The sequence below is a fragment of the Mixophyes fleayi genome, chromosome 1, assembly GCF_038048845.1.
Source record: "Mixophyes fleayi isolate aMixFle1 chromosome 1, aMixFle1.hap1, whole genome shotgun sequence".
NCBI classification, from domain to species: domain Eukaryota; kingdom Metazoa; phylum Chordata; class Amphibia; order Anura; family Limnodynastidae; genus Mixophyes; species Mixophyes fleayi.
In genome coordinates this window covers 174566518-174854875 of record NC_134402.1, presented here as the reverse complement: position 1 = coordinate 174854875, position 288358 = coordinate 174566518, and the positions used below count along the sequence as shown (strand labels likewise).

Below are 288358 nucleotides of genomic sequence, written 5' to 3'. Positions count from 1 at the left end.
GGTTAAGTCTAAGCCACAATGAACTAAAACTAAAGGTATTTAATACAGTGGCCACGCTAGTGTATATGAATGTAGCCGTAACTCAGAAAACCTCTGATTCAGTCTTAGGCCAGAAGGAGAAATTGTTTACCTTGGTGCCTACCCTGATCCAAATTTCCTAAATTGATACTACATTTCTGTTAACACTTCTCAAACAGTGGCAACTCACATGCAGACCCAACATTGGCACCACTGCTGAAAGATCAGATCTGTACAAATACCCAGAGAGCAAAACAGCACATCTTTGATTGTTCAGATGTAAAACACTGGACTACTCAAGAAAAGGCAGCACCCATATTAATTATTGATCCCCCTATGATCATACGTCGAGGGCATCAGTCATGCTCATTATCTGATTGGTATGGGGAACACACACCCACATTACTTTTGACCAAACTGGCCAACAACAGCTCAACATGTGTGGCCAGGCTGGTCTTCAGAAATCCATAAAATTGCCTGATTAGAAAAAAAATAAAAAATGTTTTTGTTTGTGTCAACAGAATAAGAGAATTAGCACTGTACCTTGTCAACACCTTCAGCTTCTTTAAATAATACAAAGCCAAAGCCTCTTGACCGACCAGTGATTGGATCCAATTTCAAGGTGCAGTCTACAACTTCTCCAAATTTTGAGAAGTAATCCTTCAGGTCTTTCTTAGTCGTGTCCCAGCTAAGTCCACCGATAAACATTTTCCTATATAGAAAATACAAATACATAAATTTAAAGTGGCTAACTTTTTTGTTGTAAATAACAAGAAAAACAAAAAACTTAACCTACATTCTTAGACAACGCAATAACCAAAATTTATATAAATCAATTGCATACATTCTACCAAAGTATTTTCCCGTTGCTAATAGTATACTTAGCAAGTCACAAAGCAGTTCATGTCATCTCAAAGTAAAAATAAATACAGTGCTTGTGCTGTGCACATATCAATTTAGATCAATAAAAATTCACATTAAAAAAATTTATATTCAATTCCTAGCGTTGTTCTTTAGTATATGGGCTGCACAGTATTACCGTTACTATGGTAATAGATGCGCATTACTACTGTAATTTCAACGCTGATGTTCGCTCGCATCTCTGTGAGCCTCGAGGAAAAATCAGCATTGAAATTACAGTAGTAATAACTCGCGCCCTGCGTTGTTCTAAAAAACAACTTAGAGAATTGAATCTGCTCCTATATATTTATATCAATTATGTATTGAAGTAAAGGAAAAATATATATAATTCAACAACTTATTATAAACCCAAAATTATAAAACAATATTCTTTTATTGCAAAAACTATTTGAATCAAAAGCATATTATGCTACCAACGCCACCAGAAAACAAAAAAAATTTTCCTATAAAGAATAACTTTGACAAGCCTATAAACAATAATTATATAGATAGATATATTTTCATTGTTTTTTTACCTGATAACGTCGGACTCATCCTCTTCCAATGTTCTTTTACATCTAAACATTTCATATCAGGATGGTGGTTGATTAAAAAAAAAAACTATTTTACTGGGAATAAATCACTTTAATCCACAAACTAAATGGAAAATATAAAATATGTTTACTTATATAAAATACATAAAGGGGAAAAAGAATCTGTTTGTGCTGGTTTGAAACTGAAGTCATGCTGCTAGCAGAAATTACACTTTTCTTCTGTTATTAAAACATTTCCTGCTTTGTTTGTGGCAATAACATTGGCAGTGTGGAGTTATAAACAAAAATAAGAGGTTTGCTACAGTTTTCTACACACTAAATAGAAGAGTCAAATGTTGAGGCTTTAGGTTCTTGTTGTGAATGTAGATAGTGGACAAATATAAGACTAACATGCATATATATTTAAAGCAAGGAAGGGCTTCCACACAAGTCTATGCATTAGGTATATAACAAAACAGGATAGTCCTGATCATGGCTACAAGGATACCTCATTGACTTTGAAAGAGGAATAATTGTTGGGGCGCATTTGGCAGCAGTTTCAATAACCAAGACAGCACAACATTCTAGTTTATTAGCAACTGCATCTAACATGATGGCTACATGAAATTTCAAGGGAACATCATCACCTGCAAAGGACAATAGTGAGTTGACTGTGACATCCATGCATTAATTATTAGTGAAAGGCAAAGGAAGCAACTACAGTGGGCCAACAGTGAATGCTTCTGTTTCCATGTGGGATGTGTTTCTGGCATAGATATTTTGTTTATTCTGTTTGAATATTGTCCCTTTCTTTTTGTATTTTTAGAAGGCAAAGTAAATACCAATCGCTAGTGAGTGATAAACTCCGCCCCATGCCTTCCATTATAACAATGTGCTCACCCAATGGTTTGACGAGTATCACACAGACTTCATGTCATGGCCTTCTCAGTCACCAATTAAACATTTATCATCTACTAGCAGATACCATATAAAAAGGTTTTAACAATTACCTGACTCTTAGATTTCAAAATATTTATCTTTTTAAATAAAGTAAGACATTTCACAGCTTAAGGCCACATACCCACTGACATTGCATTTTTTTGAATGCCAATAAAAATGAACATATAATGCTCATTGTAAGATTTCCCAATTGGCAAGCGTCCCTCCCCACCAAAAGATATTATCCATTTAAATCAAATACTACCGCAATGCTAATAAGCAGTAGTATTGTGTCAAAAAATGCTAGAAAAACACAGCACACTACATGGCAGCCAATGTAAACTCTAAAGGAGTCAGGCTTGCATTTAGTTTACAGTCAACGCAAAAATGGTCATCAGGATTCCCCAGAAGCACCAGTTTGTACTAAAAATTAAAGGTACTTTCTAGTGAGCATAACAAAAGTAGCAAAAAAAAAAAACAAACATAAAAAGAAAGAAACTACTTGTAGTTTGCTAGTCTTTTTGTAGTCATATCCACCAAATTCCAATCTAAATATGAGAAAAGAAATTGGATATGAAATGGAAACTGGTGTGTACAGGTAGGAAAATAAACTTCAACCACCATCTTGCATAACAAATACCAGCACAGTACATGTTATAACAAAACCACCCCCAATGATCAATGAAACCGCTCTACGGTAACTATGTGTATTATAAAGCACGGGGATAGTGCAGCTAATCTAATGGCCGGAGGGTCCTTACTGTTGGTCTAATGATTATAGGGGCAAAGCAATGGGAGATAGGCTAACGGCTGCCAAGAGAAACAACCATGACTTGCAGTACAAACAAGAACTGCAGGCTGTTCCCTTGATTAGAGGTCTGGGCCGTAGAGATAACGGGCGATGGGACTGAGCCTGCGGGATAACCAGTGTATCCCAGTGGCAGTGGCCATGGGCATTGCCAACAAGGTATGCGCTGTAACGTGCACCTCCGCCCACGTCGGACTACTGCTGATATGTATAGATTACCGTTGGCGCATGATTACAGGCACTTATTTGTACAGATATGTAAGTGTGTCGCTGTAGTGCCCGTCGAGTAATGGCAATAGCCACTCACCCCTCGTCCTCCTCGGCTTTACTTGCGTTAATCTTCAGGCCCTCGTCGGGCCCGGCACTCTCGGGCTCGTTGGCGGAGGCCTCCACCATAGCTTCGTCTTGCATCTCCTCCTCGGCTGACATGGCTAACTACAAACAATAGCGGAAAAAAGTGCAGCTGCAGAAGGGAAAGCGGATAATGGCGGCTTCCTCGCCTTGCCACTCCTCCAAAAGTAATGGCAACGCCTCTCCAGCTTTCAGTAATGGCGGCGGCACGAATATCGCTTGAAATGGCCGCCGGGGATCTTAAGTATATCAACCGATACATCGCCGTGAGGGGATCTATCTGTCCTTAGGTATCACATCACGGGCAATATTGCCACTATGATACTCCCACCATCATCCACCAGAACACAATATCTTGTATTGGGTCTGGGGCCACCTTGTGATCACTTCTATGACTTAAGCAATTCACATAGAATGACAATGGTCCGGAATTCGTTGTACTGAGTCGTTTGGGAGTAACTATAGGATGCTTAGACAATACGTGGTACCGCAAATATAGTTAAAAATCCATTAATACACAAGCAAAGGCATTTGTTTATATATATATATATATATATATATATATATATATATATATATATATATATATATATATATATATATATACATATATATACATACACACACACACACACATCAGCCACAACATTAAAACCACCCCCTCGTGCCATTGAAACCATCTCTACAAGACCTCTGAAGGTGTCATGTGGTATCTGGCACCAAGACATTAGCAACAGATCCTTTGGGGGTATTCAATTGTTCGGAAATCCCGCAGCGTAAAAACTACTACCGTTATAGCTGGATTTCAGCTCAGAGAGCTGTGAGCTGAAATCCAGCGAGAAAAATAGCGTAGTAACGTTTTTTCCTCGCATTATTACCGTAATAACGGTAAACGTGCGAGTACCGCAAGATTTTCAGCGTTTCCGCCGAACAATTGAATACCCCCCTTTAAGTCCTGTAAGTTGCCAGGTGGGCCCTCCATGGCTTGCACTTGTTTTTCCAGCACGTCCCACAAATGACCGATTTGATTGAGATCTAGGGAATTTGGAAATCTTTGAATTTTTTGTCATTTTCCTCAAACTGTTCCTGAACAATTTTTTGCAGGGCACTTTGAAGTGGTGTACATGGTCTGCAACAATGTTTAGCCCTTCTGTTCCACAGGGCTGCCAAGAAGAATTCAGGGCCCTGGTACAACAACTTCATGGGGACCCTCCTTATAGTTGAGAATGTAAAAAAAATATTGCGCCAGCACAAAAGTGCTAGTGGGTGTGTTCATACTGGGGACTCTCCATCACTGTGCCATCCTGCCCCCCCCCCCCCCTTCATCACACTGCCATCTTGCCCCCCTCTCGTTCATCACTGTGCCATGCTGCCCCCCCTCTCTCCATCACTTGGTGCCTTTCTGCTGACCCCCCACTTTTTCCTCCTACTGTGCCTTTCTCCCCCCTTTTACTTATACTGTGCCTTTCTTCCCCCCCCCCCCTTTTTCCTCACACTGCTTTTCTGCTTTCCTCCCTTTGCCTCTGTTCTTTTACTTACCTTTGTATTAGCTTCTTTCATCTCTTCTCTTTGTTTTTCTTCTGTCTTCTTGCTTCTTTCTTGGTCCCCTTTGTGCCACTCCTCACTGAATGTCGGGCGTGAGTTTATGACGTCACGCCCCACATTCATTGTGAACAGAGCAGAGGAAGGAGGAGAGATGCCGGCGATCACGTGAGTATATGTATTTTTTGTTCTTTTTTTTAACTACCCTGCTCACCTCACCAATGAAAGGGCGGAGCCCCACCCCCTCCCTCCCAACCAGGTACCGGATTATTGTATGCATCCTGGAATGTTGGAACCTGTTTGAAAAATGTATAGATACATGAAATACTGCTGTAAACTGAGCAATAAGCGAACACAGTACATAACACAGATAACTTAGTATATCATACATACATACATTATAATCAAACATTACATTTATCACGCCACCCCCAGCCACATCACAACCCCCACTGACACATCACAATCCTCCCCCACCACATCACAGACCCACCCACCTCAGGCACATCATGGTGGCGGCACACACTCCTTCCTCTATGAAGGGGGGGGGGGGGGGCACAAAGTTGCTATACCGGGGTCCCAAATTCCTCTTGGCGGCCCTGGGTGCAGGGACCAGCCCAACTCTCTATTACTTGGTGGCTGGCCCCTCCCCCGGAACCATGCACTTTCCATCATTGGACGTGGATCCTTCCAATCTGTCCCCCCTCTCTCTCTTCCCCTATGTGTGTCCTCTCAGAAACCCAGTGTCACATGGGACGCGTACCATGTGACAGATGCCGTCCCATGTGTGAAGAGCAGCAAGACCACACAGCATGGGTGCAACAAGGTAAGTGTGGGGGGAGGATATGCTAATGTGTGTGTGGGCAGGGTATGTTAATATAATGTGTGTGGTGGGGGGGAGTATTTTTAATTGTGGAGTGCAAGTAGGGGTGGATTATTTAATGGGTGCTATTTTGTTTGTGAGGTGATGGCGGGGCAATTTCATTTATTGCTGGGGCTATTTAATAGTGGGGCTTATCAATTTAAGATGGGGTGATTGGACCTTTAATAGAGTTCACACTGTACTGATCATGAAGGCAAAACTGCGTGCACCTAACAGTAGTGCACACATTATTGCCTATTTGCCTAAAATTTGTCTAAAATTATAACAATGTTACATCATAAGGGCCGCCCAGAGTCTTAATCCAGCTCTGGCCTTTGGACACCCTGCATTACGGTTTTACAGGTATACCGCACCAGTCAAACTCCCCACCTCCCATTGTCCTTGGAGTGGGTCAACGTAGCATCCACATGAATGCCAGGACCCAAGGTTTGCCAGTAGAACAATGCCTAGAGCATCACACTGCCTTCGCCAGCTTGCCTTCTTCCCATAGTGCATCCTGGTGCCATCTCATCCCCTGGTAAACAATGCACAGACACCCAGCCATCCACAATATGAAAAAGAGAATGTGATTCATCAGAGCAAGCCACTTGTTTCCATTGCTCCATGGTCCAGTTCTGGTGCTCATGTGCCCATTGTAGGTGCTTTTGGAATGGACAAGGGATCAGCACTCTGACCGGTCTGCAGCTATGCAGCCCCATACGCAGCGATCTGCGATGCACTGCGTGTTCTGACACATTTCTATCATAGCCAACATAATTTTTTTCAGCAATTTGTGTTACAGTAGCTCTTCTGTGGGTTTGAACCAGATGCGCTAGCCTTTGCTCCCCAGCGCATCAATGAGCCCTGGGCGCCCATTCACTGGGTATAGTCCTTCTATGGACCACTTTTGGTAGGTGCTAAACACTGCATAGCGGGAACAGCCCACAAGACCTGTCATTTTGGAGATGCTCTAACTCGGTCGTCTAGCTATCACAATTTGACTATTTCCACAGACACTTATGCTTGCCCATTTTTTCTTGCTTCCAACACACTTACTTCAAGAACTGACTGTTCACTTACTGCCTAATATATCCCTTCACAGGTTCCATTGTAACGAGATAATGTTATTCACTTCACTCATCAAAGATTTTAATGTTGTGGCTAATCAGTGTATATTATTGATTATTATCTAGGTTGTAAGCTTTCTCATGAGCAGGGCTCTCCCTAAGTTCTGTTTTCATGTCTTCCTTGTATGTGCCTGTTCTATGTTTGCTATGTTTTCCGCACCGTCCGGTGCTTCAGAATACTGGCGCTTTGCAAATCAATAACAAGACTAATAGCGCCACCATATTATGCAGCGCTGTACATAAAAAATGTAATCATTAACATCAGTCCCTGCCCCATTGGAGCTTAGGGGCCTATTTATGAATCCTTATACCAGGCCTGGACAACCTGTAACTCTCCAGGTGTCGTGAAACTACAAGTCCCAGCATGCCCTGTCAGCTATTTGCTGGCTATCTTACTGGCATAGCATGCTGGGGCTTGAAGTTACACAACCCCTGCCTGCCTTAAACCTTGCGGAAACAACTGTTTCTGCATGGCTTAGGCCTATTTTACTATCCTATCAATTTAACAAAAGCCTGATGCAGGAGATATTTCCTGTATTCTGCAAATTACTCTGCTATTCTCAATGGTAACAACTGTGTGGACCTGTTTATCAAGCTCTGAAACGTGAAGGTTTTAGGAGCCTCTGCCAATTGCTAATGCCGTCTGGAGATGGCGTAATCTGTTCCATTCTATGGGGAGAGCAGACGCAGGAGAGGGATCTTTGGATCCCTCCCTGGCAGCTTGGACGATTCTCCCCTCCCTAACTAAGCTCTGAGCATGGTCTGGCCTAAGGTCATGCATGTGCAAAAAAGACTCTAGGTCAGAACCTGGAGTTTTCATTACTAAATGGTCATAGATGGGACAGCGTCTTGTCAGATACTTTGTCCTACCATGATTTTTTAATAAATAGGCAAGAAAATTCATCCATATTGCTGCGATAAGAGATGAAAAATTACATGGGCATTTTGCGGTGGGTCATAAACAGGTCTCTTATTTTTGGATTGTAGAGTAAACCAGTGCACCCAGAAGAAATCCATGCAAACACTGGGAGAACATACTACACAAAGATAGGGCCCTGGTCATAATCTCTCTCTAAATAGTGAGCTCTTATGTCACCATTTATAATCTGTAAATTATTACATATTAGTCACCTCAGATTTCTGTGGTGATTTTATATGGTCCCAGAATTCTTTGTTGACTTCTGATATTCATAGAATTTACAAGGGGTGCATTATCCCATATATTATCCTTTATATAGCATCCTACAATTAGAAAACTTTATTCAGGAAATCAGTCCCGGCTCCAGTGGATCTTACAATCTAATATACCTATCACTATCTATTTATAGCAAGGGAGGAGAAACAGGGCCATGACAGGGGTGACCGCCCAGGGCGCAACGCTGAAGGGGGGCGCAATTTAGGAATATTTTAGGTTCATTTGGTTAAAATTGAAGGCTATGGGGGCGGCATTTGTCTTTCTCGCCCCACGCACTAGAATTCTAAGTTACGGCTCTGAGGAGAAATGACAAACTCATGTCAAATAGCACATTGGTAAGAATCAAACCAAAGCTCCAACACCTAGGCAGCAAAACTAACTACTGTTCCACACCTATGTGGTTTTAGTGTTGTGACACACCTGCAGAATATTTATGAAAAATCATACTAAACCTTACTATAGATAATTCACTCCAGAGATACTGCCCTCACCAAAGTCATCGATGATCAGTTCTTTCAATACCCTCTACTCTTGCACACCCTTCATTTATTTATATAGCGCCACTAATTCCGCAGCGCTGTACACAGAACTCATCCACATAAGTCCCTGCCCCATTGGGGCTTACAGTCTAAATTCCCTAACACACACACACACACACACACACACTAGGGTCAATTTCTTAGCAGCCAATTAACCTACCAGTATGTTTTTGGAGTGTGGGAGGAAACCGGAGCACCCGGAGGAAACCCACGCAAACACGGGGAGAACATACAAACTCCTCTCGGATAAGGCCATGGTGGGGAATTAAACTCATTACCCCAGGCCTGTAAGGCAGAAGTGCTAAACACTGAGCCACCGTGCTTCACTCCACCCACCATCCTCTCCTATTTCACCTCCTACCTACCCAACATCTCCTCTGTTTCTACCTTCAGCTCCCCACCTCACCCACATATACACGCTACCTGTTCGGGTCACACAAGGCTTTATCCTCTTCTCACTATACACTTCCTCGATGAACTAACTGCCTCCTTCGGGCTCCCGTACCACCTCTGAGCTGAAGACATTGAAATCTACCTCTGCTCCCGTGACCTCCCTTTCTGTACAACACAGCAATCTCCTCTGTCCACGGCCTGGGTGCCATCCTTGACTCCATTCTCTCTTTCACTCCCCACATACAGTCCCTCTCCCAAGCCTGTCGTTTCCAACTTTTAAACATTGGCAGGATTATACCTTTCCTCACCCATGAGGCTACCAAAACTCTGATCCACTTTCTCATTATCTCCTGTCTTAACTACTGGAACTTCTTCCTGTCTGGCCTCCATCTCACCCTTCTCTCCCTACTTCAATCGATTCTCAACGCAGAGGCAAGATTTTCCTCTCCTGCAGCTTTGCTTCTGCCACCCAGTCCTGCCAATTACTTACAGAACTCAATTTAAACTGCTCACTCTGAACTACGAAGACTTCAGCTTCCCTCCACCCCCCCCCCACCTCCCTACATCTCTGACCTCATTTCTTCCCATTTGCTCTCTGCTGTTGCAATGACTGGTGCCTCAACTCCCCACTAATAACCACAGCAAACTCCTACCTCCAAGACTTCTCCCATGCCGCTCCACTCTTGATTGTAATCTTTCATGAGCAGGGCCTTCCCTCCTTCTGTCTTCTTGTTTACTCCAATCTCTACCACCTGTGTCTATGTTTTACCTCTTTCTTTTTTAAGACACATTTTATATACCTTGCCAATTATGTCTTATGTAGCGTATTATGCTTTTTGAATGTTCATTACTTTGCCTGTATGTCTCTAATATTGTTTTTTCAAGATGGTGACCTGACTGGATGTGCTCCACTAACTCATCTTGGGCGAACCCCCATGCCATAGATGCCACTGATTGCTCATTTACCCGGGTACCAACCAAGTGCTCTGCAATCCAGCTTCTCAATTTGGCTACACCCCATGTGGCCTGGCTGCGGCTGCTCAATTGGCCACGCTTCTGACTGCTGGGGAGAGACCCAGGTGGCCCTAGGACCTGGTCAACCCACCCCAAAGCTAAATGCAGGACCTATTCCCACGCAATCTTGACCCAGCCTCCTTCTCTTCCTCACTTGACCAGGCTGTCTCCCTCTACAACCGCACCTTTAACCTGCTGCTTTAGCAGACAGTCCACACCAAAACCATGCCATTCCATAATGAACTGTTGCCTGTACAAATGCTCTTGCACTGCAGAACATCACTGGAGGAAATCACGCTTACATGCCGACATCCTCTAATTCAAGCTCATCCACATAAAAGTTCTGCCTCATCTCTATCCAGTCTTACTTCAAGTCTCTCATTTTCTCCTGTGGCTCTCCCCTCCTCTCAACTTCGTTATCCACTTCACCACCAAAATCTATTCCACCTGGCAAGAAATCTCAAAATAAAATCCATGCCCTTTTATCCTCTCCCCTTACACATGCTTTGACCCTATTCCCTCTCCCATCCTCTGCTCCCTCTCTTTAAACCTGATCCTAACTTGCCTCTCTTCAGACCCTTCCTTACCTTAGATGCAACCCAATGTCTCATCTAGTCTCTCACCATGCCAATTGACACTTCCTCCTCTCTCCACTCCAATCCGCCCTCTATCTTGCTTCTCTATGCCAGTCACTACACTGGCTCCTTGTCCTCTACAGAATCCAGTTCTAACATCTCACCTCACATCCAAAGCCCTCAGCCACTCCTCTCCAACGTCATCTCAATCCATCCACCCATTCCGATCTTTCAACAACCACCATCTTATCTCATTCCCATGCCAAATCATACTATTCCCTAAAAATGAATATTTTCATTAAAGCCTACCAGTCATCCCAATTGTCCCACTGCACCCCTAATTTCTATTCATCCGCTATGTGACGCTCACCACTATAGATCGTAGACTGACAGCCCTTTTTTGTTGTTTTACTGCTGTCCCCTATACCTCCTTCACACTCGCTCATGCATCCTCTGCCTGGCCAGACTTCAGCTCCTCAAGCAGTGTTATTGCACCCATATTCCCAGCCACATTCTTGCTTCACAGTAGGATTGTACCTGCTTATCTCCACCTCTGCATTTTGTTACCATTTGTTCATTAGTTTTTACATTGTTTTGTACTACTCCCCTTTCCTACTGTACAGTGGCTTTTTATGCCATTTAAAATGTAAATTTACATTGTTCATTACATGTCTTTACTTTGTTTTTCTGCTACAAAAGCTTTTTGGCACATTCAACGTAGCACAATATATGTAGATTGGCTGATTGGGAAGTGTTAGATTTCGTCCCTTACAGAGTAATCCTGAAACCACCATAGGTTTATAAAATGAGGGTTTGGGTTAATAAGTGTCAGAGGCTGCCACATTTTTCAGATATCTCTTAAGGTACCCCACTTGACAATATTCCCAGCCTGCACCTGTAGGCAATGAGCTTTATATATTTTTTTTATTTACAATGCCTCATTTGGACTAGGTTGTAAAGCTAATGCCAGACTTGTTCTGTGACATGGCCAGGAAGTAACTTCTGGCTCCAAAGTCAATATGCTCTTGATCACTAAGAAAAATAAATCCTGTGCACATAATATTGCCATCATTTGGAATTTTATTGATTGTATGTGACCCATATTATTAACACCAAGATTGTTTAATACCTGCAAGTTTTGAAAAGTGATTTTAGCATTCATGCAAAAATGTACAATTTCTACATCCAAAACTGAATGCATTTTTTTGAAGCAGCTTGAGATTTAAATAAACATTGTAAAACCTGGTGAATATTGTTATGTATTTCTATAGTTTGCCTATAATGGTGAGTAAAGCCCTGTTCTATGGGATATTCTTGCCAATAGTGCCCTGCCTGGATTTAACCTTTGCCTCAGGCCTCGAACTTCAGTAATGTACTATTGAGGGTGATTACCAGCATAACACATGGCCTTTATTTGATAACATTTTTACATATGTGCCATTACATAGCATCCTCCACATTCTTTACTCATAATTCACCTTCTTACAGGCATCGCACTACTTTTAATCCACATAACTTCCCTAGCCCCAATTTAATCATATTTCATCTCACTCCAGGTGTGCAGTCAGTGATCACCTTACCTTTGACAAATTTAAATTTGGTAGTCCAAACTGTCAGTCTCTGTGATTGGCATTCTGGGGCTTTGATTACACCCTTGTCAGCCAGAACATAACCTGCAATAAGCTATCTGTAGCTGCATTGACCAAGCCTTGATAGAGCAAATCAGAACTTAGGTGAACAAACATCCTGAAACAATGAAGAGCACTGCTCCCATGAAGGAAACTTTCAAGAACCAAAATAGACTATTTACCAAGTTACATAAGGTGGCTTTTTATAGCCAATCTTAATTTACCTAAATCAGAGATTACAGGATTTCAAATTCATGACAGTACAACTTGAAACTTCCTAGTGTGTGGTTTAGTTATTTAATTTTTTTTTATTATTAGAGACCATTGCATGTTCAGCGCTGATGGGATTTTTCACTGGTTGAAGCAGTTAAAATAAAAAAAGTTATTCACCAAAAATGGCAGCAAGTTGTAGCAATAATTCTCTTTGAATCTTAAGTGTTCACAGTTTACCAATTACAAAGTGAATACGGCTGGAGCAAATTGACCCTAATGGTTTTCTCATCTCTGCTGATCTGACAGGAGCCAGTGCAGCCAAATGGTAGGAACAGTGCACTACACCAGCAGCATTATCTACAATGCAAAATACTTTAAATATACCACCAAGTGCCACTTGGAACCTTACTCCAGAATATGGATCAGGATATGCCATTTGCTAGTGCTCCATAATAGGTCAGCCCTATGCAAATAAATACCTCTAAAGCCTAGAGCACTACTTTAGACCTGAAACACTTGAGAACATACCCATTCTTATAAAGTCATCTGGAAGTCATGTTTACGCAATTCTAATTATAGTATAGTTTCAGCCACAAGTTTCTTTTTTAATCCTTTTATTACAAACACTGGACATTCAATGCAGTGAAAGTCACAAGGTAACATTACAGAGTTCATAAACAAAATATGAGGAACATAAAAACCACTGTTTACACAGATCGGGGGAAAAAAAAAAAATTAAGCCATTAAAAGAAAATTTAAATGAGCCAAATACTATTTACAGCAAGACACCACTGTGTCCTGTACACAAGTCCTCATAAGAGAAAATGGTAGCTTAAACTCCCAGCCTGGATGAACATCTCATGTAGCCAATCCTCAAGTCCTGTCTACCTATAAGAAAAAGAAATGTGTTACAATCTTCACAATGTCATTTGTGGACTCTTTACAAAAAGAATGATCAGTCCTCGATTAAAGTTCCTCTAAAAAAATCATATGCATGTTTTGACAAGGCATTTTATCCCCACTAATTCCAGGGTGTCCGCTATAAACTGACATTTACTTATGCACATATGACACAGTTCACCCCTGAGTTTATTAAGTTCCTTTGTCTGTAGATTTCACTATTCGCTATAAAGAAAAGAAGCAAGCATTAAATCCTAAAATGCATAAAAATCAGAATACAACATTTAACAAAATGAAGAGCCAAAATGATTAAGCTGTAAAAAGGCATCTGCTCTTAAAACGCCTGTAAAAAACAATTTAAATTGAACGTTAAACAGAAAGACTTTAAAGATTAAGAAGCCAAAGTCTGAAGTGGTTTTCCCCCAGTTTAATCTTTACGCTGGTACATGAAGTTGGAAGAGACCATACCACAGGACAGCGGTTTCTGGTGTACGCCTTGCGCTCTGCCCACAACGTGCGACCCCAGAGATAGACGTGGTCAGGGTGACACACGGCCTGCAATGAAGTTCCCGCTGGCGGGTACAAACAAGGTATAATGTCAGAGTTAGAAGACAACATTCTTCTTTACCTTAAGTTGTACCCATTTCAGTACTTTACCTGGTATTAACTTTTTTAAAAATTGCTTATTTATTCCTTAGATCGTCTGGCATAGAGACCAGAAAACCCCAATTTAAAAAGGATTCTGTATTATTTAAAGAGGGAAAAATATTTTAAAAAAAGAACACATCTTTAAGTTAAAGCTATAAAAACATGAAAAACAATTTACAAAAGGGCTGTAGAAGTTAATCAAAGCATTTTAAAAAAGGGAGTCCACACAATGTTTAAGTTATCTTTATTAAAAATTAGTTTTAAAAGTGGTTAGCATATTGATGTACTCAAATACACACCTTATGCGAATATCATAGTCCATTAGTAAGGCTGATAGTTGTTTTGATGGTTTCCAGCTCCTCTTGATGCCTTTCCATATGTACTTTGCTGACCTGCATTCAAAGAGACCCCAAGTTATTCCTGCAAATGTGTAACATTATCCCAGAAGAGCAGCAACTCTCCTTGCTGATTTTGCAAGAGATTTAAGTGTAAGCTTTAAACTCACCACTGTAGTCTGTGTACCCTTGGTTGTAACCACCATAGTTTCCATAGTTGTACCCAGAGTAATCATATCCACCATAACTATTGTAGCCCTGGTCACTATAGGAGGAGTTGCCATTTCCATAGCTTCCATATCCTTGATCATAGTAGTTATTGTAACCCTGGTTCCAATTTTGACCTAAAATACATAAAGTAAATATTTAACAAATTTTGCAAATACAGTATTACAGTTGTCCATACACTGGAAAAGTTTTCGGCCTACCTCCTCTGCCTCTCCCCCTTCCACCTCCTCGTACAGCTGATGTGCCTCTTCCTCCTTTCTGCTGTTGCTGCTGCTGTTGTCTGTAGACTTCTTTTGGCTGTGCAACTTTGATCTCACACTAAGGGAAATAATTAAATGAATATACAATCTATATATAATTTGTATGTTTACAACAAAGCATTCTATAGATAGTGAACGTGTAATATCACAAGCCGCACCTTTCCAGAACCAATCTGATGGTATCTGCTTTCCAAGAGCTTCTTTACTGGCTCTTCACCTGTATACGTGATGAAGCAAAACCCTCTCCTCTCATTTGTCTTTGTGTCCATGGGAAGTTCAATGTTTTCAATCTAGAGAATTAAAAGATTTGTTACAAACTTAATTCAGTTACAAGTCTAGTGGAGGTTAAAAAGACTAGACAATTGAGACATTAAGCAGCTAGTAATCCCACCTAAACACAGCATTCCACTTATTTATTGTCCTTTTTAATTATCCTACCATTTAATTGTCGTACACTGAAGTGTTCTAGTTCTGCTAGTGCCTTTGTTTGGCCACCATGTTAAATTTGCAGTACTACCTCCTACTATGTACTTACATCTCCAAAGCCACCAAAATATTCTTTGATCTGTTCCTCTGTAGTATCTGGACTCAAGCCACCAACAAACACTTTCTTGGGAGGCTCCTTGCTTTTCAATGCTTTTGCTCTCTTTGGATCAATGAGTTTCCCATCGAGTTTGTGCTCTTTAGTCTCTAATACCTGCAAAAAAACCGAAAATAAGATTCCAAAACAGTTCTTCTGTACACTAGCTACAGTACTTGAGTCAAGATAGGGCTAGAAATTACCTTATCAACACTGATTGCATCTTTGAAGAGAACAAAACCAAAACCCCTTGATCGTCCAGTGACTGGGTCTGTTTTAATTGTGCAATCAACCACTTCACCAAACCTGGAGAGATATTCCGTAAGGTCTTTCTTGCTTGTATCCCAGCTCAGACCACCAATGAACATTTTGCTGTAAACCAATAAAAATGAAAGTTTCAATGAAAAAAATCACAAAACCCATAATACACATTGTAACTGCAGCTCTACCGTCGCAAGATCTGCAAGACTCACTGACGTCACAAAGCACCCACCAATCCGCAGCGTTCGCCGTTTGCCACACCTTCCATATTATTATTGGCTGCCGCTGACGACATTCTCTAAATAACCGCTGATTGTACAGCCGTTAAACATCCCCCGGTACAGCGGCACACGGTGCAATTTCAGTAATCACATCACCCGAGTAACTAAGTCCACCCGCAGACAATAATATTCAGGCGCCATCACCATGACGACGTCAGCAAGATAAATAAAAAAAACAGACTGTACTAATCTACTACCCAGACTTACCCTTCATCTTGCTGGTTTTTGCTGGCGTTGATCTTGGAGCCCTCGGAGAACTCATCAATGCTGCCGTAGCCACTCATTATTCAGATAGGAGCGGTGGAAGATTATACGATTAGCGTTAACTTGCAAACCCTACCCTACCGCAGCTAACGACGGAAAAGATCGCTGAGCAGCCCGCCCTCCGTTTATATACCGAGAGCCGGAGCCAATAGCATAGAGCTCTCTTTGTGACGTCACATAGGAGCGCTCGCTTCCTATTGGCTGTGGACGCGCCTGTGGAACGCACGGCGGCCGGAAGTTCATCCCGCTGGGTGTTGCGCCACAGCAGGCAGAATAGAGACAATGGTAGCACGTGAATGGTATGAGAATAGAAAATGGCGCTGGGGGCCGTGTGCAAACAAAATAAAAAAAATATTTAACTGAGATAAAGCTATTTGGAGAGCTAGATATAGGCATAGATAAGATAGTCGTGTACCTTTTTTACTTGAGTTTATTGTGGCTACTCATATTAGGAATGTGGGGTTATTAATACTTGTTACAAAATAATAAAGATGGCCCATGTATTGTATAGCTAAACAGATAATCACTGCAGTTATGTAAGTGCTTTGGGACCTGCTCTGCTTCCAGCAGGGTGTGTTCCTCTCGCCTGACGCCCCTCCTCGTATCACAGACAGAGCAGTTTCCGCTCTGACTACCGAAGTGATGCAGTGACCGAGCCTGCTAATACTGGAGAAAAATGGTGCCCCTTCCCGTACAACCCTCCGTCACTGTTATTCTGTTAGATATTGAAGGCACCACTACCCCAATCACGTTTGTGAAGGTAAGGGTCATATTCAGGGCCCCTCAGACGTAACCATAACGCATCGCTTGGGTTTTTAATTCAAATAGGAAATCTTTTTCCACGTACTGCTGCACTCGCGTTCAAAATAGATTTGTGTTCTAAAATACATGCCGATAAAGACTTCATTATCTTTATCCATTGCCCCGACATTACATCTCTGTATACATGAGTGTAAATAATACACTCGCATCACAAATGCAGGTTAATAACACTTAAACAAATTGCATTTACATGTAATAATGCACACATCTTTTACAATATCAGATTTATATATATTTTTATATAGAAAATCAATGCTTTGCAACTAACCCTCTTTTTCAGGGACAGTCTATATTGGTACACAAATACCATCATTACATTATTTAGTAACTCACATCTGGTATCTTTCACATTTTAAATTGACCCCTCAGATTTGGGTTCATTACAGTCTGTCATAGCCTGTTTGGTTCATGATTGTGATATAACCTATTATTATGTCTCATTATTGCATGGGTTTTGATGCAGTAACAAAAATACACTGTGGATGAAGACCAGATTATTTTTTTGTTGCACAAAATAAAAGCATGTCTTTAAGAAAACTAGTTAAATGGTAACACCACACACCCATGTTATATTTGCAAGTGGCTATAGTTGTATGCAGCAATTGTAATACATTGTGTTTTCTGCATATTGACCATGATTCGATGACCTATTGACCTTAATGCTATTAAGTAAATCACTGCTGTAGAGGAAATGTGATACCAAGATAACATTAAGTTAAAAATAAAAATGAACAAGCTGCTAGGATACAGTTGAGTAAGGTTTACGCAAAAATTCCCACTAGAATTGACTAATTGTACATTCACTGTTGAATTTACAAACATGGACAACTTTAATTGTTTTGTTTTGGTCTCAATGCAAATAATTTAGCTATAATTTATTTTCCACAAGGACCCTTTAAATTAGTATGCACACTTTGTAAAATAATATGGTTTAGGAAGGTTAATGATCTCCTGAGCTAGGGAAAAAGGAAGTATCTTCTGTAGTTTTTTTTTTTCATTGTGTGACTCTCTAGTTCCATTCATTACTATTTGTATTAAAATAGTAACTGCATGCACATGAATCACTGGCAGTATTAAAATAGTGTTCAGACATTTGCACAAAAAACATACTTGATACATTACAATGGGAATACAAAACCTGTTTAAGATGATTTTGACTTGTGTCTGAGCACCTTATTGTATTCAATCTTCTTGCGTGTGATGTCGTTAGTGGGTGGGGATAGAAAAATCCATAGTCTTATCAGATCATCTGAATATCCTCAGCAGATATCTTGTCTCCTGCCAACTTCTCTGAGAGTTAGTGAGGGCAGGGTTGCACATGGCAGAGGCAGGAAGCCACATAATGAGAGATAGTGGAAGGAGCAGGGTCCTACAAAATCAGAATAGTGATGTGATGCAACTTATATGCAAAATTTGTTATGTCTAATGTTCCTCTATATGGAAAAAAAAGTTCTCGCATCATTTTACTTGTCCTCATAATAAAACTAGTTTTGACACTTTTTAAAATTTGTCAATCCTTTAAGTGTTTGAAAATGTGAGTCACAAATATAAGATATGTAAATTTCATTTTTACAATCTATTGTAACATACATTCGCCTTCCACTTTGTCCTGAAGTCTTGGCTTGATCCAGTCAGCCAGCAATTAAATGCAACATATTTTTGTTGTTGTTTTGTACTGCATAGTTGGTCCTTTATCTATTCTAGACAACACATGCTACACTCTACCACATAATCCCTAGAAACCATATAATTCTCACTTAGGTCATCATGTAACAAAAGTACATTGCACATTCAGATGTCCAAATGTAAATGTAGCTTTTCACTGTAGGGCAAGCCAGAAATCAATGAACAGATGTCATGTTCATTTGTGCAATTCAATTGCAAAATCTAAACCTATGGTGCATGACAACAAGACTACAATATGTCCAGTAGTGCAAATTTATTTTGCTGGTTTGGAAATCCATTGTACCTCATGGTCCTTTTTTATGTTTTGTGCAGGTGGCAGTGTTGCAGCTCCTAATAATAATCAGGTCAAGCCTGGTTGGATCGTTAGTGAACATGTTAAATGCATTTGGAAGATAACCACTATCAGCCTGTGTGCATGGTTATCTCCTAATCACACTAAAAGACCTCTGTAGTGCTGGAAGAGATCTGGCACAGAAGAGCTGGAGCTTGTCCAATTTAGACACCCATGTGTGTGGCTAAATTGGTCATTGATCTGGCAATTGGTTCTCTGGACAAGCAATTTGTAGTCTGCATTATAACATTTTTTTTGGCAACGCCCGTTTTTTTCTTTGTATACACGTACTAGCCTGTGAAATTGAGACAGATTAAATTTGGCGCTAGATGTCTCCTGAACATCCACGGAGACACATCGTGTCAATGTTATGGCAGGAATCTCCGCTCATTTTTTCTTGCACTCTATAGAGATGCCTTGCTCTGAATTGAATCTCCCCCCAATGTTTTGATGAACAACAGATATTTGTTTTCTTATGATAGGGTAATGTTGTATAAATCGGTAAACTGTATTTTGAATGAATGCCATACTTTTACGTATTGTGTTATTGATATGACTGCAAATTGTTAAATCTTATACCTGTCTATAATCTGTTAACATTCAGGGGGGAATTCAGTTCGTGGCTTGGCAAAGTCCCATCTGAGCCTCTTGTGATGTGTGCTTGCTTCATGAGGTTCAAGCAAAAATCAGCAATGTTTTAGTAATATAACATCCCTCTAGGCACCGATGGGACTTCACAGTTAATTGAATTCCCCCAAAATCATGCTAATTTTAAAAAGTGTACAGTGAAAATATATTTTTTATATTATTCTACGTAACACTGTTTTGGCAGCTATCCCATTGTTCAAACATGTTTTTTCTCACAGGACATCTTGTTTCCTTACATACATGACAATGTTGAAGAGTATTTGCAGAAACACTGGCATGAAGAAGAGTGCCAGGAGGATGTTCGACAGTTAAGACTACAGGTTAGACAGTATTCATTATATAGTGCAATTGTTTATTATTTTTATTATTATTCTTTATTCATAGGACACAACAAGGTTTCCGCAGCACCGTACAGAATACAGACAGTGGATTTATACTCGGTTACTTATATAATGCATGCAGTGGACAGAGAATATTTCATCATTCACATAAGTCCTTGCCCCATGAGAGCTTACATTCTATATTCCTTACTGTAAAGTTTGGGGAGAACATACAAACCCCTACAGATAGGACCCTGGTTGGAATTGAAACCACAACCCCAGCACTGTGAGACTGCAATGCTAACCACTTTGCAATTATTCTGACTTATAAACATTCCAGGTTCTGCACTACCATACACTTCAGAGAGAATGGTTCCTACCTGTTATGGGAAAAATACTATCCTACATATCCTTGCTATGCTATAATATATTAACATTATAATTAATTTATTAAATTATAATAACATTGGCTCATTGAGTCTCATTTTTACCGATAAGACCATTAAACCACCAGCCAGGTGGCAACCCTATTTCAGAGTGATTCAAGATACATAAATCATTCATATGCACTATGCCTAAAATATTATTAAAGGCAGTTTTGACAGAACTGGTGGAGTAGACAACCAAATCTGTCCTACATGGCAAAGCTAAACACATGAGTTACTGCATGTATGAGGTTTAGTTCATTAAACAATGTAACAAATCACTTGCAATGTAGTCCAAATACAAGGATGCAGAATAGCACAGGAAGATAGTTTACAAACTGAATGGAACCAGTCATTTTAAGGGGCCTATTTATTTACATCAGAAGAGGTTTTAATCATGGTCAACCCTCAGAAAACTGCCGTTTTATAGCGTTTTAACGTTATGCGGCAGTTTATTATTAGAGATTTGCAGCAGATCCTACTGATGTATCGAAAATGCAAGGGGTCATAAATAGATCCCCTGAAAAGTGTTTTAAGCTTCAAGTAGTTACATACACAAAGTAGATAATTGCAAACTGATATGTTTGGATGTTAAACAACTTACATTTGCCAATTTGTTACAATTTTGCATTTGTGCCTTCTAACTACTGGCACAGAGAATATGAATCATTGGTCCTTTTGACATCAAGTATGTCTGATCCTAAGGACATAAGGAATGACAAAGCAAGATCCATCATGTTAGTTTTGATGACCTAAGCATTTATACATTTATCTTTGACCTATAAGAACTTGTCCACTTTTAGTGACTATTTACTCAAGTAGATGCTATGGGCGGAAGGTGTATTTCAGTGCATGTCCTGATTAGAAAGAGCCACATCTATCTATGTGTGTATTGTCTGTTAATCTAACAGTTCTGTTGAGGTAATGGTGAGGGCCACTGTGGAGGCATGTAGTCCCAGGAGAAGTAAGTCTTTTAAATTTGTTGTTTTAGTGTTTGTAATTCTTAATTAACTTAAGTTATTAACTTAATTAATAACTTTTAGTAGTAAAATAGGATTTTATTTTACAGTCCTTGTTCAGTCAAAAGTTGACAGGATACATTCAGGGTTTTTTTTTCTTTAGTTTAAAATGTAACTGGGTTGATGGTGAGGTGTTAGTATGCAATTGTCTGGACAATACACATCATTATCAGTCAGCTGCCACCCAACACCTTGGCGTAACACTAGTCATTTAGAAAATTGTCCTGATGCTGTGACCTTGAGAGTACAGTAACCTGGAGCTGTTAACTGATGAGTGTAGGGTCTGCAGTTTTTCTAGTTTGAGAGTAGGGTGGCATTAGGTAAATAAGACTGGATTTCTCTGTTAATATATTTTAAAATATTTCTATTGTGTGTTTGATGGGGCACAATATTTTCCACTGGATCTGCACGCTCCCACCTGTATCTTTTTCTTCACCCTGTTCACAGTCAGTTGTTCAGAAAAACCTCCACATGTGAAATCTTATGGGGTTGCATTTTTATTTAAATAGTTAGCTTTCTGCAATAACAAATAGCTGCACTGCTCCAGTATGGTAATACTCCTTTTAAAGGTAGGAATGAAAAAAAATATTTTAAAGCAAATGAAAGCATTATATTTATTTAAAAAAAAATCACTTCCATTTTAAACAAATGGTTTGTATATGACCCATACTTGTAATTGCAATGGTTAAGGATGGTTTTGCTCTTAAGCAGAGTTGACTTCTGTCATTAATATTGTAATGGGACACAGAGGGTGGATCTCTCTGTCAGGAATTAGCAACACTTTCACTCAGTTGTGTGAATTCAATGTATAAGGCAACCTGCAGTTTATAGGATGATGTTGATTATCTGAAAAATAATTTAATACTGCAGACCCACCTTCTGACTAGCCTTCCGACACAGCTGCTCCATCCATCCGGCTCCTCTAATCCCTCCATCCCCACTAGCCTACCCATATTGTCCTCCTCCCTACCTGTTTCTGGGAATGAAGTCTGCACCCTTCTCTCTTCCTCTCCCTTCACCAGCTTCCCCCTTGACCCTAGCGCCTCTCACTTCCGATCTCTCTTTCTTACTGTTTGCTCCCACCTCGCCAACATCCTAAACCAGTGATGTCTAACCTGTGACACTCCAGGGGGTAAATGTATCAATATGCGGGTTCTTCAACACCCGCGTGTTCAGCCTCTTCCGCGATTAAATTTCAAGCGGCGCTACATTGTAAAGGGTTAACCTCCGCTTGAAATTTAATCGCGGAAGAGGCTGAACACGCGGGTGTTGAAGAACCCGCATATTGATACATTTACCCCAGGTGTTGTGAAACTACAAGGCCCAGCATGCTTTGCCAGTAGATAACTAGCTGATAGCTGGCAAAGCATGCTGGGACTTGTAGTTTTTCAACACCTGGAGTGTCACAGGTTAGCCATCACTGTCCTAAACCTATTCCTCTGTAGTACTTCCCTTGCTCTTTCGAATACACCCTTGTTTCCCCATCCTAAGAAAAGAAAGCAAAAAAAACCAAACCCTTGAAACTGCTTGTTTCCCACTCAATCTCCCTTCTTCTCTTTGCTTCTAATCACCCTCCTGTTCCCCCTCTTCTCCGCCGAGATCACAAATGATCTTCTCACTGCCAAATCTAAGGTTAATTTCTCCTGGGTTTACTTACTACCTTAACAACCGCTCCTAATCTCTCCCTGCTCTTCACCCTCCTCTCTCCCTATTGCTGCTGGTCAACTTACTTTGCTCTCTCATTGCTCTAGTTAGGCCTCCCCCTTCTGCCTGTCCCAGTCCTCTACAGAATACAGTATTAACCATCACCTACTGAGTTCTGAGCTACTTCTCTCACCTCCACATCTCCAGCTTAATTTCCATCTATACTCCCTCCTGCTCTTACCTCTCCACTGGTTACTTATTCCCTCTCCCACCTCCAAAACTACTCCCTGCTGCTCTTCACCTCGGGAGCACCCTCACTCTCAATCAGACTATGCACTAGTCTGCCCCTGCCCCTTGGATTGTAAGCTCTTAGGGACAGGGGCCTCTTTTCTTGTATTTTTTTGCATGCATTGTTCAGAAGTCTTAAACGTGTTATAAATGCTGTGGCGTTCAATGGGAATGCTCATTTGCCCCTGCCAAGTACTTAACAGGTTTTGTCTAACATGAGCCCATGAGCATAATGCCAATTTTCTTGTTTGTTAGCCTACCCAATAACATCATTAAATCCAATCTAGCCTGCCCCTCTATTTTCCAGTTTCATTAAAAGTAATATTCCGTTACTTCAGTGTATTCTCTTACTCCCACATGTTGCTTATCATGTCTGACAGAGACTCAATTTTCCCAAGACATTCCCATATTTTGTTACTTTAATGTTTGGACTAAAGTTTGCAATTTTCCTACAATGCAGACTCCTTGTGCACCTAGATCAAAATATTCTTATTTCTGTTTTATAGACTTTGTAGTCCAAACATGGGCTGACATGGACTGAGAAAGCCTATTGTCACATATTTGTTCTTGTTTTCTCTTTAGAAATGATGAGAGCTGTTCACTCAGGGGTGAAGGAGACTGCTAAACACGTTAGAACAGGGTACATATGAATTAGTGGACGATTGTGGTAGCAAGTTACATATGAAAATTTGGGGAGGCTTGAACTAAAACTAAAAACAAATAAGCAAAGGTAGTCTGGATTGGAACAGAGAACTACACGGCAGATTTGATAAATTTAGGGATAAGGGGGGGGGGGGGGGCGGGCTAGTTTTAATTAAAAAGCAGTGAGGGAGAGTATCAATAGCTATAATAATTAAATATCTGAAATAGAGGTCATCCAAAAAGCACTGCTGGACATTTCTAACTGAGTTCTTGTGCACTATCCAAGCTTAACAAATGCGTCAGTTGAAGTTAACTGTCTAGCAAAAGTTATTTTCATTTCCCTATTCTTTTACTTTTTTTTACATCTATTTATTTTCACATCTTGTTCAATAAATAGCAATGCAGATCATTTCCAATGAATCACCTTTCTTTTGCTATTGTTATGCCAGAGATAGAACTTTGTCACCTCCATCCTACCTAGGGATGCTTGCACATGAAGAAACTACAAATAATCATAAACTATTGTTTTTTTATTTTCCTTGTTCATACTTGTAAGGCAGAAAAAGACTGTGGACTCCATGGATTTGTGCCCATTCCAGACGTAACTGAAAATGAAGCAGAGTTACAACAAGTTATCCAAGGTGTGGTTGATAATGTTCATTGGCAGATGTCACAGGACAGGAAGACAACAGCACTTAAACAGCTTCAGGGCCACATGTGGAGGTGTGCATATGCCACTGGACAAGTTAAGGGAGAGTGAGTATTTAGAGCGTTGTTTGTGTGTGTGGCATAACCAAGTATAATTATATTAATAAGGTGCCTACAATGATTGAAGACAGAAATCAAAACAATGTTAGAATTAAATAGTCAACACAAACATTAGTATCCAAATACTGTACACAAATGTGACATAATGGAAGTGTAGTAAGGTGATATTGCATTGTGTAAGTTCAGTGACTTCATCAGCGGTTTAATGGAGAAGTGCTTAAGCTGGGCCAATATCAGGAGAAGTAACCAATTGCTCAGGAAACAACTACACCTATAAGTATATTGTATTTATCCATTTTCACTGCACATGGTTTGCATCACCTTTAGTGATCAGTGCGGCTGGATGCGTTTACATTGATAACACATCATGTGATGTCATGTAAATAACATCCGCTAATATAAGCACTCACCGATGTATGTCACCTGTTGTTTTCCAGAGCAGGGGCATACAGAAGGCAGTGAGTAAATAAAAGGAGACCATATACAATAATTAACCTGGATAGAACAAAAACTAAACGGTACTTATATGAATGTAAAACATTATTATGCTACTATATATATTTGTTTAGATATACTAATCAAATGACAAAATATAGTGCATGATAATAATGTGCAAATGTATAGTGTATAACAGTAAGTTCATGTTTTTATTTATATCTTTTTTTTTTTTTATGTTTGGAAGAGTTTATAAAGCATGCATGGCACATACTATATTAGAAAATACACCTATGCAGTACCTGATTTATTGCAGTATACTCGTGAAACTTTTTGTTAATCTTATCACCACCAGGATATTGTTTCGTATGATAAGCAGCATACTTAAGAATAAGTAATGACATCCAGACTTCCCTTTTATAATGCATTTTTCTCTAACTTTTTCCATCATTCAAATTGCGTTTTTACTTCAGTGTAAGAGAAAAGGGACATGGTTTCAGCTTTTACAGTGAGTTGGGATCACTATTCTGTTTCTATATACACTTTAATGACATAACCTGATGTAAAATGTGGTTCTGGCACATATTGCGACACTTCCCGGAGGTCCAGTGATTTTGGGTGGTGGTTTGGACTTGTATGTGTAATACTGTCCCTGGAGGTCCCCTTCTTTCCACCCGTGTTAGCTCTTTTTGGCATTTCCTTAGATGACACCAACAGAACAACCTTCTAATACATTTTCATCCTCCTGACACTGGAGAAGGTCATCATTGCCTGCATTTGGCTTGCTGCGGACCCACCTGATTTCCAAAAGTGTCAGCTTTGGTGAACGATACCATGGGTCATGAGCGATACATCTATACCAATAGACGTGCCAGTCATAAATATCACCAGATTTGGTCCCACTGGTATACTTCTAAATACAGAATACACATTTTGGCTCCAGGACTTTGCCAGCCTATTGCTTAATTGAGTTATCCCTTTGCCCCGCTGTGGCTTTGGATCCCTGGGTGGCCCAATCCTACATGCCTTACTGCCACTATGTTAGCCCAAGACAGTTTGCTATGGATATTTGACAACTTATGTGAAGCAATTTATACTTACTCTATATGTAAGCAATATGCTTGCAAATGTCTGTTCATTGCATATCTGATCTACTCTCTTCCCACCTCTTAGGAACTTGGATAACCATTAGTTTGAAAATTAATTTAATAGAAAACACTTGAATAAAAAAAATGTGTATTTATATATACCCCTTAAGTCTTTTTAATGTACTAATTAAATACATCTTCCATTGTCCTGCAGGGTATATGAGGATGTGCAGCCAGCTTTGAGAAAATGGAGAGGAGCAGGAATGAAGTTATATATATATTCTTCCGGCAGTGTGGAAGCACAGAAGCTCTTGTTTGGATACTCAATTGAAGGTGATCTGCTTGAGGTATATAATGCTCTGAATTTTGTGTAATTCTATTCCTACAAAAGTATATTTAGAATGAATACTGGTACATTTCCCAAGTGAGTATTAGTGTTACATAACTTGGAAATGCTTTTAGTGTGTCTACAACATGAGGTTCTGTAGTTGAAGAAGGTTATATTGGTTGTAAAATGGAACCAATGAATTATGTCCTGCAAAATACTCACCTTGTTCCACACTGGATCACAGAATTGTGGCAACAAATGTTTGACTGTATGTGTTCTCAGTTCTACCCCAACTATACCACACAACAATATGAATTGTCGTCATTGTGTGTGTGGGGAGTGGGTCCGTCACAATCATCCCTGTTTTATTCACAGAAAATACAGAAATATGAATGAAAAATTGGGTGTAGGAGCCAGTCGATATGATTTCACCAAATGTACATGGAGGAATTGATTCATAGTTTGTTTGTCTTTGCTGGAAAATAATAATATCTATTTTCAAACTTAAGGATATATAAAAACTGTTAATGCAGAAATAGTGCCCGGAAATCTTGTATATAACTAACTAGTTAGTCACGAAATATTTCATGCCTTTGGTTGTTGTTGCATAAAAAGTATAGAGATTGTGAACTTGTATTAATTCAGTGGGGTTGGTTTGCAGTGGTATTTGAAAATTACTTTGTAGATATTTGGATTTTGTGGCTTTTATTGAATATTTTGGCCACATAGAACCCTTTCATTGTTAAACAAGAAGAAATTAACTAAAGGGTTTTTTTTTTTACAACATGTATTATGTCAGCAAAATAATTGTATGAGAAGTGTAAATGTATGCACTGACAAGATACAAACATTTACATGAGAAACACAAGAATATAGGAGAGGTGGGAGAGTCCATTGTAATGATACAAACATTCAGATAGAAAGCACAGTGCATGTATTGTAAATAAAGGTGCGCCCAAATGTATTTACAAATGACCTGCTCCACAGTGTCCTTTTGTATTAAGTATTTTAACTGTTAAAAAAAACTTGACACGGACATGCTTAGATCAGATTAAAAATGCAGTTTTAATTCAATACACATTCTGGGATCAAAAACCCAAAGCGACCATTGTCACTTACTACTACTGAGATTGGGTTCTTTCCACAATGATACATTACCTAAGATGACCATTGTGCTTTCCACATGTTTTACTAATCTGTAAGGGGGATTTGTGAAGGGTACTGACCAGGAGAGGCTTGAAACTGCCATATAGCATATTACATCTGCTTACATGGATCTTATCTGCACAAATCACCATTCCTTATGCTCCCTGGATTGTGTAGTCCAGCTCAGCTTAACATTTACCTTCTTAAACATCAGAGAACTAAGTGTGTAGTTTGCCCCGGTACCGTATATTTCTTAGTTTACAGAAGATTGGGCCTGTCAATTACACAAATGCATACGTGTTTAGATGTAACACACAGCAAGTCTAATACAATTAGCTCAGAAATGAAAACCACTTTATTTTCTTTAAATAAAAAATTCAATGTGTTTCTGCTACATTTATCATATAAAAACGTTGTCTAAGATTGTTTGAAACTGAATATGTCAATTATCACAATGTACAAGATACCGATGATTAGTGTTCACAGGCAACTTTTCCCTGTACAATTACAGTTATCAGAGGCACACACAGTACTTGCTAGAAACAGCAGGAAAGTTATGAAGAGAGCTTCACAATGTGACTAGGTGGTTCTGTCCGCTGTTATAGCTGAACCATTACATGGCGCTTTAACTGCAGTTGTAATGTGTCTAAAAATGTTGAATGGATTTCCAGTTGCCTGATTAATTAGGTAGTTTGAAAACCAGAAAGGCAAACAAGTAAGTTATTACTGCTGCTTGGTAATGATGTCATACTGACATGAGTAAGGTGCACTGTTGGAGGAGGCACTGGAGGATCGTGTCTGTGTATGACACTGTTGCTTAACATCAGCAAATATTGCCTTTTTTCTTTGTTTTTTTAAAAAATTTTCAAGATAATGGGTTTATGCCAGTATATCATATTTTATTATTTATTATATCTGGTTGCTATAGGCAACATCTCCACTTTTGTCAAACCCGCAGTTTAGTAAATATACTCCCAGGAGTGTTCTGGGAAAACTGGAACACTTTATAATTGGAGCTTCTCCAATTATAAATGATGAAAAAATACTTTACAATCCTTCTAAATTAATGTTCCAAATTCATGTCACCAGTGCACCTACATCCCAGGATGACTACAGCAACACTAAATGAGAGGGTTGGGGAGGCTACTTTATTTTTCAGGACAAAAGGAAAGTGCTCTTACCAGTACACTATACGTTAAAGAGAATCTCACATGCACTATTTAATAAGTAAACAAAAAAAGTTAAAAAAGGGGTTCCCTTATGCCATGTTCACCCGAAGCACATAGTATAATATACACATAATATAACACTCTCAGTTCATAGCTTGACTCAGAAGTCAAGTTGGGCTGTCGGCACACGCTTCCTGTATAAATCAAAGCTCTCCTGCTGTATGTGGCACTATGTAATAAGCAAATAATCCTGTAACTCCCTTACTGTTGAGGATGAGTCCTACTAATTATTTCAAGCACGTAATGAACACAGTAAACACTAAGGGGCATATTCAATTGTTGGCGAAAACGCCCAAAATCTCACGGCGCACACGCACTGTTACCGTAATAGTGTGCGTTAATACCTTTATTACAGTAGTTTTCTCGCTGGATTTCAGCTCGCAGCTCCCTGAGCCGCGAGCTGAAATCCAGCTAACTATTACCGTAATAATGGTAATAGTTTTAACGCCGCGGGGATTCAGAACAATTGATTATGCCCCTAAGTGCGTTGGTGATGCAGAACATCATTTAACTGCAGTTTTATATTGTAAATGTCTTTACAGTTTTTTCATGGGCATTTTGACACTGCAGTTGGTTCTAAGGTGCAAAGTGAGAGCTACAGAAGAATTGCTGATAGCATTGGATGCTCCACTGGGAACATTTTTTTTCTCACAGATGTTACTAAAGGTAAGCAATACGTCACTCTCGCTAACCTGTGTGTTCTTACTATATGTCACAAAGTACAATCATGTTCTGTAGAATCATACATAAAACACAGCACCCCTGTACAAGTATTCAGAAGCAATGGTATCACAGGAGCAATGTCAGAAGTCTAGAGTGGGTCTGAAAATTTAAACTGAAAGAATGAACTTAGAATGAAGACAGTATTATGGGAATGTGAAAGCAGGGGTAATGTTTCACTTGATGTAGAGAAATGAAAAAATGATCCTGGAAAGTTTGTAGTATAAGTTGTTTTGGGTGTCCACAAGATAACAAGGTCATATTAGTAAATAAGCTCTAAAGTGTGAAACCTGCACTGATCGAAGCAGAAGCCAATCAACAAGTATATTTTGTTTGTATAGAGCAAATTACACAATGAATGCATGTGTCTGGTGCTATTGTTTTAGGGCAGTGTTAGTAAATGAGATCCATTGTGTTCTATAATGCCATTTCCACCTTCACATAGAGTGCATTTTTCATTCATGTGTGCAAATTCATCCATTCAATGCAGTGAAGTTAGGAAAGTTAATGAAAATAATCAGAACATATACTGAAATGTAAAGTTGTAAAGATTTTGAATTTGGTGCTGGAGGATTCTGGGAACCAGTGCAACAGGCTTGGTCCCTGTATAGCTAATAGAGGGGTGCAATGTAACCTTATCATCATCATTTATTTATATAGCGCCAACATATTCCATAGCGCTTTACAATTGGGGACAAACATAGTAAACAATAAACAAACTGGGTAAAACAGACAAAGAGGTGAGAAGTCCCTGCTTGCAAGCTTACAATCTATGGATCTAAGTTATGAGCACTTCTCACGACATTGGTAAACTGGACAGATTGTAGTACAGTGCTTTGACCTGCAGCAAAAATTAGGTTGTTGCTGAATCCAGTTTCCAGTTTTTAATAACGGGAGTGGACCACCTATCTGTGTTTGAAGGGTTATATTGGGGGTCCCTTTGAATTTGGGGTAAAAAATATCTTGAAAGCACATTCATCCTCATCAGGGGCGGATCTAGAAAAGTATCCTACCCCATGCGATTTAGGCCCCGCCCCCTTTTTGACTTCAGGGCTGCCGGCGGCTGCACACTATGTGCAAGTCCGCTCGGCAGTGACAATGTGCTGCCCGGCTGCTCTGATTGTGTTTAAACACAATCAGAGCAGCCGGGCAGCACACTGTCACTGCTGAATGGACCTGCACATAGTGTGCAGCCGCCGGCAGCAAGCCCTCGCTAGGGGGGGCGATTGCCCCGATCGCTCACCCCCTGGATCCGCCACTGATCCACATGGGTATGATTTGGTTCATTTACCATTCTCCCTCTTTCTCCCTCTCCGTTTCTCTCCAAATTACATGCCAATTCAAAGCATAGAAAGTAAAAATAATTCATAATGTGATTTTTATGCCCAAGACATGTAATATAGGTAAAAATGATATTCTACAAGATGAATAAAACAGTGCTGAGGGCAAAAATGTCAGCTTTGCTCCTGCTTAATACTATGCTACTGTGTTTATACTATTTTACATATTTCTATATCTTCTTTTGTAGTATACTTCATTAAAAGCTATTTCTTGTCCAGCAACTACAGGACTTTATTTGTACTTAACAACTATTTGTAAATTACCTTCTGTATATCTATCACTCTGTGTGTGGACATGAGTTAAAGGCACTGAATAGGGGCTTCCTTCCAATTGTTAGTGCACATAATGCGCAAATTGCTACTTAAAGGCTCATATTCTCTCACAGTTTTTAACTGTGTTTTTAATATTTGTCTCTAGAGGTTAAGATTTCTGCTTTATCAAGCCGTGCTCCATTCTGGTCGCGGTGAGGTTCTCGGGGCTCACGCCACAGTCGGCCTGTCTGTAGGAGACATAGAGCTGGATGACAGTCCCAGTTTGTCCAGTATCAAAGCGCCTTCTGCTGGAGTCTTTGCGAAGAGAGGTCTAGTTTCCGTAAAGACTTGAAGCCGAAAAGGAAAACACCACTTGTATCGGTACCCGTGTTGTCGTAAAGTCTTTGTGACATCTTTCAGATCTCGGCGTTTCTGAATGGTTAGGGGTGCCAGATCTGCGAACAACTGGATATCGCTGCCTTGGTATGGGATAGAGTCCCTGTTCCTTGTGGCCTGCATGATTTTCTCCTTTATGTGGTAGAAGTGCATGCGGAGGATGACATCCCTTGGTTGCTGGCCCGGGGCAGACTTGGGGCGCAGGGATCTGTGAGCCCTATCCAGAAGTAGTTCGTCGTCTGTGGCATCTGTTATTATGGTCTTAAAGAAGCCTAGCAGAAAGCCAGGGAGAGCCTAAGTGTCCACCGACTCTGGGACGTTTTTTAGACGGATGTTATACCTCCTGGCTCTGTTTTCAATATCTTCACATTTTTCCGTAAGCGAATCCACATCAGAGCGCAGTGTTGTGATTTCTTGCGAGTTGTTAGCCACAGTCTTACAGATCTCGTCCGCCTTGGACTCTAAGACATCAGTGCGGTCCCCCAGCTCGCCAATCTCCTTTCGGAACTCTGAGATTGCTTGTCTCAGCTCACTTTGAAACGTCTTAATATCTTGAACTAGTGAGCTAATTAGGAGTCTCATGGCCGGGGGTACTTCATCTTCTCCCATCGTGTCTGAGCCCGGCGCGCGGTCCGCCTGCTGTTGATTCGTGGCAGGCGCTTGTGATTTAGTATGCTTTTTATTTCTATCGAAGAAGTTGCCAGCGCCTGCTGCGGGGGTGCGCTTTCCTCTGGAAGTCATAACAGGACTGCTTTTCTTCTATAACATGACAATGTTACAATTGCGAAGGGTTGGTGCCCCTGCTTGGAGCATTTAGAACATCTTAATCTAGGGGGAAGTCAGCCGTGAGTGATCGTAGAAGGGATGTTTGATGGAGATGGCGCCGGGCACCAGGTCACCCAACTGTCGCTTTTCGGATAGAATAAGACTCTTGTGTAAGTTATCAGATCACCAGTCTCCTGTAATTATTATTTGCTAGACTTTTAGCGCCAAACTCTAATTGTGTACATCTATCCCTTGACTTTTTCTGCTTATGTAAGTACTTTCAAATAGTATTATACTTTGTCCACTGGGTGGCAGCAGTACTGCAGCAGAGGATCCTCTGGGTCACAACAGGTAAATAAGGGAGATGAGTGTGCGTATCAGAGAGAGCCAGTGTGGGCCTATTAAAGTGTGGCACGTTGTTGGTGTCCCCAATGGAGAGCCCTATAACATCTGCAGGGGTACTGTGACTCACCCAGGTCTCGATGAAGCGGCCAGCTTATTACTCCTCTGAGTGATTCCACAGAGCGGAGAGAGGCTGACAGGCGGCCAGAGAGGATCCAAGGGACCTGTTGAAGCGACAGCGCCACCTGTTGGAGCCTCCCGGGATCTGTGCAATTGAACTGGAGCTGGAAGAGAAGCTGCCCAGTGGTGCTTATGGTTGCCGCGACTTCCGGTCCGCGGTGTTTCTCCTTAGCCCTGGAATCTGGCCAGATAGATGGTAGGCAAGGACGGGGGACCTCCGCAGGGGGCACAAAACCGTTGCCTCCTCACCGCGCTCTCCCGCAGTTCAGCACCCACCACACACGGAACAACGGCGGCAGGGAGCCTCCTCCTGGCTCAGCGCTGATCCAGACAGCCGCCTCTGTATGTCGCGTGCCCTCCTGAAGGGGAGGTGTATAGCGGGCACAAGTGATAGCAGCGGGGGGGGGGGGGGGGACCCGGCAGTGCCGTTGAGCGGACACGGAGACAGGCGGGGAATTGCGCAGGGATGGCCCCAGGCCAAGAGTACTGGTGATGCGGGGGTATGCCTGCGAGTCACAGCTGCACCTGTCTAGGCACAACAGTTTCACAGCAGAGTTACAGGTGTCCTGGACAAATTCAGGGGGTGAATAAGCCCAATTTAAGCACTTTGTCCCATCTATAGGACGGAGCTCCGGTGAAAAGCAGCCTACTAGTATGGCGATCTAGCTACGCCCCGTGTTTTTAATATTTGTAATAGGGATGTAAACTGGTATGACAGTAAAATCTATTGTTTTCAGTGTACAGTCATTAACTTTTTTTGCATTGTAGTAACGCTTTTGATGCATTTTCACTATTAAACTCATGGTGGAAGCCTCCATTGATTTCTAACTTGCTTGTAAAATCACTGATCAAACTTATTTGTATTTTAAATTTGTGTTTAGAGTTTTTAAGGACAAGACCCTAAAATGTGTCTCTGCGTTTAAATGAGTTACTGGAAAAATGCTAGAAGAATCCACTAGGTGTCGGCATTCTTTCAGAATAATGTTTTATTTCTTGGGAGACTGGGTTGTCTGTTCTCTCATCATAGACTGAAGATTTATCCTGACTCTTAGTTTTTGGCAGCCTTGCTACAGGAAGTAGCCATCAGTGTAATCAGGGAATAAGTTATGTGCAGTGTAAATTTGACTATTTAGCTTAGATGTTTTATATTTATTTATGGGGATGTGCTGTGCAGTTTCCTAAGGTGGCTTACCCAGATGCCTCATTGCTGCCTGCTCTGTAAGCTGTATTTCTGTAACCCCCTTTTACATAGGCCCAGGCAGCAGAAGATTATTGATGACCGTTTACTAGTTGGTATGGTTTTCCCTTCTGCATCTGTCTGTAGCTGGAACTGAAGGTCTGCTGATGGAACTGATAAGATTTCTTCCCTGGCTTGTTCCAGAGTTATCAGTTGACTTATTAACCCTGCTTGCATCTGTTCCCTAAAGTTGTTCTGCCTGATTTTGTCCCTGTCACTCCACTTCTACTTGGATGAGCATGATAGGTAGCCTTTTCAGTACCAAGCAAATCTGCAGAGGTTAATTTTGGGAACATTTCTGATGGTTCATAATCTGATCAAGGTTATTCTCCTTAATACATTTCCTGCAGGAACTCCTGTAGTATCCGCTGTCTTATGTCCCTTTAAATAATTTCCTAGCATTGTTCAAGACAGCACAGCAGCATACACTTGAGTAGGTGACCGCTTGCTGCGCTGTCTCGGGGAGCATCTCAGACTTCACATGTGGCAATTGCTCCTTATTTGCCGCAATAGTGATTACGATGAAAAAGTTTCTCTGTTCCATATCTTCATCTTTAACATCATTCCCTTAATGATATTCCTAGTCGAGGCCACGCTTCGGCAGACAGGACCTGGATGCTTCAGAGAATGTGATTTGCCACATCACTGGCAACCCTCAAATCCTGCAGCTTCTAGAAAGGGAAAAGCAAAAAAATAAAACAGTGTCTTCACTGTGTTTAAATCCATCACAGATTCTCCCAAAGATCTAGCTACACAGGAAATTTAGAAAATCATAAAGGCGCTTCCTTCCTATAACATTCTCTCTGCGTGAATACATTTACATTGTGCACACTACTAACCTCCTGTAGGTTTTATTTTTTACTTAAAAGACTGAATAAATCTAAAGATGATTTTTTAAACCACAAAGTAGAAATTTTTAGATATGAGCCATAAAAGTTTCATACAGTGTTAACCTGACAGTTAAAACTTATTTGGACTATTGTTGCCTAATCATTGCACTACAGATAGTTGAAGTTCCTCTGTTATAGCAAAAAAAGTGATCTGATGCGCGCAAAAAAAACCCCACTGAGCCAGCAGTCAATTGAGTTGCTCTAACATCACTGATCCTGCCCCTATGTATGAATCTGCCAATTCTCACACACACACACACAACAGTTATACACAGTAAGTCTGCCAAGCTGTCAACCATACTGTCTACTCCTAATATAGCAGCCTGGTGCAGGGGAGTGAAAAAAAGCATAGTGTTTAATGTACGTTATTCAGATGAGTAATACAAACCCCTTGATATATATTCATTTCAAATAGTAGATTTAATTTTTAACCCAAAAAATGTAAGTATAATTTTTCTGTCCCTAAAAGGCATCTATTTATACACGTAAACGTTATAAATTGGTGATGCATACTGATTTACAAATGTTCTACACTAGGCCTGGCCAACTTGTGGCTCTCCAGGTGTTGTGAAACTACAAATCCCAGCATGCTTTGCTAGCATATAGCTTGCTATGTACTTGCAAAGCATGCTGGGGTTTGTAGTTTCACAAGACCTGGAGAGTCACAGGTTGGTCAGGCCTGTTTTACACGCTTGGTGTTTGCTGACCAAGGGATGTACTCATGATTTTTCTTTAAGTGAGCTTTACTTAGAGCAAATAATGTAGCTTGTAACACTACTATTGGGACACTTTATTGATCCATGTTATCGACTTGGGATAAGTGTCGGTCTCAGAAATGGGAGTAACCAGTAACTAATCTGATTTTATATTATATGAAAATCTTAATTTTCTTTTTTAGTTCCACTAATATGTGTTATTTTTACACTAACTATATACAACTTGACTATAAGTGTGTATTATTTTAGTGCCATATCCTGCACACACTGTTTTTGTTTTTACAGAGGCGCAAGCGGCAAAGGAAGCAGGCATGCACGTGGCTCTAGTAGTAAGGTCTGGTAATGCAGCAGTAACGGATGAGGAGAAATCAAGATACCCCCTTATAACATCGTTCGGTCAACTTACCTTACCTTCTGCCCAATGAGCTTAGGATGCTTCATAACTGCATAATGCTGTTTTTGTTGTTTTTTTTGTTTGTTTGTTCAAATGAAATTAAAATAATGAAACATTGTAATGCTTCATGTCCAGTGATTTTTTTTTAAAGGGACTTATGGTGGGAAATTATTATGCAGTCTTATACTTCATGATGTATAAAGTTCCACTAAACAGTGGATATGGTTGGTTTAAAAACAAAAACTAGGGGGATGCCATATTCTTCAACCCCTGCATCACCTTTAATAAAGTGGTTTTCCTGGCATGTATATACTACAGATGGTGAGGGGGCAACCGGAGTTCGTACTGATTCATTACTTCCCCTTTCACAGTTCACCTTAAACGAACCCTTGTCAGAATCCACATAGTTGCCAGAATGGGATAATCTAATGGGAGTTTGACCTCCTTGCTTGTGCTTCTGTTTGCTTTCTTGCTAAATAGCTGACCTACAGACCCGATAGCCTCTATTGTACTAAGTACTGTAAATTTTAATACGGTGTAATGTGTTTACCCTACTATGTACCCCCCCTTCCCCTTTCTTTTTTTCTGGCCTTCTCTTTCCCTTCCCCTTACAATTTTTTTTTTCTGTATCCCTGTTATCTGGAAAAAAATAAATAAAATAAAATACTATTGAAGTAAAAACAAAAACTATAATTACAATTTACAAATGTATATGAGTGTATGTAACCGCTCTCCAAGGTGATCTTACCTTATAAGTTTACCATGGGAAGCTGGACACACATTTCCTGCTAGTAATCCCATTGAATAATCCTGCTGTCAGCCTCTTTGCCATCAGAAAATGGCTGAGAACTATTATTATTATTCACATTTATTTATAAATATTTAACAATAACTAAAATGTCAAACATATTAAATTATTTATATTCCGTATATTTGTGAATATCATTAGCCGCTCTTTGTCTGGAAAATTTATTTTCTCTTCCCTGCCATTGGGGGACACTGCGAGACATTGGGGTATAGTAGTGGCTCAGGAGTTCTTGTCACTTTAACTGTTAAATCTTTGGACTCCTCCCCTGCTATGCCCCTCCTCTCCAGAGAGATCCTCAGTTTTTTGTAAGTGACTTAGAGTTCGGTCACTGGAGTATAGGCTCCTGCCTATACTCAGTTCGCATAGGTTATTCATGTTTTTATTTTTGTTAATCCTATATAGGTGCAGCGTGGGATCCTGTCAAAACCCAGCAGAGTGAGTAGGACTTAGCTCTGCTCAGCTCTGGATCCCAGCGCAGGTAAGTGAAGCCTAGCGCTCATTATCCAGCACCTCTGCCAGCATTGTTTTAAAATTATGGCCATTAGGTGAAGACACAGTGAAAGGGGCACAGGATAAGTCTCTATTGAGCTTATCCGGGGACTGTGAAATAGAGAAGGGGGAGCGTCGCTGCAACAGCCTATCCAACTTTCTGTTGGCCACACAGACCGAAACGCCCTTTGCGCAGCTTGTACTGCGGACGCTCAGAGGCGAGACAACTCGGCCCAGGAGGGAACCTCTGCAATGGTGGAACCGCCCTGGATGAGGTCTTTTTCTTCGGCTATGGAGAAAATGACGGCCGTGATGCTGCGGGCAATAGAGGTACGTGAGAACACTACCCCACTTACACTGGCAGGCAGCCAGACTGGCGAGAATGCTTCCACATCACAGGCAGGGTCTACCCACGGGGAAGATAGGCTAGTATCTATTTCCTAAAGGGGTAAGAGGGCCATTCCTGTTGCAGGTCTGGACATAGATCAGCTTTCTGATCGCTTCTCAGCCGAAGAAGGTGAGGTAGATATCGACCCAGAAAGGGAGGATATCTATGATTCTGACTCTGGGTCCACGAGCGTGGACAGTCTTATTTTGGGAATCAGACATGCCTTAGGGTTAGCTGATCCGGAGAACACAGCACCTAAGGGTATATCCTTATTTAAGAGACCTAAGGCACAGTTAGCAATTTTCCCACATTCTCCAGAAATGTTGGAGATTATTTCTGAAGCTTGGCACAAGCCAAATAAGCAGTTTATGATGCCGGGAAAGTTTAAGTCCCTTTATCCTCTGCCTCCTGAGGACACAGTAAAATGGGAGACTTTGCCTAGGGTGAACACACCGGTAGCCAGGTTAGCTTCATCTTCAGCTATCCTTGTCCAAGAGCGGATAACCCTTAAGGATTACACGGACAAGAAGTGTGATCTGGCTCTTCGCTCAGCTTATACCGCTATGGGAAGTTTGTTTAGGCCTAATATGGCCGTAGCATGGGCCAACAAGGCTGTGCAGTTATGGATGGAGGCTTTGATTAAGGGCCTTAGAGATAACACTCCGCGTACTGAGCTAGTAGATCTAGCAGAACAGGTACTAGAAACTTCGAAGTACGTAGTGAACGCTGCCATGGATGCAGTTTCGGTAAATGCCAAGGCCTCGGCTCTTATCGTAGCAGCTCGTCGTAACCTATGGTTACGGACGTGGTCAGTGGACGCAGACTCTAAAAGAGCTTTAGAGAATTTACCCTTTGATGGACTAACTCTATTCGGGGCAGAGCTTGAAAGGGTTATTCAGGAGACCACGGGAGGAAAGAGTACTGCTCTACCCACGGTTTCAAACAGACCCCGTCAGGGTAGATTTCGTTCCTTTCGGAGTTCTTCCCGAGGGGGAGGTGCCTTTAATAGAGGGCATCCCTCAGCGTCTAGATCATCGGCTACTAGAGGCAGAGGAGGTAGAGGTACAGCAAGGAGAGGTTCTGCTCATCCAGCAGACAAGCCCTCTGCGTGACTTAGTTCTTCAGGGGGAGCATCAGGTGGGGGCACGTCTTCTTCAATTAGGGATCAGTGGTGGAGGTCCACGACGGACCCCTGGGTTCGAGGAGTTGTGTCCCGGGGCTACGTCATAGATCTAGCCCACTCCCCTCCTCACAGGTTCTTCATCACTCCTCTCCCCTCTTGCCCCCTCAGACGTGTAGCACTTCAGGAAGCCATGCAAAAGCTCCTTACTGCTCAAGTAATAGTTCAGGTTCCTCCTCTAGAAAGGGGGCGGGGTTTTTACTCAAACCTCTTCCTGGTGCCAAAACCAGATGCATCCTTCAGGCCCATCCTGAATCTTCGGTCTCTAAACAAGCAGCTGAAGATTCAAAAATTTCGCATGGAATCCCTACGCTCTGTGATAGCAGGGATAGAAAAAGGGGAGTTTTTGGCATCATTAGACATCAAGGATGCCTACCTGCATGTACCAATCTGGCAAGGACACCAGAGGTTCCTTCGGTTTGCGGTAGGAAAGGCGCATTTTCAGTTCAGGGCACTCCCCTTTGGCCTAGCTACCGCTCCCAGGGTCTTTACCAAGATCATGGCAGTCATGGCCGGTCTATTGCGCCAGAAGGGCATAACAATTGTCCCTTACCTAGACGACCTTCTGTTGAAGGCACCGTCTGCGGTCCTTTTATCCCAACAGATTCAGACTGTTATGCAGTTTCTTCAGAGTCACGGTTGGGTGTTGAATTTACCCAAGTCATCGCTGGTGCCAACTCAGTAGATTCTCTTCTTGGGTCTGCTTTTCGATACTCAGTCTCTGAAAGTTTATCTTCCAGCGGAAAAAGTCTTAGCTTTGCAGACAAAGACCAGAGCCCATGCTGAGGAAGAGGAGTGTCTCGATACTCAGGTGCATGAAGCTCCTGGGGACAATGGTCTCGGTTTTCGAGGCAGTTCCTTTTGCTCAATTTCACTCCCGTCCACTTCAGGGAGAGATCCCGCAGAAGTGGTCAGGGTCTCAGACGAATTTGGACAAACAGATGGTTTGTCTGTCCACAGCCACAAGGCTATCCCTGGCCTGGTGGACGTCCCGATCCAACTTGGAGAGAGGCCAATCCTTACAGGTATGGTCTTGGACTCTAGTAACAACAGACGCCAGTCTGTTGGGATGGGAGGGAGTAACGGGAACTCTGAGGCTTCAGGGTCTCTGGTCCCTTCAGGAATCACGTCTTCCAATAAACATTCTAGAGCTCAGAGCAGTGTACCACACTCTAATAGGAGCACAGGATTTTCTAAGAGGAAAACCTCTTCAGATTCAGTCCGACAACGCCACCACGGTAGCGTACATAAATCATCAGGGGGGCACTCGCAGCACGGCTGCTATGCGAGAGGCCAGACGCATACTAGCGTGGGCAGAACATCAGGTCCCCAGGATTTCAGCCATTCACATTCCGGGGGTGAAGAATTGGGAAGCAGACTTCCTCAGCAGACACACCCTTCATCCCGGGGAATGGGCTCTAAACAGTCAGGTATTCTCCCTACTGGTGGAGCGTTGGGGCCGTCCGGAGATAGACCTGATGGCATCCAGTCTGAACCATCAGGTGCCGCGCTACGGCGTAAGAGCGCGAGACCCTAGCGGCAGAATTAGTAGATGCCATGTCAGCCCCTTGGCAGTACCGGATGGTGTACATTTTCCCGCCCATTCCAATGATTGCACGGGTGCTAAAGAAGGTGAAGAGGGAGAAAGTTCCCGCAATTTTCATAGCTCCATTCTGGCCACGCAGAGCGTGGTTCTCAGATCTGCTGTTATTAGCAGGAGCTCCTCCATTTCGGCTTCCCATGCAGGCAGATCTTCTGAGGCAGGGTCCATTCCTTTACCAAGGTTTGGATCAGCTGGCTTTGACGGCCTGGCTATTGAAACCCTAATACTTAAGGCTAAGGGTTTCTCTCAAGAGGTCATAAACACCATGATTAGGGCCAGAAAGCCTGTGTCATCTTCTATTTATTATAGAGTGTGGAAGACGTATATTGTGTGGTGTGAATCTAAAGGTTTTCATTCCTCAAGATTTAAGATTTCCCGGGTCCTGGATTTTCTTCAGGACGGGGTTCAGAAGGGTTTGCGGCTTAGTTCTCTCAAGGGGCAGATATCCGCCCTTTCTGTCTATTTTCAGAAAAAGATTGCTGAATATGCAGATATCAAGACATTCTTGCAGAGTGTGTTGCGTATACAACCTCCTTTTTGCCATCCTGTAGAGCCCTGGGACCTCAATTTGGTTCTTCGGGCTCTTTCTAAACATCCGTTTGAGCCTTTACAGTCTGTTGACTTACGGTATCTTACGTGGAAGACAGTGTTTTTGTTAGCCATAGCTTCAGCACGAAGAGTGTCTGAGCTTGGGACACTTCACTGTGACCCTCCTTTTCTTATTTTTCACGCAGACAGGGCAGTCCTTCGGACCAAGCCGTCTTTTGTCCCTGAAGTGGTTTCTAGATTCCACCTAAATCAGGAAATTGTTGTCCCGGCTTTTAAGGCAAAGAGGGACTCTTCAGAAGGGTCCAATGCGGTTCTTGGATGTGGTACGAGCTCTACGGATTTATGTAGCCCGTACAGCGCAGGTTAGAAAGACCAGAGATCTTTTAATTTTATATGACGCCAATAAAAGAGGCTGGCCTGCCTCAAAACAGTCAATTGCTCGTGGATTACGTCCACGATTCGTGAGGCTTACATTTCAGGTTCTCTAGCCGTTCCGCAAACTTTAAGGGCACATTCTACTAGGGCAGTGGGTGCCTCCTGGGCGGCTAGGCACGGCGCGTCAGCAGAACAGTTGTGTAGAGCGGCGACTTGGTCTTCCGTCCACACATTCACAAGATTTTATAGACTTCAGGGCTTTGCATCGGCTGATGCAAGCTTTGGTCGCAGGATTATGCGTGCAGCGGGTCCAGAGCATTCCCACCCTTGAGGAAGCTTTGGTATATCCCCAATGTCTCGCAGTGTCCCCCAATGGCAGGGAAGAGAAAATAAGATTTTTACTCACCGTAAAATCCATTTCTCTGACTCCATTGGGGGACACTGCGCACCCTCCCTTGCTCTGTATATAGTTCTGTGTGTGGAAATTTTGATTATGGTTCTTTATTATTAAGACCTGTCTAGGTTATGTTACCTCCTTAAGTTCACTCTTTGTTAGTCAAAACTGAGGATCTCTCTGGAGAGGAGGGGCATAGCAGGGGAGGAGTCCAAAGATTTAACAGTTAAAGTGACAAGAACTCCTGAGCCACTACTATACCCCAATGTCTCGCAGTGTCCCCCAATGGAGTCAGAGAAATGGATTTTACGGTGAGTAAAAATCTTATTTTCCTTTGGCCCAAAATTCCTCCAAATGAGCCTGTGTACATACATATGTTACAATGACTATAGGCACAGAGTGACAGCCTGGCTCCTACAATGGACAGTGCTGAAGTCTGGAGGAAGCTGGCATAGTCAATCAGTGTGATGCCGCTGACTTATGCGTTAAGGGGAATGTCAGGTTGGGTGCAGATTTTGTACACTATTACTATTTTCTGCCCTAAAATAGAGGTACAGTGTATATATTGTATATTTTAGTTCACAATTGTACTTTCTTTTATAATTCATATGTAGTAGATAACCACCACTAGAAGTCAGACCTTGTTTAAAAACTTTGAGTACAAGCTTTTCAAAAACTTCTGGTGCCAGTGATCTGCAACATTATTACATTTGGAGATTTGGTTTCCTCTTGGATGCATCATCAACTTGTTTTGTTAATTCATGTGTGACAAGCCTTTCTTAAGTGGGATATGCACCTGTAACAGAAAGTAGTTTAACTTAAATTCATCAAATTAATCTAAAATGAAAAATATTTACAATTGTTGTGGAAGTCTATTTCTGGGTCCTGTCATTTAATCTGCACAGTTGTCCATCTTCTATCTAATCTACTTTAAACAAGGTGTTTACAACCATCACCTTAGTGCATGTGATGGAGATCCCCCTGTTCTATATACAGGGGGATCTGTTACTGGGGGAGTGATATATTTTTAATAATTTTATTTTGGAAGCAAAATATGTTTCCTTTTTAAAGAAATGTTGCTTGTTTACATTTTTTTTTTTTTTTTTTTTAGACATGCACATATCAATTATACACAATGCTGATCATGAACTATATGTAAAATTATTACTGCCAATCACTTCAACATGCAAATTGAAAATATGAAGGAGAAAAATATATTTTGGAATAATAATAATGTCATAGCATAAAAGATTTGTGGCTGGCAATTAGTGTTCTTCAAGAGTTTACTGTATTTATTTGTATTTAATAAAGATTTGCATTTTTTTCTCCCCGAAGTAACCAATGTGATTGTTCATTCAATGTTCAAGGCAAACTAACCCAGGCAAAAATATGCAGTGCATTAAAATGAGAGCACAACACTAGTACTTCATCATGTAAATGACTAGAAAGTAGGTCAATGGCTGTTTCAATCTGAGATAAAGCCTCACATTTCCTTATTAAGAGCAATTCAGTGTACCACACACAGCAATGCTAGGGAAAAAGAATGCGTACAATCTGCTGTCTTTAGGAAAGTAATTTAAAGCTGAGTACTATGCTGCAGCAAAACATAATGATGTTCTTTCACCATAAGGCTTTTATCAGCTCTCACTTATCCTATTACTATAATGAATTCTTGCCCCCATAACCTTTTCTCACTGTCAAAACCTCACCAGATAGGTTTGTAGAGGTTAGTCAAATTGAAATTCAGCAATGTCACTTACACTCAATGGAGGCAGCCATTTTGTGGACTGAGTGCAGCTTATCAATTCAGTAGGATATGATAACATCACTGAGGCATGAGGCCCAAAGTGCTCAGTAATGTCACCTGTGAACTAATAGATTAAGTATTGGTTCAGCACAGAAAACAGCAGCCTTCACTGTTTGTATTTGATGTGTCCACTTTACTATTATAGCCTGTCCTTGCTGTATTATAATATTATAAAGTTCTCCAGGTGGCTGGAGAACTGCAGTTATGGGCTGACCATCTAACTGTATCAGAAGAGACAGTTTAACACCTTGTCTTGTGCCAGTGTCGATTACATTGAAGCAAGACATGGTCTGACCTGCAATGATGCCGTAGGTGCAACATGCAGGGAGCACTGCTGCGGCCACAGTGCCTATTTTATTTTTTTAACTATAAAAAAAATAAACTGGCTCCAAATTTCTGGCACTTTATCGTCTGGAAGGTGTTAGGAGTCAGTCAGAACACAATGCATCATGGATAAATCAATGTAGCCCATTCAGTGCCAGTGTTACTATGTCTATCTTCAAAATGCTAATGCATAAAAATGTTCTGGGACTTGGTGATTGGGACTGGCCCAGCAGAGGAGCAGGCCTTTCCACTCAGCTAGTAGAGGAACCACTGTTGAGCCAGCAGGATCAATTCAATAAATTGATGCCAAGTAATGATGGTATACCAATCTCTCCGGTAACCTGTCAACAGTATTATTCAAAATAGAGTTGGCCCAGGGGGTAGCAACGTACAGCTACTTTGGAGTACATAGGAGGAGCAGGGTTGTTGTTTTTTTTGCTATACACCGTGCATATGTGCCCCCACCTCTACTTCTCCGCTGGTGCACAGTGACCACATATACCTGTGATACCAAACCCTCCCTCCAAACTTATTGCTCTCTGTACTAGAGACAAGATGAAACAAAATTTGCTCCTTGTGAATTGTTTTATTTTGTGCAGACGTTGGTGTCTGCATGTCTGCTACATGGTGTTGAAGAGAAACCATTTGGTTGGTGGATAGTTAACATCAGTGAGAGAGGAACTTTCCTTACTGACATTCTCAAGACCAATGTCTATCTGGGTATACCGTACTACTGGGATGTGCTCATGAGGAAGGCTGTGCTTATGTCATTTTTACCAATCTTTGCAAGAGCTTAGTACAGGTAGAGCCACATTTACATTTTTCTTTCAGTAATGTTTTAAACACTGGAGATGTCATTTTCCTTTGGTGACATTGTCCTTTGTGTTGTCCTTCTGGGTTCTGATATAATTTGTAGCGTTACCATAAGGAAGGGATAGTTCATTTCTTTTACCATAATAAGTTGATCTGGAAATCGTGCATATACATTGCTCAATCATTGTTATTATAGTGTATTATATATAAAATGCAGACTTTTTAAAGGACAGTTTCACTGATCAGTCAAGCGTATAATCCTGGACCTAGGACACATTGAGGCAAAGTGACTTGTTAATGGATACAATGAATATACCTCTCCTCTTTCTCCCCCCTGCTTCCTCCGTTGTCCAGACTCATTACTGAGCCGCCCTCTTTCCCTTGTGTCTTTATCACCCCTCCCCTTCCCCATCTCCGTTTCCCCCTTTGTGTTTGCCTTTCTATTTACAATTTTGAATGTGTACCTCTGTCTCTCATAGTGTAGCTCTGCCCCCTCTCTTTGTGTGTATCCCTTTCTTTCCCTCTCTCTATAGGTGCACCTCTGTGTTCCCATCTAATCTTTGTTCCCCCTTTGTGTTTGTATGTCTTTGTCTCCACATTGCAGGTGTCTGTCCTTTCTCTATACCCATTTGTGTGTCTGTCTCCCTTAACCCCTCTTATCATATAATTTGCCCCTACCAACACTTTATCCCTGTGGCCCTTTCTTTTATATAACACAGCAAACCCCCACTATGGGCAATTCTAAATTGCCTTGTGGTTGTTTTCTTTATTCTTTATGTGAAGTTTTGGGTGTTTCTAGACATTTTACACTTCCTGATAGTGATTCAAATACAAAATAGTAGAAAATACATTTTAGGGTATAAAAAGTTGTTGCTGGCCTGTGTTCTGTCATGTTCTTGTTTTCCCTGCTGCCAATCACTGCTATGGTAACAGCTAGTTCCCCTGGGGATAAGGACATTCTTAGTACACCATTCTATCTCACACTTACAACACTGCAGTTAGCAGTGCTGATGAAACACTAAGCAAATTAATTTTTATGTCAGTGTAGGAATTGATGATTACAATACATAATAATTGGATAACTAATAACTGGAACCTAATAACTGGAACCCTTAAAGTCCGGTGATAGGTAAAAAAGTGGTATAACTTTGGTGTGTGGAATGAAACCGGGGCTCCAAAAATATAAAGCAATGGTCTGAATTGAACCCACGACCCCAGCACTGTTCCGCCGTGCCTCCCTACTGTTTAATCTTACAAAACAACAGAGTACATATTCAAAATGGTTGAAAAAGTTATGCTATATATGATAAATGTACGCAAACAGCATAAAGCAGAAACTGGGCTTAAAACACTCCTGACACATACAAATACATTTACAGGCACAACCAATATCCAGGAGGTATATTAATAATACTACAGCCTATCAATTGATTAGGAACTAGTAGTTCACATTGCAATTTGACCATTCAACCCAAACACTAAATGATCTGATATGCAAAAGTTTATAAATCATACCTTACTCAATCTGGACAGAAATATAATAACTTTTATCTAGATGGTGTTTACCACAACAATATGATTAGTATGGGAGTATGGACCCCTTTGGAATTACAAATTATTTGGGACATCTTCATGCACCCTGGTGGAATAAAATTTATTTGGACATGGTTCAAAAGCCTATTTGTATTGCAAGCTTCTGTGAAGAGATGAAGACATCAGATTGGTGAGTATTTGGGGTGTTTTTATTTTTTATAATATAATGTTATAAAGAGGGTGGTGTTTGTAATTTTTGGGGTTTTATTATTTTTATTTAAGAAATGTGGTTTGAATGAGGGTGTTATGGTTTATTTAACATTTATCTTTGTGGTACTACAGGTTGTAGCAAGCCATGGGTGTCAGGGCATGTTGGCACTTGTGGTTCTCCAAGTGCCAGCACGCCCTGGCTGCCATGGGTATGGCAGCCAGGGCGGGTGGGGCTGGTATGTCCAGACTGTTAATGGCAGCCCGGGCTGGGTTGGGCTTGTAGTTCCACAAACAATATGGTGTTTTATTTCACTTTCATACATTCTTGCGCCGTTATTACCCTACACCCACTGTCCCAGGGTTGTAGGAAGAGCCCTAGTACTTTCAGCACTGGGCTGGGTATTCCTAGAGAGGGGCCCGCACGTAGTTTTTGCGGACCCCATTCCCTTGGGAATCGAGCCTAATTCTAAACAACCTGGGGTTGGTTGTCATTATGGCAGGTGTTTCCCCTGCCACGTGTCCTTGCTATAATGCCACCCACCCGGCTGATTTGAATAGTGTTGGTTGCAAACAGCAGTAGGCAAGCAGCGCCCGGGTTCAGAGCCGCCTTCAGAAATCGTGGGGCCCAGTACAATGAAGCAGGGCCATCGATGAACCAGGGCCATCTTTCCGACTGGGCACGATGGACAGGTGTATAAACCTGTATAAAGAAAACCCTTACCTTTTGTGGTCACAATCCGGCTCCCTCCCTGGTCCCCATTTTCTGTGAAGGGGGTCGGACGTAGGCGATTGAAAAATATATATATATATATATATATATATATATATATATATATATATATATATATATATATATATATATAATGTAAAAATAAAAAATGGATTGTATGTGTATTTATATATAATTACTAGAAAATGACAGAGTTCCTACTATAATAAATCATATAGCACTGACACTTTCCTTCGGTCTGTATAATAAATGAAGACTATTGCAGTGAATACACCTTTAGTAGAGCTGAATTTTATATTCTGAGCATATGTTAAGCCTTAGCAATTACCATCCACTTTTCATAATTCCAGTACAGAGGAAAATGGAATCTCCCTTAAGCATTCTATTATATAACCTAAAGACGACGACTTCTTGCTCTCCTCAGTGAGCTGATTGCACAGTAACTGCCTGCAGTGGGAGAATGTATCATTTCCATATTAACAATGGGACTCATCATTTCACCAACTATCCTCCCTAATTCACTGCCCACCAAATTGTATCATTCACTGCCTCACTGCACACATTCACTGCCAGCTTCACCCATGCACAGGGAACTTTCATCACATCACTGCCCACCCTCATCCATTCATTGCCATTCTTCACCCCTTCACTGGCATCCCTTACCTCTACAATGACCGTCATTATTGTCCCCGTGAACCTTAATATGTTCACCTCTACAGTCAGACATGTCATCATTTCACCCATTTACTGTGTTACTTCATCTATTCAACACCAGCTCTTCCAATTGCATTTTCGATCCTCTCCTATTCACGGCACAAATGTCGACATATTACCTCTTATATCACCCTTTTACCCAAGAACCTTCTTTGGCAGATCAGTGCAGAAAAAATAGGGCACATTTTTGTGGGCATTCCTTGCTGTGCATAGGGGCCGTTTCCACTCCGCAAAAGGACTTAAATTTTGTACGAGCTCAAAACTGGGGTCTCGTCAGTCATATAGTCATAGGCCCAACACTTTCAACACTGCTGTACAATAGAGGAAGACTATTGTCATTCGGTTGAGTTGAATTCATATTCTGATCTTCCCCAGTACCATCCACTTTCCATAATTCCAGGTTAAGTTGACATTTTTTGCCTTCATGTTTCATTTACAAGGGCACTCTAAGCAATTTAATAAAGCGTTTTACAAGCAACTGTCTTATAATAAAGACAGTCCCCATGTCCCACACTGTCATTATTAATTTAAGCCTAAACTGAGACTAAACCAAGCTATATTCTAGGAGAACAATTATGCATTTCATTGTAAATCGGGTCATTATGGCCCCGATTCGCGACGATGTGAAACACAGGATTGCGATGAGGTCATGATGAAGAGAATCATGTCGCCACGACACAGCACTTGCCCCTTGAATTTCCCGGACAGGAGTCATAAAAATTAGACTTTTCAAGCCTTAATTTCTGCTAGTGGAACGCATGCGTTCCACTGCGGAAATTAAGACTTGAAGGTGCAGAGTTACGGCTCTGTCTGCTGTCCTCCAGTCCCGGCGTCTCTGCTGCTGTCTTCAGCCTGGCTGTCACTGTGACAGCCAGGCTGAAGACAGCAGCGAAGACGCCGGGACTGGAGAACAGCGGGCCCCCTGGTATGTGTGTGTGCCGCCGGGCCCCCTGGTGAGCCTGGGCCCGGTACATGGGTACCCCCTGATGGCGGCCCTGTCCGGGTTAATAGTCTTTAGAGAATGATGTGTTTGCTACTCTCGCATAGCTAGAATGGGGAAAAGAAAAGACAGGGATTTGTAGAGATTTTGAGAATGGCAATTTTCAAAGAAACACATCTATGCGATTTTACATCAAATCACAGTTTAATACATCTGCAAGTTTAAACTCCCCGAGAAAATCGCTGGCAGCTTGAAACATTTACCCCCTGGAGTTAGCGTCAGTTTCCTTCCCTCACCCACACTACCCTTCCCTTATACTAATTAACCTTTTCTATCACACACAGGCATATATCTAAGAGGCTCAAGCATACTAGACTCTAATGCAGGGGTCGGCAACCCCCGGCACACGTGGCAGACATGGCACGTGGACAAATTCTGCTTGGCAGGCCAAGCTCTACAGCTGCCTCCCTAAAACAGCTGAAGATGGTCGAAACAGAGCTGCTGTGCATGCGCAACAGCTCTGTTTCAATCATCTTCGGCTGTTTTCCGTGAAGCAGCTCCCGTGGAACAGAAGATCAGCATCTAAGATATGTATGACTGTGAGGGATAACATTAGCTAGGGGCATAACTGTGATGGATAACATTAGCTGGGGACTTAACTGTGAGGGATAACATTAGCTGGGGGCATAACTATGAAGGATAGCTATGAAGGAAAGCGCTACGGAATTTTATGGCGCTATATAAATAAATGTTGATGATGATGATGAAGGATAACATGAACTGGGGCACAACTATGAGGGATGACATGAACTGGGGGCACAACTATGAGGGATAATATGAACTGGGGACACAACTATGAGGGATAATATGACTGGGAGCACAAGTATGTGGCATATTATGAATTGAGGGCACAACTATGTGGTATAAAACTGGGGAGCACAGGTTTGAGGCATATTATGATCTGGGGCCCAACTGCGGCATTACACAGCCCAAAAGGCATCACCAGGTATTCAAAGTGGCCATCTCGGGTGTTGAAAGTGTTCTTCCATTCATCCCCTTCATGAATACGGATCAAATTGTAAGCCATTCAGAGATCTAACTGGGTAAAAATCTGCGTACCTTTTATGCGGTCAAAAAGTTTGATCACGAGGGGAATAGGATACCGATTCTTGACTGTGATGGAATTCAAGCCTCTATAATCAATACACGGACGTAGAGACCCGTCCTTCTTTTTTACAAAGAAGAATCCTGCACCTGCTGGTGAAGTAGAGGGGCGAATAAAGCAGCGCTGGAAATTCTCCTTGACATAGTCAGCCATTGCTTGGGTCTCTGGTATAGCTAGTGGGCACACCCGACCTCTGGGAGGTGTTTTACCCGGTTTGAGATCGATAGGGCAATTCCAGACACGATGAGGAGGCAAAGTCTCGGAGCAGGCTTTATTGAATACATCGTAAAAAGGTGTGAGATGAGGAGGCAGGAGTGTCCCAGAATCAGCAGGATGGGTTGATGTGCCTTGTAAAGGGTTTGACGTGGATAAGACAGCGGGAATGGCAGGAGGATCCCCAAGCCAAGATATGAGAGGAAGTCCAATCGATATGAGGAGAGTGCCGTTGGAGCCAGGGGAGGCCCAGAATAATCGGACTAGTAACCTGGGAGAGGATAAGAAGAGAGATTGTCTCAAAATGCAGAGCACCTACCTTGGAGAGTAATAGCTTTGGTCTGGTGTAGAATATTTCCGTTGGCAATACGATTGCCTTCAATAGCTGTAAAAGTAATGGGCCGAGGTAGAAGTTCAGTAGGTATTAAAAGTTGTTTAAGTAGTGTGGCAGAAATGAAATTCCCTGCTGCTCCAGAATCCAAAAAGGCAGAAGAGTCAAACGAGGTGGAAGGCCCATGGATAGTAACCGGGATGGAGCATGCAGAAGCCTTAAGAGAATTTGGAGAGGATTTTGAGGACCCTAGCCTGACCTCTCAGGAGCAGGTTAGGGCCTGGCATTTCCCTGGCATTTAGGGCAAGAGGCTAAGAGGTGCCCAGACTCGCCACAATAGATGCAGAGGTTATTGAATATTCTCTGTCTTTCATCAGGCGACAATCTGGAACGGCCCAGTTGCATAGGTTCTTCAGGAGGACTGGGTGGCCGGAACCGGGGAGCAAGTTTAATTACAGAACGTCAAGTGGTGTCTTTCTCGGAGGCTCTCTGTCTGAAGCTAATATCCACTCAGTGACAAAGAGAGATTAGAGCGTCAAGAGAAGTAGGCAGCTCTTGGGTGGCAAGAACATCCTTAATATGTTCTGTGAGGCCTTGCCAGAAGGCAGCAATCAGGGCTTTGTTGTTCTATTGAAGTTCCGAAGAAAAAGTACGGAATTGGATAACATGCTGGGAAACAGAATGTGAGCCCTGACGAGGTCTGAGGAGACTTGAGGCCGCAGATGAGACCCGGCCTGGCTCATCAAAGTTCTTCCGGAAGGCTGAAATAAAAGCTTTGCTGTCCTCCTTTTCCCAGAGAGGGGATGCCCAAGCCAATGCTTGTCCAGATAGTAGGGCGATTATATAAGCCACTTTGGCACAATCCGAAGGAAAGTTCTGTGGGAGTAGCTCAAAATGGATTGAGCACTGATTGAGGAACCCCCTGCACAGTTTTGAATCGCCATCAAACTTTTGAAGGGCCAGCAGTCTCAAGGATGAAGCGACTGCAGCCACTATGGGAACTTCTGGAACAGGAGCGCCAGCTTGTGGAGGATGGGGGGCACCGACTAAATTATCCACTTGGGCAATCAATGCTTGAAGGCATTAGAGTAACTGAACCTGAGCGGCGTCTTGTTATTCAACTCTTGCTACCAGATGTTGCAGCATGTCCTTTGCGGAAGGTTCTCAGTCGGGATCCATTTTAGGGCCAGATCTTACTGTCACTGAGTTAGGGTCAGATGACTGCCCATACAGCCGGCTCACGTGATATTACAGAGTCTAACAGTCAGGGAGGTGTTCGCCATGGACTCCCGCAAGGGAGTTTGGAGTTATCTGCTCCCAGACTGCAGGTTGTAGCCCTCTTAGGGGGTGATGAGCGAGGCTGTGTTGAGAACTAAGATAATAACTGAAGATGCCACAGATGAGAAGTAGCTCAATGACTGAGAGACTAAGAGGCAGTTTCCCAGGGCAACGGTAGAGCCAATGTACTGAGACTAAGGAACAGCAGGCGAGTATGCAGGATATACTGGAGACTGGTAGCAATGATCTGCAGGTAGAAGTGCTGGAGACTCAGAGAACAGGTAGCAATAATTAGAGATGAGCGGGCTCGGATATCTGAAATCCGAGCCCACCCGAACGTTGCCGATCCGAGCCGGATCCGAGACAGATCCGGGTATTCCCGCCAATTGCAAAACTGAAACCGAGGCTCTGAGTCATAATCCCGCTGTCGGATCTCGCGATACTCGGATCCTATAAATTCCCCGCTAGCCGCCGCCATCTTCACACGGGCATTGATCAGGGTAGAGGGAGGTTGTGTTAGGTGGTCCTCTGTCCTGCTATATCTCGTGCTGTGCTGTTCAGTTCTGTGCTGTGCTGTGCTGTTCAGTTCTGTGCTGTGCTGTGCTGTGCTGGGGAAATAACAATGCCCTTAGAAGGACACAGCACAGCACAATTTTTTTTTAAAAAGTTATAAAAAAAAAGAAATTAAAAAAAAATATCCAAAAACAATCCTGCAGTATAGGTCCATTGGTACTGCAATATTACAAAGTTCACTGATTCTGCAGAATAGACTGGGAATTAGTGGAAATGATTGTTATTGAATGTTATTGAGGTTAATAATAGCGTAGGAGTGAAAATAAACCCAAAAACTTGATTTTAACACTTTTTATGTTTTTTTCAAAATAAATCCGAATCCAAAACCTTAAATCCGAACCAAAACCTTTCGTCAGGTGTTTTGCGAAACAAATCCGAACCCAAAACCTCAAGCAAATCCGAATCCAAAACACGAGACACCAAAAGTGGCCGGTGCACATGCCTAGCAATAATCTGCAGAGTGTTACCACAGGATAGTGGAGTAGACACAGAGGCTGTGATGATTTGCGGATAGATGTGCTGGAGACTCAGAGAACAGGTAGCAATCATCTGCAGAGCGCGTTACCTCAGAAAAGAGGTAGCAAACAGGAGCCAGGGAACAGGACATTTGAACAGGAGAGTAGACCTGAAGATCTAACTTGGTAGAGAAGCAGGTGCTTTAAATAGACAGAGCTGACAGGCAATTAGCCAATAAAGTAGATGCAGGAAGTATTGAGCAAACCAGGTGTGTGCATACTCGGTTCAGACCAGCAAGTGAATGCAGGAAGAGGGAAACAGGTGAGAACAGCGACCATAATGCAGGTTCAGCTGGTACAATGTGTGACACTGCCCCTTTCGAGACTCAAATCCCTGTGATCGTAAGATTGTATAAATAAACCCTGCCTGAATGACTGTCTGGGAGACAATCCAGAGAGGGTAGGAGTATCTTGATAAAAGGGTGATAGTGCGATAAAAATGGAAAGTTCAGAGATTCTACTCCCTGTGATCGCGGGATTATGTGAAGGACCCTGCCTGCTAGCAATCCGGGGGGCGATCCAGGGAGAGGCGTATTAACGTTTTTTCCAGTGGAAAATGGTGGAACAAGGCGAGACGCCAACGTGCGTTTCACTCTTAAGGCTTTTTCAAGGCAACCCAGGGAACAAAATGACAGCTCTTTTATAGTGTGAAAGGGGAGGACGTATCCCATAGTGACGTCGTATTATTAGACCAATGGCACTCATGATGATGGGTCAAAAACCATTGAATAAACGTAGGATGATGATAAATCATTAACTTGTGCCAGAGGAAGAATTAGTATTTGATACTTTGTCAAAGTTGAAAGATGACAAATATGTGATCTGGATGTTAGTGGGTTATCTTAATTATCATATACTTCTCATATTAAGTAAATGAAAGTAAGAGGAGAAGGTACAATAGAGAGATTTCTCTACATTGTATATATCCCTACAGAAAGGCCATGTAACTATTGTAGTCATTAAGACCACGTGGGATCATACTTCCCATAATAAATATCTTTCTAGTTTCTCTTTTCTGTAGTTCTTTCTGTATATCCCCTCCTTCAATCCCCATGCTAATTTTCTCCATTGAAAAGGCTTGAAGAAATTTGGAATTACTATTATGACAGAGCAAAAAGTGCTTGGCAACCGTGGTAAGAGTCTTAAAGTTTTGTTGATCTCTTACTCCATTCTTGATGTTGTTTAAATGTTCCAGTACGCATTTTTTAAAAGGCCAAGTAGTCATCCCTATATATATCTTCGTACAGGGACAGATTCTCCTCGATTCTCCATATCTTGTCATATTTATCTTTATATGTTTTAGCAAGGACTGTGAAATGACATGCTTTGCAAGTTCCACATTTGTAAAAGCCCTTTGGTTTCTCAAGATTGCTGGTATTCTTTTGGAGATGATTATGAACTAGTCTATCTCTTAGATTTCTTGCTCATCTAATTTTCTTTGAGATCGTTGTCTGATAGTAACACATGCCAGTGTGTTTGAAAGATGGTTCTAAGCTCTTTACGCTGTTGCGTAAAGTTCTGTTACTGTAACCCGTGTGTTTCAATCTTTCAGTCTCTTTTAATGTATGTTGAATTGTCTGAGCAGTTATGTTTGACTCTTAATAGTTCTCCTTTGGGGATCCCTTTAATAACAGGAGGGAAATGTACACTTGTGTGATGTAGAATTGTGTTCATGGATGTCTTTTTTCTATAAATGTTGGTACTCAGTGTGGCCTTTGTGGTTTTATGAATGGTCAAGTCCAAGAAATGTATAGATGTCGTATCAATTTCAGATGTTAATCTAAGGTTCAGATGGTTAGTATTCAAAACTATGGTGAATGCGGGAAAAGGTCAATGTCTCCATCCCATAAGATCAGGATATTGTCGATGTATCTTAGCCACATGACTATTTTGTTAGTAAATTTCTCATTGGTATCTGCAAAGACATATTCCTTTTCCCACCAACCTATACAAAGGGTGGCATAAGTGGGAGCACATGCTGTTCCCCTCGTTTGTATAAAGAAACCTTCATTGAAAACAAAATTATTTTTTGTTAGAATAAACCTTAGAAGTGTCAGGATAAACTCATTCATATCCACATTGGTACCCATATTTAGAAAGTATCGGACAGCATTCAGACCCTGCTCATGATCAATGTTTGTATACAGCGACTCATCATCATAAGACGATTTGTGGACATAATGAGATATCCGGAAAGAAATAGGATTTCTTTTTTAAGATGACTTTCTGGTTTTTGTCAATGTCTTTATCAGTTATTCCACCCACAGAAAAGGTGTTCTGTAATTCCTCAAGTATGGTGCGAGTCTGTTGATCTTCCTCAGTATTCAAAGAAACATTCAGAGAAGGGAATTGATCACTAATATATGTCTGGGATTCATAGAGCTGTTGATTCCCCAAGTTAGCATCTGTAATGTCAAATTTTTCAGATTTTTTAGTATTGAAAAATTTCTTAAGGAGCAGTTTTCTTGAAAAAAAGGGTAAGTCCTTTTTTCCATTTGAAATGGTCCATATTTTGGACCGGTGAAAAGGAAAAGCCTTTACTCAGAAGGCTGATGTGATCGGGTTCGAGATTTTTATCGGATAAATTAATAATTCTTGAACTGGAGTCTAAGTCTTTTGCTATCTCTGACTTCTGTGGTAAGCCCTTTCTTCTTGATTTTCCACTCCTTTTCTCCAATTTCCGATCCCCCTCCGTATTTTCTTGATCCTGTACCGCCTCTGCCTGAGGTCATGGAGCCCCTTCCTAAAAAATATTTTTTGAAAAAGGTCTCTACCAGAGAATGAATTATTAGAGGTTTTACCCTCAGAGGAGTCTACTTCTGAGGTAGAAAAGGATGTATTGGATCTTTTAGGTTTTCGTATGTCCCATTTAAAGACCTGGGGCCTGATTCATTAAGGATCTTAACTGGAGAAACTTCTTATTTCAGCATCCTGGACAAAACCATGTTACAATGCAAGGGGTGCAAAGTAGGATTTTGTCTTGCACATAAGTTAAATACTGACTGTATTTTCATGTAGCACACAAATACTTGATAGCTTATTTGTACACTGAAATTTAAAGTTGATATTTGTGTGCTACATGAAAAAACAGTCAGTATTTAACTTATGTGCAAAACAAAATTCTTGCATTGTAACATGGTTTTGTACAGGAGGCTGAAATAAGAAGTTTCTCAAGTTAAGATCCTTAATGAATCAGGCCCCTGGTTTTGCACATAGTCTTTCTGATCTCTGACAAATTTATTCTTCCTTTTGTCAATAATTTGTTTCTCATATATATCTAACTCAGACTTTAATTTCTCATATGTCTTTTGAAATTGATCAATGTTTTCTTATTCCTTCAATTTTTCTCCTAAGGATGAAATTTTGACAAGGGCACCGATCAATTTTTCAGCACATTGAGTTAGACCGCACTCCCAGTCTTTTTTTAGGTCCTCAAAAAAAAGGTCAAAAGCAGGATATACTTTAGGTCTCACACCACGAGATATTATATTATGACGAGTATAGTTATCAAACATAGTCTTGTTCCAATATATCTTAATTTGTTTTATATAACCAGTTTTAACTCATTTAAGTGGTCCAACCAGCTTTTGCTATTAATATCCTGTCCAATTATATCAGTAAGAAAATTGACCTCCCCTTTGTTAAGTAACTTCTCTTGTCTTGAATGTAAATAACGACAGATACTAAATGTAGACATATTAAAAATTGTCCAACCAAAGAGATTACTTTTAAAAAAATCACAAATAAAGGAAAATATGTATCAAATTGAAAATCTACCTGTGCTGGTTGAATTGGAACATTGATTATTTTTCACCACAATTGATTGCTAAGAAAAGAGAAAAGATCAACTACACCAGGTGTGAATTTGTAGGCACTACCCCTTTATATGTCTTACATGTGTTTTTTAGCTATTGTATTTAGTTATTTTTAGTTATGTCCTCGGTAATGCCACTGAATGTGATGTCATCAGTGATGTCACTCATTGTGATAAAGATAATAGAATGGGCTCCTGTAGGGACTACAGGGAGTCAAGATTGCCAATCTTTATTCAATGTAAAACTGTACCTCATACTTCAATGGATGAGGAGGCAATAGTTGTATACACCTGGAATTCTAATGCCCCGTTCCCTATATTTATGACTATGGTTTGTGCCATTATCTGCCCACTCTGTTGAGATCATCATATTAACTGTTTTAGCATTTTAGACAAAACAACAGTCCATGCATATGGCTGTTTTGTGAGTCACATACAGGGCCGGATTAAGGGAATGGAGGCCGCTGGGCTAAGGGCGCCTCCATTCCCCCGTGAGGCCCCCAATGTGAGCCACCCGCCGCCACCCTCCCGTACCCCGTGAGGGCCCCCCCCCAAGCGCTTACCTTTCACTGTAGTCCTCCGTCCCCGGCGCGCTGTAAGCTCCTTACTGAGGAGATCTCGCGAGAGTTCACTCGCGAGATCTCCTCAGTAAGCAGATTACTGAGCGTCGGGGACGGAGGACTACAGTGACAGTGCTCAGCAGCATTGATCGGGCTGGGGGCGCCCCCGCCCCCGGACCCCTGGATGCCCGAGGCCCCTGGGCTATAGCCCAGTTAGACCTCGGGTTAATCCGGCCCTGGTCACATATAATCCACCAATTTAGTAGATGGTTCTCAACATTGCAGTTGTCAGCTATTTGCTTTTTGCTCTACAATTTATTTGGTAATATGTTCCCCATATATGCTTTCAGTTTTTACCTGTGAACTTTTCTTATGCATTTTATTTCATGTTTTCTTACTCTTACTTATTATATTTACAAGTTAGGTCCCACTGAAGAAAGCATTAATGTTGCATTTAAAAATAGAAATTGAAAGAGTTAAAGTGGTAGGTGACAATTAAGAGGAACACATCAGATTGCCAAGAAATGTGTCTTTATTTTTTTATAACATCAACAGTTATTCAAACTAAAGCATATTATACTGATGTTTGATATTTCAAATGACCTGTTAATGAATATATGAATATAAAATTGACAACACAAATAATACAGTGAACTATAAAAATATATGAAAACAATTATTTTACTTATTTACAACAACATTTTAGGAGGATAAATCATAACAAACACCTATATCTCTAATAATAAAACATACATTTATATGGCATTTTTTATGCTATAGGAAAAATAACAGAATCTGATAATTTGCTATGGATTGCAATACCTTTATTTTTTGCACCAGGTTCCATACATTTCCTCATTTGTGTCTGGCTCAAATTTGGAAACCAATTGAATTAAATTTGTGCAGGCAGTAAGATTCAACTGGTACTTCCTATTATGTTTCATAAGGTAAAATAATATACCCACATGTCCTGTTAATCAGTAATCTGAATTTAACCAAGAACAGTATAACCATACTTGCCTACTCTCCTGGAATTTGCAACATCAGGCCCCATCTCTGCTTCACGTGGATGCAATTTGTGTCATTGCACATCAGAGGGTGGGACTTGATAGTGCAAACAGCATTATCTCAATCCCATTGTGCGATGACACTAATCGGATCATTGCGCAGTGGGGATGAAAATGAAAAAAGGCTCAAAGAAAATATAGTGTATTACAATGTAATATATAACAACTATCATATTTCACAGTTTTATCCATTGAATACAAATGTTCTATACCAAGTGCATTCTGGCCACATGGTGGCGCTAATACTCCTTCCTGCATTGCAACTCTTGCAACATTTACATGGCATATTTCTAATAGAAAAAAATATATGCATAAGCCTAGAAACATGTATTTATTATTTATTTTCTGGTGGTGTTTAATTTGTATTTTAATTAAAAACAAAACTAAAAACTTGAAGTTGTTAGTAAAGCCAAACTTATAAACTTCTTTGCTGCAAGGCATCACCCTGTAAGTCCAGATAGATCTGTACTAAACTGAGACTTCAGCATTCCACAGTTTTGTAGTTTGAAACGTCAGCAAAAATTTTTATTCCTTTCACTGACTATCTTGGGTTTTACTAAAAATATAATCTTGACAGTATGTGGAATTTGATAAGTTTGCTGACAATATCTGACACCACAAAGATTGACTTGAGGCAATAGACAAGAACGAGAGGCCTCTTTCCAAGGTACTGGGGGTTATTTACTAATACCAGAACTGTGGAGTGTGGATTGGCAATGCAAAAGCTGCTTCTTCACATTTAACAGTATTTTCGAAAAAACACTTAATTGGGTGGTCTAAAGGTGTCAGTAGGCAGTAATTAAAGATAACATATTTTACTTTTGCCGACTTGCTCATAACTGTCATGGTGCAACAATCATCAAAATGTCTGCGCTGACTGCGCAGATGAACATCATAAAGCAGAATTGGGTTTGTTCCAATGTATGTGCATAGTGGGCAAGCAAGAGCAATATCATGCACAGAAAAAAATCATTGAAAACATCATTACATTTACGCAACTTTCATAGTTAACAAATGACCCCCCTAAAATCTGTTATTTGTATACTGTTTGCTTATATCTGACATAACTAAATGGAATGATGATTAATGGCACACCAAACCAAAATTTGAAAATAAATGTATTCTGCAAAACTTATCAGTTAATTTTGAATTAAGCTCTGTTTTATAGTGAAAACATTAAGGTTGTCAAAGTAAGATTTTTACTTCAACTTCCATTGAAAGTCAAAAGATCTATGGTGATTTGAATAAAAATGGATGTAGTTATTATGGGCCGTCTAAACTAAAACAATAAACAAAAATGTTATTTTATAGTTGTTAAAAAGACATTTGGTCTATATTTTATCTATTGCGAAAAGGGGAAACTATCATTCACTTTTCAAATGGTGCATGTTGTAGAGATCTCACTACACATAAATCTAACCATACCTGCATTTCATTACTTAACGCTAATACAACAAAAAGTTTGTGTAATACCTACATGTTATCTGCAGGCACCATTGTTGATATTGCTTAAATAGAGGAAAGTTGGACACTACGGGTAAATAACACCAAAATATGTGGTTATGCAACATATTTTATTCTGCGCAAATGTGCCTAATTATTTGCTTCATGCATAATAAGGGCCATGCTCACATTGTGCTTGTTGTTACTACAAAAATGATCTATGTGACCTTATGTAGGACATCAGTTCTGTACTTATTACATGTGTCACTATCGTACATTTGAATGTCTTTATTACATTTGCAGAACTACGCCTAGAAATGCACTGCTCTGTATAAAGTGTGACTGGAAGGTACAAAGGAAGCTGCATTGAACGCATACACCGTAAAAAAGTACTTTTGCACCGGAACAAAGCAGCAGCAAATGACATTTGTGTTGCATGGCTTAAACTTCTCTCTAAGTAGCGACAGTATCAAATATACCATAATATGCCCATATCTGCCAAAATGCATCATTTTCCAGGGACATTCCTGATATTTGATGGCTGAAATGGCAAGGCCTGGTCTCAAACTGGATGTGGTTCAGGCAGATTTTGACTGAATGGTTAGATTACATTGTGAGCCTTGTCCTTTATTTCTAAGCAGGAATGTTTGCAGGTATGTACGCACAGTAAGAAGATGCACAAAGAAATACATATAATGAAAAGAGGCATTTCTTCAAGTAAAAGTAAAATGAACAGTTTGAATAATATTAAACTCAACACATTGCTGGCATATTGTGCATTTTAAGTAGAAGATAGATAGATAGATAGATAGATATGTGTGTATTCTGAATAATTCCTGAATTCATCATGCGTAAGGCATAGGGACTACCGTTAATATACACTAATGAATGATATGCTAATATTATATATTGCACTGTTGTGTGCAGTTGGTAATGATTGTGCAGGTATATTACACAGATTAAAGGTGGATTTGCAATGCATGAATTGAAGAAAAAGCCATTATACCTAAATCATAACTCCATATAACTTGTTAGAGCCATATCATAACTTTAAAGCTCATTCATGGACCACAAAAAATGCGGACTATTTGTTTATTTGCACCAGTGCACCTATATTTAGGGCTGTTTTAAGGTGCACCTCCACTTCCTAGCCCTTGGAACTGCCACGGTAACATCAATCGCAACCAAGTTTTGATTTACATGGTAGAATGATTGAAAATGTCACCTTAAAGTCCAGTCTAAAACAACTTTAGGACTGAACCCTTCGTTCTAGGTTCTTCGTTTTTTAGCTAGATTTAGCGTAATTTATTTTTTAAGGTAAATCATGAGTGAGGGGGATATTGGGGCTATGTTTATTACATGTGTTAATTTTGTGTGTTTGAATGCTTTATTACAATGTTCAATGTGCGCCTATTAATGCTCCTATATAAAGAGAGCATAGAAGGTGCTAAAGGCTTCTCATTGAGAGTATAGAACAAGGCCCAATCTCTGCTACCTCAGAGGTGATCGCTGAGGATGCTTATGTTACTGCCTACAAGCAGGGAATGCCCCCTTGATACACCTTCACCATCCCTTTATCTCTTTTATGTAATCTCTTCCAGCATAATCTTATTTGTGCACGTGGGTGCGAAGGTAGGCAAGCCCCTGACCAACCCAACCCTGATGGTGCAAACATTTTCACTGATATATGCGGCCATCTTGAACCGCAAATTCATCCCATAGATTGTAAGCTTGCGAGCAAGGCCTTCTTACCTCTCTGTCTGTCTGTATAACCCAGTATTTTTTTATTACTATGTATCTTCCCAACTATAAAGCACTATGGAACTTGCTGGTGCTATATAAATGATGATGATGATGATGATGATGATATACTTACTGGTGAAAATGGGTGCACTTGGGCAAAAGTAGGCCCGTAAGTCACAAAACATAATTTGCACGTTTATAAATGAGCCTTATTACGCAGTAACTTAATATGGCTGCTGTGTTATTTTATGATTATATTTTTATGTTTACATTTTCAATATATTCTATTCATATCCTACTAATAATGAGAAAAATAACATAACATAGAATATATAGTTATTTTACAAAACAACATGGAAAAAAGCTATAAAATAAAAGAAGCTATTCTGCTAATATTTGCTCCAGTTTGATACATGCCTTTTACAAAAAGAAAGTTATATGCCAAACAAACTTGCTGTAGCTGTAATAAAACACCAAATATACTCACTTGGAAATAAAACAAATTCACAGTTTGGTTTAAAACTAAAATAGAACAAAAGAGAAATATATGTACTTAAATGTATAAACATAAACATTACTGCCAATTATGGATAAAAGAGATAGTGATCTTTGGATACAAAAATACCTCTATAAATATAAACTTTTTTTTTATATCATCTGCTTGTATATTTTTTTTATGTTTTTGTGCCATGTTAACCAGACACATTGCATGTTTATTTAGGGGATGGATATATATATTGATGACAAAATGGCCATGACCAGGTAACAAAACAAGAATTTTTAGTAAATGTAAATCATCTGAATGTTTTGGTTGCTGTTACCATCTACAAGTAGCCATTAGTACAGTGTTTTCAGCACAGCTAAAATAGTAATCATTTGTATTTGTGATTTAAAAGAAAGAAAGAATTAGTCTATAGAATACTGGAAAAGGCATGCAAATATTCACATTGCTGAGGGTAGCCCACTGTTTTCATTTACATTTCAAGGTTTTAAATTTAGCTGCATAAGGTGCATACATGTAGATTTTTATAAATACATGCTTTTGCAAATCTATAAGTGCTTGGTCAAAGCTGCCATATTAGTAGTAAAATCAACAATAGCACCATCACCACCCGAAGTGAGGCGTGCACAACACATTAAAATATCTGATATTTTGACAATGTATCATTTTTGCTATTCTTATGTGTTCTTTTCAATATAGGGAACTTTTTTTCTAAACTGCTAATTTTCCTTTAAAAGAGTAATCACAATTTTAAACAAACAATGAAAAGAATTCCATTAGTGTTTAATAAAAACCAATGCCTATTGAAGCTGTGAGATATGAATTAATTAGGGTTATGCCAGTATCATATCATATTGAATCACACCCATGTCTGTGTAGTTCTGTGCAGGGTAAAATAACCTATATATTTGCACATGTATTAATCTGTGCAAAAATGCAGCAATGCTTTGGATAGTGTTAGAATATTGGGCCGATAAGCACATATAGCACGTCAGTCCTTAACTTTTTTAACATATAATACAAGAGGCAAGAAATTTTACCAGCCCCCCTATAAAAAATCCTAGTTTGAAAAAGAACACTGGTGTAACACTGAAACCAAGTTTTACATATGGATTGTCCTTTGTAGTAGTTTTCCATGTTTTCACATTTAATTGAAGTTGTAGAAACAATGTTTCAGTTCATATTTTCCATGCACATGGCTAGTTTTGTGGGTCCATGTTACAACTGATCTGTTTGGTACTCTGACATGTCGGACATATTTTCAGACATGCTGTGGAAGATCTCCTGGTGCTCCTGGTTCTCAACGCAAATGATTTCAAATCTGCAGTGTCTGAACTCCACGGCCAAAGTGCCAAAAAATGCTACAAAGCACATAACTAGCACCCATTGAACTCTTGGTGCATAAATGTAAAACTTATTCCACTCCAAGACGAAATCTGTGCAAAGTAGATGTAAAGAAAATGGCAAATACGGTATACAATATTATGAAAGCAATGTTACATTTTTAGCTTATGAAATTATTGCAGGACACAGTTTCCTTAGAAAACCAAAGCATTCTGGAGATTAAAACTTACGTCAATATTCTGTTCTCAATTATTCTCTGTACTTTTGAATTTCATTATATACTAGAACAGTTGAGAAATAATGTAAACCTTATGCTATCATTGGCTTACAGCATTTGTCTCCAGAGTTGAGAAAAATTGCGGCAAAATTTTGCATGGATGGAGTTTTGCAGCAGAACAGGCCAATATGCAGAGGTGTGAAGTGTCAGTGATACAATCTCCACATTCGCTTTTGCTTTGTCGCTCTGCACTTTATTTGTATAATTTATACTCTAAGGACAGAGCTGGGACGACATTCTGCTTTGCGGTACGGTTGGGGTACCACTGCTGGTAAAACATGACAAATGTTGCAGGCAAATGCAAATGAGATCAGTATTTCAACAGTTTTGTTAATATCTAAGAGACATGAACCTTATTTTTTCTCCTAGAAGATACGACCAGTACATCAAAGAGAGGAAAATAACAAATATATTAATTACTCAGAAACAACAAAGCTATGCATATTATGATATTCATTCGGCTGCTTTTTATTAAACATTGTAATTCAGTGTAGAAACAATAATAGCCTAAAAGGGAAATTGCAAATAATTTATAGAATGCCATGGGCATATTCACACTTATCTGCTGTTAATGTGTTTTTCATGAATTAGATAACCCAACAAAACCTATTGTGTCAAATGGTGTAGTTCACACCTCTGCATATTAATATCTTAATGCTGCATTGAAGGTCTTAAATGTGGCTTGACCTATTTCCCACACAGTAAATATATACTTGGAACTAGAGGGGTGCACAAAAAAATCATGAATAGCTCATGTACAGAATTTCTACTATATAAAAGCCTAGGGGCATGTGTCTGTGTGTGGGAAAAAAAACCAAGCTGCAGCGCCACCTGCTGGGCGAAGTTATACACTGACCTACTAAATTCTTAGTGTGTGTGGGGGAAAAAACTCAGAAAGGGCTGAAATTTGCTGCAGCGCCACCTGCTGAGTGGAGTTATACACTGACCTACTAAATTCTTAGTGTGTGTGAAAAAAAACTCAGAAAGGGCTGAAATTTGGTATACTAAGATGTTTTTAATTAGTTAATTTAATGTTAATTGTTAAAAGTGTTTATAAAGATTTAAAAAATATATATATTTCTTGAAGGAGAAGTGACAGTTGGGAGTGGTTGGTGGTTGCCGGGGGTGACAGTGGGGAGTGGTTAGTGGTTGCCAGGGGTGACAGAGTGAGAGGAGTGTGATACTCAGGACCGCTGAGAGAGATCCCTGTGTCTGGATAGACATCTGGATAGATGTGGCGATAAAGATGAAGCATGAGGTGATGGAGAGAAATGATGAGGTGGTGACATGTGGACAAAACCACATTAAAAAAGGGCGCTTGCGTCGGGAAGTAACGCTCTTCCCCTGAGAAGGCCTGGGCTATGGCCCAAATGCATGACAAGAACCTTTTTAACACCTTAAGTAGCTTGATTTGACTAGAATGCATGAGTATCATGCACGGGTTAACTTGTAGATATATATATACTTTTCATTCTTTTTTGCATGGTCCTTTTGTGCCTGTAATGTCACAGGAGTGCGTTTCTGTTGGTGACAGGGACAAGAACAGGCTAAGAGAGGTGAGAGAGATAACAAAAGCAGATAGTTAAGAGGAGATGCAGAAGTATACAGTACATAACAGTAGAAAACAGAGAAGAGAAAGAATTAAAGTATATATAGTGGAGACACAAAAGTCAGTTGATACTGTTCTAATAACAAAGTGTCTCACAAAACAATTACAGATGGTAGTAGGAAGGAAACAACAATTGTGTCAAAAATACATTATTAAAAGCATCAAAACCATGGATTAAATTCAACATGGTTGCCTACAAAAATGTAGCAGAGAGGTGTTAACATGCCCTAAAAGACAAACCTTAAATGAGAGGATATTATAGAGAAATGTTGCAAATCCATCTTTCTGGTGACTCAAAATCAGGATTTAAATACCACAGACAACACTTTCACTCCAAAACTGGAGAGATGACATTATTATAAATATTCATCATAAGATTGTAAGCTCTTTGGAATATGTATGTAAATTTAACGAGAATTGTTCAAACAATTTACATATTCTCACTGGTACTCTATTAGTAACTTTTGCTCTTGCACAGAAGGACAATTTAAACAATGCTTTATAGGTATAATTTATTCTTGCAACTCCACATGGCTAACATTGTTTATCTCAGGCTTTTTTTATCCTGCTGGTCACAACCCAGAATGTGGTGCTACATGCCATTAAGTATGTGCCCCCACTATCCTATTTTTGCAAAACTACTGAATAATAAATAATATTTATTAATCATACGTCAACACTTTGTAAGAGTACCTCATCTTCTAATAGTTATACTTCAATAATTATAATAATGATAATATAAACTTGTCTTTTTGAAGTAAACACAATAGGAGCTGACCTAAAAGTTATCTAACTGTGAGTAACTGTTGTTTTTAAACATACCAGTGCATTTTTATGTGATGATGACAGGTCCAGAGCTTTTAAGCCACGATTATTTCAGTGACTTATGATATGTGCTCAGGCCCGGCGCTCCCATTAGGCAAGGTTAGGCACTTGTCTAGGGCGCCGGGCTCTGGAGGGCGCCTGGAGGACGCCACAGATTAAAAATTCCTTTAAAACTATGCGGCGACCGCTGACCATACCTTTCACGGCCGCCGCACAGCTTCACATACATCCACAGGGAGGGGGGGAGGGACTATTGCTCACCACCGCCGCCTCTCTGCTCCGTCTGCTCCCCTCCACTCACTGACTGACTGTCGGGCGTGACATCATCCTCACGGTCCGTCAGTGAGTGGAGAGGAGCAGACGGAGCAGAGAGGAGGCAAGTTAAGGTAAGAAAAGACGCACATTTTCAAAATCGGCGCCCCCACCCCGCACACTTACCCATTATTTTGTAAATGTGCAGGGTAGGGGCGCCGATTTTGAAAATGTGCCTAGGGCGCCACGGACCCTAGCACCGGCCCTGTATGTGCTACTGTATTTCGTTCACCAAATCCTTCTTATCTCTCCCAAGTGTTACATGAAATATTTACATACTGTCCTTCCTATTAAACACTGTTATCCCTTTAGGTCATTACTATTGAGGGCAATGGAACAAAGTATATTTATTTGGATTCTCACAAGGTTCCATCCTATGATAGATTACAAACATTCGTGGGCTCGTTCTTAACATTCAAAAACTAACTATCTTGGGCAAGTAAATGACGTCAGTTGTAAAAAGGTTTTTATTATATTATGCTCTATATACTATAGATGCACATGGTGCATTTTCCTAATAAATAAAAAGGATACAGAGGATAACACAGAGTGTTATTGTTGCTGATAATATAACTCTGGGGATTCCAGTTTTTCTTCCCTCCTTCTTTATATTTATTTTAAATGTCAGGATGGACTGAATCCAGCAGGCTACTGTGCCAAATCCAAAGGTCATGAAAGTGCCAACGTTATGGATAAGTTCATTGCTCTTTAACTGGTAAAAGAAAGAAGAAATAAATAGTAATGTGAGTTCATTCATTGGTTTTAGAATTCTAGAGAATTAAGCATTACTAATAGTTATGCTGTATGCAGAAACAATATAGATGTAGAACTAAGGAAGACCTAAGGGTAAATGTATCAAGGGCCGATTTTTTTCAGCGTGTTAAAATCGCGGAAAATCGCTGTGGGATAACCCACGATTTTAGTCAAAAAAGTATCAAATGTATTAAGCTGTGATTTTTACCCTGATCTTCAAAATCGCTGGTCATCTCTAGCGCTTTGCTGAGATGTAAAACACTCCCGTGTTTGGCTAACTCTCCTGTGTTGTAGCTGCGAGATTACTAAACCCATCACTGTTACACTGTTCTGCTGTAGAGCCGGAGGTCCGGCAGCTGTCAAAACTGTAAAAAATAGCTCAAAGTTTAAAAAAAAAAAGCCTGGGGTCCCCCGTCTATTCACTATTAACACTAGTGCTGCCAGACTACTACTGGTCAGTGAAAATTGGGGAAAAAAATTGCGTGGGGTCCCCCGATTTTCACTGAACAAGCACTAGGCAAACCAGCCGGGATTGGTGGCACTATTGCAGAGGGGCACGCGGCAGGGGTCCCCCTGCCATAATGACAAACCAACCCCAGGCTGTTCACCGCTGGGCTGGATTCCCTAGTGAGTGGGGTCTGCCGAAGAAAAACGAGCAGGCCTACCCTCTAGGGACACCCAGCGCAGTGTTGGAAGCACTAGGGCTCTTCCTACACCCCTGGGCGGTGTGTGTAGGGTAATAAACGGAGATAAAAGTGTAAAAAAACAAATGGATGACATTTTGTTTTGTGGAACTACAAGTCCCAGCCAGCCAGGGTGCCATAAACAGTGTGGGCATGCTGATACTTGTATAACTACAAGCACCAGCATACCCATGGCAGCCAGGGCATGTTGGCACTTGGAAAACCACAAGTACCCACAGCTGGCTGGGACCTGTAGTTTCACAAAAGAAAACGTTAAATAAACCACCACATCCTCATTAAAACCACAACATTTAATAAAACAATAAACCCACAATAAAGACAGTAAACACCCCCATTTATATCACATATTTTTTATTAAAAATAATAAATGCCCATATACTTACCACTGATGTTTTCATCTGTTGTCAGCAGATTTTAATCCTCAAATGGCTGTCAACCAAGTCCCAAAGAAATTTGTATCCTATAGTCAGGCTTGAACAAGTAAATTTGTAATTCCCAAAGTCCGGGTTGAAAAGTCCAAAAATTATTTGTATCCAAAAGTCCCTGCTTTTAATGTCTTTTCTTCTTGGGCAAAAAGCCTCCCTTGTTGCTTGCAGTCTTCATTTCTTCTTGGCCAGGGGGCCCCCTTGTTGCTTGAAGTCTTCTTCTCTTCAGCTAGGAGGGCCCCAGATTTGTATTATCCCAGCCGGAACATGATTGAGTAAAAAAAAAAAAAAAAAAACGAAGAGAGCCACCGCAAACAGATTCTACAGTGTAAAAGCTTCGATACGCAATGAACTTAGTTCATTGCGCTAGGTCTATTTATAGTATTAGGGATTTCCCACGTCAGCGTGGGAATATCCCCTAATACTATAAATAGACCTAGCGCAATGCAGAGCTTTCTTCTCAAACTCGAAAAACACTAGGGAAATATCTTCATGAACACACGAAGCATCGCTGGAAAAAACTTTATTAACAGCATCTTCTCTTTTCCTTATTCAACTGAATAAGATCTCCTGTACCAGGATGACCTATGCAAGCAATGTGCAGTTTTAAAGTGAAGGCTCTGTGGATGAATTGCTGTGGTAAGCCTGCTGTTTCTCATTGAGATAAAAATGCATCTTTTTCACATCTTCAGTGAAAGGTAAGAGCTGAGGTATATTCCATTTTGACTCATAGTCATGATAGTCATAGATCTTCCTAAAGTTGCATGCATTTTACACTATAGCAGTGCAGTCCTCCCTCATTACTTGGCATTCCACAATGCTCAAAAACCTTTGCAAGCCATGGCTGACTTTCAGTGCCAGCAAGGGGTCTTGAATGTACCGGTTTCATTGTTGTAGCATCAACTACATGCAGAAAGTTTGATGGAATGGTAAATTCATCATCATCATCATCATCAGTTATTTATATAGCGCCACTAATTCCGCAGCGCTGTACAGATAACTCACTCACATCAGTCCCTGCCCCATTGGAGCTTACAGTCTAGATTCTCTTGACATACACACACAGACACTCACAGAGACTAGGGTCGATTTAGATAGCAGCCAATTAACCTACCAGTATGTTTTTGGAGTGTGGGAGGAAACCGGAGCACCCGGAGGAAACCCACGCAAACACAGGGAGAACATACAAACTCCATGGTCAGAATCGAACTCATGACCCCTGTGCTGTGAGGCAGAAGTACTAACCACTAGGCCACTGTGCTGCCCCAAACTCTTCCATCTTTTACAAAGGGGTAGCTCTTTTGGAATGTCATAGTAGCCTTCCCATGTCATTAAGTTTCTGATTGATGTACTCATGTTTGTGACATCTGATCCGACCGAGTTGTAGAGATGCTTACCCATTTGCATGATGCATCTGTAATTTTTAATTGTGAATAAAATTTAATCTTGAGTCATGTCATTCAAAAGCTTCCACAACCCACCACCAGATGGGACTTTGTTTAGCTTACATCTCTTCATGTGTCACCACAGGTATTTTCTTGCAAACAAGCCTTGGAAAGCAACACAGTTCATGAACCTTTCAGGAACAATGTAATATTCCGGTTGTTTGCATGCAAGTGTTTGGGAAATGTAAGTGTTCTTGCAACTTAAGTCTCGTTATGGTGGCCTCAATACAGCAGGCTATTTTTGAGACAATTTTCTCATAGTACAGGCAGTAATGCTTTTTGTTATATGCTCTGGATCTATCACTTTTTTTGGAACATGTTTGGACGGCCACTGCATCAGAGTTTCGCCCTTCTGTGTTTAAAACACATTTGTCATTAGGTAGAGAATAGTTGTGTGTAGAACAAGTCTCTTTGTTCCTTCTTTTTTTCCGCTACCTTGCAATGGTACATCACCGCTGCTGTTGCTGGTGTCTGAACCACTCTTCTCTGAAGGGTCACTCAGCTCCACTGCTCCTCAGGCTATAATCAGAACCACCAAAAACAGGCAGTGCCATACACTATTGTTCCTACCTTGCTTTTGGCAGGAGAAAGCTTTGATGGTCTCCCTCTGGTTCCCAGAAAGCTGCAATCCCCTTTTCTTCCTTTGCACTGAGGACTCTCACGGTCCTATGATATGTAATCATATGTGTCTATGACCTGCAGTTCCACTGACAGTCGGTGATGGAGTGCACACATGTACCCCTCAACGGCATAAACACACACATAAATTTTGACAGACAAACGTGACTCATTGGGACATGCCAGAATTTGATGCTGGGTATATTAGCAAGGACTCCTGGATTGAGTCAGTTTTGTGGGGATATTTTGTGTTCCCACTACAGATGAAGTCCCCACATTGTTGGTGTGTAAACACGTCAGTGTCCCCACAAGTACAGAAATAAAGTATACACACACAATTAACCTAGTAGTATGTTTTTGGCTCATGGAACCCAGATGAAACCCATGTAAACATGCAGAGAACATACACACTTCACACAGATAGTGTCCCCATGGAGTTTTATATACAATTATTTGTAAAATATAGTTTCTGTTAATTCATTCTTACTTTAACATAGATTAATTGTTAATTATTGTTGTGACTGTATATCTTTTTCCCTTAAGTTTGTTCCCTACTCTGCAGAATGGGGAACTTCGGAATGTAAATGGGAGGGATGCCTAAACATCTGCAGTTTACTAAAATATCTATATAAATAAATGTGACTGATTCAGCAAAGGTTATAGTTGAAGTTCAAGAATGCTTGAAATTCACTGTGAGCTGCAGTATCCATTATTCTGTAAGTAAAACTAACTGTATTTTGTTACTGCTTCAGGGCTATTATTATTATTAATAGGAATATTATTGTTTATGTATACAGCCCTAACATATTAAAAAAGGCAAACTGGACAGACAGAGGTTTAAACAAATACATAGCTCTTAAAGAGATTACAATCAAGAGATTAAAGAATAGTAATACAAGGAAACTCATTTATTATGGGTTCCAAACAGATAAATATTGAAAAAAATAAACAAGAAAATTGATAACAAAGTACCTGAAAGTTACCCAGCAAGGTCATTCCAAATGATGTCAAGCACAATGCCACAAGTCCACTGATACTGAGCCAGGGGCTGATAGTCTTTGGCTTCAGTTGTATGAAACGCAGGACAGCAATGATTAAGGCTACAATAAAAGATCACGGTATTCTATCATTTTTATTTGCTAGTCCATCAACAAGATACAATCTCTCTGAACAAAAAAATAAAATCATCATTTAAATCTTACAGCTGTGAAACACTCACTTAATAATTGTAAAATAGCTGCATTTGTGATTTCATAAAGACATTAATGAAAGATTAATATGCTATAGCTACAAACAAATTTTATATTCATTTTCCGCATGTTGAGGCCTGTGCATATCATAAAGACAAACAAGGTACAATGATATTCATCTATAATGGAACTTTTGTAATTACCATTCACAATGCTAGCAGGAAATGGTGAACAAGACCAAATAAAATGGTAAATATAACTACAACATAGGCATTTCTGGGAAAAGGAAGATACTTTTTAAAATATGCTAAGAATGAGAAAATATAATTTGTTGGAAATAGAAATGTCACACAAGGCAAATACTGTTTTCAAACTAAGAAATTATAATGGTTATGTTTTCTGAAGCCCATTACAACTTCAGCCCCAGAACACATACACACAATTATGAGTAATCAAGTCACTTTCCAGTTAACTGCTCAATATATTGAAACATTATTCAATCCCATCCTACCTAGAAAAGCTGCCATGTTCATGACTTGACTAAATACGCAGCTTGCGGGGGGCGCGTCACCTGCAACACTTGGAAAATACAGAACAGGTCATTATAACTAACCGTACAAATACACTTTTTCCAAATCCTAAAACTTGAAATATTTACCTTATGTATGGAGGCCGTATTGTAATTGTATTCGGTTTTCTTAATAATAAAATAGAAAGGAGAGGTGCAAATTAACAAGTTTGTTTGAAACATTTTTGTTCCCCTTATAATTACTTTTCTCAGCCATTTTTTTTATCCCAACAGAAGTCAGTTCTTGTGTACTCACAATGTTGGTGCATTAGCTCAATATCCACTATTAGAAATTCACTCAAGTCCAAAATATATAACTTAAGTGTTAAGGTGTTCTCCAGTATCTATAGCCATCAAGTTATGGCACCATTGGCATAATCACCACTGTGTGATTGTATTGTTTTTTTTTTGCATATTTTAGAGATCACAAATACCTATACTCTGGGTCTGAGTCATTAAGGAGAGCAAAGCATAAAAAATTTGTAACTTTGCACCTTAGCAAAACCATGTTGCATTGGAGGGGGAGGTAAATGTGGGTACAGATTTATAGTTAAGGGAGGGCATGTCCTAGATCACCTTTAAATTTCAGTGTAAAAATAAAGCAATCAAATATTTGGGTGCTACATGAAAAAACAGTCAGTATTTAACTTATGTGCAAAATAATAAACTAACTCTCACCCATTTCAATGTAACAAGGCTTGCCCCTGAGATCATTTACTTCTTTTTTTGTCTTTTGTACCTTCCTTAGTGACTCAGACACTGTATGTTTAAAATGCAGCTGGCACAGTTCTTTTTTTGCAATTATATCTATCTATCTATCTATCTATCTATTTATCCATGTGTGTGTGATAGGAAATTTAGTCTGTAAGCACTAATGGGAGCAGGGACTGATGTATATGACTACATATTTTCTGATATATATATATATATATATATATATATATATATAAAATAAATAAATAAATATATATATATATATATATATATATATATATATATTTCTAATATTTCTATTTAAACTCTAACTCTGACTAACATTCATGCTTGATTCAACTTTAACAATGTGAATACAGTTTTGAGGATAAAGAAATGAAGAACAAATCACAAAAATAGGTGAGGATGGGGAATGCTTATATAGTAACATACTGATAGGGATGTCGTGTTTATGGCTGAAGGAGTTTATACATATGGGGGCATATTCAATTGTCCGCGTTACTCGGAAAAGTAACGCGGCGTGCGCACTATTACCGTCATTACGTTAATAGTTCATGTAATTACCGTTATTAGGGCACCTTTAATGCCGGCTTTCAGCTCGCAGCTCAAGGAGCCACGAGCTGAAATCCGGCTTAGAATTACCATAATAACAGTAACAGTTTTAACGCTGTGTTACTTTTGCAAGTAACATAGGCAGAATATGCCCCATGGAAGGGGTAAATGAGTAATTGGGTGAGGGTTGCAAGGTTTGAAACACTGGAAGCAAGAAGGAAATAAGGGAGGGTGGGGTTTTGCAAATATGTGTCACGATTTGCACTCTGCAGCTGCTGTCTGCAGTGACTCTATTGGATTTGGTATGCTTTCCACTTGTAGTACCACTGCCCACTTGATTATTCTCCTTGATCACTGGGAGTGGTTTCAGCTGCATGAGGCCTATTTATACCTGCCTGCTTCAAACAGTCTGGGCCAGATCATCAGGTCATTCCTAGGAGCATTCCCTGTGCTCAGCTTCTATCTGCTATCTGGACTCCTGCAAATTACTTCATAGTATACTCTACTGCTGTTATCTGCTATCTGGACTCCTGCATATTTCTTCGTTGAAATCTACTGTTTGCTGTTACCTGTGTCCTGGACTCCTGCATCTTCAACCATTATACCTGGTACTTGTAGTTCTACGCTGCTTGTTGAAATCTACTATTGCAGTTACCTGTTTCTCATCTGCACTTTGAACTGTCTCATGAGTTACCTTGTCATCTCTGTTTGTTAATAAACTCATTATAACCACTTACCTCCTCTCCGTGGTCATACCTGGGAAATCCTGACAATATGAGAGTAAAGTTTTGCACTAATAAGGAGAGTAGCAAGCCTAGCAAGGAAAGGATGGACATTGTTGTAGTGGGAGGTAAATGAGACTGGATATTTGGATTTTAGAAGCGGCAATGAGCACTGCAGGAGACCAAGAAGCAACATAACAAAATAATATGCTATGCCACAAAAACGATATCTGAGAATTGCATGACTTTGTGTTGCATTTTGCTCACCACCACTTGGATTCAAAAGATTTGGACCTTTACACCTACATGCTCCCTCCCCCCAAACAATGTAAGGAATCTATGAAGGAAAACACTTACGTAGCTAGAGTCAAAGGAAAGATTTTGTTATCTTCTATGGCAATGAAGTATCTGTTTTAAAGAGAAACGTAGCATGTAATCTCAGTTTTCAATCCATATGCAATATATTAAACCATTAATCATATTAGCTATTAGTACAAGCCAGTAGTTTTCAACCCTGTTAACAGATGCCATTAATGGTATGTTTCTGTTGATCTGAACCACAGATGAATTGAATGAGTAACACATTCTCTGTAAAGTGTACTATGTTGATGCTGTAGGATAATAAAAAAATTAATCAGGGTCAATCAATTGAATACATTCACTCGGGCTCTTGTGTAGAGAGAGATACAAATAACAAACACATATTGTGTGCATTGATGTCAAGGTTGAGAAGCATTTATTTGCAACATTTACACTTAACTGCATTGTCATACAATCAACCAATCCATACATTAAAGAGCATTTATATGGTTACCTAATGAATTAAGGCTGAATGATGAAATTAAATATATTCAGCAGATTATTCTTAGTAGCTAAAACTTTAGTGAATAGGCAAATAATTAGTCATAATATTAAAGTAAACGTCTCTGTTTTCTGGAATAACCGTTTTTTCAGACTCTCCAACATGACATGGTACAAAATGCTTTGCTCCACAACTTCCCATTTACTTACCTACTACAGTTACTTGTGCAGGATTAATTATTTGATCTTTTAAAACTCCCCTCAATTAATAAATTCAACCCCAGGAAACTCTTGTCACCAGAAATGGAACCACTAACCAGCTGGACATAACACTTCATCTTATTCTGTATACTAGATGTAATTCTAACAAGCTCTTCCTAATCTCAGGGTAATATTTATTGAAGAGTAATACTTGCTATGACAATGGTAGACATTCATGTATTTAGATTCTCCTGCTCCGTCACAAATTGTCATTGAAAAGAACTTTCAAATGTTTGTAACTATGCACTGCAGGATAGCGTTTAAGATAAATAAAATTGTGTTTTATTTTACGTATGAATTTTCTCAGCATTAATACACTTCAGACTACTGTTCTCTGTTGTTAAAATAATATAAAATAATTAAAATAAAAATTAAGTATATAATAATAACAACTATATAATATATAATTATCAATAAATACATTTTATGTAGCACGTGTATGAGACAACTTAATACATAGGTCTCTACATGATTTCCTAGTTTATATAATTAGGTTGTGATAGGGTAGTAAAGTCACTTTGCCCATAATGAATATTCTGCATTTGCATTGTCAGAATTGATGCACACACAGGGTTCTACAGCTCTGCATTAGGTAAGTTTTACTAACATTGTAGACCTGCCAGGTATTTTGTAATCATCTGTTTGAGCCTAAAAGTAAAGTTCCATTTTAGACTGTAATCATGCAGAGCTGACTATAGACTCTTGAGTTCCAGTATAAGATCTAATTATTGAAGAATCTGCAGTTAATCTGTTTCATGTTCAAAATGTGTGCTTAAGTTGTAATTCTCCCCTCCCATATGATTTGTATAGAATCTGACATTATATATGTTAAGTGCTCCTTTACATTATACAGACAGACATTGCTGGCACATAGCCACTATACTTTTTGCATGTTTGATCTCTTGCCAAATGTAATGTGGGATTCCCATTCCCTGGTGCTTCAAAGTTAGGTTCGCTGTGGAGCTCTGAACATGTAGGAGTAATTAACAACAAGAAATCTGAAATTGGAACTAACCTCCCTAAAAGTTATTTTAATATGTTTTAGATGGAGTAAACTGAATAGTATTATCTTTTCTCAAATGCCAGAAGAGCTCCGGTTAATCAAAACAATAATCAGAAGTTTGGTACTGGTGCTGATAAATTTCTATGAATTTCTATGAAAGTCACATAGCCTCAGGGCCCTATGTACTAAAGAGTGATGAATTTCCATCCCTCCATACTTGCATACCTCTTGAAAAGTTTTGTGCAATGGCTCACCGGGGAAGTGCTCGATGGTGTTGTGGTGGGTCTACAAGACGCACACTTGGTAATAATACATGTGCAGCTTCCTCCCCTCCTCTGTGCGGCACAATCTACCGCCACATTACAGGTAGGCGGAGGTCAGCTCCGCCTATCTATAACCTTAAGTTTTGTAGTAGAGCTGCGTTATATGTAAGACACAATTCCTACATATGGAGTTGTTTAGCTTAGTACTTAAAGCCTCTGATCTCTAACTTTACAACTTTAATATGTAGCATTTGAGCAGCAATTTATGCTACATCAGACTTTATTTTCTTGTTCATTTGTATGTTTACAATCACACTTTTATAAAAAAAAGATAATCGGCATAAAACATTTTTATTATTATACATTTTCTTTGGTTTCAGGAACAGTGAGAGATCACACATTTTTACCGCTTCCAGTTAGGTTAGACTTGAGATTGTAAAACGGATTTAAATCACTATAAAACATAATTTGTGAGTTTCAGGTGTATAGATAGATGCATGAAAAAGAGCTAAAACAAGTTTTTTTTTTATGTATTTGACTTTAGTTCCACTATGTTATTATCATGCAGGCAATATAAAAGTGTACTTACACTATCCATAAGCCAACTGTGGTGAAAAGAGACATTACAAGAGGTAGGAACATCCACAGACTGCATTGCTTTGTATCCATATTTGCTGTCAAACAAAATAAAGTTAGAATCATTTAAGTGGTAAAATATATGACATTTAGTAGATCAATAACAATATGAATAACAACAGCCTCCGAAGTACTATAATGTTATAAATATTACAATTTAACAATACATTTATTAAATTCCTTGTTATTATAACCTGTAATGAGAACCATTAAATAAAATATGGTAACAGAACTGCTGGCAATATATACATCATTAGTATATACTGTATATATTACACTGTAAACTGCACCAGGGCTCCCAACATTTGTAAATATTTATTACTAATTGGCATAATTTATATTGATAATGTTATGTTATATCAAAGTTTCTCTAAAGCTGTGAATAGTAATGTATGCAGGTTTGTAACGCACCTTACACTTATGACTTTTACAACTGTAGAGGCGGAACAGAGGAGGGAAGGGATTGACAAGCTTAGACTGAGTACAGTAGGGAAGTGTTTGTGTAATTGTGGCTCAAATAGACCCAGACCCAGACTATCTGTCTACACCTGTCATGAAGAATATCCCTTGTGGGTGCTGGAGGCAGAGTGCAACAAGCCTGAATGATGATGATGACCAGCAGCACTAGTTCGCCTTTTGATTGATTGTTTGATTGCATTTCATTACATTTCATGTAGTAAAAGGATACTTCATTATGTACAAATAGGGAACTGCGACTTTGCTTTACTATGAACAGTGTCAAGGCACATCTCTACGCTATCGCAATTGTGGGGCATAAGTATACACACCTGTTACACATGATGTAAATCTGGAGCATATGTTAGTAATGTACAACTGGAGGCAGATCGAGATGCGTCTGACCTTTGTGCCCGTACATGCGCTTTTTCAAGTCAGTGTTTTTTCCTGCTTATATGAATATAATAAAAAAACCTGCCATGTTGACAGAATAATAGCTATAATAACTATATGTAAATATGTTTTATGAAATCGAATCTTAGAATCTGCGAGTGCATCCCCTGCATCCCAGACTAATAAACTGTCAGGGTTCCCTCCACTGCAGCAGTCTCTAATACTCATTTGTACGTCTGCTGGAGACTGTCATTCTGTAGGATGTGGGAATGCCAACTTCAAATCTTAAACTCAATGTTCACAGTTGAAACAACAAAAACTGTTAATATACTAAATAATGTAGCCGTTTAAGCTCAAACAAGCAACATTTTATAGTTCATTTTACTGTTTCTAAGAACATTGTATGAACTTTGAAGAGGTTTGAATTATTAGAGCATCTCTGATGTGGAGTATAAAACTCCCAATGATGAAAATGCCTTTAAACATTCAGGCTGGGAATTGCGTGGTTCAGAAACCATTAACTGACTGCATGGCGTACATGTGTGCCATAGATACATGTACTGTAATTGCATATCATAGAATTATATTTATACACAGTTCAGTTAATAATATAACATATTGAATGGTGCATGTTTTTCAATGCCATAAAAAGTACTTCTGGTCCTCAAGCACAAGTGCCTTAGGTTGCAGGATCAATATTGCACTCAATTTTATACATGTATAGAAATGTATAATGGCACCATATGCATTTGGACCGACCGCACATGCCAACTATTGGCCCTGTTTCATCTTTGATTTCATAGAGGTCTAGAGTAACGTTTGCAATAAAGAAAGTATAATACAAGAGACTGTCTAGGAATTACAATGCACATATCTTTTCCTGATTGGCAGCTAGTTTGGGCTTTAAGAAACACAATAAGTGTTAATCTAGCCTGGGGAGCAAGACTCGACTCAGCAGCCTATTTTAAAGGGAAAAAAATGCAGATGGCCCAGTGACCCAGCCCAAGTTAGCACACTGTGGGAACGGCCTGGGGGGCAGATGCCCCCCTGTCCCCCAGCCCCGCCTGCCCCTGACAGTGTTGGTGCTGTACTGTATTACAGCTCATAAGCTTCTCTCTGGTGTTTCCCATTCCTGTCCCAGATCGTCTGTTCCGTTGCCGATGGTTGCTGTCAGTATATCTTTCTGCAAGCAATGGCATTTTGTTGCAGAGTATTTATTTAATGGCTAGTACTTTTTCATTCAAGAAATGGATATATACTATTACAAGTAACCGTGCTGTACCTTCAGCAGCCTTTCAGCTTTAATACGTATTGGGACTTAAGATTTCCATTCAGGGTCCATGAGAACAATCTATTCAACACTAACACATGTGCCTACCAGCATGAACTTGCTTTACTTATTTGCTGCTTGTTGCATGAAATCCAAATGCTGATGCTATTTGAATCATCTTCGTACGATAAATATTTCTACTTGTTGGGAAGTGTCAAGTTGTTATCTATGCATCGTGATTAAATTATATTTGGGGCCTGGTTGCAGTTCTGTTCTATATTATGAAAGGAGTATTGGAGATGACCTGCTATTCAAATGAAAGAATGAATCATCATTTTAAACCTGTGTTGTCTCAGTAGATGTTATTTGTTACTACTGTTGCATTTTTTTTTTTTCATTTTGACAGTAATAATTAACTAGAATTGTAAGCAATTGCATTATACTTAGAACTGGGTAAATTTGTCTAGATTACTATGATTCTCTAATATATCAATTCACTTTTAATCTTAACTTGTCTAATCTCCAATAAGTGCTAGGTCTTATCTGGATATGAATAACAGATGTGTTTTTATTGCCATCTTGTGAATTTTCACACAGTTTGAAATAAAAGTTTACACTGTCGGATGATATTTACATAACAATGCATCATCATAGTTACACATGAGAAAATCATGTTGATTGGTACATTCAGACCTGACAGTAGATGCAACAGTGTTATAAATGCATTGGAATTTTCTACATACTTTTCTTGTTTCTTATTCCTATGAAAAAAATGAGTTCTTACACATTTCCCACTGCCCACGTAGAAGAAAGGCTACATGTCACCTTAGGCTCAAGCAGCAAATTATGAAAGAGATAGTTCAGTATATCTAGGGAGTCAAAGTCTGAGAGCTGTAGTGTTACAGTACTTAGGTATGCTCACACATGCTTCTTTGTGTTAAATTGTACCCACATTTTAATAAAAAAAAATTAAAATTATTTTTTTTTAAAATGCCAAGAAAAAATTGTTCAGTTCTATGGTAATTGTACATATAGCACAGCAGAGCAGTGCTGTGGGACTGACCACAACAGTAGGGTTCCCCAACAATTAGGAGAACAAAGGAACTGCCACTTACTGCAAACATATTGGCACTCTTGCACTTTTTTTTAAATAACTCACTATTCCCTCTGAACAAAAGTTGAAACATCAGTATTTGGTTGCATACAATTATTTCTCTGTTACTATTACAGAATCTTTGTTTTTTATTCTGAATTAATACTGTATATCCTTTACCTGCAGCCCCAGATCTTTCCTACATTATTGTCAGATTTGTTAGTTACAGCCGTAATATATATAATATATATATATATATATATATATATATATATATATAAGTCTGCAAATATATTATTAGATATAGGTGTCTTTTTCTTTCATTAAATGTATTGTTTAACTGAAATTAAGAATAATGTGTGTCCCCCATGAAGCTTAGAGGGCGACACCAAGTGGCCCCTGAAGTGTATCAGGTTGCCCATCCATGTGTAGTAATTACCAGCATGTTTCAGTATTCAAAAGGAACTATGAAAATATTTAATGCATTTTAGAAGAGAGAGGAGGGAAGTCCATTTACCATAAATGTACAGCTGTAGGAAATAGCTGTCTAACTGCAGGTGATGTTGATAACAAACATGAGATGTTTGCAACTTGACATACATAATAATGGTAAAATCTGCCAATAAAACAGTTTGAAACCACCTAAAGCCAACTTTTCATTGGTAATAAATATTTAAAATCTGTCCCACTATGTGTCTTCAATTCTTGGAGTAAAGCAGTATTGCTTGTGCAGATGTCACCTGCAGTTCATCTATGACTTCATCCAGTCTCTGTGATGAAAAAAGCAGCATGTCCGTAAAATTACCACAGCTCGCCAATACAGATGAGAAAAATGACAGCGACATTTTACAGGAATTGTTTTGCAGCTGAACAGGACATTTTTCAACGGCGCAAAGTTCCAGAGATTTGATTGCCAAGTTTTGCTTTTGCCATTGCACACTGCGTTTGTAAACTTGCATTTAGCAGAATCTATAGTCTATGAACGGATCTGGGATGACAATGGTCAATTCATTCTGCCGTGTGGTGTGGCTGCGATAGGACTGGAACACTTACTGCCAAATTCTGCTGGTGAAACGTGAAAAATGTTGTAGCCCAATTTTGAATCAGCAGACTATTTTCTGGAACAGTTCTGAAAATTTTGCTCATCTTTCTCACTGCTGAGATACTGATTAAGTTAAAATTTATTGAATTTCTAAACATGTTTTATCAATTTTAGTTTATTGGGATAAGTAGGGTAATTCGAGGATCTGCCACAAACCTGCTATAGATGATAAGTGACAATGTACCATCAACATTGACAACGGCACATTATTTTTCAGTTACTGCAATCAGCAGTTTGCTAAAGGTCAAGTCAATTAGGACATCACCAGTATGCAGTATATATAAGACCGTCAGTCCTACAAATCTGCACAAGAAAAGTTGGATTTACTTTTTGTCCTTCACGAGTCCTGTTCTGTATGTCTGTTTATCAACTTGGGCTTTATCCCTACATTCTCCAACCCATTGTCTTCAGTTTTGTCCCTCACAACCCGTGGTTCTCTCCTAGGAGTAACCAGCACTGCGACAGGTATTATAAAAAGAAAACATTGCAAACTATTTACCTTGATCTGGAGTTACTTTTAACAGCCCTGTCTTTGAGATCTTATGCAGCGGGGTAAACCCTGAGGCTCTAAGAAAACAATAGGCATAAATGTTTTTTCACACCTCATCCTTGCAATGGCTTAGTTGTGGCATATTAATACCATGAGCACAAACGCCAGGTGTAGACTGCCATATAACTCTTCAAGTACAGAAATGCTTCCTCTGCAAAATGATCCATTTTACACCAGACACCGGGGACTATTCATGATGAAGCAGTGATAACACAGATTTTTTTATGTCTGCTTATGGCATTGATTGAAAATCTAATGTCACCTCAATTTACCATTAAAAGTTTTTCTGAGTAGCTGAGTTGCACTCAGCTCCCTGGCAATATTGGTTGACAGAGGTAACAGGGGTCTTACAACTTTGCCAGCTAGTCTTTCAAAAAAAAAAAAATAGAAAGAGAAGTAAAAAACAGACACAAATAATTATTTTATTATAATCAAAATAGGCAAAAATGCTTTATTTGAATAATATAGCATCATTTACTTTACTGAGCCGCTGTCATTTCAATTGTGAGAAGGTGATAGCCATAGGAGAACAGAAACGGCCCTTGTACTGCTGCTGTCCTTGTTTAATAGTCTTTCCCAGAGAGGACAATGCCCGGTGATAGCTAACATTGGCTTGGGGGCTGTGATAGATAGGGAGAGCCCTATCATAAATAGGGCAACAGTGTTCTGCTCCTATTTTTCCTCTTACTTCTCAATTGCAGGAAGCTGGTCTGAAATAAACTGATATAAAAACACCTTCACCATTGACAATTTAATTCAGTCCAGATGAATTCAGCTGGGAAATTAGGGGAGAAATAGGATCAGAGAATTGTGTTCCCGGTAAAGTTAATCATGTTAGCAGGAATGAAAATGAGAGTAGAACATATTTCTAAGTCACAATTTTCTGGATGTTATAGCAATTAATTTCTGTTCCTTGTTCAACTTGATATTTCCCAGAATAAATTACATTAGGTGAAATCATGGCACACATCAATGTAAAAACAAGTCATTTAATATAGTTTTTGGGCAAATACCACTCCAGTGCTTTCTTGTATTATTTGAAACTAACACTATTGGTATGCTGGGGTATAACATAAATTGTGTGACGACTGCCAAGCGCTGGCTGTCTTTTATTAAGTGGGATATAAAAAAAAGTCTGGTTGTAATATAAAAGTGTTCTGACAAATATTTTTTATACACATTTTATAAAAAGATAAGTCAATAGTTAGCAAGAAGATAAGAAAAGCAGCTGTATGTATGTATACTATTTTTTGTTAATTATTTAACAAATATTTGTATTATCACAATTCAGAAGTTGAGATGAGAAGACCACAAGAAGTTTGATCTACAAAGCTGGAACAAACATGAGAAGAGAAAGGAAACAGTTTAGTAAATCATCTGAGAGAATTATTACCAAGGAGGATCTGGAATAAAAATAAGACACAAGGCACGTGCTATTATCTATTCTGAAATTAGCAAAATTAACACATGTATTACTACTAATTCCTATTCTTCACTGTCAATACAAAATGTCTAGCTAAAACTGCTGATCGAGTAGCTGTGGAAAGGGAGTGAACAATAAAGCTGTACACACAGCACTCTATGCTGTACTTACCTCTGACCCAGACTGAGGGCTCTATTTATTAAGCTGCAATCAACCCAAAATCCAGAAACAGCTATTTTCTCAGGAGACTGGCCATCACAACTCTTCCTTCAATTTATTAAAGGGTTAACACCAGAGAAATCAGAGATTATGGGCCTGATGCTGAGTTAGGAGCAAAGAAAAGGAGCAAATCTGCACCTTGACAAAACCATGTTGCATTAGAGGGGAGGTAAATTTAAAATGTAGGGACAGATTTATAGTTGAAGTAGGGCATCTCATAGATCAACTTTAATTTCAGTGTAAAAATAAAAATACTAAGTATTTATGTGCTATGTGAAGAAACAGCCAGTATTTTCTTTGTGTACAATATTAATTCAGTTTGTACCCTTTGCATTGTAACATGGTTTGTCCAGGTGCCAATTTGCTCCTTTTTTCCCTTTGCTCCTAACTCAGGACTAAGTGATAAGTGATTTAGAACCGGACTAGTAGAGGTCTTCAACTTTAGCAGCCACCTTTTCAGTAGAACAAGATGCGTTCAGAGGTACTCAGATATCTCCAGGACTTAACACTATGGTAGTAGAAACTTATCAGTGTAACCGCAGCACAGGGTAGGGAACTGGTAAACTGGAGGCAGAAACCAGGGACAGGCCTAGGTCGTGGGTCCATAGCAAGCAGGAAAGTCAGTATACAAGCCAAAGGTCAGGGCAGGTAGCAAACATGAAGGATCCAGGAAACAGGCAAATGGTCAAAAGGGCGCAGGCAAATGAGCAGGGTCCAGAAAACAAGCCAAGGTCACAACAGGTAAATCTAGGACAGTCTAGGATTATACACACAAAATCGGCATTTACGTTCATTGATGAATCAGGCCCTTAGTGTTTGGTACAAAACAGTCAGGTATTAAAAAAAAAAAATTAAAAGTACACCTGCCATAGAAAAAAAAAAAAAAAAAAGAGGCCGGAGGCGGTTAAACTCCCTAGCACAATTTGGTCCTCTCCATCCTCCCCACTCTGCTCTTCTTAACCAGCTTGGGGCCCAGCATATGCACAGTGAAACCATATTTGCACTTTCAGTTCTGCAAGCGTGGAGTGGGAGCCCTGGGCATCAATCTCCTTGTCCCATAGCCACCGCAACAGTTTTGACACTGAATGTGGCATACTACAATGCAAAGTAGAAAAATACATGATATGTTTTATAGATTGTCACCAGTTACAATAATTGTATTCTATAAAACATGGTAAGTGTAATTAGTTTGATATGTTTTAGTGCTTCATATTTCCTTGTACATTATTCCAGCAAGAGTTTTTAATTAAACTCCAGAATTTTTACAACCTAAACATTGGTTGTATCTATTGCTTTATTTCTGCAATAATTTCTCTGGTACCACTTTAATAAATCCTATACCATAGTGTGATGTTTATATGCTACAATTTATTTTCAGTCTTTATGCTTTGTTGATTTCAGATGATTCTAAATTATTTATTGATGTCTGGGGAGGCCAGCATTACTGCTCTATAGGAATGTAGTTGTGCCTTCTGAAGAACTGAAGGCACATTAATGTTGGATCTTTTATGCTGCTATTTGTTGTTCCTAGTACAAATATATGGAGCAAACATGGAATTTATATATAAATAATAATAATAGTAATAATAATAATAATAATAATAATAATAATAATACAAATTAATCTGCAATTAAATAAATAAATGTTGTTGTTATTAATAGTAAACTAGAGAACTTGGGGGTATGGATAATACTAGCATTTTAACTTATTGTACATGTATCAATGCACAGTTGTGGTCGAGTGGTATTTGTTATTTTATGTAGCCTTCAAAGCTAATTGGCTGTTTCCAGGCATAATTGTACTAGTAATGTCTAGAAATGTTGGACAACCAGCTTAGAGTGTTCTTCCACAATAACAGTTATTGCTGTTGTGATGGGTGCCAGGTTTAGCCAAGCATCTCAGTGTCATATGCTCTTTCAAGGCTTTCCTGAGAAGTAGAAGAGGTGGCAACCTGTACTAAATTAAAATCAGCCATCCTAATACAGTGTTTCTAAACTCTAGTCCTCACGGACCCGTACCAGCTTATGTTTTGAGGATTTCTGTCTGTGGCACAGGTAGGATAAATACTGACCCAATGAAGTAGGCTAATTTACCTGTACATGATTAAAGAAATATCGAATACCTGAGCTGTTGGGGGTGCGTGAGGACTGGAGGTAAGAAACTCTGTTCTAGTCACTGCTGGTACGCATATGAACAGTTAAGTACATCACAGATTACTTTGTAAATAACCAGCGTGTACTTAATTGCTTAGTAATGATTGAAAGTGCCATGTAGGCAGTATTTACCTGCATTAAACAAAATAGCCAGTATATGCCAGTATATGGACATCACCTCTATACATAACATGCAGCTCTGTCTCACGGATAGGGAAGATTGTCTATTTTTACTCCTCTTGAGTTTATACTATTTTTATTAGGCACATATGTTAAATCACCTTAAAAACAATTCAATAGCATTGCTCATTTTAAAGCTACAAAAAATATATACTCCATATGGCCTGCACATATTGTCAGTTGTTATCATGCTTCCATACCCTCTCTATATGCACGGTTGTAAACACAAACATACTAGTAGCATGATATTATGACACAGTAGTAGTATGATGTTATACTAAACAGACTGAAATTCATGAAGACCATAGCTGCTTAAGCCACACCCAACCATATAAAACCTTAATTATTTTGTAATATATTTACATGAAATGTATTAAGCGTGTGCATTTTAAAAATGTTTATTTTTCTGTTGAACTGAAATAAAAACCTTACAAACCTATTTAATCTCTAATAAAGAAGATCCTGGAAAAAGCAAAGACCAAGGAACATGACTGAAATAGGAATAATGGGAAAGAAAATGCTGTAACTACGATATTAGCAGGGGGTGCAACTGTTATTTGTCTCACAGCTGTCAAAACTCCAGGTGTATATGTGTTTCTTTCCCCCTTGGGCGATAAATAGGGGCCCTTACAAAATGCTGCTATGGGACTCACACTGCAAACCTGGGAAAAGGCATAATGTATGATAAAGAGTGAGGAATGGTTAAGGTAGCTATGAGGTGAGCTTAAGGTCATAATGAGTTTTTGTATACAGGGAAGGGGAGGATTATTCTGATATGGTAGTTTGCAATGACAGCAATTACACATATGAATGGTGTTTGATGAGACAGTCATTTCAGTATGGCTGATATTAAAGAAGCACAGGGGATACTGAAGACCACAGCGGTAGTGAGAGGAGGAGAGTGGCTTCTGACAGCACTTTGGTGTTTAAATATATGTTTGAAACACTCGCTTGGCGGTCAAGACCATCACATTGCCTTAGTCCTTCACCCCCCAGGAGCTTTTTATCACATTATTGGGACCTTTGTGGGAATCCTTTAGGAGCATATGATGGCTCAGAAGAAACCCTGTCATCATCCATGTAGCAAACAACTAATGGGTCTCAAGTTTCTATGGATCAGGACTGTGCAATGGCCCGTGCTGGCCACGCAATAAAGGGTGCAGAGATGGTGCCCTGTCTGGGGATGGAGGACCAACTGCAGTGGCTTTCCTCGGCTTACAAGAAAATCTACATCAGGTAAATTGATGGTCTGAGTGGAGCATCAGAGACCCAAGGAGATTGGCAACTGGGAAGAGTCCAGCAGTGATGGGACTTCAGACCAGGCAACATGGCTGGCGTGGCTCACATTTCTGCGCAGGCCCAAGGTACAGCAATCTATTCTTTACACACTGGTTGAAAACTTGACATGTATGAGACAGAGGGGAGAGAGGAATTTGGTGTTATTAATACATCGGGTGACAAGAGCATGCTCCTGTGATTGTGCAATAGTCTGACACTGTGGCATGTTATGAAGCAGTGACCTCTGTATCAGTCAGTCCAGGAATTTCGTGGCTCAATCCATTGGCAGTGAATACAACATGCTCGGTAAAGACATGGTCACAAATGGCCCCAGTAGCGCCATGCTATCAGGGTTAGGAAAGTGGACAGTGGAGACATGTGGGTGCCATAGAAGGGAGCAGGGATACTAAGAGGAGAAAATCCGGGGTCTGGTGAGTGGGAAGCTGTGTGTTTTTAGAGAGGAGTATGCAAAAATATTTTTCTTGCTTCTCCTTGGAACTATTTAATCTAGACAGTGCGTGAATGGATGAGAACAGAAGAGAGGATGATAGAAAGAGTTATAAAATGATTCACAAGACACTCAGGAATTTCCAAGCATTTGCAATTTTGGCTAGCAGGACAAGAAAAAACAGGTTGGAAGCCTGCTAAGCTCTTTTGGTCATATGGATACCATTGTAGAGGTTTAAACTCCTATTGAGGGTCAAGGCTGGTTATGATATGATAAGTAGCTCAGATTAATAAAAGCATCCCGTGGGCATTGGATTAGATATTAGCCTATGTATGAAGCTTGGAGTTCCCACAAAGCATTGGCAGTGGTCTTTACTAGGCCTCTGCTGGTGCTTCAGGAATGTGTGTGGCATTGGTAGTAAGAAGGAGGGGGATATGTTGGTACTTTAACCACAGCCAATCTAATAAGGGGCCCCTGGAAATTTTAGACACAAATGCTCAGAGAAACCCCACTTGCTAAGTGTTTCAAAAGGGGAATACTGGGCAGGCATGGGGAATATGCAGGAAAAGGGCATTGCATTAGTGAGAGTAGACATGATCACTTATAGGGATTCCCAGTAGCTGAGGGTGTACAGGGACCTGACATCAGCTAGTTATCACCCAGAGGTGGTCAGGAATAAATTAATGAAGGCAGTGGGCTGATGGAGGGCCCACTTAGTCATTGTGTATCTTCCAGCTAGGTCCATACAAAAAGAGCCCAGGATGAGCAGTCTGAGTCATCACCTGTCATTTCCAGACTCAGTGAAATATAGTATAGCAAGGAAACATGCAAGAGTTGTCTGGGCTCCACTTCACCTTTTCAGGGTAACTAAAGAAATATAACGATTTAATAATATGATATGAATTCTTATACTGTTATAATGGTAGATCAGTGTGGCAAACAGAGGTGGCATATAATAGTGAACTGCATTTGGGATTTGGAGCATACTTTCAAAGTACATGTGGTAGTTAAGGAAAGACTTGGGGCATTTAGGGGTGATTGAGGAATAATGACGTAAAATGAATTTATAAGGTGATTATACAAGTTAGAGTTATGGATATTTATATACAAAGTAATATGGCTATAATCATGTGATGCTTTTTGCTTTCTCCATTTTTTTTTTAAATCAATAAATGCTGTGGCCGATTTGCATCCACCCAAGTGTTGGTGTCAGTTCTCAATGAGTTACAGGTAATTGATGCTGCACAGTCATATGGTCAATGCAATCTGTAAACAGTAAAATTGTTCAAAAGGGATGTTAACAAAGTGGCATACTTCCCAGAACTTCTATCGCCAGCTCAGTTTCTCTACATATTACATAGAAATGCAAGCCAAGGTTAGTTAAATAATTTACCAGACAAAGGAGCAGCCAATACTTATGAAGTCACTTCTAAGGGCCTGAAAACCTATCCATTCCTGCTGCTTTCATTTTCATCATCATTATATAAGCTAATATGTCTCCATATACTTATTAAATGCCATAAACAATGGCAGACATATTATTGACAAACATAAAACAGTAACAGTGTTACAACAACAATCTTATAGTAGCAGGACAAAAGATGTCATAGAACAAGCAAAATGTTACACTTGGAGACAGAATATACTGTCACTAAATGGCTGATTTATTAACACTGCATTTAGCTGTAAAATTTTGACTAAATCACAGAAGCCAACCAGCAATTAGCTTTTATATATCTAGTGCCAGTTAGACAATGAAAGCAAGGACCTAAATGGCTGCTATAATTTTGTGCAAATATAATTCTATATAATTTTCTATGGCCTTGTGATATATTGTATGTTTCAATATCACATGCTTGTACGATGCTTGTTCTTCTATATATAATGAATGATTAAGTATGGTTGTGTATCAATGTAATACATTCCACATCTTACTTTGCATGCTAACATAATGTTTAGTGTTTTTGGGATAATAATTAGCTGGATGTATTACATCATACTATATATTAATTTTGTCTAGGTAAAAGTTTTACCAATTGTTTTTATTTAAGGGTTACTTGATAAATGATTCTTATTATAAAAGTCTATAGGCAGTCTTTATTACTGGGCCACTTTCCCAGAAATTTCAGTATTTTAATTGGCCATCTTACATACACTGTGGCTTTTAAACTCTTCTTCCTTGTCTCTTACTTTGGTCTCAGACAGTAAACCACTGTAACCATCTAACCAACTGCAAAACTAATCCATGTTCCGCTCTACCACAACTTTGGCATACCAACTACGGTTGATCTCACCAGACCTGAACTCCTGAACAGGAAAAAAAAGGTTCATACCCTTACTGGGTATATTGTTCTGCCTGTGGCTCTCATACTCCTTATTACACTGTTAGATGTTAAATTTAAATTTCAACAATTTTGTTATCTTCTATCTGCTTGCTTGCTCTAACTCATATAGTGCCAACTGTAATGGAAGAGGAGTGTATTACTCACCTCAGACTACACTGGATCATTGAAATTTAAATGAGCTAAATTAATCAATTAAAATGTATTTGAAAATCTTATTTTTATTAAATTTTACATATAGATAGGGAACAGATTTTAGCTTGGGAGGTAGCATTAATTGCCCCTTCTCCAGTATGTATTTTTTGGCCAGTGAGGTGAAGCCAACAGCCTCATACTATATTCAAAAAAAGGTCCTGCTTGTTCTAGAGCTCACTCTATTTATAATACTTATAGCTAGGCTGCGCAAGATAAATTGAAATGTCCTACATACTGTGGGTTTCTATTTTGTCTTGATCATGTTAGAACAGAGGCCTGATATTGCATGTGTAGGGCCAAGTATTTATTTAATAATTAAATATTTCTTTAAATATATACATGCACATTCACTGCCTTCCTTGTAAAACGATCTAATTCCATTCACTTACATTCCCATTACATTTTTCATACTGCCACTTCTAAATTAAATCCGCTTTCAGGGAACTTAAAGTTGCCCTGAAAGTGGCCTCATATGGGCGGGGCTAAATCAAATGTGGTCAGGATCGACACAAAAGTAGGTGGAGTTAGAACATCTAACGACATCGATGGCAAAGTATTGCACCAGTCGGCAGAGCAAACACAAGTAGGCAACACACCAGTTGGTGGAGTACACGCATCAGTTATGTGAGCGAGGCAGCAGCAGGGAGTTCCCAGAGTTAGCATTGAAGTGATAGTAGTTGGGTATGGGAAGTCCTTGTTATTGCATGAAGCCTGGTCACCATCAGACAGATTGTTCCTACTGGGGTCTCTTCCACTTTCACCCTCCCATTGATTCTAAATTCTTACTCGCAGTATATTAAAAAAAATGAACAATAAATGACATTTGTCTCTGCCTACCTGAACGCAAAACTTTAGCGTATCCAAACCATGGTGGTGCATATGCCCTTAGCCCAAAGAATAGGTTCCACATTAATGATACCCTCTTTACCTCTTAGAGGGCTTTCAAAGATAAAAACACATACTTTAAAATATAACAGTGATTACCTGTAAACACTTACATCAGCAATACAACACATGCATTTTTTGTTCAAATTAAACAAAAATACTCCCATGAATGCACCATGCAAAATATATTGCAAGAGAAAGCAGCTTTTACACTGTTTTGCAAGATGATTTGGTAAGTATTATGACAGATATACAACACAGACTGCATCCAAGTAACCACAGTACAATACAGAGAGTATACTAGTGACCACTAAACAATACAGAGAGCATTCTAATGACCACTATACAATACGGAGAGCATCCTAGTTACCACCATACAATACAGAGAGCAGAGTAGTGACTACCATATGATACAGAGAGCATCCTAATGACCCCATACAGTACAAAGAGCATCCTAGTGTCACAAGTCGCCACACTACTTGCAACGGCTCGTGTGATGTTTCTCTTCACGTCCTGACTACCTGTCAGACAGCTGGAATGTCACATCCGGCCAGGGTGTCCCGGTTACCTGGGCAACAGCGGGGACGTTCCTGTCAGAATCGCAGCGTCCCAGCATCAGAGCAGAATGCTGGGCACATGCATCGTGTTATAGTGAATTAATTACTCGCCGCCTGTGGCGAATTCTTGGCACTCCCTGGGCCCTATCTTATTCAATGGCAGCACTATTTAAGGCAGGGTAGACTTAGCCTCCCTGTCTGTCATAGGTTCAGTTTATTTAGTTGCTGACCAGCTCCAGGTTGCTCCTGTACTTACTGCTCTTACTGACTGACTTGTATTGTGATCCTTGCCTGAACTTTGGACTTTTACTATTCGCTTGTTACCATGACCTCTGTCTGTACACCAGACCTTTTCCTATTCTCCAGTTGCCCAGGACACCAGCTTAATTCTTGGACCATTACATATTTGTCCTGTCTCCTGGTGCTCCTCCTACCACTCTTGCGTTAAGACCTGGGGACATCCGAGTACCTGTGAGCAAAACAAGCTCTACGGGCTATAGGTGAAGTCCTCTACTGCCTGTTCTAGGAGTTTATATTTGGGACACTAAATGTATCACCTAGTGACCACCATACAATTCTGAGAGCATCCTAGTGACCACCATATAATACAGAGAGCATCCTACTGACCCCATACACTACAGAGAGCATCCTCGTGACCACCATACGAAACAGAGTGCATAATAGTAACCACCATACGATACAAAGAGCATCCTAATGACACAATACAATACAGATAGCATCCTAATGACCACCACACAATACAGAGAGCATCGTAGTGACGACCACACAATACAGAGAGCATTCTAATGACCACCATACACTACAGAGAGCATTCTAATGACCACAATACAATACAGAGAGCATCCTAGTGATAGATATACAAGAGAGCATCCAAGTTTCCACTGTACAATACAAACAGCATCCTAATACAGAAATCATCCTAGTGACTAATATCCAATACAGAGAGTGTTCATATGACTGAAAAATATAACACAAAGAGCATTTTTATGATTGCCACACAATAACAACTCCCTCATCATAATTTAACCCTCTCCTTAAACTCATTAACTGCTTTAGCCTCATCATAACAATCCTTTCATTATCATTAACTCCTCTATAGTCATTAAACCTCATCCTCATTATTAATTAACCTTCATATAATCAATTAATTCCATTCATATTATTAACTCCCTTGCTACCTCCCTCTGTCTCATCAAAAGAAGTCCATCACCTTCATTATCAAACCCAATCATCATAACAAACCTTATTTTAAACATTAACTTTATATTAATTTATCCCTCAACCCAATCACCTGTTACTGTAGTGTACAGGAAGGGAGATCCCTCTGCGCCTAGTGAGCGCAGAGAGGAGGTAGAGGTCTGAGCACTGCAGCAATAGGCTACTTGGTGCCTACCTTGAAAACAAGATAAGGCTCTGTGCTGTACTAAACTATATATAATTAGCAGCAGCGGGCACAACTGTAGACAACACAACTGTAAAAGAAGTAAATGGAACTTATGGATTAAACTTTTTAACAATCTCAGCTTGCAAAGTTACCAAGCCTTGTAATATTTTGTGGCTGGCATATACCTATATACACCTATAGCTTTGTGTGCTACAATGGCATTATTTACATGAGTTTATAATATATTAGCATAACTTCTATATAATAAGAATGTTTCTTTTTCTTTTTTTTTTAGTAACTAAATACATATAACATTATAGGAGAACATTATCTATGTTTTCTCACCAGGACCAGACTGTCAATTTGACAGCCATGGTATATGCCAGAGGTTCTTGCCTACATAAGAATAGTAAGAACTGCTTGTAGGCCTACAATGCCACATCTGCCATTGCTACTAAAATACCCTAACCTCAAGTTACAGACACTGCACACTGCCACGTAGATTGTTCGCTGAAGTATAGAACCTGATGACAATATGGCAGCAGTAGAAGTGTGAATGATTATAAACTCAAGTCTTGAATTCTCCAGTAGCCCTCTCGTTGAAAGTGTTGTTTTGGGGGAGGTGGCATAATATTTACAGTAATCTTTACAGTAAAATAATAATAATTTTAGAATCCTACAGGTGCAAAAAAAAAAAAAAAAGCGATGCAGCCCTTCCTTCTCAATGTAGTGTCACCTCCTACATATAAGTATACAAATCACAGAAAAGAAAAGGATAATAGGTGCCACTCAATAAAAGCACAAAGGGTATATATGTAGAGAGAGAAAGGACTATTTTCAGTCATGATTTCAAAGAGAAGAAAGAAAATATCGTTTTCAATTTCAAAAAAAGGAAAAATATAGGTAGATCTTGTGAACCCTTTTGTCATATATATTTTTCCAATGTTACTCATAGTATCGTAGATGCACTCATTCTAATCCAAATCGATGAGGAGGTTCTTCCAAAAATTGATTCAGAAAAATGGGTCTGAAAAAGAAAAGAATCCACTGTCTTGCAAATGTAAGTGTATAAATATACTCCTGCTGAAGCTTGTGTCCATGTGGCCTTTCACTGCAGATGTTTAATTGGATATACTCCACCCAACTAGATATAAAGAAGTATAGGGCAGCCCCAATACAAACAGCTCTCGTCCGGAAAAAGGGTTGCTAGATCTGGAGCACATAAACGAGTCTTTCTCATAAGACTTGTTTATGAGTTGAAAAGCGTTGGTGCGTTGATGGGGAAGACACAAGCTCCTTATCAGAATTACAGAGAATTCTATGTGCTCCATGGTTTGGAGGAAGTGGTACCACTGCGGAGTTTGTGCACAGCCCTACTTTGAAAACTAGATCATGGAGGGGTTTAAGTAGGAAATCATTTTTTAATGTCACCAGGAAGCCCTGGTAACAGAACCCACCCCATGGAAAACCCCACTCCTTCCTCTGCCGGGTGTAAAAAAAAAACACATTTCTTGGCCTGCTTGTTTTCTAAATTAGAAAAAGATTTTTTTAAAAAAAAAACTGAAAGACATCAGTCAGCCTCCAGACGACCCCATGTGGCCAACGACTTACCGGGAAAACCCCCATAAACTCTATGGCCAATCCACCCCTGGTTGACACAAGTAAGAGTCCTCTCACTTAAGAGATCATTTAGGTTTATGATAAAAGCTGCCTTTATACTCACTAAGAGCAGGACACATGTAAAATGCAGCATGTACTATGTTTGTTGAGCTCTGCCCTTTAGTGAGTACAGAAGTTGCGTTTACAATACAGAGAGATGATCTCTATAGTGACAGCCATTCTTGTTGCATAAAGTATATGGTGGGTATAGCTGACTGTCCCGAGGAAGAACAATACAATTTTACCCAGTTCGTTTAAGGCCTTTGGTTCCATGCAGAAACATGTAATAAAATATAGTATATTTACAGTATTTCTTGATCTTCACAATTGATGAAGCTGATAGATTGTCTGGAATTATTGGGGACTTTCATTAATCTGTAGACTAATTTTCTTAGTTTTCATTTTTTTAAATTCAGTTGTAGTAAGTAGCATTGCTAGGATGTGGTTGAAAGTAAATTTAAACTGTATAGATTATTATACTAGTCAAAACTTCACAACATCCTGTAAAATGGTCATTGACTATATATATATATATTTTTATTTATCAATGATTGTCACCTGTTAATAATATAGTCATTAAAGAAAAAACATTTCCCCCTGCAATACATTTATCATAATTTTATTAATGTCTATTGTACATAAAATGCATTTTCACAGTTGCTGTTGATCACAAATACATGTGCAGATGTCTTTTCTCAAGTTACTTTAACATGTTACCTATAATGCATTGCATGAATGTCACCTGCATCATTTTCTAAAAACTAATCTTTTGTTGGACTTGTCAACCTTATGAATGCAAAGCAGTTCAATTTTACATGTACAAACACCAAACTTGAAGTACAAATATGCAATAAAACCAGTTCAGAACAGAGGACTATATCCCTTTAACAACATATGAACATTTATATAGTAAGAACCTTCTTAAAGGAACACTATCACCAAAATAATAACACAATCATTAGCATTTAACACAACTTATGTATAGCTTTATTTGATATCATTGTAAGTCAAGTTATGTTTTTATTGATATGATTGTTTTTAATGGCTATCTGTCTCACCACACTTCAGTCTCTGGATTTCTTTAGCAGTCGCTGTTTTATTTTTTGTATTCGCAGTACATCTACTTTCCACGCTTACAGATGATCCAGGCCAATAGGGAATATGCACATTCCAAGACAGCTTAAAATTGCTGGCTACAAAAATACACATAATTTCAAATCATTTATTCTAACAATAGCCTTGTCCCCTATCTCGATCAATAAGATTCATTTCAATGTAAAGTGTAAGACTTTTGTGGACCTTTTCTTTCTAGTAGATAAATGTGCATAATAGACACAGAGGCCCTCAATTAGATTTAAACACAATTTTGGGAGCATACACATAAAATAATGGCTGCAAAACTGCATTTTTTCCTGTGTATTTTAGTTGCAAGTATCTTAAGTTTATGATGATAATTTGATCATTTAAAGGAACTAAACAATGGTGGGAAAACGTGCCCCCCTCCAAACACCAGGCTAAAAAGAAAACAGTTACACAACTAAAGGCAGCTGCCATACACCAGGCACAGATCAGCATAAAATATGCATGCCCCACCAACCGCATATGGCACCATGTCCCTTACAAAAGAGAGAATATAATGTCAAGGAAAGTGTGATTTATCATAGGCTAAGTGAAACCGGTAATGCAATACTTAAGCTGGGTACACACTAAACGGTTTTCGTCCAATAATCGTCTCAATCAGCCGAAATACGACAAAAGTCGGGTCAGTGTGTGTAGTGACACGATGGTCGAAAGTCTGCCCAAATGGACTATTGTCGCCTCATTTAGTTGGTGGTACCGTTTAATATTTTTGTTCCAATCTCGTTTCCATTGTGTAGTGTGTATAAGTTTCCGACTGATCCACAACAGTGAGTACGAAATTACAGTCATTGCTCACGACAACATGGCTGTAAAAAGTTGCTAAAGGGACACCCGCTCTTCCCTTTATCGTCCTAAACAAGGCTAGTGTGTATGCAGTCCATGGACCGAGCGATCGGACCATCGATCGCATGTAAAATCGCTCGGCATAAAAAGTTGGTTGAAATTTCTGTAGTGTGTACCTAGCTTAAGCAGTGCAATGTCTGCTCGTTCTCCATCAGACATCTACAGACAAGTGACATCGTCTACAAATGTGAAATAAAGACAGTTCCATTTTCTACTTACTTTGCCAAGCTAATACGTTAATGACGGTCATACGGGCAGTTTCTGGAAATGAACTAGGAAAAGTTAATATAATGGTGGGGAAGGGACAAATGGAACATAGGTAGTATTTTACTGTTACATTTTAGTTACACTAGGAATCATTCTGCAAAGGATGTATTGGACTAAAAAGTCAACATTAGTCTACATTGAGTACTCTGATGAGAAGTGCTTATGATGAAATATTGGAGCCTGCAAAATGAGGTACATGAGGCTGAGGGAGTCACTAATTACAAGTTATTGTAGAGTCTCTACTCCCTTTAAACCACCATTGATCTAATTTATTGTCTGCCATCTGTAAGTTCATGGGAAAAAGTATTTGACAATAAAACAATGCAACTGAAACTTTCTGGTACTTTTCTTGTAAATCTAGAGCCTAGTTTTCCCTCTTATTATAATTGTGGTCTAAAACATTCTTGTAATAATTTCAAGCTCGATTGAGAAATATTTCTGTTTACTTAATTTCAAGAGAGCCTGATATGAAGCAGCAAGAGACTACTCTTTGAATCGTTCTAAAACAACATTGCCTTGTTTAAGTTATTCCTTGACGTTTATCCTGACAGCTGCTTAATGTGACCAAGCTTAGGAAATGAACCATTGTTTGTGCTTTCTTTTATGGAAGATTATTCCAAAACTATGATTAAGAAAAACAGCTTTACATTGGATCTACAATCACTGATACAAACGGAAAAATGGTAGATGGAGATAAGCAATAATTAATTATTTTTAAACTTGGGCAAATGTAACAAACTATTTGTCAGTCCCCCAGAATCCAGCTCATAGAAATGTAATTGCTCTTGAGAAATTAGGGAGATCCTGGTGATGTGAACTTTGTCAGCACACAAAACTCATGTGTTTTGATTAGTAATTAGCAATTGGTTAGTAGCAAAAATAAATTTCCATGTATTCATAAACAGACGTCTTAATTTTTGACAAATAAACAATCAAAGATAAATATTAAGAGTACCAAAAATAGCACTGACCCAGATCAAGTGAAAATGAAAGAGAACTCTATGCTGTTAACATGTATTGAGAATCAGTTCAGTAAGTCTGGACCTTGTTTCCAGATTACCCACCTTATTTCTTAAATGTTTTACCAAAGGTTAGAAGCAACTTTTATGCTAAATTACAAATCACAAAAAATTGTTTTCCCCAATAGCTCAACACAGCGAAAAGCTGCCCTACTAGAAGATAAGGAATCACCCTTCCTTAAAATTAAAAGTACAATATTCAAAACAGGCCTAGTAATGGCACTAAACACTCTACATTCGGATAGTGGATCAAACATCAAACAACCTAATTTCATAATACTAAAAAGTGCAATATAGTGTAACAAACATACAATATAATGTTCAATTTACATATCCTTGGATTATCTGCTGTAAAGCCTGCTGGGAAAAGAACTTAAGTTAATTTTTATGCTCACCCAGTCTAACTGCATGTGGATGGCAGTCAGTAACTGAAACTTATTTCATATTGATGCCCTGCCACCCACATACTCATATTCTCTCAAATAGGAAGTATCTAAAATTTGTAGAAACTGCTGGTAAATTATACATTATCTACTGAAGTATTATTTCTGCTCAACTGCTGCACCACTAAGCTCAACTGACATAGCAATCTCTGTTCAGCTGCTAGATCCACCGAGCCCAATTTCTCAGCACCCTGGATCATGATGTGTGTAAGCGACAGAGGTTGTATACACAAATATTGCAGAATAAGGGTAATTTCTCCATACACCCTCGAACTCTCAATAGCTTTTGACACATTTGATTACCCTCTTCTCCTGCACATCCTTCGCTCCATTGGCTTTTTTGCCGTGGTTCTTTCCTGGTTCACTTCCTTCCTATCCATCTGCATTCCCACTCTCTGACCACAACCTCTTTTCTTTCAGCCTCACTTTACTTCATGCTTCCTCCTTTACCCCCAAATCCACATGAACAAAGTGATACCCAAATGCTCTTGACAAAATACACTTCTCATTTTCACAAAACGTCACTCAAACTACTCCTCTCTCATATAACTACCCCATGCTGCCCTTACATGGTCTATTTCTAAAACAGCACACTCATGTCAACCCTAGATAAAGCAGCTCCAGTCTCTACAAATTCATCTTTTCTTAGAACACTGCCCATTTATTTGTCAAGTAAACCTACTTCACTTCTCTAACATACGCCCAGTGTTCTAAACACTAATACCATTTTGCTATCCTCAGCTTCCTTCTCTGTCCACCTGCACATCTCCTCTTTCTTCCCTTTAGGCCCATGACATTACCATCTACTTCAAAGGCAAAATCAACACCAATCAACAGGATATTACCTCATGGCAGAACTTGCGCACACCAACCACCTTCTCCTGCACTCCGCAATTCTCTCAGTTCATTTTTTCCCATAACAGAAGACAAAGTCCTTGCATTCATCTCATCATCTCAGTCCACAACCTGCCCCACAACCCTATTCCTTCTCAGCTTATTTGCTCCCTCTCCCTATGGCAATCACTAATTCTGGAAAAGTTCCATGTTAAATGTATAAGAGTCAGCGGAAGCAAAATAAACTGAAACATAAGAACATGACACAGATAATACCCTTACAATGAAGTGTTCCTAGGTTTGTAGAGAGGCAGAAATATCTGAAGTGGTGAGCTGTGCAAAATTGTAAACGTTCAAGCTCCAAACTCTTACCACTTTACAACTACTGTTAAGTTTAGCCTGTATTATGACTTCAATTAACCATTAGAGTGAGGGGATATTGAAACTGCCTTTATTATATGTGACCCTTTTGTATGTTTGAAGCTTTTTCTTTTACATTAGGCAAAGTGCACCTACAAATGTGCTTCTCCACCCAAGTGGAAGTGAATGGTGCAGAGTTCATCACACTAAAAGTATAGGATGAGCCTCAAGCTCACCAATTCACAGCTACTCCTCCACAAACACTGCCATCTTGCTCTGCACTTTGGTAGAATTCTAGAGTACCAGCAAAATAGTTGCAACATCAGCAAAAAGGAATTTGCTCTGCGTCTCAGTTGTTTCGTGCTTTAGAAATGACCTCGTGTGCATTGCTAATTAGGAGTCCTTTGGATATGTTTGTGTAGTACCACTTAAGCACTGATAAAACACATTGTACATTGCATGGCTCATGTCCAACTTACAGTAAATTACTTTACTATTCTACCGGAGACTATCCATTTAGAATGTAAATGATATATTAATGCTATATAAGTATACTACTGTAGCACATAATAGACTATTATAATGGAAAGCACCAAGAGCAAATATAGTTTCTTCTCTTCCCATTACTTTTGACAGGAACACTGTAAATTTTGTCCTAAAATCGGGTACTTCTCTAAATTTAAATACTGTTTAAACAAGGGTATTACTTATGTATATATTGTTAAAACATATTTCAAGTAATGACCTAAGATGTTTTAATAGTTTCAAGATTTGCATTCAAGCAAATTGACAGCCCTGCCTGGAAGTTGTGAATATACAAGTACTTTTGAAAGGCCAATGCTATTTTTTTAATCTATTTTGTTTTCAAGAAACCTATTTATAGATAAGATGTGCACACCTAAATGATAAGATGATTTTCAAACTTTCTTTTACATTTTTCTTCTGTCTTATATTTGAAAATACCAAGTTACACAAAAAAACAAGATTCAGGGCTTGTTTACACCTATCAGCTAAGTATTGCGCTAAGTGGTGCAGAATGAATGGCTTCTTATGAGCTCTTTCTTACCTTAGCGTTTTAAAATTTGAATTCCATGTTTAAGATTTTAGAATGCAGCACAACCTATTTCTCATGCAGTATTACACACGGGTGGTTTGAACAGCAGCACTTGATGACACACTAAAGTGAATGGAGGGAGCTAATCCTCTGTCAAACAGGAGTGCATGTTACATTTTCTGAGCATATGCATTACTTTGTTACAGGGGATGAGTGTTTTCCTATTCACTTCAATGTGTCAGCATAGATCGATTTGAGTGCTATAAACGCTATCAGGGCCGGTGGAACACGGTAAGCTCGGTAAGCGCTGCAGGAGGAAGCCACACTTCTTGCCAAAAATTTTTTTTTTCTGGTGCTGGCGATGTGCCCCTCGCTCTGAACAGAGCAGGGATTGGAATAAGTGCAGCAGTATGGGGTAGCAATGCATGCACGGGTTGGTTACGTTCACCTGGTACTTAGAACACCGACACTTACTTTAACAACATAAAATGTACGATGATTACATGCCTGACCCTAAATATAGACTGACCTCAATAATGACAAGAAAAGTATCCAACACTGTTCCCCTACATTCCGAAGACAAGTAGTCATGAGACAGCGTTTTTACGTAATTTAAAATGGTAACTGTCATATTTGTGGTTTTAAAGCATCAATCCCAGGTCCCGATTCCTAACCCTAACCGTAACCCTAACCCAATCCCTAACCCTAACCCTAAGACATAGCTTAGCTGAAACCTGACATTGTCGCTTTAAAAGGGGTAATATGACGGTCGCCCTTCGAAATTACGTAAAAATGCAGTGCTGTGATTATCTGTCTTCAGAATGTAGGGGAACAGTTTTGGATACTTCATTTGTCATTATTAAGGTCAGTTTATATTTATTTAGTGTTGGGCATGTAATCATTGGACATTTTATGTCGTTAAAGTAAGTGTCGGTGCTCTAAGTACCGGGAATATGACTACCACCGGCATGCACAGTGAAGCCCCAAAGGGGTGCATGAGCAAGCTCTTGCAGGGGGGGAGATTACAGTGCCGACCCTGAACGCTAGACCCATCATTAGCTGGACCACCTGTGTAACACCACCCTAAGGGGTCTATTTGTGACTCTTCACATTTTCTGCATGTTAAATATCTGTTCTTATTGCAGTGATAAAAAAATGTTTAACAAGCCTATTTATAACTGATTAGCCAGAACAGCGGCTCCGATAGGAGCATGTCCCGCCAAATACTCAGGTTCAGACATGGCTTTTGCACTGCGCCTGCGCAGCCATCAGCCCCACATGCTCAGAACACAATTAGCGTTAGGAGGGATGGGTTGAGCATGAAGCCTGGGAGGGATGCGAAGACCTGTCTTCTACTCAGAAAATTTAAGCTTTTCGGAACTTGGTAAATAGTTCCAGACTGCAGTCCCCATTGTAGTTTGCTTAATACGGGAGATATCTCTGATATCTCCTGCGTAAGGCAGATGTTACTTAACAACTAGGGATGTGCACCGGCGACTTTTGAGGTCTCGTGTTTTGTGTTTTGGATCCGGATTTTCGTTATTTTTGAGGTTCGGATTTGTCTCGCAAAACACTTGACGAAAGGTCTCGGTTCGGATTTAAGGTTTTGGATTCGGATTTTTTTGCAAAAAAACATAAAAAGTTTAAAAATCAAGTTTTTGGGCTTATTTTCACTCCTAGGCTATTATTAACCTCAATAACATTCAATAACAAGCATTTCCACTAATTTACAGTGTATTCTGAACACCTCACAATATAGTTATTAGTCCAAAACGTTGCAACAAGGTATCTTTCTGGACTGCGTAGAGGAGTGGGTCACCACAATATATATTAAAAATGCTGAACTTTTATGAATCGCACCAATAAATGTACCTGGACTGCGTAGAGGAGTGGGTCACCACAATATATATTAAAAACCCTGAACTTTTATGAATCGCACCAATAAATGTACCTGGACTGCGTAGAGGAGTGGGTCACCACAATATCTTAAAAACCCTGAACTTTTATGAATCGCACCAATAAATGTACCTGGACTGCCTAGAGGAGTGGGTCACCACAATATATATTAAAAACCCTGAACTTTTATGATTCGCACCAATAATTGTACCTGGACTGCGTAGAGGAGTGGGTCACCACAATATATATTAAAAACCCTGAACTTTTATGAATCGCACCAATAAATGTACCTGGACTGCGTAGAGGAGTGGGTCACCACAATATCTTAAAAACCCTGAACTTTTATGAATCGCACCAATAAATGTACCTGGACTGCGTAGAGGAGTGGGTCACCACAATATATATTAAAAACCCTGAACTTTTATGATTCGCACCAATAAATGTACCTGGACTGCGTAGAGGAGTGGGTCACCACAATATATTAAAAACCCTGAACTTTTATGAATCGCACCAATAAATGTACCTGGACTGCGTAGAGGAGTGGGTCACCACAATATCTTAAAAACCCTGAACTTTTATGAATCGCACCAATAAATGTACCTGGACTGCGTAGAGGAGTGGGCACTGGGCACCACAATAAAATATATAAAAAACCTTCAACAGGTCTGCATTACACTACACATACGGCTGCTCCTCCATCCTCTCCATCATATACATGTTGGAGTTTTAGCGTGTGACAACCTCTTGTTTTTGATAATGTCAGTGCATTTTGAATATTTTTCAATTTGCCCCACACCACTGAATGTACTTTATCTATGATACGCATCTATCTATCTTGACTGCGTAGTGTGGTGGCCCCAGTACACAATTTGGTACCGAGGCCACAATATAATTAAAAAACCCTCCACGTGTCAGAATTCCACCAAACAAGTATCTGGACTGCATAGTGGGGTGGCCCCGGTACCCAATTTGATACCGGGGCCACAATACCTCCTCCAAACATGGTACAGACAATTCGTCATTGAGATCCCAGACAGACAGGGTCAAAGTGTTATTGTTTGACTTTGTAAACCCAAAAAACTGTCCCTGTTGCACATAGTCGTGCAATGAAGACTGACTTTTTCATTTAAAGGCACGATCTTTCAAGTGTAGTGTTTGTAAGTCTAAGTCATATTATACTTTTGGTAAAATTGGTTTATTTTGTTCCTCTTTATGGTAATTAGTAATAGAATTAAAGTATGAAATAGAATTAAAGTATTAAATAGAATTAAAGTATGAAATAGAATTAAAGTATGAAATAGAGTGGTATATAGAGTTGTAGTGTGGTATAGATAGAGTGGTCCACACAATATAATAATAATAAAACCCTCAACTGGTCTGAATTCCACCAAACAAGTATCTGGACTGCGTAGTGTGGTGGCCCCGGTACACAATTTGGTACCGAGGCCACAATATAATTAAAAAATTGGGCATCAACTGTCACCGTTGTTTAATATCTGATACACCTAAATATGGACTGCACAGTGGAGTGGCCCCGGTAGTAAATTTGGTACCGGGGACACAATACCTCCATCAACCCTCTAAATCCCACTCCACTGATGGCGGACACCGGGCGCACGTCTAACACCAACATTGCAGTTACAGCCGCAGTTATACGCTTTGCAATAGGGTGACTACTATCGTATTTTGTGGTCATGGCAAACGACTGTTGGACGGTCAATTGTTTTGTGAAAGACTTAGCGGTCTTACGACTTCCCCTCTGGGAAGATGACCGACTAACAGCAGCAACAGCAGCAGTGGCAGTAGTAGGCGTACCGCTGCAGGATTCCTCGGATGAATCCCGTATTGAGGAGGACTCAGTCTGGCTGCTGACTTGGGCTGCAGGACTGAATCCGATGGAGATTGTGGAGGAAGTTGACGAGGAGGGTGTTGCTGGTGTGTATCCAACTGGACCACGGGATTTAGGTGTCCCTGTACCGATGAGGGTCCTAGCCCCAGTTCCTGAACTAACCACTGAACTATGAAGGTTATTCAGGTGACGTATAAGGGAGGATGTTCCTAGGTGGGCAAGATCCTTACCCCTGCTTATTTGAGCTTTACATAAGCTACATATGGCCATACATTGGTTGTCTGGATTTGGATAAAAATAACTCCAGACCGAAGAGGTGCATTTTTTGGTCTTCTGACCAGGCATGACGATGGGCTTTTTCATCCCATGGACAACAGCTGTTTCCCCCCCTGGTGCCTCATTTACAATAACCACATCACCATCCTCATCATCAAGTTCCTCCACAGCGCCAGCTACATCATCAATAGCCTCCTCCCGAGCCACCTCTTCCCGTACAGTGATGGGAAGGTCAGGCTTGACAACCACCAACATCCTTGGACTCGCCTTGTGGATTTGTGATAATTTCTCTTTAGAAGGCAGAGTTGTTTGCTGTTTTGTTGCTGACAGCATAACTCTCTTCAATTTTTTGTAGGGGGGGGGAGGAGGAGGAGGGCTAAGATCCGTGGGTGAAGCTGAACCACTAGTCATGAACACGGGCCAGGGCCTAAGCCGTTCCTTGCCACTCCGTGTCGTAAATGGCATATTGGCAACTTTACGTTTCTCCTCAGATGATTTAAAGTTTCTCTTTTTGCTACTTTTTCTTAACTTGGGCTTTTTGGATTTTACATGCCCGGTACTACGAGATTGGGCATCGGGCTTGGAAGACGACGTTGATGGCATTTCATCGTCTATGTCATGACTAGTGGCAGCAGCTTCAGCATTAGGAGGAAGTGGGTCTTGATCTTTCCCTACTTTATCCTCCAAATTTTTGGTCTCCATTATATGTAGCACAAGATACTGCAGAATGTGTGAACTTGGTAATATTGCAGTACCAATGGACTTATACTGCTGGATTGGTTTTGCAAATTTGGTTATAATTATTATATATTTTTTTTTTTTTAAATTTTTTATTTTTTTTTACTTTTTTTTTATTTTTAAAAAACTTGGGAATAGTGGGGAAATAACTATGCCCTTAGAAGCACAGAGCACAGGACACAGCACCACTGGACTGAACAGGACACGGCACAGGACCCAGCAGCACTACGGAACTCAGCAGGACAGAGCACAGGACACAGCACCACTGGACTGATACTGCAGAATGTGTGAACTTGGTAATATTGCAGTACCAATGGACTTATACTGCTGGATTGGTTTTGCAAATTTGGTTATAATTATTATATATTTTTTTTTTTTTTTAAATTTTTTTTATTTTTTTACTTTTTTTTTATTTTTTAAAAACTTGGGAATAATGGGGAAATAACTATGCCCTTAGAAGCACAGAGCACAGGACACAGCACCACTGGACTGAACAGGACACGGCACAGGACCCAGCAGCACTACGGAACTCAGCAGGACAGAGCACAGGACACAGCACCACTGGACTGATACTGCAGAATGTGTAAACTTTGTAATATTGCAGTACCACTGGACTTTTACTGCTGAATGTGTGAACTTGGTAATATTGCAGTACCAATGGGCTTATACTGCAGGATTGGTTGTGCAAATTTTGTGGTAATTAAAAAAAATTAAATTAGTTTTTGGTATTTTTTAAAAAAACTTTTTTTTATTTTTTTAAACACAGGGGAATATTGGGGAAATAACTATGCCCTTAGAAGCACAGAGCACAGGACACAGCACCACTGGACTGAACAGGACACAGCACAGGACCCAGCAGCACCACTGACCTCAGAAGGACAGAGCACAGCACACAGCACCACTGGACTGATACTGCAGAACACAGCACAGCACAGCACAGCACAGCACAGCACAGCACAGCACAGCACAGCACAGCACAGAACTAAACAGCACAGAGGACCACCTAACACACCCTCCCTCTACCCTGATCAATGCCCGAGTGAAGATGGCGGCGACTAGCGGGGAATTTATAGGATCCGAGTATCGCGAGATCCGACAACGGGATTATGAGTCAGAGCCTCAGTTTCACATTTGAATTTGGCGCCAATACCCGGATCTGTCTCGGATCCGACTCGGATCCGCAACGTTCGGGTGGGCTCGGATTTCATAAATCCGAGTGCGCTCATCCCTATTAACAACATAACTTAATTTTACCTAAACCATGCGGATGCAGTTGTTTTCAAGCGGATAGAGTCGGGGAGCAATGCACATAAAAAAAGCATATTTACATGCATATGTTCAGTCGAACACACCTCAAGACCAGTAGCATTTGTGGCAGGCGAATATCAGGCGTAGCAACTGTGCACCATAAGCGTCGGACTAGCCCGCCAGGGTATTCCCTGGTGGACCACGATGCTTGATACCCCCCACCCCTTTCATTGGTGGGGTGGAGCAATGAACAGCTTTTTTTGTTTTGCTTTGGTTTTTTGAGCTCAAAAACATTGGTAGACAGGAAGTCTCACTTCACTTAGGGAGGGGGCTGCACAGAAAAAACTATATGGAGGGTGCCTGCTATAATGTGTGAGGAAATGGGGGGGCTGTCTTAATAGTACATGTGTGTAAGGTAGGCTATTAATTTAATGGTGGAGTTTAGGTGGGGGCTAATTATTTAATGGATGCTATTTTATTTGTTGGGTGATAGTGGGGGCAATTTAACTTATTGGTGGGGCCTATTAAATTAAGATAGGGTAACAGGACCTTTAATTTAATGCTAGAGTGGTTTGGGTCTATAATTGAATGTGGGGCTGAGTTTGAGGAAGAGGGCTATTTAATAAATGTGAATATTATTTAAAGCCAGGAATGGTTGTATTAAACGTAAATGCTATTAATTTATTGCTGGGGCTGTTTGGAGAGAGGGTAATAGAATTATTTATTAAATGGGAATACTATTAATTTAGTGTTAAGTATGGTTGGAGGGAAATAGATCTATTTATCAAATGTTAGTACTATTACTTTACTGTTGGGGCTGGAGAGAGGCCTAATTATTAAATGTGGGTGCTGTTGATTTAATGCCGAATATGGTTGTAGTTTTCTAAATTTCATGTACCCATTTCTTTTTTCCAATACGGCCTTCAAGAATCCAGACAAGCAGCAACTGATCTAAAAAAACAGCAGCTACAGGTGGTGAAAGTGACAAGACAGGTAGGAGAGAGCAGGACAATCTGCCAACTGTCCTGAATCTGGTGGGGCAGTCCCAAATTTGGGTGAATATAACACTTAGTCAGGATTTGGTCCGACTACAAGGACAGTTGGGAGGTATGTCCTGCTTCACACTGTACTGCTAGTGAAGGCAGAAATGCGTGGACCTAACAGTAGTGCACACAGTTTTGCCTGTATATTTGTCTAAATTTGTCTAAATTAATAGTCCCCCGTCTTAAGTGCACCAACACCCCCTTTGCAGCTCTACATGGTATTAGGTGGGCCCCAGTCATTGGTTTCCCTGATGGGCCCTTCATGCGCCAGTCCGACACTGTGCCCTACAATAGTTTAGGGATAGCATGGAGAAAGTATAGAGATAGCATATAGATGTGGCTTTACAGTGTTTGTAAATGTTCGCTGCATCATTCCTATTTGTACACCGATGAAGCTAATTAATTATTATCTGAGAGGATCAATAAGCAATTAGCCAATCAGAAGTGGCTAGATATGCTGCTGATAGTCACCATCATCTTTGCATAGATGTCACCAGTCCTGCAGCACCCACATGAGATATACCTCCTGACAGGCATATATGTGTATGAGTCCACCACTAACTTAGTTGCATTCACAACTCCCTGTTAGAGTATTCGTCCAATGCTTGCCCACCCCATCTCTTCCCAATTCCACTTAAACAGGCGGATGGAAGCGCATATCAAGGAGACGTAAAAACGATATACGTATGTATGTATGTATGTATGTATGTATGTATGTATGTATGTATGTGTATGCAGTTTTGGTGCACCTGCGCAACACGAAAATGTGTATCTTGCTCAAAAGAAACTATAAATGAGCCCCTTAGAGCTTCCTGTAAGCTTCCACAATGCATTTACCTGAGATAGAACAAGATGAGTTTCAAAAAATGTAAACTGAATGCTAATAACAGTAGTAAAAGTTATTGTGGCACTCAAAACAATGCTCTCCAGTGTCATACCTATTTATATGCATTTTAGTAGTATTAAAAATGCATAAAATTAATGCCCATGGAATTTACACCTTACTATTCCAACCCCCCCTAAATTGAAACACATAAATCTACTTTTACATTTTCCTGGAAAAAATGCTGAAGACAACTGAATTAAGAATTAGTACAGCTGGTTTAGCCTGGAGAACATAAAGTAATAAATTATCCCATTAAAAGTGTCAGTCAGCATTTTTATTATCTTGTAGCATTTAAATACATCTGAAGATTAACGTATCAGAGCCCAGTGCTTGAATTTTTCTGTATAGATTTTGGAAACAGGAGATCTTAAAGATGGGTATCCAGTGGCACCACATATCAAATGTGAGCGTGTTTGACATGCAGTGGTTAATGAGTGCTTCATGCAGATTAATGTAGGACACTCAACTGGCCTCAAAGCATATGACTTGCCTTGAAGGCACAAAAATGTGAAGGCAGCATACGAAAAAATGTATCTGTCCCAACTGAGAGTATGAACTGGTATGGTGACAACAGAAGTAATGGGTCTAATGTGACTCCAGTTCACATTTCGAACTAGTTTACAAATGGCCTTAAGTGATTTCCATGATTCAGCTTTACCAGTGAAGTTCAATGATACATTACTACAATGGACTTCCCCAACACAGTGAAATGAACTCATAACCCACTGTGTGGAACAACACACTGGTTCCAGCAGCCCAGGGTGCCACTGCATGCTGTTATTTGTAGTTCTCCGTGCACCTGAATGCTCTGACAGACACGGACATGATGGCACTTGTAGTTCTACCTGATTCCCTAGGAAATTCAGATCATTCTGGTCAGACTGGGGCCAGTTTCAACTATGACAAATGGGTGGTACAGTGTGGGTCTCCCTGTTATATTGTGACCATCCCAGCCTAGCATAGCCTGGAACTGGTTGTGGCTTTTGAGGGGGAACCCATGCTGTTTCTCCCTTCAAAATAGCGGTAACCCCAACCAAGGCTATCAGTGCTGGTGCAGCTTTCAATTTTTTTAGATGATTTAGTTACTTATTTATCTTTTTAACACACTTTAAACACCAGTCAACATCATCAAGTTGATCTATTATGCGGTTGCTTTAAAATAAGCACATCAAGATGTGAAATGTGGCTGTATTTTTCTGAAACTCAAAATTGTGACATACTCAATATTCTGTTATTGCAATTCATGACAACTTGCCCCACTAATCCATTTACATGTCTGTAATAACAGAAGTAATTGAGCAAAAATAGTCACATGATATGACAAAGCGGGTAATGGTGTTTATGGTTTGTAAATTACCTTCATTATGGGCTAATATGTCACTATGTGCAAGCTGGCAATGGATGAAAGTGAATTTTGAGGATCTATTTTCATTAGATAATTATGACTGCTCATCTTAGGAACTACACAGACTTCAGCTATGTACTCCCTCGTCTTACCTATACTGAATATCACTAATACTGGTGCAATCACGGACTGATAAAGGAAAGTTCCTGTATTCTAACCAATGTTCAGTCCTGAAAACAAATAATTTGAGAAAAAGGATAAGACTGCCAGGTCTAAATTGATGTCCCCTTCTTGCAATTTCTCACAATAAATTTTGGATGGGTTCATAAATAGAACTCCCTGTGCTAGTCTTGCTAATATAAAAAAAAGTAATAGTAACTTATTTTCACATCTGCTAATTAATAGCATTAGGTTGTTAGGTCATTTTGTAACATTCCAAATTGTTAAGCAACCATATTACAGTTTAATATACTGTCTCATTTTTACAACATTTATTAAACTTTCATGCTGTTTAATATATGTTGTGATGTTATTTTTTTATACTATATATCCACTTTGAATGTGATTAACAGCTCCACATCATAACTTAGACACACTTGTACAAATAAATGATACATAAACTTATTTAATTAAGAATACCACTGGTTATCTGTAAAAACTACTTATGTAAGGCTGTTATATGGGCATATTGTTACATGTGAATTGAAAAGTATGAGTTATGTGGGGGTTAGGGTTCTATTACAAAAATGTTTTTACTTAATTTAGGAGGAATGGCATATTAACATTTTGGATAAAGTAAAATTGACCACTATGCAAACAGCAGGCTTTATGATCTACAAAATATATGGGAAGGTCCAGAAAATATAAAATGCATTGCCTACATTTGCTGTGGATGCTTGTGGAGGCTTCTCCCTAATCTAATAAGCATAGCTCATTGGTAGGTGTAGGTTTCTTGCTCTCACTGCAAATCTGGTTACTCTACAGCTGCTGCATCAGGTTCCTTCTCTGGTTTAGCCCTATCATAGTATATGTATATAGTATTTGAACACCCGAACATCAAATTCATATATGCTTGATCTTTCAGGTCTAGAAATGTGGTTACCACATCGGAATATATATCATCATTTTTCTGCATTCCATAAGTGCCAAATATTTCTTTGTTCTATATGAGTCAATTGTTTGACCAATGTATATACACTATATGGACAAAGTATTCCTACACTTGACCATTACACCAACAGGGACTGTAATGACATTGTATTCAAATACATATACCCCCTTTTACAGCAATATCAGCTTCCACTCTTTTTGGAAGGTTTTCTACAAGATGTTGGAGTGTGTCTGTGGGAATTTGTGCCCATTCATTATGTAGAGCATTTATGAAGTCAGGCACTGATGTTAGACAAGAAGGCCTGGCTCGCAATCTCCGTTCCAGTTCATCCCAAAGATGTTCGATGGGGTTGAGGTCAGGGCTCTGTGCGGGCCAATCAAGCTCTTCCACATTGAACTCATCAAACAATGTTTTTGTAGTCCTTGCTTTGTGCACTGGGGCACAGTCATGTTGGAATGGAAGAGGACCTTCCCCAATCTAATGCCACAAAGTTCGTAAACATAGCATTGTTCAAAATGACCTGGCATGCTGAAGCATTAAAATTGTCCTTCACTGGAGATAAGAGACCTAGCCCAAACCCTGAAAAAAAGCCCCATACCATTATCCCTCCTCCACCAAACTTCACATTTGGCATAATGCAGTCAGACAGGTAACGTTCTCCCAGTATCCCCCAAACCCAGACTGCCCATCTGACTGCCAAACAGAGAAGCGTGATTCATCACTCCACAGATCACGATTCTACTGCTCCACATTCCAGTGTCGGTGTGCTTTACACAACTGCATCCGAGGCTTGGCACTGGACTTGGTGATGTGAGGCTTGCATGCAGTTGCTCGGCCATGAAAACCCATTCCATTAAGCTCTAACCACACAGTTTTTGTGCTTACATTAATGTCAGTGGAAGTTCCCAACTCCCCAACTCTTCATCTATGGAATCAGCACAGCGTTGGCGACTTTTATGCACCGTGCGCCTTAGCAGTTGTTGACCCCGCTGTGATTTTATGTGGTCTTCTGCTTCGTGGCTAAGTTACTGTTTTTCCTAAACACTTCCAATTTCTAATAATATCACTTACAATTGACCGTGGATTATCTAGTAAGGATTAAATCTCATAAACCATATTATTGCAAAAGTGGGATCCAATCACAGTACCATGCTTGAAGTCACCGAGATCTTCAGAAGGACCCATTTTGTATCACAAATGTTTGCAAATAGAAACTGCATGGCTAGGTGCTTGATTTTATACACCTCTGGCAACGGGTCTGATTGAAACACCTCAATTCAATAATTAACAGGTGTGGCAAAATACTTTTGTCTATATATATATATATTTATTTTGCATTGAAGCACACAGATAAATAATTCCATATATCATTTGAGTTTGCATTTACCTGTGTGTGACACCAGACACTTATGATTTAATCTCTGCAATCTCAATTCTTGTACTTTCCTTTATGTAAATCGTTTACTTGAATTTCAAACCAGTTAATTCATCTAATCTCTGGATATAAGTACAGAACTTTTGTTTAAAATGAATGTCTAGCATAGACTAGAGAATGTATTTTATCTCATTTTTAATAACCTTGGCAGTAAAACGACATACTTGAGACAGTAAACCTGAGATTTTATAGCCTGCTCATAATAAATGAAGTAGATCACTGCCATTCTTCCCCACATATGCTGTAGTTTTCTTTGGGTATAAAATACAGGTTTAAGTCTCCTTGGTGTCCTACAGCAACGATGTAAGATTTTATTCCGTAGAAGCAGGCTTAAGGGAAGTGTAAAAGGTTTATGTGCAAGCATCCAGCTGCTTTGTAGTCTTGCTTTGAGGTAGAGCTACATATCACATTTTATGATGTTTGTGGGAGGAAGTTGAGAAATCAGCTTATGGCTATGAACTGCTTGCAAAGTTTTAGAAGAGTTTATATGCAATCCAAGAGCTTTCCAGGAGCATGTTGAAAAGGGTGCAGCCATCAGGTGGGAAGAACACCACAAAATGTTTCACCCCACAAATCTATTGTCCACTAAAATGCAGCATACAATGCTGGGGTGCTGGATGATGGATCTGCATTGTAGTGCTTGTCCATTAGAGGGGAAATAATCTTCGGTAAAATGGCCTCTTAATTTAAAATGCAAGGTTTCCTTATGTAAAAACTCAGTGATAACATACAAAGATAAGTTCCCATATCCTGACAGAACCTGAGATATTTGTATTTCCATTTACTGTGCAGTTACTGTTGTCACTAATCAGCCAGTTTTCACTGAAGTTGAATAGAAGAGGCTGACTGCATTTACTAAGATTACTACTGGAAGTCACCTGAATATAGGGAAATGCTTCCTCTCACGATTACGACTTTATGTCAAATATTTTACATTCTGACGCCTTGTGAAACTCTTACATATATAATTATATATATATATATATGTAACCCTTTATTATAAACCAACTTGTATATTAGGTTTAGCGTTGTATTGTTTCTGTGAAAGGAAGAAGTAAATTGCTGACAAAATAAATTACTAATAACTATTGTTATGTGTATTCATTAGAGAGACAAGAACATCCATTTGAAATGACACAAACACAGTTGTATTATAATTTATATTCCTATGAAGTTATTCACGTAAGTCAGCTCACAGGAATAAACGGTATGTAAAAGTTTATCTTTCAATGATTTTACAGAAATGAACCTCTTTGTCATTGTATGTCTTTATTACAAACCAGTGTTGGAGTGATCATCTGGGATGCTGGGTAAAGCCCAGTGGGCACCGCTGCCTGAGTGCCCCTATTTATAGATGAGTATAATGGAGAGGGAGGAAGGTGGTTGGAGGGTGGAATAATTAAGCGCAAGTCACGTCCTCCAATTGTTGACAATGCCCAATCTGCAGACTGCACCTAGCCACACCCTTTTAGAGGCACATAATTTTGTCTGTTTATCCTGGTAGACAATTCATACCTTACTTCTACACACTTTAAAATGATGTCTATTTTAAGGCTTCTTTTAAAGCTACTTTACTATTCCATGTCTAAAGACAAATAATGATAAAGGGTCAGAGTGTAGTGGATTCATGAATCCACATCTCAATTGAGATTATAAAGCCTAAAACAACCCAAAAAGATTTTCTGTTAATTATACAAAAATAGTACCATAAAGTAAACTTTAGAATGGATAGAGTACATGACTAGCTCTCCTTTGAAAGAAACAGTTTCCTTTTTTCAAGGGGACCTTGCAGTATGTGCCCTGGGGAGAAAGGATTAGGTGAGCTGGGCAACTATGTATACTGCTGTTACTTGGACAACTATGTATACTCCTGTTACTTGGACGACTATGTATACTCCTGTTACTTGGACGACTATGTATACTCCTGTTACTTGGATGACTATGTATACTCCTATTACTTGGACGATTATGTATACTCCTGTTACTTGGATGACTATGTATACTCCTGTTACTTGGACGACTATGTATACTCCTGTTACTTGGATGACTATGTATACTCCTGTTACTTGGATGACTATGTATACTCCTGTTACTTGGATGACTATTTACACTCTTAATTCTTTCTCTTTCTATGGAATTACAAGAAGCAACATAATTCCTAGACTTGTCTACAGCGCTGATATAGATACCATTGGAAAGGAAAAGGGGGGTATATTGGTAATAAGCACAGAGAAAAAGTATATATATATATATATATATATATATATATATATATATATATTCATATATATATATATGCCCCAGTTACAGGGACACCTTGGAGGGCCTGCTAGATACAATTTAAACAGGTAATCTGGAGTTACCTAATAACGCCGGTGTTAGAACATGAAATTCGATATATAAAACTTGGTAGGGAAATGTGATTTTTAAATGGAAGGTGAAGTCTGACAGAAAGGGAGGTAAGAATAGCTAATTGCTTAGACCATTTTTCACAGAAAATACATTTTTTTTATTTTTCTCGTTTTTTCCTTGCCTCATAAGGACTCTCATTCTTCCCTTTTTCTTTATTGGGCTCTAAAAGACTACCATGTCAGTCAGGAATTTCTGATGGAAGAAAGACTATTCCTTAGCACATTTTATAACTTGTTTTATCCCTTTGGAAGCTGTCATGAATGTTTTACTCATAGGACCAAAATGCGTTCCTGGCGACACTATGACATGTACAGGTAGCAAAAGGAAATATTCCAATTTGCAATGTTAGATTTCTGACAGCAACTGTAAGAGGCTGCTCCTTGTTAAGAGTGCAGGGCTGGCCTTTAAAACGAAAAAGAATTAAGAAGCACAAAAAACCTTCTCCAAATTAAAGATACCACCATAGGAAATTTGTTTAAAAAACTATTTAATTTTAACAAAATAATCAATTCAAATAAACAGAGAAAAACATATAAAAAACACATTGCATCCAATACATACAAAAATCATAAGATCATCTTTCTATGTTCACTCCATGAACTAATATTTGGATCCAGTTCTATCTTGATATTATAACTACAGTCCACCTATAGCGCACATATAGGGGAAAATGGTAGATTCAGTTTAAGATGTTGAAATAATTTGGCATAAACAGAATCCAAGAACCATTTGAAAACAGTAGGCTTCATTTAAGGATTGTATCCATATAAATCGTAATCAGGTCTTGAAGAGCCAATGCTCATAATCTATAACAAGTATAACTCAAATGTAGATTTATACAGTGCAGTACAGTATTGATATAGGGCCTTTCAGTGTTATTGTCAGAGATGGTTTTATGTTTTATTAAGTGGTAGTAAATAAATAGAACACAGACACATCAAGCATATAGGACAAAATTGAGGGCAGGAATAACAAAGGGAGGGAGGAAATGAAAAGGACTCAGACTCTGTACCAACAGGTAAAGCAATGAGGATTTGGTGATCATATAAATTAGAAATAGATAGGCCAGACAGTACACCTACGTTTTCAGTTATCAAAGTTTTGGGATCTAGGTAATCAGTAAACAGAGCAGCACTGGAATCTGGGTACTTAGGAAGCTAGATTAGACTGGCAACTAGAAACTTTGAGTCTTCCAGCAACATAATAGTTCTGACAGCTTTACATCAGATATGTTAATCTCCCGGGAAATATATATCATAACAGGAAAAGTGTGTACTAAGATTATCCAGAGAGGGATGATGACTCATATGGACATAGCAACAAACCATCACTGCAACTGATTATTCAGGCAAGGTTTCGGGAGTTATACAGCATAGGTTGAAAACTGAAATTGGCAGTCAGCTAGGTAGGGGTCAATACTAGGAGTGCAAACATAAATGGAACAAAGGCACATCAAGGATAACAGGCAAGACTGAAGCAGGAATAATGAAAGGATGGTGAAGTAGGACCTGACACCCAAAAAACTAATTGAGAACTGAGTTCCTCATCTTAGTGTGCTCTTGGGTTATGACAACCAGGATTTCCCTCAGACCTGTCATTGGCACACAGTTGCCTCAGGACTTTGAAAGCATAAGGAAATCTGGAACTACAAGTCAAGCTGGGGTTGCAGGACAAGAACAGAGAGACAATGGAAGGTTAGCAGTAATAAATAAACAAGGCAGACATGGCAAGGCAAACAATTGGAAAACATAATAGTATACACAAAAAAGACAGGACTGAGAGGAAGATATAATGTGTACACAAAAGCCACAGTGGAGGAGATGACTGGTTATTTGAATTGTTTGTAACTTTGATCACTGCTGTCTGTTTTTAATAGACATAATAAAATTCATATTTTATTCACCATCTGAGAAATTTGCCTTTCTATGTTTGTTTAGGACCGAGTTTATTGATATATTTGGCATGAGCAACTGTGGGGAATTATGATTCCTGGCTATTTCTCCACAGCCAGGAACCATAAAGAGATCCGCTGCTTCCAGCACCAAGTACAACTTCCCCATTTCCCCTGTCAGCAATAGAAATTGTTTTCTGAATTCTGCTTGGAATGAAGAGCTTTTATCGTAACAGAAGAATGAAAGTAAATATCTGCAAACCTTCAATTTCAATTAATGTAGTCAAGAAATAAAGTTAATTTATTACTCATAATCTACTGGAAAATGATACAAGCAAATCACAAAGGTAAAATTAACTTGTCCATACACATGGGCAGCTTGCCTATGTGTATGGGCAAGCTGCAGTTCTCTAACGGTTCGATATGTGAAATAATTTGAAACAACTTTTTTTGGTAGGACTATTAAAGTATTTGTAATCCAGGCAGCTGAAAATAGATCTATTGGTAAAATAGACCTGATCAAAGCTGGCATGAGCTTGGTGGCAACTGCAGAGGTTCCTGCCTGCACTGGGATGCCTACCACTGGGATGCCTACCACTCCACATGATATTAGTACCAGTAGTAGTGCAGCACATAGCAAAAGGAATGGCACTTCTCATGAGAAGGTGCATTTAGCCTGTTGCTACTATATCTGTAAGCATTGCAGGATTGGTGGCTTTTGTTCCATCTGCACAGCCCCAAACAACACTGAGTTTAATTTATTAAAAGGGTTAATTCTAAAATGGTAGTAGGTTGAACTTTGATGTGACAATTACACTTTTGAACAGTGTGTCTGTGAAGATTTTTTGACTTCTCCACACACACCAAGGAGCACAAAAAAAGCACATTTAGTATAGGGAGGTGTCATCTGAGAGCAAAGTGTTGACATGCTCCTTGGATTACATTGGATGGACCGTCCAGAAGTGTTGGTGCTCCTTGAGTGCAATTCATGTAAACAATATAAATAATCCTATAGTGCTCAATGTCAGGTCATTACACAAATAAAACAGACAAAAGAAAAACATAAATAAAAATATAAATACAGATAAAAAAATAATAATATTAAACAAAATTTGTGAAAATAAAATCTATATGCTGCTTATCTCAGGTTGAGAGTGATTTAGTGGATTAGAGTGCTCACTCTTTTTTGTTTGTATTGAGTGCATAAAGGATCTCCTCAGGGAGTATCCACAGATGCTTCTCTAGTGTAATCCAGGAAGAATATCTGTCCAAGAGTCTATTAGCTCCATCTGTTGATGCCTGACAATTTATGATCCGAGCTTTGTGATTGGCCTAATTCTCCATTGCTTTTTAATTATTTACTAAATTTTTTGTGAATCAGGAACTCTTTGCAAATTAAGTCAGCAATTGCAAATCTGAGAAATTCAGCAGTTCAGCCAAATCAATTTGTCCATCTCTAATAAACACTCCCCAAATAAATTGTTCACACAGTGAAACAGACAGGCTTTGGCATAACTATAGCTGATCGTACTTCACACAGTCATCTTTGATTTAGGATTAATAACTATATGTCTCATCGCATTCTAAATTCAAATGTTTGCATTGGTTGAAAGAAATATTAGGATGGAGGGATCATGACAGATGGAAGTCTCACTCATATTACAATTCAATGGGAATTTAAACTTTGTCATTCTTCCCTTCTTGATTTCATCTTTAAACTGGCTGATTCTGCAGCCACCTCTGCTTTAATAAAACTAATCAGATTGGTTCTGGGTACTGCTTACTCAGAGTCATTCTGCATCCTCCACAACTTGACACAATAAAAACAAGAATGAAAAACGAAAAAGAAACCAGCAAAATTTAGCATCATGAGAGAAAAACACTACTCTAACTTTCTGTAATCTACACAAAAGACCTCATGTGCCAACAGGAAACAGTGCCAGATCAGTTCTCTTTTTAAAATTGATACCAGTTGGAAAATGATTTCCCAAAACAGCAGATAATTTTGGATTTATTACCATATATTAGTCTGAATTGTAAGTTTTGTGCTGGATTGACTAACTGTTCAGCAAACAGCAGACCATTTACTCATCTCTTTTGAGAACACTCTGGTATTCAAACCTGTAGGTTCCAACTGAGCTTTACTAGTCCAGACCCATGTAATCTCAGAATATAGTTAGTATTTTACTTATAGGTTTCTGACCAGTCTGGATGGAACCACTTGCTTAATGCTCATGCTGATTACTGTTGACCCAATGGCAGTTGCTGAGATTATGAGTTGATATTCAGGCAGTACCAACAGAAATCTGATTGACACTACTCAGATATTTATCTGGATTGTTTGGTTTTATAAGCCCACATACACAAAAAAGTGGGGCAAATATGGGACTAAATTGTCCAAATCAACCATTGACATGTGTTTGGGCAACTTTACTTTGATTCCACCAATACTATAGTAATAGGTGTTGAAGAGAAGAGTTTCCAACTCTGGTCTTCGTGTTTATTAAGTACATAAGAGTAAACAAAAAGTCAGATAATTGACTTTAGCAAAGCATACATAAAAATAAGTGAAAGGAAAAAAAAACCCAGTAGTGCAAAGGCTTGACACTATTAAGTAATCTCTTATTGAATCAATAAGAGATTACTTAATAGTGCAGATATGCTAGCAATCAGTAATAAGCTTTGAACAATCTAATTAGATAATGAAAGTGAAAGACTATTTGATATCTGTTACTATACCTTAACTCTCCGTTATTAGGTAACTCATTTTGTCAAAAATATATGAAATATATTTGATGATTTGGTGAAAAGCACCTTTAGTTATAATATTTTATTTTATATAATATTTATTTATAATAAATATTTTACTTTTTGAAGAATGTAATCTTTATTGAACTATAATTGAGGAATTAAAAAGGAAACAACAGTAACAGGATGCACATGAATTGGAAAAACACATATTTTCTCCTATTTTCTTTACAATTAAACAACAACAATGTTAACAATATATTTTACATTTTTAATGAAAAGATTGTTTGAAGCCTTTACAGGTTATTTAATTTTACAGCACTTCACACCTGAGTGAAGGGAAATCAATCACAATTGGGTCAATTGCCTGTAAGGCCAGTTTAGCAAATCATTCCCTAAAAAACAGTTTATGCTTTGTACTTTCAGAACGTGTTTTAGATTTTTTAATTTTAATTTAAATGCGTTTACAGTCATGGCAAAAAAGTTTTGAGAATAACACAAGTATTGGTTTTCACAAAGTTTGCTGCTTTAGTGTTTTTAGACCTTTTTGTCAGATGTTGCTATGGTATACTAAAGTAAAATTACATGCATTTCATAAGTATCAAAGGATTTTATTGACCATTACATTAAGATTATGGAAAGAGTCAATATTTGCAGTGTTGCCCCTTCGTTTTTTAAGACTTCTGGCCACCTACTGACTGATGGCCGCCCAATCTTGCCTAATCAATGCTTGGAGTTTGTCAGAATTTGTGGGTCTTTATTTGTCCACCCGCCTCTTGAGGATTGACCACAAGTTCTCAATGGGATTAAGGTCTGGGGAGTTTCCTGGCAATGGACCCAAAATTTGGATGTTTTGATGGTGCAGCACAGTGGCTCAGTGGTTAGCACTTCTTCCTCACAGCACTGGGGCCATGAGTTCGATTCCCGACCATGGCCTTATCTGTGTGGAGTTTGTATGTTCTCCCTGTGTTTGCGTGGGTTTCCTCCCACACTCCAAAAACATACTGGCAGATTAATTGGCTGCTATCAAAATTGACACTAGTCCCTCCCTATCTGTCTGTCTGTGTGAGTGTGTGTCTATATTAGGGAATTTAGACTGTAAGCTCCAATGGGGCAGGGACTGATGTGAATGAGTTCTCTGTACAGCGCTGCGGAATTAGTGGCGCTATATAAATAAATAAATGATGATGATGATGATCCCTAAGCCACTTAGTTATCAATATTACCTTATGGGAAGGTGCTCCATCATGCTGGAAAAGGCATTGTACATCACCAAACTGTTCTTGGATGGTTGGGAGAAGTTGCTCTTGGAGGATGTTTTGTTACCATTCTTTATTCATGGCTGTGTTCTTAGGCAAAATTGTAAGTGAGCCCACTCCCTTGGCTGAGAAGCAACCCCATACATGAATGGTTTCAGAATGCTTTACTGTTGGCACGACAGAGGACTGATGGTAGTGCTCATCTTTGCTTATCCGGACAAGTGCTTTTCCAGATGCCCCAAACAATGTCAAAGGGGATTCATCAGAGAAAATGACTTTATTCCAGTCCTCAGCAGTCCAATCCCTGTACCTTTTGCAGAATATCAGTCTGTCCCTGATGTTTCTCCTGGAGAGAAGATACTTTTTTGCTGGCCTTCTTGACACCAGGCCATCCTCCAAAAGTCTTCGCCTCACTTTGCGTGCAGATGCACTGACACCTGCCTGTTGTCGTTACTGAGCAAGCTCTGCACTAGTGGTGCTCTGATCCCGCAGTTGAATCAACTTTAGGAGACAGTCCTGGTGATTGCTTGACGTTCTTGGGCGCCCTGAAGCCTTCTTCACAACTATTGCACCTCTCTCCTTGAAGTTCTTGCTGATCCGATAAATGGTTGATTTAGGTGTAATCTAACTAGCAGCAATATCCTTGCCTATGTAGCCCTTATTGTGCAAAGCAATGATGACTGCATGTGTTTCCTTGCAGAAAACCATGGTTAACAGAGCAAGAACAAAGACTTCAAGCACCACCCTCCTTTTAAAGCTTCCAGTCTGTTATTCTAACTCAATCAGCATGACAAACTGATCTCCAGCCGTGTCCTTGTCAACACTCTCACCTGTATTATGAGAGAATCACTGACCTGATGTCAGCTCTTCCTTTTGTGGCAATGCTAAATGCAGTGGAAATATTGTTTTAGGGATAAAGTTCATTGCCATGGCAAAGAGGGACTTTGAAATTAATTGCAATTAATTTGATCACTTTTCATGACATTCTGGAATATATGCAAATTGCCATCATAAAATCTGAGACAGCAGACTTTGAGAAAAATAATATTTGTGTGACTCGCAAAACTTTTGGCCATGACTGTAGTTTCTAATACGAGCTAACACCTTAGCGTCAAGTAGATCACACATGCTCCAATATTGACTCCTATATGGGTAAACTGACTTAATGTTTCTGGGTATGTGGGCACACATTGATAAGAATAACAAGAATAATCCAATTGAAGTGGATCAGAACTTTTTCAGATATCCCCTGTTATTGGATGTGTGTTGTCATTTGCCAACAATTTTTACAGGCCCCAATTTTATCCTGCAGTTTGAACCAAGTGCCAAATGGTTAAATCTGTCCAATATGGATACCCATGTTTGTGACAAGATCCAGGTCTACCTTACACTCAGGAGCTACCTCTACTTTTGTATTCCCTAGTAATGCAAAAACTTGGAATGATTTAATTCATAATCGACCTTTTTAAGAACTACTCAGAAAAAATATATATAGGCTTCTTGATGCGTCAAGCTTAATAGAATTAGTGGAAATGGACCCCTATAGCTGTGTTTTGCATTTTACACACAGAAGGAAGGACGTGTTAGTGTACCTTTAAAACACAAAAGTAAAGGCCTCAGAGTGGAACATTCTATTAATTGTGGAAAAACTTTACAATTTAAAACTATGTTGCCTGTTATTTATGGTAGAGGAAAATTGGTACAAAGCAATTGTGCTATTATATATGTTGCATATATTGTTTATGAAGAGTTTTAGTCACAGACAGCAGTTACAGTAGAAGCATCTGCAGAAAGTTTCATACAAACAGGGAGCAGTCTCAGAACAATTAATTACTATATTTGCATTTATTGTTATCAGTAAGAGCTGCCTTGATGTTTGTAATGCAAATGCCAACATATCAGAACCCCTATTGTGCAAACATATCATAAAATATGATTGAACACTTACATGGATTTGCCATGCCATAGCTTTTGAACAATGCATCTCTCAGACGAGCATATGCTTATCCTTGTTTCAGTCACCCAGAAAGGCATCATAATATATTCATTTCTTCTAAAATAAGTACAAGTATGTATAACATGAACTTACCTTTTGGTGAGTAGCTGTCTTACACAGTTCTGGAATTTGCAGAAGGTGAATGAATTTCCTTAAACATCCCAGAGTCAATAACCTTAACAGAAAGAAGGAGAAAGTTCTTATGTTACTCACATATAATTATATAGTGTAGCACATCCGATTTAGAAATACTGAATTTTATTATTCCCTTGTTGAATCGTTTACGCAACAATATCATGTGAATTCCCTTCAAACACAATTTTTGGGTTAGTAATTGGACATCATTTTGTAGTTTCCAAAATGTTAACAGCAATGCTGTCATTAATTTATCTTGCTGTGAAAGTGGCAAGAAGCCTAACCATTAATTTACTGACTTTTGCAGGCTTAAAGGGCAAATAACACCAACATTCGTGTCTCACCACAAAGAAACAAAAACTGGCAGTGCGTACTCAGATAGCATTTGTACAAAAATATCAACAGGTATAACATTAAAAAACAGCTCTTTAAAAAAAAAAGAAAATATTTTTTGTTCAATTCTGAAAAATGAAATAATTGTTAAAAATGAAACACTAACCTTATTGTATCTGTTATCAATAAACAGAATTGTATCTATTCAGAACCGGATCTAGACTATTTGGCAGTCACCAGGGCTCATTTATTAAAACTGCATTTAGATCCAATAGTATATATATTTGAACAATTGTTTCATTTTCATTTTCAAATCTCCCCCCTCATTGGTCCTGGAACAGATTTCATTGTGGTTGTGTTACGTAATAGCCAGTTATAATATGCATCACTATTTATGATAAATTGCTGTATAAAAGGTTGCAATAGCAAAACGTAACATACTGTGAAGCAACATTACAGTGAATCAGAATTAAAAAATCACAGGCAGTGACCACAAAGTACTTGATGCTGCGTTTTTCTAGATAAGCTTCATATCCGCATTCTTGACTAAGTTTCACCATTTTAGAGACCCCTGGCCCCATGAGACCTGTATATGTGAAGATAGAAGTGACTCATAGGGAAATGTAATTTACAACGCAATCCTTTCAGTCAGCTGTTTACCAACTGAGACCTATGTGAAGTTGAATGCATATTGCATTCTTGGCATATAATACGCTTTGTTACATCTGAACATGCACACAAACCTCTCATTTCGGATTTAGTGCTTAGTGCGCTGCACAGAGGTAAAAAGGCATATTATAAGCCAAGAACGCAATTTGCATTCAACTTAACATAAGCCCCTGAGTACTCAGAGCATTATAACAAAAGTAACAAATCCTAATGTCCCACTGTGTTACAAGTGACTTGGTAGCATTTCACATTGCAGGTTAAAAAAAAGAAAAAATCAGGGACCACATTAGGGAAGTGAAATGTTAGCACCGTGACTATCTTGGTTGTTCTTTCTACTCTAGCTAAGACTTCAGTAGGTGAAATAACATTTAGCATTATGAAACAAGCCACAGTACCAAGTAAAGCAGTATCTTATGTTAGGGCAGAGACAATTTTTTAAATGTGAGCAGAAATTTTTCTAATGAGCAAATATTTCAGCAGGGCTTACTGGACTATAGGAAGTTTGTGCAGTTTGAGTAATAAAATATGCCACATTTTGTGTGGGTGTGGCCATGCAAACTTATTGCTGTGACCACTGTTCTCTTACCCAGCTAATGACTACAATTCGGGTTGGGCACGTTTTTCCGAGTACCACAACCCCGACAACCAGGATACATACAAAGAAACACTGATTAGAAAAAAAAAAGACATCAATCAAAACAGACTTAACTACAAAGCGACGCTGCCCACTTCCGATGCCTGGATCATGCTAACCGCAAGTAATTCCAAACACAGACCCCTCCGGCAGTTGAGTTCCATGTCACTGAACAGTGCGACCTAGATAATCAGTATTTCTTTGTAGGTGTCCTGGTTGTCAGGGTGGTGGTAATTGTTTTTACGATTACCACCTCTACAATTCTACTATACAGCAAATGAATACAACTCTCCTATACAAATGAATACAACAGACAAATATGGAGTGCTACAGAATTTGGAGCATGGTTAAGTACATGAATGTTGTCTGAGGTTTCTACCCCTCATGCATCTCCACTGGAAAAGTTATCTACACAGAAAAATGAACAAAGTTTGTCTTCTTGATTTACAATTCTTTTTCTTCCATGGCTCTCTCCATTACATCTAGTGGCGCATACATAGCAGTAGGGCATCCTGGAGTTGGTAGATATGACTAGGAAATGGTTTCAAAGACATATGTTGATTTCCCACTGGTATTCACCCCTTAAGTGGGCTCTCTCAACTTGATTCATGAGCAGGTTGAGATATGACATTCCCCAAACAATTCTGACACCAGAAGAATTGGCTTATAAACTCTATTTAAGTCAGGGTTATCCAAACAAATCCACACAGTTCTACCACGGACAGTCTCCCCACAGTGATTACTGGATGTTGAATCATCTTTACAAAATTTTACCTTGTGTAGACAGACATATAAGTGGTTCTCTATGCATTATAATGTATGTTTTCCAAATCAATATCCTGTAGATACATTGAAGAGTGTTCAAGGTCACTTCAAGACAACTTCATAATGTAAATTGAAAGGTCTTTTGTACCTGACAAAATGACATCACTTACAAGAGGAATCAAAAGGCTCATTCTAGAGCCAGAAAACTTAAGAAGATATGGTGGACTAAGAAGGTTATTAATGCTGGGTACACACTACAGGGTTTTTGTCCAATAATCAGCTCAACCAGCCGACATACAACCGCTCGTTCGAAAGTCGGGTCAGTGTGTGTAGTGACATGATGGTCGAAAGTCTGCCCAAATAGACGATTATCGCCTCATTTGGTTGGGCGTACCGTTCAATTTTTTCCGAACAATCACCTAACAATCATGTAGTGTGTATGCACTCATGCTGATGATCTCCATAGAGTTTACAGAGTCGGGCTCTTTTCAGCCGATGTTAGCACTGAATGTCAGAGTGAATAAATGTAAAGAGTGCTGTAGAAGGGTAATAATTAATTTGTTCGTTCTGAGACTGAATATTTCGTTTTAGAGTCACAGAAGCTAACGAAATTCATTAGGACATGTGAATAGCTATAACAAGGCGGTTTTAATCAGTGTGACAATGTGACAGTAGTGAATTTAATGAATATTGTGCTGTCATTCTCCAGACTAGAGGACCAAAAGACCAGATGAAGAGCACAGATCTGAAGGTAAATCGTGTCAGTGTGTATGCATGAATCGTCAGACCGATCAGACCTTCAGTCGTAGGTATAATCGTTTGAGATAGCACGTCGGTCTGAACAATTCTTTAGTGTGTACCCAGCTTAAGATTCAGTCTTGCAGGATATAACACAGGCTTTTGTAATGTCATCAAGGTGTAAATGGGCCAATTTATCCTGGTAAAATCCTCTTTGTTTAAAGGATAGGCAAATTCTGCCACCATTCATATTGACAAAAGTTTTCTTAAGATTGTAAATAATCTTTACTCCCTTGGCAGGGTGGAGGTTCACATTGTCAGCCTAAACATAGTAACAGGGCCAGATAAACAGTGTAGAAAGTAAATTTTGAAAGTATTGGCAAGGTTACCAGGAAGCATCAACTGAGATGGATTGGCCAAGTTATCCAGATGCCTTATTGCCTCCTTCCAATAGATGTTTCATATGACCGACAGTAGGAGAGACAATGTGCTCCAGAAGGGCAAATAATGCTTCATCATCAAAAATATCTCCTTTCCCCACTTGCTAGAAATAGCACTAAAGCGAGCAAACTGGAGGAAGACTAAATATGAGGAGACAGCACAATATGAGAGAGCTCTCTGCCAGGCCTCAGAATGTAATGGCAGCAATGTAAGGAAATAAACTCTTTCACAAGTAAACATTATTATTCACATGTCCATACTGCAATACAGATTGTCGATCATGTGTTGGGTCTTCATAGGCATCTGAATTTATCTTTGCCACTAGGAAGACATCAGACACAATTGTGACTAATAACTGAAAAAGATAATGTATGCCTGTATCTTTCACTGGAACATGCAGAAAAATAAAGGTTTAAATCCTAGTTTAAATATAAGGAAAATACAAAGCAAAGCAGATCACGTGCATATCCATTCTGTTCTAACTATAAACTACAACAGAATATACTGTATATAGTTTTTTCAGGATTCATCTGAGCATTAATCATTTGCACTATACAGTTATGTCATATCTAGACAGGATGGTTTTATTTATTTATATATCTTATTGGCTAGGGAGATAAAACAAAACAAAATGAAATCCTAATCTCAAGCCTGGTATATCTGACAAAGGTTAATCATGAGTATGCTCAGAAGAGTAATTTAAAGGTCACACTAGAAGCTGGGAGATCAAAGACTGATAGATTTTTTATATTGTTCCTAGCACAAACATAACCCATTTGCAGCAAAGAGATAACAGAATGCAGCTCTATTGAGTACAGGGGAGGATATAATACAATACACAGAAATAACAAGTTTTATTCGGGTCTGTAAACACTAGCTGTGAATATAGTCAGACTTAATGACAATCAGGTAGAACATGCCAATCAGTTTGCATAATTAATTTTTCCTATAAAATTCCAAATAAAATATTCCACATATGAGGACAAGGATATTTGATATGATTTGACACATATGAAATTGTGCATGATGCATTTTTTGTAGTTTGGGATCCCATCTGTTGTGCTGTTTATGCATTTGGGCATGCATCACATGTAAAAAGTTGGCATGATGATTGGTGATACAGTCTTACTGTGTTTAGGACATAGGAGACAGTGACCAAGGGGTAAATGTATTAATGTCTGGATTCTTCAACTCCGGCGTGTTCAGTGGCGCTTTAAATTTAATTGCCGAAGACGCTGAACACGCCGGAGTTGAAGAATCCGGACATTAATACATTTACCCCCAAGTCTATTTTCTTTTATATTTTTTTTTAATATTTATTGTATTTATTTTGCTGGGGGCGGGGGTTCTTATTTTTTTTCCACTAGGTGGAACCAGAGAGATGTATATGGTATCTAATATACTCTCTACTCCACCTTAGCAATATTAGGTCAATAATGACTAGCTCCTATTAGAGAGCTATTCAAAGTACAGGGGATACTTAGATTGTGTCTCTTCTAGCCAACAGTCAGTGGAAGCAGTCCTTAGTAGGCAATAGAAGTCACACTGTATTGGGAAACACAGCACTCAGACAGGCTGGGATATTTTAGTAGCTGGGTGCCTGGGGCACAGTGCTTGCACCAGAAGTTAGGAATGAGGGCATAGTTACAGCAGAAGGAGAGTCACTAACTAAAGTAATTTTGACAAGATGTTTGAATAAGAAGTAGGAACCGAAACGTTGATATATGCTACAACAATAAATCAGTCCCTCAGTCTCAATTCTTTTTTTATAATCAATTTTAAATGTGCACATGGGCTGTTTATTATTTTAAGACAGTGGTTGAAGTAGGCTGTATGTCATACTGGCACTTATCCACACTGCTCGTATAAATCACCACTTGGTAATCAATTCTCACAAACAAATTTGTCTCCAATGCAGTAGTTATAGTGAGTGAGCTATTTACATAGGCCTCAGCGCAATTTTGTTTTCAGAAAAAAATTATATACATTTATATTGTGACAAAGGAAATGGTTTTCCACAGGCCTCTAAGAGAGGAATCCGTTATTCAGCTGACACTCTGCAGGTAAAGGCTGCAGACCGGGTTACACACAGGTATAGCATAGTTGCTTACTCTCCCGGAATGTCCAGGAGACTCCCAAATTTTTGGAAGCTCTCCCGGGGTCCCAAGAGAGCAAGACAACCTCCTGAAGCCTGCCCTCTTCGTTGGTGAAGTGGATTGGGACGGGGCTAAAAGTGTCACCCTGGCCCCGTCCACTTCTGTGATAGGCCAAAACTGACAAAGTTTGACAGAGGGTGGGGCCTAGCTATGTGATTCGCGTGGTTACGCCCCCATGACAGAGCCCCCTCCTGGAGAGCTTTGTGCCAAAGTTGGCAAGTATGAGGTATAGCAGTGCACATAGGTAAAGGTATACAGATGTAAGACAGTAAGACATGTGTGACAAAGTAAAAGTATAAAGTGTTGCATAATTGCTATATTATATATATATATATATATATATATATATATATATATATATATATATATATATATAGTGCAGGAAAGACAATAAAATCAACAATTTAATACATTTCTTAAAAAATGCACATGCATCATCAAATAAAAACAGTAGAAGCTTATCCAGAATTCCTAGTAGTGGATTAAACAGGATACTGTATTTTTTCAGACTATAAAGGTCTTATACACAATAGAATGTAATTCGGGTCCTGACCTATTTTGTTCTAAGCCATCCCATGATGCAGATAAAGTTAAGTTGTGTGGAATACTGGTATACTCATGTAAACAATGGGGTTTGGGCTATTACACCTACATACTTTACTGTGAGTTTTTGCCTTCATACTCCTACCAGCGATTGAGGAAATGGGATCAGTGGCTTGGAAAGTTACCAAGCATTATCGTAGCGGACTAACTGCAATACGAAAATTTCTCGCCAGGATTCAGTATTCTGAGAAACAGGATGGTCAGCCAGCTGGAGGCTTTGCTTTGAATTTCTCACCAAAATTGAGCTTCCAGGCACCTGGCCAAGATGTTACTGGTGTTCAGTAAATCCTTTTCTTGATTGTACAAAAGCATGGTGCCTGATTTACTCTGAGTTCTCAAAGGACATCATAATACAGTATTACAAAATACTACTACTGGGTGCAAATATTGAAATACATGATATACTGTATATACAGTATCTCTCTCTCTCTCTCTCTCTCTCTCTCTATATATATATATATATTGATAGAAGCACTAGGAAAGTAGTGAATGGCAAGTAAGTAATCTTAAATTCCTGTAATTTTTGTTTTAAAACCCCAGCGAGATATTTGTGCTTGGGAAAAGCTCCCCAAAGATTGTATTCCGTTGTAAGAAAAACTGGTAAGTGTCCCTGGGGGTTTTGAATGGAGAGAGAAGGGCGGGCTCCATTCATATGGCCCATTTCGTGTTTTACAAAGAGCAGGCAAGTTGCTTGCTAATCAGAAGTTGCAGCTGATAAGGTGCTATTAAAGGCTGCTTGGCAGTTCACAGTCTCTCACATTCTGGGGAGCAGAAGGATGCCTGTTGAGAGAAACTACAGTTTATAGTCAGTGAGTACTGTTGTGTTGAGTTTGGTTAGGTACACACTGGAGCTTTTTTGTCCAATCATCGTGCAAACAGCAGTCATACGTCCAACTGTCGGGTCATTTGGTTGGTCATACTGTTTAATAATCTTGTTCCAATCACCTTACGATCATGTAATGTGTATACATTTTCGGCCGATCCACGACAAACTGTTTCTCGAGCTGCGACTGCTTTGGGGGAGTGTGTTTGTAAATTTGTGATTTCTGTACATCTCCCACGTGGTGCGGTGTCTGCACGTCAGTCAATTGAAGTTTAGGTGTTTCTACGTTAAAGCAATAGTAGCAGTCTACTGTACTGCATTGATGTGTATAGCATGTATGCTTTTTTAATTATACACCTTTGTCAGCACAGTCTACAAGAGAAGCGTGTAGCTTTGTTTTTTATATATGTGTTTTGCATATGTCTGCCTCTATAATTATCCCCCTTAGTCACTCTAGTATAGAATAAAGACAAATACAGATATGTGTATTAGATTTGGCTACCTGCCTAATTATACAACAGTGTACACATACTATGTAGATGTGTATGACTGCTAGCATATTTATACACCTGTGTATATGACAATTTATCATGTACGTGTTTTTTTTTAACAATGTAGGTGTACATTCGACATGTTTTATACTTGTGCCTTTATTTACTTATCAATATGCATAGTTCTCTAAAATACACAAAAGAAATCACACATTGTTAATCCAATAGATTGTTGAACAGTTTTCAAAAATTATCCTGTGAAAAATATAGACATGCAAAAATATAAATATACTAGCACTATAATATATAACTATTTAAATATTCTAAAACTGGCTACCGTTTTGTGACATAACAGTGTCAAACACATGAACATCTCCATGAATTTTTTTTCAATTTTTTTTAATATTTATTTTACAACACTGATGTTTGCCTTTAATTCTTGAAAATATTCGCTCAGCTTCTCCATCTTCTCGGCCACACCCTTCAAAGGACTACCAATATTTTTCTCTCCCTCAGAACTCTCATCTGATATAACAATGATATCTATGAGAAAAAGATAAAATATTTTTAGCATTTTACGTCTATCTAGTAATAAACAGAACACAAGTTCTGTTCCAACACCATACAAAGTTCCATTTCCTCACCTTGCACATTGCTCGAAATAAGCTTATGTTGTAGTCCATCTTTCTGTTTCTCTACAAAGCTTACCTTTTGCTTCATAGGTTCTGTAAAACAGGCGCCATTTTGATTATTATAACGATACACATAGCTGCAAACAATTGTGATAGCTTTCACCTCATTGCAAATACCTTCTTTTATTTTTACATCTTTAATATCTACGATTTGTGTATATATGTTTTTATAGGTTTTTTTAAAAGAATCTTTTCAGCTTGGACTTTTCTGTAGTACGCAGCTCATGTCATTGTGCATTCTTCTCTCTGTTAATAATATAAAAATAATTTATATCATTTTTAATATTGGAATTTGTTTCCCTATTAATTCACTAACAAGTCCTTCGAACAGTTGAACAACATGTAATACTCACTTTTTTTTAATGTTTTCACGGATTCTCATCAGTCTGCATTGTTCTTTATTTTTGAGGTCTGACCACTGCTTTTGCCCTTGAAATGTGGTCCTTTTCTTGCCCAGTTTCTCCTTTATTTGTTTGAGGAGTTTCTGTATTATTAGTTCTTTTCTATTATTAATTTTTGTGTATGTTCGCTTCTGGCAGTCATAGTCGTACTGGTCCAGCACTTTCACTATCATCTCCACCTCTCTCGGGCTCATTGGTTTTGCTCTTATAAAACCCAGTAATTTCAGTTCCTCCTCTCATTCTCTATCCCCCACTCCACTACATCTTCAAATTTTTCAGTTAGTTTTCGTACCCCCACCGACACCTGCTCCTCATTCGCCATTTCCTCACATCCCTCGCGATAGCCAGGCTCCTCGGTACTTTTATAAACACAGACAGGTGCTTTCACTTCAGTTGTGGACCAATCATTGATGATATATGTCCAGACTGGAGCATTGTGGTTGAAGTTCATTTGAATATAAAAATCTTGTGTTTGCTGATATATCATAATAATAAATCCCTAACACTCTGTGACCCAACAAGGTATGTTCTTTGTGGAAGGATAATGTATGCTTAGTTTGTAATGATATTGTTAACGTGTGTATATTCCATAATTGCATTAAAAAGTAAACAATATATCATCTTTTGCTTTATGATGAAAAACTTTGACTATTTGCAAAACTAACATGGCTATTATCTGTGTGTAAAAATAAAATGTTGTCTTCAATATTTTTTAGATCGCTGTTTGAAAATGGCATATGACCGCAATGTGGAGCTCATGAAGGATTTCATTGAGACAGATAGGGCTCATCCCTGTTTGTGAAGAATACAATCTAAAGAATACTCAAACAGGCAGTTGCAGAATGTGGCTATGCAAGAACCTGTTAAAACATGCCTTCCACATTACCCAGGAGCAAATTTGGACCAAGGGTAGAATACAGAACCTTCGGACAGTAATCAAGAAAGAACTGAATAAGATAGAGGCTTCAAAAAAAAAAAAAATCAGAGGCTGCAGCAAAGGATGTTTAAGTGCCAAAGCTGTGGTACTTTGACCTCCTGCACTTCATCCATGAAAATGAGATAACTAGGCACTCCAACTGCAGCCTGGATACGAACAATAATTTTCATAGCGATGAAGTGCAAAGTGGAACAGTAAGTGAAATATATGACATTGTTTATGAATAAAAGGTTTATTGTATTTCAAATACATAAAGTATACATACACAACATGATTCTGAACATATATTATACATTGTCATCCCTTGCCATCAAAATATTGAAGGTATGCCTCCCTGTTTATTTTGGCAATGTGACTTGCATTTCTAAGCTGCCCAGAATCTAGTGGTGTCAACCCGACAACTTCCCATTTCTTCAGTATTGTTGTCCGTATTGGTATGTGTACTGCACATATGGGCTTTTGCGCCTAAGATAGTTATTCAGAACACAACAAGTCATCACCACTTTGTTAACCTTGTCTAAATGTAGATTTATAGCTGAATGGAAAACTCTGAATCTGTCACTCATAATTCCAAAAGCATTTTCCACTACACCCCTTTCAGTTGATAGATTGCGTTGCGGATACGGTTTCAAAACATTGTTGTATAATGCAAAGGCTTAATCTGCCACAAACACAAAATTTAGTCCATATTTTGTGCTACTTCCTGTTGGTATATTTAGTTCATTGTTTTTTAGCTTTGCATTGAAGGGAGTCTGCTCCAATGCTCCTCCATCAGATACTTTCCCATTTTTCCCAATGTCCACAAATATAATTTCATAGTTGGCATCTACTGTGGTCATGAGTACAATGCTGAAAAATCCTTTATAATTATAATAGAAAGATCCACTTTTGGATGGCGCCATAATTCGAACATGATTCCCATCAATGGCACCGCCACAGTTTGGAAAATTCCATTGTCTTTCAAAATCTTCAGCAATACCTTGCTATTGCTCTCAGGGCCAGACTAACATGAAGTCTAACTGGGCTAGAGCCCAGGGGCATCGGGCATCTGGGGGGCCCACCGGCATTCATCGGGTGGGGGGAGTCTCCGCCCCCGGGTCCAACTGTCAGCTGGTCAAAGAGAATGGCAGGCAGCTAACAGCAAATGTTATGCTGTTAGCTGCCTGCTGTTACTGTAGAGCTTCCACGGTGCGCAGTAATCTCCTTACTGACGAGATTTCTTGAGAGTGAGACTATGAGTCATAGTCTCACTCTCACGAGATCTCCCTGTAATGTGACGGATGAACAGAAGGGGGTAAGCGGTTGTGGAGGGGGGGGGGGGGAGTTCACAGAGGGGGGGGGCCATCACAGTACCCTTAGCCCGGGGGCCTCTATTCCCTTAATCGGGCCCTGATTGCTCTACCATTGCAGGAAACTGTAAAACAAAGAGGCTTCAAAGTGATACGTAGGTACATAAATTTAATGTATACTGTTTGTATTTTTGTTTTATTCATTACACAACCTGCTGTCCTATCTGAAGAAGTCATGTGTGTTCTTGCTGACCAGGAGGAAACAACTACAACCACTATGGTACAGCTCTAGCTGAAAAGATGGTGGAATGCGCAAACAGTTTGATGGCCAAAAAACCACTGCAACACACTTTTGATCTACTTGCAGCAAAGCTAGCAAGTTAAATGAAAAATGCAAGTAGACCTATACAAATTCAAATGGAGCTTTTGGTGTGTAACCTAATGTTTAGGACCACCGCAGAGAATTTCTGGCCATACACAATTTTAACGCCATCAAACCACATGCAGACACCAACATACACATTTCGGCCTACCCAAATTCAACATTCAAATATGGGAGAACAATGTATTATGCCAAAACCATACATGACTTCTACACCTATACCCAGCTCAAGCATGCAACACTACAGTGGGAGTCCATTCCAAATGGATAACAGCGAAGTGTTGCATTATGAACAACTGTGAACCCCTTGTTTGGTTGTATTAATTAATTTCCCTTTTTCAATATAATGTATAGTTTGTGCATGTCAATAAAAGAATATATTTATTTACAAAAAAGAGTATTTCTTTTTACCAACCTTCATATACTGTTCACGCAGAACTTCAATGATAGCATCACAGGTCTCAAGTATTATCAAACCCAAAGCTTGAGGTGAAATTGCTGTTTTGTATTTGACATCTGTCAGTGTCCTTACTGTGGCCAAAAAAACTCAGGGTAGCAACCTGTCTCTGCTCTGTAGAAATAGGTCTTTTTAAATGAGTTTCCTCCTTCTGGATCAGGGTGTTGACTAGTTGGAGTAGTTCCTGGAATGTGGGTTCATTCATTCACATGAAATTCCTGAAGTCATCAGGGTTGTTGTCCCGTATCTCCTGTAGCAAGGGCATATGAGAGAATGAGTCTCTCCTTTGGAACCACTCTTTGGTCCAACAAGATAGATTCTTTCTCCTTCTTTCCCTTCAGGTCTGTACTTGCAGTCTTCTTGCCATAGCGAGTAGCTTGCTGTTCTTCAACAGTATCCATAATAGTAAAAGAATTTGTTGCGAATGAACGTACACTGTACACAACTATGTGTTACAGAATGAGCAAAGAAGACGTGTCTCCTTCTCCTTTTAAGAGTTTCTGGGTGGTCCTTAATAAACATGCTTGGCCCATTATTTAAATTTCTTGGGGATATCGCTACAGGGACCATATATGTCGTTTCAGTGTGCACAAAATCCAAATCTTTTAACACGACAATATGGCTGTGAAAAGTCGCTGCCCGGATGGTTGATCTTTCGTTAATCATTTAAAAACTGTCTAGTGTGTACGCATGAATAGTCCAAGCAATTGGACCTTCAGTCAGTAGTAAAATCATTGTAGATAACGCGTCGGTTGGAAAATTCTTCAGTGTGTATCTAGCCTTAGTGCCGTACAGGCAAGATCTTTTGTTTGTGTTTTATTTTGCTTTATTGCCGGTGAATAAAAGTAGCTGCTCCTATTGAAACCAGAAACACTTGGCTGGTGTGACATCCTTGGCAGATCTGTATAAAGTGCATCCGTCTACCCCAGAACACAGTAAACCCCCAGTCTGAGTATCTCACATTATATATATATAATCTATTTATGAACTGTGGCAGGAGTGCAGTACTTGGGACTCCTGATAACATTAATACCATCCTTTTCCCCGATTCTTACCATCCTTGAAGGAAATGGTCTAGTCTCTGCACCAGCCTGTGTGCAGAACAGAGGAGAGGGTACAGATTGAATAAAAAGGTGAAGAAGTAGAAGGAAGGGGCATGGAGAAAGGGTAAGATTGCATCTATGATCTATGGAACAGTGCATTGGTGGCTGGTCCCGAGGAGCGGGGCGGCCCACTTTATGCCAGGACCAAACCAGATAATCTCCATAATTCAGATCACTCAGTAGGCAACCTAGACCTAAGCCCTGATGATCCCGTCTGTAAACTGAGAAAACTATATTATACATGGGTCTCAAGAAAAATGAAATCTCTAATTTCACAGAAAGCACTGTCAACTTAGCATTCAGAATTTCTTTTCCTTTTCTTTTCAAACATGTGTTATTTCTTGGCAATAAAAGAGCAAAATCAGTTACTGGAAGAAAAAAACCCACTGTGGTTTTAAATAATAATCTACTTATTCTTTTGCAGCAACAAAACATGTGTTTCTTGTTATATGGGAAGAATGGCTTTTTGCTTACTTAGCCTGAATCCATTTAAACTGCAATAAAATCAATAATGGTGTTCATTAAGACACTAGGTATGCAGATTTTAAATAAATACAGACTCTATTTTCTTTTAAGGGTAAACATGTTTAACCTCCAGAAAATATTCTGTTTCTTTAATTGTGTTAATAGAAATTTGACATAAATAACATATATGTATATATTAGTATTATAGTGTATGTGTGTGTATATATATATATTTCTATATATATATATATTTATATATATATATATATATTTATATATATATATATATATATATATATATATATATATATATATATATAAATATAAACATACATAATGTGTGTATATGTATGTATATATGGGTTGGGGGCTTGTTGCCTAGGGCATCATAGGGTCCTAATTTAGCTCTGACCAGTGGCGGAAAATACGCCACTGCAATAGGTACAGCCACTACAGGGTCCTCAGGTGAGGGGGGCTGGCTGGCAATGCCCGTCCAACCTCCCCTGTTCTGTTCTGAAGTTTGGGGCTTCAGAGGAGCAGAGCCTTGGGAGGAGTGGAGGTGTAATCCAAAATCTAAATGCATAATCTAGGAAAATAACCATTCTGAATTCAAGATTTTCAGCTGCAAAAAGCAGAGCTACGCATCGTGAGTAGCATTAGAACAGGTATTTAAATATGAATAAATATAAATTACTCATGTTGCATATTTGCACTGTAATTAGTTTATATGCTTGCTACATACCAATATACTAAGTAACTATAGGCATGCATGTGAACTAATGGCAGTAAAACAATGCAACAAAAAAAAAAAAATCTGGATTCATATGGCTGGTCTGATAACACTAATTGTGACAGATAAAATTGTATTACACAATTTACACTTTTATGAATGTAAATTATAAATCTCATTCCTTACTGGATTGGATTAAACTATAATATTTGTCTCATGAGATAATGCTCCATCTGCATAAGAACCTCAAGTTAAGCAGCAATCATTTTGCTCTGTTATGTTTTCGGCTGCAACCTACACCCAGAATGAGAAAATACTCCTCACCTGCTAAATTCAAACAGCCCACTCACTGTGCAGTTAGCGACAAATCAGAACCAACATAGCTGCATTCCAGATTTTGCTCCTGTTGTCTATGACACACCCTTTCCCTCTGTTCCAAATACCCAGGGGGAACTAATATGTAAAAAGAGGGTTAAATACAGGATAAACCATCAAAACACTGAGCTGATCCAGCCTTCTGGCAAACACAAAAGTTAGTATGAACAATTAACTAATTCAATGGTAATATCAAATATGAGTATGATGCTATCGGGTTAACAGGTACATAGCAATAAAGCAATACACTTACTGCTACTAACTGCAAAGTACTATGGCTATAAACTTAGAAACCACCTCGTACGATGCAGATTTTCCACTGATTTTCAGCAATTCATCTTAAAGGGACATGATCCACCACTAGCATACATGTTCTCTATAAAAGGTGTTGAGAGCTGAAGCCTCATTTTCTACAATAGATTACTGTTTATGAATATTCAATTTAATGCTCATACAACACACTAGATGCTCTTTTGATTTTACAATTTGTGGTATTATAGCACAGGTTCTATATCAGAGGCTTTATTCTGTATGAGAAACTCTTAAGAAAAGTCTTGAGTGGTCAAGATTGGTTGAAAACATTAAACCATTTTATAAGACTGCAATGCATTCCCAGTCCAATCATATGGCTTGACCATGAAAGAGTTGTTCCCTTTTATCAATTTACTTAAAATAGTAAAAAATGGAGTGTGTATGTTGTATGAAGGGGCATGAGCATCTTTCAAAGGCATTTACAGATAGTATTAAATTAAATTCAAGAAGCTGGCCTAACTGCAAATATGTTATAGGTCCAGACAAAACAAAATATCTTGGTAACACAATAGGTAGAGGTATGGTAATCCTCCACTCTCAAAGCTTTAGAGCACACCATTCCAGATTAAAAGTCCAGTTTCAAGACAAGATAAAATTGTAAGAATAAAATAGGACATTTTTATAAATGGATAAGCCACTAGGGCAGCAGTGGCCAACCCGTGCCTCTCGAGCCGCATGCGGTTCTTTGAGCTAACAAATGTGGCTCTAGACCGGCTGGCCAGGAGTATCACCCAAGCACAGTGCTCCGGGTGCCGACAGCCCGAGGTTTGGAATAATTTGACTTCTCAGCTAACCGAGAGCAGCCACGTGATGTGACCTCCTCTACATAATACAGGGAGATCACATTTTCACAGATAATCCAGGAAGGGAAGGGAGAGGACAGTGTGTAGTGTGTGCTCTCCCTCCTTCATCTGTGCGGGTTCCAGCATCTATGTGGGAGATGTGAGAGGACATGTGGGAGGCTGATGGGCATGTAAAGAAATCTGATGGCAATTGGGGAGATCTGTTGGAATGTATGGAGGTTTGATTGGCATGAATGGGGAATATGTGGAAGTCTGTTGGCATGTATGAGGAATGTGGGTATGTAAGGAGGCTGATGGGCATGTAAGGGACATGTGTTGAGGTCTGATGGCATTTAAGGGGCACGTGGTGAGATCAGGTAACATGTGGGAGGCTGATGGGTACGTAAGGGGCATGTATGTAGGTCTAATGGTAAGTGGAGAGGTCTGAAGGGCATGAGGGGATATCTGATGAGTATTTCTGGGGTATGTGGTTAGATTTGATGGCATGTGGAGAGGTGTGATGTGTATGTAAGGGGCATGTGGGGAGATCTTATGGGAATGTGAAGAGGTCTGAGGGGCATATTGGCTATTTTTAATTTTTATCCCAACTTAAAGAATTCCCTCCACAGTGATTGTGGATACAGAAGAAGTAAGAGCTGTGCTGATTTAATGACTGCTCAGAACATTTTGGCAATGTTGGATATCTTCTTTTTCACTTAGCAAAATATTGTAAATTATGTTATATTTTCAATGTATGTGTGAACGGCATGTTTATACTGTGCATATGACTCAGTTGCCTACTCTCCCAGAATGTCCAGGAGACTCCTGGATTTCTGGGAGTCTTCCCGGACTCCCGGGAGAGCAGGACAACTTCTGAGTTCCTGTCCACTTCATTAGCTAAATTGTGGGGGTGAGACTTAGGAAGCAATTCACACGTCATCTTCAGTTTAAGGGCAGGGCCAAATCATGCAATTCGCCGAACCCCGTCCCCACATGCCCACCTACCCCCTGATCTCCCAGGGACCAAAAAAGTTGAAAAAAAGTTGAAAAATTTGGCAAGTATGGTATATGTATATGCACACATATGTAAAAGGGTAAAGTTGGCTCTTTGTTGTAGCTATAGATATTTTTTGCTATTTAGTCTCCGAATGTTTGGCCACCTCTGCACTAGGGGGTATATTTACTAAATTGCAGGTTTGAAAAAGTGGAGATATTGCCTATAGCAACCAATCAGATTCTAGTCATCATTTATTTAGTACATTCTACAAAATGACAGCTAGAATCTGATTTGTTGTTACAGGGAACAGCTCTACTTTCTCAAACCCGCAGTTTATTAAATATAACCCCTAGGCAGGGCCGGACTGGGACTAAAAATCAGCCCTGGCATTTAAAGTACACAGGCCCATTTCAGTCCCAGCATAAAATGAAAAGGGCGTGCCCACATTGTGTTTTGGGTGTGGCCAACATGTGGCATTGATACATATATTATAATAAAACATTACATTTATCACGCCCTCCCAGTCACATCACGCCATCCCCAGCCCACTGGGGATGCTTCTGGTGCTGCTGACATCCATCAGGGTGGGAACTTCCTGTAGAGTGAGCAGGGAAGCTCTTTGTCTCACAAGATTACCAAATCTTGTGATACTTGGAGCTCCTAGGCTTCCTCTGCAGGCTGTGTCCTGTCCGGGAACTGAGAGCAGCTATCAGTTCCCTTCCCCTAACATGCTGCATTAAGGCTCAGGGGGCCCAGGGTATTTAAGACAGCTGGGCCCCTATTATGTAACATGGTTATCAATTTAGACAAATACACAGGCAATACTGTGTGCACTACTGTTAGAAGCACACAGCTCTGCCTTCACAAGCAGTACGTTGTGAAGCGGGACATACCTCCCAACTGTCCTTGCAGTTAAACCAAATCCTGACTAAGTGAGACAGTCACCCAAATTCAGGACTGCCCCACCAGATTCAGGACCGTTGGCAGACTGTCCTGCTCTCTCCTACCTGTCTTGGTCACTTTCACCGCTTGTAGCAGCTGGTTTCTTTAGCTCAGTTCTTTCTTGTCTTTATCCTGGAATATTAGATCCCCAATTCTGAAAAAAATGGGGTACATGAGATTTAGAAAACTCCAACTCACGTTTTATAATTAGGCCTCCCTCCAGTCCCCACAATAATAATATTCACATTTAATAAGTATACCTATCTCCCTTCAAACAGCCCCAACATTAAATTAACAATATACCCATTTACTCAAAACATATTTCCCTCCCTGCAGACAGTCTAAGTAATAAATTAAATAGCATTAAAGTTTAATAAATATAGCTATTTTCCACAACCATCGCCAGCAATAAATAATTCATATTCACATTTAATAAATAGCCCTCCACCCCAAAATCAGCACCATATTCAATTGATAGCCCTAAACCACCCAAGCATGAAATTAAAGATTCCTTCACCTCAACTTAAATAGTTAGCCCCCACCTACACTCCACCATTAAATAGCCTACCTCCCACACTATATTAAGATCCTCCTTTCCCTCACATATTATATTAAAATACTGCGCGCACAAACACACTAATATATACATGGCCACACACACACTAATATATACATGGCCCCACACACACACTAATAAATATATATATATATAGGTCCAGACTTCACACAATGTACTGATACACACACAATTGCCAGCCAGACACACACATCCCCCAGGGAGAGACACAGCCAGCCCCCCACCAGTGAGAGATGCAGCAACAGCCAGCCCCCCCAGTCAGAGACTCAGTGACAGCGACAGCCAGCCCCCCCAAGTCAGAGACATAGTGACAGTGACAGCCAGCCCCCCCAAGTCAGAGACATAGTGACAGCCAGCCCCCCCAAAGTCAGAGACATAGTGACAGCCAGCCCCCCAAGACAGAGACAGCGACAGCAACAGCCAGCCCCCCCTAAGTTAGAGACATAGTGACAGCGACAGCCAGCCCCCCCAAGTCAGAGACATAGTGACAGTGACAGCCAGCCCCCCAAGTCAGAGACATAGTGACAGCCAGCCCCCCCCCCCAAGTCAGAGACATAGTGGCAGTGACAGCCAGCCTCCCCCTAAGTTAGAGACATAGTGACAGCCATTCCCCCAAGTCAGAGACATAGTGACAGTGACAGCCAGCCCCCCCAAGTCAGAGACATAGTGACAGCGACAGCCAGCCCCCCCAAGTCAGAGACATAGTGACAGCGACAGCCAGCCCCCCCAAGTCAGAGACATAGTGACAGTGACAGCCAGCCCCCCCAAGTCAGAGACATAGTGACAGTGACAGCCAGCCCCCCCAAGTCAGAGACATAGTGACAGCGACAGCCAGCCCCCCCAAGTCAGAGACATAGTGACAGCGACAGCCAGCCCCCCCAAGTCAGAAACATAGTGACAGTGACAGCCAGCCCCCCCAAGTCAGAGACATAGTGACAGTGACAGCCAGCCCCCCAAGTCAGAGACATAGTGACAGCGACAGCCAGCCCCCCCCCCAAGTCAGAGACAGTGACAGCCAGCCCCCCCCAAGTCAGAGACATAGTGACAGTGACAGCCAGCCCCCCCAAGTCAGAGACATAGTGACAGTGACAGCCAGCCCCCCCAAGTCAGAGACATAGTGACAGTGACAGCCAGCCCCCCCCAAGTCAGAGACATAGTGACAGCCAGCCCCCCCAAGTCAGAGACTTAGTGACAGTGACAGTGACAGCCAGCCCCCCCCAGTCAGAGACACAGTGACAGTGACAGCCAACCCCCCCAAGTCATAGACATAGTGACAGTCAGCCCCCCCCCCAATTCAGAGACATAGTGACAGTGCCAGCCAGCTCCCCCCCAAGTCAGAGACATAGTGTCAGTGACAGCCAGCCCCCTCCCCCAGTCAGAGACACACTTACCTTATCACCTCGCTGCTCGGCGGACAGTGTCAATGCGATGCGCGGCGCGCCAGTAATCACATGGGATGCGCATCATGTGACAGGTGCTGTCACATGATGCGCCTCCCATGTGATTACTGGCGCGCCGCACATCGCATTGACACTGTCTGCTGAGCAGCGCGCAGTGAGCTGCGCTGCTCGGACGGACATCCTGCCCCGTTGGACCGGCCCAACTAGCCATCGGCCCTTCTGGCATTTGCCAGAAGTGCCCGATGGCCAGTCCGGCCCTGCCCCTAGGAGACTAGCAATGAGTGTACATTTTAAATATAAGGAAAAAATCAAATATGTACCCCCAAGTAAAAGCATCGGGAAGCGTTCAGGAAGGGTTATTGCTGACGGTAACCCCCTTAATATAAAGGGAGAAGTGAAAATAAGTCCTATTATCTTTTAATAAATCAGTCACTGGGTTGCTAGAATACAGCTAGTGGTGACAGACACTGTAGACGGTTGATGGGGAATATTCTATAAATGGACAGTTGACCAAATAGTAGAACAGATCGTTTTGTGGTTCAAAAATGAGTCAATTTTTGAAGGAGGCTAGTGGTGACAGACGCAGTAATTATGTATTGTTGGCCATGTCCTGGGGTTACAATCTAAGGAGGGAATTTAATTCCCCGCAGATTAGCACCCCGATAACTCTATTACCGTTATTACTGTAAATTCAACCCGGCTTCTGCACGCAGCTCAGGGAGCTGCGAGCAAAAAGCCGGCATTGAAGTGACCGTAATAATGGTATTTAAGTGCACTATTACCATAATAACAGTAATAGTGCCCAGACCGCGTTACTATTTACAGTAATGCGGCCAATTGAATTGCCCCCTTCGAGTCCATATTGTATTGGCAAATTCACGAATTGTGAAATTAACAGTTTTAAAAGATCCACTCATATCTAGTTGGAAGCTTCTCTTGCAGGAAAAGATTAGGTTGTATTATGAAGTTAACGGCATAGTTTTGGAGTTCTATAGTGAACAGATTTTTGTTTGGGCTTGTGAGTTGAATTTTCAGGTGGGATATTAATTGTGAAAAATGCTCACCATACAAATTGTCTTGCCTCACAGAATGCCCTATGTTGAGAAAAAAGTTGAGAAAAAAGAACCTTGTGTGTCACTCCATCTTAAGAATATCCAACTTCAAACATTTAATTATTTTAATCAAAACCATACTGGTGGCAGAAACTATGAAGGGTGTTGTGGGAGCAAGATGTTTTTTAAGGGGAAGCTAGGGAAAAATAACAGCCAATTGATATATTTAAGTTGAGCAGCTTCCAAGTAGAGAGGTCTGCAAAAACCTCTATTTTGTGAAACTTGTACCGCAGTGAGATATGGGATTGCCTTGACATATCTGGATAGATTAAGGAATATTTAGAGCCTGTGGGACAAAGGCCATGGCCCAATTTTGTGAAAACTTGACAAGCATAAAAACTCCATCCTCATCCATTGTAATCTTCCAGAGGCTGCATCTTTTGTAGCAGAAGCCATACTTCACAACACAGAGGCATACAAAGTCGCAACAAAACAAACCCTGCCCTGAGCCACTCAAACCCCACTCAGATATTCCTTAAAATGCCCACTTTTGGGTGAAACTCAGTTCATTTTCGCCCAAGCACCACTTTCAAGGTCAGTGATTAGGGACTGTCACCTCCAAAATCGGGACAGTTTGGAGGTATGACAGAAGCTAATACATAAACTACACATGATATATGTCGTTTTTACTTCAATAACTAAGGAAAATTAGGCTATTATGTGGACAGCTGTGTTTTATATAACAGGCAAAAACCCTATTTAATTACAAGACATCTGATATATTGAAAATATATTCATACATGTAGCAGGGGAACCAGAAACATTACTGCCCATTGTCCCAATTTCCATATATATATATATATATATATATATATATATATATATATATATATATAAAATTAAAGGTGAAAGACATTGGGCACACTGCAATTTTTTTTAAAAATGGGACAAAAAGTTTATTAGGCCTTCAATTTCCGTTTTAAAAAAAATATTCTAAGGGTTATATTTACTAAACGGTTTGAAAAAGTGGAGATGTTGCCTATAGCAGCCAATCAGACTCTAGCTGTCATTTTGTAGAATGCACTAAATAATTAAAAGCTAGAATCTGATTGGTTGCTACAGGCAACATTTCCACTTTTTCAAATCAGCTGTTTAGTAAATATACCCCTTAGAGTAATCAACTACAGTGCAAAAATAAATAAAAAGGCAGAGCAAGTTGTCTTTTTTCACTTCACACTCTTCTATGCAAATGTTCCCAATTCTAAGTATACGCAAATTGATTTGTGGTCTCAGATGGTGGCATTTACTGGTGTACAAAAGTTTGCAGCATCCAATGGAAAGAGTTTGGGGATCTCTAGACAATTGCTAAGTGAGGATTAGGAGCAAGAGTGGACAAATTCAGTACGGTGGCTAAGTGGTTAGCACTTCTGCCTCACAGCCCTGGGGTCATAAGTTCAATTCCCGACCATGGCCTTATCTGTGTGGAGTTTGTATGTTCTCCTCATGTTTGCGTGGGTTTCCTCCGGGTGCTCCGGTTTCCTCCCACACTCCAAAAACATACTGGTAGGTTAATTGGCTGCTATTAAAATTTACCCTAGTCTCTGTGTGTGTGTATGTGTGTGTGTATGTTAAGGAATTTAGACTGTAAGCTCCAATGGGGCAGGGACTGATGTGAATGGGTTCTCTGTACAGCGCTGCGGAATCAGTGGCGCTATATAAATAAATGGTGATGATGATGATGATGATTTTATGGGACAGGGCTATTTAAATGAGCTGGCAGTGGCGGAGGCGCATTTAGGGAGTTATTTACCATTTTACATGTTTACACACAGCCAGGGGAGGGTAGTAAATTTCAGCCCGGGGACAAGACTTGACTCAGCAGCCTATTTTAAAGGGAAGAAAAAATTCAGGTGGCCCAGTGACCCAGCCAAAGTAGCACACTATGGGACCGGCCCAGGGGACAGATGCCCCGCTGCCCCCCAGCCCAGCCTGCCCCTGCACACAGCTTTTCTTTACCTGCAAAGGAACTAAACTCTTTGGCAGATCAGAAGTATTGGAAACCTAACCTTTTCCCTATACTTTATATACTCTGAAATATTTTGCAATTTTGGAGAAAGTCTATTTCTATTTATGTCTGCCAATATGACATATGTAATAAAGGTAATATCATCACTTTCATGATTGATTTAAGAAACAAATGAAGGTAAATTAAGTAGCATTCTAGGATAAAGGGGTAGAAGTTTAAATTAATAAACAGAGTGGAAGTAGGAGTAGGTTGGACAATGTAATATTTTTAAAGGTTCTATCATGTGCATGTATCTGCAAACCCACAAATGTAGGCGCATCCAGTTTTCACTGTGAAGTTGTACCTTGAAATATGTTTGGTGGACAGCTGGGTAGAAAGCTATAGAAAGATCAATCACAACCTGAGCTTTTAAAAGCATCATAATTGGTCATTGATGCACTGCAAGAAATGCTTTTCATGCAGCATGTTCGTTTGTGCAAATGTACAAAAAAAAAGTTGCATGAAAAGCATTTCTTGAAATGCATCAATGACCAATTCTGATGCTTTTAAAAGCTCAGGTTGTTATGATTGATCTTTCTACTTTCAATAAGCATTTGACAATGAGATTAATGTGTAAATTCACTTTAACACAGCAAATAAGGGAATAATACAAATTCTTCCAATAGCAATTTCAACTGTCAATAACATTGTTGAATAAGGAACTGTTTAAGTCCACGCAGAGTTAAAAGAAATAAGCAGGGTGATCTCTGGTTTACAGGCACATAGCAATATACGAACCAATAAACATATCGCTACTACCATCAAAGTTGTATGGCTGTAAACTTAAAAATGACCTTGTCTCATTGAAGCATCTATCCTGGTTTTTAGCCATCCATTTAGAAAGAGTCTGATGTAAGCATGAAATAATTATTTTGCAACTGCTGCCCACCAGTCTCATGCAGCATGCTAGATGTAAACTGTTTATATGTATTCATCTAGAGTACACAATCATTTGAAGAAAATAGCATCTTATCATTTTTTAAAGATGTAAGATATCACCAGCCACATTGTATTATTTAAATATCTATTAAACTAATTTGTTGCCATGCAGCAGGGCGCACCTTGCTGTTCTACCATAGACAAGTCCATATCATTAGCTCACGCCCTGGTATGCCCCGGCACCATCACAATAATAATTGTAAAGCAACATATTGCCTGGATGGAACTAGAGAAAAACAGATATATAGTGAATAAATTGAAGTAATTGCAGGTTAGATATTTTAGAAAGACAATAGTCCAAAATTAACCTCAAAAATAAACATGTACTTACAGGCAAGACCAGATTTTAATCTTACTGGAAATCTGCAGGCACTTTTTTAGGCAGGCACTTCATGCAAAAAGACAGTAGAGTTCTGTAAGGAAAATTGGGAAACATTCCAAAGGCAACAATACAAAAGCAACAGGAAATGTTATGAAGATGTTATTTCTGCCAGATGAGGTGTTTCAAAGGCAGAGGCTGACAAACTTTTGCATTTGATATTAACTGTTTGGTTATAAAAATCCCTGCAAATAAATAATAATTATGTATTAAACTTTTCAAATAGATGCTTTATTTAACTTTGAAGCCTGATGTAAAGATCAGGAAAACTTTAGGGAAATCATTAAAATATATAATTGAAACAATTGTACCATTCTATATGTATTGTATACAAACAACCATACAGCAATAGTCACACAAGGCTCAGATTTAAAATCCAGTAATTTTCTTAAAACTGGTAGCAGTTTTAGAAAGATTCACACAATATAATAGAAGTAAAGACTGCGGTTTTGCACGAAATAGGGCTGATAAGCAAAGAACTTGTTAAATATTACATACACTTTTTAAATGTGAGTAAGTCCGGCAACCTACAGTCAACAACAAAAACTGTTTAGAAAATGCAACATTGAACTCAAAGTTATTGTGAATAGCAGCTCTCGCAGTACAGCTTTATTTATACACTTCATAGCTAAAACTATGTGGACATCCCTTCTTGTTAGTGTGTTTGGCCATTTAAGCCACACCCATTGCTACCAGATACATACAATCAAGCATTCAGCCATGCAATTAGCAGTCACATGCGTCATACTGAGGAGCTCAGTGACTTTCAACATGGCACTGTCATAGGATGCCCTGCTAGAGCTGCCTCAGTCCTAAGTGCTGTTATTGTGAAGGAGAAATGTGTGTAAAAACTCCATTCCTCATTTGCAACACTCACTATAGGGTTCCAAACTGCCGATGGAAGCACAAGAACTGTTTGTCAGAAGCTTCATTTATTTGGTTTTCATGGCCGAGGACCATCACCATGCACAGCGCCAAATGTAAACTGGAGAGATTTAAAGCACACTTCCATTGGACTCTGGAGCAGTGGAACTGTTGTCTGGAAAGACGATCATGCTTCATCATCTTGCAGTTTGACGAATTTGGGTTTGGTGGATGCCAAGAGAATGCTTGCCACCTGAAGAAATGGTTTTCTGAGTTTGGTGTGGAAGAACTACATTTGCCTGCACAGAGCCCAAACCACAACCCCTTTTAGATGAATTGGAACGTCAACTACAACTCAGTCCAACAATGGTGCCTGACCTCACTAATACTCGTGTGCCTGAATACAGTAGATGTGAATCCCTGTAGCCAGGTTTCAAAATCTAGTGTGAAGTCTTACTAGAAAAATTAAGGCCGCGTTAGCAGCAAAGGGGGCAATAACTCTATATTAATGGCCATAGTTTCTGGAATAAGATGTTCAAAAACATCTTTTGGACATCTAGTGTATATATATATATATATATATATATGTGTGTGTGTGTTTAAAGAATAGAGACTATATATAAATAATAATATAAACATATATAATAATAATGAGGCTGCCATTAAGCAGTGACAAAAATGCTGTAATTAAATAAAGCATTTTTTTCATGTAGCCTTGCGAGGATTGTGGCAGTACATACACCACCTTCTTAAATTGGCTTCCTTGTTAAATTGGCTTCCCCATACTTTCCATAGTGTAGCCTTTGCTACAAGGAAACCTTGATAGTTTGGGAGAACCAGGTGTTTTCATTGGAGAAATGGGTTATCTTCCATTCATAAACAGTCCACTTGTTCTCACAGTTATCTGCATGGCATTGCCTTATTTGGTAAGTCTGAGTCTGGTTACCTAATGCATGAGAACCTGGACAGTAACCAGGGAACCACAAAGACCAGGAGGCAACCCTACCAATGTATGTATGGAGCAATATACATTGTATAAATGTATTAGGGTGCAACATTGTTTACTGCTGAGTAATAAAGTGATTTAGGGAACATGTTATTTAGGGATTGTCGAAGTCGTATAATTGGATGAACGAAAGTATATTGGTTAATATTGTTTTACCGTGCGATTGCGTTCAGTATGCCACGTAACACGTGGCGCGATCACGCGGTAAAATACGCACGCACACACTCGCACTCCAACATTTAGTTATTTATATTATAATGTTATAATGGTTCCATTCCCCGGTGATTTATGAGCAGATGGTATTTAGTTTATAGTTATACATATATTTTAAAGTTATATGTACACTTTAGTGATATTTAAGGTTCAGGTTACAGGAAACATGTCATGTTTAGTATCATTTTAATCCCCTAGTCATCAACAGTTGTCCGGTTCATTCGCCGAAGAGATCGCACATTGCATACTCTAGTTAGCGATGTTAGGGAATAAATGTTTAAACTGTTACTGACTGTGTATTGTAAATAGACTAGCTTAAACTGGTTTCTGGGCGGAAGAATCATCTGGAATGTTGACCCTCACCCTTGGAGGTGGTTGTTTGAACTAGCCTATGAAGTGTTTACACTGGACCCTCCTGAACCTGGACCTATAGAAGAAAGCCACGTCATCTGTATTGTTTTCTCTGTAACACTGAGTGTATATATATATATATATATATATATATATATATATATATATATACAAGCTCCCTGGGACCAGCTGGCCAGTCAATCTCTGACCATAGTATTCTGGAGTGAAGTACTGTAGCTGTTACCAGTGGAGCGCAGCGAGCGCATGCGGGCGCGGTATGTATGTATCTTTTGGTATCGGCTGTACTGTATTATATTTATGTATTGAACTGCTAAATAAATTATTTTTGTGCTTTGGAAACACAAGCAATCACTTAGACAATGCTTACTGGAAAACAATAAAATTACTTTAATAGGATACACAGCTTTATATGGAGAGAGAGATTATATCAATGGACTAGATGGCAGGATAGCCAGGGAAGATGAGTAGTTTCCTTGCACTAGAATCAGAGATGAAAATCTACTGAGTAACTGTTCACTCATATTCCATTTCATATTAGTGTTCTTGAGCAATGATTTCAACATCATTATTCCAGTAAATGAATGGATATAACTTAAACAAACAATTCCAAAATTTCAAGCCAGAACATGTGTTGGATGTTAAAAAAGCGGAAAGATGAACATTTCAGCTAATCTTCAGAGGACTGTCGACCCCAAAAAATTTGTGAAACTAATCAGCGTGAGAAATAGTTTTATGAGACATATGAAAAACAGTGGTTTAACTACTTTAGAATACTTACATGCAATTTCTAATAAAAAGCAAATTCTTGAACTAGATGGCGGAGAACAGCAGCATTAAGTTACTTGAATGCAGGATTTTCGGTGTAACTGGCTTCAACCAGTTTTATTAGCACAATCAAACTAAACAAAACATAAATAAAAACCTTGCTGTCCGGCACTTACTCAAACATTTGTGGAGACCCTCTCTCCTGTGCAGGGCCTTATGTACACACACAAATCATATACATATCTTTTTGCTCACCACAGCAGAGTCTCTCAGGAGGCAATTAACCCCCTGCCAGAAAGAGAGATTGAGGGAGAGCCGCAGCATTTTACAGCCATCACTCAGGTGCAGCTCCTAATTAGTCTGCTGTGAGCCTGCAGACCAGAAGACTAAGACTGAGCTTTTTGCATGGAGCCCACCCTGCTCTCTCCATAGAAAACACCAGGGACCCTTACCAGCTTTTCCTGCAGCCGAACACACTTTCTTGGATGCAGCTTTCTATACAGAGCAATCTTCCTGGATTTAAAAGCATGCATCAAAAGAAGGAAAGCTAGAAGTTTATTAAATAGGTGCACTGAGATTCCCTGAATGCAATATGATCAAAATAGTTGATTGAACATCAAAATGAATTAAAATATAACTTTTATTATTACTATTAAAATATTATTTCAAATAGCGAAATACATGAGTGCTCGTGAATAAACAATGTGAATTGGTGTGTCCTTTGTTAGATGAATGTGGGATAAACCCACTATCGAGTTCCACTATGATATAAGGTACAGATAGCTCTCCTGTTTGGCTAAGCTTGGAATGGTAGGAGGTGAATTGCTGTCTAGTAGATATGCATAAGTGGGAGTTGAATTGCTATCTAGTAGATAGCAATTCACCTCCTACTTATACATACCAAGATTAGCCAAACAGGAAAGCTATCTGTACCTTATATCATAGTGGAGCTAGATAGTGGGTTTATCATCTAACAGAGGACCAACTTTATCATCAGTATTAGCAAGAGCCCTGAACAGTGGAGAGATGTAAGACAGCCTCTGTCATATCAAATATATTATAGGAATTGGTTGAGAAATCAAGTTATATATTAACTTTTGTTTCTGAGAATACTTCCAAGAATAATTCAAGGAAGGATAATTCCACTTGACTCATTTCTCTACAATGCATTATGACTTCTAACTCCGTCTAACACATGTCTAAATATGGCTATTTAGGAGTTTATCAGCAGTGCATCCAGTGATTTTATTATACACCAATTCACATTGTTTATTCACGAGCCCTCATGTATTTCGTTATTTTAAATAACATTTTAATAGTAATAATAAAAGTTATATTTTAATTAATATTGATGTTTAATCAACTATTTTGATCTTATTATATTCAGGGAATCTCAATGCACAAATTTAATAAACTTCTAGCTTTCCTTCTTTTGATGCTTGTATACGCAAGTTTCTGGTAGTACCCCTCATACAATTTATTAGAGGAATCTGGGGACCATGTATTAATGAGGGTATACCTTATAATCAGTGCGATAGAACTCATTTTTCTTTCTTTAAAAGCAGGCAAGTGAGATAGCCTGGGACATGAATGCATGCCATACAAACCAGTGTCACAATATATATATTTAGTCATTTTTTTTTTTCTGTTTATTTTTCTAATGTAGCACCCCTTTCTTTGGCACTCTGAAAGGGGTGGTGAAATGTTTTATTTCTCCTCTTCAGTGCGGACACCCGTGTCTTCTACACTGTATGGTGGGTTGCGGACTGTAACTGGATCCACCAGGGGTCGAATCGAGAGCCCTTTGCCTCCAACCACACTAACCCACTGAGTAATACTGGACCACACACTGTGGTTATGAACAATCACTTGGGTATTTATTTTGGGAGGCATAAATGGGTAGGGCAGATTTAATGAAGAGGCAATTCTGGACTGGGTAAGTGGAACAAAGGGAAAGATAATAATCAATTGCAACAGTACAGCGGTGAACAGTAATAACAAAAAGAGGTTAATGCCAAATGTGCATTCACTGGTGCACAACACTACACACTGCACTCACTTACACACAGTGCAAAAAATAAATAATAAAAAATAACTTAAAGTAATAGTCACAGTCTAAACAGTACTAAATAGTGTATATTATAAACAGTTTAACGATGGTGCACTTTTACAAATATTGGTAACCCAGGCTAGTTAACATGGATATCTTTAGTTTTTATTAGCCTATGATATATGAACAGATTACTATTAGGAGATCTAACTTGTAAAATTAGAGGTATAGTGTTCTTTATTAATACAGCAGTAATGGTGTCACTGTTTGTGGTGTGTTACCACTTATTTCTCTATCTCTGGGTGGAGATGAAGGTCTCAGCAGCTTTTGGATCACAGACGACCTGCAAGCCTGATCTTACTAGCTGTCCTTCTATGCTCACACATGGTTCACCAATAGCTCGAAACACCCTCAGAGCAAATAGGCTCCCTTTTCTTGAAATCTCCTTCAGGCTGACAGGTAGCAGATTCTCTGCAGGGATCCAACTACAGACTTTCCACTACAGCACTACACCCATCAGATTTTGTGGTTGCTCTGGTGTCTCTGTGTCTACTTGCACACTCTGTATCTCCAGCATACTCCCCTCTCAGATCTCTCTCCTTTCCCAGACTCTGCCATACCAGTTCCATTATTCCACACCTCTCATTGTGCTTTATCTTCCCCTTTCTTTTCACTTCTGCCCTGTGTGACTGCAGGAGCTGAACTCTGCTTTACCCCTTGTTTCCCTGAAAACATGCTGTCTTGGCTGCACAGCACATGGCACCCTTTCTACATGTCACATATGCGCATATCCCTTGAGACTTGAGGCATTTCCACATAATTTTTTCCTTAGCAACACTACTTATTGCTCATCACACTAACTCTCCGTTGTTAAGTAAAAGAGTTCTACTGTACATAGCTATTAAAACAGAAAATGTAAAATCAGTTTATTAAGAGGATTTTTTTTCTTTCTTTAACTGTAGAACTTAGCTAGTTCATATTACTCTTCATTATTTGTGTTATTCAATCATCATATTCTGACAACACATCTGACTTTTATTTAACATTTAGAAATAATAGATCTCTGTTCTCTTCAAATGATGTGGTTGGTATTGTCATACCAGGAAATCCTAACATGTAGAGGATATCAGGACCACATTTCCTAAAATATTAAGTTTGCATTCACTCTTGCAATTCTATCCCTCATGTTCACATTTATAACAACTTTTTCATGTATGCACATTAGGGGGCCTGATTCAAATTTGTGCAATAAGTGGAGCTTTTTGGACAAGCAAAAATATTTTGAACATTGAAATAATGTGGTTCCGAAAAGCCTTTTTTTTCTCTCAAGAGGGAGTGTGAAAAGGAACTATTTAATGAGGTGAAGCTAAAAATGCATGAAGCATTATCACACATGAAAAAGCCTCATGGATGTCTTATAAAATATCAGCCCTGTCAGTTCTGATACACTTAGGTAAGTGCACTGAATAAACTTTTATCAACACAGACACAAAAGATTGCTCTGTTGACGCACTTGAACCTGGGTACACATCATCCCAAGCAATGAATGACGGGACTGCTGTCCAATTCAGCCACATATATCAGTAACAAAATTGAATTATATCCCTTCATTCAACACTTGTGCAGAGTGGCCAAATAACTTCTAGCTTACACTAGGACCTGTTGGTTCAGAACGAAAAATTTAATGAGGTGAAGCTAAAAATGCATGAAGCATTATCACACATGAAAAAGCCCCATAGATGTCTTATAAAATATCAGCCCTCTACAGCTTAATTCTCAATGTACTTTTACCTCCGGGCGGTAGGCATGAGAGGGAGTGGGAGAGGGATCTGGGCCCCCCCAGAGGAGGATTGTTGGGAAATCATAAGGGATCAAGTTGCCACCAGCTCTACTTCCACTTTGGTGAAGGAGAACGCATATAAATTATACTTTAGGTGGTACTATGAGAGCTGGATTAAGGCTCTGGGGGGCCCGGGGCACTTTAGGCAGGGGGGCCCCTATGATGTAACATGGTTATCATTTTAGACAAACACACAGGCAATGCTGTGTGCACTACTGTTTGGTGCACGCAGCTCTGCCTTCACGAGCAGTACAGGGTGAAGCAGGACATACCTTCCAACTGTTCCTGTAGTTGGACCCAATTCTGACTACACGAGACAGTCACCCAAATTCAGGACTGCCGGACCAGATTCAGAACAGTTGGAAGACTGTCCTGTTCTCTCCTACCTGTTTTTGTCACTTTCTCCACCTGTGGCTGCTGGTGTCTTTAGCTCAGTTGCTGCTTGTCTGGATCTTGGAATGTTGTGGGCCCTATTTGGTAAAAAAAATGGGTACATGAAAATTAGAAAATTCCAACCAACCCCGATGTTAAATCAATAGTATTCCCATTTAATATATAAACATATTTCCCTCCCTCGAAAAAGCCCTATCAATAAATTAAATGGCATTTATGTTTAAAATATATAACCATTTTCCACAATCATCTACGCCATTAAATAATTCATATTCACATTTAATAAACAGACCTAATTTTCCCCAAAACACGACACATTTATTTATGAGCTTCCAAACCACCCCAGCATCAAATTTAAAGGTCCAATCACCCCATCTTAAATTGATAGCCAACACTATTATATTAAATTGCCCCACCATCACTCCACAAATAAAAGATCACCCATTAAATAATTAGCATCCACCTGCAATTTAAGTTAAATTAAGAACCCCCCTTCCCTCCCACATTATATTAACATACTACCCCCCTCACACACACACATTATATTAACATACTACCCCCCTCACACACACAATATATTAACATACTACCCCCCTCACACACACATTATATTAACATACTACCCCCCTCACACACACAATATATTAACATACTACCCCCCTCACACACACAATATATTAACATACTACCCCCCTCACACACACATTATATTAACGTACTACCCCCACTAACTTTGTTTTATCCGCTCGCTGTATGACCTTATTTCTCTTCACAAATGGGACGGCACCTGTCACGTGGTACACGTCCCATGTGACACCAATAGCAGCCACACATGGGGGAAGGGGAGGACGGATCGTAGGAATCCACAGCCAATGATAGAAGGTGGCTGGTCTCGGAGGAGAGGCCAGCCACCAAGTAATAGAGACTTGGGCCAGTGCAGGGACCGGCCCAAAATAGTCCTTTTTTTCTGCCCAGCCCAGCGGGCATATGCCCCCCAGCTCCCTGTCCCAGCCCACCTCAGAAAATAGTATTGATACGGCACATTAAAAAAAAAAAAGAAACACTGATAAAATGACATCAGTTTTAACATAAATATATATATATATATCAAAATTATTGACATGTTATAAATGTTTCTTTCTTTTTAATGTGCGGTGTATATATATATATATATATATATATATGTAGACACACACAACAAATATGTTATGGGATCCCCTATTTTGTTAGTAATTAAAGTACTAATGCCTTTTCTATTAAATGTTTAATTAACATATACATACACACACACATATACATGTATATATATATATATATATATATATATATATACACATATATATATATACACATAACCACATACATACATACATACATACATATACACATACATATTCCAAGTGAATGTGTGACTCACCTTGGCAGCCACGTTCAGCACAGCATCCCAGTAGCTTTTGGTATGTGAGGAGCTGCTGCTGCACATGCGCAGCAGCTCCATTTCGGCCATCTTAGAATAGCCTGATGTACAGCACCGCGGCTGCTGTACATCAGGGCAGCTGTCAAATTCTGCGGGGGGCGGTGCGCCTGCGTCAGGGGGGCCGCACAAGCAGCAGAATCGGATCACCAACTGACAGGTGATCTGATCAGCTGGCGGCCGGCGGCGGGGGGCCCTCAGAGAGAGGGGGGCCCGGGGCATGTGCCCCCTGTGCCCCCCCCTTAATCCGGCCATGGGTACTATACACCTGACAAACTCACTAAAATGTTTCCCTCTAGTTCTCCATTATGTTGGCGGGGTTGTGGCCAGACGGGCTCCTTTATACATATCTGGTGGTCCTGCCCTAAATTATCCTCCTTTTGGGGCCGAGTTAGGACCCTCCTCTCCTCCCTCCTTCCATGCCCTGTCCGGAAAGACCCATGGTCTTTTGTTCTTTGTTACCCTTTGATTGAGGATGATAGACAGTCTGCGAAATTGGCCTCCCATGTCCTGGCTGCGGCGCGTTGCCTAGTAGCTGAGTCTTGGAAACAAGCTGAACCCCCCACTATGGCGGCCCTGTGATCCTATATCTGGTTTATTGCCCGGATGGAACAGATTACATACCACCTGCATGATAAGGATGATAAATTTCACCAGGTTTGGGCTCCTTGGCTTTACTTATAACCCCTTACCTCCTGTACCATCTCCTTCCTCCTAAAAAGACTCCCTAGGTTCATAGGTGACCTGACTCTTGACTCTTGATAGTGTTTCCCTTCCCAGAGCATCTAAGCAGTAATCCCCTCGAAAACTTTTATTGCCCCTCTTCTATCTATTTGTTCCTCCTCTTAAAAAGGAAAGATAGGGGTAAGGAACTGTGTGGATAATTGGGAAGTATGTTCTCTTATTTTTTCAATCTCGGTGGCGACCAGTACGACTAGTTGAATGTATAACCCTCATGTCATATCATGTTACTTAAAATGCAAAAAAATGTTATGTTCGTTTTGTCGCTTACCAATAAGCATTGTCCAATGCGATGATTGTGATTCTAATGCACAAAGATATTTAATTGTAAAATATAGCAATTTACAGCAAGCCATTATGACGCATAAAAGATATTATAATAAACAGGAAAGTATAAAAACCGAATACATTACATTTTCGCTAGCGCTTCACCTGGGCCCAGGTCCATGTAGTCTGCAGTCAGTAAGGTAGAGAATTTACAATGGCCCAGGAGCTTGCTTATATGCAGTCTTGGTTAACAAAAAAACACTGATGATGTCACTATGTGCACAAATAACACTCAGAGAGGTCTTCATTGGTCGAGGGTTAACGATGTTTCAGTTGTCTGCTGATCATAGGTCAGTTCATTTGATCTTCAATAAAGGGTGGAGGTAACTTCCTACAACTGTTGTCTACATGTCTTCCCGTCGTATAGCCAGTTCAAACTGACCCACAAACAAAGTACTTTTGAGTATTAATCTCATATTGTTCATAACTTGCGACCGCTAGATGCGACTGCTACTCTGTTGAAACCAGGTTAATGCTTGTGAAATGAGCTTTAAAATGAGACCAAACTCTTTTAGATGTCCTGAACTATAAATATCCTATTTTTAACATTATCTATGTATAATTAATCTCTAATAAACTCTACTAATAAATAAATGTGGATTGGAATCTTAATAAATGTATATTATTTACAAGTGTAAGTGCAAATGTAAATGTTTGTGTTATTAATCCGTGCGATTGCATCGTAACACGTGGAGTACTAATCGCAATTGCACAGTAAAACAATATTAATTAATTTAACTTACTTCATCCAATTATTTGACTTTATCAGAAATATATGTGTTGTTCATACATCTTTTTTTGCTGATGTACAAATATAACAAATGATTACAATATGAACCTATATTTCAATGTAATACACCTTATACAGACAGCCCTTGAATTAACCAGTCAAAACCCAGACCTGAATCTACCAGAAACTCTGAAGTTAATTAGGAGCCTTAAAGCTGCCCACACATATGGCGATTTTGTAGACCAATTTGACTTAGACTTGAATTAGATCAAAATAGCCAGAAAATGTGTATTTATCCTAACCACCAACAATGGCCACATAAAAAGAAAATAACTTAAAATATTATCGGCACTATCATTCTAATGCACTAATGTGGCCTTATAGGATCCAGATGTCTGGCCTACCATCTGAATGTCTTAATAGCTAAATTTAAAATATTTTACTTATGTTAACTAGTGTGATAATATAGAGATGGTCCCACAAATAATTTGAAAGCACTTGGCAATTCTCTTTTGATTATTGACAAAATAACACTATTGTGCTATGCAAGTGGGTAGTTGAAGTCTGGGCTTCCAATAAGCCAGTTCACACATGTGCCTAGGTTTCCACACTGGCCTTTTGAAGCGTAAGATCAGTCTTACCACTGACAGCCAGTAACATTGCACAGCTGTCCCGAGCAAAATGTTATTGTTAAACTGGACTAAAGAAGATTATCTCTCGCTGTGATAAGTAGTGAAAATCTTCCAGGTCTTAATAAAGAGACCATATCGAGATGTTTCAGATTTAATTGGAATCCACAGAGTCTCTTTACTGATCCTCTGCAATTTTACTACCTTTTTTGAGATGGTTGCAATAACTATTTTTAAAAGGACACTTTTAGCTTTGTCTAGATATATTTATAGAGGATGCAAGTTCACGGATAATATGTAATTTAGAAAGTAAAGTTAAAACACACAACGCTTGAAATGTAGGTAGCATAAGTTAACATTCTTATCATAAGTTAGGGGTCTATTTAATAAAGTACGATCAGCCATTAAAACGGAGAAAACAGCAGCTTTCACTGTAAAATGGCCATCGCACAATTTATGAAGGGTATATGGCAGGAGAATTCAAAGATTACCCATTTAATGTTTCCTAACGCAGACCCCATAGATTAATATGGGAATTGCAAAATCTGCAATTCATTAAGCTTTGGAAAGTTCTTCTGTTCGGGTAGCACAACTCAGGATGGAGTTACCTGTCATTTTCTATGGGATCTAACTGGATCCCTCACCGATGGAAGTGCTATGCACATGCGCATAGCACTTCCTCAATTCACTGGCAGAGCTTGGCATTTCAAGTAGTAAAAAAAGTTTTTTTCCGGGGGGACTTCACCAGGGCTCCTATAGTAGCCCCAGCATGGTAAATTAGAGCAGTGCTTCATTAGGCATTACAGTGATTTGAAGCGGTGCATAATGATTGTCACCGCACTTGGCTTAATACATAGACCCCATAATGAAGTAGGGTTTTTACTTATGCAGACATTAACATTTTTGTCACACACCAAATATCAGCATAGTGTCTGCTCAGATGTTCATGAGAATAGGAAAGTGCATCTACAATTGTGCTGTATTGTATTATATTGTAAACAAGCAGAATTGTACACACACGTTATTTCTATACTATAGTATGTACTCAATTAAGTTAAACATTTAAACCGATTTTTATATTTTAAACATATTTACGGACCATGCTGAATATAAACTAGGACTGCAGACCCAGCATTGGAAAATATTGTACTTTATCTGCACAGGTTTGCTGCACACATGAATAGTGGACACAGACAAATACATACACACTTGCTTACCTTTATAAAAATGAAGCTCAGTCATGGTAAAGCCATCTTTGCTGTTACTGAGCATAGTTGTGTCATTATTATGCAAGATACTCACTCAAGGTAATGCATTTAATGGAACTGAAATATGTTTGTTTCAGAAATAAAGTAAGCTGAATAAAAGTAGTCTGTTTAGTTACTTTAGTTACACAAACTATTGTTTACCTCTCAGGCCCTTTGCTTACAGTTAGACCTACTCCCTACACATGGCCTTCCGAGTGTTATCCTGCAATGTTACGGGCTTAATAGCCCTAAAAGTGTACAAAACTTATTTCAACACTGCAGTCATTGAAAGGTGACCTAATTTTTCTCCAAGAAGCACATTTTGTCCAACATCTTCATCCTGATCTCTACTCAAAAAAATTTCCTGTCACTTTCCATGCGGGTAATGTCAAGCAAAAGAAAGGCATGGTGGTCATCTTGTTTGCATGCCACCTTACATTCAACCCTTTGGAAATCCATGACGACAAAGATGGCAGATTTCTAATACTAATTGGTAAATTGAATAATCTGTCCCAAATAAAGACCAACACAAATTCTTCAAATAATTAGGCTCTAGACTCTCTCACCTGCAGCAAGGGCAATTAATAGTCAGGGGAGACTTTAATGCAGTCCTCTCAAATATCATAGAGAGACCCTCTCTTCCAGGTACCTCCCCTAACAAAAAAACCTCCCAAAGCACAAGAGTTCTCCAAGACCTCCTAAAACGAATTAATCTTTATGACTCCTGGAGAGTCACAAACCCCTTGTCTAGAGACTACACCTTTTATTCTCCACCCCACAATACCTACTCCAGAATTGATATGATTTACTCAGCCATGACTTCACCCTGAAATTATCTGAATCCCACATTTTTCCTGCTGTATGGTCAGATCATACTCCTATCTCTTGTAAACCTTGCTAGTATCGCACTCAAGCCCCAAAGATCTTCTTGGAGTCTCTCATACACGACTCATCTATTTTTACTCATTTAAATATAATTCTTACCCAATACTTGGACAACAATAATACCCCAGACATCTCCCTGAAGTTGCTTTGGGATGTGCATAAGGTGATTCTGAGAAGACATCTTATAGAACTAGCCTTTAGAACAAAAAAGGAGAGACTAGCCAAAACTATTCAACTAAAAGAGCCCCTACAAAAACTCGAATCTCAGCACAAAAACAACCCAGATCCCAACATCTTTCAGCAAATCAAAGTAACTAGAGGTTAAATATCCTTATATTCAAAAAGGCTGCAACTTAGCTCAAACAGCGCATTCCGAAAAAGGCAAAAAGTCTCAGGATATTGACCTCTAAACTTTGTTACCACAGTAAAATAAGACAAGCATTTCACAACTACAGTTCAAATCTGTAATGTATGTCCAACAACTTCAATCCATATCTGCTAAACAAAGACAGGAATATTTTAACAATTTCTTGACAGAAGCAAATCTCCACAAACTATCTATACAAGCAGCTACCACCCTTAATGACGAAATCGATGTTGAAAAGATTATACGAGTTGTTAAAACCCAAAAATCAGGAAAAGCCCCAGGACCAGACGAATTCTCTGCTGCATATTACAAAAAAAGCCTAGGTATCCTTCTCCCCCACATTTACACCATTTTGACTTCATAGTGGGAGGGTCTTGGTCAAATGAAGCTCTTGAGGCCTGAATCTCCATTAAACATAAAGAGGGCAAAGATATCTATGACTGTTTCAGCTACAGCCTCTTATCATTTTTAAATAATGACTTAAAACTGTGTGCAAAAACTCTAGCCAACAGGCTCATCACTGTGCTACTACTCTGGTCCACTATGATCAGGTGGGCTTAGTATTAGGATGTTTGGCAGCAACCATTAGGTCTTCTCCCCACATCCAGGATGTGAGGGATAAGCACTTTGGGCCTGATTCATTAAGGATCTTAACTTGAGAAACTTCTTATTTCAGTCTCCTTGACAAAACCATGTTACAATGCAAGGGGTGCAAATTAGTATTCTGTTTTGCACATAAGTTAAATACTGACTGTTTTTTAATGTAGCACACAAATATCAACTTTAAATTTCAGTGTACAAATAAGCTCTCAAATATTTGTGTGCTACATGAAAAAACAGTTAGTATTTATACTTATGTGCAAAACAGAATGCTAATTTGCACCTCTTTCATTGTAACATGGTTTTGTCCAGGAGATTGAAATAAGAAGTTTCTCAAGTTAAGATCCTTAATGAATCAGGCCCCTTGAGATTAAATACTTGAGAGTTTACATTGCTCATTCCTATGAGTCCTTCCAGGTCTTTTCTCTAGGATAAAATCAGACATGTATGCCTGGAAAGTGCCGATACTCTCATGGCTGGACAGGATCATTGCAATCAAAATGAATATCCACTCCAAACTTATTTACCTTTATCAAATGCTCCCGGTTCAGGTTCTTTATCAAGAATTTATAAATGCCCAGAAAAACCTCTCCAATAAACATCCCAAAACCAGACTATTTGTAAAAACCCACACAGCAATTTCCAGATATCAAACTCTATTACTGGGCAGCCCACTTGAGCCAATTGACAGCCTCCTTTGCCTCTCCTGCCACTCTGTCCTGGCTTGGTATTGAATCCAAGCTTTTCAAACTTACATCTCTCTCCGACCTCTGGGGACTCCCAAAACAAGTGATAGCACAGCTGGTTGGACTCCCCCTTCTCTCTGATTCTCTATCAGGATTTGGGACAGATGCAAATCCATGCTCATCTCATGGACATACTATCTGCTGGCCCCATAATATGACAATATTAACTCCCCCCCCCCCCCAGGCCAGTCATATTGCTGATCTTGGATCAAAATTGGAACATGTTTTGCCTCTGATCTCTTATATTCTCTAATCTTAGCCCTAAATTTTACAATAATATCCAAACTCTACAATTCCTGAGAACTATCCCAATACCTGAATCTCCTATCACCAAGGCTCAGTTTGAAACGCTCTGTCTATCCTCCCCCTACAAAAAGGAATGACCTCTTTGCTTTATGGCATTCTCCTAGCTACAATACTAGGATCCCAATCTAGACATAAATTTCAATGGGAGAGGGATCTTGGCCCACCCCCAGAGGAAAATTATTGGAAAATGATAAGAGACAAGATTGCTTTTAGTCCTATAATAACCCTTATTAAAGAAAATCTTTAGTCTAAAAGATTTACATTCGATGGAACTATACCACCGACAAACTTGCCCTAATATATAACTTCACAACCTCTACCTGTTGGTGATAATGTGGCAAGACTGGAACCTTCCTATCCTGGGACAAGTCCACCATATCTGGTGGACATGTTCCAAGACCTCTCCCTTCTGGGATAAGGACCAAGACCTAATAGTATCGCTCCTCCCATGTCAGGTTCTTAAAAATCCCTGGGCCTTCCCTCTCATATCCTTGCCACAGCAAAATGTCTTATAGCCAAATTGTTAAAGCATCGACACCCACCCCGCAATTCTTTCCTTTTTTTCTTGTTTAGTTCATTGCATGCATGGAGAAAATCACCTACTAAGTCTACCTGCACAAATACCATCACCTTAGCTCTCCCCTTTCCCCTCTTAGAACCTACCCCGATAACCAATTACTCTCATTACAAAATACTCAGTCCCACTAATTTTGGTGTATTTTGTAAATATTGGTCTCAATGTGCCAGACAAAAAGCAAAATTCACATAACAATTTGGATACTTCATCATCTGTTGTGAACCTCTCACAATATGAGTCAAGCACAGTGGAAAATAGTGTTTTATCCAGAGGACTTACATTCTGTCCCACAAAACCACTCAACACGGCTCATTTTTGAAGTGATGTGGAAGAATTCTTCCGAAGATTGCGGCTAAAGGCATTCTTTTATGACAAAACAGATATCACATCACAAACTGATATGCAACAAGAAAATCCTAGAAAAAATAGAGGACAAAATGAACCCCACAGCCGGGACACAACCAAACTATGGATCACTATATAGACTGTATCAGAAAAAAAGTTAAATCTGAGATTTTGGACAAAAACTACAAAGTGACACACAATCTCAATGTGGAGGAGAGGAAAGCTATTAAATCATTAAAATCTAACAATAATATCATCATTAAACCAACAGATAAATGAAGAGCTATAGTAATTATGAACACATCAGATTACATTCAGGAAGCATACAGACAGCTCTCGGATAAAAAATACTACACTCTGATTTTGTAAGACCCCACCAAACAATACACAGAAGAACTTATAAGGATCATAAATGGTTTCAAACCTGTATCATCCTCTCTACTGGATCTTACACCGGACAATCCCCAAATGGGTATCTTCTACATGTTACCCAAAATATATAAAGAAGGCAATCCATGGAGACAAATAATTTCTGGTATTGGGACCTTAACGGAAAATATTTCTGGCTGGATAGAGAATGTTCTAAAACCCTTGGTGAGACGAACACCCAGCTATATCCAGGATACCATGGACATTCTCTGTAAACTTTGAGCTCTGGGTCTACTACCAGAAGTCTCAATACTGGCAACTATGGATATGGAATCTCTGTACTCTAACATACCCCACAAGGATGGCATAGCCGCATGCCAACACTATCTTCAAAGGAACAGTCTAGCCACTGAGCCAAGCCTGCAGCTGATCAGGTTTGAACTCAATCATAATTATGTTTCTTTTGGTAAAGACATATATCTGCAGTGTATGGGAAGTGCCTTGGGTAGTAAGATGTTACCTCAATATGCTAATCTTTTCATGGCTAAATTAGAGGAGGAATTCTTATCAACTTGCACAATGAAACCTCTAGCATACTTCCGTTATATTGATGATTTGCTACTAATCTGGACGGGATCTGAAGATGAGCTGCTGACTTTTCATGAAAACAAGAAATTGCACCCAACCATTAGACTCACACTTAACTACTCACAATCTCAGATACATTTCTTGGACATGACCCTATACAATAAAAACAATAGTATTCAAACATCAGTCTATCATAAACCTACAGGCCGCCCAGCATATCTGAGATGGAACAGCTTTCACCCAGGACACATAAAGAAGTCCATCATTTACAGCCAAGCTCTGGGATACATTTGGATTTGTTCAGACAGTGAAGACAGAAAACAACACCTGCTATCACTGAGAACTACATTCCTACAACAAGGATACCATCCAATAGTTATAGATGAACAGATCCACAGAGCCACAAGTATCCCAAGGAGTAGCCTCCTGGATTACAAACAGAAGGAGGTCAAAAGCAAGGTGCCTCTAGTGGTCAATTACAATCCCCATATGAACATCTTGAGGAAAATTGCTGCTGACCTTCAACCCATATTTCAGAAAAACAATAGACTGAAGTAAATATTCACAGATTTACCTCTCCTTTCATACAAATAGCCTCCAAATTTAAAAAATCTCCTCGTTAGAAGTGCCCTCCCATCACCATCAGAGACTGGTACCTTCCCTTGCAAAAACAAAAAATGCAAAACCTGCACCCATGTCCTACCAACAAACACAGTCCACATGCCCAATACACAACTGGACTATAAAATCACTGACACATTCTCATGTGCATCCTCCAATGTGGTGTACATGATACAGTGTACAAGGTGGCCTGAGGGAATTTACCAAGCAGAAACTGCAATCCAGGATGAATTTACACAGACACCGTGGGTAAACACTTCTCTGGACCAGGAAACAGAATGACAGTTTGAAAAGTCCTAATACTGAAAGGTCTTTTTAAAAATGACAGAGAGAGAAAAATATGGGAATTCAAGCTGATAAGAACATTCCAGTCATTGACTAAAGGACTCAATCTACCACCTGGATTTATGACCCACTACATGGACACACTTCACACCGCACAGCAGAGTGCAGACCTCTGAACTCGTAGGACTTTTACTCTTCCATCCATAATGAAAACCTCCTTTTTATTACTTTAGCTTATTTTAATGATGTATTCCCTCTCCCTGTACAAATTTCTTGATGGAACAGCTCTTAAATGTTGTGCATTTTTCTCAGTCATTCATCTGTAAACCTGCCTGATGAAGGGGCCTCTGTGCTCTGAAAGCTAGCAAATCTAATAAACAAAATTTTTGAGTTGGCCAATAAAGGTATCACTCCTATAATACTTTTGTCTTTTTTGACACAAAAGAATTTAACACCACATAAATTTTTCTGGCTAACACGGTACTGCAATAATAATAAAAAAATATTTTTTGCTGCACATTTTGAATATTGGTTGTTACCTTTAAATATGGTGATTGTGTCCAACTACTGTTAATTAAAAAGTAAAAAAAAACAACAACTTATGGTTACCAAAGTGTAACTAACTGGTACCCTTTGCTGACCAGACTCCTCCTTCAGATGCCAGTCGTATGCTCTTATCTGAATATAAAAGACTCAACAGTTATGCTTTACTAAGTAGTGTATCTAACAAAAAATTAGATAAATAGGATTGAAGTGTTTTTTTCTGATTGTACAACATAATAAGATATACTCAGAATTGCTACAACATACAGAGTAAAAGTATATTTTGCAGCTGTTCTTACAGGCACAGTAAGGAAAATAACACTTTCCCAGAAATGCCAACCATCATGCTTAGTATTTCCAAATAAAACATCATGTTCAGCAATGCCAAGTACCATGCTATCCAGTAATGGTAAGTAATTGTCATATACAGAAATGCCAATACAATATTCACAGCAATGCCCAATAATCATACCCACCAATTCCCAATACAAGTCATGCCCAATTACAGTAGAATTAAATAAAATGCATACCATGCAATTCCCAATAGAATATGGACCCAATAGCAGTAATATCCAATAGAAGTCATGATCAGCAGCTTACTGACGTCAGTAAGGCACATAGGTAAAAGATTGCAACCTAGATACTTTAGTGTGTGACATAAGCCACACCTCAAAATAAAATACTATTGCCCCATAATATAATTATATATTACTATTGCCCCTTAATATAATTATACATTTATAATGCCCCCTTAATATGTTAATAAATTGCTTCTGCTCCTTAGTATAATAAATTTAAATTGCCGCCATAAGATCATGATAAAGTATGATTGACCCCTTAATCAATAAATAATGATTGGCTTCATCATTCATCATATTGTGACTCCTCTCATGTTCTCAAGATAGCTTAAACAGCATGTGGTTTGAGCTGTCTCCTGTCTACATAATCTGCCTTTTTTCTGGCACTTCAGCCAAAACCGCATATGGTTTGCTACAAACCCATGTGGTTTAGGAATTTTCAAACTGCATACATTGCATGCTGTTTTAGTTTTTTGTCTGCAAACTGCAGGCATGTTGGGTAGAGGAAAGGTTAGTTAAAATGATCTAATGTATTTATGATTGATACATATCTGCATAATATGTTGCCACTAATAATTATTATTATTACCTTTAATTTATAAGGCACCACAAAGGGTCCACAGAGCCGTGCATGACATATACAGAAAACAGTGACCCATGAAACAACATGATACATAAAGGACAAAATATGAATAACAAAAATATATAAATACACACATACATACACACACACACACAGGTAACATGGTAATGCAAATCAAATTATTTCTGGGACAATGAGTGAAAGTGGTAGAAATTAGAGAGAAGTAGGCCGAAGCTTAAGAAAACAGGGATAGGGAATCAGGCCAAGAGGTACAGAGAGTGATGGAGTAGTAGAAGGAGCACACAAGGAAAGAGAGCCCTGCTCCTGAGAGCTTACATCCTAAAGGAAAGTGGGAGACACAAATAGGGTGGTACTAACTGGGGGAGAGAGCTGGGACAAGGGAGTTACGAGGAGGACTGAAAGACTTAAATAAAGAAATGAGTCTTAAGGGCACGCTTGAAGCTTTTGAGAGTAGATGCTAACCTGATGGAAAGTGGAAGATCGTTCCACAGCTGGGGAGCAGCTCGGGTAATATCCTGGAGACGGAAGTGGGAAGAGGTGATCAGTGAAGTAGTGAGGCAGCGGTCACAGGCAGAGCAGAGGGGGTGACTAGGAGTGTTGGTAGAGATTGGAGATGTAGGGAGGTAAGGATTGGGGGAGCCAATGGGGAGCCATGGGGAGCCAATATAGTGACTGCTAGAGGGAGACAGCAGAGATAAGAGTGGTGGGAGAGGAAAATGAAGCCGGCAGTTGCGTTGAGGATAGACTTAAGAGGGTCAAGGTGAGAATCAGGTAGGCCAGAGAGGAGGTTACAGTAGTCAAGGCGAGAGAGCTTACAAGCAAGTGAACAAGGGATTCCATGGCTTCCGTGGTGAGAAAAGGGCGTATCTTGGATATATTCTGAAGGTGGAAGTAGCTGGATTTTGAGAGGGATAGAATGTGAGTTTTGAAGGAGAGAGAAAAATCAAGGATGACCCCAAGGCATCGGACTTGAGGGACAGAAACGAGAATAGTGTTATTAACAGAAATAGAGAGGGGAGGAGGTGGGAGAGTCCTGGAAGGGAGGCAGACGAAAATTTCAGTTGTGGAAATATTGAGGCCAAAGGAGCGGATTAGAATACCAAGGGAGGTGTAGAGGGAGAAAAGCAGGGGACCAAGAACGGAACCTTGGGGAACGCCAACAGGTAAGGGAACAGGGGGGGATGTAGAGTAATGTGTAGAGACTGAGAAAGAGTGGTTGATGAGGTAAGAGGAAAACCAGGAGAGGACGGTGTTACAGAGGTCTATAGATTTGAGAGTTTGCAAAAGGGAGTGCGTGGTCAATGGTAGCAGAGCGGTCAAGGATAAGAATGGAGTAGAGTATTTTGGATTTAGTGAGGAGAAGGTCATTTGTGACCTTAGTGAGGGCAGTTTCGGTGGAGTGGATGGGGCGAAACCGTATTGGAGCGGGTCAAGGAGTGAGTGAGAAGAGAGAAAGGAGTTGAGACAGTTGTAGACAACCCGTTCAAGGAGTTTGAAGGCAAAAGGAAGAAGGGAAATAGGGCGGTAATTAAAGACAGAGGCGGGATCAAGGGATGGTTTCTTGAGTATGGGGGAGACAAGAGCATGTTTAAAAAAGGAGGGGAAGATTCCAGAAGAGAGGGATAGGTTGAGGAGGTGGGCAAGGTAGGAGCAGGCCTTAAGAGAGAGGGAGCGGAAGAGGTGGGCAAGTGGAGGGGGGAGAGGAAGAGAGAAGGGTATGAACTTCATCTGCAGATACCGGAGTGAAAGAAGAGAAGGAGGATGAGCTAGCAAGTGGGGAAGGGAGAAAGGAGATAGCAGCCACAGAGGAGGGTGGAAGGGGAACAGAGTGGGCAGAGAGTGGGTTAAGAAGGGACTGCTGGGAGATGTCATGGCGTATTGACTCGATCTTGAAGGTGAAGTGAGTAGCAAAGTCGACAGCAGAGAGCGTGGGGGTAGTGGGAGAGGGGGAGGGGACAGGAGGGAGTTGAAGGTGTCAAAAAGCCGACTGGGGTTGGAGGATTGGGATGAAATGAGAGCCTTAAAGAAGAATAATAATAATAATAATAATAATAATAATAATAATAATAATAATAAATGAATGTATCATTTATTCCCTTTAATGTAATGTGTAAAGCTTATATAAGTAACTGCAACCACAGTACAAGGAAGAAAACACATTGTAGTTCATACACTGCAGCAAGGAGATATATCATTATCTTGGAATCTATTGCAGAAATCCTGATCCTCACTGCAGAAATAAAATGTACTGAGCTAATTTGTGACCTGGTTGGTACAGTTTTGCTTATGGCTATTGTCATACCATTGAAATGGTTTACACTTCTGACAAATTGATATTGGAGCTTTGGTGAAGGAGGGTGTCTTGTAAATGCTAGCAGGATGAATAGGTGGTCAGTGATCTTTATATATTCTTTTCTAAAAAAGATAAGCAATAAACCTGAGCAATAAATTATAGAGCCACATGTGGTATCCAGGTGCAAATGGCAGTTAAGTTTCTGATGTTCTTTGGTTTCCGTGAAAACATTTAAATTGAATATATATATAATAAAGAATTATTTCTCAATAAACTGTCTAACACAATCAATTGTAGCTAGTTTTGTAATGTTTGTCTGTGCATATAATCTTCAACAGCCTGACATGCATCGTCTCTCTAATATACTTTCCTTTACTGAAAAGCATTAGGTTCTCAGCTTTAATTGCATTTATGCTGGAAAAACTTGGGACATTTGAAAAGTTGTAGAAACTTTTTCACATACAAAATTTTCACCAATGGTCTTAATATTTACAGCTGTGTCTCTAGAAACATATGAAAACCACCTAAAGAATTCATGGACAGAAACACATTTGGTTTCTCATGGGACCATTATAATTTTTACATAATCCATCCTTCACCGTGCCTACGCCGACCTCTCTCATGCTTAAAAGACTTCTGTAGTGGTAGATATTTCCTACTGGAGTGTGAGGCCCTTTAAATTTTTTGTCATGGGAATCTGTGACTGCCTCTGTACCCAGTGGCGGATCCAGGGGGGGGGGGGGGGGGGGGGGGGGCGATCGCCCCCCCTAGCAGGGGCTTGCTGCCGGCGGCTGCACACTGTGCAGGTCCGTGCGGCAGTGATAATGTGCTGCCCGGCTGCTCTGATTGTGTTTTAAAAACAATCAGAGCAGCGGGACAGCACATTATCACTGCCGAACGGACCTGCACATACTGTGCAGCCGCCGGCAACCTTAGAAGTTAGAAAGGGGGCGGGGCTTAAATCGCCCAGGGTAGAAAAAAATTCTAGATCCGCCCCTGTCTGTACCCCATCAAGACCCCATCCATTCTTTTGTATAAGTTGCCACAGATAGTCATGCATCAACTTAGACATTTTTATTCACATGTATAAAATGTACTGCATATAATCTGCTGTAAGCCCAAATGGTGAACTCTTTGGAGTATTTATGTAGCCTCACCAACAACTTCTGCTTGTCTAATAAATACTTTCGCAAAAAATATTGTACCAAGGAGCCAAAGGAAAGAGAATTAGCATCTGCAAATTGTGTGGGTTGCTGAGTCACAGGACTCTTGTAGTGAGTATCTATGCGGAATGTTATGAATGCCGATAGGTCCGTATTCTGGCAGTCACACCTTTCGAAGGTGAGATAGGAACTGCATTTTATTGGATAGCATAGTTGCACTTAGCCAAGAACATAAAAGTGAGCCTGATAAGTTTATCAGCCTAAATAAGTACAATATTAAATAAACTGCCAATACTCTTGAAACTCATGTTATTATATATTCTGGGAAATACTGTGAGATGCTACATTTATACAAAGTCTCAGTGATAAAATGATACTCACATCATAAATACCAACCCTAAAATGAAATCTCCCCTATCCCATTTTATGTGCTTAGTATACATATTTTCAGTTTAATCAAATCAATTTCGCACTGATACTTATTTTCACTGATATATAGAAGTCTAATCTATCTGGCCCTTTAAATGTAATGTAATCAAATATGCCTTTTGTGATAATGGGTGCTTTAGTACTTTGTGTGTTTGTGGCCTTATATTATAGTATATGTTTTATGTTACTTGTGTTTTGATGTCTGCAAGACTTCTCAGTCCTGTAATTAAAGTTGGCGTACAAGTAATAATTGCATGTACTAGCATTAATCTTAAGTGTCTCACTTTGCTTATTTGTTGTCATCTACTAAATTTAGTACAAAGTATCCAATCTTAGGTGTCAAAACTTACTTTGGCAGGGAATTCAATATAACGGCTAGCAGAAATGCCATACAAAATCAACTTAACTAAAAAGTTCTGCTTCATGATCCAAAGCTATTTTAACAGTAGATTGAACTAAAACATTTTGTACTTTCTTTTTGTGAAAGATGGTTTATTTGCATTTAGATTTGGGTATGTCAGTCTGTAACATAAGAAGTGTCAACATAGCTAATGATAAGCTTTATCTATACATGTAAAATGTCTTAAATCCTTATTTGTATCTTAATGACAAGCGAGGCCATATCCAAACTCCCTTAAACACAGGTGTTTGTGCAAGTGTTAAGTACTTACCCATTTGAGGTTAAGTCAATGAATGTCCCAGTCAATAGAAGCCAATAGTAGTGTTCCCAGCCACACTATAAAAGCTGCTCCTAAGGGTTGTTGGGTCTCTTTCACTGCATGAAATCCCTCCCTCCCTCCCTGCATTTGTCTCTTCAAAGGACTTGGTCATTGTTATGTTTACAAATATTTTCTCTCTCCGCACAGAGCAGGCACAGTTTGGCGGGAAGGTAATTGCAAATCGACGGCTAATTCATACAGAGCTTCTGCTGATTGGCTGCAGGACACTGCTCTATTTGAGGTAACTCTGCTCTTGATACCTTTGTGTGGGGGATCCCTTGACCTGCTTTGTGTGAGCACGTCATTGTGAGTCCAGAAAGCTGTAGTCACACTGATGACAGATTTAACACTGGGAAATCATAAAGGTTTATATCCTCGGACCAGTGGTTGGTGCCGGATGGCCAAACAGTGTTTGGTTACTGCTAATAGTTGTCACTGACTCGCAATTTGCCTTCTCCGCCACCATATCTTGTTTTAATAAAGCTCATTTGCCAACAAATTTCCGGTGTCAGTGTCTTTATTTATTGTAAGTACAGGTTATGTCTTAACATGTGAATGGAGTTTGGTGCAGTGAAAGCGAAGCATCAACAGGTTAAGAATTATTTTGGTTTCTGATAGAAAGCGGTCCATTTAACATTCTGTGTCAAGTACAACTGCAACAATAATATACTGACTTAATTCCTGTCCAGGAAACAATTTACACAACAATAAATAATAACTTGTTTAGTAAGTCTTCTAGTATCATTTTAGATGTATTTGAACATGTTGTAATGATCATATTTTTGTCAGTGCCTAAAGAAAAGTTGTTGCTTGTGACTTGCTGAGTGTATTGTGGAAAGAGCCCGCTACTGCAGAAGCACACGCGAACAACAGCTTCCTTTTTATGGTGCTTTATTGTCAGGATGGTAAATGTTTGACACCGTATACTTGTACAGCAATCATGGAGACCCTAAACACTAGCTATACATAGTCCAGCTCTCTCTCAGGACCAGCCAGCTCACCCAGCATTGGTCTCAGTGCACAAATGATATAAACAAGCTTTTATACCTGATACTCCTCCCTCAGCCTTAGCTTGATGGACAGGTGACACACCCACCTTCTCTTTAAAAGGAAACGCCCATCACTGGCTCTGTAATTCAGACACACCCTGTCTGTTTGCTGAGAGGAAGGATTTCAAGTCATGTAAGTTAAACCAAACAAACTATTGCTTTTCATACATAGGTCTTTACATTCAATCTAGGTACATTACAGCACAAATGTTTTACTCTACTTCCCTGCTTTCTCTGCATATTGCCAGCTAAATGCCTCCTTTTGTTACATATCCCTCTCCCTAGCGTCTCCAAGTAGGGGGACGCGGACTTCGCGAGGAGCGCATATTTTCGTGACAACGCATCTACATTTTTGTGTAGAATCTCGGGTCTATGTTCTACTGAGAACTTGAAAGGTTGCAGTGCCAAGAACCAGCGGGTTACCTTGGCATTTACCTCCCGGTTGTTCTGCATCCATCTCAATGGTGCATGGTCTGTTATTAAGGTGAACTCTCGGCCTAGGAGATAATAGCGCAGAGCTTCTGTAGCACATTTTATGGCGAGACATTCTTTCTCCACAGTGGCATATTTTTGTTACCTTGGAAGCAACTTACGACTTAGGTACAGGACAGGGTTTTCTACTCCATTCTTCTCCTGTGACAAGACTGCACCTAAGCCAACACCAGAAGCATCAGTTTGGAGGAAGAACCTCCGGGTAAAATCTGGTGCTTGTAGAACTGGAGAGGAACAAAGAGCTAACCGAAGATCAGACCAGGCGGTTTCTGCAGAGTCAGACCAGGTTAATCTATCTGGACAACTTTTTTTTAACATGTCCGTAAGTGGAGCAGCTCTAGTGGCGAAGTGGCTTACAAACCGCCTGTAGTAACCTACTAAGCCTAAAAAGGTTCTTAACTGCGACTTGTTCTCTGGTCTTGCCCAATTTTTGACTGCCTCCACTTTGTCTATCTGGGGTTTTACATGCCCTCGACCAACAATGTACCCCAAATATTTGGCTTCTCTCATGGCTATGGCACATTTCTCTGGGTTAGCTGTTAATCCTGCTGACCTTAATGAAGCTAAGACCGCCTCAACTTTGGCTAAATGTGATCCCCAGTCTGGGGTATAAATCACTATATCGTCCAGGTAAGCGGCTGCATAAGCTGTGTGAGGTCGTAGCAATTTATTCATGGCCCTTTGGAAGGTGGCAGGTGCCCCATGCAACCCAAAGGGTAGGACTTTATATTGATAGAGACCATCAGGGGTGGAAAATGCAGTCTTTGGCTTGGCCGTGGAAGTCAGGGGAACTTGCCAATAACCCTTTGTTAGATCAAGGGTTGTTAAATAATTGCTACCAGCAAGATTTTCCACTAGTTCATCCACACGTGGCATCGGATAGGCATCAAACTGCGACATACTGTTTAGGCGCCTAAAGTCATTGCAGAACCTAATTGTCCCATTGGGTTTCGGAACAAGCACAATGGGACTATTCCATTCACTAGTGGACTCTTTAATTACATCTAACTGGAGCATCTTCTCGACCTCCTTCCTCACGTCCACCCGTCTGGCTTCTGGAATACGATAAGGCTTCTGCTTTACAATGACTCCTGGCGCAGTGACAATGTCGTGTTCGATTAAGGTAGTGCGCCCAGGAATGGAAGAGAAGAGAAGACATCCCTGTTCCGACGAATCATTTCTTCAGTCTGTTGTCTCTGCTAAATGGACAAAGCTGGCTCTATGGGCACTTCAGACTTTTCAGTACTCACTACCTGAGGAGCGGTTTCCTCATCATGCCAAGGTTTAAGGAGGTTAACATGGTATATTTGCTCCTCCCTTCTCCTACCTAACTGGCGGACTCTGTAATTGACAGGACCGACAGCCTCTAGAACTTCATATGGACCCTGCCAATGGGCGAAAAGTTTGCTTTCCTGGGTGGGAACCAGGACTAGGACCTTGTCCCCAGGCTTGAAAGATCGAACAACAGCACTTTTATCATAACTTTTTCTCTGTCGTTCCTGAGCCTCATTTACATGTTGCTGCACAATGGGCCCTCTTTCCTAGCCTCTCATACATTTGTGACACAAATTGTACCAGATTTGGCTCCCTGGGACCTTGCTGCTCCCACCCTTCTTTTAACATATCCAAGATACCCCTGGGCTGTCTCCTAAACAACTCAAAGGGACTAAACCCTGTTGAAGCTTGAGGTACCTCACGGATGGCAAACATCAAATAGGGAATAAGAGTGTCCCAATCTTTTTTTTCTTGAGCCACTGCTTTCCTGAGCATGTGCTTTAATGTGCGGTTAAAGCGTTCCACCAAGCCATGTTTGTGGATGGTATACAGAGGTGTGAAGCGCCGTAACCCCTAGCAACTGGCACATGTCCTTCATTAGTTTAGACATGAATGGAGTACCCTGATCTGTGAGAATTTCTTTGGGTATTCCCAAGCGTGTAAACATCAATACAAGTTCCTCAGCTATGGTGCTGGACTTTATGTTTCGTAGGGGAATTGCCTCTGGATACCTGGTTGCATAGTCAAGCACCACTAGTATATATTGGTGCCCACGTGCGGATTTTTCCAGTGGCCCCACAAGGTCCATAGCTATCTGTTCAAAGGGAACTTGTACTATTGGAATTGGAATGAGAGGTGCCCTGTACATGGGTTTGGGACAGGTTCTCTGACAAATGGGACAGGACCGGCAATACTTTTTCACTGCCATGTGTACACCGGGCCAGTAAAACCTAAGCAAAACTCGTTCCCGTGTTTTATCCTCCCCTAGGTGTCCCCCACAGACATGTGTATGTGCTGCTTTTAACACTAGGGTTAAATGGACCTGAGGAACCATTAATTGTTCTACTTTATCCCCTGTACATTAGCAACTCTATACAGAAAATTATTTTTAACAATAAAATATGGTATACCTTCTGCAGGCTGGGCGCTTTTTGCTACCCCATTTACCTCAGTCACACTTTTGAAGGCATCATTAAGTTGGTCTCGAGCAATGTCCTGCAAAGGAAACAAAATTGGTATTGCAGACCTGTCCGTATCCTCACTGACAGGCGGGGTGGGCTCATCTGCGACATCACCGACCAATGCTAGTTTGGACTGTCGATGTTTCCCCGCAGGTGGATGCTTTTGTGGAACTCCTGCTGTGACTCCCAGGATGGCATTCCGGTTTGGCGGTTCCCAAAGATCGATGCCCAGATGTTGTGGATTCTTAGGCGGTTCCTTTAAGACCGGGCTTCCGACCGTTGCATCAGTTGCCGGCATGTCCGGCCGGATCCGCTCACCGAGGACATCATTAAACAGTGGGAAGTCTCGCCCCAAAATGAGTGGATATGGGAGTTTAGGTGCTATGGCAGCTACCACCATAACAGTTTTGTCTATGTTTGTGACTGGTAGTATTGTTCTTTCATACTCCTCTGTCGTGCCATGTACGCAAAGAACCTTCACCTTGGGCAACCGAGAAGTTATGGTTTCGGGTAAGGCAGAGCTGGAAACCAATGAGAGTTCACTCCCCGAGTCAACCAAGGCCAGAACAAGGTTTTGGTTGATTAGCACAGTCACCCGGAACAAACAAGGACTTCCTGATGTGGGACTCATGGTAAAACAGCTTGGAAAAGCAGGCCCAATATGTGCCACGGAACAGTCCATGGGTTCCGGTAGTTTAGGACACTCTGCCTTAAAGTGGCCTGGCTCACCACATTCAAAACACTTCAGATTAGACAGCTTTGCACCTGGCCCTCTGTCCGTAGCAGTTTTGCCATTGGGCCCTGTAGCAAGGATTATCAAACCTGGCTTTTGGTGTTGCAGTGGCTTTGGCACAAATGCCGGTTCTTTAGTCATTTGCTGTAGCGCACAAAACCTTTCTACCACGGTGGCAAGCTCTTCATAAGTTTGTGGGTCAGATTGCAGAACCCACCTTTGCAAATCGCGGTTCAGCCCCCCGGATGCAGTGATCTATCGCCAGAACTTCAATAATCCGAGAAGCCGAATTCTCCTCAGGCTTCAGCCATTTCTTTAAAATTTTAGAAAGGATTTCAAGTCATGTAAGTTAAACCAAACTTAAACTATTGCTTTTCATACATAGGTCTTCACATTCAATCTAGGTGCATTACTGCACAAATGTTTTACTCTACTTCCCTGCTTTCTCTGCATATTGCCAGCTAAATGCCTCCTTTTGTTACAGTATGGATAACATGGAGATATGCTATGAATGTAGAAAGGCAAATAGACGTGCAGATTACCAGGCCTAGGGCCTGATTCTTTAAGGATCTTAACTTAAGAAAGTTCTTATTTCAGTCTCTTGGACAAAACCATGTTACAATGCAAGGGGTGCAAATTAATATTCTGTTTTGCACATAAGTTAAACGCTGACTGTTTGTTCTATTTTGTTTCTATCTGTTTTTCACCCCTATGCAAGGGGTGCAAATTAATATTCTGTTTTGCACATAAGTTAAACGCTGACTGTTTTTTCATGTAGCACACAAATACTTGATAGCTTATTTGTACACTGAAATTTAAAGTTGATATTTGTGTGCTACATGAAAAAACAGTCAGTATTTAACTTATGTGCAAAACAGAATACTAATTTGCACCCCTTGCATTGTAACATGGTTTTGTCCAGGAGACTGAAATAAGAACTTTCTTAAGTTAAGATCCTTAATGAATCAGACCCCTATTTATTAACAACAGGAGATAGGGATGGGTTTCTAACTTCGCTTATTGAAGCAATAGAAAACCTCCCATTGCCATAATTTATAAATAAAATATTGCTGCCTCGCTGATACTGTCCAGGATTGCTAAACCTTACCTTATCACTTTGCCCAGCGCTATGTACATGCGTGACCTGTCTAACTGGTTCACGCACTCAGTTTCACTTGTTGAAAAAAAATGTTTTTAAAAATATAAAAAATATATAAAAAAATAAATAAAATTATTCCCATGTGAAAAAAAAACTTTATTTAAATAAAAAAGCATTTTTTTCCATTGATTTAATCTAACATTTCCCGAGAACTGAAGAAGGATTTTGGCGGTAATTCCCCTATTTCTGGTGAAAACAGGAGCTTTTGACAGTGATAGGGCTTTTCTCTGTTTGATAAATAGGCAAATATATAACTACAACACCAACTTCTTAAACATGTCTTTATAAAATATTAACAAAACATACAAACATCTTTCTATACAAAGAAGATAATCATTGAAGCTAAATTACATTCTGGAGAAAAACTTCCTATTCAAAGTGGTATGAATTAGGATCATTTTGTTTTCTATCATTTAAATATCTGCCCATCAAAGCATATATATCGACTTTTGATAATAACAGAGGAGCTTTGCATACATATAATTTGAACATGTTTTCAGAGTTATGCCATTGTTACTTGTAAGCTACCACATTTTTCTATGTATCTCAGCAACATAACAAGAAAGAGTCTATTATAAAAGTGTAGTTCTGGTTCTGGCCTGCTAACTGCATGCCTGGCCACCGATGCTAATTATTGACCTCTGCGCAGATCTAGGGAGGGTGCTAGAAGGAACGCAGCAAGCAGAAAGGGAATGGCTATACCAGAACTGAACTGTTCTATTAAAAGGATGCATGTCAGTTTTTAATAATCAAACTAGAATTTACACAGGAACTTCTTTTTGACACACAAGGGAGTGATGAAGCGCAAGCAAGATATATAGGGGGCACCCTTTTTCTCTTAAAGCATACCGAGCAAGGATAACATTCTATATAATACCTTAGCTTGAGGGTGATGAGCACTAAGAGGCAGCTCTCATGGTTACAATCCAGGAAAAAGATGTTATACCCATTAACAGATGTCCCAGTCTCTTTTCATCATCCGACTGTAAGGCTCCACTGTCCTTTTATGTGCTCATACACTGAAACTGCCCTTTCATATACAACAATAGGTCATCGGACTAATTGCAGTACTATATTTTATACTCTATGGTTTTGGCTGTTCGGCATGCTTGAAGGTCTCTTGAAGGCAACAGTGGAGTCTTATTAATACATTTCACAAGGAAGATATCCAAGTTGATACATTCACAAGGGCCAGATGGGGCACCTCTTCCTAATATCAGTTGTAGGTCCTCCACTCGGCACAATTAATACATTTAGCAGTCAAGGCAGTAATGAAAATTGTAGATTGTGGGCTGATGTTGCTGTCAGTACACATAAAATGATTTACTTGTCACCAACGGGCCTATTTATTATAAAGTGGTGATAGGGCTATTGCCATGATTCACTAAGAAAATATAGCACTGGCAGCAGAGGGAGGTTCATAAAATATTAAGGATAGTATGAATATAGATCAAGTACTTTTCCATGTGTCCAATGTATAAGTCATAAAAAGTGAATTTTTCATTTGTTACATAAGCTCTAAATGCAGGCCCGGCGCTCCCATTAGGCAACCTTAGGCAGTTGCCTAGGGCGCCGGGACCTGCAGGGCGCCGCTGACTAGATTTTGTAATCTAGTCAGCGGTTCAGGAGAGAAGGGCAGCGGCGGTGGGGTGCCGCCGCTGTTTTTCCATCTCACACTAGTCACACATGATCACTGACGTCAGTGATCATGTGATAGTCTGTCCGGCGGCGCCTCTGAGTTCTCCCCTCCCCTCTCAGCATGCATCGCGAGGAGCAGCTAGAGGAAGAAAAGGTAAGTAACAATTTATTAATTATTCTTTTATCTGGTGTGCGGGGGGGGGTGTGTGGTGAGTGGTGGGCGAGCGGGGGGCGAGCGGGGGGTGGGCAGGGAGCGAGCGGTGGCGGCGTTATTTTGCCTAGGGCGCCGTGAACCCTAGCACCGGCGCTGTCTAAATGATATAATCAGAGCCTGGTTAAGACCCCATGGGCCAGATACTGGTTTGGGCCTCCTTCTCCCTCTCTGTCAAAAAATAAACCTATATAAAAACAGGCTACAGTAGTCTGGGCCCCTCTGTGCACACTGGGCCCTAAGTGTGAGTGTGGGTTTCACTATGGGTGATCTGCCTCTGCATATAGTTAGTTATGAAAAAACAGAAACTATCATGCTCTAAAAAATGCTATCAGTGTACTATATGCAATACCTTTCCCTCATTTCACAAGAACCAAGTCCATCTGCATAGTGGCTTGCAGTGATAATGTACAGTTTGGATTATTCGTCCATTAGCATGTTAGGTAAAGTGAGTGCAATACAGCACAGTATTTCATTTTGATCTTGCTCTTGGCTCTGTGAATAAATATACATTGTGTGCATATACATAATATATTAAGTGTCTTTTTACTGTTTTCTTCCCTCACTATTTCACCAAAGCCTATCTGGCTCCATGCTCAATTGCTTCTCTTGTTCTCCCTCTGTCCTATGATCTACCAACCAGCCCAACCTAAGGAATTTACCACTTTCCTCTTAAAATAACCCATCCATCTTTATTACAGCGGCTGATAGGAATAGCAGGGGTCAATCTGAAACATATGTGGCTGGAGTCACTGCCCAGTAAAGGCAAACACTTTTAATTTCACCCTTGATATTGGAACAAATTTGGAATACAGAATGACATGCTCTTGAACATTTAATGTACTTAAAATCATTCACCAAAAGACGTTATTCATGAACTGCCAACCACTTTACTTCAAACATGGTTCAGATGTTAGCAGAAAGAGAGAAAAAAACTGTTCTAGAAAAATAAATTTTTTGGCAGCAACAGAGGTGGCTTCAAAGTATCTGTCATGCAATATTTCTCCTATGTGATGTTTTTTTCTTTGCTCCAGTGAATTGAACTGTGATGTTCAAATGTTAAAACTTCAAAGCTGTCAATGTTACCGGCAGTAAATAGGAGAAGTGTCAAATCAATACCCATTGTGAACATTTTACCACACGCATTTGGACACTGCAATGCTTATGAAATTGCTCCGAGGCATGACCTGGCTAAACTGTTCACTCAATAAGCGCAAAAATAAAGAGTTCAGTTAAGATAGCTGAACATTTTACCACAAGCTCTCGGACATTGCATGTCATATGAAAGTGCTCTGGGGCATGATTCAGTTATACTGTTCACTCAATTTTAAAAAAAAACAGATTTGAGAAAGATGTTCAAGATGGAAATACATTCCTACACTTAAGGATATAATTGTACTTCAGATATTTTGTCAAGTTCAAGAGGTCACTATTTAGCTTGATGAAATGCATTTGCAAGGGTTTTGAGAAAAGGTAACGTCACTGATACTGTTAATGAAGTCTGTGGCAAATATGCTCTTTCTATAGGAACACTCCTAACACCCTTTAAAACGTACTACTTCTTAATAGAGATGAGTAAAAATATGTAAAATGTTTTGCCTTAGTCAGCATTTTCACCAGTTTTGTGATTATGGCCTAATCCCGAGTTAATAAAATAAAAATAGAAATTATTAGTCACTCAGATATGACTTGTTTTAACATGTAAATTCACAGGGCTTGATTCATTATGGAATGTAAATGCCAATACGTGCCGTATTTTGCACTACATTTCACTGCTCATACCCAGAAACGGACTATATTCCAGTGAACACTAGTACATTCAATTCATCTTCAAGTGCAAATGACACTTCCGATGTTCTGCCTATGTTTTTATGGGCATAACGGGGAGAGGAAGGTATGTATGCATGTAGTCAATGCACAGTGTGTACCACGATAGATCACACCCAGCATCGTCTGATTCAAGCTTTGGGCACCTCTCAGGCGCGTGTTTTTTTGTCGTATCATTTGCAACAGCTATAGGTCAGGTGTAAGTGTCAAGTGATAGTGATGACAGTCGCACATGCATGTAGGGTGTGTGCAATCAAGAGCAACTGTAAAAATGTACTTTATGTACATTATCATCCTGATAAATGGGCACATCAGTGGGTATAAACTAGAGATGCTTGGGCTCGGTTTTCCAAAAACCGAGCCCATCCGAATTTAGGGGATCCGAGTAAGCTCGCGAGCTGGCTCGCCACTTTCACGCGTCCTCGGATATGAATCAAGGAAAAACGTCATTGTTGCATTGTCGGATCTCGCAGGTTTTGGATTCCATAAGTACCTCCCTCCCCAGGAGATCCAGCACCATTGCTCACACAGAAACAGGGGTAGCAGTGTTCTTGTCACTCTCCATTCTCCAGTGACATTGCTCATACAGAAGCAGGAGGGGTAGCAGTGTTCTTGTCACTTGACAAAATTGGCTGGAAATGACTGGAAATTATTGTAATTGAGGTTAATAATAATGTAGGAACAAAAAAAAAACCAAATTATGTGATTTTAGAAAAAAATAGGGATTTTAGAAAAAAAAAAACAAAACCAAAACCAAAACACACGATATAAATGGTTTGAAAGAATATAATTCAATTTATACCAACATAGAAGTAGTATGAGAAATATCAGCAGCACGTGGGAGTGCAGCTAACAGAACGAGTCTCATGTGTTGGTTGTAGTCCATTCTTTAGCAATGTGGGTAGTCTTGGTGGAGATGGGTAGGTCTGGTGGCTGGATATTCCAGTCTTTCAACACTGATAAGACCTTATCAGGTGACGGTACCACCGTTTCTGTGGACGAGTAGCTTAGTCAGGAAACCCCAGCGGTATTGAATATTAGCCAATCATAAGTCTAATGTTATCTGGTGAAACAACCTACCTTGGTCAGGGAGCAGCAGAGATATCTGGGTACAGTTGGAGATCACCCAACTCCTAGTTCTAGCTCCAAGACTGGTCACATCAGCTTTGATTTCTTTAATCGTTGCTCTGAGTTCAGAGGTGATGTCTGTTTAAGAGCTGACAGTAGAGATTGAATGGATCTTAGAGTAACGGGGCTGTCCATTTTCAAGGCCTGTGTTCCACCCAGATCACTGGAATGCTCTGGTTGAGTCCTGGTGGAGAGGCTTGGGAGAATTGGTCGTGTTTGCTCTGGTGTGGCTTGTGATATAGCCATTTTGGACGAAGATTCCCTGGTGCCCAATCTAATATGTAATTCCACCAGCTGCTGCTCAGCCTGTATATTACCAGGGACAGACAGGTCCAATGATAATGTCACACACTCAATAGAAGGCAGCAGCGGCGCAGCAAGGCATCCTGCTCTTCCCTCTTGACAGATATTCTCCGCCACCAGAGGAGCTGAGGATGAAGCAATGGTTACTGTAAGTTAGAGAAGCAGCAGCTCGGTTGTGCCAGCTACAATAGCCACCGTCGCTGGGTATTAATATAGACAGCAACAGCACTGTGCACCAAATAATGTATAAATAAAGAATTAAAGGTAAGAAATGAGTTTAAAGCAATACAAAGATCATATAAATGATATAGATACAACATTAAACTGTTTATTTAAAGCTGGTGAAAAGGAAACGTGTGAGAAAAGCTGATTAGCAGCGGGACAACACGCCCAGCTCACCCTGATCTCCCGGTGGAATATTTTCAAATGTAGGCTAGTATGTGCTAAACATATAGGTTAGATTTATGTGGACAAAAAAACATTATCCATAGTTATACATATTCCTGGTGCATCATTCTGCTACAAAGCACATTGGAATGGAACAAGTATTTAAATTAAGTACACCTCTATTTACCATTGCAAATGCACAGTACATTGACCAATAGTACATAATCACTGCGCCAAACTCTAAAATTGTTTTCAGTGTGATAAATAAACTGGCTTCTTGTGGCTCTTAAAATTCTCTGTGCTACAGAAAATGTGTTATAAACCTTTTTTTAATTACATTTTAAGCAATAAAGTAAGGGTATTACCATTTCATTGCTACATGCTGCCAAAATGTAATTGACAAAGAGATAGCATGTGTGGCTTGTTAAAAACAGCTATTTGAAAGCAAATGTTGTCTGTGAATTTCACTAGAAACAATTACATTTTCAGACTGATCATATGAAAACAATTATAATCACATAACAATATGTATATGATCTGTTTATTAGATCTCAACAACCGTTAGTTAACAGAGTCAATGACAATATTTTTCAAAACAAGGAATTTGTATTTGAATTGCAGATAATGCAAAGTTCACCTCTCTCAATTGGTAGTTCACATAAAAAAATATTATTCACTGTGAAATGTTTACTTAAGTAATTTGAGACTCCTATTGAATTAGCAGACTTGCAAGAGCAGAAGTGATACATTCAAGTAATGACTGTGCTACCTATTATTTAAAGTGAACCATAGGTTTTCCTTCTTTTCGAGGAAATGTCCTTATTTTGGGCCTAAGTATATATTTCTATTCAACCAAACAGGGTTGATATACATTGTCTTCAAAAAGCATTCACCCCCCGCCCTTATTTGTTTACACTTAAAAATCTTTTTAGGAATTGGATTTTTTATTTGTGAGTCATCAATTCAACTACACATAGTCCTTATCAAAAATAAAGATACTAGTAAACCATAAAGGAGCAAGAATAAAAAAGCAATTCACGTTTAACAGTTCCACAAAGCCATTTTTCTCAGAGATATTCAGTGTAATACAACAAAATGACCTAGGGCCTGATTCATTAAGGATCTTAACTTAAGAAACTTCTTATTTCCGTCTCCTGGACAAAACCATTTTACAATGCAAGGGGTGCAAATTAGTATTCTGTTTTGCACATAAGTTAAACACTGACTGTTTCTTCATGTAGCACACAAATACTTGATAGCTTATTTGTACACTGAAATTGAAAGTTGATATTTGAAAGAAGAATTGATGCTGTTTTCAAGGCAGAGGGTGGTCACACAAATATTGACTTGATTTAGATTTCCCTCCTGTTCATTCACTTTGCATTTTGTTAATTGATAAAAATGAAACTATAAACAACAATTTTATTATTGAAAGCATTCTTACTTTGCAGCAATTTTTTCACACCTGCCTAAAACTTTTGCACAGTAATATATACATTTAATCAGGTAACCTAGCAGAGCATTGTAAGTGTGCTTTAGAAAATGATGGCATTTCATGAATTAGCAATATATATATATATATATATTGGTTGAAAAGGATTGATAAATGCCAAGCTGGAGTAGTAGATGCAGGGAGCAGAGCTCGGTTTTTGAATCAAAGAAAACATTTGTGTTTCTCTGTTTTGCTTACATTCAATCTTTTGCATGAGATGAAAGTCAACACGCTGCATTTAATAAACAAATTATCAATTAAATGTACTCAGACTTAACTGCAATTGGAACATACAGCAGGAGGGGAACGGCAAAATAAGTCATTAGAGAAATCAAATGATCACATCATCTCCACTATGGCTGCCCATAGCATTCTTTATTCAGAAATTGCAGTGGCCAAAGCAATATCTGCTGCCTTCAAGGTCACACAGTTTAGACCCTGCTGCCAAATCAGTCATGTTAAAAATCAGATTACGCACAAGCTGCATTTTATAAAGATTTGCTTTCTGCGCCGTATACCTCAAAGACCCAGGCAGATTGTGAAGAAAGGAGTATGACTACAAAGACACTCTGTAGCTGCCTAATGCAGCTCTCTCATTATATTAATATAGCAACAAACCAAAAATCCACTTCTCACTGGGTGGGTGGGGGGGATATGGAATACTCACTCTGAATATGTTTTTGATATTTGTAGTTAAGGCTTCATGAGTCAACAACTCATATTCAAGTAAGACAAAATCATGATTGCAAACATGTGTTTTGCTATTCTACAAGTTTCCCTGCTCTTTATTATGAAAATTGTGTGCAAAAAAATCATTAAAGTGTTCAAATGCAACATTTTCTACAGATGGGAATTCTTAGGGTATTTTTGTTGCTTTTCATGAATTTCCCTAATTCTCCAGTTTTATCCTTGCATGAACAATATGCCAAGGGACAATAAGCCACATTTGAGGAGAAGAATTAATGAATCAATTAATGCCAAAAACCATTCAAATCCAAATATATTGGACACAGATGATCATTCAAAACACTGTGGTTGAAAAAAACTCTAAATCTATTAAAATCAGACCACATACCCTCTGGATGGGAGATGAGCAGCACATAATAGAAACAACATGGAAATAAAACATATTGAAAATTATGGTAGATTGTAGGTCGATAAAATTATGAAGCTTGAAATTCAAAGTGGTTCTCGAACCAGTTCACACTAAATTCTCTAACAATAGATAAATTATGTATTTAAGATAAATAAAGACACGGTGATATCTAAACAAGATCTAACATGTTAGATTTGGCTACATCATAGTGGAACTCATTTCTGGGTTTTTTAACTGCTGTGAATCCAAACTTGAACCTCTAGATCAGGGGTTGGCAACCTTTTTCTATCAGTATGCCGGCAAATATGTCTTCAAGCCCAGGGGGTAAATGTATTAATCTCCGGATTCTTGAACTCCCGCGAGTTCGGCATCTTCAGCGCTTGAATTTAAAGCGGCGCTGCCTTGTAAAGGGAAATTTCTCTTTACAAGGCAGCGCCGCTTTAAATTTAAGCGCTGAAGACGCCGAACTCGCGGGAGTTCAAGAATCCGGAGATTAATACATTTACCCCCTGGTGTGCCAGTAGTGCATGTGTGTGTATCAAAGTGTTCTGTATACGGTGGTACCCCATAACGTCAATTCTTCTTCTACCGTTTTGTTTGGAAAACCATAAAATTCCATCCACTTACATTTTCCGTACCGCCACTACTAAATTTCCACTTCGACCACTGTGTGTGTGTATAAATATATATATATATATATATATTTAATTATTTCTTATTTTATCATGCTAATATCATGATAATATTAATAGTAATGGGACCAACAAATAAACGTTCATGTTATGCCATATAATAGTGCCTCCAGTTCATATTATGCCGCAGTAATACCCTCAGTTTATATTATGCCACAGTAAGACTCCCAATTAATTTTATGACACACATTAATCACCACAAGCCATGTTATGCCACATAGTTGCCTCCAATTCAAAATAGCCCACACAGTTGCCCTCAATTCAAAGTATGCCACACAGTTGCCCCAATTCAAAATATGCCACACAGTTGCCCCCAAATCAAAGTATGTCACACAGTTGACCCAATTCAATATATGCCACACAGTTGCCCCAAATCAAAATATGCCACATAATTGCCCACCAATTCATTGTATGCCTCACATAAGTGCCCCCAGTTCATTTTATGCCACAGTAATGTCCCCAATGCATTTCATGCCACAGTAATGCCCCTAATACATTTTATGCCACAATAATGCCCCCAATTCACTTTATACCTCACAAAGTGCCTCAAAATATTTTTAAGACACACAAAAATGCCCCCAATGACTGTTATGCCTCACAAAGTGCCTTCAAATAATTTTAAGCCACACATTAAATGCCCCCAGTGAATAATCAGCCACAAAAAAATGCCCGCAATGACTGTTATGCCTCACAAAGTCCCTTCAAATTATTTTAAGCCACTAATAAATTAATAAAAAATAATATAATTGTGTACTTACCTCTTCCAGACGAGATCCGTTCCGCAATGGTGCTTGGGAAGAACTGGGCAGTTCACTGTCCGCAAGATGTCGGAGAGCAGAGCTGAACTAAAAGGAATAAATGGCAGCCGAAGAAAAGCTGAACTGCTTCGCTTGCGCAGCAGTTCTTCTCCGGCTGTCATTTAGGACGGATGGCGTACCAGGACACAGGGGGCTGCGTGCCACCCTCGGCACGCGTGCCGTGAGTTGCCGACCTCTGCTCTAGGTCAAACTTCAAATTCAAGTTAACAGCTTACAAGTTATAAAATGCACAATTGTACACAATGATATTTTCAAGCTAAATGCACTCTGGCTATCAGGATGTTTGAAGGGTGCCTTACAATGCATAAATAGGCGGTCGTTGTTGCCCTGTCTAGCTGGTGGGCATGGGCAAACACTACCAGAGGGGCAAACACTACCATAGGAGCCTCCTGAATGCATGGGTGTTTAACACAATTCACATGTGGACACACTCAAGTATAGCAGTGGGGTGTGGAATGTAAAGGAAATTGGGCTCCAGGCCATCTCAATTCAAAAATTAAGAAAACTTTATTGAACTTCTCCCTTCCTTCTTTATTCTCACTTCCTCCAGGACAGAAAAGCATAATGGTTTCAAAATGGTACTCATTTTAAATGACAATCTCCTCCTGTACATACTTAAGCAGATAGTAATGGTCTCTCCTCTCAACAAACTCCTGCACAGAACAGCCGTTACATACCAGCCGCTTCTGCTGGAAGTAGTTCCACAGGCACAGACCACAGGTGCATAACACACGCTCTTTATCTCGCCCAGTCGCAGACATGCAGATTGTCAATTATAGATCCTCATTACCTCCAACCCACTCTCCAAGTACTCCTCTGCCATGCAGTCTCCAACCTTTATACCAGCCACACTTCCCAATTAGCAGCACTGCACTATGCAGTGACTCCCCTCATGGAATGGGGTATCTTTGCAATTGGCTCTTCCATGGGGTGCCTGATAGAGGCAGCTCTCAGACTCTCGCTGCTTCTTTTCCCTGTAGTGCCAACCTGTGTCTGTTGTAGTAATGTTGTATGGTGTATCCCTGAAGGTGGTGAACCCCCTGTTGGTACCTTGCTGTGCCCCATTAATCTGGCTCTTATTACTGCCAGTATAACATGTTGGGCCACCCCCAAACTATGGGAAACATTCCTTTTGTGCCCCCCTGACAATCTGGCCATGGGCACCCCCCTTATGGCGCACCTCACCACACACCCCCCTTCTTCTTAACAAAGTTTGGACTAGTTAGGAGTCTTATTGCCCTCATGTAATTGAGCTCTCACTAAATGTGGCCTTGTGCCATCCGTTGCCCACCCTCACCATCTGCCGGGGAACAGGGACCTCCTTCCTACCTCCTGGGTCCCAACATGGTTGCTCACACATAAACGCATGGGGGATGGACCTTAGTTCTTATCTCCGGCAATGGTGCTTTTCACGCCACGTTGTAGCACTGCCCCTTTGCGATGACCCACATCATCGAGTTCAATTCTCCTTTTTGGCTATGGTGCTCCACCTGGTGTCCTCGCCTGCAATATTTTGTGCGGTCTGGGGCTTTTATAGGTAATGCTATTTGCGTAGCAGATGCAGTTCTTTGTGTAATTACAGGTGTTTTAGAGGTTCTAACCTTTGTGGTGTGTGGCATACTCAGTATGTGGCTTAACGCAGCAATAGAAAACCTCTTATCACCACAATTTACTATAAAAATGTTGCTAGGGCAGAGACAGTGGTAAGAGATGTCAACAGTAGAAGAAAAATTATGTTAATGTTTTCAACTAAGGAAAACATGTTTTATATAAATAATAATAATTAGGACTCTCTGCTATCAACATCTTGAGATGGGAGGACACTGCCACTGTCATTGTTAAATAGGATTCCCCCGATGAAAATTATCGCTGGTTAAACCTGGTGACAGTCTCTTCTAGCCCAGGGGCTTTGTTCAATAGGAAGAAGCCCTAATTGTGGTAAAAAAAATATTTTTTTGCTGGAGAAAGGGCTTTTCTCATTTTCTTAAATAGGCCCTAATGCATCTGTCACAACTTTGTTTAAACAGTATGCTTGATTTTTGTACCGCTCGGGTCGGTCTCCCAGACTCCCGGGAGAGCTGGCATTTCTCCTGCAATCCACTTGTTAAAATGACGCAATTCACAGAGAATTGTGTCATTTTGGCCAAAATGACGCGATTCGATGCGCCCCACCCCTCCCGCCCTCTAGTCACGCCCCTCTCCCGGACGTCGCCTACCGAAAGTAGGCAAGTATGGGTAAATCTAATTATTATAAAGCATCTCCTATAGCTGTGTAATATGAGTAAAAAAGGAAAAGACATGGGGTGTGGTACTTTCAAGCAAAACTAATTTCAAATAAATTAAAAGAAGTATGCAAATAAAATATAAAGTCAGATAAATACTTTACTACAACGTATTAGCAGTAAAAGGAGATAAAGCTCTATTTATTAAAGGGAGAAAAGCCCAATCTCTGACGAAAACAAATGTACCCCCCACGATCCTTGTTCTGCTATCGCCATCTCAGGATAATATCAGAAAAAAATTTAATAGCAAATGCTCTATTAGTTGAATAATTTTGAAGAATTTATTACTTTTTATTTTTTAATAGTGAAATTGAAAGTACAAGTCTGTGCTTTCAGTTCCACTGTGCATGTGTGAAACGGTTAGCTCAAAATAAACATTTACTGATTTATTTGTCTGTAATATGCCGCCATCGCAGCCTGTGCATACCTCCAAACAGTCCCAATTTGGGACAGTCCTAACTTGAGGAGCCGATTCCAGGACAGTTGGGAGATGTACCCCGCTATGGGTGTCTTGTCTATGTGAGTGTACAGCGGCAGGTGGCAGGTGAGCAGAGCACTGAAGAGGTGTTTTAAGGGGAGGAGGGGAAGAGGGCTTGGGGTCGGCTATTGCTTTAGAAGCATTGGCACACCACAACTAGATATCCCCTTCTCTTGTGCTCGAGCACTGTCACGATTAGGAAAATCTTAAAGTTGGAAAGTACGATATAACATTGAATAAGGTAACAGGGCAGTTTTGTTAGAAAGGCTACATCTGTGATAACATAAGACAAGGGAGACCATATATCCAGGGCCTGATTAAGGGTTCTGGCCGCCCTAGGCTAATACGGCCGCAGCGCCCCCCCCCCCCTCTCCTCCGAATATATAGGTGTATAGGAACACTCCTGAATATGAATGTTCAGGTGTATTCTCCAGCATTCAAATTTATACAGATTGTGCCATTGTCTCTTACCTGTTCTTGCTCTTCTCTCTTGCAACTTTGTTATCCTCTCGCTGGCTTCTGGAAAGTTGGCGTCCTGTTTTGAAAATGCAAAAATGTATTATAATGCAAACCCTGAATGATTAGGCCCTTTAGTTAAAACAAAACACTCCATTATGGCCAGCTAAAAGTACCCCATTGGACAGGCATATATAAGCAATATCTGAATATTTGTTGTCAATCAAATACAAACCTCTACCAGCCCCATCTCACTAATATTTAGTATTCTAGTGATTGCTGAGACCACCCATGTGACCACCACACAATCATGAGATCCTGCCCCCCAAAGCTGCTGTATTTTTTAAATACCCCCCACAGCCATTTTCCTTAACCCCTGCTGCAGCCATTTTCTTTACCTCCCACCCTGCATCCATCCCCCTTGCAGCTATTTTCCTTACCTCCACTCTGCTAGCTAGCTATCCCCCCCCCGTCACATCAAAACTCCCCCAGTCACATATATCAGCCCCCCTCCTCTGCCCTCCTTCATACATATCAACCTCTCTCCCTCCCTATAGATTTTCATGGCAGCCCCCCCCCCTCCCACCCTATAGATTTGTATGACAGTCCCCCTCTCCCTCCCTATACATATGCATGACAGTCCCCCCTCTCCCTCCCTATAGATATGCAGGGTAGTCCCCCCCCTCCCTATAGATATGCAGGGCAGTTCTCCCCCTCCCTATAGATATGCAGGGCAGTTCCCCCCCTCCTTATAGATATGCAGGGCAGTTCCCCCCCTCCCTATAGATATGCAGGGCAGTTCCACCCCCCTCCCTATAGATATGCAGGGCAGTTCCCCCCCCTCCCTATAGATATGCAGGGCAGTTCCCCCCCCCTCCCTATGGATATGCAGGGCAGTTCCCCCCCTCCCTATAGATATGCAGGGCAGTTCCCCCCCCCCTATAGATATGCAGGGCAGTCCCCCCCCTCCCTATAGATATGCAGGGTAGTTCCCCCCCTCCCTATAGATATGCTGGGTAGTTCCCCCCTCCCTATAGATATGCAGGGTAGTTCCCCCCCCCTTCCTATAGATATGCAGGGCAGTTACCCCTCCCTATAGATATGCAGGGCAGTTCCCCCCCCCTCCCTATAGATATGCAGGGCAGTTCCCCCCCTCCCTATAGATATGCAGGGCAGTTCCCCCCCCTCCCTATAGATATGCAGGGCAGTTCCCCCCCTCCCAATAGATATGCAGGGCAGTTCCCCCCCTCCCTATAGATATGCAGGGCAGTTCCCCCCCCCCTCCCTATAGATATGCAGGGCAGTTCCCCCCCTCCCTATAGATATGCAGGGCAGTTCCCCCCTTCAATTACCTGTAGTTGTGCCAGCGTCGCTCCTCTCCTCAGATCAGCAGATAGGAAGTGAAGACGTCCTGCTTCCTGTCTGCTGCACAGCAACAGGCAGCCTGGCGATTGGCTGTGTGTTGCTAACCACTGACCACCATTGCTTTTGATTGTCGAGCCCTCCACCCCCCCCCCCCCCCCCGCGGCGATCCCCCCCTCCCCCACCCTGAAAAAAAAATGAATGAAGAAAAAAAAAATTTTTTTAAAAAAAATAAAAAAAATACCCACAGGGCAGCGCCCCCCGGGACCCAGCGCCCCAGGCTGCAGCCTGGTCAGCCTAGTGGTTGATCAGGCCCTGCATATATCATAAGTACAGTATCATGATTCGGGATGAATATATCCACTAAAAATATGCAAATCATGATGTTTCGGAGCAGCACATTCTCAAAAGAGGCCTACACTCTGCTCACTCGTGGGGCCCAGGAGACTGAAACTGCATTGGCAGGCAGTCTCCTACATTTTGCTATGGGGCCCAGAGATCAGTGATCCATTCCTGAGATAGAGCCAGGGAGGAAGTTTGAAATTGTTATTATTATTTACATTTTTCTAGTGTCTCTTTTGGTTAGACTTATTTTTTGTTTGTATTTAGAGAAGTGTTTTGCCTTTTTTGTGTATATTTGTTACAGTTCCTTTCTTTTTTTGCATCAGTTCTCTTTTTTAAATAAGTCTATTTTTTAAAATAAGAATAAAGAGAGGCCTGGCCTTCAGTCCGATGCTTTTCCAGTCCCTGACTGCAGAAAAGTAGATCACTTGCAGAGGCTGGCCGGCATCTGTATAGTTTATGTATTTTGGAGCTGCCAGCTGCCTGCAACTGCACATTGTATTGGTGAATGGCGCTGGCCATCAAAGCAATTGAAGGTTTCCACAGACTGATTGGTAATTGACTGGAACTATCCCACCAATCAGAGTGTAGAATGCTGTCACATAGCTGTCCAGTACACGGAAATCTGGGTTATGATTTTTTATTACTAGAGGCTTTAGTATTGAAGGGGGCATGTATAACAATGTCACTAGAGATCTGGGGTCTGTTTTTGTTTTATTACTACAGGTTTTAGGGTGGGAGGGGTTATGTATAACAATGTCACCAGAGATCTGGGGTTTGACTTTTCATTACTACAGGCTTTAGTGTGGGAGGGGGTATGTATAATAATCCCACCAGAGATCTGGGATCTGATTAATTTATTACTACTGACAGTGAACGAATTGCAAATTTAGAAGTGGGGTATGGAAAGCATATATAGTAATGCCACCAGAGTTCTGGGTTCTGACTTTTATCACTAAAGAGATCAGGTTGGGAGGGGGCTATTTACGATAAAGCCACCAGATACCTGGAGTCTGATTTTTTTATTACTACAGAGATTAGTAATGCATTATAAAGCTACCTAAGATGTGGGCTCTGCTCTCTGCCCAAATCTATGTTTCCTCTCTCTGAGGTCATTCATATTAAATGAGTACAATAGAGGTCATTTACAATGTATTTTACACATTATTACTTGTATATAAACTATAATTTGTTTATGCAGATGGAGAGGAACAAAAGACTGAACCGATACATAACAGTATCAACATCAGCCAGAAAGAATGTCTTCCAGCCATGTATTATTAGCAGAATTAAGATAAGGTACAGTAAGTCATCATCATTAGCTATTTATATAGCGCCACTAATTCATCATCATCAACTTTTTTTATATAACGGCAGCAATTTCTGTAGCGCTTTACAATTGGGAACAAACAGCAATAAAACTATACTGGGTAATACATACAGAGAGGTAAGAGGGCGCTGCTGGCAAGTTTACAATCTATGGCTGCAGCGCTGTACAGAGAATTCAACAGCACTTGTATCTTGAAATCCGTGCTATGATGATTTCAGGTGTTGTTCAGTATGCATGCCTTGATGAACTAGGCCCTGTGTGTTTAGATGAGAGTTACACCAGCCATAAGGAGCATTGCAGATTTGCCAACAAAAGATTAATCAATTTATCTTCAGTCAATTAGTGAGTTACATTGGAGATGTACTTAAAATTGTACTGACTTTATCATACATCTGCCGAGTAACTTATCTTACCAATGTTAAGTGCACTTACGGTAGCCATTGTTGACAGTACTGTTATAATATTAATATTTTGCCTACTTGGCATAGGAGTGTGGTATGATTTGGGAGCATGTGTCAGGGTGTATGGGATGCAAGTAAACACACACTGTTGATTTGCCATTGTGTTAGCAAATTCTATTGTCGAATTAACTTACAGTGAAACTATATGCTGTTTCAGTGTTTATCATTAAAAGCTTTCATTGCTTATTGTATCACAACTGCTTGCATTTACTGCATTTTTTATGTTTACTTGTTTGTGACTGCCGACTATCTCACATCCCTACCTTCCCAACCCTTTAATAAATGTGCCGAGTTGACTTTTAAAGAATCTGCGAGTTTCTGTGTGCCCAAGGAGCTCCTTTTGTCAGGTTTTTGTCAGGTACAAAGGGTCTCCCGAGTCATTTCCTGGTGGAAACACCCACAGTTCACATCCCCACAAGCGTGACAGAAGATTCTGGTGAAGGCACTCAAGAAAAGTAACCCCTACCTGTTTGGTAAACTGACATTTATTATTTACATTAGAGCAGTAGGGGGGCTTGGGCATAGTCAGGTCACATGATAGGGGTAGGAGGGGGCCTCTCTATTAAATGCCTAAATTCACAGCATTGAACAGTGGGTGTAGGGCTTAATGACACGAATAAGGCCCAACCCCCGATATTCAATGCTGTGAATGTCGGTATTTTTAGGATCGGGAGGGTTGCTTACTCTTCTAGGGGTCCGGGAGGACTCCCCGAAATTTGGGAGCCTCCTGGAAATTCCGGGAGAGTAAGCAAGTATGGGCTTGGGCCCCATCTGATCTAGGGATGGGCTCAAGTATTATAACAAAAATGTGGCATTACAATAATAATTTTTATCTTTTCTTTTTTTTTTTTTTTTTTTTACTTTTTGTTTTAGTAATTTTCTTTTTTTATTATTTTTTTTTTAGTAGAACTGAGAGACCAAGCCTGGCCTTTCCGTAACACATGTGAAAATCCCCCGAAACTAGCCCAGTGAAGCGACATTTTATTGATAAATTGCAGTGAAAAGTGATTTTCTATCTCCACAATAAGCAGCAAAAGAAAATGAGCCCAGTTTGACTGAATAAGCCAATGAGCCACTTCTAGACTCTAAAAGACAACTACTGTATGCAAATTAAAAATGGAAAGTAAATTAATTTTCCTGGGTGACAATGGATCAAGCACAGCCCTACATGATGCTATTTTGTATAAGGGATTATCCACAGAATCAGTTGCAATTTAACTGCGTCATAAAACACTTATTGGTTGTTAAATAATGAAAATACTGTACAAATGTAAATAAAAAGTCCAACAGGGAATTCCCAACCTGGATAATTTGGTCACAGGGATACCATGATGTTCAGTTGAGACGCAGACAAACTTTCCACAGCGCAAAGTGTAGTTGGAATGTCCTTACCTACAAATACAATGTGAAGCATGGTGGTTGGTCCTTGCCCCCCCCAAAAAAGGACTCTGTACCTTTTTTTGGTGGCAGAGGTGGCTTTCAAAAATAAAAATAAAGCACATACATTTAAATATAACTGTGATTACTCGTAAACACTAGCATCAACAATTAAAAAAACTGTTTTTTGTTCAAATTAAACAAAAATACTGCCTTGAATGCTACTTTCAAAATGTACTGCAAGACGAAGCAGATATTAAGTGGTTTTGCATTATAATTTGGCCAGAATTAGTGACAGACAGACAATACAGATAGCATCCTAGTGAATGCCATACAATAAAGAGCATCCTAGTGACCAATATATAACAGAGTATCCTAGTGACTGTCATACAATACAGAGATCATCATTTTGACTAGCAAACCATACAAGAGCATTCTACAGACCAATATATAACACAGAGAACATCCTATTGACCACCATACAGACATCATTCTAGTGCTCAATATGAAATACAGATATCATCCTAGTGATCTATATGCAATACAGAGCATGCTAGTGATTGCCATACATTACAGAGCAGAGAGTATCCTAATCACTGCCATATAATACAGATAACATCCTAGTGACCACCAAACAGTACAAATAGCATTCAAGGGGCAGCTGTACAATACAGAGAGCATCCTAGGGAGTGTCATACAATACAGAGAGCATCCTAGGGAGTGTCATACAATACAGAGAGCATCCAAATGTCCGCCATACAATACAAACTGCATCCTAGTAGCCACCATACAATACAGAAAACTTCTTACTGACCACCATACAATACAGAGAACATTCTAGTGACTCTTCCCCATATCCATACCTCCCAACATGTCTGTCCCCGGAAACCAGATAGGGGACATGGTCACTGCTAAATTGGGGGCATGGCCATGTCACAACAGGGGCATGTAGTTAGTGCTCTTCCATATCATGCCGCCTGTATTGATTCTCCTCTATATCATGGACCCACTGATATATGCCCCCCCACCCTGTATTGACTCTTCCCCCCCATATCAGGGCCTGCCTATTTATGCTATCTCATATCCTTGTGTTGATCTCCCCATTACATGCAGCCTCCCCTCATTTAATTCTTCTTGTACCTTTTGAGAGTCTCACAGTCCATCACGTATCCGTCAAAACGAGCATGGCGTAGGCGTCATCTCGTTGTTAGTCATTTTTCTTGTGATTCTAATGGGAATACTTAATTCAGCGTAAGGTGACGCAACTAATCTCCGGAACAGTCCTCAGAGACACGTTGCTTTAGGGTTTTTACAGAAATCTCTGCTCTTTCCCTCAGAGATACGTAGAAAAATAGGGAGAGATTTCTTACCATAACAGCTGGCAATATACGCATCTGGACCTCAAGGAGATGTTCAGCAGTTCCTTGCGCTGAACTGAATCTGCCCCTATGAGCCCCTCAATGCGTGCTATGCGCTGTGAGACAATCTGGCTGCAAATCAGAAAGCAGCTATCCAGTCAGATAGGCAGCTAGCCGGATGAGTCAGGGCTGCCAAGTCCCCCACCCTTGCAGTCCATGTAAAAAAAATATGACAAAAATAAAAAATTATAAAACACATCAGATGGCCTCTAGGCAGCCCCACAAGGCCACCTGCCTACATGGAGAGGTCCTGGTAAAGTCTTTGGCCATTCCACAGTTTAGTAACAACTCACATGTCTACTTAGTATGAGTAAGTAGGTATATGCATAACCAGGGCCGGATTAAGGGAATGGAGGCCCCTGGGCTAAGGGGGCCCCCATTCCCCCATGAGGCCCCCCGTTAGCCGGCCGCCGCCCCCCAAGCACTTACCTCCTTCACTGTTGTCCTTCCGCGGCGCGCTGTAAGCTCCTTACTGGGGAGATCTAGTGACACTTTCGCGAGATCTCCTCAGTATGGGGATTACTGAGCACCGCCGAAGGACAACAGTGACCGGCTCAGCAGCATTGATCGGACCCGATCAATAATGCTGCTGAGCTCTGTCAAGGGCCCCCAGATGCCCGAGGCCCCTGGGCTGTAGCCCAGTTAGACCTCGGGTTAATCCGGCCCTGTGCATAACACTAAGCTCCAGTACAATTTAGAGTTTATAGAAAGAATATTGATGTAAGATTAGATTCATAAATTCCTCTTCATGTTCAATATCACAAATTTTCACTTTTCAAATGATTGTAAGGCAACATTAAATTAAAATTCATTAATTAAAATGGAAGTTCACACTACTATTGATGTGCATATTTTGATGGATTATTAATGCATTGCAGATTTTATTCAGATAACAAGATAACTGTGACAGGCTATGGATGCCATCCTTCTTTCAAATCTATTGGATATATTGAGGAAATATATTATATTTAAAATGTAGGTATTATTTTCACAGTTGCAACAGATTGTGAAGGGGGGAGTAACATGGGGAATGATTGTGGGGACATATGAGGCATATATATATGGGCCCATCGCCACCTCAGGTGGATACTTGAATGGGTTTGCTCGGAAACTGCCCTTCGGCGAGACAGATTGACAGGTTGGTCCCTCCCCTGGATCCAGCCACTTTAATGCATGTTGTCGTGCAGAGCAGAACCGTTATTCCCTACCCTTCTGTGTGTTTCCACCTTCCCCAGCTGACTTCTTATCACACATGTGAAATATGAAGGAGAGTTAGACTGAAGAGTTCCAATTCATTCAGAGATATGCATATAAAGGGGGGAGGATCACTAATCTTGCACACCGGTCCACTAAATAGTTAAATTGCCTCTATTTTCATCAATGTCATGGCAGTATCATTTTATACAAAAGAGAAGGAGGAGATGTGGTCTGACAGTGTTACATACGTTTAATAAGAAGTATGATATAAAAAGGAAATTACTATTTTGTCATTGTTCCCAATATAAAATCCACTGCGAGAGTGCAAGTGGAACAAAGTGGGTTTTATTTAACACGAGTTACACATGTAAGGGATGCAATAAATGGTAAGACATCAAATACAAGTCAGCAGAGTATGGCAGATATAGCAAGGATTACTCAGCAAGCCAGAGATGAAGAGGCAGCAATGAGAAGCCGGAGAAACCACGGGTGTCAGGATACTTGATTTACTCTGGAGGCATGAGGCACCGGATGAGTAACAGGTGTCAGAACTGCAGGTTACTCGGGAGGCAAGAGGCACCAGGTGAGTCACAGGTATCAGGACTGCAGGTTACTTGGACTCTGGAGACACGAGGCACCGGATACGTTACAGGAAGCAGGACTCTAAGTAACTCGGGTGGCACGAGGCATAGGATGATCAGCAAGCGGAGAAAGTGTAGTGGTCGGCGGAGGTGTTACCACTAGACAGTGGAGATGACACACAGGGTGCAATGAAATGCAGACACAGGAGCTGGATATGCCCGTGAGTGTAGGTGCAGGATTACTAGTGGTGAAATGGAATGCAGACACCATAAAGCAAGGAGGGTCAAACAAGTCATGGGTCAAAGCCACACGGCCCACCATGATACCAGGGAGAAGGCAGAAGAGTAGTCACAATAAAGCCGCTTCTGTATCTTAAGATGAGGTGCAAAACAAGGAGCCAAACAGAGGTCAAAACCAGGAAATCAAACAGGATTCATAAACAGGGAAACCAGCAGCAGTAAGGCAACAGATGAACTGGCAAAGGCTGCTGGGACAGGCAGGCTTTTATAGGCCAAGGACAGGTGCTAAACCTTCTGGAGTAAGGATCTTAGCTCTGGCAGGTAGGAGAGCACTCCAAGTACCACAGTGGCCCCTTTGGCGGCACAGTGGTATTGCAAGCTGAATACATATAAAGGCAAAGTCCAATATAGTTCTTTGGTAGACAAGAGCTGCAGGAGGCAAGCAGCATCCACAAGGGAGATGCTGCAGAGCAGCCAGAGGCAGATTGTGACATATTTTTTACAGCGGTCATGGACCAATATAACTCAATAACAGTAACATACCTCACAACTCACAACTTTGCAACAAAATGCAAATAAATTATGAAACATAGAATGCGAACATGAATGGTGTTTGCAATGCACTGAAAAAATGCATGTCAGAAGAAGGCTTGCAAAAGTACATGAGTAGTGTTGGAAATATGTATTGAGCTTATTTGAACATTTGAATGCATGCCCAGAAGGTTCAGTACTTATGTCAAACAAGTTAGCCAGATCAGTGTTGCAGAGTGAGGACACTCATACTGTTCTTCTACACCCAATGCAACACATTTCTGACAATAAGAAATATGCAGTTTTACGAACACATGGAGACCAATTAACACATCTCATAAACTATACAGGTTTTATTACTTTTAGGAAACAAGCTACTGTTTTATAATGCACTCACTGACTGTAGGCTGAACTTCCTTCAGTATATAACCAAGAGTAACAACCTAGTAATGTTCCTTTTGTACACAGGAATACAGGAAGTCTGTGTAAATGAAAAGTCTTGGCAATAAACACCTATTACCAACACCTTATCAACTTTCATCACATCAATCAAAAATAATAATCGTAACAAACACCTAAATATGAGCAACACCATAACAAATCAAGTATGTTTCAACTTTCAAGGTATTTGTATCGGCCATGTACAAAACATAGTAAAAATAAAATGACACCTATGATGTATAACATCCTGCAAAATATCACTGAATTCTACATTGAAAAGAAATACCTAACGTCAGTACACAAATCAGTAAACTACTAATCCATGAAATGTAACAAATAGTGCATTGTTTAGACCACATTGTCATAGGTGTTATAGCTTATTTAATTTGTCATTTTATTTCTATCCAATTTGTAGGGTTCAGTCATAGTTATTTGAGTATGGATGGAAATTCTCAAACTTATATAAATTTGCATATTTATGGCCTGATTTAGCATAGGTCACAGTCTTGAGACCAGAGCGTAGGCATAAACCTATAGCAGTGAAATGCAATTTGCAACTAAAAAATTGAGTATATAGATACGACTCTAAGGGCTAGATTTACTAAGCTGCGGGTTTGAAAAAGTGGGGAAGTTGCCTATAGCAACCAATCAGATTCTAGCTGTCATTTTTGTAGAAAGCACTAAATAAATGATAGCTAGAATCTGATTGGTTGCTATAGGCAACGTCCCTACTTTTTCAAACCCGCAGCTTAGTAAATCTAGCCCTAAGACTTGAAGCTAATGTAAAGATAAGGTAGTCATCATCATCAACTTCATGATGATTACTGCTAGATGTTTTGTTTTTAAAAAATAATTAATTAACCAAATGTAGAACATGACACCGACCACCCCTCCCTCCCTAAAAAAAGAAGTAACAATCAGATCACCTATTTTTGTTTATTGGTTGGACAACTAGCGGGGATTCAAAGTCACAACCAGCACCAGGCTATGCAAGGCTGTGCTGGTCACATTCTTAAAGGAAGTGTCATGGGAAGAACAGCACAGGGGTTGCTATTGTGTAAAGTTCAGGAAAGGATCTCAGTTGCTGGTAGCCAGCAACAAAGTCAGGAACAAAGCCTGGGAAATCAAAGCCGGAGTGGTTGTCAGACAAAGCCAATGATCAGACTCCAAATAATCAGTCGGCAAAGAAAAGCAATCAGGAAAAGCTGGACTATGGGTACAAGGGCATATTAATTAGGAAACAACTGCTATTGGTTTCCAGCCTCATATCCTCCCAGATTGCAAGGGAATGGCTACAGGCAGGAAATGTGCAGAGAGCATGGTCCATGCAAATTCATGAGGATCAAGTTCTAATGAACAGGAATATTGACAAACAGCTCCTGCTGTGCTCAGCTGACACAGACTGATCCCAAGTGCACAGGACCTGGAATCAAGTCCTATGGTGTCCACTTGCATTTTTCTTGCCAAAGTGGGATTCTAACAGGGAGACCTGCAGCATGCGGTCCCCTATGTCACAATGTGGAACCAGCCCTGTCAGCACGGGGAGGAATTCCCTAAGAAAATTGGGTCCGCAGAAATCATTGGCCGCCTCCAAGACTAACCAACCTGTGCTGAATAGCAGTGGGACTCTTCTTGGTACCCCTTGGGGAGTGGCTGCCAGAAAATACTGGAGCCTGTGGAACTACAAACGGCAGCCATGGCATGCTGGAATATGTAGTTTCACAATAGTTACTATTTAAAAAAAAACACAGACACTAGTTTACAAAGACTTTTAAATTTATGTGATGCAAATTAATCAACTTAATTGACTTTGAGGTCTATACACATACAGTCAATCAGAGAGGTATTACAATGCTTCAGCAAACCAGACGCAAGCCGCCCTAGTTGTTTGTGCATTGATACCTTCATTCATTCTCGTCACAGCTTCGCAAAGAGCAAGGAATGTCATTCTTGTATGGTTTATCAGGAATGGACACAGAATATTCCTTATTGGTTTAGGAGTCTAATAAGACCTTGTAAACTGTTGTTTGTGGGTTTTTTTTGCCAGTTAGGTACATAGTTGAGCTACATATTCATAAGTATCATCCTGCCCAAGCAGTTAATGAATGCCAGGGTTGCTGGGACTTGTAGTTCAACAATAATACATTTGCCATCACAATATTTTGGGTCCTACAGAACAATTACTTTTATCTATATCTATCCAAAACATGATAAGGACATTCGTTATTTCGTCAGTCCAAAAGTTAGCAGTAATACCTGTTAAGATACTTTGTTGTATGTGGAAGCCTACAGTGAGCTCCTAATAACAAATGTGTTTGACATACATATTCACTAGCGATAAATACGCTATTGCAATGCCAATGAATACCTGGCCTATAGCTCTAATGGTGCACACACGTGTAATTTTTGTTTTTGGATTAATACTTTTATTGCAGATCAAACAGTTTGGTGACCAATTTTACCACACTTAATTTCTGACCATTTTTGATTGTTTATTATACAAACGAAGACCATATTTCCTTATCAAAATTGACTGACTTATCAACATTATAGCCAACCTAACTTTTAAATGTGTAATTATAAAGCACACCATGAAAAAATTACCAATTATAGGCACCTTGGCAGCTACAGCATGACTAGAAACTATTGAGCCTCGCAAAATGTCCAATTGTCATATTGCACTCCCAATGTCATCGGGAAAATTCAGCCATAATTCACAGTTCTAGAATTTTGGGATTCTTCGGATCCCTTCTACATAGATGTTAGGGGTCTGATTCATTAAAGCATGTAAAACAATCATATTCATCTTCAAGCAGATCTAAAGAAGCTTCTCTTGTTAATTATGGGTATAGGTACGCTCTGCTTATTCGGTACTTGGCGTATTGAGACAGACAGAACACACTGCTGAATACGTATAATACGTTTGATATAACGTTCCATCAGAACACAGACAAAAAAAACAACGATTGTCACCTGTTAATAATATAGTCATTAATGTAAAAACTTCACCAACTCTCATAAAATACATTTATCAGGATGTTATTAATGTCTACATAAAATTAATTTTTACAGTTGCTCCTGATTGCAAACACATGTTCAAGCATGCATACGCAACTGTCACTGCTATCAATCAGGACTTACACCTGCACTGTAGCTAGTGCAAGTGATCCGGCTGAAAAACACGTACCTTAGAGATGACCAAAGCTTAAGTCGAGCATAGCACTCCTTCTGTACATGGACTTTGTGCATACGCTGATCCTAACCCCTCTGTTACGCCCTTGAAATCGTAGGCTTATCGCATTTACGTTCCTTAATGAATCTGGCCCATAATTGTGTCTGATTTGTAGGAAGCGCACTGTCATTTTTTTTTAAAAAGAAATGTGTGAAATGTGTTTGTCCATAACAATGACACTTTATTTATGATGCAAGCCAAATATATCACTTGTCTTGCATTGAAATGCTTATGATCAGTTCTATGTTTACTCTGTGTCCAATCAGATTGTAACGGTCAGGCTGCAAGTTGTTCCTAGAAATTGTATTGGTATAAATATAATAAGGTTATCTTCAACACAATTACAATGTATTTGTATTGTTATCCTCCAAAGCAATTTCACCATCAATTACAGCTATTAAGAGAGCATCTACCGTGAAGTAAGGCTGTGGCATGGGCACTGAACAGCATGCAAATTGGAGGCTGGGCTGTTAAATATGTTCTACGAATAAGACCAAGAGATGTAACTAGGAAATTTTGCATCCTGGGCATAGTTTTGCAATTTCACCCCCCTATCCCCTTCCCTTGCAAAATTGAGGCCACATCCTCTTTTCTCCATGCAGCACCCACTTTTATGCATGTCATGACCCTCTTTGCCATGCTTTATCATCCAACGTTATGATAGCTATGGTACAATATACATTATGTAGCTGTCCATATATACAGAAAACGACAGGTACAGAGAAAAAACCCATTCTTGTACTTTCTCATTGCCAGCTCAAATGTCAGCCACATTGCAAAACCCGTTCTTGTTTTTAAAATTCTAATGGACATTTGTTTCAAATGTTATACCAATTATATTTTATTTAAGGCAGTCTCTTGACTAAAATTTTAAACGCAGCCTTACAATTTACAATGGGAGCAAGATTTTAGGAAACCATTCATCCTAATTGTAATGTGATTTTCAGACAGATAGTTTGACAACAGTTGAGAAGCGCATTAGCAGCGCATAGGCGTAAACAATGAATGATGTGCTTAGATAGAGATATGCCCATTTTCTCTTAGATCATACATAGACAATACAATATTACTCTCCAAATCATAAAGAAACCATAAACAAAATAATGTATTTGGCGTTGGTATGAAAGACAACTTTGGACATTTTATAATTTTCTTTGTGTGCAAAAAAAACCTCATAAAACTGTACAAGAAGTACAAAGTGTAATTTGTAACTATTATCTGATGACAGTGACATCCACTTACAGTCACTTCATCTAGAATGACATATCCAGCACACAGGTAAGATTGTAGTAGTAGTAAGATTGACAACACAGTAACATGTTTCAAGAGGACAACTAGCCAGACAAATTACAATTACAAAGTACTAGTGATTTTATTTTTGCCCATCATTCATTTGTTTCTTAATAACTAAATTGAACCTCCTGGAAGATCAACATCAGTAGGGTGAGGATATATTGCCCATATGAGGCTGCAGAGGGCTGTCATTTTATCTTCTTAATACATATGATAAGAAAGGCAAAATAAAACAATGTGCCAAATAAACCCTGCATACAACCTATCATTATGGACAGAAATGTATATTGTATTGTAGAAAACAGCACACCATGCATCTATCCATCTAACATTATTTATTATTTATATGTTTTTCTATTTGAGATGATTCAGCTTTGAAAGCTCTTCAGCGAGTACATTTCTAGGCCAGCTGGTAGCTGTAATATTAATGCCCACAGAGAGAGCAGAGTTAAACGCGTGAATGGCAATGAGAGGCAATAGTCTGAGTCCCATGGGCTTGATCAAGGACGATGCTGCAGGGAGTCAGTCAGTAAGTGGTGGTGTACACAGAAGCAGGCAAAGGTTTGTGTGAGTGGCTGTGCTGTGATCACAAACAAATGACATACACGCTGACTGTGCACCGCAGATAGGGCAGGGAGATTACTGCCGTCATAATCAGCAGGAAAGTCTCTTACCTGCAGCCTCGGATGAAAGATTCCACTGAAGCCTGTGTCTACCTGGAGAGAAAGAGTCCGGGCTGCTGAGAGAGTGAGGAAATCTGCTGAATCGTCCTCTATCTCCTCCCTCTGTTCCTGCTCTAGACACCCAACACGCTTTTATCTTAGCTTCACTGCATGCTTGCTTTCACCGCCTTACACTTTTCTTTCTTGCTGCTTTCTCTCATTCTGTATGTTTACATTCTTTCCAGCTCCAATACCAAAGCCAGCCCTTCCCTCCTTTTCTTGTAGAATGCTAATCTCTTACAGTCCCGCCTCGTTCATTTTTTCTCCTTTTCTTTCTGTTCTGTTTCACTGAATTACTTACCAACAAGATGTAAGGAAAACATGCTATTATTTATAATCACATTCAGAATGTATAATTCAAATGCATGTTTCAATCCTTAACCATAAATTAACGTAATTCAAGAATAATACTCTCATGTATGCTTTGATCACTTTTCACCCATTTACAAAGACAGTGTGGGAACTTAATTTAAAGCTGCTGCTTATTATGATTATTATTGATGAGATTTTTTTTTTATTAATCAAGTGGACCTCACTGCTGTGCACAGCGTTTCAATCTTTTCTGTATACTTTTACCTGTGTACAGAGCGGTAACTTAAAATTTTAGCGCCTGGGGCGAGAAGGAAAACTGCTGCCCCCCTGGCCCTTCAATTTTAACTAGAGATGAGCGCACTCGGATTTCTGAAATCCGAGCCCACCCGAACGTTGCCGATCCGAGCCGGATCCGAGACAGATCCGGGTATTCCCGCCAATTGCAAAACTGAAACCGAGGCTCTGAGTCATAATCCCGCTGTCGGATCTCGCGATACTCGTATTCTGTAAATTCCCCGCTAGTCGCCGCCATCTTCACTCGGGCATTGATCAGGGTAGAGGGAGGTTGTGTTAGGTGGTCCTCTGTCCTGCTATATCTCGTGCTGTGCTGTGCTGTGCTGTGCTGTGCTGTGCTGTGTTCTGCTCAGTCCAAAAAAAGTTCTAAAAAAAATAATTATAAAAGAAAGAAATTAAAAAAAAATATCCAAAAACAATCCTGCAGTATAAGTCCAGTGGTACTGCAATATTACAAAGTTCACTGATTCAGCAGTATAAATCCAGTGGTACTGCAATATTACAAAGTTCACTGATTCAGCAGTATAAGTCCAGTGGTACTGCAATATTACAAAGTTCACTGATTCAGCGGTATAAGTCCAGTGGTACTGCTATATTACAAAGTTCACTGATTCAGCGGTATAAGTCCAGTGGTACTGCAATATTACAAAGTTCACTGATTCAGCAGTATAAGTCCAGTGGTACTGCAATATTACAAAGTTCACTGATTCAGCAGTATAAGTCCAGTGGTACTGCTATTACAAAGTTCACTGATTCAGCAGTATAAGTCCAGTGGTACTGCAATATTACAAAGTTCACTGATTCAGCGGTATAAGTCCAGTGGTACTGCAATATTACAAAGTTCACTGATTCTGCAGAATAGACTGGGAATTAGTGGAAATGATTGTTATTGAATGTTATTGAGGTTAACAATAGCATAGGAGTGAAAATAAACCAAAAAAACTTGATTTTAACACTTTTTATGTTTTTTTCAAAATAAATCCGAATCCAAAACCTTAAATCCGAACCAAACCTTTCGTCAGGTGTTTTGCGAAACAAATCCGAACCCAAAACCTCAAGCAAATCCGAATCCAAAACACAAAACACGAGACACCAAAAGTGGCCGGTGCACATCCCTAATTTTAACCAAATTTACCTAAAATATTCATAAACTGCCACCCCTCCTCCCCTTTAGCGTTGCACCCTGGGCAGTCGCCCCCCTTCTTCAGCATTAGTTGTGACCCCTGTCTGTGTGTATTTGGTGAGTAGTGATGTAGTTAGTGTAGCATAGTGATGTCACTCCTGTGAAATATAATCATAATCATATATTTAGTGAAAGGTGATGTCACTCGTGTCCAATGACTCATTGTAAAGTAAATAAATAAAAAGGATATTAGAAGTAACAATGGCGTTCTCTTACCTGTATATGAGTACTGAAACAGGTCCAGGCTTTTATAAAGTCACAAAACTACTCAGTGGCTTTTAATACCCTTATATTTTACAGTAATTTGTACATTCCCATTATCTTTTGCAACCCCCTTATATAGAAACTCATCCCAATATCATATATCTTTCCCCCAGCAACAAAGTTCCTGTAAGATGTTATTTGTAGGAACTGAGTTCCCTTTCCGTTCAGGAATTTCGAAATCCTTCTAATTCCATATTCTAAAATCCATAAGTGTGTCAGATGGAACTAGTGAATTATCAGCAATTTGCAAGAGATGCTTTTAGAAAAAAAGCCAGAGATCAATATGTTCAGTACTTGTAAGAAAATAAAATCCACTTATGCACCATTTTTACTTCAGATACAAACTCAATCCAATTGTATTCTCACACTTGTTTAGTCCCCCTCAATTTACGCTACTCTCCTCACTGTCTTTTAAATATTAAATCTCCTCACATTTTTTATTAACTTTACAGCATCAGACACGACCATCATGCACAGTTTGTATTCTAGAGATTTATCATATGTGATTTATAATATTGACCTGAAAAATTACAGATATAATGGATACCACAACTCAACCAATAAGGAACTGATGTTTCGATTTGCAGAAATAGTTGGAAAAGTCATTATTTTTGTGTGATTTGCTTATCTACTAAAGACAAATTGACACATAAATTACCAGTTTTCGAAACTTCCCGAAAATTTGGCAGGTACCACAAAATCAATGTACAGTACACCACCAAAGAACAGCAACCCTGAGGTCAGTATTATATAGGTCAGTATAACTGAGTTCAGTATTATATAGGCAACTCAAATCTTTCAGCAGAGCCTGTGCAGAGGTTAGTGAAAGTGGATGGAAATCACACTGGAATGTCAGGATTTTGATTCAGATACCTTTCAGTAAAAGCCATGTGTGCTGTGGTCGAAGTCTACCTAGGCTTCCTTCCTCCTACTTTCCAGGAAATCTTGTTTTACTGCTTATCTATTCCACAGGCAATGGCACATGTAACGCTCATAAAACTCCACTTCACAGTAGCTCAGAACCCTGAATACTGCAAAATAAGACTTGTATTCATAAAATAACATACACCTTTATATGATATTTATAGAACACTGCAGATTGCCCTCAATATTGTATATCCCCCTAGATGCATGGTAATCTGGATTTACAGTGTGTATGCCATTTGAAATCCATAAAAGTATTCTGAATCAAATTGAATACTATAATAATGCCATTAAGTATCCATCAAATATGCTGGAGTATGTTTAAAAAGAATTTATAAAATGCGCAATTATAAGGGAAGTAAATAAAAGGAAGGGCCGTAACAAGGTGTAAGACTGAAAAAATGATTGGTAAATTTATGTACTGAAATATAACAAATGAAACATAATATGGTTTGGTGAGATAATGATCTTTTTATACCTTTCAGTGCCATCACCACACTAGCTACAGCAATGTCTGATAGCTAGAAGTTCTAGACTTTTTTTAGTGGGAAGAGGGGAGACTTAGCACCCCCTTCCTGCACTTTGATTTGACCTCTCGGCCGCCAGACAAAGATATGTAGTATGCTTAGGAGGTTCATGTAAATCATACCTACCAACATTTAGAATCTCAAAAGAGGGACCAAATAAGCCATGCCCCCATTCTTCCAAATTCCACCCATAAATGGGCACATTATGCAAACTCCATCCACTTTCAGGTAAGCCCTGTCCCTTATGCAGTCCGCTAATCGGGATACAATACAAAAATAATAATGGGCGCTAGTTAAACTTATGGTATAATACAATAAATGAATCAATTTAAACCGTTGAATTAGTTGCAGCTCTCAAGACAGGCTCTGGGACCTGTACAGCAATACAAAGAAAAAAGATAGAAAAGAGAAAAAACAACAGTATAGAATTGATAAAATCTTTAATTTAATATCCAAATTAAAACAAACAATAAAAAAATACAATGCTATTGAGTTTTAACCCCGGGCTTATAAAGAAAGTCCTCCAATCCACACCAACTTGGTCATTACCAGCCTGACGTGTTTCTTGGCTCTAACTTAGCTGTTTCATCAGAGGCGTAATTTAACTGTATAACGATACGTTATAAATAGCAATCTCTCACAGTCACATGATTGTAATCCGCCAATGGTCTGCCCGGTAGACACATGATGTCAAACCTCCAATCATGTAAAGTTCCCATTCATACTTTACGTACATACTAACGTTTCCAATTTGTTAAACAGACAATACATATCAACATTGTTGACGGATCCCCCATTCGTCATAGGGGGAACTGTTTGAGAGAGATAACCTTGTCTTCTCTCTATCCTATCTGACACACAACTTAAAGTAGACATAACGTTGAGAAAAATGAGCCAAACCAAAAATTCCATGAATGGGTAAGCTGCCCAAGATAACCAGAGAAAGCAAGAATACAATACAAAAATAAAATTGGCCGCTAGTTATCCTTATGGTATAATACAATAAATGAATCAATTTAAACTGTTGAATTAGTTGCAGCTCTCAAGACAGGCTCTGGGACCTGTACAGCAATACAAAGAAAAAAAGATGAAAAAAAGACACATGATGTCAAACCTCCAATCATGTAAGGTTCCCATTCATACTTGTTAGAGATGCGATTCATTCACAGCTGATAGTCCCGCCGTAAGGATTATCGTCGTCATGATTACCAGAATGAGTCGGTCTAAAGAGTACATTGATCCATTACAGATCCATATAGCTTGCATAACATGGAACAATAAAGCTCCCAGGTAAAGTTGCCTTGTAATAAGGAACTATAACCTAATTTATCACTATCCAAAAGATAAAGTCATGTACATATACATATAATAATAAACAATTGACAAAAAGTAACCAACAATTAAAAAACACATGTAAAAAATATATGGAGATAAATGTAAAGGTTCAGATTTCTCAACAACAGCAATATTATATGCGTATAAATATGCAAAAATTGATGGTAAAAAAGCATATCAAACTAAATACTCTCAGTTATTAGACGTTGCATTAAGCAAAGAATATCAATAAGAGTCAACTTCATAACTAAATAAACAATTGCATTTAATACAATAATAACAAATAATAAAAAATATATAATAATAAATCAATAAAAAAGCCAAAGCTCTATATAATGACCCAGATATAAAAGCAAAGGCTCTAAAGAATAACCAAAAAAGAAAAATAAATGAATATACCAAAAATCCCTTGAAGGGATAAAGCTCACATAACAATATAAAAAAATAAAATCAACTTATGTATATTAAAGAAAAAACACTAACATGAGATATAAAGAATATATACAAAACAATCTAAATAATAATGTGGACCATCAAAATTAAAAATCAAATACTAAAATAATTCTATAAGGTAATAAAGATAGAATGTAAACCAATCTATCAAATATTGTTCAATTCTATGGGGTCAATGTCCTGAGTCTAAAAATCAAGTAGGCCTCACGTTTACATAACAAATGGAACCTATCACCTCCCCTCATGGTATTTACAACTTGTTCAATAGCCCTAAACTTAAGACCTGCCAGATGGCCCCCTTGACAGAGCTGTAACTTAGAATTCTAGCGCCTGGAGCGAGAAAGACAAATGCCGCCCCTTAGCCCTCAATTTTAACCAAATGAACTGAAAATATTCCTACATTGTGCCCCCCTTCAGCGTTGCGCCCTGGGCGGTCACCCCTGTCGCACAGCCCTTGTTACGGCCCTGCCCCTTGACACTGATTAACATGATTAGAGAGGCGATGAGATCAAAGGTTCTTCAGTATATTGCGGCGAAAAACGTACACTGACAGATCTTATTGTACGGCCTACATATTGGATTCCGCATTTGCAGTTACTCACATAAATAACAAAAGTGGATTGACATCCATGGATTTGTTTATTGGGAACTTTTCACCTGATACAAAGGATGTAAAATCGGTACATTGATGATCAGCAAACGTACAGGTGGTACATTTCAGTTTACCACACTTGAAAACACCTTCTTTTCTATCTAACCATCTTTCTACCTTTGGATTAACAAGAGATAGGGTGGAAGCTGGATCCACATTCCTGATAAAACTAGGTGCTAGTCTTTCCTTTAAGTTCTCAGATCTCCTAAATACTGTAATATTGTCTTTCCTAATTAGAGGACCAATGTACTTATCTAACTCCAATAGTGCAGCATTTTTCCTCATAATGGATTTAATTTCACCAGCAAGACTGTTAAATTGAGTTACAAAGACCAGCGATTTGTCAGCAACTCTACGTTTAGAAGGATGTAAGAACAAATTGGATCTATCAAGTCTTTCAGTTTCATTAAGAGCCTTATCAAGGATAGGTTTGGGATAGTCTTGTTCCTGAAATGATTTATATAATTTAGCAGAATGTATTTTGAAATCATTAAAATCTTAACAATTTCTCTTTATACAGAGAAATTGACCCTTAGGTATATTGTCACGCCAGGGCTTATAGTGACTGCTCTTATAGTGCAGGTAATTAAACGTATCAACTTCCTTACAGTAATTCTCTGTCACAATATTGCCCTGGATTATTTTTAGAGTAATATCCAGATAACTAATAGCCACCGGATGATAATTGCTAGTGAATTTTAAACTAAAATCATTCGAGGTTACGTGACAAATAAACAAAAATATAGAGTGAGGGTCCCCATCCCAAATGAAAAAAGATCATCTATATACCTGCCTTAGAGGACCAGTTTCGCCCCGAAGCCAGAAACCTATATGTACTGCTCCTCAAAAAGCCCCATATTTAGACTAGCATAGCTAGGGCAAACCTAGTCCCCATGGCTGTGCCCAACACCTGCAAATAATATTGGGACTCAAATAAAAAATAATTGTGATTCAAAATAAAGTTGATAGATGACAATATGAAGTCACAAATCGCTGTATCACTCATCTTCCGTCTGGCAAAAAAGTATCTCACTGATTCCAAACCCAAATCATGAGGTATATTGGAATATAATAATTCCACGTCGCAAGTAAGAAAATTGTACGTGGATTTCCAACTGACATTTTGAATCAGTTTTAAGAAACTAGTGGTGTCTTTGATATGTGACTTCAGTGTCATAACAAGAGGTTGAAGGTGAAAATCAACAAAATAGGACAGATTACTCGTGACGGAACCCACTCCTGAAATTATAGGTCCCCCAAAAGTTGAAAAAAGAATCTTAGGTAAATGGTAGTACGTAGGTATCACTGGGTATTGAGAAAATAGAAACCAAAATGTATCTTTAGGAATAATCCCATCAGATAGAGCCATATCTAGCAGGTGCCTCAACTCACGCTGATACCTCAATGTGGGGTCGCTGTCAAGTTTCATATATAAGCGCTCATTATTTAATTGTCTTATGGCTTCCATATAATAATCTTACCTGTCCTGAACCACTACACCACCACCCTTATCGGATGGTTTAATTATAAGAGTAGTGTCTTTTGTTAACTTTTTAAGGGCTATTCTCTCTTAAGGGGTTAAACTATCTTTAATGGGTTCACATGACAAAGTTTCCTTAAGTATTCCATAGTACTCTTATAGAAACTGTCTATACATGGCCCTTTAAACTGTAGAGGATAAAAACTGGATTTAGTTTTAAACATCCTAGAGGGTACTGAATAATTAATATCAAATAGATTCAGCTTAGATGAGGAGTCTGTGGTGTCACTTTCCACCCACAAAGATTCTAAATGTGCCACAGCCGCTTGTTCCTCATCATCCAGTATAATCAGAGAGAAAGCTTGCTTTGTTTTTCTAATAGCTTTAAATGCAAAATAGCGTTTCCTACTTAGGGTCCTAATGTATCTATTAAGATCTACAAACAAATCGAACAAATTCTGTTTTGCCGCATGGGCAAACTTTAAACCCATATGTAGAAGTTTCAATTCAGACTGTGATAACGTCTTAGAGGACAAATTAAAAACACCCTTGCTGGTTATTTTCGGCGCATATTTCTTATTTGATTTGAACAGCCCTCCTCTGGATCCTCTAACTCTTCTTCTCTTAATCTTTTGGGCGTATGAGTGTCTAGGCCGTGGACTCTTTGAGCATATGTTAGAGGACGATGGCCCCTTCCTAAAAACGAAGAAGAGTTAGAGGAGGCAGATGGAGCCATATCAGTATTGTGAGAGACAAACTTATCACCAGAGTCCTTTCCTTTAGACCTAGTGTCTCTCCCATAGTGATCATTATTCCTATGATCCTCAGGCAATGGATCCTCATATCACACTAATTTAATTTCAGACTCAGGATCATGGCCACCAGGGCCGATACTGGTTGTTCTAAAAACAGGTTCCCTTCCAATTACCTTGTTACTCGAACCTTTACAGGGGGTCGAGTTTGGAGGGAGAAGCATGTGTATTGTTCCTCTTATTAGAAAAATGACATACTTTAGATCTAGAAGCATAACGAGTATAACTATTAGACCTATCCCTCCTCCGGGAATCATTCCTAATAAATCTATTAAAAGTCCTGACTTTATCATTCTCATAATCTGCACGGCCCCTCATAAATTTGTTATCCTTACATGTTATCATGGATTTTTCAAAGTCCATCACTCTCTTAGTGTTCCTATCCCCAAAACCATCAGAATGAAAAAAAAAAAAAATTGGGAGAATCCTGAATTTTTTCAATATCCTTTTGTATGGTATCAATCTTACGATTCCTATATTTGATCAAAAGTTGCATCACATTTACAGAACAATTGTCAAGAATAGTATTCCACTCGGTGAAACTTAAATCATCTTGAAAAGAGGCCAATTTGATAATATGTAAGGGATGATATTATTATCCACATATTTCTGTAATGTAATCTGGTCCTACCAATGTCTTGTTACAGACATACATAACGTTTCCAATTGTTAAACAGACAATACATATCAACATTGTTGACGGATCCCCCATTCGTCATAAGGGGAACTGTTTGAGAGAGATAACCTTGTCTTCTCTCTATCCTATCTGACACACAACTTAAAGTAGACATAACGTTGAGAAAAATAAGCCAAACCAAAAATTCCCAGAATGGGTAAGCTGTCCAAGATAACCAGAGAAAGCAAGAATACAATACAAAAATAAAAATGGCCGCTAGTTATCCTTATGCTATAATACAATATATGAATCAATTTAAACTGTTGAATTAGTTGCAGCTCTCAAGACAGGCTCTGGGACCTGTACAGCAATACAAAGAAAAAAAGATGAATAAAAGACACATGATGTCAAACCTCCAATCATGTAAGGTTCCCATTCATACTTGTTAGAGATGCGATTCATTCACAGCTGATAGTCCCGCCGTAAGGATTATCGCCATCACGGTTACCAGAATGAGTCTGTCTAAAGAGTACATTGATCCACTACAGATCCGTGTAGCTTGCATAACATGGAACAATAAAGCTCCCAGGTAAAGTTGCCTTATAATAAGGAACTATAGCCTAATATATCACCGGCCAAAAGAATAATTAATGTATATATAAATATAATAATAATTGACAAAAAGTAACCAACAATTAAAAAACACACATATAAAAAATATATGGAGATAAATGTAAAGGTTCAGATTTCTCAATAACAGCAATATTATATGCATATAAATATGCAAAAATTGATGATAAAAAAGCATATCAAACTAAATAATCTCAGTTATTAGATGTTGCATTAATATCGGCAGATGTCTGTCGATATTAAGATCGAATGCACATGCAGCTGTGCCTACTCGAGTGTTCTAGCCTCAGTATGGTAGTTTTCTGATGTTTGATTCCTTATTTCAGTGGATTCTCAGCAATTTTCATGATCCGTGGACAGGGGCGGATTGGCCATAGAGACTACCGGGAATTTTCCCGGTAGGCTGGTGGCCACAGGAGGCTGTCTGATGTTTGTTTGGGGGAGTTTAAAGAAAGAAAGAAAAAAAATATAAAAAAATTATTCCAAGCCCTGCCCCCCTTGGACCGGGTGCCAGCGGGGGGAGGGGTCAGTGTGGTGCTGGGTGGCTTGTGCTTCCTCTGTGGCCGCGGATCTATAGATCCGTCCCTCCCTCCCTCTTCCAATCCCCGTAATGCTAGCTGTCACATGGGACGTGAACCATGTAACAGGTGCGTCCCATGTGAGAAGACAGAATTTTCCTGCAGCTCCTGTAAGGTAAGTGTGAGGGAAGAGGGGGGGCTGCTGCTACTGAGAGAGAAGGGGGGCCCCTGCTGTACTGTGTGTGTGAGAGAAGGGGGTCCCTGCTGTACTGTGTGTGTGTGTGTGTGTGTGTGTGTGTGTGTGTGTGTGAAGGGGGTCCCTGCTGTACTGTGTGTGTGTGTGTGTGTGTGAAGGGGGTCCCTGCTGTACTGTGTGTGTGTGAGAGAGAAGGGGGTCCCTGCTGTACTGTGTGTGTGTGAGAGAGAAGGGGGTCCCTGCTGTACTGTGTGTGTGTGTGAGAGAGAAGGGGGTCCCTGCTGTATTGTGTGTGTGTGTGTGTGAGAGAGAAGGGGGGGCCCTGCTATACTGTGTGTGTGAGAAGGGGGGGCCCTGCTGTACTGTGTGTGTGTGTGTGTGTGTGTGTGTGTGTGTGTGTGAGAGAGAGAAGGGGGGGCCCTGCTATATTGTAGCTCAAAATCCCGCCCACTTTTGTGTTGGCCACACCAACCATTGTTTTGGTCCCGCCCACATGAGGCCACTTCAATAATTTTTTCCAGGGCCACTTTAATTTCCCAATCCGCCCTTGTCCGTGGATATCCTCTGAAAGTGGTTCCATGTCATTTGTCACCAATTCTATGGAACTGAACTGAGTTATCGCTAATCGGGATGTCCCGCCAAGGTTGGAACAGTTCAGAGTTATGTGTAAATAGAGATTTCAGAGAGATTGTTCCTGCATGAAAGTAAGCGTCTGTGTTTTATAAGATACAACTCTTCTCTACCACAGCTTTCCTATTGTTAGAAATGTTTACATGCTCTACTATAGGCTGGAATGTCGTAAACACCCATGTTATTAACATATGCTTTCACAGGTCAAAGGTAAGGGAAAAAAGGGATACAATAAATAAAGTGATAACATTTTTAAAACAGAAACACTGTATAAATAGTATACAAAAATATAAATAAATAAAAATAATATACTGTCCTGGAAAAAGTAGATACTTTTTTTGAAGTGGGTCTGTTACTTTCATGGACATGTGAGATCATTTAGAAATGTGCACTACATTTTTGTTTTGGAAAATCTACCTATTTATCCACCTTATGAATACATAGGTGTACACCTACTTTCCACTTTTGTGAATTACTCCCATAAAACAATTCTGCACCTACTTTAGCATGACTGCAGGTTAGGCTGGAAATGGGTTTGTTGAATGAGTAAAAACATAATAGGCCTGATTCATCTTTGAACACAACCTGCACACAACTTTAAAACGAGCGTGGAACTTGAGTGTACGTACGCTTATATTCAATTCCAAGTGGAACTAAGAGTCAAGAATCTGGGTGTAAGTAAAAAAAAACAATTTGAAAATAAATTAGCAACTCATAATACTGTAATCATTAATCTGTGTTTAACACATCTGTGTTTAAAAAAGAAAAAATAATATTTAATTTTACATTAAATGCAAATCAGGATGATCTTAATTACAAAAAGTCAGTTTTTATGGTTTCTCTTCCTTGCATACACATGTTCTGTGGCACGCATACGTGTTGTTTTTAAAGCAGTCGACACTTACACCTGCCCTGTAGCTGGTGCAAATAATATGGCTAAAAAACATGTACTTGAATCGGTCACATCTGCAATGGCACGTTGAAGGCAGTAGTAAGTGTCATTTCTTCTCAGACATGAATTACATCTAGTTGCGTTCATTAGCGTAAGGTATATTTCTGACCATGCTAAGAGTTATTTTACACAAGATGTGGCACGCAAAGGAACTTACATCTGTAGACAGGCCCAGTATGTTGGGAGTCCTGCCTATTACTATTTTAAGGCTTCATTAAATTAACATATATTATTTTTCTCCTGAAATACTGCTCATTCCAGACTTGTTTGTGTCGTAAGTTAACCATGAGAATGAGGAAACATCTGGACTGTCTGGCACTTCGTAAGCACCCATAAAAAAACACTTGCAGGAGCAATAAATCTCTGTTGCTACCTGCAAACTATGCAGTGGTCCCTTTAATGCACCCTCTAAAACCTTTGAACCTTATTTAAATAGCTATATAAATCTTGCAATATAAAATCTTTTTTTTGCATGTGGGCACAATTTGAGATAAGTTCATGCACCCAGTCAGGGCTGATGCTTGCTCTGGGGGCAGTGCTCATTCCTTCTCGCAAATGGCACTCATCATCTTGGGCCCTACACCCTCACCCACGCTGCTTGTTGCTCAAGCAGGCGAGAGGTCAGGAAGTCTTTGTTCTGAATTCTATATGCTTAGTTACTAATAGTCCTGATTTCTAGCAGTGAAAAGGGTATATCCAACAAAAAGGGATGTGTCCTTGTGGGAAATAGGCTTTGGAGGATTAAGTGTGGTTTGAATGTAACAGAGACATGACCTAATTTGTCCTCATTTTGCAATTAGAAATATTCAGCAGTATCTGGCTGTAATTTTGTATTGGCTACTCCATAACAGAATTTATTATGCTATTGAATTATAATTGCAAACAAGTCAAATGCAGAGTATGCTCAGAAACATAAACAGATTGGATGGTTTCCTTTCTCAGTCAAAATGTGGCCTATCCTGTTCAGCCTAATGTTCTATTGTGCCCAGAATCTGCCTAAAGCTGGACTGTAGACCATGAGCATCACAGATTATAGAGTAACAGAGAAAAACTAAGCCCTGGGATTGAGCAGGAATCTGGATAAAAAGAGACAAGATCACCCATTAAATAAAAATTCAATTAATGTTGACACGGAAACACACAGAAGGGATTCATGGTTCCCAAAGCTAAAGGCACTACCTTAAAGCAGCACTGCCATCCAGGAAAATATTTTCCTAAGGTGCACCCCAACCTTCACCTTCAGACAGAGAACATGGGGGGGGGCTGCTACATGTAGCTGTTTTTCCTATGGCTTCACCATTCCTCTCACAACCCAGGCCAAAAAAGGCCTGTTATCTTGCACCATTTTATGTTGGTTAACAAAATTAATTTGCTGGTTTGAAAGTGAAAAGTACACAAATAAAACTACAGTTATCACCAGAGCAATAGCACTAGCACTATTATAGCCACCAGCACATAGAATGGACATAAAAACATTAAAAATAAATAATTTGTGACACTACATTTCTCCTCTGCTGAAACTAGAGAGTCTTTATTCGTTCAAAAGTGCATGGTAAATGCAGGGTAATCTAGAATGAAACAGCGAGTCACACAGTTTGAACTGGGCCAGAGTCTTCATTCAACAGAACATTCCCACAAAATTGGGACATTTGGCAGTTTGGCTACCTGTTGCTGCTGTCTGCATTTTGGAATGTTGATGTCTGGTTTGTAAAGGAAGTAAGTAGTATTCACATGTTGGAAAGCTGAGCAATGAGTGAACGCTCTAGGACTCCTTCCAACCAGTACTGACATTAAATCAATAGCAACCACAATATGTAAGCCTCCTTCCCCAACTATCCCTAGCATTAAATTAATAGCATACGATCGTAGCAATTGAGTGCTGTAGGTCATCCTAAGATATCCTGTGGATCAACATCTGGGGTGGTTTTGTACTCCAGTTCTATTTTGAAGATAAGATGCTGAGGGTATGAGAGTATAGATGCTAAGATGTAAAGTAAAAGATGTTAGTTGAAGTAAAGGTAATAATGTGTGTAGAGAAGAGATAGGTGTTTGTGAGGTGAGAAGTCTAGTGGTGTAAGGTATATGAATGAGTCAGGTAGGGTGAAAATGGTAGGAATAGGGATGTTTAAATGGGTTAAAGTATATGGTGCATATGTGGTATATTAGGATGTGGAATGTGAGTGACAATACGATGTGAATATAGGAGTAAGGGATACAGTGTTAGGGTACAAACTTGAAGCAATGTGAGTATGGGCAAATTTAAATATGAAAATGAAGCAATGTGAACAATATCCCAATGGTGGGAATAAAGAAGATCAAAAAGTAGAACCTAAAGATACAGTGTGCTTGTCCAAAATGGGTGAATAGATGTAGGTTATAATAAGTAGCAGGTTAAGCTATGTGGCAGGAAGGCTATGTGGTGGTTCTGAGTGTAGTTACTGTATTTGATGTGATAAAGAGGTAATGTATAGGTGGCAGATAGATATGGGAGGTGCAAATGATAGTAAGATGTGAATAAAGGGATGGGTATTACAGAGTTAGTATGTAAGTGTTAGATAGAATATAGGTGAGAGTGATGGAATGGCAAAAATATCCCAATGGTTTGTAAAAGAAGCAGCAAAGTGTACATAAACATGAAGAATATATATATATAAAAAATAGCTATACAAATCAGTAGTTAACCAGAAGTGTTTTGCCACGAGGCAATTGGCTTCCTTGGTGAGTTCTCTGTAAAAGTGAATAGCTGGGCAGAAACACCCAGTATTTAAAAGTTTGGGCCTAATGTGCGCTAAAATCTGTGTTTCCATTGGCTGGATAGCTAGTTATGGTGCTTATAGTGCTTATAATGTTTATTCACGCCAAGGTTGAATGATTCTATTGGCTGCAATGTTAGTGATGTTTATGGAATAGTGTTATAATGACATTTGTGGTATAGTACCTATTCCGCATCAACTGGGGTGATGCAATGTCCTTTGTTTTGGAATGCGCATTCCAATGTATTGGATTGGCCTGGGTGATGTGTTATATGCGCTTGCCAGGCGATTATAATATATATGTCACCCAACTCGACTAGGACTGCACGCATTCCTGCTTGGAGCAGAGATTGCATGCAAGCCAGTGTTGTTGCTTTGCAAACCACAAAGTTGTCACTGCACATACTAGGATCCCAAGATGTTGCATTAGAATCCTTGCAGTCTGTGGTGAGAGATGTGAGTCTGTTACAGGGCATGGAAAAGTGTAGGAAAGATAATGGTGTATAGCACTTTATGGTATGCCAGGAGTCTTTGCATAGGGGGTGTGGCACTGTATATAGGTACAACAAGTTGCCTTTAATAGTAATGTGGTGTAAGTGGTCTAGCAATAGGTTGATGAATTTATTCATGTTAGGAGACTGGAAAAACAATATAGTATGTATGGTGCAGAGTGGTGATGTTTTAGTATTGGAGTGTGAGTTGATTGTAGGTACTTACACCAGTTTTAAGGGGTAAAGGACTGAATGCTTACTGATGTTTTTTTTTTAGTAATAATTGGTAGGTATAATGTGCTAATAGTGGTATATAGGACAGAGGGGGTTGGTATTTTTTTCAAGGTCTGACTGTATTTCTATTTGCGGTGGTAATAGTGAAAGTAGTGCATGGAGTTTTAGAATGAGATTTATAGTAGATAGTTACTTAGGGACTGAATTGGTCTGTGAGTGAGGGGAGTAGATGTGGTTAGTAAAAGCTCCAGAGGTCTATATCTGTGTTAAGATCATTTGGTGCAAGTGTTTTTAGTTTGGTTTCTAGTCTTGAGAGTGCTTTTTGTATGTCACCTTTTCTTTTAGGGATCATTAGGGTGTCTATTCTTATGAAGTTCAAGTTGTTTATTTTACTGTGGATTGTTGTTTGAAAGTTTTCTATTAGGTTTCGTTTTTTTGTAAGTTTTTCGAATGTTTCTTCTGTTTAGAGGACTTTCTGTTCGTCCTCCATATTGAGGGTTGCATGGACAGGTGATCAGGTAGACTAGATATGTTGATTTGCTGATGATGTTTTTATTGAGCCCTATTTTTTTCCAGTTCTTGTGGATGTAAAGGTTTGGATGATTTGCATTCGCTGCAACCATTTTTGTTTTACCGAGTTGCTAGTGTCATGGTTGTTGTTTGCAGTTTGTAGGTGGCTGGGTACTAATAGTCCCAGTGTCTTATTTGCTGTTTGTTTGGTAGTAGGGGAGCTATGTATTCATTACTTTTGAGGATGTTCAAGTTATACTATAATGTTTTCTTTGTTTTAAACCAGTCTTGTATTGTGTAATGAATCTCACTGTATCTTCTTTGTGTTGTTCACATGTAGGTGGGGAATCTTTATTTTAGGTTTATGAGCTCAGACTTATTAATTTTATCTATTGGAGAGCTGTAGTCTCTTTTTTTAAATGTCTCTGTTGTGTCTTGTACTTGGTTGAGATGGTACTGTTGTTTCATTTCAGATGGTTGTATATGTTGAAGTGAATGTTATTGAGCTGTTTTTTTTGTGGCAGCACATAGTTGTTGCTGCTACAGGCTTGTAAAATATTTTAAAGTGGATGTTTGAGTTTTCAATGTATAGTGTTAAATCTAGGAAGTTGATACTTGTGGCATGTGGTTCCTTAGTAATTGTTATATTAAGTTTGTTCTAGTTTATGTGTGAAATAATATCTTTGCGGGTGGATTCAGTTCATTCCTTTATTAGAAGTTTGTTCATGTAGCATTTACAAAGTATTATGTGTTATATGCATGGGTTATTTTTGTAAATTAAGTTACATTAAGTTTTATTCCCAAGCATTCATATAGAGGTTGGGCCAATTTGGTTCCTATTGCTGTCCCTTGTGTCTATAGGTAGTATGTGTCTTGCAGTATGAAGTATGTGTGTAAGAATATATTATACTTTTCACTATGAAGTCTATTTCTTCTATGTCCATATCTATATCTTACTCTAATGTATCATCTATATCGCTAGAGCCCCTTGTGATATAGATGCGGTTTATAGTGAACTGACATCAATTTTGCACCATATATATGTGACTTTCCATGTATGGTTTTGGATGATATTGTGTACATATGTCTTTTCTTTGAGGTATTTTGTTAACTCACTTTGCTGACATATGGTTGTAGGAATGTTTTGATGAAGTGTGATAAGTTTTGTGTTATGAAGTCTATGCCTGAAGCTATTAATCTTCTAGCTGGGTTAGTGATGAATTTGTGTATTTTGGATAGAAAGAAGAATATGGGAATTTGTGTTTGTTTGATTTGTAAGCACTGGAATTCTTGTGAGTTGTGAATGTCTGCTAATCCAGTTTGTAGGATTTTGTTTAATTCTGAGATTAACCTGTTGGTTGTGTCATATATATGTTTTTTTGTATGTGCGGGAGTCAGACAGGAGTCTCTTGTCTTCTTATATGTATTTGGCTGTGTCTATGATGACTATACCTCTTCTATGACTGCTAGTTTGATTATTATTTCTGCATCATTTCTTTTAGGAGTTTTAGTGTTTTTGACACTTTTTCGTTAGGTTAAAAGAGTAATTGGATCTGATTCTATTAAATGTGTTCTAGGTCTTCTTTAACTAGTTATTAAAACTATAAAAGCTATAGTGCTGCCTCTTTGTATGTGTGGTAGAATTTAGATTTTGATGTTCTAAATTTCTTTGAAGAATTCAAGTTCTATATATATATACTTTAAAATAGTTAACACAAGTTAATGTTCTCTGCTGTCGACTTTGCTACCCACTTCACCTCCAAAATTGAGTCCATATGTCATGACCCCCCTCCAACTGCCCACAGAACCCTATCCCCTCCCACCTCCTCCGCTCCCTCTCTCTTGAGGCCTGCTCCCACCTTAACCACCTCCTTAACCTTTCTCGCTCCTCTGGAATCTTCCACTCCTCCTTTACACATGCTCTTGTCTCCCCCTTACTCAAGAAACCATCCCTTGACCCTGCTTCTCTCTCTAATTACCGCCCTATTTTTCGCCTTCCTTTTGCCTCCACACTTCTCTGTGTTGTCTACAACCGTCTCACCTACTTTCACTCTTCTCAGTTACTCCTTGACCTATTCCTCGGACCTTACTGAGGGCTTACAAAGAAAGACATAAGGCACATTGCTAGTGTTTGGCTGTACCAGCCATGAGATTGCCAGATGAAGCCAGATGTGTCAAATTCTGTATATGCCGGGGGAGGGTGGGGGGGGGATCCTAAAAACAGGGTGTGGCCAAAATATGTCCAGTAACAAGAAATCTATATCACTCTGTGATAGGCATTATTTGATGTTCAGATGTGGATGGGTGCTGCACCCATGCATGCATGAATAAAGAAGCTTAACATTTCATCAACATTTATCATCATCAACATTTATTTATATAGCGCCAGCAAATTCTATAGCGCTTTACAAATGGGAACAAACATTAATAAGACAATACTGGGTAATACATACAGACAGAGAGGTAAGAGAACCCTGCTCGCAAGCTTACAATCTATAGAACATTTGGATCTTTAGCTTGTGACTGACTTCAAACTAAGCTATAACATTGTTAAAAGTGTTGTGATTACAATTTGTCTCTGCTGGGTGTGTTTATTTGTATATTTTCAGTGATAGTTTCCTACACAATTTGCTTGTGTCTATGTATGCATTGAAACTTGATGTGTATGCTGTGGGTGAAAGTTTAGTCCTTTGTTGAGTAGGTTTAATTGGTTTGTGTTTAGGGTTACTGCTGAGGTTGAATGTGCCTGATTTGTGTTAATTCTTTAGGACACCCCATCTTCCTTAACTTGGTTATTGGTGCCAACATGCACTAAAACCACCAGGTCATTCGCATCCCCTCCCAACAATCTGTCCACCTGATCCACTAATTGTCGAGCCTGATTACCCGGGAGACAACACACTGTTTGACATGCGACATGGTAACAGATTGCCCTATCTACCTTCTTAATAATTGAATTTCCTACCACCACAATCTGCCTAGGTTGCTGAGTAACTTTGGTCCACCCTATGCTGGAGAGACCATTCTTGTGGTGCTAGTGGAAGGAGTTGCACACAACTTTGCCAATTCTGACCTGCCTTCCACAGCATTTTCATCCAATCTGGCAAATCAAACATGGCATCAAATAGAATGGAAAGAGGAAATACGGAAACAAGGTAAATGTCATGGTCAGACAGCAAAGAAGCAAATTCAAAAAAGTCCAAACTTTATATCCAGGGAGACATGAAATTAATGCTTATAGTTCAATTTCACAGCAATAAAACTTGTTGTGCAGACAAGGCCTGAAAGAAGCTGAGGGGTCTATCTAAATATGCTGACTAGAAGAGCTACAGATACAAATGATCAGTCATATTTGTGAATCATTAAGGTAAAAAAAAAAAAAATTGAAGGTAATCAATAGCTGAAAAGCTATTGCCTACAAGCTGAGAGTTGAATCTCTAGGTCAGTTACCTTACACACGTTTTTTCAATTTCACATTGGGGCCTTATTACTATAGAGTTTTCTCCACATCTTATTTTCACCACACAATTGTACCATTGAAAATACCAGATGGTAGTTTTAGTAGTTCTTTAATATGTTGTTTAAAACTTGTACAGAACTGAAGGTAGACAACAGACTATTGTTTTTTTCCATATCATATAAATTTAAATAGTTGTTTTACTATCAGTAAGTTTACTGATGATTGCCAACCCTACTTATTATAGATGAAGTAAAAAATATTGGCAACATTTACATTTTTTTCTTATGCACCATTTTCATGAGAAAATTGTTGAAATTAAAAATATTTTGGTGTCCACAAATGTATTTCTTCTTTTACAGTGGAATAAAACTAAAAATAATTGGTACCTTTTAGAAATAGTTAAAAATAATTATATTTCAAGCAGGTGATTCTCCTTCACATTGGAACTGAACCCACCTGTGGTAAGTTGCAGGTGCCGTCGATGTAAAAATATAACAAAAATAAATATAAATATAAAAATAACTGATTAAACTAGCTTTAATAATGAAAAGGATTCATTCTTTTTTTTTTTGTGTCACTGTGAGTACTGGAATGAGCAAAGAAGGAAAGCCAGAAAATTGTCTGACGAGGTCAAATAAAAGATGGGAACAAGATGGACAATCTTAAGACTGCAAATCAATCTCCAGACATTGTGTTGTTCCCATTAATCTGAACATTATGTTATTAGGAAGTTTAGAAAGTTTAAAGCACAGGGCACTGTAGCCAATCTTAACTTGTTGCCAACTTGATCAAAGATTGCAGCGCAAAATGGTTGGATGACAATGGTCGAGAAAGTACCTCGATCAAGTGCCAAACAGATTCAAGCTGATCTTCAGACACAAAGGACAGCATTTTCAACACAAATCACATCATCTGACGGCAATTAAATGAAAGTTATGTGTTTGGAGGGTCAGGAGGGCTCCACTGCTGAGAGAATGGCAAAAGAAAGCCCAACTGGAGTTTGAAAAAACACACCTGAACAAGCCAAATTCCTGCTGGGAGAATGTCCTGGTACAGATTAGAGCTTTTTGGTAAACCAAATCATCCCTATGTTTACAGAAGGCAAAATAAAAAGAATACTTCCCTTAAATATAAACATAGAGAAGTTTCAGTGATGTTTTGGTGTTCCTGTTCTGCATTTAGCACTGGGTGTCTTGAACATGTGCATTTCATTATGAAATCTGAAGATTACCAGGCCATATTAGAGCACAATGTTGAAGAAAGTGTCAGAAAGCTGGTTCTCGATCGAAGGTCATGGGTCTTCCAGTAGTACACTAATCCCAAAACATTACAAAAAGCACACAGGAATAGTTAAAGACAAGATGCTGGACTGTTCTGAAGCGGCCAGCAAAGCACCCACATCTAAATCCCATAGAATACCTGCGGAGAGATCTGAAAAGCAGAAGACACCCTTAAAACTGGGAGAAGACACCCTTAAAACTGGGAGATTTGAAAGTTTGCACAAGAGGACCAAACTGTCAGTAGAGAGTTGCAGGAAGCTTATCTTTGGCTATAGGAAGCGGTTGACTGCAATTATTTTAACCAATTCTATGCTACCAAATATTAAGTCAATAATTGTGTCAATGCCATTTCATTTTATTTTCTGAGTTTAAAGGATATACAGTATTAAGTTCAGAATCAACACAAAGATTCTGTATATTAACAGTAAAAAAATTGTTAAGACCAAATCCTTTTGTTCATTTTTCCTTTAATTAGCAGGTTTGCAGTGCGGATCAGACCGTGGCCCTTGAAAGTGATGTTACTGGAGGCTGTCATGGATCTTCATTCATCTGAATTGTTGGACATATGTTTTTGAAACTGTCAGTATTACCACTCTGCTGTCCATTACACCTAGAGATGCTCACTGACCCCCGTGTTTTGGTTTTGGATCTGGATTACCGTCGTGTTTTGGTTTTGGTTTTGGTAAACCACCCTTGCGTGTTTTGGTTTTGGTTTTGGTTTTGTTTGGTTTTGTTTTGCAATTTTGTTTAAAAATCAATGTTGTTGTGCATAAAATAACCTAATTTAGTGCTCCACCTGTTTCTTGGATAAGTAAGGTAATTCTAAAGCTAATGAATTAGGAAGAAAACAGTTTAATCCCTGGTAGGCCGTCCTTAATTTTCCACACAAACCTGGTTGTCTTCCTCTTCATCTTTGCCTATTGGCAATGCAGCCATCCTCTTTGGGTGTATATTACACCCTCCACTTGTAGTTGATTAGAAGAAAAGCAGCCTGCATAGACTGTGGAATTAGAAAGTAAAAATAAATGGACCACGGTAATTTGGTGGCTATCTATGCCCCCCCCGCCCTCCACTTGTAGTTGAATAGAAAAAAAGCAGCCTGCATAGACTGTGGAATTAGAAATTAAAAATAAATGGACCACAGTAATTTGGTGGCTATCTATGCCCCCCCCCCGCCCTCCACTTGTAGTTGAATAGAAAAAAAGCACCCTGCATAGACTGTGGAATTAGAAAGTAAAAATAAATGGACCACGGTAGTTTGGTGGCTATCTATGCCCTTCCCCCCCCACCCTCCACTTGTAGTTGAATAAAAAAAAAAACAGCCTGCATAGACTGTGAAACTAGAAAGTAAAAATAAATGGACCAAGGTAGTTTGGTGTCTGTCTGCATCAGACCCCCTCTCCACTAGAAGTAAAATAGTAAACTATTCAGCCATTATAGAGTCTAGAATATAAATATAAATTGAGAAAGGCAATTTAGTATCTGTCTGCATCATAATCATCAACATCATCATTAGGGCCCTCGTCGCCTACACAAATCTCCCCCTCATCCTCTTCTAATTCAAAAGTGGCATCCTCAATTGGTGTATCACCGGCTACACTAGGGCTGTTCAGGCACACATCAGCAGAACTGCTGAAAGGAACCTTCTTTATGGGTACACTGTCACTAACAGATTGCTCACGATTAGACATACCACTGGTGGACGGACTCTCCCCAGGGATTGGTGTCATTTCTGATTCAGAGCATACATTATCCTTTAATGCCTCACTGTTTTCTTGCAGCTCGGCTAGCAGTACTTGTGCACCACTTTTAGACTCCAAATTACTTGGTTTTGCTTTGTCACGAGTGTCCGTACAAGAAAAAGGCTCAGTAACATTTTTTGATCTGCCACTAATAGAGAAAAGCGAAGGCCTCATTCTTTCTTTGCCACTGCGTGTGTAGAATGGCATGTTGGCAATTTTTTTTTTTATCGGCACTTAACTTTTCCTCAGTTACACTTCTTTTGCACTTCAACACGGTAAATTTTTTTTTGGTATGTGTTTTTTTGACTGATTTCAAAAGACTGTGTAGTTTGACATCGCCTTTCCCAGATGACGTACTGGGAACACTACCATCAGGACTGGTGACAGAACCTGGTTGCTGATTCTGCTCATATGTGGACTGCTTTGAATCCCTTATGAGCCAAACACACTTGTAGTGCTACAAATTGTTTTAGATACTGCTGAAAAATAGTACTTTTGACAGCCAGAAATATTAATGCAAAAGAATGGGGGACACCCCAAAAGCACTTGAGAGTGCTTAAAATTATTTTTCAGATTGCTGACAAACAGGACTTTTGACAGCCAGAAATATTAATGCAAAAGAATGGGGGACACCCCAAACCACTTGTAGTGCCAAATATTGAAAAAAAAAAGACTCCTCTATCCTCCTCTCTTCTCTATCAATTGTTATCAGAATTGTAATCAGAATTGCATTCTCTGTACCTGCTCTAATCAGCCTGTGACTACACCCTGCTCTCTCCCTCTGTCAAATGGCAATGGATTGCTGTGGAGGCAGGTATTTATGATTTTCAAATATCGCGAGAACCAAGATCCGATGACGTCACAATGACGTCCGGCCTTGATTTGGAATCCGAGCAGGCGGGAGAGTACCGAGCCTGCTTGGCTTGGTACTCGGATAGGCAAAGTTCGGGCGGGTGCCAATATTTTTGGCCACAGTAATAGAATGGGATTTTTTTTATTGTCTGATATTCCCCGTCTTTTTTTACATACGCTATTATAATTGGTCAGAACAAACAATCATAAGAAATGCAAGTGAACTTAATTAAACAGGAAAGACCTTATTTTAGATAAGGCACTGGCAGAATTTTCAAAGCACATGTAGAGAATATTTTTTTAATCAGCAGTTCCAACTTTGACTCAACATTTACAAAAAGGAGGGGCTAAAACAACAGTCAAATAGAAATAAAATAAGATAATGACATCTTATATCAAAATTCCTGCTCTGAACCGTAATGATCTAAAATTGAGTTGAAAAGCTTGTGGTTCTATCAAACATTTCTATTAAAATAGAACATTTCTCAGATAGTCCAAATAGATAATTATCAAAACAAAATGTGATAAATCTACTCATATCTACCTTTGAGAAATGTTATACATTCATACATGCATACAATGTTATACATTTTCTCTTGATATGCTAATATTCTGTATCACAAGAGCAGTCATCTGCCTAACATAATTTTATGTGCTAATTACCATTATGACATATTAAACATTTGACGGATGTGACAGGCACAGTTTAAGATATATATATAAATCCAACATGTAATAACTTGAGGTGACTTGCCTAAGGCCGTGCCGCAGTGACAGGTGAGACCATAGTGTATTGCTTACTTCTCAAGTATTCTTCTGGTATAATTTATTAAACCTGTAGCTGTTTAGCTCTTTCAAGGGACATTACTATAACAGGCTTCAAATCCCTTCACATGATGCTGGCTGTTTCAGAAGAAGACAAGACAGGGCAAGCCTATTCTCTATGAATTTCTGTAAAGCCTTGTGTAAATATCATGTAAATGTTTACAAGTCTTTCTCTAAGGATTTATCTTTCACACATATGGTTTGTGTACTCAGCAAAACATTATTCATTAGTATCTAATTGTACTAATTGTACCCTACAACATGGGGCCAGGGAACAATGTTGGGGGTCTATTCCTGATCTCAGTTCAAATCCCTTTTGTAACTGTTTGTACTAATATTATTTATTATTTCATTATTATCATTTAAAGTGCTTATATCTCAAACTATTTTTTTTAGCAAGGTGGAGCTACAACACTGAGGAGTCTACTTATACCCCATTCATACTGCACTAAAAATCCGGGTTTTTGCCGGGGCAAGCCCAGATGACCTGGTTTTAGGGGCAGTATGAATGGTGTCAGTGAAAAATCCTGGGTCTAAAAACCCTGGATTTAGACCCGGGACTTTTGATGGGGCAATTCCCTTGTCGGCCCTGGTTACTGCAGTATGAAGGGTGCGAACCAGGGTTTTCAACCCGGGTCTCACAGAAAGAAGCTGCTTGGGTGTCTGGGACGTCATAGGCATTCTGCTGCAGAAGAGTCAAGAAAGAGGTGGAGAAAGATTGAGAGAAGCATTGAGAAAAGCATTGAAAATGTCACATTGAATGGAAGAAGAGGTTAGAGAATCGTTAAATATGAGAGGGGAGGAAGAGATACAAATGACAGGGACTGTAAAGGATGCAACTGTTTATTCAAACATTGCAAAAATCATGACACAACGTGGAATAAAGAGCAGACAACAACAGCTTGTGAACACATTAAAATCCCTGCGTAAACAATATGCAAATGTCCATGATAACAACCGTCGCAAAAGAGGTGGTTCAAGGATGGAATGGCCGTTCTACGAACAATGCAACATGGTGTTTAGAAATTCATTTTTTTCAAATCCCATTGCACTATATTCATCTAGTTGCCGGGATGATTCTACTCCTCCACCAGAAAGCAGTCAGTCTAGCCAGCCCGCAATGGTGACTAGCGACGAGTCAGTAGAGGAACATGCTGATTTGGAGTGGTCCAACAGTGCAGAAAGCACAATAGATCTGTCTGCAGATGAATTTCAAGATTCGCAACCTTTGGCATCAGCACGGCCTGTTGCAGATACGCAGTCCTTGCAAGAGACAGAACCGTTGTCAGTGAACCAACCTTTGCAATCACCGCAGAGCACAATGTTGCATTCAAACAGTAAGTTTTTTAATTTGTGAATGAAATGAAATAAATTAAATTAATGAAAGTGTAAAATTACTAAACTAACAGCTAGGCACAACTACAACTATAAAGCTACAAAACTACACCTACATCTACAAACATACAACTACTAGACTCCTAAATTAAACATACAAACATATTAAAACATGAACGCGTAGATGTTGCAGCGTGAGGCTATTATGCAGGAGGGAGGAGGCCTCAAGCACATATCTGCTTACAACACTGCTATTTAATTTTGCAGCAATAGTCTGTCATCCTCAGTGATCCTAATGTTTTTTGTTTCTTTTTCCCATTTCTACTTTACAATGTTCCAAAAAAAAGGAAGAGACCAAAAAAAGGAAGAGACCAAATAAGATGAAAATAGCTACCAAAACCATGACGACAGTAATGTTAGACAACCTAAAGGAAATAGATACGGCTATGGCTGCCCAAGAGGATGCACGTCTACAAAGATTCATGGCAGCTCCAGGAATCCTTTATAACCCAAATCATGGGTATGCAAGAGCATATTCTCCATGAGATCCAGGAATGTATGATGGGTTACCTGGATCGACTTCTGCCAAGAATGCAGGGAAATGCACAACCGCCATACCATGTACATGCCTTACTGCATGTATAACAGAAGACAACAAATGTTCTCCCCTAACTCAGGTACTCCAATAAACACCACACATCATCAAACACAAATGGCTACACATAACCTTGACTACCCATCTACTACCCACAATCAAGAATATCCAACTACTGTCCATAACCCTGAGTACACAGCAAGTCAACAAAATCAAGACTACCCACATTACCGACAGTTGTAGGTAATGAAATAATATTGTGGACAATTATAATTTTGTTATTGTCTGAGTGTAAGACAACAATATATATTTTGTGATTTAAGCAAACACTGAAAGAAACTGGAGACTTTCACTACTGTTTGCGCACATGGGTGTGTACATTTATATGTTTTTTTACTATTGTTATATTTTTGTGTTTTTTGCAAATCAGCACTTTATATAGGTACATATGAGGAAATATGTACCTATAGAAAATAAATATTTTCCTTACAAATCCCTTGTCTGCTCTACTCAATAATGGAAGACAGATTGATGGTAATGGTGGTACGAATGAGTTCCGCAGTTATTTGTATGTTCTAGCTCATAACTCGTAGAGTCCACAGAAAGCAGTGATAGTTCAGAGTCCTGTACATTCCACTCTGGAAGAAACTGCTCTTTCTGTATTACACAAATATTGTGTAAAATACAGCAAGCAGCAACTACATGGGACATAATTTTGGTGTCAATGACATTGCGCTTCAATAAACACCGCCAACGTCCTTTCAAGCGTCCAAAGGCATTTTCTACCACCATCCGAGCTGAGCTGAGGATGTGAGTGAAGCGAATTTGTTCCACAGACAGTTGATGTTGCTGTGTGAAGCCCTTCATCAACAATCGGCGCAAAGGGTAAGCTGCATCCGCAGGGTTGTCTGTTGGGGCAATGATAGGGATATGTGTCCCGTCAATTACACCAGCACACTGTGGATAGCTATGTTGCAGGAATCCATTGATGGTGTCATCCAGTTGCTGTCCTTCAGGTACGGAGATGAAGCGATGGTAAAGGGCTTCCAGCAATGCCTTGGTGACTTCATGCACTAGAGTGCAAACTGTGGATATCCCCACTCCAAACAATCAGGAGATTGTGCGGTATTCCCAAGGGGTACCACCACAACACAATTGCTAGCCTCCTACTTGCAATGGACTTTCTGAAGTTTGTTGATAAGGTCTGGGGTGATAAGGTCCAGTACATACTGAAATGTCCCACGTGACATACGAAAGTGTATCATCCCCTGCTGGTCCTCAGAAGATTGCACAGTAGACCAGAAATCTTCTCCGTGGCTGCGTTCTCTGGCAGTTTTGTCAGTCGCAGCACTGAATCTCAATATGAAGGAAATGCTGGTCCTGGGAAAAGCTCTACCCCTGTGCATAAACAGACACCGAGTATTCTCCCTATGTGCCAGAAATTGCTTCTTTCTCCTCCTGAAATGATACTATGCAAGGTAGCACAGTGGCAGCGCAGCAAGGTTGCGCAGCTGCATCAAGCTCTCATTTGCTGTATAAAACAGCAAATAAATGCAATAAAACATGAACTCCAGGCTACACAAAAGTGACTTATCAGCCATGATTAAAGCAATGCTGTAAACAGTCACCACCCACTTCATCTTTGTGAGCAAAAAACTAATCCCCTTTAAATGATCTCATAACAAGTAAATCACACCATTACAATTTAATACATTAAAAATAATTTATTTAAATCAATTACACACATAAAAATGCATAATGTAATTAAAAAAGTCCAAATAAAAACCTCGAGGATACAGCATGCTGAAGGATTGAATAGTGAGATTAACCTACAATGCACTTGTAGGGAACTGATTATATATAAAGTCAGGTTATAATCAGATATTAACCAGCTTCAAACTCACGAATATGGAGAGAGTTCACAAGTTGTTGTAATTAATCGGATCCACTTCGGTAGCTCTACTTTCAACAGGAATAGGATTAGGATAGCATTCAGAGATGCAAGTTAACACACACTTAATACTCCATTGATTGTAAAATCAATTCACTATTATATACTCCCGGGACTATATAATAGTGAATTAATTTTACATTTTATAATGTAATTATATTTTATTGTATATATTTTAATATCTCAATTGATTTATTATTAATGCAAGATTTTATTTTTAATTAATATGATTACAAATCTTTTAGTACCATCACAAATCGTATTTATTAACTGACACTATATATATTCAGTTACCTACAAGTGCACTGTAGGTTAATTTGACTATTGAATCCAAAGAGACACTGAAGGGGGACACAGAGAGACAGGCTGAAGGGGGACACAGAGAGACAGGCTGAAGGGGGGCACAAAGAGACAGGCTGAAGGGGGACACAGAGAGACAGGCTGAAGGGGGACACAGAGAGACACTGAAGGGGGACAGAGAGAGACACTGAAGGGGGACAGAGAGACACGCTGAAGGGGGACACAGAGAGACAGGCTGAAGGGGGGCACAAAGAGACAGGCTGAAGGGGAACACAGAGAGACAGGCTGAAGGGGGACACAGAGAGACAGGCTGAAGGGGGGCACAAAGAGACAGGCTGAAGGGGAACACAGAGAGACAGGCTGAAGGGGGACACAGAGAGACACTGAAGGGGGACAGAGAAAGACACTGAAGGGGGACAGAGAGACACGCTGAAGAGGGACACAGAGAGACAGGCTGAAGGGGGACACAGAGAGACAGGCTGAAGGGGGACACAGAGAGACGATGAAGGAGGGGGACAGAGAGACACTGAAGTAGGAGGGCAGAGAGAGACACTAAAGGAGGGGGATAGAGAGACACTGAAGGAGGGGGACAGAGAGAGATGCTGAAGGGGAGGGGGACAAGGAGAGATGCTGAAGGGGGGTCAGAGTGTGAGCTGATGAAGAGGGACACAGAGTGTGAGATGGCGAAAAGGGGGACACAGGGTGTGAGATGACGAAGAGGGGGACACAGGGTGTGAGATAGCGAAGAGGGGGACACAGGGTGTGAGCTGATGAAGAGGGGGACACAGTGTGAGATGGCGAAGGGGATACAGAGTGATATGGTGAATGGGCGCAGTGATATGATAAAGGGGCACAATGTGATGGTGAAGGGGTCTAAATATATCTTACGTAATTTTGACCCAACTACTTAAAAAACGGGACTACCCGGTAATTATTTTTGCTTAGGGGTGCCTTGGAAAAATTATGATGACCCTAAGGGTGCCTCGAGCTGAGAAAGTTTGGGAACCACTGCAGTAGGTAGTACTGCATGATGACTTTTTCACTTATCTAGACCATGAGCATAGTCAAATAAATGCTTTATTCCATAAGTTCTATGACATTTTCAGAATGCCAGAGCAGGTCAATATGGTAATGGAAATATACCTATGCCGGTGTGAACCTATACTCTATTTAAATAAAAATGTGCTGAACCATATTTGTGATATGCTTGTAAATAGCCTTTCATTATCATACTTGAAGATTAGCCAGGCACATGGACACTTGTTTTTGTTGTGTAAGCGAATAATTAAAATTTAAATCTATTAAAATTTTGTACCTGTCATTTTTCAACATATTCATATATATTGTATTATACATAATTCCTGTAAACACATTTATGTTTACACACCACACTAACAGTGGAATTATATATATATATATTTTTTTATTGTTTTATATTTAATATTAATACAGAAGAGAATTTTATTTTAGCAAGAAGTTTTAGTATGTGATATTACAGAAATTGTCTAATGATTGCTTAGAAGGACTGTAAAATACTAGTAACAAGTTTTATATTTATATGCCTCTGAAAAAGTTATGCATTTGTAACAAAATGCATCAGGCTTTTCAGTGAATGTTTGGATGGCACATCTAGCGGCAAATTTGATGTGCTAAATATTAGAGATGTGTTGAATTGGCTAATGGAGTGCTTGCTATTTATATACATAGCACTGCTTAACTAACTCAAAATACAGTTGTGACTAAATTGGTTGCTTAGGAGAAGTGTATTTAAGTCCAAATTATTCTCTTCCCCAGCATATATAATGATTGCTGATTGAATTTGATATTGTCTATCGGTATTTTTTTTTTCCCCATTTATTTATATTTGTATGGCCAATAAAGTATGTTAATGTATTAACAAATCAATTCTATATTTCATATTTTATATCCTAATATATTGTTTTATTTGTGTATGAACAATTTGCAACATATCTATTTATATTATTTGAGTGTATAATCGATTTCTATTTCAAGTGAAACTGTAATTAGCGCAGTGGTTCGTTGGTCATGTGGACTCCTGACTATTATACAAGGGCCTTTGTCTTTATTAAAGGGTAACAATTTTGTGCAGGAAGTATTTTTTCCCCGCAATGTGTTTATTTATTTTATTAGTGCATGTTGTTCTACATGTGCCAGCTTGCTTTGGCAGCCATGGGTTTGCTGGCACTTGTAGTTTAAAAGTGTCAGCATATCCAAACAGTCTAGACATGCCAGGACATTCTGGGAGCGGTAGTGCTCCCGCAAAAAATACTGGTTCCAAGAGATTCTTGGGGAAAAGGGGGAGGAGCCATAAACAGACTGTTAGAGACTAACGGATGTTTTGGTTTGAAGTGTGCTATGAAGGATCTTCCCACAAAGAGCCACTAAATGCTATTTCTTTGACCTGAGGGATTTTAGCAGCTAAAGTTATAAGACTTAAAAGCCAGCCTATAAGGAAACATCTTTGAAGAAATAGGAAAATACCTAGCTTGGCAGTGCCTATCAGATGTCAGCAGGACTCCTATGAAGACAGATAAGTTTATGATGTATTTTCCTTTGCTATGTTCAAGTTATTGAAAAAATGAGACAGCAAACTGTGATTAAAACCTCTGACAGGGACTATAATATTGCTATTGAGAGGTTATACTGCTGTCTGAAGGGAGAGTTTATTCCAGCCAAATCTGTTGTATTTAAACTTACCTGTAAGCCAACACAGTATGCAGGGGACATAAAGAGAGAAATTATTGTCACAAAAGTTTGTGTATATTGCATCAAAAGTTTGATTCTTTTGTGAAACTGCCTAAAAATGGTTGCTGCAGAGAAAATTGCAAGTTTAACCCTACAGTTGCTAGGAGAGAGCTGATTATTCCATTAGATGGATTGCTAAGTGGACACTGAGTCCTTTACACAGGAAATCGTTTATTGTGCAGATCTGCAGTTGTTTATGGAACTCAGGAGTCACGCATGCGTTAAGTTGATTACTGATTTCACTTTGTTCAAGTAAGTAAGCTTCATGTGTCAGCTGAAACGTCACTTAAAACTGTGGATTACATTTTATCCCCTTGGGTTTTGTATATGGTAAAGTGACCCTAATCTACAGTCATTTCTTCTAAAGCATCCAACCTGAACCAGCTGGATTACTCCTTGTTGCATCTCTACTGATTTTTGTGTGATAAGTATGATCTGTATAATTGTACTAAAAGTATAGTGATTGATTGGTCTATATAATCTGCTGCCACAGCATTTGGTGTAATGGTCTAATTAACTTCTAGCAACTGGTAGTCTCCTAAAGTATCTATTCAGTGAAATCCATTTCACTGAAGCACAGTGCCTAAATTTAAAGTGGGATATATTTATTCAGTGACCTATTTGTTGCGTTGATTTTTGTTTGTATATTGTTGAATCAAGAATCCTAAAATGTTATTTATTTTGTGACATGTTGAAAAACATTGCATGTTGATGGTATCGTGGTTATACTTCCCTACACTATAACTACTTATCTGCTGCTGTGGTAATGTCTTATACCACAAGCAAAGAGAATAAACCCAGGAGTTTATCCAATTCTAGCCCCGTGTTCCTTGTTTTATTTCAACACTACTGGGGGGACCTTCGCCTCTCTACCATACCACTGGGCTTGTAGAAGCCTTCCTTACACCATTCCTGGGGTGCCAACCATCCGCTCTGTTACACATGCACCCAATTTTGAAGCTACTGAACTAGGCTGGAGGGGACAACATTGTGTTTTAAATATCTTTTTTTTAACATGTTTTATAACATTACTGTGTGTCCCTGCAGATCAGCATCATTCATAATTACGCAAACACAGCTTTACTGTACCTGGCCTATGTTTGCATGTCCTTTCCTGCTCCACCAGGCACAAGTGTCAGATGAAACCAATCTGTATACGCACCCATGGGTATGCTGTTCGATGTAGAGGCATGCACAGTGCAAATTAACATATTTTACACTACTCAATCTGGTGTACACCAACTTTGCACCAGTCCAACTGTGTTTGTGGATTGGATGAGGGTAGCGAGGGATGGAGTTCTATGTTTGTGCCAGCTCTGGGAAAATGGTCTGATTCTGACCACAGCATTTTCTGTTTGGAGTTTGTACAATATTCCTGTGCTTGCGTGGGTTTCCTTTGTCATCGATGGATAGAAGGAAAGAATATATTTTTGAAATGATTGATCTGGCAACCCTAATCATTCTGAGGTTTGTAGTAGAACAGCTTCATATTTTCGGAATTATAGTTTAACAGATGGAAACCCACTGGCATACAAGTTGATGGAAGCTGCAGAAAATGTGTTGCTGTGTCCTATTTATTATTTTGCTGCTTGTATTTAACATGAAAGTGTTAAGATAAAAGGCAATTGAAAGGGAAATGTTTATTCTTTAAACTGCTAGGTCAAGTTACATATTAATATAGGAAAAACCCTACAATACTTCGGAAAGTCCCATCTGACAAAGAAATATGCAAAGGTGTTGTTTATTTTACAGCGACAGTGAGAAGTTTTGTCTTCAACCTTGATAAACAGATTTCAGCAGTACATTTATGAATTGCTGATTAATGTGTGGCTAGTGTAACCAGAGAATCCATATACGTATTTAGCCTATTTGAAAACTAATCTCAAAGTCCAGCCTACTACTACGTAGCGACAACCCTCTTTATTATTTTCAATGTTTCTGTTTTTCTGCTAATATACTACTTTGTTTGCCTTGTTTATGTTGTAAATCGATTATGAAAGAGATGGACCTGATCTGCAGTAGCACTAATTAAAGGAAGTCCGATGGCACCCAAGGGGGCCCACCTCCTTCTACCTGACTAACAATGCCAGCATATTTTTTTTTAATCAGCTGAGGCCCTCATTTGTTATGAGTGGCCCCAGATTCGAAGTTGTTTGGGGGCTCCACAATTATTGTGGCCAAACCTGTCCTAGAGTGGACTGACCCGACCATTGCTGTGCTTCCTGCTAGCTTGACTCTCCCATGGGACCAGCAGCCAATGAGCTTCTTTTCTTTCCAGTACTTCACCTCCTATCTCTTGCCCTCCTCCCCCTTTCTCAACCTCATTCCTCCTACTTCCCCTTCTCTAGCCTAATATTTCCTTCCCTCCCATGCCTATATCTGGCTTTGTGGTTGCCCAACACCAGCTTGGGAAGATAGTTAAGTGATCATTATCTATCAATAAGTGTCTCGGGGACAGGGTCGCCATCAGTGGTGTGCGGTGGGTATGGTTGTATCAGGCCCAGGCTGACTAGGTGGCCTGTCCTTGAATTTAACTTATTTTTTTTTAATTATTAGTATTTTAAAGATGTCTTGCAATGTGGTGGCTGCCATTTACAGTTTGGCTTTGAGCGTGTTGTGTGGTGACCTCATCACTGTGTGGCACGCTCCCAGTCTGTCAGTGTGTGGGAGCCACTCATCAATATCATCTAGGTAAATTAATTAGAGAGGGGGGTCTGTAGAGGCATGGGGAGAGGGGTCTGTGCTTTTTTAAAATTATTATCATCATCATCACCATTTATTTATATAGCGCCACTGATTCCACAGCGCTGTACAGAGAACTCATTCACATCAGTCCCTGCCCCACAGTCTAAATTCCATAACATACACACACACAGACAGACAGAGAGAAAGAGAGACTAGGGTCAATTTTGATAGCAGTCAATTAACCTACTAGTTTTTGAAGTGTGGGAGGAAATCGGAGCACCCGGAAGAAACCCACGCAAACACGGGGAGAACATACAAACTCCACACAGATACGGCAATGGTCGGGAATTGAACTCATGACCCCAGCGCTGGGAGGCAGAAGTGCTAACCACTAAGCCACCGTGTTGCCAAAATTATTACTTTAAATTTATCCCATGAAATGTGGCGCTCCCACGCACAGATCTGCTGGGAGCGCGCCAAAGAAAGAAGATTGTGGTGAAGAGGGACAGGAATATATGATGAAGTGGGACAGGGAGGGGTATATGTGATGACGAGGGACAGGGAGGGGATATGTGATGCAGAGGGAAAGGGAGGGGGATGGGTAATAAAGGAGGGGGATGCATGATAAATTACATGCATTTATATTTATGAGTGAGGAAAAGAATGATCAGGTGGGGAGTTCTGGTGAGCATGTAAGGGGCACATGGGGAGGTGTGTAGGGCATGTGGGGATATCTAAGTGGCATGAGGCAGTTTTATAGTACATATGGGAGTCTGAGTGCATGTGGGCTTATTTTGGAACATGTGGGAGGTCCAGGTGGCATAAGTGGTCATTGTCAGATGACTGATGTGGGCGTCTTTAGGTTATCTTTTCAGTCTCAAAATTAGGGGTAATTTTAAGCCCTTTTGAAGGTAGGATGTATATACGATGTATATAGTATATACCGTGTTATGTGCTCTGTTTACTTATTGCTCAGCTTTCCCTGTTTCATGTATCTATACATTTTCCGAACAGGCCCCAATATGCCAGGATCCAGACAAGAAACCAGCAGCAGGTTGTAGAAGCTGCAGTAACAGATTGAATAGTACAACACAGCCAACCAGCAGCCTCATCCTTTAGCCCTTATAATTTTGTTTCCTAATCCCACTTGCTCAATCTCTTCTACTCTTTTTGTTTATCTATCCTTTGCTGTCATCCGCCCTGCTTGTGGATTCAATGTTATGTGGGGTGTCTTATATATAAGATGTAGGGTTGGTATTTATGTTATGTCGGGTCTGGTGGGGTATTTATTTAAATTTAGGGGTCTCAATGTTGTGTGGTGATTTTTTATTAAATGTGGGGCTATCAATGTAATGTGGTGCTAGCTTGGCAAATAATATATTCAACTATATACAGAGAGCACTCACAGATGTTTTCCCTAGTACAATTCAGGATGAGTGAGTGTCAAAGGGGGTGGCATATGTTAATGTTTGCTTATTGGCTTCATTACTGAATGCTCTGATTCTCCAATGAACATTATTTATTCTGTGTTATTTACTCTACATTCTTTTGAAGAATCTAGATTAATTTTATTTTCAAATGTATGTGTCAACAGCCCTCATTCAAGAGTTTAAGATTATGTTTGTTCCATTTGAGAAATACCTCTATATTGTACCCATTGACAGGAGTGGGTCCATTCATTTCAAGAGGGCTCATTTTATCAATTTATAAACTGGGGTTCTGCAAAAGATATCATTTCTAAATCCTTAATTTAAGTTCTTTTAAGCTTCCTCATCCTTAATTGGAGGTCCAGTTAAATCGTTTCTTGGGGTCCTTCGTGTTTGGGAATTTGTTTAAATAAAACTTTCTCCATTCGTTCCATTTTGGTCTAGGATCTTCAATCCTCTTTTCAATCCACATCTTCTGTAACTGCAAGGCTCAAATTTTATCCCCACATTGTCATGTTGATTTTGCCATTGTTTTAATTCCTTCTACTGCTTCTCTTAGATATTGTATGCATTCTTTTTCTGTATATAAAATAAAAAAAAAAAATCAGAATAAATTAAGTATAATAGAGAAGGGATTAATCAGCAAATTTACTTCTAAAAGCTGTTTTTTTCTTTGTTGAAAAAGAATAATTCACTCTGACTCTGCACTGACTAAAGGAGACTAAAAAAACCCCAACTCTTTCATAATATTTATGGAGTCACAATGTTTTGTAAACTTGATTTAGAGAGTTTGCTTTGAACACACAATGGTCACTAGAGATATTTGTCATGCCTTTCCGGCTATCCAAATCCCAGTTTCAAAATTTTGTTAATTAAATTGTTTGGGGCTATCTTTATCATTTTATTATTGTCTGCCTTTACCAACTCTCCATATCTAATCTCACACCACTCAGATGTCAGACAACAAAAAAGGTGCAAATCATTAAGTCTTTCCCTTAGAAATTGTGTATATGTTTCATATCCTAAAGGAAGTCTTTCCTACAACTCCTGCGCTAAGACATCAATAAACTATATATATCTACTTTTCTTTCTTGAGTTTGATGCCTCTTAAATCTAAGTTTGGAGAGGTCCTATGCTAGTGCAATAGCATTGGCAACTATTGCCTACGGGGATTTTTCTAATACATTCTTGTCTGCAGAAAATGACTATTCTGTTGAAACTATTCTATTTAGTTTTTAAGCTAGTTTTGTAAGAAGGATACATCTTTTTGAATAAACACTTAATCTGATTACTATATTAAAGGGTCATACAAATTTTCAGTGCCTCCAGTTGTTCAAATTTTAAATCATGGACAGACTGATGGGCACTCTTTTTAATTCATCCCACCTATCACTCTGATGGCCCCTCTTTATCTTTGTATCCTCTAGACCAAGAAAGAATCATCTCACACATTAGATTCCTCTTGAATTGTGGAAACTACCTCTGTGAATACTTTGAGAATTCCTCCTGGGGAAGCTTTTGCTGCTGCTGATCTTTGTCCCAGGATTCTCATTTGGAATGAGGAAAGCCCTGAAACTGATCATTAGATGTTCTAGTAGACCAATTAAAATAATGTATGTGTCAGATTTAATCTCAGTCTGTACTGACTGTGCCCAAAATATAGTTCTGTAACAACTATTCTTTCTTTAGTAAGTCTGTGGTTCCATAATTCTATAGAATGTATCACCAATCATCCTATCTGTAATGGTTTCACAGTTATCTGGGTCAAGGTTGACTGCTTTCTATCTTACTCGATTTCTCTCTAGAATTTTCCATCTGCATCTCTGCTGCCAGGAATCGAAAGCAAACTATTATTATGTGTTCATGGACTGGTCATTGAAATTGGAACATATCAGTGTGTACAGTTCGTTTACAGGCTTTGGAGGGAATTCTGTAAGCAATTAGTAATTTATCTGCACTTTTCTTTTATATATGATTTTTAGTCTATTGGACAGACTGAAAGGGTCAGTAAAATCCTTGAACATTATCTCTGGATTAATATACCCACACATAATTTTCATCAACTCTGGTGCACATTCTTGACTTCTATTACCAGTTTCTTTCCTCTTGGTTTCCTGACATAAATATCATCAACTTTAATCCTGAACACATCTGGAAATAGTCTTGTGAGGCTCTTAATAAAGATTCTATTTGCCAAACTACTACCTCCTCTATATCTTAGAGACAAGCTATAAGTCTTCAACAAAAATACCAAGGTCTCAAACCTGCTCTAAATTAGATTTTGATCATGTTGACTCTGTCTCTTTTATCTAGCATTTTGCCTTTCTGTCTTCTCACCCAATCCCTTTGCCCCCAAGAAGTCTTACCCAAAATTACTTTTAGTAATTTATTTGAAGTGAAATACATTTTGAATTTCCCAGGGAAGATAGTTTTATTTGGTTGAATGGAACAGTTAAGATCCTAAAGAGAAACTGTGGGTCAAATGTGTTCCATGGAAGTTGTGTAGAGGATGCCTAGATGCCATCTGTAAGTGAGGGGGTAAGGTAACCAGCCAATCATTGTCCCATTTGCTTGGCATCCCCTATGCCAGCATGGGAAAATATGTGTATTTTGCTGGCAGTGAAGGGAGTCCTGGGCAAGTGAGCAGTCTTCTGTACTGGGGGACCTTAGCTTACAAATTTATTTCATCTGCTACGTTGGGAGGAGTCTATTAAATGTAGCACCATATTCAATTGGCTTGGCTACTGTCCAATCAGGTTATTAATTTGCTGCTCAACTCTCTCGCAAGTTGAATAGTTGCTGTGTGAACGATGTGTGCTTACCCACTGCCATCAAATGATACTGACAGTTAAATCCAAACTTTGTGCTTTTTGTTTTTCATTTACATAGCAGTTTCTATTCCAAATAATCTACTGAAACTGTGTTATTTACAGAGGCAAACTCCACAACATAATGACCAAGAGCAATAGCTAAAATAATGTAAAACACATATTGCAATTACCATCTTTGTGACAGATGTAAAAACATCAATTGTAAAATGATTCTAGGTTTGACATGTAAGAACAACCTAGTTAATATATCTAACCTGCTATTTTTTGCAGTGCTGTTGCTAGGCTAAGATTTATTCAGCAGTTATTTAGATCAAAGAAAGAATATGTTGCATGGGAATGGAGACAGCTTGCATGGAGATGAAATATGAATGTTTAACATCACTATGATGGATAGCTGCTGCATAAATACAAATGTTGCAAGGCTTGTGTGAAGCTAATTGTAGACTGCTTGCATTTAGCAACTGTCAAGAGAGCATGTTAAGGCAATGAATTGTTAGAAAAAAAATAGTCCAGTACCAGTGGTACAATTTTTACTTTCTGACAAGTCATTGCTTCCTGCACAGTTTAAATAATGACTAAATATAGCATAAAAATATGTTGTATTGCAACCTTGTCCTTTCAACAGCCTATGTGAATGCAAGTATATTATATGTTGATATACACATGTTAGATGCACATTACTTCTGTGAAGTGATGAAAAAGAGGCAACTTAAAAACAAATCACTCTCAACAAAATGAACATGAAGGTAAATGCGCTATTCAGGATTACTGTGACTTTTCAATTCAACTTTGTTAACAAATATAATATACTCGAGGTTTTTCAACCAATTATAAAGAGGAAAATACATATCACTTAGACAGTAAGGGTTACTTTTGAAAGTGAAAAATTGTGGCACTGCAGAACAAATGACATTTTATGATATAATGTGAATATTTTTGCACAAATCGCCTTTTTTTCTGGACCAGTCAACGTAGTAAGACTACTGCCGCTAATGCTTGTGCTTAGAGACAGGGTGTACAGTGAGTCAATCGGATCAGTGAGCTGAACCACTCCTCCTCCCTGATGGTCCAGCTCAGTTTCCCCTCTGATCCTCCCCTTTCCGCCCCTTCATATTTACAGTTTTTACCCTATACATGCCACCAACATTATTTGGCCTTTTTCTGCCTTGTATTCAACATTATGGAAGATATATACTTATCAAAGAACAACAGATCTTTTATAGGCACTGTAATAAAGGACTAAAAGTGTTCACTGTAACCATACGGTTTATAAAAAAAGAAAATACATGTATAAATGAGGTCTAAAAACCAGTAATACAAATCAAACAAATACTTTTATATAAACAAATTTATGGATAAACTGACTCATAAAATATATAATATACATTTTATTATGAAAGTAATTAAAAACATATTAAAACATACATTTCTTAATTTATGTATATTCACATGTATTCAAATAAAGGTATCTTGATAATATACGTCATTCTTTTAAGACCCTATATATCCCAATATCTAGTGAGTACAGTTTATTTAAGTATCAGCAAATCTTAAGTCATTCTTAGAATAATTCACTCTCATATAAGGAATCAGCTCTCAATTTCAACAGGATAATAGGAGTGGGTGATATTGCAGCAGTAGTAATCAACCCACTAGGAATATCCATGTGTATATAGTTGATGAAAACTTTTTATGAAAAGATGATGAATCTTCACAATATCAGGAACCCTGAATGTTATAATTCTAATAGTAATTGTTCAAGCCAGCTTAAGTGTTAAAATGTAGTAGCAATCGTTATAGCAGCGACTGATAAGATATAACTATCCATAGTATATATATATATATATAGACACACACAGACACATGACACTTTTAGAGGAACGGTATATATATGCATATATATATATATATATATATATATATATATATATATATATATATATATATATATACAGTAGGCAGGATCACTGGCACAAGCAACAGAGATGGAGAATACTTTGTTTCACCTCCTGGGGTTCATTTACAAACATGCATCAAAGAGAAAGGATTCTCATAAAAGCCTATGTGAATACACAAGTCTACTTTTCCCCAACCCCTCCTTGCTTCTTTATTATATATATATATATATATATATATATATATATATATATATATATTAGAGATGCTCACTGACCCCCGTGAAGTGGTTTTGGTTTTAGTTTTGGATCTGGATTAGTTTCGTGTTTTGGTTTATGTTTTGGTTTTGGATCTGTATTTTTTTTTTAGAAAAAATGCTATAATATTCTAAAATCACATAATTTTGCTCTTTTTTTGATCCTACACTATTATTAACCTCACTAATACTAATTTAAAGTAATTTGCAGCCAGTTTTGACCACCTCACAGGTCACAATATTATTTTCATACACTTTCAAACAAAAATTGCAGCAGTTCTTGCCAGTGATAAGAAAAAGGCCATTGTCATGCCTGGGCATAAGACCAAAAATCCACCTCTTATGTGTGCAATTATTTTTACACAAATCCTGACAACAGTTGTCTAGCCATTTGTAGCATTTGTAAAGCCACACTCAGTAGAGGTAGGGACCTTAACCATCTGGGATTCTCATCCATATTACGGCATTTGAAGCGAGTTCATGGAAAGCTGTTGCGAAAATCAGATACTTATGTTAAAACAATAACAGCAAGCAGTCCAGTATCATCTACCTCCCTTCACTTATCTAGATCCCAGCACCTGCAATCTACACCCCCCAACACCTTCATCATCAATATCCTAACAAGTGATGGGAGTTAGTTCTGCATCCACATTGCTAAGGCTGACTCCTCCACTAACCATGATTCCTCTGAAGAATTATTGAGCTGCTGCTGTTGCTGCTGGGAGTGGATCTTCAACTCAGAAGAATACTACTAGTAGTTTACAACAATTGACTGTTTAACAATCCTTTGCTAGAGGAAGAAAGTAAGAAAGCTGTCACCCAGTCGCAAAGTAGATCACAGACGCCATGGGGACTATGGCAGTGTTAGATCTGCGTCCAATATCCACTATTAATGCAGTTGGTTTTAGACAGTTACTTGAGGTCTTCTGTCCCTATTACCAAATTCCATCACAACACCATTTTACTAGAAAAGCTGTTCCTCACCTCTACCAGAAAGTTCGCAAAAATGTACTTATTGGGCTACAAAATGCCATTCTACCCACTGTACACTTGACTACAGATATGGGGACAAGCGTAACTGGGCAAACTAAAGATTATATGACTGTAACAGCCCACTGGGTTGGTGATTCATCTTCACCAACAGGAACAGCAGCAGCATGTACCCAAGTATGTCACATTTTTCAGAAGTAGGCTACTCTGTATATCAGCGGCTTTACTAAGAGGCATATAGCTGACAATCTGTTACAAAAACTAAGGGATGTCATTGCAACATGGCTAAACCTGCTTGGACTCTTCTGAGGATATGTGATTTCTGATAACGTCACCAATATTGTTAGAGCATTACAGCGAGGGGGAATTCCATCTCATTTCCTGTTTTGCTCACACAATCAACTTGGTGTTACAGAACTTTTTAAAAAATGACACTGACATGCAGGAGATGCTGTCTGTGTCCCGAAAAATTTAGGGTCATTTTCGGGATTCTGCAACAGCATGTAGGAGAATGCAGCAGCTGCAAGAAGACTAGAATTTGAGGGGGAAGTCCAGCGAAGTAGTCACCTGTGAAGAGAGTGCAGACACGGTTAGCTTGAGTCAAGTGATAGCCTTAATTATACTTTTTGAGAAGCAGCTAGAGAAATTGAAGGATGAAATTAAACTAAGCAAATCCGCTAACAATATTGTAATTGTAGATCTAGGACTTAATTCGCTTCGCCAGGATCCAAGAGTTGTCAACATCTTGTAATGACATCTCCTCCTTCATTTTCTCTGGCAACTGCTTCTCGGAAAAAACTTTGCTTTCCCAAGACACCCAGTGGTGATGCAGATGAGTCAGCACAACATTTTGACATTTGCTCTGCTCTAAAAGAATTGCCCAAAAATTGTGACAGCTCTGCCATAAAATGAACTACAAATTCCATGAGGAAGGCCATTATCGACAATTACATCAAAGTACACAGACTTCTGTGATGGTGGATTCCAGTGGGGATGAATTAGTATTGTTTGAGGAAGATGTACACAATGATGAGGGTGAATATGATGACAGTGTAGATTGCATGTGCTGAAATCTAACTAAGAGAAGCGAGCTACCTGATGCTGGTATGTCTGGTAATATTTTGGGTAGAATGGTATCTTGGGAATTTTATATTTTTCTACAGTAAACGTTCACCTTTTTTGGAGAGTTTTTTTTTTTTTTTAACAAAGGTACAAGCTTCTTATTTACATTTTAATTTCCCTGACTTAAAACCATTATGCACTAGAACATAGGCTTTAGCACATGAGGTAGAGGGATTAGTATCATCATGACTGAGGCTGAAGAGTGACAACAACAATGTCACCCCTCCTGTTTCTGTATGAGCTATGGCACAATACAATGTCACTGGAGACTTTAAAGAACACTGACAGCCCTATTATTACAATTACTGTTTCAGCACTGAATCCTGCCACCTCTCCTGTTTCTGAGTGAACTATGGTACAGTAAAATGTAACTGCAGATTTAGACCAAGCCAGCCAGCCCTATAATTTCTATATCAGCTATGACTCTTAGCAATGGAGCACTCCTCTTTGTCTGTTACCTATATAACGCAGTAGAATTTGCCTACAAATTCAGAAGACAAGCCTGCTAGCCCTCCTATTTGTATTTCAGCAATGACTCTTAGCAATGGAGTAATGGAGCTCTTGTCTTTGGGTGTATATAACACCCTACACTTTTTGGTGCAAATTCAGAAGAAAAGACTGCAAGGACTAGTATTTGTATTTCAGCAATGACAATTAGCAATGGAGCTCTTGTCTTTGGGTGTATATAACACAGTACACTTTTTGGTGCAAATTCAGAAGAAAAGCCTGCAAGGACTAGTATTTGTATTTCAGCAATGACAATTAGCAATGGAGCTCTTGTCTTTGGGTGTATATAACATGGTACACTTTTTGGTGCAAATTCAGAAAAAAAACAAGCAATGACTAGTATTTGTATTTCTGCAATGACAATTAGCAATGGAGCTCTTGTCTTTGGGTGTATATATAGCACCCTACACTTTTTGGTGCAAATTCAGAAGAAAAACCTGCAAGGACTAGTATTTGCATTTCAGCAATGACAATTAGCAATGGAGCAATGGAGCTCTTGTCTTTGGGTGTATATAACACGGTACACTTTTTGGTGCAAATTCAGAAGAAAAACAAGCAAGGACTAGTATTTGTATTTCACCAATGACAATTAGCAATGGAGCTCTTGTCTTTGGGTGTATATAACACCCTACACTTTTTGGTACAAATTCAGAAGAAAAGCCTGCAAGGACTAGTATATTTGTATTTCAGCAATGAAAATTAGCAATGGAGCAACGCAGCTTTTGTCTTTGGGTGTATATAACACTATACACTTTTTGGTGCAAATTCAGAAGAAAAACAAGCAATGACTTGTATTTGTATTTCAGCACTGATAATTAGCAATGGAGCTCTTGATTTTGGGTGTATATAACACCCTACACTTTTTGGTGCAAATTCAGAAGAAAATCCTGCAAGGACTATTATATTTTTATTTCAGCAATGACAATTAGCAATGGCGTTCTTGCCTTTGGGTGTATATAACACCCTACACTTTTTGATACAAATTCAGAAGAAAAACCTGCAAAGACTAGTATGTTTGTATTTCAGCAATGAAAATTAGCAATGGAGCTTTCTTTAATACTGCTACCACACTCCTCTTTCAATTCTATGTTTGCCTTCCCAACTGCTCTACACTCTATCCTACCCCTTCTGTATCCCTCTCTTAAATGGCGTTAGATCGCCATGGAGGGTGGTATTTATAGGTTCCAAAACTCATGAGATCCGACGACGTCACAATGATGTTTTGCCTCGTTTTGAAATCCGAAAAAGCGTGAAAGTACCGAGCTCGGCTCGGTACTCGCGTAAGTTCGGGTGTGTTCGGTTTCCGAGGAACCGAGTATCTCTTTTTGTACACCTTTGTATATATATATATATACATACACACACACACACAATCTATATATATATATATTGCTGCAGCTGGAGTGATGCCATTTTTAGGCTGTAAGTACAATACAATTAAGTTCCCAACAAAATGCAGTAATTGAGATATTTGACATTGTATTTGCACTTGCTGCCCAAATTGCGTAAATGCTTTTATCAGCCCTTTTTACTAAAGTGCTCTGTCCTTCAGTAGATTCACAGACAGGAAGTTTGCTGTGCATGTTGTCCCTGACAACAACAACTTTATTGCAAATGTCATCAGATCTGAAGCCAACGTTGACTGACATCTAGGACAACATAATGAGGCATCAAATGAGGTGAATAGATAAGTAAATATATGTAAATCAGTTCCACACAGTCAGCAAACTCCACAACAGAAACCTTCATTTGAGTAAAACATCATGATTCACCACTAATAAGGATTTAGGCACAAAAGAGGGGACAATTTGAGACACAGACCAAAACAGTAGAGTGAGCAAAGACAGCCCTCAGGAAAAAGACACTAGTGAATGTAGTAGTCATATTGAAATTGTAAAATATCACAATTGTCCTCATGATCATTCAAGTGGGAGACCGAGTGCAAAATTCAAAGTATCATTTATAGAGGCGCTAATTCTATAAACTTGAGTATCCCACACCATATAGTAGTCACGTGTAATAAGAAGGAAAAATGACCCATAAGTGGAGTTGCAGTCCTTATAGCATTAAGAAATTGAAGGTCAACTGGAAGGACAATGTATACACTAACAATTATAAAAGCATGTTAAAAATGTCACTGGAACATTTTACAAGCAGAATGTAAGGAATTACTTTGATATTTGCACCTCCGACCAGTAGAGGTCTCTGCATTTGTAAACGTGCCTTCAGATTTTCCCTTATTCAAGATGACCAAATGGCATCTAAAATAAACCATCTTGGATCCTGTTGCCTGTTTTGGCCTATAATAGGCACTTCCTGGATCAGACATGTGCTTGAGTATTCTGCCTGCTCAGCTCCTTTTTCTTGCTGCACTTCCTTGCATACGTGACTACTTTGCTTGTGTACCGACCTGGCAAACGTCTGACTACCCTGCTTGTGTACCAACCCGGCAAACGTCTGACTACCCTGCTTGTGTACCGACCCGGCAAACGTCTGACTACTCGCTGGACATCTACTCGACTATTGGGCTTCAGATAGTACCACCAGTATCGTTACAAAGAACAGCAAAAACAAATGTAATAATCCGACCCAAAACAAGGATGGTTATGAACAAGAGACCTTTGGTCTATTATGGTGTGTAGAAGAAAAGAAAATCACGCCTATGAGAGTAAAGTTGATTTCTGGAATTAAGGCACTGTGCAATCCATAAGGTTTTAATAAGGAATGTCATTTGAAGACATTCCCTCTTCCCTATTGCTTGCCTGTACCTTGCTCACCTCTTTAACCTTTGCCGGTGTCTTCCCCTCTGCCTTCAAACATGCTTTTAATTTCCGTATTCTCAAGAAACCCTCTTGAAAATTCCTCTCTACAACTACCACCCTATTTCTCTGTTTCCTTTTCCAAAATTCTTAAACTATTTGTCTTCAACCATCTGACACAGTTTTTGTCATCCCACTCTCTCATTGACCCCTAGCCCTCATTACAGTGACCAATAATCTACTTTTCGCTAAGTGAAAATCTTCTTTTCCCTTCTAATAGCTCTTGGCCTCTCCACTGCCTTTGATACTGTCGATCACTCTCTTCTGCTTGACACCCTTCACTCCTATGGCCCACATGAACTGTCCTCCTTTGGTTCACCTCCTACCTCTCAGGTCACTCCTTCAGTTTCTCTATTTCTGACTCCTGCTCCCCTCCTCTTATTCCTCCTCTCTATTAGTGTTCCTCCAGGCTCTGGTCATGGCCCTCTTCTCTTCTCAATGGACACTATCTCTCTCTGTGAACTCATATGTTCCTTCGGCCTCCACTACCACCTCTACGTAGATGACACCCCAATCCACCTTATCAGTTGCACTTTACAGTTGGAAACAAACACACTAATGAAATAAGACTGGGTGTTACCAGATAAAATGGTAAGAGGGCCCTGCTCACAAATGTACAGTCTATAGGAAAATAGAAGTTTGATGCATGAGGTTACATGAGAAGTGCAAAAGATTGCATATTAGTCTAACCAGATTCCAATGGAAAAAAGCGTTTAGTGGAGCTACATTATATAGTTACTCAGCAATGTTATTCTGGGAGTGTTTGAGTATAAAAAGAGAATACATGTAAGTTTTGAGCGAACAATGTAGTGGGGTGGAAATTGTGTAAAATAGAAATGTAGAAAAGGTGGTTCAGGAATTTGATAAGGTTGCCTAAATTCCAGGAATGCCTGAAGCTTTAGAGACTATGGAAAACTTGTTGCTTCAGCCTACAAAAAGTCCTGTAACCAAGAAGCAAGTGACAGAGAGGAGCAGCAGTAGAAAAACATTTTGCAATAAACCACTGCATTCAAAATATTTTATAGGGGTGAAAGTCTGGTTAGTGGAAGACTAGTAAAAAGGGAATTGTATTAGTAAATGCAGGAGATTATGTGTGGATGAATTTGTAGCGTCTTTTGTGAAATACGTGTGTATTTTGCAAATGTTTCTTAAATGTATGTAACAGGACTTGGGTATAGGTTGGTTATGAGAAAGAAAGGACACTTCTAGGCAGAGAACTTGAGGGGCAGTGTATAGTATAATCAAAAGATATAGTGATGGGAAGTAGGTAGCTTTTGTAGACTACTGTGAAGATTATTAGCTAAGTTTTGAAGATTGAGTTTGAGGTGGCAAGAGAACATCCAAGGTGAAATCTAATAAAAATAAATTATTAACTTTTAGCCAACATTAAAATGACAAAAAAAAAATAAAAAATTTTGATTCAGAACTGAACAATGGGTAACTAACCTAATTGCAAACCAATGACTGGAACACGGCCAAGTAAGAAGGAATTTTTAAAGAGTAATAAGTCTACATAAATGACTTACAATTTAAGTTATTGAGATTTAGATATTCATAAAGTAAAAACCACAAAACTTAGATTTGAATTTAGTGATCAATAAGATTATCAACCTACAACTAGCATAAACTAGTCCTCTATTATGCATACTTTAAGAGGGTATACCAATAGCCAGAGGTGCAGGTTTGTAAACAAGAGCAAAGTTACAACTATGTACTCCTCGTTACTTTGTCATTACTCACTTCTTCATTAAGGCCTGAAATAATCAGTGAGAGGATGTGACATGAGCACTTTGAACAAATGGCAAAAGCACTCAATATTAATTTTCTGCAATTGAAATCCATTATATTTGAGCAGATTATTATAAGCTGTGAGCTTTAAAAGTCCAGTGTTTTCCTAGCTGTGATAAAAACGCTCTAAAAATTAGCCATGAGTGCTTCTGAAGTCAGAAAAGTGCTAGCATGAAAATCACCAGTGTGACACTACCCTTAGATTGTTAGCTACAGGCTGAGTCTATTGGTATAACAACTGAGGAATTAAGGCAAAAAAGTCCCTGTACTTTAACAAGTGTAATCATATATGTATGTGCATAATTAGTAACTCTTCATTTGTATTCTCTAGTGTGCATCTGAGTGTAATGTGTTCTAAAACCAATATTTGTTTTTTTTCTTCAATTTCCGCCATCCCATCCCAGGTTGTTCATTTGTTCAGTGCTCTGACTATGACAAACTATTAAAATAAAATAACAAATTACATTTATTTTCTTTAATGTATGCAGTTCACTTAAAAAGCAAAGCAAATTAAAGAATGAAAAGGTATTTATAGCACATGGCTTACAGATGGTAATTAGTGCTTTACATACACAGAAAGGTTACAGAATTTACAATTAGTGTCATGAAAGCTGATTATATTTTCACCCATAGGGCTTGATTTATATTCAAACATCTTATCAGGCATGTTTTTTAAATACACAACATATTTTCATTTATTGGGTTGTTGTTGTTTTTGTGTTGTTTTATGCATGGAAGGTTTATTTTGTTAGACATGAAGATACAGTCTCTTCATTTTGATGAATGTTGTTTCAACCAGAACAGCGCATATTTCAGCTGAGAAGCCGACTTACAAAAATGATTCATGTTTCAATGTTAAACGTTTCTGGGAAATCTAGTTCATTATTGTCTTCTGACTTTGTGAAGGTCAGCTGCCTTTTAGTTTGGTTCAAGGTTATTTTCTCTTTTTGAGTATCAGTCCTGTACAATGCTGCAAAGCAAAGACCCGGATGAGTCTGTTATGATAGTCCAAATTATCACTTTTGTTAGCCAAACATTTATCTATTCCATATGTTTAAAATGCACCCAATTTTCAGAAAAATCCCTGTAAAACCATACTTGAAGTGGTTTAAAATATGAGTTTATCTGCAAAGTTCTTGTTTTCCTACCCTGGTTGACCCCTCGGGAGGTGAATGCACTTGTGAACATTTACAAGATATAGTAAGTAAAGAAACATACAGTATATCCATAACATTTCAATTGTCATTAGTGTTTTCCTGCAAGGAGAAGCAATTTAAGTTTACATACAATATATACTATATGTATAATACTGTAATCTAGAATTTGGTACAATTTTCACATATGTTTTAAAAACATATGTATGTAAAACATGTTGTACATGCAAATAGATAACTAAAACAAACAGTAACAGTTTTCAATGACAAAGGAGGGAGTTAAAATAAAATGTTCAAATTTACTTTGTGTTCTTCAGAAACTTTATTTGAAAGTGAAAAGAGTGACACATTATTTTCCCCATAAGCCGCAAACAGGGCCGGACTGGCCCGCCGGGGTATTCCCCGGTGGGCTCCGACGCCTGATGGCTCCGCCCTCTTCATTGGTGGGGTAGAGCAAGGTGCTAAAAAAAACTTACCTGATTACAGCGCCCCTTCTTCTTCCTCCCTGCTCTGTTTGCACTGAATGTCGGGTGTGACGTCACCACATCACGCCCTACATTCAGTGAGGATCGGTGCAGAGAGGAGCCAGCAAGCAAGAAGACATAAGACATAAAGAAGAGAAGAAAACAGAAGAGAAGAAATAGAAAGGTAAATAAAGTAACGGAGGCATGGGGAGGAGAGCAGGATGGCACAGAGTGATGAAGGGAGGAGGGGAGAATGATGGCACAGAGTAATGAAGGGGAAGCAGGATGGCACAGAGTGATGAAGGGGGGGTGGAAAGCAGGATGGCACAGAGTGATGAAAGGGGGCGGGAAGCAGGATAGCACAGAGTGATGAAAGGGGGTGGAATCAGGATGGCACAGAGTGATGAAGGGAGGAAGCAGCATTGTACAGAGTGATGAAAGGGGGGAAGCAGGATGGCACAGAGTGATGAAGGGAGGAAGCAGCATTGTACAGAGTGATGAAAGGGGGGAAGCAGGATGGCACAGAGTGATGAAGGGGGTGCAGGAAGGCACAGAGTGATGAAGGGGGGAAAAGCAGGATGGCACAGAGTGATGAAGGGAGGAAGCAGCATTGTACAGAGTGATGAAGGGGGGAAGCAGGATCGCACAGAGTGATGAAGGGAGGAAGCAGCATTGTACAGAGTGATGAAAGGGGGGAAGCAGGATGGCACAGAGTGATGAAGGGGGGGCAGGATGGCACAGAGTGATGAAGGGGGGAAAAGCAGGATGGCACAGAGTGATAAAGGGGGGGAAGCAGGATGCGTACAGTGATGACGGGGGGGAGCAGGATGTCACAGAGTGATAAAGGGGGGAGCAGGATGGCATAGAGTGATAAAGGGTTGGAAAGCAGACGACACTTCATTACTTTATATTGTGTACAAATATGATAATGTGACATTTGCATTTATTACTTACAATGTAAAGCTGCATCTCTAAGCTACCATTGGATATAAACAAATGCATTTATACGCTGGGAGCATACCTGATGTAGAAACACTGCTATGCTTTGAGTTGCATTTCATCATCACCATCATCATTTATTTGCATGGCGCCACAGATTCTGTGACACCTGACATAATTAACATAATTAACATACATTAAAACAGTAAACAAAATAACAGGTACATGGGTACAGTTGAGCAGAATAAAAATGCATGGATATAATTAAAAGAAGAAACTGCCAGCATACATAAAGATTCAACATCAGACATAAAAAGGGACATGTGATTAAAAAGGACGATGGACAGACAAGAGATGCAAGGTAGAGTGAACTTTGTCTGTGAAAGCTTATATTCTAGATGGTGGTGAAAAGAGACAATAAGTGGAATTAAGTGGAACAGTTTAGTTTGTGTCAGGTCCATGATGGAGTGGTGGCAGGCAACTCTGAGGGAGTTCAGGCAGATTTAAAATAGGGAAGTAGGGAACTCATGTAGTGGACTGGGATTCTGAGCAATAAGTGGAGTCATGGAGCATGAAGGTATTGGAAATTGAGCAGCCAGATTGCAGAACACCCATTCAAGTTTTGCAAGTTTTTTGAAGACTGTCATTATCTTTGCAGATGCATAGATTCTCAAGGTGTCTGGTAAGTACAGGCTCTTATTCCTGAGATGGGGAAATCTGAGATGAAGCTCTGCAAAGGTCGAGTGGAGAGGTTCAGCATAAAGTTATCCAGCACAAGGGTAGATTGAGGAGGCACCCGGTATCCACTGGTGGACAAGCCTAGTCCTTGGGTTTGTGGAGGCTAGAGCAGGAAGATGTGGTGTCAACAGTAGGAGGGAGGCTTAAAGGGCTTCGTTAATGGATCAGAGGAGGCCCTAGTGTCATCAAGTGGTCCCAGATAATGGACAAAGGTTATTATGTTAAAGGAGCTAAAGGACGTTAGGTGGCCACCAAATCAATGGAGTGGTGGAGGCCCCAGGGATGTTTGGATGAAGGGCAGAGGCTGGCCACAGGAAGTAGGACTCAGAGGTTTGGCGCATGGATGTCAGCATGACTGAGGCCACAGTAGACTGAGGAAACGTTATTTCAGAGCCAGGACATTGGGTCAACATCAGTTCAGAGGAGAGGAAGGCCACAGGGATGATCATATATCACGGTAGGTCACAGAATGAGGTGAAGCTGATGGAGCAGGTCGAGGATAGAGAAGGAAGCCATTGAAGAGCCATTTGGTTATGAACCGCCAGATAAAGAGATACGTTTGGGTCTGGAAGTCTCGAGTAAGACCATGGATGGCTCAGGATGGTCAGGCGAGCAAAGAGGGCACCCTTGAGGGAGTTGTGGTACTAAAAAACATGACCAGGTAGATTGTAGAGGCATATTGTGGAGGCAAGGATGGGAGCCCAATTATGGAGTAGCCATCCTCGTTGGTTCTTTCTCAAACACTTGCCAGTATCTTAAGATACATATGAGTCAAAATACACATATAAGACTGCAATTTTTGCAGCAGAATTTAAATGTGTAGATTAAGGCTCAAAATGCTCCAAATTGTAAATCAGAGTTTGGATAGCATTTTATTGGAGACTGAAGTTATGCTTTTCATTTCTCTGTGTTACATACGGGTTAACTTTCATTAACATAGTACCATGAATATGCACATCTGTATGTCAGTGCATTTCAGTAACATTTTTTATATTTATTTTTGCAAGTAGATAAAGATTGTTACATGAAAACATAAGCAAAGTAAGCAATCTGGCTAAAATAGTAATTTTTGGTACACTTTTGGGTGTTTGCATGATTGAAGACCTTATTTCAATTTCACAGATTTGTATGCCACTGGAAATCTTTGTTGCTTTTTCAAATTTAAATGTACCTTGATTAATATAATTAATTTCATATGACATCTAACCGAATCAAAGATGTTTTAATGCATGTGAAAACTTTATAATAAAGTATTCTCTTGAATCCTTTTTAAAAACAATGCAAGCTCTACTCTTTACATGTTTTTGTTTACCATAATTTTTCTTCCAAAATAATTGTATCTGTTTCTGCTCAGAATTTAAACAAATGTTACAACGAATGTTTAGGTGATTACATACTCAATATAGTCATATAGATAATATTCGAAACATAGTAAGTACATGAGACAATAAACCATGACATGGAAACGTAGAATAGTCGATAACATAGACAAACTAGATGGGAGTAAATTAACTTGGTTCCTAAATAAGGAATTTGCTTGCCTACAGAAAACATGGGTAGTAAGTAAAAAATCAAACGGACAATAAAATCTGGTGATACCACACAGGAAAGGGCCCCATCCCCTATAAAACAACAGAAGGATTCAAATTTGTTCCACAACATTAAAGAGAAGCAGCGGAAGACCTGTGACTTTCAAATTGAATTGAGTCAATGTAGCTTTCCTACATTTTGAAAAATATTTTGATTTTAGTTTCTTTGGCGAGTGAAGCCTCCTCACCACCATGTTTAGCATTTGGACCATCAACAGTGCAAAGGCCAGCCAGGCCAAGGGAGGCATATCTATAATATAAATGGCTAGTGGCGTGTGTTAGTCTGTCTGTGTGTGAAAAAAAAAAACAAGCTGCAGCGCCACCTGCTGGGCGGAGTTATACACTGACCTACTAAATTCTTAGTGTGTATGGAAAAAAAAAATCAGAAAGGGCTGAAATTTGGTATACTAAGATGTTTTTAATTTGTTAATTTAATTTGTTAATTGTTAAAAGTGTTTATAAAGATTTTAAAAAAATATATATATATATATATATTTCTTGAAGTAGAAGTGACAGTTGGGAGTGGTTGGTGGTTGCCGAGGGTGACAGTTGGGAGTGGTTGGTGGTTGCCGGGGGTGACAGTGGGGAGTGTTTGGTGGTTGCCGGGGGTGACAGAGTGAGAGGAGTGTGATACTCAGGACCGCTGAGAGAGATCCCTGTGTCTGGATAGACATCTGGATAGATGTGGCGATGAAAATGAAGGATAAGGTGATGGAGAAGAATGATGAGGTGGTGACATGTGGACAAAACCACGTTAAAAAAGGGCGCTTGCGTCGGGTAGTAACGCTCTTCCCCTGAGGAGGCCTGGCCTAGCCCCAAATGCATGACAAGAACCTTTTTAACACCTTAAATAGCTTGATTTGACTAGAATGCATGAGTATCATACACGGGTTAACTTGTATACATATATATATATATATATATATATATATATATATAACATTGTAGGAAATAGCTGCCTGTAGTCTCTAATTGTACTTAACAGGGATCCCTGCATGACTTTAAATGTCTCCTGCCATTGTGAAATTCCTCCTCCCTTGAGCTTCCTAATGAGAAGCCCATTCTTTTATCATGTCTCTTGTGAGAATCACCATTCTATTATCATTCTCTTGGGTTGTGAAAGTGAGCAGTAGCATTCCAAGTATATGTATGTGTATTTATGTTCGAAATGTCTCATTTGTTTTTATATTGCAAACTATTATTCGGATCTCAAAACGAGGCAAAACTTAATTTCCGGGTAAATATCGATGCAAACTCTGCGAGAGTTTATACTATTATATTGTCACAAGATCATATGGGGAATTCCGTCCTCTGGGGTGGACGGTTGCACTTAAGCCAGAAAATCACACAAATCCAGTGTTTCCAGTTCAATAGCCTCAGCTAGTTTTATTCACCAGCTTGCAAACAGAACAAAAATATAAACAACATCCTAGCCATCTTGCTACTTACAGTCTAATACGCTCTCTAGATTGAGGGGCCTAGTGTCCCTCACTTAAACCAAACAAATGGAACTCACAGCACAATTGCAGTTTCTTTCAGGGGACATCTGACCTCCTCCCCAGACAATGAGAGACAGTGAGATCAGGGCTGTCGCCTTTTACAGGCACCATACAGGTGCAACTCCTGATTACTCTGCTGGCAAACATACTCTGGGAAGCTTTTCTCACACACCTAAACAATCTCCCTGGTGTTAATGCACACAAGGCAGAAGTCCTGGGACAAATATCTCTACCATTTAGCACCAATCCAGTGACTTTGTCACAATATATATATATATACCTCCCTCGTTTTCTTAGAGCAGGCAGTGTGTAGGGAGAATGTTAGCTGCAGTGCTCTGCTCTGAAATTATCATTCAGAGTGAAAGAGGAACAGAGAGAACAATAGAATAGTTGTAATTATCGTAAAGTAGTTCTGTAGAAATCAGTCTGCAGGAATAGTTTGCTGATCAGTTGGTTTTAATTTCAATCTGAGTAGTGGCTACTGGTTGTTATTAATGCATATATAATAGTATTGGTATATAGACTGAGTTAGATATCATTCTGAACAAAGTAGTATATTTTTACTGGAGGAAAACAGTGTGCTTTTACTGTATAACTATTAGCAGCAGAATCAAAAAAACAAATAGATTTATTCTTTTAAAATTTTAAGTTTTTCTAGTGAAAGTACTCTTGTGTGCAGCAGTGACATTTGAATTAAGTTTGAAAAAAACTGGGTGATTGTTTATGAGTGTCACTCAGTAAAACCCCTATTTAACAAAACTTTTTTCTATTTTGCAATACTTGTCAATTTGTAAAGGATCATTCAGTGACAACAATATTTAAAAATGAGTGTTTACGTGTGAGTGTCAATTCAGCCGCACACCCCAAAAATCACTATCTATTCTAATCTTTTCTTTTTTTTTTTAAATGTATTTTATTGAAGATGTTCAGGCAAATTCAATACAATGGTTTTTGTATACATTTAGATTCAATTACAGGTATAATTAGTGTACAAGAAAATTAACATCATTCTTTATTCGGTGCACATAATTACCAAAAAAAAAAGAAAGACAGTCTTGATCAACTTTCTTATTGTGTTTGCTATGAGGATAATGTTAAAGACAATAACAATATCACTATCTTCTGTCGGGAACAGCATTTCCGGAGCCCCAACTTCTCCTAGTCAGAGTCAACTGCTTGCAAGAGAACATTAAAAGGACATCGAAGTGCGGGGAGACCAGAAAAGAAAGGCCGACCATAGCTCCTCCCCTATAATAGTATTGGGGGATCTTGTAGAAATGTTCTGGTTTCAAACCAGAGCGTTTGGTGGAAACAATCATGTAACTGTGTTCGCGGTGGAGTAGGTAGGAAATTTACATAACTCTCCCATGTTTCGAAAAATTTACCAGTTAATTTCCCTTTCTGGAGAAATGCCTCCAACCAATCAATTCGTAACAAAAAATACATATTTTCCTTGAATAAATCTAATTTTGGAGATGAATTCTGAATCCACATATGGAGAATCGATTTTCTAGCCACTGCCGATATTGCCATGAGAAATTTTCTCCCCCCTGCCGAAGTACGTGTGGCAGGTGGCAGTATGCCCAATACTGCCCAAACAGGGGTAAGTGACAAGTAGTTTACTAGTTCTGCAGTTGCGAATCTCCATATCCGGGTCCAGAAGGCCCTGATCACCGGACAGGCCCAAAAGCAGTGATTTAAGTCTGCTTGAAGTTCACAACATTAAGGACATCTAGGGTCATCTGTTAACCCAATAATACCTCGACGATGAGGTGAAAGGTATCCTTTGTGAAATATATTGAGGAACATTTCTGCGTATGTGGCCGCTGGAATGATTTTTATTGACCTAGCTGATTCCTTTAATAATATCTGTTCTGTCAATCCAGGGAAGTGACGTATCCACCCACTGAGACTCGATGATATTTTGGTATGATCTATTATAGTTCTTAAAAAATATAGTTAGATGAAATTGCTCCTTTTTTGGAAGGAGTGGCTAGTAACAGTGTATCGAGAGGATTATCTCAATCAACCGTTGTGAAGAGAGAGACTACCTCTCTCGCATAGTATTGAGCCTGAATAAAAGAAAGGCCACATGGTCCCAGAAAGGGAAAGGTTTCCAGCACTCCACTATAACGGAGTGGTTTCCTCCTAGTTTTATCTAGTAGTTGACCAACTGTCTGAAATCCTTCTTTCTCCCATCTAATGAAGCAGCGAGCCACCATGCCATCCTGAAATGCAGGGTTTTTTTTACAAATGGTAGGTGTATGGATTTATAGGGGTTAAGATGCAATTTATGCCGTAATATATGCCAAATCATTCTAACAGAAAGAACGAAGGGAATTTCAAGAATATGGATAGGTAGTTCTTGATCGTGCAAATGAAGAAAGGCCTTTATGTGAGTATCAGAAAGAAACTGTCTCTCCACTGCTAGGTTAGTGTAAATGTTCTGATCTGTTAGCCAATCTTTCAAGTAGCGTAGTTAGGCTGCATGACTATATTGAACCACATCGGGAGAATTTATACCCCCATTTGCCTTAGGTTGTTGGAGTTTAATAAGGCTGATTCTTGGACGTTTCTTGTTCCATATAAATCTACGAAACAAATAGTTAATATGTTGTGAGTCCTTATGTGTTAACAGAAGTGGCAACATTTGTAGCGGGTATAACATACGAGGAAATTATATCATCTTCAAGAGTTTCGCCCTCCCCAAGTAAGAAAGATTGAGTTTCCCCCAACTGTCCAATTCCTTTTGCATATCAGTTATTGCTTTGCCAATATTGAGATTATAAAGAGTGGCCATGTTCCTCGGGAGTCGGACCCCCAAATACAATATTGATTTATCAGCCCAGTCCAACCCAAGAGTACAGGCCCATGGGGATTCTAATATTTTCTATTTTTCAATACTTGTTAATTTGTAAACGGTCATTCAGTAACATCTATTTTTCAAAAAAGGGTATTTGTTTGTATGTATGTGACGTTTTTTTTCTGGGTATTTTCGACATTCAGTAACTGCAAGCAAAACATTGCAGTGAATGCTAAAAAATGTCATCTGCCATGCCACCAACTGAAACAAGCCCATTAGATAAATTTAGCAACTAAAAACTGTGATGATTATGTAGTATATCTAAGGACTGATTGTTATATTCTGTTGAATTCCTGTATGACAATGTATGTTTTATGTAACCTCTCAAAGTATGTTCTGCTAACTGACCTAGGTGACCTGTGCAATTAAGAGTCTTTTGAAACTAGCCAGATAGATAAAGGTCTTGGGGGAGTTTTGAGGCCTAAAGTTGTAAACCCTGTGTCCACTCAAGCAGAACACAAATGAGAGATCCTATGCAATGTCCAAACATATATCTTAATGATAGATAATTTACTCCGAAAACTCTGTGTCCCTTTTGGGAATCAATTTGACTTAATTGAAAGTGAAATTCCTAAGGTGGGGGTTAAGGAGCCAGCAAGAAAATGGTTTAAAAACCCTTGTGCCAATAGGACAGTGTCCATTTCTTGAGGAGAGTCTGTCATGACTGAAATGGGCCAAAACTTCTCAATGTGTTTTCCTCACCTGCCAATTCCTGAAACTGGTTTTATTTCCTATTTTATTTTCTGAAACTCATTTGTGCATTTATTGTATGTCTGTTTATTACCTTTTTGTAAATAAACATTTTTCAGATTAAACCATATTTTATCTAGCGTACTCTCCGTGATTCTTTGTGAACTTACAGCACCCAGGGAGCCTCATGCTACATATGTATATGATTTAAGTGTGAAACCTTAATAAGTGGTTCTGGTGAACGTAAGGATACCATAATAAATCCTTTGTGGTGGCAGAAATAGGTGTATTCATTAACTAAGGTAACACCAGTCATGGACAGCTGTTCAGATTGCTGTATCTGGGACAGGCTGGGCGTTCGTGACAAAAACATTTAGTGTAAAGCACAAGAAATAAAAATGTTGAAATGTACACACACACTAAATTTGGAACTTTAGACAGCATGCATCATGGAGTGTGAAAAGGCAGTAACAATCAGATGTCAATAGACTGACAGAGGCATCAGTAGCTATTTAGACAAGAAGATACCCAATTGTAAAGCGCTACGTAAATCGCTTCACTCTATAAATATATGTTAAAGATGATAGACGAATGGGGCCTGAACCCATACTACAAAACATCAAAGGCTACGCACACAATTCATTTTGAATGTTACAGGGCATCCATTATAGATAGTGAAACTACAGTGATAGGCAGAGGTCATTGTATGCACAGCGATATGAATGAATAGAGTTAGACATTTATAAAAGTAAATAGACAAAGGTAGCCTGCACCCATACTAAAAGCTTCAAAGACTAGTACTATGCACTTCTCGATGGGCAGAGCATTCATCGATAGCCAAGAGCGGAGCTTTCAAATACCTTGTTTTACTTATATGCTATGAGTAAGGTAGATCTGTACCCTAATGCTGCCATTTTCAGTCAAACAAGGGAACTCTGATATATATATATATATATATATATATATATATATATATATATATATGTATATATATATGCCATGTGTATCTATATCCAGTTACCATGTCCAAGGCAAAGCAATGCATGGGGGCCCTACCTACACAATCACTTACAGGAGTAAATATGTAAATTATCGATAAAATTAAGCTTATCCAGGGAGGCACCTGACATGGACTGTTAAAAATATTATAAGAACTTCATTAAGGATTCACGGCTTCAAAAAATTATGTGTGTTCATATTGTCTTGCTCATGTACAATTAGTATGTGTACATTGTTTTCGGCAAAGTATGAATATGTATTCGTAACAGCAAGATCGCATGTACATATAACAGCTGACACTGAGGTGTTTAGTCCTCCTAAACAGTTTAATAAAGATGGTTTGAAGGTTCTGAATAAATATCCTGGAATAATATACTGAAAAGTTGGTAAGTCTATGGGGCCCCTATGCTCAATGCTTGTGGGGCCCCCAGGCAACTGCACAATGTGTCCATCCGTTAAGACAGCTCTGGGACAGGGCCCGTAGTTTTCTTGAAGATGCAGTGGTGTTGAGACTGGAACGGTCACCTTGCACAAACCTGTGGTAAAGGGGACAGCACGAGACTTGCAGCAAAAGTGGTCCCCAAGACTCATGTATATAAATATGGAATGTATATAAATAATATTTATATGTTTTATTAGTGAAGTGTAAGAAATATGTAAAGCAGACAGTACAGATAGGCCAATAATTGCCCTTCCCACACAAGTATGTATAATACTCACACTGATGCAGATGTAGTTGCCCAAATCATCTGCCTTGACAATGCAATTGAAAGACCACATTCTGAGAAATTAAGAGGACAGAATTTGCCCCTGGCAAAGTATACATGTAGAGATGGAGATATGATAGCTGACGATTTACACTATATGATGGAGTTATAGAACTATATAGACCAGTGGTTCCCAAACTGTGTGCCGAGGCTCCCTGGGTGCCACGGCGATCTCACAGGGGTGCCTCGGCCAGGACCATTTGTAAGCAAGGCAGGGGACTTCTTGGTAAATATTTTGGCTTAGGGGTGCCTTGAAAAAATTATGGAGACCCTAAGGTTGCCTCGAACTGAGAAAGTTTGGGATCCACTGGTATAGACTGATTATGACAAGAGAGGCTATATACCAAACGCACTTATACTCCTGTGTTTGTACCATTCACTTACCCATTTAGGGTTAAGTCTTCTGTATTCCCAGCCAATAAGATCCACAGGGACGGTATTAGGCTTCTCTATATATTTTCCCTCCAGTGGATGCTGAGTCTCTTTGTTTTCTGCACTGAATACCGCCCAACAAATGTACTTGCTTTATTGCATTACTGTCTAACTAATTTTGCTTTTTCCCTATCACAGAGGAGACACAGTAGGCAGAAGAGTATTACAGTCAGTGACTAATTTATACGGTGCTACCGCTGATTGGCCATAGGTCACTGCCCCTTTCAAAGTAACCTGACTCTTGGTACTTTTACAGTATGTGGAGGATCCCTGGCCAGCTTTGTGTGAGCATATCATTGTGAGTCCAGAAGGTGTGTAGTCACACTGATGCCAGATTTAGCACAGGCCAATCGTAAAAGATTATATCCTGGGACCAGTACTGTAATGGCAATTTGATCTTTCACTATTTGGATTCGCTATTAGTCACTGCCCCTTTCAAAGTAACCTGACGCTTGGTCCTTTTACAGTATGTGGAGGATCCCTGGCCAGCTTTGTGTGAGCATATCATTGTGAGTCCAGAAGGTGTGTAGTCACACTGATGCCAGATTTAGCACAGGCCAATCGTAAAAGATTACATCCTGGGACCAGTACAGCAATGGCAATTTGATCTTCCCCTATTTGGATTCGCTATTAGTTGTTAACTGAACCACACTACTCTCTCTGCCACCATTTTGTTGAAATAAAAACTGACCCTTTGCCAAATTTATATTAGTGTCTGTGTGGTTATTTATTTATTCAGTTACAGTAATAGTAAGTCTGAACATGTGAAGGAGGTTTGGTTGCAAAGAAAGGGAGATATCAACACTATGCAGTTTAATTATTTTTGGATTTGAATGGGAGAAAGCAAATCTACCAATGACAAACTACAAAATCCTTCATTAAGACAGCTTGTTGCAGACATTTTCAGTTAAACAAGTTAAATGTTCTGTAGTTTTAAAATTCACATTATATTGCTTTATATTTTATTATTTTATGTTGGGCTGATATATTTCTATACCCTTTTATGCTTCCTATTAAATATATGTTAATTGTGGAATCACAATGGCTACTTATGCAGTTCAAGTCAAGTTACTACTTTGGTGAAATATTGCACTACCTATTATTTTTTTTCCTGTTGCTTTATCTTTATTTTTAGATTTACATTACTTTTATGTAGTTCAAGCGACAAACAGAGAATTGCAGTTAAGAACACAATTTTATTTAGCTGTGAGATATGTCCGGCCTGTTCAGAAAATCACTTTTGTCCTCATGGCATGTCTTATTTTTGACACTGGATACTATGGGAACTGTAACCATGGAAACCATACCCACATGACTGCCTAATAGTTTTCTCTCTTGACAAAAGTATTAAATGAATAACACTTTCATTTTATACATTTCTACAACAAAAAGATTGTTTGCATTTTTACTGTTACAAAAATAATGTTTTTTTTATCATTTAAAGCAAATATAGTTTTGAAATAAAAAAATAAATCTGCATTTAATTTGAGTGTTGATGATTTTAAAAGCTGGTTACCTGTATTAAAGTTAACCTGGGAATCAGCAGTCCCTTTCACCCTTGTTAGTGTTTATTGATTACTCTGTAATTGGTTGATAGACAAATTGGAGACAATTTGTATTTAAAATAAAAATAAATGATTAATTGTCTCAGTTACTGCTCCAGCACTAAACAGCACAATGCGTGACATATTTGGAACTCAATAGCATAATTTAGCAATGGTTATGCATGATGAGTGCAGTCTGCATTGCACCTGTACATATTGTCACTTGTAATATTGCAGATGAGCATAATGGACCAGTAAACACCAAAATAATTGTGTTTTTAATTCAACACTTTGGGGCTGATGCAGAGTTGGATTAAAAAACAGGAGAAGCTTACTGTAAGAACACAAGCGTATTTCTGCCCATATACAGATCAGTCCGCATCTTGATATGCATCCACCTCTTCATATGCTCTCACTTTCTGGGTATGCACAATACAATTTCACACAAAATACATTATGCAAAGTGGTGTACATCCCACACTGTGTCAGCTCCTTTGTGACAATTTACTTACTAATGCCCATCAGACCTCCACTACAGTTGTGAAGGGCTTCACCAAAGAATCACTGCTGGCGAAGTAATCTTACATTCTCCAGCTGATACTGGGGATGGGAAGCTTATTTGTTGCACTGCATTACCTTTCTTGATATAATAACAGTCTAATGGTTTCCTGATTTAGACTGCTATTAAAGCACTACTGTCCAACATCAAAACAGTTCTGCCGAGACATCTTTAAAGAAAACGCTCTCTACACAATAAATATTGGGCCAGCAGCCTACTGACTGGTTGCCATGTTTCCTGCCCTGTATTAAAATCCATCAGCCAACCTGAGTTTAATGTAGAACCTGATAACCTGATAACCTATCTTAGACCCATCTGAGGAAGAGCAGTAGTGGCAAGGGATTGACAAGTGAGGGTTGGCAGATGAAATCTTGTTTTCAATTAGAAATATGGCAGGTAATTTGGGGTCCCTTAGTGTCTTGTGGCATTTAGAAAATGTCCAATTTGTGCCACCTAACATTTGCCTTGGATTCCATTCATTTGTGGACCAACTGTCCCTGACAATGCTTTGAGTGAACAACTGAAAGATGGTCTCAGGCTTAAAATAGGAAAAGTGTGTTTCTCCTTTTTGGTCAAGCTCTGCACAACAGGGGAAGCAGAGTGCAGCATTTTATTGAAGTAAATAATTTCATTGTCCCTAATTGAATTATTACTTCAATCAAAAATTATTATTATTATTATTATTATTATTATTATTATTATTATTATTATTAATAATAATAATAATAATAACAATAATAATAATTTTATATAATATACTAATAGTAATCATTATTATTATTATTATTACCCTTCATTCATATTATGCAGGGCTGTACAACTCAGCTTACAATTTAAGAAGTGTGGAGAACATATTTTATATAAAGGTATAAGGGAATAAATAGGCACCAATATTAAAGCTGCTATTAGTGACTGGCATTTCTGTGCAGCTAACGGTGAGAATGTGGAAGGTGAAGATATGAAAGATGTACTACTGATTGGAGAAATCTTAAGAAAGTCAGCTGCTGGCAACAATGCCTGTCCTTATTTTAACTGTAAACTGCAGATATCCTCTCCCCTGGCTTTATTAAATTATTATGTAACAACTGAGGCTTAAAACTGATTGATCAGAAAGGTGAATCAGGTAACTTAAGCAAAAAGAACACATTTTATAGGACCAATATTTAAACAATGTGGTTGAAGGTAAAGAAAGATTTTGAGCTCCATTATTTCTAACCAGAGTGTTTTAAATGAGTTAATTTTGTCTATATAAATAAAAATTGGGACACTAACAAACATTTATTGACCCAAAAAAGTGTGGACCTGCAATGCTTCTTGTCGAAGTCAGCAAATTGGATAAAGTCATTTCAATTAAAGTCTAGCAAACTTGGTTGTCTTTGTCTGAAAAGATGCGTACGGTACGCTATGACGTACAAGGGCACGCTACGGCGTGAAAGGGCGTGCGCATCCACTACACGTGGCAGCAACAGTAATCGGTCTTTTACCATACATTCGCACAAACACGCATACTTATAAAATAGTACACATTAATGGTAATTGCAACACATAGTCAGTTATGTCGAAATATAGTAGTATTTATATGTTATATCAGAGTTACATGCATATTAGTGAAATACACGGAATGGGTTAAAGGAATAACATCATGAGTGGTATCATAATGAACCTTATTACATATCCTACTGTTTGGTTCACTCTGCGAGGGAATCGCAGAGTGCATATGCAAGTTATGAATGATAGGGAATTATGAACTACTTAAGACTAAGGAATCCTGGCGGGAAGAGCAGAGCATACCCCCTGCAGAGATGACCCCCTCCTTTGGATTCCTTAGGATGAACCAGCCAATGATTGACGACCCCTTGGACATTCCTGAGACCCGGACCAATAGATGCAAGCTATACCATCTTCATTGTATTACTGTATTTGATTGTGTATATAAGCAGCAGCTTGTGATCCAGAGTGCAGACATCTAGTCCCCAGACTTCAGGATTGAATGACTGCACTGGATCCAGAGCGCCTGCGATAAGTAACGGCTGTATTTACTATTACTTCGCTTGAGCATAGTTTTCCACTTATTGCGAATAAATCTTTGTGCTTTGGAAACACAAATCGAGGTTCGACAATCGTTATTGGTTAGCGACGATACGCACATAACACTTCTTTATGTGCACAAATGCGCTTACTTGTGCAATTCATGGTGTATGCCAAATTCATAGTGATTAGAACTGCTCCCCAAAAATCAATCTTAGACTAGCTTTGTGGGTTGGCAAAGCTAGGCACATTCATTAAAACTTTTTAGTTTTTTCTTTTAAAATGATAAGTTTAGGATAATGTGTGCCTTAAAATAATCAAGAGAATAAGGAGCATTTAAAGGGTCTATTTATGATTGGTGGATAGTGGGTGGCACTAAGTATCATTTTAGATCATTGCATACTGCAGCATTACAAAATTTACTGACACTGGTATTTACCAAGCCAGTGCTCATTGACAGGCCCTCGCGAACCCCTCTCCTAAAGTAACTAAAAACTCCTTCACTGGCAGCTTAACACTGCCGTCGAAAGGAGGAGGTGACCCCTGTGTGGCTACTGTGCATACGAGGTCATGTGCGTATAGCGCTCGTACCCAGCGATGGATCTAGAGAGTCTTCTCTGGTGGCAATAGACATTCATGAACTCCATTGGAAAGATAAACTAATGTCATCTTTAGCTGCTTCTCCTTCATGTTGGTAATGGGTTGGAAGTGCTGCACAGTTTGCAATGGGCTAGGAGAGCAGCTATAATGTCACAGCCTGTTGCCACATGCCACTTTCTTTGTTTTTTTAAATTCTGTAGTTGACTTATCCATATCTTTATATATTGACTGTGCATTAGAATGATAGTGGCTGGGTGCCTGTCCCTAGCATAGCATCAAAGAAGGGGTCACCTCTTTAATTTCTTCTGTAACTTAAGGAAAGATTCTCCATCTATACCACATCTTCTCATATATGTCTACTAAATTACGACTGGTGTTCATAAACCTTTTGTGTCCGACTGTCTGGTTGACAAGATCTATCTACTCCCTCAGAACAGTTCCCTTTGAAGCCATCCACTTCCTGGTAAGAATTATCTTTACTAGCATAAATAATGTAGTGATAAGTAGTTTAATACATTTATGCACCTTCCCTGTTAAACCTAGATCACATAAGCATACTTTTGTATTAATGGATGATATTCCCACACCTATTTGCATCACACATTTACCGACTTCCTTCCAGAAAGAGGACACTACTGGGCAACTCCATATTATATGCCAAAAGTCCCCCTCTGTACGTCCACATTTAGGACAATGGATCACCAAACTTGGAAAGTCTAAGAGAAAAAAAAATATGCTATATGTAGGAGGAATATCTGAATTTGGTAAAATCTAGCAGATGCAGTGACTTTATATGAACTTACTATATGCATATTATATATGCGTATATGCATATTACTCCACGTCTTATTACCAATCTCACCAAAATCAGATTATGAATCAATTCAGTTTCTGAAGGCAATCTGTATTCATCTCTTCCAACCAAATGGAGTATATAGATCATCATCACCATTCATCATCATCACGATTTCTTTATATAGCGCCACCAATTTCGCAGCGCTGTACAGAGAACTCATTCACAACATTCACATCATAGATGACACTTGGGGCTAGATTTACTAAGCTGCGGGTTTGAAAAAGTGGGGATGTTGCCTATAGCAACCAATCAGATTCTAGCTGTCATTTTGTAGAAAGCACTAATATAAATGAAAGCTAGAATCTGATTGGTTGCCCCCACTTTTTCAAACCCGCAGCTTAGTAAATCTAGCCCTTGGTGTCTAGTATCCAGTCTCTTCAACAGTATCTGTAAGGGGTCTTTAAGGAGGTTTGGGCCAGTCAATTGAAACTGCAAGTTCAGGGCATGTCTAAATTGTAGGTATCTAAAGAAATGATTCTTAGGAAGTCCGTACCTCTCCTGTAGCTGTTCATAGAATTGTAATACTCCAACCACATACAATTGTCCAAGGTGTAAGACACCATATGGAAGCCAAGCCTCATTTCCCTTCATTTTTACCAGTTCACTAAAATCTGAATTGCACCAAAGAGAGGTGGTTGGGTCATATCTGGGTTCTTCAGTAATTTTAGTTGATGCCCTCCAAACCTTGAGATTCTGTGTTACCAGAGGTGGATCACTCATTGAATTCCCACCCGCCATGAGAAATTGCATTTGGGAATGTCTACCACTTATTTTTAAAACTAAGAGGTTATGAAGGTCCAATCCCTAGATCACAGCCATACATTAGTATGTGCCAGTTGAGAGGAAAAGTAACACAGCTGCCTATCCAGCAGAGCAAGACCACCTACTCTACAGGACCTACATGAAGTAATGAAATTGACACAAGCTCATTTGTCCACCCATATCAAGTTGAAAAAAAATGATTAATGTTAAGGAAAATATATTGGGGATTATAAAATGGTGATTGCTGTAAGATATGAAAGAACTTCGGCTAAAGAATGATTTTGATCAAATTAATCCAACCTGTAACCTTTAGCGTCAGCTGCTTCCACACATGAATCCGGCTCTTGAGATAATCGATCTGTGGTTGGAGATTATTTTGAATCTAGCAGCAAAATATCATTAGAGACCCATATGCCCAAGTACTTAAATTTAGGGATCCATCTAAAGGCGTCTGTAAGACAGGGCCTATTGGGCAAGATCCCTCTACTGGAGACACACAAGACATCCCAATTAATCAGGAGTCCTGAATGTATACTAAAAATCTTCATCACCTGTAAGAGAGGGTAGGGAGCGACTAGGGTAAGACAGAAAAAGTAACATATCTTTGGCATAAATGGCAATCGTGTCAGTTCTAGGACCCACTGTCAGCCCACATATATCCATAGAATGTGCTCTGATATTACATGCTAATGGTTCATTGGCCAAGTCAAAAAGGACAAGAGACAGGGGGCAACCCTGCCTTGTACCTTGGCCCAGATTAATTATGCGGGATACTAACCCGTTTACATAGACTCTAGCTGTGGGGGAAGAATAAAGTAATTTCACCCATTGAATAAAGGCTGGTTCAAAACTGAATTTCAATAATACCGCCCACAAATATCTCCATTCCACGGAATAAAAGGCCCTGGCAACATCTAATGACACCACCACTTATTCTTCTTCTGGGAGCAACTGTAGCTGACAAAAAAGTCTACGTGAATTAATGGCCTTTGATTTTCCCTGCATGAAACTGCTCTGATCAGGGTGTACAATAACGCTAATGACTTGATTGAGACGCATCACCAATATTTTTGACAAAATTTGTGCATATGTGGTCACTAAAGTTTGGTCAGACAGCAAGGGATCCCTCCCTGATTTTGGAATCAAGATTATAAGAGCTTAAGACATGGGTAGAGATATCGAACTGATTCTTCCATATTCATAAATATGTCAAACAGATATGGAGCAAAGAATTTGAAATGCTTCTTATATAATTCAATGGGGATTCCGTCCACCCCCGGAGCCTTTCCATTAGGAAAGGAAGAGATAGCAGCAGCAATTTCTTCTACTGATAAAGGTGAGTGTAAATAGTCTCTACTAGCCAAACTCAGTTTAGGCACAGAGAGAGCCACCAAATACGTGTGTAAGTCAGACTCAGTGTATTGAGCTGAGAGGCAAATGCATGTTTAAGATAATCATAAAAGACAGTGATAATCTCCTGAGTCAAAGTGCATACAACACTTGAGCTATCTGTAATGCCGGTTATTACAGTTGTCGCTCATTCAGACCTGGCTAAGAAAATCAAAATCCTGCCACATATATCTGCTTCAAAATATTGATTATGCTTAACAAACAATAATTTACTCTTGGTTTTATATAGGAGATAGTCCGACCACTCCCTTTGCGCCATCAACCAGGCATGTCTGTCATCTGCCTAACGAGAAGTGAGATATATCTTTTCTAGACATGATTTGTCATGTCAGAGTTATTGTAACCTGAAAATTCTAGGCATTTCACATGACCTATACATATCTCACATAATGTAATTTATGATGTCATGATTTACAACATAGGATGTAAGTAATAACTCACATAGTCTACAGTATGACTAATTTTAATTCATCATTTGTGAAACCACATAAGCCTGGTTGCTGTAATTACATCTACATTAGTCTAATGACATTGCCCCTCTCTTGAAGAGCTCAGATCAAATATAGGGTATGTTAGTCGATTTTTCAGAGAGTAAGTTGTTAGGGGTAGCTTGCAGAATGCGGTTGGAAGTTTGCAGGTGTGGGTATAGATGTGTGTTGGGAAGGGGGTCATGAATATATAGAGACATTTGTAGGTTTTGGATTGGGAAATTAATTTGCAGAATTGATTGATCAAAAAATAAAGCTGGTCACACATGTGCTGATCCTGCTCTTTGGCCTGAGTCTACTCCCACCTGTACTACGCACACTAAAGTACCCTCATAGCTGTCCCAATCCCCACTCTGAGCCACATTGTTCCCCTGTTTCATATGTGCCCTATTCCAATAAGAAAGTAACCTCTCTCATGAGCAGGGATCTCCATACCATTTTTTTTATGTCTGCATATATTTTGTGCTTTATGTATGTCCTGTTTTCCCCACTGTCCAGTGCTGCAGATCACTGTGGCACCTTAGAAATAAATGATAATGATAATACTAAATTAGCGTTACAGCTATACTATATTAAGTCATATTTGTCTATCTATATTCCTTATTTGTTATTTCAATTTGTACTACTGTAGAAGGTTGTGTATTACATTAGCCCTCCAGCATATGAAGCCCATTAAACATGCCTTGCAGTGCTGAGTAATGGTCTATTGCCATAGCAAGTTCCTCATAAGACTGTGGATCCGCTTGTAGTACCAATCTCTGCAAGCTCCTTTCCAGCCCACGGACACAATGGTCAATTGCCAGTATCTCCACCATAGGGCCAGGTGTATTGGTATTTGGCTGCAACCAACTCTTCATCACTTTAGAGAGACCAGCCATCTGTGAGCGAACCGATTTTCCTTGGAGATAGCGCTGAGCTCTCCAAGCTCCAGTCACACCTATTTGGGCGAAGATTTCACTTTTACTTCCTGATAGACAGCAGCCTGCTCATCAGATAAATCAACATAAGCACGCTGAGCTTCTCTGCTCAAATATGGCGCCAGCATCTCCTCCCAGGTTCCATTTTAGTCTTGTGGCGACTTTCTCAAAGGCTAAGACATATGCCTCCAAATCATCTGAGGCAGTAATTTTCTGCAAGACAGGCACCTCAGACACCTCATGCACCTGCCTCACTTGTGCTAGCTCTTTGCTCAAGAGCTTGGTATTCTCTATCTGGTTCTCTGCAACCTGTAGCATTTGGGCCTGCTGTGCTTGTTGTGTAGCAGCTACAGCTAGTAATGCCTCCTGCTGTTCCTGCTGCCTAGTGGTCACATTCACCAGAGCCCTCAAGAGTTCCTCCATATTGCTATTTTGGTGTGAAGGAAAATGAAACTTTGCTTCCCTAAGCATATATTAAACATACTTGTTTGTGGGAAAGGCTGTATTTCACTTGACATACAGCAGACTGGATCTTGCTTTGTGCCTGTTATTCCACTTCCTCATGTATCAAGTATTCTGCAAACATCTTAGAATGCAAACTTATTTGCTCAGGGCCATCTTTACCTTTGGTTTCATGTCATTGTATGTATCGTTTTATGTCATGATCCCCTCAGTGTACAGCGCTACATAGTATGCCAGTGTTTTATAAATATAAATAAAAATAATAATAATAAAAATCTTTATGGGAAACAGAGAGTGCTCTTTGTAGAGACCATGCCAGTCTGATCTTTGTTGTTCTTAAGCAGTTTGGTAGTTCAGAACTAACATTATATTAGACCAAATGTGAGTTTTCACTCATACGGTGCAAGAACTCTCAGCCAGACTGACCACTTTGTGAATAGCTCACTGTGAAGTCCGACATGCGGTGAGCTTCACCAGGTCGCCGTGGCTGTGCCCCTATTGGCCAGGTTGGTGAGCCAATTAGGGCTCACAACCCGGCTGCTTGACTCTTTGGTGCCACAGCGAGCCAATTAAGCCTTGCTGCATCACCGTGTGGTGTCGCGCTGCCGCCTAGTGACATAGGCACCCGCCGCTATTTTGGAAGTTCTTCGGAGATCATGGTGAGTGGCGTCGGGGGACCAGCTGCAAGAAGACAGAAGAGAAAGAAAAAGAGAATGCCTCAATCAAGAAAGGAAGCAAGAAACCGTCAGAAAGAGAAGACAACGTGGTCAAGCCCGTGAAGACCGATGGGATCAATAACAGCAGTCACCAGAGGGGGACCAGTGGAGACAGCAGAGGGGGAATGAGGTGAAGACCCTGAAGAAGCTGAGAGCAGGTAAGGCACTTGCAGGCATCACCTCTCCCGGGCCCACGCCTGCACCCCTTTACCTCTGTCCTTCATAACTTTATTTCATAGGGCACAAGGCCCTGGCATAGATTGGGCACTAGGCCCATGGACAAACAGGGGGCACAAGGCACGGTGCAGTTAGGGGTAGGTAGGGTTAATAAATGTTAAGGCCTTATGTAGTTTGAACCCCAAGACCCTAAAGTTTAGTCAGGCACTTGAGCCCATAGTTTAGTTGGCACCAAGCCTATCGTCAAGTTGGGCACTAAGCCTTATTTCACTAGGGCACAAGCCCCATAGTTAGTTCAGGCAGAAGGCCCTTGTAGTTATAGCAGGGCGCAAGGCCTTTTTAATAATAGCAGGGCATTAGGTCCTTATAGTTATAACAGGGCACCAGGCCCTTATAGTGTTTTAGCAGGGCACTAGGCCCCTGATAGAGGTTTAGAAGGCATAAGGCCCTAAGAAGTTAAGGGGTCACTAGGTCCTGTTTAGTTTAGGAGGCCATAAGGCCCTGGATGTTGTAGGACGTTTGGTCCTTTGTGAGGGAGTGTAAGCATTAGGCTGAGAGTGGCATACGAGGCCCCTCTATCTGGTCCAGAAGGACACCAAAGTCCTGCATCCCCAATGTAATAGGCTGAGAAGCCGGGGTTCCAGGCCACCGGTGGAAGCCAGCGACGCAGCATGTGAAAACCGGTGATTATTCGTGAGGTTGCCACGGCAGGTAAGATACCAAAACATATGCTGTCGTTGTTCTTTTTAGTGCCAACTGTCTGTACCCTTCAGTATACTTCTCTGTAGGACCCAGCCATCAGCCCCTAGACAAAGACTATGTGAAAGGGACTGTGCGAAAGGGAAGAGGCAACTTGGGTGGGTCTGTGTGGAAGACCAGGGTTCCTCTATAAACCAGGTAGGACATCTGTGTGAATCTTTTTTGTTATTATAGGGTGTTGCAACTTAATAAGAGCTTCTGTCATTTCCAGCTGCCATTTCTGGATGTTCATCTAAAAGGACAGAGAGTTTCCATAAATAAATTTGGTTTGAGGGATCCTCAAACCTGGGCATTTCATCGTATTCTTCAATACCATGCTCTGGTGTATATAGATATTTTTTCTAATTTCTACTTTCATTTTAAATTGTTCTACATACTATAGGCCTGGTTATGTTATGAATATCAAAGTGAGATAATTCTGCTGACCCTACTTGTTCTGCTTGCTCGCTATTAATTTACTTGTTATTTAGCGACTATTCTAGGCACTAATTTTGCACTTTGCTGTAAGCCTATTTTGACCTTTACTTCAAACTTAACCCTCCCTCTGATTTGTAATTCTGCACCTTATTGTCTGGTTTAGATGTTCTCTAGGATTAACATGTGTTGTATGCGTGGTCACTCTGGGCCTAGATATCCCCTTTGTTTGCAATGCTCTAAAGACCAGAAACATGTTTATATAACTCTGAATATATATAAGATCAACACTTGTACAAATGATTTAGTTCATGCTATGCCTGTATATAACCAATGTTTATCATAGTCTACAAGCCAGAAAAATATATCTATATATATTTATGATTTAAATGTGCTGACAGAATAGTCTGGGTAATATAGCTTTTGTCTTCAAGTCTCTAATAACAAAACATTTTTGTGTCGTTTTCTGTATATTTATGACTGAAAATGCTGAAAGGGAAGGCAATATTTAATTCTAGACTTTGGCTAGACTTTTGTCATATATAGAGCTAGAATTAACCATGTCTGTCCTTTCAGCATTTTCAATCATAGGTCAAACTTGCCAACTCTCCCGGAATGTCCGGGAGACTCCCGCATTTTGAGAGAGTCTCCCGGACTCCCGGGTGAGTGTGGCAATCTCCCGAATTCTGCCCACTTCCTAGTGAAGTGGGCAGAATTAGATCCCAAACGCCGCAATAAACCCCGGTTGCGTCTTGACGTCACAGGGGGTGGGGCCAAAATGACGCAATTTTGGCCGCCCTGCCCCCCTCACGCCCACCTCCACTGGCAGGCTCCCGGTGGAGAGCTGAAGAAAGTCGGTAAGTATGTCATAGGTATGCAGAAAACTACACGTGGTTTATGCCTCAATGACCAGATACATTTTCTGGGTTTTGCTGAAATCACAAATTGATAACACATTAAAATCGATTTCTTTTTAATTTTCTTGTCTGAAATTTACTGCAATATGGCACAATCAGATATGGCTCAGATATAACATCCATTGTGTGAAGGGCTAAAAGAATGAATGCCCTGCAAAAACAGAGAGTCTGGGTAATGTTAGGCTTATGTACTGTATTACTTGTGTAACTCTATAATTATTTTAGGATTGAAATGTAGTGTAAGGTATATAAGTCATTTATCTGTAAAAGCTACTGTATGTAGAACAAATATATCTAGCCATATGTTTAAGATTGGAATGATCTAAAGTTGATACTGCTAAGTAAAACCAGTAAAATTGCGAAGTCCAGGGGGTAAATGTATGAAGCTGAGAATTTTGCGGCAGGTTTGAAAAAACAATCAGATTCATTTATTTAGTACATTCTACAAAATTATAGCTAGACTCTGATTGGTTGCTACAGGCAACATCTCCACTTTTCAAACATGCCAGAAAACTCTCAGCTTCATACATTTACCCCCAGGGGGTAAATGTATTAAGCTGAGAGTTTTCCAGCGGGTTTGAAAAACCAATCGGATTCTAGCTACCATTTATTTAGTACATTCTACAAAATGATAGCTAGAATCTGATTGGTTGCTATAGGCAACATCTCCACTTTTCCAACCCGCTGGAAAACTCTCAGCTTGATACATTTACCCCCAGGTGTGCAATGTTGATAGAGACTAATTCAAAAAGACTCACTGCAATAATAAAAAGCGAAAGGTGCTTCCACAAAGTATTACTTTAATGTTTTAAATATATGTGTGCAACCAGGGTATTATAGGTTTTTAAATTTCACTTCTTTTTCCTAAAAATTGTCTGTTTGTTTTTCACTTGAAATTTGTCGTCTGAAAGATGACATTAAGGGGTATATTTACTAAACTGCGGGTTTGAAAAAGTGGAGATGTTGCCTATAGCAACCAATCCGATTCTAGTTATCATTTATTTAGTACATTCTACAAAATGACAGCTAGTATCTTATAGGTTGCTATAGGCAACATCTCCACTTTTTCAAGCCCACAGTTTAGTAAATATACCCCTAAAGGTCGAAAAAAAGTCTGACATCATTTATCTTGATTTTAGGCTATACAGTGGTGTGATAGTTTTTGCCCTTTTTTTGATTTCCTCTATTTTTGCATATTTATCACATTTAAATGTTTTAGATCTTCAAATAAAATTGAATATAAGACAAAGACCTGAGTAAACACAAAACACAGTTTTCAAATGGTTAATTCATTTATTGAAGGAAAACCTTTATCAAATACCAACTAGCCCTGTGTTAAATAGTAATTGCTCCCTTAGGACTCATTCAACCAATGAACTAAATTGAATTGATAATTGGGTTCAGTTAAACTAGACACAATCGGGCTTCATCACAACCAGTCCAATTGAAATTAAACTTAAATTCATAGATTAGAAATTTTGTTCCATAGTTTAAGGTACAAAGTTGATCAACTTTTACTTCTAAAGTATCAGTGTGTAAACCAATAGAATAAAGTTCATGTTTTAAATACCCAATGTCATATTTAATGTATTGATGCATTGATTTTCTAAGATCTTGAACAATGTTTGTAAAGAAAAAACAATTTTATGGCAGGTGAAAGATCATCTGTAGATTCTGGACATTGAGTGAACAAGGTAGTAGAGTCTTAAATATATGAAAATAAAAATGTAAGAGATGTAGTGGAGGGTGGGAGGGAGAAGAAGAAGAAAAGGACAGATGGATATCTGGACCAAGGTGTATTTAGGTCCCAGGAGGGAACTCTGACTTGATGGATTTACATCCCAAAACCGAAAATATGAATAGTTCAGGAATGCTAGAAAGTAATCCTAAATTAATTTAAATCTCTAAGACATGGGTTAACAACAAAATTATGTATACATTACATTAGCAGCAAGGAATGTGAATTATACTAATTACATTAAAATTAATAATCACAGTGATAAATAATCATAATAAATAAATGAGTTAACAAATATATAAATAAATCTAATAAACATGTAAATATGTTAAAAGTTAACAGTTCACACAATTAACTTTTAAAAAAAATCTAAATGTTTTATTATAAAGAAAAACTGAGCTAATAATAATTGTTGTGTTAAAAGCTCCTCACAGATAAGGCCATGGTCGGGAATTGAACTCATGTCCCCAGTGCTGCAAGGCAGAAGTGCTAACCACTATGCCACCGTGCTACCCTATGTTCAAGAAAGCGCAAGTGCAATGGTTTTATTGTACGTCCCATGTACTGCATACCACATCCACAATTGATTACATACACCATGTAATTCCACCTACAATTTAACCATTTGTTAATAGTGAATTTTTCTTTGGATACAAATGAGAAGAACTCACTTACTCCATGGTCCACTGAATTACATGTCAAGCATCGCACTCTCCCACATCTATAAAATACATATGGTCTAGTGGTCAACCATCTTGAAGAGTTCAAGAATGAATTATTTGCATCTGAACAATCAATCTGTAACATTGTATTCGTATTACTAATACATTTTCCTTTACCATTTCCAAAATGACTAAGCGCTAACCTCTCTTTATGATTATGTGCTCTTCTGAATACAGTATGTTATGTTATAGTTGCTATCCAATAACAATTGTCCACTTCAGTGATGTGGTTCCAAAGCACAATTTAATTTAATAGCCAAAAGTAGCAGAATAACAGATCAGAATAAAATAAGTAAAGTCGTTACTTTTAGCAGGCGCTCTGGATCCAGTGTACAGTCATTCAGGTCTGAAGGCTGTGCTCAAGTAGACTGAACACTGGTCCCAGAGCTCCCACTTATATACAGTCAGTGATACAGTGACAACAATACAGATGATGTGTCAGGCTTTAGGAAGGTCCAGTGTAATGCAGGTCATTGGCCAGTTAAAACGACGCCATCCAGGGTTGGGCTTGACTTCTCCAGGAGATGCATACTTAATTTTCCCGCCAAGAACTGGTTCTTTATGAATCAAACGAAGATTATGATCCAATAATTCCACTTGTGTCAAAGCATTATCTAGTAGTGATATTGGATACCCTTGTGCTACAAAGGATTGATATAATATTTCTGCTTGTTCCCAAAAATTGCCAATATTCGAACAATTTCTACGAACTCTCTAACACTGACCTTTAGTAATTAATATAAAGAGTCTTGTTAAATAAAAAGAAGTATAAATTAATACATTTCTGTATTTGACAGTTTAGTGAAAAAGTAATGACAGATGTCAGAAGTAAAAAAATGACAGTCGGTATTGAAAATTGTCTTGTGAAGCTATATCAGGCTGTATGACTTATGATAGGATAAGAAGAAAAAACAAGATATTATTTGCAATATGCAGAAAGGTAGCACATATATATTTGCAGTCTCTTGCTATTTGTTAATATCCGATGATGGTTGATGACAGACTTGCTCAAAAATCCTGATGAGTGATCAGTTTTCTTTTTTTAATGCGATAGGAGGTAGAGGGTGCGAGTGCAGGATGTGCTTGGAGTAAATGCAGAATACACACAATAATTACCAGGGCCATTACCTCCCTTTTCCTTTTACCTTTTCTTGTGAAACTCTTGTATTGCGGGTTCAGTACCGCTTCGATCACCTCCAATATTATAATAAAGATTACAAATGGTCAAATACCTTGACAAAGTGCTACAATAGGTATCTCTCCAGGAAAGCAATGATGACAGAGCAAAATGGCGACACACCATTTCACGGAGCAAACCAGGAGCCACGCAGATAACAGCTGCTGTCAGCAACAGTGCTGTTGAGAGATAAATCCTGATTCAGAGCCAAGATAGCAGGTAGTGTCAGAATATTTAGTATCCAGGAGTTCCGAAAAGCCAGGGAGGAGATAGTTAGACAGAAACTGACCTGAAAACAATGGTCACCAGATGATGTTGTGACGGGGGATGTTCAATCAGTAACATCTGTGATAAATAAAGATGAAATAAAGTATAAAAAAGAACTTCTATGTAGTCCCAGACATCAAATAGAAACAATTGTTATAAAAATGAGCACAAACATTAATATTAATTGATCAAATTTGAGGAATAAGAGAAGAAGCTCTACAATAATTCAAGTGCTTTCAAAAGCAGTTAAGCCATGACCCCCAACACTTTAATTTCTAATGTGTAATAATACCCTTATACCTTTGTGGTCTTAGTGATTATAAATTCCTATGAAGATGATAATGGAAGGATTGATATAGAGAAAGTTTGTCCATGAATGATATGTAGGTTTGTCTTTCTCTTTCTGAACATCTAGGAGAAATGTATATCTGTGTGTATTTTAATGATTGGAGATTTAAATGATTGGCCTTTGGATGTCATTTAAAATTATGCTAATATCTTTTAAATCTGTAAAATTCTGTAAAAATGTTTATACATGTTTTTATATCAAATGATCCCGTCTGACCAGACTCGCCCCAACCTACAATGCTTGCCTACCCTGCCCCATCCTAAGACATCTCCCTATTATTCGAGTTTTACCAATGAAGACATATAATTTGAGGTGGTTATCTCTTACCCGTAAGGTAATTAAATGTGTACTGCCAACGCTTTGGATCTTACAGAAACACATTTGCAGTATATATTGGTATGGATCAGTTATTGACATAGTAGTAGTGAGTAGATTGTGAGTCTTTAATATTTGTGAGCCAAATGAGTTATCATAATTTGGGACTGAATGGATTCTAAATGGCTCCTATTCAAAATAGATTGATCTATGTACTGCAAAGCTCCTTACAAATACACAGTGTATCAGAGATATATGACTTGCTCTCACCATAATGATTTTATACTTCCTCCACTTATGATATACACATATTCTTTAATGATATCTGCTGTTCTTAAACTTTTTTGATGGATTAAAGGGTATTTTAAGTCAATCCTTTCTCATGTGATTTTTCTGCCATATCAACTATATACATATTAAATTTATAGTATTAGCACTGTTTTGTAGTTATAATTTTTGCTATGGTGTGTTTAGTTTAAAAGTGGCAATTACCCTTATCCATGCAGCTGCTGTTTCATAGATTTTTAGTTTCATTCTTGTTGTTAACTTTTATAGTTACTGTATATCTACATCTGTTTTGTAAATAGCCTTCTCCCATTATATATTTTACTAAAATATAAAAAAATGCATAAGTAATTTTTGCAACTGACAGTATTCACAAACCAAATGTATAATTTGTTATCTATTTTTTACTATACATTTATTCAGTTTTTAATTTTGAACAACAGGCAAACGTTCGCTAAAATATACAACTCTAAAATAATAATATGAAAGATTGTTACATAATTGATGTAAACCATCTGTCACTTTATCTGACTGTTGTAGCATCATACTCTGTAAAGATTGGCACTTCTGAAAGCTGAATGTTGCAAACACTAATTATAAACACAGCGCATTACTAAAGAGAAAACCAATATATTCATTTCGCTTAATTGGTGATTTAGCACAAAAACATCTAAAATTGTAAATTAAGCAAATTAACTAAGCCTAGAGAAAATAATGATTACATTTCTGTAGTTTTGCTGTTTGTTCATTAGTATAATAATCTTAGATTTGCATGGATTACTAATTGCTTATGTACAATTTTTTTTTTAGTTCCCTTGATTTTTATTATTTGTCAAAGGAAAAGGTTACTTTAATAAAGCTACATCCTCTGTATTTGTGTAATCCAGTGAGTTTCTATATGTTTAGCACCTGACAAATATCTAAACATAGTACATGTAAAAGAAAAACTTGAATTCTCTCCTCCATTATCTCCAGTGTGGTATGTTGTTGTAACTATTACCTTGCCATCCTCTGTCTTTTAAGCTTCGCATGTGCAGTTAATCTATCATCAATTTTCAGCCTCCATAATAGTTTCCCATTTTCCTACTGCACATTCTGGGCCTGAGTCATTAAAGAACGTATCTGCCTGTTTTTTGCGTCTCGTGTACAAAAATCACGCTGCGCATGCTCAGAACCAGATGATGTGCAACAGGTCCAAGTCAGCTTTGTGCGAAAATGACACAGCCTATTTAGGGAATGAATGGGAGGAGAATGGGTGGATTTACATGTACAGTAAGAGCATTCCCGTGCAGCAATGTCCAAGTCAGGTTCAAGCACACCCAGGAGTAAGCTGGTTTTCTGCCATATCCCTTGCATCAGCTAGAGGACTAGAGTAGACTTACAATAGTCATCACCACACGTACCTGAGATCCGCTCCTTGTCGACTTCGGAGAATGCAGAGCCAAGTTATGTGCAGTTTAAAACAAATGCATGCTTTTTTCAGTATGCGTGCCGTAATGATTAAGGCCCTCTGAATTTTAAATAGGTTATAGTGGGATTTCTTGTACTAATCCACGTACTGAGCACCATGTCAAGTCAAAATAAAGATCATAAAACTTTTCCACCGGTTACTAAAAATGAAAAACAAACGTGTAATTTTAAAAGGTAGTCACACCCCTTGTATTTGCAAGCTCAAATTTGCTCAGGTGCAATACATTACTTCAAAAGTTATTGTTCATTGGCTCCCTCTGTGTAAGAAATTAATGGATCACCTATTGTAATTTCTTTTGTAAATATAAATACATAGTAAAACAAGTCAGAGATGTGAATATAGAGAGGCACAAAACTGACTAGGGTACAAGATAATTGCTAATGCATTGGATATCTCTAAGCTTAGTTCAGTCCATTGTACAGAAGTGGAAAAAAACATGAAACTACAGCCACACTGCCTAGATCATGCTTCCCCTTTAAACTTAGTTGCCGGACAAGAAGGCACTTATTAGGCAAGCTACTGAGAGTACAACTGTGACATTGAATAAGCTATGGATTGTATTGTACATGGGTCAGCAATTTTCTTGACATTACAGGGAACGACCTTTACTGAAGAGTTGCAAGAATGCAGATGTAATGGATTAGCTGGATTCTGTACTATTCTTGATTAGCGCTGGCTTACCTGAGGTGCAGGGTCTAACGAACTCCCCAGTGTTCACCAAGAACCGTCGCAAGGCGGGATAAGCTTAGCTGCTGGGAGATGCAGATCGCGGTCCTCAGGCTTGCATCAAAAAGTAGTGTAGCGGCTGGAGCAGCAGGGGAATGCAGCGTGAAGGGAATCCGATTCGGTACACGGTTGGCAGCAGCAATACAAATGGAGGCAAACAGATGTCAGACAATCCGGGGCATGGGCACATGCAATCAGAGTGGTCAGCAAGCCGGGTCGGTACACAGGTATGGCAGATATAGCGAATAGAGAGAGGAACGTCAACAATCCGGGTTAAGGGCACAGGCAATCAGAGTGGTCAGCAAGCCGGGTCAGTGCACAGGTATAGGAGATCCAGAAAGGTCACCAAGCAGGGACTGGTACACAGGAGGTCACTTCACTAGGAGCAGGCACAAGGAGGAACAGGGGAGCAGGAGCCAGGAACATGTAAGTTGCTCTGACACTTACCAAGTGTCAGAGTGAGATTTATATAGAGAAAACTGTTTGAATTCCCAGCCCAGGTTTAGCGGTCATGTAACTGCTAAACCCGGATCCGGGTCCAACGGAGCGGCGGGGGAACTATTATTGGAATTATTAGTGGAATTATTGCACTGTGATACTGGACATACATATTGGACTTATTGCCTATCCTCCCCCTCCCCCCTTTTTTTGTTCCTTGTTTTGCTGGATATTTTTTTACTTTTACTTTTTTCTAACCTTTTTCTAACATTTTGATTGACCTGTTTTTTACTCATACATACTTTCCAGCATCTTTCAATACTGATCCCCTATTGGGGACTGTGAACTATCCCTTAGACCTTTTTCTGCTGGTTCTGACCAGCATTGTCATTCTTAATAAAATATTTTGCACTGATCTATATATTTTCTATCATTTTTCTTGCGCCAGGTAATTCTATCTTTGTCATGATACTGATTGACCTACAGATGTCCGGCTGCAATGAAATATAATGTATATGTGTCAGCAATCTCCTGAATATTACACCTTTATTGGAGAGTTGCAAGAATGAAGTTACTGCTGAGATGTGGCAGAAATTTTCTGGATGTAATTAATGTATAGCTATATACAATATTTTACTGGTCACAATTTGTTTTTAAAACCTACAAACATAATATATTTCAACACGTTGCACATAACTAGCGCAAATACAATTATTTTCAATTATTTTTCACACAAAAAGTATGGTCTCTTCAGAGAGAGATTTTATAGCAAATTCTAACACCATTTGCAGACTGGGGCATATCTCCACTGTCAACTAGGTATACAAGTGGTATTGCTGATTTATGGCATTCCTTAATTTAGTGACTAGCTCCTGAGATACACATTTATTATACGTTTACATTTCTTCAATTATTTTCTTTTCTTTATTTGTTTGCTTAGTTTTACTTTAAAGGGCCCAAATGTGTTTTTACCTCAAACCTTATACTATTATGTACTTACATATTCATATTATAAATGTTGGTTCATTATTAGTGGTAAAATGGATCTAAAGTAAAGCATAAAACAGACAGAAATTCTTCACCCTATCATATAACTCACTACTTTATAGAACTTTGTGCTATTGTATTTCCTTATCTGGTTTCTATAGCATTTTATAGCACATGAAGTTGCTGGATCTATGGACATTAAAAGACAGAAGTAATAAATAACAGTGAACTTCCCTCTCTATTTATTCTGAATTTACGTTTAATGGAGGAAATTGTATAACTACAGTAAAAAAGGCAAAGGTTGTTACTGATAAGACTAGTTATATTCTTTCTTTAAAAACTAGAGCAGAATAGTAAGATATTCTCTTTTATTGCACATCTACACTTCAATCACTCTTTGATGCTATGTAAAGATTGAACTTTCAATTTCTACCTTAATGAAGTATTATAAGGCATTGACAAAACACAAATAGTAGATTAATTACAGCAAAATAATAATGATGGTCATTATTTCATATCACAAACGGAAAAGAGGTATTTATCAGACTTTATAAACTCTCATTCTCAGCACAAGCAACAAAATGTACCTGTCTTCAAAATTCTGATGAGAACAAATTGCATCAATTGAAATATTTATTACTGTGCAATAAATCTATTATTAGTTTTTAGGAAAGTAATAATCTATTAATAATAGATTATTGCTTTTCCAATTACACGATAGTTGAAGAACATAGCCAGAATCTAGCACTTGAATCTCAGAAGACCTTCCCATACTCAAATTGCACCACTTGCTGCTGATTCAACATGCAGCAGCCAGATTTCTAATAACCAGCCTTGTTCCTTCACTGGCTCCATGTAAGATGGCAAATCTATTTCAAGATTGGCTTATTGACATTCAAAGGCCTACATAACCAGGATACTGATTACTTGAAGCAGCTTCTGATTTCCTATGCTCACTTCGCTCCGCAAATGAAGGACCATTAACAGTACCTAGAATCTCCCATATATCATTTGAGACTTTAGCTTTTAGCTTTGCAGCTCTTCTATATATAATACTTTATATGTTTATTTTGTGTCATGTGTTTTTTAATCTGCACATGTAAAGTGATTTATCCTATTGAGAGAAAAGTGCTATATAAATAAAAAATATCATTATTATTAATTAAGATGTCAGTTAGTTAAGTTAGATTAATACAAATGACATTGTATTCAATTTTTTTGTTTACCTTAGACAAACCTGTTGCAGACAGACAATCTGGGTTATTCTAGTATTTGTGTCAGTGCATTTGATTTAATAATATTGTGTCATTTCTGGCTATATATACTACCGGTAGTTATTTCATTGTAGGTGGTCCTGGTGGTGACTAGATCATGAGGCACTTATTTGCGAAAGGGAGAAGTTCATTATAAGCTTAAATCCATATTACTGACAGTGTTGCGTTCTTTTGATCCAGCAAGTTTGTTTATATCTGTAACAGTCCAATGTTGCTTAAGCTGGGTACACAATACAGGTTTTCACACAATTATCGGGCCAATCAAACGATAAACAACTGATAGGTCTGATATTGCATTAGTGTGTAGGCTGCCACGATCATGTTTTATTGTACCAAAGCACATTGTATCATTTGATTTGACATTATAACCAGACTAAAAATCTCTATAAATGATGGAATGATGTCTTGCAAATTCTGCAGTGTGTATGCACTTACAACCAGCAGTGTAGGCAGATCTGCTTGTGGTTTACAGAGTCACAATCTTTTTAGTCGACGGTTATGACAGATAAAGAGCACAGATATGAAGGCAAATCTTGTAAAATGTGTATAGCGTGTACACATGACTCGGCATGCTGATCGGGACTCATTGGTAAAATCGTTAACGATATTGCATCGGGAGAAATTCTCTGTAGTGTGTACCCAGCCTTAGTTATGTGCTGATAAGGGCAGGCCTATTCCAAATAGGCAGCAATGTTTAGATCCCTATGTAAGTGAAATGTTTAGAGGGGGACTATTGAGAGGAACTATCGACAACACTGTTTCCTGTCTGAAATTAGTAAATTGTGGTAGCTTAAAGCAGAGCAAAATTAGGATCGTTGGAGGCCTTGGGTGACCAGCTGGTTTACCACTGGTAAGTAAATATCTATGTTTTAGCTGCCAACATTTTGATTGAATTCTTCTTTAACAAGGAAATATGTTACACTAAATGTAATAGAGAATTAATTCCCATATAAATGAAATACATTTTACATTGTATTAATAAATTTAAGCTTTTCTTAGGGTATTTTTAAAGTATGTGTAGTAAAAAAACGACTTCCTATGTCAGTGCCTATCTTTTTCTTTTCCTATGTAGTTCTGAAATCTAAGTTATCGCCAATCTCATCACTTTTCTCTGCAGGCATATCATAAACAACTTCTCACAATCGTATCACAACAATGGTATATCAAGTGTGACCTTCTCACTCTCAGATTATCTGCCCCCTCTGTCACCTCATAACAATTCACTGTGTATTTATTAACAATTCATAATGTACTTGCACACCAAATACATTTGTGTTAACTTATTTAATGCAAACATTGCTCTAATCAAAAGTGTTTAGTATTGCTCAGGAGAAGCAGTAGTAGTTAATATGATTTGCATTGAAATAATTTCAATGCAGCGGATACAAGGAAAGATACAAAATTGAAAATTCTTCAACTACTGCCATTTCCTTTTCTCTCTTTAATGTCCTTGTTTTTAAATTTCACTGTATATCATGTTGTTGTA

At 39.2% G+C, this 288358-nt stretch overlaps 4 protein-coding genes across 17 annotated transcripts in view; 1 reads left to right on the top strand and 3 right to left on the bottom strand.

The window, feature by feature from the left end:
* Nucleotides 1-3727, bottom strand: part of HNRNPD (heterogeneous nuclear ribonucleoprotein D) — a 9562-nt gene extending 5835 nt beyond the window's left edge. For 5 of the 7 annotated variants that reach the window (XR_012689819.1, XR_012689820.1, XM_075204522.1 and 2 more), the window contains exons 1-3: nucleotides 3506-3726; nucleotides 1455-1496; nucleotides 562-730 (exon numbers count right to left, since the gene is read on the bottom strand). Coding sequence is in view for 5 of the 7 variants with exons in the window: in XM_075204522.1 (XP_075060623.1) it covers nucleotides 562-730; nucleotides 1455-1496; nucleotides 3506-3627 (333 nt within the window). In the remaining 2 variants the exon portion in view is untranslated. Of the gene's footprint in view, nucleotides 1-561; nucleotides 731-1454; nucleotides 1497-3505 lie in introns of all 7 variants that reach the window. The other 2 variants (XM_075204545.1, XM_075204547.1) reach the window with 2 other exon arrangements.
* Nucleotides 3728-13234: 9507 nt separating this feature from the next.
* Nucleotides 13235-16504, bottom strand: HNRNPDL (heterogeneous nuclear ribonucleoprotein D like). 5 transcript variants are annotated; one of them, XR_012689812.1, is made up of 9 exons: nucleotides 16338-16504; nucleotides 15792-15960; nucleotides 15544-15705; nucleotides 15167-15298; nucleotides 14949-15066; nucleotides 14691-14864; nucleotides 14485-14577; nucleotides 14006-14109; nucleotides 13235-13525 (listed from the first exon to the last, which is right to left on the bottom strand). XR_012689812.1 is itself a non-coding variant. In XM_075204460.1 (8 exons), the coding sequence occupies exons 1-7, from the start codon at nucleotides 16412-16414 to the stop codon at nucleotides 14507-14509; spliced, it is 903 nt and encodes a 300-aa protein (XP_075060561.1). In that variant the 5' UTR covers nucleotides 16415-16504; the 3' UTR covers nucleotides 13235-14109; nucleotides 14485-14506. The 5 variants fall into 5 exon arrangements, 3 of the variants coding, with proteins under 3 accessions (XP_075060561.1, XP_075060553.1, XP_075060580.1); XR_012689813.1 differs by having other exon boundaries at nucleotides 13235-13521; XM_075204460.1 differs by having other exon boundaries at nucleotides 13235-14109.
* A 93-nt stretch (nucleotides 16505-16597) lies between these two features.
* ENOPH1 (enolase-phosphatase 1) lies at nucleotides 16598-36566 on the top strand. Of its 3 annotated transcripts, XM_075204499.1 has the most exons (7): nucleotides 16616-16693; nucleotides 17005-17154; nucleotides 20100-20201; nucleotides 24776-24975; nucleotides 26725-26857; nucleotides 29756-29879; nucleotides 36337-36566. In XM_075204499.1, the coding sequence occupies exons 2-7, from the start codon at nucleotides 17071-17073 to the stop codon at nucleotides 36474-36476; spliced, it is 783 nt and encodes a 260-aa protein (XP_075060600.1). In that variant the 5' UTR covers nucleotides 16616-16693; nucleotides 17005-17070; the 3' UTR covers nucleotides 36477-36566. The 3 variants fall into 3 exon arrangements, with proteins under 3 accessions (XP_075060609.1, XP_075060600.1, XP_075060592.1); XM_075204508.1 differs by lacking the exon at nucleotides 17005-17154 and having other exon boundaries at nucleotides 16598-16693; XM_075204491.1 differs by lacking the exon at nucleotides 16616-16693 and having other exon boundaries at nucleotides 16727-17154.
* A 21771-nt stretch (nucleotides 36567-58337) lies between these two features.
* On the bottom strand, nucleotides 58338-205390 carry TMEM150C (transmembrane protein 150C). Of its 2 annotated transcripts, XM_075204548.1 has the most exons (10): nucleotides 205140-205390; nucleotides 123324-123405; nucleotides 97340-97381; nucleotides 77482-77566; nucleotides 74922-74972; nucleotides 72667-72705; nucleotides 72520-72587; nucleotides 71791-71918; nucleotides 67408-67585; nucleotides 58338-63942 (listed from the first exon to the last, which is right to left on the bottom strand). In XM_075204548.1, the coding sequence occupies exons 3-10, from the start codon at nucleotides 97368-97370 to the stop codon at nucleotides 63725-63727; spliced, it is 798 nt and encodes a 265-aa protein (XP_075060649.1). In that variant the 5' UTR covers nucleotides 97371-97381; nucleotides 123324-123405; nucleotides 205140-205390; the 3' UTR covers nucleotides 58338-63724. The 2 variants fall into 2 exon arrangements, with proteins under 2 accessions (XP_075060649.1, XP_075060650.1); XM_075204549.1 differs by lacking the exon at nucleotides 97340-97381 and having other exon boundaries at nucleotides 205140-205389.
* Nucleotides 205391-288358: the final 82968 nt, after the last annotated feature.

Excerpts from the sequence above, each read along its gene's own strand:
- HNRNPDL (XM_075204460.1), bottom strand. The coding sequence starts at position 16,414 with ATGAGTGGCTACGGCAGCATTGATGAGTTCTCCGAGGGCTCCAAGATC. Across the intron at positions 15,961-16,337 it reads AAAAACCAGCAAGATGAAGG|CAAAATGTTCATTGGTGGTC; the intron begins GTAAGTCTGGGT and ends ATTGGTTTACAG. Across the intron at positions 15,299-15,543 it reads ATTTTGGTGGCTTTGGAGAT|ATTGAAAACATTGAACTTCC; the intron begins GTAAGTACATAG and ends TTAATTCTCTAG.
- ENOPH1 (XM_075204499.1), top strand. The coding sequence starts at position 17,071 with ATGGTGCCCCTTCCCGTACAACCCTCCGTCACTGTTATTCTGTTAGAT. Across the intron at positions 17,155-20,099 it reads CCCCAATCACGTTTGTGAAG|GACATCTTGTTTCCTTACAT; the intron begins GTAAGGGTCATA and ends TTTTTCTCACAG. Across the intron at positions 20,202-24,775 it reads TTCGACAGTTAAGACTACAG|GCAGAAAAAGACTGTGGACT; the intron begins GTTAGACAGTAT and ends CATACTTGTAAG.
- TMEM150C (XM_075204548.1), bottom strand. The coding sequence starts at position 97,370 with ATGACCGTCATTAACGTATTAGCTTGGCAAA. Across the intron at positions 72,588-72,666 it reads ATACGGCCTCCATACATAAG|TGTTGCAGGTGACGCGCCCC; the intron begins GTAAATATTTCA and ends GTATTTTCCAAG. Across the intron at positions 67,586-71,790 it reads CCTTGCTGGGTAACTTTCAG|TTAAAGAGCAATGAACTTAT; the intron begins GTACTTTGTTAT and ends TTCTTTTACCAG.